The sequence below is a fragment of the Coenobita brevimanus genome, chromosome 97, assembly GCF_032717465.1.
Source record: "Coenobita brevimanus isolate Jiangsu-jjx chromosome 97, ASM3271746v2, whole genome shotgun sequence".
In the NCBI taxonomy this organism is placed as follows: domain Eukaryota; kingdom Metazoa; phylum Arthropoda; class Malacostraca; order Decapoda; family Coenobitidae; genus Coenobita; species Coenobita brevimanus.
This window is the reverse complement of record NC_137050.1, coordinates 12,589,729-12,878,086: the sequence shown is the minus strand read 5'-3', so window position 1 is coordinate 12,878,086 and position 288,358 is coordinate 12,589,729. Positions and strand designations below refer to the sequence as shown.

Below are 288,358 nucleotides of genomic sequence, written 5' to 3'. Positions count from 1 at the left end.
TCACTTTAACATATCACTCTGTCCCCTTTTCTCACATACCTTACAGCCCTCTCTCCCTTATCACTCACAAAGATATCGTGCTGAATCTCTCTCTCTCTCTCTCTCTCTCTCTCTCTCTCTCTCTCCTTCTATCACTCGCGCACACAAACACCTCACCTTCTCTCCTTCCATCCCCTACCCACCCCATCCCCTACTCCCTCACAATCACCCGTCATTTCTCTGATTGCCCCTACAGTCCACACAAACAGTCTGGGACAGTGGCAGTGGTCCCGCTCAGTTAAGAGACCAGTCACTTTGGTCGGGAAGGTGGGTGACAGAGGAGGAGGGTAAACATAGTGAGCCAGTTACGTAAGAGATGACGACGATGATGATGATGTCACTGAGAAAGCTTAGGCCACTGTGAAGAAGATGAGTCAGGTGTGTGAAGGATTAGTCAGTTATATAGGACTTAACTTCTTCAAAAGCTTAGGCCATTGTCAGGATGGTGAGTCAGTTGTGTGAAGGATTAGTCAGTTATATAAGACTGTCTTCTTAGTTCAACCTGAGGCGTCTCTCCTCAGCTGCATAAATTGTCTGGCTTTAACAAGAAGCAAAAAAGACGTCTTCATGTTGAAAAGACTAATAAAGTTGACTTAGTTAATATACTCAAAAGGAGACGAACAAATGAATATTTCAGACTGTTTCAGGTACAGTAGTCAAAACACAAGATCAGTCTCAAGCACTGTATAGTACTCTAGAGGACACTTCCAATCAGCTTGTCCCCTTACAACTGCATTCGAGGCCGAAGAGAGCACGTACCTTTGCTGGTATGGTTGTTTTGGCATTAGGTAGTTTTGCGCCCAGCATTGGTGGTCCCGCGCCAGTCTTTTTTACACTTTGGGGGCTTTGAAGTCATATTAAAATATCTAAAGAGAAAACCTGAGAAAGATTCCTTGACATACCAGGCCCAAGGACACTAGGACACTACAAACGTAGTCAGTTTCAGAAAAAGTGTAGGAGTAAGCAACAGGATGTTTGACGCTGCTACATCTGTGAACTTCCCGAGTCAGGTTAAGGCCAGCAGACCTCTTGCAATTCTGCTGGAGAGTTTTATCTGTAAAAAGTGTGCACGTGACACTGGGTGGACAACACACACAAAGGGAACTCTCAACCTGTGCCCTGAAAGATTGTATGAGAGTTAGAGATCAACTACACTCCGTGGGTGTAACATCAAAGCTCTAAATAAAGAAGAGAGAAACCTGTATTTTACACAGGAAAATGGTAATGTACTGGACTCTAAATAAAGCATCCAGATGGAAGACGGAGTTCTCTTATGATCAACCTGAAATCCTGATGACACATCTACGGGCCCACGTCTCACATAAGTGCCCAAGACGCCGTGGAGGGATGTCAACAAGCGTTGGTAAGAATGAAATCACGAGGATACTGAGAAAGCAAAACAATTTCCCTTAAGTAACTGTAATTTGATATACTGATGTCACTGCACGTCAATCAATATTCATGAGGCGCTTACAATATAACTGCTGTCTAATTTCCCCAGCCAGCCAATACACCAAACCCAAACCACTATCATTGTGTGCCTGCAGCACAGCTTATAAATTTCACAACACTAGTGATATTATTCTGGGTAAATCTGTACTTCCAGACAAGAATTAAATGTATGGATTTCCTTTTGCCAGTCGATAATTCTCATATTCTACTAACTTTATTATATATCAAGCATATACACAAAATGAAATTTAATTTCCTTTGACATATTTACCTAGCACAGAAGGGAGTATGTTTTGGTTTGAGTGATGTAGACGCCACACTGTTCTGCATGGCAAAATAATGCGAGCTGTAAGGCCAATTACGATCGAATCTACCGAAGTTAGCCTATGTTAGGTCAGTTTTGGTAATGAACTTATCTGACCTAACCTATTTTTTAAACTTAACAACCTACAGAACGTGATTTTCTAATACATATCGATCACTCCGATGGTCGTAAAAACATGGCTTTCAACCAAAACACTCACGTAATATTTAAACGGAAATTTCACTGCTGTTAATATCTCTTTGCAGTCATAGTTCACAGAGACGAGAGTTATCAGAATGTGCGATATCTTGACTGGCAGAAATAAATCCCCCGAATCGACTGACGTCCAGGTATACAAAATGATCCTTTTTTATCGAATATACATCATAATAGGAATAAGACATATGGAAGCTGTCTGGATGTAAAACTAAAATATGAACAATGAACTACAATAATATCTCTCCTGAATCCGATATGAGGCATAATTGCACAAGCATCTGTTCTCCCATTACATCACATCAGCAACCAAGCTTAACATAACAGGGCACGACGCAGGGTAAACACACCTGCACAGCACCTTCAACGACGAAAGCAACACAGTGAGTTCTGGATGATGGAAAACGAGGTCTTGATGTACCCCCCAAAACAAACAAATCACTCGCCGTAAACATCCAACTGGCGTTGCGCGCATCCGTCTGAATAGCTTTTCATTTCATAATGAATTTGTGGTAATACAGAAATACAACTGATACAAAATAAGCATGAAAATATAGCCAATACTAGTAGGATACACACATTTTTTTTAATAACTGGCAAAATAAATGAACTCTTGAACCCCTGGGACACAACGAGAGCATTCCCACATGACACTAACACTGATACGACAAATTTACGTCAGTTGAACTGTGTATATAATACTTTCTATTCTCAATCCCACAGCTGATATATAGATAGATTAATAGATAGACAGACAGAGGGCGGGGGTGAGGTGGCTGAACACTGTAATTTTCGGTGCGCAAATCACGAGCTGCTGTGCCTCGATTGGTAGTGCATCCACGTGACGCGTATACCCAGACCAGGTGGAGACTTTAAAAACTGTGGCGTGGAGAACGATAACTAAGCCGGAGGAGAGGGTGAAGTAAAGCCTGTGAGAAAGAAGAATCATAGTGGGAAGGCTTAGCTCAACGTGGGAAAAATATGTGCCAGGTGTAGGGGAAAGAGTGCATTAAACGAGTGAGAAAGATTAGTCATTTATGTATTATGAACCGCTCAACTTTGTCATGTATTCAGCCGTATATTTATATACTAACCACACTGCACTTATCCATCCAATATTTCTACCTGCCACGTATTACTCATTCATCTACTCTCTACTGTTGTTAATTACTATTCACGTCACTTCTCCAGTCGTCCCTCGTACCATCCATCCGTTCAATGTAATGATCTGTTTTTATTTACCTTATAATATTCATCCAGTAATCACTTGCCAAACCCACTCATCAATTCAACCATCCATACACTAACATCTGATTTCACTAACCAATGATCCATCGGTCCATTCCACCATTCCACAGACTGCCTACACACACACACACACACACACACACACACACACACACACGCACACGCACGCACGCGCACGCACGCACGCACGCACGCACACACACACACACACACACACACACACACACACACACACACACACACACACACACACACACACACTATCCATCCATTGACCATCCACGAATAAACCTTTCACTAAACCTATTCATTATTCAAATCAATCATTCAGACTATCCACTCGCTTATACTATTCATTGATTAACTAAATAATCACTTAATATAACCGCAACACTATATGCTCACTTACTTAGTCTATCCATCCATATACACTTACGTGATCTATTCATCCATCCACTCATCCAGTCAACTGTCCAAACACTTGCCACTCAATCCATCCCATAAATCATTCATACACAAAACACACACTCAACTGACAATCTATCCAAGCGTCCATCCACACGCTAACCATTCATTCAACACCAAAAGTATATTTACCCAAACCAGCCATCCCACCAATACCAAGACTCTCACTTAACCGAACCATCCACCCATCCCATCATCTGTCCAAACACTAATTCATTTAAACTATCCACACACTAGCAACCATCCATCCATCCCAGCATCGTCCACCTACCCATTAACCACTCAGTCCATCCTAACATAGTTCAACCATATATCCAAATATGTAGCCATCCATTCATCCAGCCAGCCAACCATCCACTCAGCCAAATGAAGCCATCCATCCCAGTATCGTCCACCAACTCGTTTACCATACACTGAATCCCTTCCCCACCAAAGTCCAACTACATTTTCATACATTCAACTATAAACGTCATCCAGCAATCAGTTAACCACTCATTCAATCCAGACCTTCATCCTACCACAGCCCAGTCATCTATCCACACACTCAACTATCGATCCAAATATCCATTCAACCATACACTCAGCCAAACCAGCCATCCACTCAGCTAAACCATCCATCCCAGCATCGTCCACCGACCTATTAACCACTCACTTTATCCATCCCACCATCCCCCTCAAACCCCGTCAAGTGGTCGACCCTAGGACGCCCTTCCCCTCCCCCCATCAATCATCCTCTTCACCTCCATTCCATCCTATTCAACTGGCACGGCTCAATCAGGCCAAGGAGGGACAAGGTAAACATCCCATCAGTCATCCACCCATCCACCCACTCATCAGCCATCAGACATGCATCCATCAACCGCAGCCAATATGAGTAGACTCCTTACTGTTTATATCAGGAGAGAGGACGTGTGTGTGTGTGTGTGTGTGTGTGTGTGTGTGTGTGTGTGTGTGTGTGTGTGTGTGTGAGAGAGAGAGAGAGAGAGAGAGAGAAAGAGCATTACTATCTACCTATCTATTGCCAGACACCTAATCCCAAAGTTTACCCAGGGTCACGGCGACAAAATCCCTCTAATACTCCACTCACTCCCTCCTCCCCCTCCACCGCTAATCCCAGCCACCCTCTCTCATGGCCTCCTCCTTCACTTTATCCGTTTATCTCGCTCTTGGTTTTCCCATCAGAGAAAAATGGGATGGGATAATGCAGCGTGAGAGGTAACTGAGACGGGATGACCACACTACTTTGCACCGTCACGACTGTCGCTACACACACACACACACACACACACACACACACACACACAACTATTACGTGGACACCCAAACATTTACTCAATCCTACTGTCTCTTAACCCCTGTCACTACGATAACGTCAAGTTTATATTCCTACTACCAGGTGGTTTATTCTGGTTGCTGAGACTTCCCAATCAAAACCTCTATCGATTAACCTTAAGACAAATACACAGAGGGAACTTTTTTGCTTTAATTAAAACCCACGGCAGCCAAAGGGTTGACATATTGTTATACTAGATAATGGTATGACGTGTGTGTGTGTGTGTGTGTGTGTGTGTGTGTGTGTGTGTGAGAGAGAGAGAGAGAGAGAGAGAGAGAGAGAGAGTCAATACCCAAAGGCATTTTATCAACCAATACCTATTTTTACAACATAAAAGAAAATGACGCTTATCACAGGGTCAAGAGTTCAAACCCGGTGAGCAGGGAAGATACCCCTCCACTCAGTACCAGTTAACCCCTCCACTCAGTACCAGTTAACCCCTCCACTCAGTACCAGTCAACCCCTCCACTCAGTACCAGTTAACCCCTCCACTCAGTTCCAGTCAACCCCTCCACTCGGTACCAATTAACCCCTCCCCCTCAGTACCAGTTAACCCCTCCACTCAGTACCAGTTAACCCCTCCACTCAGTACCAGTCAACCCCTCCACTCAGTACCAATTAACCCCTCCCCTCTCAGTACCAATTAACCCCTCCACTCAGTACCAATTAACTCCTCCACTCAGTACCACTTAACCCCTCAGTATACCAGTCACCCCTCAAGCCAATACCGGTCACCCTCTTCCACCCATCATCTGGAATTGCCCGTGTTCTGATAGTAAATGTGACTGTACCAAGAAATTAGGTTTTAATATAATGAACTTCCCCCCCTCCTCTCTCTCTCTCTGTGCGTGTGCGTGCGTGCGTGCGAGAAAACAAGACCACATCATCACCCTAAGCATTTAACCTATACCCCATCATCCCCATCCATCTCCACCAGCGAGTCATAGCGTGTTACACAGCTCAGTACAACCCCCATTCCCAAGAGGCTTCTCTGATCGTGCAGCTTACCTACAATCGCACCCGCCCCGTCACGCTGCCATTGTGCCCACTGAACAGATAATGGCCGGGACTCCTCTTTATACGAGGGGTGATCAGAAAGAAATGACAGTGAGTCCATAAACTTTTATTAGCATGAAGAACTATCAAACTATGACTCACATTCCTTCAAAGTACTCGCCTCCAACCTCTATGCAGCATTCCATTCTCTTTCTCCACTTCATGAAGCAAGCATGGTACTCTGAAGACGGTATACTTCGGAGTTCTGAATTGACGGTCCGTGCCAAGTCTTGGATGCGATGAAATTGCTTCCCAGCGATGGCAGATTTAATTTTTGGAAACAACCAAAAATCACAGGGAGCCAGGTCAGGGAAGTAGGGTGGGTGGGGGAGCAGAGTTATACCTTGTTGTTCCAGGTACTGCATAGTGAGGCGAGCTTTGTGGGGTGCAGCATTGTTGTGGTGCAGCAAAAGGCGAGACCAGCGGCGGGTTGGTGCGGTGTTGGCCTTGTGTTCCAAGACTTGTGGAAGGACCTGGTCTGTGTAGTATTGGGCTGTGATAGTGGACTTTTCAGGCATCACATCCACGCATATTGGTCCTTGAGAATTGAAAAAGATGGTGAAAAGGCGCTTCCGGCTGCGAAATCCTTCCTTCAAAATCTGAGGTCGAGGGTCTTCATCGCCCAACCACACCATGTTTGACTGCTTGTCACGGGTTGTGAAGAATGAAATCCAACACTCATCTCCAGTAGCAACATCTGAGAACCGTTTTGGACCATTTGGTTCAAATTCAGCAAGCCAAACACGACAAATCCTCACCCGTTCAGCCTTTTGCTCATCAGTCAACAAATGGGGTATCCATCGACAACACTTCTTCCTCAGGTGTAATTGTTCATGCACGATGTCATATGCACTCCCATAACTGATATCAAGCTCCAAGGCTAAGAACCTAAGAGTTACAGTTGGATCCTCGTCAATGATGGACCGTGCACGGACAGTTGTTGCTTCGGTCACGGATGTCCGGGGGCGTCCAGAGCGTTGTTCATCTTTCAATTCAGTTTTTCCTGCTGTGAAAGCACGAATCCAGAGGGAAACAGTTTCCAGGGAAGGAGTAGTGTCTGGATAAACGTGTAATAATTCCCCTTGAATCTCTGTTGCTTTCTTTCCCAGTTTCCACCTCGTAAAAATGTAGAACCTGCAACCTTCTTTCGAGTAATCCATGTTTCTGGCCAGAGAGCAAAAACAAGAGTGAAGCATTCACTCACAACAATAAAACAAGAAAAGTCAGGCATACGGCGACAAGTTCAAACTCGTAAGGACAGGCAACTCTGCACTCTCCTTGCTCCCCTACCTCCCATCATTCAAGGTTTTCATGTTATAGCACGAACTGTCATTACTTTCTGATCACCCTTCGTATACACCTAACACGTGACGTCATCAGTACTTCTAACAAATTAGATGTTAATCGGGGGTAGCGTCCAGTTTGACCGACCAGTCAAGAGGGGTTCCTTCCACTTCCTTTTCTTCTTCCTCCTCTTCTTGGCTGGGCTACTGTGATTGGTCTTTTGATTAAGTGCCTGTAATTTCTACCTTCCAGCATCTTCCTATTGTTCTGCCTTAGTCTGCCCTCGCCCACTCGCACGATTCAGCAAACATACTGACATTGATAAAGGCTTATAAATACAAATTATTATCCGCCATTATATAAAGACGAATGAAGGAATGCAAACGGGTCAGCAGGTTCAGGGAGTAGGGCAGCGGGCAGCCGGGTCATACAGGCCACCTCAATGACATACACGGTTATATGTATTAGTCTTACACACGTTACTGATAATTAGTCCTTTGTGGTGACGCCGACATAGCTGGACATACAAATGTTCCTCAGCTCCCTCTCTGTCCCCCGAAAGTAGGAGGGTGGACTGCAGGGGTGGCAACTTCAGTCTGCAGTCCACCTGGCTCACATTCATATGAGCCTGGGGCCACAAAACTACAGACGTGTTCTCTCGACTGAACAAATTCGTCTATGCTGGCTTAAGTAAAATTCATTGGTAAAGCAACAGCAGAGAAACGGTTACTGGAGATCATTCTGAAGCCGGAGACTGCAAGGATTTCTCTCAGTTGAACACAGTGCACAAATTTGGCTAAAGGGTCCAAGAATTCCTAATACTGATGACAGCAACAGATTTGCAGGTCGTTTCATCGTTGGGATATTCATCTTTTTTTTTTTTTTTTTTTATGTGTCCGACTCTGGACATAGGCTTTACAGCCTGCTCCCAAGGACCAGTAGTCCTCCTACATGCCATACACCTCCACATGTCACCACTTGCGTATCTTTCCCTAGCTATTAACGCTGCAAAATACTCTCTAATATTCCGTGTATGTATCTTTTTAATTTCGACACAATTTGCCTTTGTATGATACAAGAGGACTGCACGATGTGTTAGACAAAGTACAACGGTGAGGGAGAGCCTTAGGGGTTCAAACCACAACACCGACCGCGTACCGTAGGTCTGCAAAACAAAATTATATTTCCCTCGCCTTCTTTTGTCTTTTATCAGCTCCATCTTCCCTGACCTGAGAGACGTATGGCACCAAAATCCAACGGTGGACGTCACTGTACCGTACCAGGTTATTCTTACCTGCCCGGTTTTTCCCCGTTGGTCTGGTATACGCCAAGATCCTTGACTGGATTAAAGAAACACACACACACACACACAAACGAATCTGTCAAGAATGCACTGCATTAGCCTTTAATGAAAAGCGATGGCTCACTACAAAGCCTGGTCCAATTTTGATTAAAATGTTGACCTCCTTCAAGATATACAATAACTTTACGAACGCATCAGTAATCGCCTCCATCAGCAGGTTAAAGGATGAATTCCTTTAAAAAGGGAAGAAACCACACGAAAACTCGCTCTTACAACTCGTGGTCAGATACAGATAGCACTGACCTTCAGAAATTATTAGTGACGGCGTCCCCTACCAAGTCAGGATATGAACATAACTCTCACAGAGTAAGATTAATCTGGTTCTATATCTGCTCTGCGATCATACACCTTGTAATTCAACCTATGGAAGTAAACGTTAATCTACATTAACTTCCTCATTCCGATTTTTTTTTTTTTTATGTCTAATTCTTGCTGCTACCAGACACTGTAGTCAACTTAGGATGAACCTCAACTAGTGATGTGGCTACTCTCACCATTCCGAAAAGTCTATCCTAAAGTGAACAAAATTGTCTAGACAGTAACACGAAAAGGATTAAGTGAATAAAATCGTTCTGAACAAAAACAATATAAGTACGTCATTGGACTGAAGGGACTAATGGTCTGCTCAGAAATGAAACCAAACTACACAACTGCCACAGAGTTTTAGAGATTAGCAGACCCCCTGTGAAGAAGCCATGCAGCAATATCCCGTCACACGGACACCCAACCCAGACAAAGGAACTCCATCCGGGCAGCCAGCCAGCCACTCCGACAATCGGGTAAGGTAAACAATGGGTTGGAGTGGCCTCAAGTATCTTATGTCTGTATGTGACCCCCCATCCCCACCAACACCATATGAGAGAGAGAGAGAGAGAGAGAGAGAGAGAAATTTAGTGTATTTGTTATATATATATATATATATATATATATATATATATATATATATATATATATATATATGTTTATCTATCTATCTATCTATAACTATATCTATCAATCAGTCTATCTATCTATCTATCTATAGATAGATAGATAGATAGATGCATGTATGTATGTATGGCTCACATGAACAGTAAGTCGTGTGTGTGTGTGTGTGTGTGTGTGTGTGTGTGTGTGTGTGTGTGTGTGTGTGTGTGTGTGTGTGTGTGTGTGTGTGTGTGTGTGTGTGTGTGTGTGTGTGTGTGTGTGTGTGTGCAAATTCGTGCACGCAAGTGCATTATCTTCCAGATACATCTTGTATCAATACACAACTAACACAGACACAGCAGAAAACAACACGGCAATGAACACAGACACATGTAACTCAGAACAACACAAAACAACCACAAAAAACATTATAGAAAGGAAGAGCAGCTGGAGAGCATGTGTTGGTCACTGCTCACTGAAGGAAAAATTGATGAGCATGTGTGTGTGTGTGTGTGTGTGTGTGTGTGTGTGTGTGTGTGTGTGTGTGTGTGTGTGTGTGTGTGTGTGTGTGTGTGGTTATCTATGCTTAGCTAAACAGGTAGACGTACCTGTACTTGTGGGCGACTGTGCTCTTGTGCGACTGAGATATATTACTTACATAAAGTGCTTGTGTTAGTGAGTGAAAGAAGTGTGTGTTCAAAAGGGAAGACAAGCGACATATCAGTCAATATATATATATATATATATATATATATATATATATATATATATATATATATTAGAGGAAATAATTTAAATTCGTGCTACAGGTGATCTAATATGGCCTTGACTCCTGGCCTCTGTCACTCTCATAACTCAAACGTCCTTTACCAAACCTCTTAACAGCGCGAGTCAATATGTCATACCTTATACAGCTTGACCCTGGCCCTCGACCTTGACTTCTTAGCCTATTTTTACTTACTACAAGGTCAGGTCAGCCACTGTTGAGGGTGAGCGTACAAGTCTCTCAACAGACTTCGTTTCAGAGTGAACAAAAAACTTCTAAAATTTCTTCATTTACGGGGTTAGTTCTTCAACATATTTAACACAATATATGATAAAAATACTTCGGTTCTGCACATAAGAGGAAGCCTAATTTGTAGACAAAGTAGCGGAATCCATCCTGTTTGAAGACTTGATCAGTTATAATGGTACTAATACATTTCGTTTGGTGTACTCATCCGTTGGGCGAAAATGTGGCGTGAACGAAGCATTTACATAGGAACGGTGATAGTGAATATAATTTAAACTATCGTTAATTATCAAAATGACAAGAAAGTAGATGTTGTGAACACTATGTCGTACTGAACTAAAAATACGGCTATAAGTAGTTGACTCCTTTCATTACTCACTCTGACGCCGACTGACCCCACTCAATAGGCACAAACAATAAACCTAACAATGATCATCCACAAAGGCAAAGCATAGATTCAGTTATTACTCTCTGAATCCCCATGACTTACCACAACAGCGGGTACCAAAGAGCCAGCCACACGCAGGAAAGTCGTTTAGAAGGCCCAGGGTATATTTAGGCTATTTCATTATCTCCTAAGCTGTGTACCGGTAACTAACTTTTAACTGATTATATTCTAAGCTGTGTACCTGCAATGAACTATAAACTGAGATGATATTTTAAGTTGTATACCCGTAATATAAGTTTCTACATGCATTATATTCTAAGATGAGCACTGTAAATACGCATTAACGAAGAAAACATTCTAAGATGTGTCTGAATACGTAAGTCTTGACAGAGATTATATTCTAAGCTGTTTATCGGTAATTAATCTTAACTGATATAATGTTTTAAGCTGCGTACGGGTAATTACTTTTTAACTGAACTTTGACAAAACCAGCTCTTCTAACAACCAACAGGGACAAGGAAGTGAAATTCCAGGTTATAGTCTTACAATATCTGTTGCCTTCAGATTCTGCTTCACCGAACACCTGTTCATTTTTCAAATCGGACGATGTGGCGTGGTATAATTTTGCATGCGCTGCGAATAATAAACCTCGTCGTGTTCAGTAACCTGACTGTGTGTACGAATGGCACTGGAGCACAAAACAGTGAGTGAAGTACACCGACACAATACGTGGTTTTATCCTGGTCAGGGGAGAGAGGATCATTCCCTTATCTCTGGACCCACTAATCGGTGACCCTTAATTTGGAAGTGGTCATAACCCCTCTCACCCCGTGGAATGGGATAACTGATACTGGTATGGAACTCTTACCCCTAAGTACACCTTTTCATTCTGCTAAAAGTCTAGCATTAAGTCTGTTTTTAAATCTTGATATAAATCCAGTTTTAAGGTGTCGTTAACAAACTTATTTGCAAATTCACTTAACGGCACTACAGGTACTCAAAGCTTCTCTCTGTTATAAGTGAAAACAAGACGAACATTTTGACTACACACACACACACACACACACACCAGATATCCATAACTGAAGCGTCATGTATTTCGAGAGCAATTTTCATCACTCCACCATGTTCACTGCCAGATTCTCACTCACTCGCAACATCCGTCAGGACACATGGCAGGTGGGATGGCGCTGGGCAAACCTTATATCACCGACAGATTCAGTGTTATAATAAATTCTATGATATTTGTGTTCCTCTGTCTGCAGTATAATTGTTAGATGGATCTGATGGTACGGATATCAAAATTCAATTACTGCGGACCATGAGAGACAGAGAGAGAGAGAGAGAGAGAGGAAGGGAGGTAGGGGAAGAAAGTAAAACCCCACCCACACAGGGATATCATTTCAAGTCAGACCCAAGCCAACAATTACCCAAATGCACAACCCTTCCCAGCACACAGAAACAATAATAACACACCGGCGCCACGGCCAGCACACGCCACAACTCTGCCATCTACCGGCGCCACACCAATACATGGCCCGTGGTCTCCTTGGTTTTGAGAGATTTCCAAACACCTCTTCCTCGGCGATTAATTTTGCGTACTTGAATTCCTAAAGCCATACTACCGTGTGTATTGTGTAGGATATGATCACAGTTTTGAGTGTCTTACCGGCCTGAAATAACCTCTTCAAAATGGCCAATCAACAGCATTACCTATGCATTCCACCTGTATTTGCAAAAGCTAGTATTTCAAGCCTCTATATCATGAAAATTTTAATTCACTTCTACATCTTATGATTATCTTATTTATATCTTATGAATATTGGAATGGTTTGAATCAGGAGCATACAACGGGATTATTTACGTGCAAAGAGCAATATAAATCGCTTAGGAATTGGCGTTACGAAATCTCAGCCAAGAATGCCCCATATCTCTTCACCAGTATTAATGTCGCTCTTTCCCCCTTCACTAAAAGATTTCCCGTAAGTAAAATCAACTAGCGGTAGGAAATGTAAACAGTGAGGTCATCGCAGGAAGAGGAAGATTGGAGATAATGTTTAATCCCTTCACACTGAGCAGTCTCCCGCCAGCTTGACTACAATCGTCCTAAGGCTGGGAGAGGGATAGTAAAATAAAAGACGTCATCGAACTGAAGGTGTAATGATGATGAGCCAAGGTACTCAGGTTCAGCTCACATAATGAAACCTCTTAGAACCCCTTGAGTGTGTGTGTGTGTGTGTGTGTGTACAAGAGTTTACGGGCTTTACTTACAGGTGTATTTAGTTCAGCTGGATGATTATATTTAGATTAGAGGAGGCTTTACGTACTGAAGGGATGTGCGTTAGCCGTCAATTACCCTTTCACCACAAATGGTGTCCTTTAAGCTGAATACGCTTCTGGAGCTAATAATAATAATAATAATAATAATAGTTACTGTACTGAACGAGCTAAATATTCCTGGCTAAATAAGTCAGCACCGGGGCAGCATCTTTTCGTACTGGAAGCCATTGCAGCGCCACGGCCAACTTCTCACTTCAAAGGATAATCTCACTTTTTATACCCTAACCCTACTAACCTCAAAACCCTAACCCAATTTAACTAACCTATAGTTTCCTGGAAAAGACTAAGTGTCCAAACACCACTACAGTACAGAAACTTGCAGACCGTGGAAATCTCAAAGAATGCAGTGCAACAAATGCTTCCTACGCCCCCCCCCAAAAAAAAAAAAAAATACGGGCCGTGAATATGCGGCCAAAAGTGTCCAAATCCCCATGATGCCGCGGGGTCAAGCGATAGCCCTGTGTCCCCTAAATTGACGGAACGGGGCTCATTAACGGATAATTACCCGGAGGAATTTGATGATGAAGTTGCAAGGCGGCTTCATTGAATTGCAAGGGGGTGTGTGCAAAAGGGGTGGAGGAAGAGTGCTGGGTGGAAGAGGGAGGGAGGGACAATGAGAGGGGGTGTGGTGGCTATATTTGGCGGGATTTAATTTGTACGAACAGCAGGTGGGCGCCGATACCTTCAATTTCCTGCTTAATGCCGGTGCTTGTTCAGGCTCAGCTTGGGTGTTTGACTCGGCTGTTATGGTGGAGTGGTTGTGAGTATAGGGGACATGGACTGGCTTTTGTGATTCTGCTGCTTGCATATTACAGCACCTGTCTACGTGTGTGTGTGTGTGTGTGTGTGTGTGTGTGTGCTAAGGCTGTATATAAGAAAGTATGTGCTCCGGGATGCTAACAATTGGGGAACTGGGAGCAGATGCTTTTGAGAGGGCCATTTTCGGAGCAAACAGCCTTGTGCAATGAGGCTAGATGTCATTGCCCCGGTGTGTGTGTGTGTGTGTGTGTGTGTGTGTGTGTGTGTGTGTGTGTGTGTGTGTGTGTGTGTGTGTGTGTGTGTGTGTGTGTGTGTGTGTGTGTGTGTGTGTGTGTGTGTGTGTGTGTGTGTGTGTGTGTGTGTGTGTGTGTGTGTGTGAGAGAGAGAGAGAGAGAGAGAGAGAGAGAGAGAGTAAATGCTGTTATATACTCACCTATTTCAAGCCTCAAGTGTGTTAACTCTTTGTAAGTACTAGTGGTAGGAAGCTGCTCAATGGCGTGTGTATCCGATGATGTATCCGTCTACGTGTACGATATGAAGTGCTGTGGTGGGTTTCTGTAAGACCTACCTGGCTAAAACATGTAGACGAAAGGGAAAGGGCAACATTCTGGAGAGAAATATACAAGATGACGCAAATAACGACGCAAATAAAACTTCGTGTTAGTTGTGGAAAGTAGTATAATCCCAACGCGGCGACAGACAAATGCATATCCCTCGACAAGGAGAACTGGATTTGAATCTTGCACAATTTCGTGATAAATATGAACATGGAAACGTCACATAGCTGTTGCATTGGATCAGACCTGTACATGGCGCTTAATATGGCTATCCTGTTGCAGCCTTCGATGTTGGAGACGTGAACAAATATGTGCAACTGACTGAGACAACAAGAGACGCAATTAAGTCATCACATTCCGTCAACTACAGTCCATTTTTAAACATATTTATCCTTTTTGCCCTGATGACTTCATTTTTGTCTCAATCTGGCCACCTCCAGGCGATTTTATTCAGTTAAGCAGACTGAATCTGAGGTGTTATATGCAACCTTCAGTAATCCCAAGAGAGTCCTATCCTAAACTGAATAAAATCGTCTGGAGCCAAGAAGAATACACTAAAAACAATGCGTCACTGGATTCAAGGGGTTAGTCTCTTCACTACGGCCTCCCTTAAGCAAAAAAAAAAAAAATCGTCTGGACACAAGAGGAATATAATAGCAAACTGTAGTGAATTGTGCAATCCTTAGCAACCAGAGGGACAACCAGAAACGGCCAGGCAGACTGCGTACTGATGTAACAAAAGGTACACACGACTAACAGCATTACAGGTACGGTGTCCTGCGTTGGGGGGGGGGGCGCACGCACACGCACGCACGCACGCACGCACGCACGCACGCGCGCGCGCACACACACACACACACACACACACACACACACACACACACACACACACACATTCTGTACAAACAAACTCTGTCAGCTCTGTTCTCATCAGTTCTTCTCTCACTCTTTCTCTTTCTCTCTCTCTCTCTCTCACCATGAGCCCTGGCCGATGTTATAAAAAGTGTGTGTGTGTGTGTGTGTGTGTGTGTGTGTGTGTGTGTGTGTGTGTGTGTGTGTGTGTGTGTGATAACTACAGTGAAGATGGACAGTCTGTCCTTGTGTACTAGTGTTTATCAACAAAAATGTAACACCGAGATGGTTAGCTTGCTGAAAATGTATATAAGAATATTCAACATATCCTTCTTTCTCTCCAGTTAATCCACCCCATCTATAAGAACGACCCAACCTCTCCTCACAATGTTCTTCCTTCTATTCCCTGCGTCAAACTCACTACGGTACACTTAAATACCCGTACCATCCTTGCCTATAACGTCTTTTTCATTACCTTACTATTTTCTTATCTAAGATTTAGTACAGGTAAGTCCCCTAGTACAGAAAGGGTTAATGAAGGATATTCATAACCCCTTTAGTTTTAAAAGCCTTTCTTAAAGTGAATAAAACCGTCTGGAGATAGCAGGAATATTAACAAAATACGTAATCTGATGGAAGAGGTCAATTTACCAATCACAACCACAGAGTTCTACCCTCCACAACCAGGCCTCCCTAACCCTGGCATTCTTAGGCCTAACCTGAACCATCACTCACTCACCCACGCAGTTAAACCCACTAGTAACTCACTCAGCATTCCCGTAACGATGTTTTTTGCTACTTTTTTATGTAAGAGCAATAAACATTTTAACGCCCATTAGGAAATTTTTTCTCTCTGACAATTACTTAATGTGTGGTCCTGCTAAACACTGAACAGTATATCACCATCATCATTCCAATCCAATATCGCCTCTTAACAGTGGGTACAGATACGTACAGCAAGGCTCAACGAACTTTTTAGGGACACGCATCTGAGGAAAAAGGAAGGTTTAGGTACTGTTCAAATCTTCCTTCCCTGATCTGTGCTACAGGTGGTACGAGGTTGATTGCAAGACAGTTGGAGGGCAGTGGAGTCGCCAAATCCTAGCACAGTGATAAAGAGGGGAAGGGGGCAGTCCAGCCTCTACTCAGATCTCTTTTAGCTGCCTTCTCAAGTACGCGGAGGATAATCTGTATGAGCATCATACTTTCTCCTATTCCTGAATGCACTGGGAAAAGCACAAATAAATAATAATGACACTTTCAATAAAGAAAATTAGCAAGAGTAGCAGCAGTAACAATAAAAAGACCAAAAATTATATACTGCTAAGTTTTGTTCACAGCTAATCATATCATAAACATAAATTCAAGTTCACTGGTGGCATTTAAGGAGGCACCTAAACAAGTAACTGAAGTAAAATGCCCACTTATACATATCCTCCCTAAACCAACAGATTCTTTAGCAACTTCAGTACCATGATGTTTTTACCATTGCTGCTACAAGACGATTTTACTCATCTTAGGAAAACTCCAAGCAATGGAGGAGTTGATGAAGGCTGTAACTAATCCCTCCATTTCGAAAAGTTCATTTTAATATGAATATAATCGTCAGGTAATAACAAGAATAAAATACATAAAACATCCTCGGGTTCAACGGGTTAATGAATGTACAACCGATCAGTGTTTCATCCTACGCACTGCCCTTTCACTGACTCACTTTACCCCTCAGTCTTTCACTCACTGCGACAGCTCTCCCTTGTAACATATTTCACACTCTTTACCCTAACTCCCTTTACAGCTCCCCTCCCCTCCCTCATCCTTTCCTACCCCCCCTCTTCTAACATCCCTCCTCGCTCACCTTAATCATTCACCCCCTCTTCATTCATTTACTCTACGCTCCAGTCTTTCATTTACTCCTTCATTTTTCCCTCCTAACTTATTTTACACTCCATCCTCTCCCTCCCCCCCACACTCCTCTTACTTCTCTCCTCACGCACCTTACACTCACCCACGTAATCAGCTACTGCGTGAAGGGTGTAAGTGGAGACTGTCCCCCCCGCCGTACCCTAACACACTCCACACACCTTACCCAAACACACTAAATACACCCTATCCAAACATAACCCACATATACTGCTTTCCACAACCCCAATCTACCCCACAACAGCCTACACCCCCTAACCAACACCTTAACCCCAAACATGGCCAACACTCCAAAAAACACACACACACACACACACACACACACACACACACACACACACACACACACACACACACACACACACACACACACACACACACACACACACACACACACACACACACACACACACACACACACACACACACACACACACACACACACACACACACACACACACACACACACACACACACACACACACACACACACACACACACACACACACACACACACACACACACACACACACACACACACACACACACACACACACACACACACACACACACACACACACACACACACACACACACACACACACACACACACACACACACACACACACACACACACACACACACACACACACACACACACACACACACACACACACACACACACACACACACACACACACACACACACACACACACACACACACACACACACACACACACACACACACACACACACACACACACACACACACACACACAGAGCCTACTCTGTACTACACCCTCCTTCATCCTAAACCCCCAATTATCCTATATCCTACACTCTAAACACACACACCTTACACCCTGAAGTCAAACCCATACACCTTACACCCACCCACCCCCACACACAGACAGCCTACTCCCACCTCAGTCCCAATTAAGTGTGAGTGATGCTTCCCCTCCGCCCACCCACACACCCAGACCTTGAAGTGAGTGTCAGAGAATGGATGGGGCAGGCCTGGGTGGATGGGTGGCGGGCGGGGGAGTGGGTGTAACAGGGGTGAAATGAGATGAAGTGGGGCGGGGCGGTGACGGGACCAGCAGAGTGATGGAAGTAGTTAAGTACCTCTCTACACACCAGGTTCTATGCCAGCAATACACACATGAATGAATTAATGAATGAATAAAAAAAAAACACTTCTGTATTCTTCCTCACATTCTGTGTGTGTGTTTTTTTTACTGATATTTTACAACCACAGTCTATGTTGAGATCACTCAGTAGCCTTCGCAACGGCAACAAGGTAGTTAGGTTACGAAACTTACTCTTTATCGCATCCAACAATAAACACACCACTGAATAAGAAAACACCACTTCTGTAATCTCCCTCACGTCTTGTACATTAATTTACTAATGACTTACAGCTAAAGCCCAAGTCGAGTTCAGCAGACAGCTTTCGGACGCGGAGACAAGGTAGCTAAGCCGAGAAACCTAATCTTTATCGCACACGGTTTTGGCTTCTGAATCAACTTTTAGAGAGGTTCTAGATACCGCAGTTTTACCTATACTAACCGGCCACTCAGCAACACGGGGGATAATGTATTTGTCGGGTGGTAGGGAGTGAGTAGGGGCGCCGCGGAACAAAGGCAATCTATCGGCCAAACAAGGTTGGTCTCAGATTACGCTTCCCGCCAAGACTTTTACAGAAGGCGGCTCGGTTACGTGGCACTCAAGACACCACACTTTTTCACGCAGGCTGCGGCAACGGCTGTCCCTTCGGAATGATATTTATTGAAGACGCTCTTCTAAAACTTAAAGACCAACTCGATGTGAAACTTTTAAAACAAAATATCACAGCCGACATTCCTCCTTTCATACTTTTCACTTTAAAATTTTACAGTTAGTGTGAATTTTTATTCAGTACTGAATAATGAACTCTGAGTGAGAAAACTACGCCTCGCTATTAAATGTAATGAATAATCCACTTGCACGCCTGACACATAAAGAACATTGATGAAATGCACGACACAGTTATATACACACATATATATGAAATTAAAATCCATGAAAGAGTATCAAGGACTCAGAGTAAATCCTCTGGCACTATCAGTCAGTGGACCAAAAATTATTTTTAAAAGCTGTCTCATTAAACCGAGTGCACTACATCCATGCCTGTTATGTGTTATGCATTACATGTTAATCCAGTAAGTTCCTACCGACACTCACATATGCAGTATCGTTTGATGACAGTGAGGGGAGAGGGTTGCTGCTCACACTCACCCCAGTGCATTCATTTTTTTCGTTTCCCTCTCTAATAAACCCGTTTCATCCGTTTGTGTTTATTTACATATCTCTCACACTGACTCTGTTGCTCCTGTGTCAGTGCGTTCAAACCCAAAGCATATTACTCTTGTACCGATAAAATAAACAGTCTCTTCGACTTTATAGAGGGTTACTGTTATTGAAGTTTACTGTCCAGTTATTCTGTACATAGTGAAGTAGAGCCTCAGAACTCATATTCTGAAGCAATAAATTGACAAGAATAAATCGATATACTGGTACGAGCACATATTCTGCAGAAAAAGCCCGTTCAGTCCAATAACTGGAGCTCTTGGACTGCCTACTAAATTACCCTTGGGACACTCTACCACCCTTTATATTAATCTTCTCAACGACACCATCATCATCCCCACCTGACCTTGACGGGAGGGTGCCAGCAGAGGGGGAGGGGGAGGGGTGACCAAGCTGCTGCTAACACAGATCCATCACCACTCACAACACTCTTAGTCCAGCACAGTTTGTTTACCTCCAACTGTATAACTCCTCGACACGACACGCAAACACTACACCATGTACAGCCTCGGTAAAAAGTTTTCAATATGTTCTTCTGGCAGGACAGTCAACTGCTTTCTTAACGCATCATATGAAAGAAAATATATACTGTAGTCTATTGGTGGGCAACATACCAAGCCTCTCGAACAGCCTGGGAATATTAACCAGAAGAGGAAACTGAGAAGACGTGAAATATTTCTCGAATTTTTGTCCCCGACTCTTCCATCACCCATTACCTCTACCTCTCCACACCACCATATTGCTCTCACCTTGCACCTGGGATTACTCTACCTCTCCTCGTCTCCTCCAATCCCCCCCCCCTCTTCTTTCTCAAGCAGGACCTAATAAGAGGAGGGGTGATTGCTAGGGATCTCAAGCTGTCCGTCACGCCCAACGAGGAAACAATTGAGAGTGCATTGCTACAGTGTGTGTGTGTGTGTGTGTGTGTGTGTGTGTGTGTGTGTGTGTGTGTGTGTGTGTGTGTGTGTGTGTGAAAGAGAGAGAGAGAGAGAGAGAGCAGGTAGTAATCTCTGCATTTAACTCTCTCTCTCTCTCTCTCTCTCTCATAATCTTAATACACACATCTCTTCCCTTCCACATTAACTGCTCACACATTCTTTCTTTCCCTCCCCATCAAAATCATCACCTCCCCTTCCACTCCACATAGTGCTTGATTTCCTCCCCACCTCATTTCTTGGCCTCATCTCCACATAGCACCATTTATCTCCCTCCCCAACTCCTCTCCATCTTCATCCTTATCAAATATTTCCTCACCATCCCCACCACACGTCATTCCTTTTCCTCCCCACAATACAACTCTCCCTCCCACACCATCACACCGCTCACCCCCTTTTCTCTTCCCCCCCCCACACACACACATACCTACTCATCTCTTCCTTCTCAACTCCCCCTTCCCCCTCAACCACACATTCATCCTCCCCTCAGCACCAAGAATCACACCACACCTCTCTCACTCAACACCACGCTCTTTTCTACGTCCTCCCCCTCCACACACACACTCACCTCCCACCCCAATATCTCGTACTTTTCCTCATTTCCTCAAACTCCACAACACACACCTCTCCCCCTCCACACAACGCGCTTTTCCACGTTTCCTCTTCTCCACACAACGCATTTTTCCACATTCCTCCCTTCCACACAAGTTTATCCACATTTACTTCCCTCTACACCAGGCGCTTTTCTTCCTCCCCACCACACAACACACACCTCCTCTGCCTCCTCAAAACACATCTTCCCTAGACAACACTTTTGCCACACTTCCTCACTCCACACAACGTACATTTCCACATCGTCTCCCCTACACACCATATACTTTTCTTCCTGCACCCTCCCACAACACACACTTCCTCTCCTCCTCACAGCATACCTTCCTCCTCCACACCATGCACTCTTTCGCATCTCCTCTCCTCCACACCATGTATTATTCTTCCAATTCCCCTTCCCTCCACACCACCACCACCACCACCGCCCCCCGCCTCTCACCTGTCCGTCTAGGTATCTGCAGTAATCAGAACTGACCCCTATAATAAAACAGATCGTGAGCGACTTGAGTTACCGCCATGAGTTGAGAGAGAGAGAGAGAGAGAGAGAGAGAGAGAGAGAGAGAGAGAGAGAGAATGTCGAGAGTGAAAGTGAAGCGGGCCAAGATAAGGAGGAGGGCGAAAGGTGAGTGAGAGTGAGATAGAGAGGAGTCCCTAATAAAGAGAGAGATAGAGAGAGAAGTAGATGGTAGATAAGGGTAGGAACAATAGGCTAGTGAGTGATAATTATGGTGGGGCCTTGTGCAGAACAGACCCATAACCTCTCCCCCCCCCTCTCACTCTCTCTCTCTCGTGTGGTATCATGTGCCGGACAGCCCTACCTCAGTCCCTTCTCTCTCCTCCTTTCCTTACCCTAATTCTCCCTCTGCCTATGAAGGAATATAAAGGTGTACAAAAGGAAGCACACAGAAGTATACATAATTGTCCTTTCGAAGCCGTTTGTTACAGAGAAGACTATGACCAGGATATCTGTTTCTAGCAAGTCTGTTCTCTCTCTCTCTCTCTCTCTCTCTCTCTCTCTCTCTCTCAAGTACACCACTCGTGCATAAGGACACAGGTACAACCGCACTCCAACACTTATGAGCGTAAACAGGTCTCCTTTGTATGTTTCTGTTAACCTCACTCGAGTAAGGAGGTCTATTGTAAGAGCAGAGTAATACAGGTACATGATAAACCTCTTGTTATAGCCTTAAAACATTATTCGTCGGGAAATATACGTCTTCGTAACTTAGCAGAACTGTCGAATGAGAAAGGTTACCAAGTCTTATAATATCCACTGACTATTTGACATGGGTTCTTTCCCCCGTGATTCCCGCCTAACCCTTTCGTCTTTTCGCTGTTGTCGATGTCTAAAAATATTGCGTTTACCGTCACACGACTTTCTTTAGTCGAGAGAAACCCTGGTATTCTGGAGTTAGAAACTTTAGTGATTATCCCTTCCACTGCTATGGGGGCACTTTGGCCTCTCTCTCTCTCTCTCTCTCTCTCTCTTGGCTAGGACTGAATATTGTGGAAAAGTTGGGGAAATTGTGTTCATCAAAGGGAGAAGTATATGTAGAGGTATAATTTTGTCACTATTTTTTAAAACCAATGATCCATGTAATTCTTTTCTGTTCTCGAAATCCGTCACGAAGTCTCAGTATCTTCGTACAGCTGCGGAGATCTGTATGAAATCTTTTCAGCACAACAAGTGACGAGACAATAATAAATAACTTTCAAAAGCTACTCTTGGAATCTTCGGGGCCCAACATATTGCTCAGCATACTGAACTAGAGTTCCAGGAGTGTACGACTAAAAACTGGAGAGATATTATTGTCCTCAACAGTTGGAGTACATGCCTCTCCTCCTCTCACTAGACGGAGTAAAATGAGTGTAGGTGACAAATGCTGATGAGGCTGTGGCCAAGCAACATCCTATCCATGTTACATTACCTCCATCTTTTTTCCAATCCCTTCATGCATTTTTCAATTAGGCTATTTTTTCTCTGCCACTCTACCCTATCTGCTTATCGCTTCTAATTCCTCCTCTCTTCCCAGTTTTCGCAAAAGCCTTCCTGGGTAATTATCAAATGGTAATTACAACAAGTCTTATTTTCACCCCTTCCTGCGCTAAGGGTATGAGCCTAGGTTACCACACTACGGAACATTTAAGATCCTATAGCTGATGCAGCCTATGGCCCTACATGCATTCCATGAACGACAAACCTTTAGCCGCCTCTAGGCGATTCGAACCTAAGCAACGCACTGTGCATGACCGTCACTGCCACTGGTGCTTTAAACACTTTACATCAACTGACATCTGCTTAAATATTTACTTGCCTGGCCCCTACCCGTCTGATTTCCCATCATCCTGCATGCATTCTCTTCCTGTCTTTCATTTCTGTCTACTTCCTGCCTGCCTCTCTGCTTTCTGTCTACCTCTCTATTTCCTTCGTGGGTCTTCTACCCTCCCGCACGTTTTCTCTGCTTCCTGCCTGCTTACTATACCTGTGTGTCCCCTACCATCCTGCATGTTTTTCGTGCCTGTCTTTTATCTCTGTCTGGGTCCCCTGTTCGCTTCCCTGCTTTCTCTGCCTACGTCTGCGTTTTCTGAGTGCATCTCCTTTGTCAGCTCGACTACCTACTTACTGTGCTTGGCTTGAGGTCTGGTGCCGTTTTTACAAGTATTTTTCAGCTTAATTCCTGTATAAGATTACTTCTTGGTTCTTGTACCTTCTCAAATAACTAGCATGCACTTCACAAGCAGGGTGGAGTAAATATCAACAAACGAGTGAATATTAAAGTGAAAATAAAAAAAGGTAAAGTATTTCTTAAAACAGTTAGCAGTCGTGGAGACCTGCATGTTTATCCGGGAAGCTGGTAAACTCTTTGGCTACGGCGGGTTTTTATCTGATAAAGTCGCTTGGCGTTAGCTGAAATAAAATACAAATCCTTTAATTCTTGGCCAACAAGTGAATCCTCAGAATATAAGTCTCAGGAATGAAAATCGTCTAACGATTGCCGAAAAAGGATGCAAAGTTAGTATTTCGCAGACAAAAGTTTAAGATGAATAGTAAATCCGGTGTGTGGTGTGTGCGTGCGTGTGAGTTAAATGACGTGGTGGGGGACGACACCGCGGCGGGCTGGTGGCGAGGCGGTTTGTTTACACCCGGCACGTGGCAACGAAGCTACCAGTCTCGTTACCCTCAAGACCCCATTACTCCCCTCAGGAAGGTGGCAACTATTAGATTTTTAGCCGCCTTTTACCTAATTATTTACAGTTTTTGCTGGTCTCAGCCATTTTAATTCACGGATCTTGGCTGAATTCTCAGTTACCCCAAGGCTCGTCGTCTCTCGCCTTAAGGTAGCAATATTCTTCAGGAGTGTGGCCAGGATTACGTTTTCAACCTTCCGTTTACATAAGTAAAATAAAATCACAGCTTGTGGTATCTTCAGCTATCTTCATTCAGAGACATTCGATACAGAGCTGATTACCCATACAAATAAATGTGGGTATAAGACCATATTCTAGACTGATGGAAGGCTTCGCACCACCTCTTCCTTAGTTAAGTAGTTTCAATATTATACCTTCTCCTTGTTATGCTCTTGTACGTTACTGAGGCAAATTATGTCAACACCAAAAATGTATAACATAAATGAGAACATCATGGTATAATATGAAAAATAAATCGGTTAAAATGGTGCTACGAAATCCCGAGACTGCAACTCCTGGACGCGAACAACGCAAGATAAGCAGCCAGACGAGCTACAACGACATGACGGTTCATGAAAGCAGATTTGACAATCCTTGATAGCTTAGCTTTCCACTGTTGAGGATGCTGCATATAAAAATAGAGACAGCTCCCTCGCCCACCTCTCCAGCCAGCATCAGACCGACAGAACACGATGAGAAAATTGCATCACGCTGAGTGAAACTGTCCTTGGAGATGACATCAGAGGAAGCCAGAATGAAGAAGAGGAGACACGAATGGAAAATAAGAAGGAAGAGACAGGCGTGGAGACAGAGGGTGACAGGTGTGGAGAGAGATGGAGAGGTACAGGTTGGTGTGGAGATGGTCATAAACAGGTGTGTGTGTGGCAGGTGTGGCAGAAGTGAGAGTGAAGAGGAGAATCAAAAGTCAGAGTGAAGAAGAGGAGACTGAAATGGAGAGAGAAAAGGAATGGACAGTAGAGAGAGAGGGTGACAGGTGTGGAGAGAGAGATAGAGGTACAGGTATGTGTGGAGGTAGGCATGAGCAGGTATGGGTGTCAGGTGTGTGGTGGGAGTGGCCCGTGTGCAAATAAGTGTTCCATTGTGGTGCCATCTGACCACAGGAGGCGTGCACCAGGGGGCAGGGGGCAGGTAGAAGCGGGGCAGGCAAGGGAACAAAGTTAGGAAGGAGGGAAGCAGACAGGTGAGGTACAGGGAGGCAGGAGGGAGGCAGACAGGTGAGGTGCAGAGATCCAGGCAAGGGGGTGGGTTTGAGTGACAAGAAAGCAGACGAGGTGCAAGGGTCAGAAAGAATGGGTACAAGCAAGGGAAGGAATTTAAGTGACAGAAAGGCAGGCAGAGGAAGAAGTTATGCAGAAGGGAGACAGACAGGGACGACATGATAACGTAAGAAGAGAGGATAACTGCAGTAAGTCGGTAGGCTTACTTTAAAGCTCTTGGCAAGAATTAAGTTAAGCAGGTAGAAGGCACAGGTTAGGCTGGAGGGATGCAGGCAGGAAGGTAGGGTTAGGCAGGAGAGAGGCATGTACGGGTTACGAGTTAGGTAGCAAGAGGGGACGCTGGGGGTTAGCAAACTTAAGTCAATGACAAAGAGAAGAATGGATAGAAGGGAGACACAAAAGGAACAAATAATGGGCAGAAAGGACGAAGAGTGGATAGAGAGGAGGCAATGAAGGAACGAAAATGTAAAAAAGGAAGGCATAGAAGGGACGAAGGATGGACAGAATGGGAGCAGAGAAAGGATAAAAGAATGGGCAAAGGGTGGCAGGCAGGGGGTACGGGTTGGACAGAAGGAAGGTAGATAAACGGGAGGCAGTCAAAAAAGAGGATGGATGGCAGTCAGGGGCAAAGATAACGCTTGCAGTGTATGAGGCACCTTGACCACTGTGAAGGGCAGGGCAGGGCACAGGCAGGTGACACGAGAGGGAGAGAAGACGGTACAGAAGTGAAGTGGGAAGGGAAGAAAGGGCAAGAAGCGGTGAGAGAAACAGATGCAGAAAAGGTGACAGGAGAGGAAGAGAAGACGATAGAGGGGAGAAGTGGGTAGGGAAGAAGCGACAAGAAGTGGGGAGAGAAACAGATGGAGAAAAGATTTTCTTTTTCTTTGGGGGGGGGGGGGAGAATGTGAAAAAAGGTGGAGAGGGAAAATGATAGAGAAAAGAGGTGGGGAAGCACAAGAATAGAGAAATGGGGCACTGAAAAGGAGCAGGGTGGAAATGAGTCAAGTCTCAGGTAGCAAGGGTTTGAGAGAAAATGGTGGGGAAAGGGAGATGATAGAAAAGAGGAAGACGGGGAAATAGGAGAAAAAGAAATTACGAATGAGACAGAGCAGAGGGACGAAAGCAAGAAAAGATATAAACTATGCAATAATAAACGGGAGGAAGTGAAAAAAAAAAAAAAAAAAAAAGGCTAAAGCAAGAAGGAAAAAAGAGGGAAAAAACAAAGGAAGGCAAGGATAGGAAGGTACAAAGGGGAAACGAAGAGAATGAGGTATGAGAAAGAGACTGATTAAAAAAAAATAATAATAGTGCAGATTTAAGGCATGAATAGTTAATAGGAACACAGGGAATGAAGAAGGAGGAGGAAATAAAGGATAAGAGGAAAGCGAGAGGCTGAGGCAAGAAGAATGGAAGGTATGAACAAGAGGGTCATATAGATATAGATCACTGCAGTTTTTACAAGTACGAATAGTAACAGAAAAATGAAAAAAAAAAACACACAGGACAAAAGGAGAGAAAGGGCTGGAAGAAAAAAAAAAGAAAAAAAAAAAAGAAAGAAAGAAAGAAATGGGGGTATGAGAAACAGGGTGATAACAAAAAAGAATCAGTGCAGTTTTTACAGGTATGAATGGTTAATAAATTCCTTGCTACATTGCCTTCATTTTTTTCTCTCCCTCCATGTACCCTTCCATTCCCCTCCCCCCCCTTTTTTTTATGCTTCCTCCATATCTATTCCAAGCACTGTATCCCCCCCCCCTCTCTCTCTCACTCTAATACTTTTTGTTGCGTCTGCCTCTATTTATGTTCCGTCCCTGATTTTCGCTGATGCCATTCCTCTCCTCCGTGCACCTCCACCCACTCCATACCTGTCCCTGCCACTCTGTCAGGGACCGAATCAATTTTTCAGACTAACTCCATGCTATATTTCTTTCTGTCTTACTCTCATTCTCTCTCTCTCTCTCTCTCTCTCTCTCTCCATTTTTTCTTCAGGCTTATTCATGTCTTCTTTGCCACTTGTGATCTCTGCATGTCTGTCTGCCTCTCTCTCTCTCTCTCTCTCTCTCTCCTCACAGCATACAAGGTGACTTTATCCCTATCCACACACACACACACACACACACACACACACACACACACAGAGTGAGAGAGAGAGAGAGAGAGGTAACATTACTCTGGCTTAAGCAGTATCAGGGCCCCACCTGCTTATACAAGCTCTAACTCCTCTTACATTACACTTTCTTTACCTCTCTTTTCTTTTCCATACCTCTCTCTTCACCTTTTCCTCCATTCTTTTTATTTCAGTTTTTCACACCTGGAAGGCCTGTGTAGTTTGTTCTTTTACTCAGTTTTCTCTTGTTCTGTTTTAAACTCTCTTCCATTTACTGTTCTCATAATTTCTTTATCCCATTTTTCACTTTACTTTTCATTACATATTTCATAATTTCATATGTTTAAAACAAGACTGACTAATATGTAAAACAATAAAAATTCTCAAAACTGGACACTGTAAAGCAAGAGTGTGTCCGTGTCCGTGCCATGTGAAAAAATTTACACCAGCAGCTAAACCCGGTGCAGAAAGCGTGCAACAATTAAATTTCAGGTACATGGGTCAAAGGCACAGTTGTCTGAAAAAAAAAAAAGGACCAAAACTCACCCGAGTTTCACAAAACCCTAGTTTAAAAGGGGAATTTAATCAGGGTTTTTAATTTCCATTTTGATGACTATGAAATAATATTATACATCTAGAATGTTAATATTTTGCAGGTTAGGCATAAATGGCGCAGGTAAGTTCTTATTTCCAGTTCTTTCATACCTGTATATATTGCCTATTTTCCTGCACAATGAATATAAGTGGATATTAATCTTATGCCAAGTACTGTACTTGCTGGAACACAGTAATACGTGTATAACAGTCTAAACCCAGTACTGTCGTCTACTTCGTTCGCTATTATTACTTCGTTTGAAAACGGTAATGTCTGAAAATATATGTATAGGTTGATAGGCATCCACGGCGTTACTCTGCCTCTATATTTTTACTCTCAAGACTAGTTTTAAGGAAGTCTTTATGATTTATTATCATATTTTCTGACATGCAGTTACTACTGAAGTTTTAATATCAGACGCTGCTAGTTTTTCGTCTATAACGATTCAAAAGGGTAAATGTTTATAAGAAATACACCGGTATACACAGGTGGAATTATCATCTGCTCAGACTTTTTAATCAATGACTAATGAACACTGTTTCTAACCCCTGTAAGAATGTCTCGCAATCTGAGAGAAATTGCGTGGGGGTTACCAAATAAACTGGAATAGACGTCCTCTGTCTAAAGGGGTTAACCTTGGTAGACAAATGTGTTGTTACTCGGGTATGTTGCCAGTACAGCTCCGGTCAAAGGTCAAAGCCAACCTGGAAGATAAATTATACTCGCCACTGCTGCACACCTGTAATTATTTTGTCATGCATTAGTTCCGTACTTTCATCCTGACTCTAATATTTTATCCCTCTAAACGTTCTGTTTCTGTATCTCTTCCTCAGTTATCGTCTTCCCTGCCTCTTCTCCCATTCCCTACTTATATCCTCTCTTCCTCAGTTGCTACCGCCGGTATAGTGACAAAATATATAAAGAGCAAAACTGATGTTAACCTCTTTTATATTTTCTGTTACTTCCAGACGATTTTCAACTCAGGGGAAACGTCTTGTAATGAAAGGGTTGATGATTTTGGATAACCTAGATAGACAGATAGACAGACAGATGGATAGATGGATAGGTAGACAGATAGACAGACAGGCAGACTAACAGACAGATATACAGATAGACAGACAAACGACAGACAGATACACAGGTATACATATGAATAGATATATAAAACCCTCCAAGTTGGAAAAATCTATCTTCAGGTACATAAAATCGCCTGGAACATGAAATAATAAAATTCAAAAATATATGATGGGAGTGAAAGAATAAAGAGCACCTCTGCAAAGGGAGACAGCACAGAAAACGGAGGCGGTCTGCAGTGTCCTCCCTTCCAACTCGGGTCGTAAACAAGGTGCTCATTTCTCACTTTATCCCTTCAGCCTTCCATGTTTTCCACCCTCCCCCTTTCCTCCCTCCCTCGCCAACACTACTTCGTTCCTCTCTCTGACTTCCTTTATCCTGCTACCACAACATGCCACCATTCCAGACCTACTCATTTCTCACTTTATCCCTTTAGCCTTTCCATGTTTTCCACCCTTTTTCCCTCCTCGCCAACACTGCTTGGTTCCTTCCCCTGACTTCCTCTTTATCCTGCTGCCACAACACGCCACCATTCCAGCCCAAGCTAGTCTCTGCCATGCACTTTCTACCTTTATCCCGTCATAACACCACACCGTTGCGCACCTCGCGTCACCGCTAGTGTGTGCCTCATCCTTTAATCCCTTCACTAAGGGGGTCTTTCCTGAGCCGAATATCATCATCGAGAGGTAGCCTGGATGGAAATAAACAAAGGTCATCTTACTGGAAGGTTGTACTGAGACAGCTTTTAACCTAAGAGTGGCCTCTCTAACTTAGTAAAACCAGCTACAGCAGCTTGAACAACTTACAATATCGTACACATGGTATTTTTTCTAGTCAAGTCATCCCAAGATGTACTCCTCCACTTTTTCCTTCCACAACATCCACATTTCCACTCCTAAGTCGACCTTCAGCATATAGATCAACTCCTCAGTATTATCCAACCACAAAACCACATCATCAACCTTTCTTAAGCCACCTTTCAGTTTTTTACCTTATCCTAAAAACAGTGTTATTCCATCTAAAACCAACCTCCAGTATATACTACAGTCCATCACTTTGACCATCCAAAGCAAACATATAATTCCACCTTTACATTATGTGTTGCTACTTTTAACATTCCACTCTAACACAACATCCCACAAAAAGGATTCTACAACATGTGTTCTTATAATGTACCTGTACTCTGTCCACTTTAATCTGGGCCAAAATTATTGTCTCTATCTTTAAAACTATGCTGCAACACACGATTAACACCAGAACAGGGCGCTAGTAAGGAAGAAGTGCTATGTAAGAATGTATGACATGGTACGGTCTTCTGCCAGCGAACTATGTAAGCTGCAGAATGGCAAAAAATATCGGAAAACAATTCAGGCGAACAAACACAAAAATGCGCCGTAATTCTATCGCAGGCCTTCTGTAATACATATTTTTTGAATTTATCTAATTACATCAATACACCATCATTCCATCGAAAATTCTATAATACGTAGTCTTTCAATCTGTCCCACTTCATCAACACTACATACCTAACGATCATTTGAAACAGAGGCATATTCCTAACAAACCATGCCTTCAGTCTACCTCAAAACACCCTTTTAACGTTTATCCATTTACTCCTCAATCTTTTCGATCAATATTCCCTCCGTCATCTACCTATCATTATAAACATTTTCCCTTTTTAATCCCACATATACCCACCACCAATACTGAACTTCTTCATCTTAAACCGCTGTCCTTATTTATTCCCACATACACCCACCAGCAATACTGAGAGTCTTAATCTTAGCTAAATATTTCCAACACGTATTGTTTGCTCTGGCCTCTGCCTTCCTCCTTACGTAAACACATTAAAAGCGATAAATTGCCCATAATGTTGTTATTCTTGGGCCAGAGTTTGTGAACGCAAAGGCAGCCAAGACCATCACACGCACTATACTTTTTTTTTACTCCACCTTGGCCTAAAACTGCCATCTCTCCAGTTTCAATACTGGGTTATAATAACAGATTAATACTAGAATATGTAGCTAGTCACGAAGAAGGGCTATCACTGATCTTCGTATAATAAGCTACAAAGGGACGAATATCTGGGTTAAGTTAATGTGATAAGGATATAACATTTTACCTCAGCTTGTTTTTATTTTAACCCCACCATTCAAAGGGATGGCTTCCTCTAGAATTCACGTTGAAAGGTACATAAATAAATACTAATAAATCCGTGCAAACTGAAGAAATGTACCTTAAATGCGAAGGTGATATTTAGAGCACAGGTGTTTAAATATTCAAGCAGAGACATTTCAACAACAAATCCGACACGCGCAAAGGTAAATCAGGGAGAAAAAGACAAAAAGGAATCCGCAAGAAATACAAATATAAAAGGAAAAACATAATAGAAAATACGATGCGAGTCAGGATACGAAACAGCAAAAAATACAAATATATATATGGAACAAAAGAAAAGGAAAATACAATGTGAGTCTCTCCATGTGCTATCTTTCCTTACTTATCACTACCATCCTTTTCTCTTTTCTTCCTTCCCCTCCTAATTCTATTCTCATTCTCTCTCTCTCTCTCTCTCTCTCTCTCTTCCTGCTGCCACCACTCACCGCGGCTTACGTTTTAATCTACAATAAATCCCCCCCCTCTTCGCGGTTCGTGTGAGGGAGATGGGTGGAGAGGCGAGGGAAAAGCAGAGGTAAGAGGAGATGTGTGTGGGGAAGGAGTGAGGGGAGTGGGGAAGGGGGAATAGGAAGAGGAAGAGGCAGATGTGGGTGGCAAAGAACAGGTAGGACGATAGGAAAGATAAGCAGAAAGAGACAGAGGGAGGGAAATGAAGAAAAGTAAGAAAAAGAAGATAAAAATGTGGGAAAAGATGAGGTATTGTACGGGGTGAATAAGAACGAAAAGATGGAGGAAAAAGATATGTGGGTATTCACTTTACCTTAACTTGTCCTAAAACTGCCATCTCTCCATCCTGAATCCTCAGTTGTAGCAACAGATTAGAATACGATGCTAGTCACGAAGAAGTGCTACTGAAAAGCTTAAGAGTCGCAGCATTATCCTTCCGCCAGTCAGCTAGGTGAATTAAACTAGAAAAGGACAAAAAACTGGACCCAGTTAAGGTAAAGGTATGAAGAAGGAAAATAAGCAGAAGAAACTATAAGGGGGGGAGGGGAGTGAGGAAGAAAGAAAGGGAGAAGGAAGAATGAGATATGAACAAAGAAGAGGTGGAAAAAGAAGGAAAAAAAAAAAACACCGTGCGATAGTGGGACAAAAGTACCAGCACTCAGAAAAAATGAAAGAACACATAATAATGAGCAAGAACAAGAAAACAGGTAAGGAAACAATGGGAAGACTTCAGCAGGATGAAGAAAACATTGTGGAAGAGAGGGATGCAAGTGCCACAGAGAGAGCAAAACAACACGTAATAAAGAGCGAGCACAAGAAAATAAGCAAGAAAACAAAGGGATAGTTTAGTAAGATAATATGTGCCAACTAGAGGGAATGAAGCCACCACGTCATTGGCCAGGACACGAGCTCTTAACCAATCACAAGCCACCCGCACTTCTACACGCTAATCTGTTTGGAATGTGACGGCGCTGGTGGTGGGTGTGGGTGACTGGGTGAGTGATGATAACGTGAGGATAGATGTAAATAAAAGAATGTTTTGTCTAGCCTTCAGCCCTCTGCAAAAATAAAGTCACACGAGGAGGGTGCTAACACACAGGAAGGTTGTGCAGTGAACGCCTTACTCATCCAATTACGAGGCATACTTTAGGGTAATTAACTGGCTCAACAGGTGCGGATGACAAGGAGCAAGGCAGAGTACATACGCCAGGCTAGGTGAGGCAGGGCGGGCGGCAGGGTAAGCACAGATAGCAGGGGCAGGAGAGAACAAGTGTCAAGGGGAGCACAGGTGGCAGGGGCAGGGGAGAACAAGTGGCAGGGGAGGGAGGAAAACATGCAGAAGGGGCAGGAGTACAGGTGACTGGGACAAGGAAAGCGCAGGTGGCAGAGGGATGGCAGCAGAGAAATATATCCACGTTCATCTTTCACGCCCGCCTCTCAGCCAGATTAGGAATGGCAGGGGTGGGTGGCAGAGAAGTTGAGAAGGGTGATCCTATTTGTGGTGTGGCAGGCGTGTGCTGGATCACACCTCCCTCACACCTTTATCCTGCACCCTGTCATCCTACCCGACTCACGCCGTTGCACCATTCCTACACCCTCACTTTCTCGCTCGGAACATTTGGTGCCATTCTATGGATTCATCATACCCATCCACCGCGTCATCCACACCCACACCATATCATCCCTATTTGCACATCCTTTCACACCTTGTCATACACAACCTTTCACCCCGTTCGTAAGTACTCGTTCATATTCTGTCACCTCTATCTGCACCCACCTCTTTCCACACCCCATCACCCATACTCATATCCACACCCTGTCACTCCTATCTGTACCTCCTTTCATACCCTGTTACCCACACGCATGTGCTTACTTTACTATCCTGAATGTCCTCCCTTCACACCCTATCATCCACACCCATACCCACATCCTGTCACTCCTATCTGCACCTCCTGTCACACCCTATCACCCACACACATATGCACACCCTATCACCTTATCTCTATCTCCCTTCACACCCTATCACCCACACTCTGTCACCGCTTCCTGAAACTTCACCTTTATGCTTTTCACCTCTTCCTACACCCCAATTACAATCTGTCACCACCACTCACTCTTCCTCCTCCCCGAACCTACAACACCCTCTTACTCCTTCGTACAACTCCGTCCATCACACTTAACGTTGCTTCTATTCTCAACCCCCCCCCCCTCAGCGTGCATACAACTCTTATTAAACCCACCTACTCGCCCCTCCAAACACACACACACACAAAGCAAAACACCAGTAAACACATATATTTTCAGAAAGACTGTCAACAAATCCCCGCCCACGGATGCAACTGGCCAAACTGATGGGGTCGCTGGCTACGGGTATTATATGGTGGTGGGTCAGGCGCCGTATCTCGCTGGAACCTGGTGACGCTATCATCAGGTGGGAGGGGACAGGCAACCACACCGACACGCACAGATAAAGTCCACACGGAGATAAAATCCACACGCACTATAATCACCGTGTCCTCGTCCAGTCGGGTTTGTCTTCTGGATTCTCGGTCTGTTATTATCGGTCTGTCATTACCGCTGCCACTGCTACTACCATTCCTGCCTTATCACTGTTGCTGCTACCATGAACACCCTCAATTTCACTACGCCATTACCATTTCCGTGCCAGTCCCTACCTTTCACTACCATGTACATTATTTCTACCGCTATCAGTGGTGCATACACGCTAGGATTTTTGCCTCCGCTACCGTACTACCACCACTATCCAGTCCCTGACCCTCACTACCATTAACACCACCAAAAGCGTTCCAGCAACTATGATCAGACTAATTATGAATCCTGTTACATTCACGCCAGTTTTTACCTCTGCTACCGCACTATTACCACTCTCCCAAACCCAATCCTCACTAGCACCATCACCAACAATTACGGTACTCCATCAACTATCACCAAACTAACTGAATTCTATTACATTCACACCAGGAGTTTTACCTCTGCTACCATCCTACCACCATTATGCAATACCTGGACCTCACTACCACTACCACCACCACAGTAGCTCCAGCCACCATCACCAGACTAACTGTGGACCCTGTTATCACTCTGACCACCACTTACACGCCGCCACAACTACCATTTACATCAGGCACCACCACACCCTCCACCGTAACTCAGCTGGCACCATATATGCCTTCGTGCTTTTAGTTCAATTGCCTCCACTCCTAATATTGCCAGCAGTCCCCATCCCCGATACTCTATGACCGCCGTAGAGTGGAAAAGGTTCAGCCCAGGTAAGCAATATGCAAATGGAGAATCTACACCATACGAAGTAACTTTTTTTTTTTTCTTACACCTTCAGAGGACGGTAAAGTGGAGCGAAATCGTCTACCGTCAGCAATAATATAATGTATATTGTTGCTGATTCCTTTAGACTAAGAGGTCCCCTAAGTTCAACGGAATCGTAGGCATCATACAGAATATAATGATGAAAATGTCAGTGGACTGCAGGCGTTAACGATACTCAGAATGTTTACATAAAGTTTAAAAATGATGAAGCAGTATGTCTTCCCCGGCAGGAATAGAACATGAAACTGGTGGATAAATATTTAGCTTCAAATATTTAAATTACTTGGCTCCATGCACGCAGTAATGAAATGCAAACATCGCGCTAATTATTTTTGGCAAGTTCATCAGTACTTTTTGAAATAATTTCCTGAAAAAGTGTTTATGATTTACCAGCCTGAGTTAAAAATCTGCCTTTATTTTTTTGTGCAGAGCAGAATCGAGATCACTACGCAGTAACTTTTCCTACGCTCACAACAAAAATACTACCGGTACTTTCTGCCAAAGTCACCAATACGGCCACAATAACACTACTAAATTGCCGCAGTACACAGCCCCAGCACTACCAAACCACACCACACCACTGCCCTGACTACCACTTTCTCTATGGCACTCAACACCTCTGTCACGCATGTCCTCCACATATACCACTTCACTATCACACACCCCTCTCTACCACACATCCCCCGCGTCTACCACCACACCACTGTCAAGCTCAACAACCATCACCAATCTACCACTGAATGCCACCACCTCTACCACACACACCCCTCAGTACCCCACCACCACCACCATTCCTGTACCACACAATATTTTTCAAGTCTACCGCCCACCACTACTAACATCCCTCCCTTACATTCACTGATCTACCACTGACAACCATCAAGTCTACCACACTATTATCTCGGCATTTACCACCTCGCTATCACCACTCCGCTACCACACATCTCCCAAGTCTATTACCACACTACTGTCACACTCCTCTCTCTCAGGGTTGGATCAAATACTTTTTTTTTTAGAGGCCAAATACAAATACAAATACTTTTGAAGTTCTGGTACAAAAATACAAATTCAAATACTTTTATTCCCAAATTCAAAAATACAATTACAAATACAAATACCCACATATCATAATTATATTTCATCACCATTAATGCATGGAAAATTTCCAGGCTCAACTTCGCTCGCTCGGGAGTGTAAAAGTTGCCAGCTTTGCTGAACACTCGCTCAGATACGAATACAAATAAAATTTACTTTTTTCTGGGTGCCAAAATACAATTCCAAATACAAATACTTTGAAAATGTATTTAAATACACCTCAAATACAAATACAATTGTATTTGATCCATCCCTGCCCTCTCTATAACTCTCCGACAACAACCACAGACACGTTTCTCCACATCAACCACTTCATTACCACTACACCTCTTCCGCATATACTACCGGTACTACCACCACACCTCTACCACACATGCCTCAAAATTCCTCTACCACTTCTCTACCACACGTTTTCTCCCTCCTCCACCTCCATACCACTACCCACCTCCCTTCCCCCGCCACTAATCTACCACTCCGACCACCACACCGCCATATATAGGGCCTCGTAACAACCATCCCCAGCCCGGGACAGTACCAGACGCTATCCTTGTACCATCTCCATAACCATATCCTCCTCTGGGTACTCTCTCCCATCCTCCTCCCTCCTTCCTTCTCTTTCCTCCTCCGTCCTCTTTTCTTCTCCTCTTTCCTCCTCCGCCCTCTCTTTTTCTCCTCTTTCCTCCTCCGTCCTCCCTCCTTCTTTCTCCTCTTCCCTCCTTCCTCATCCATTCATTTCTCCATTTCTTTGCTCTCCGATAATTTCCTTTCTTATGCTCTACATCTATTCATTCCTAGCTCTTTTTTATGTTTCCGTTCCACTTCCATTCCTTATTAGCTTTTTCATACACACTGTCCGTTTATCACTACAGCCTCATTCTTCTTATCGCTTCCTTCCCTGCCTCTACCCCCCCCCTCCCCTCGCCATACCCTATCGCCTTATCTGTCCTTCTGTCTCTGTTCATTCTTCCTTACAAGTATCGCCCTCTCGGTCTTCTTCCTTAATTCTTGTCTCCCTTTCTATATTTATTGGTTTCCTCTTTTTTAACCCACTTCTCTCTATGCCATCCTCTGTGTTTTATCCAAGTCAAGATTCTCTCTCTCTCTCTCTTATCGTTTTATCCATCCATCCTAGCCTTGTCTCCTCCTTTCATGTTTTTCATCCTGTCTCCTTTTCATCTCTCCTTCTTACCTTTCTCCTCCTCTGTCTGTCAATCATCCCCCCGTCTCCTTTGCTTCAAGTGTTCCTCTTTATCTCTCTTCCTTCTCTCCATCTCACATTCTTTCCAGCTATTCCTGCTCCGTCACTCCCGTTTCAGGTTTTCCTTCCTATCTTTCCTTTCCCACGCCTTTCTTACCTATCTCCTTCCCTATCTATCCATCGTCCATTCCTTCTTTCTTCCCTATCTCTCTCTCCCTGTTCTGTTTTATATCCATCCCTCTCCTCCCATTCTGTTTCTCGCTTCCATCTTCCCTCCATCCATCCCTTCCTAATCTGTCTCTCCCTATTCCACTTTCCTTCCATTCGCCCCTTCCCTATCTGCCTCTGCTCCATTTCCCTTACCACATTATGCTTCCCTCTGCGTTCTTCCTCCTCCCTCCTAACCTACCTACGACTGACAGATGATCGATTAATTACGATGCAGTGTGTGTGTGTGTGTGTGTGTGTGTGTGTGTGTGTGTGTGTGTGTGTGTGTGTGTGTGTGTGTGTGTGTGTGTGTGTGTGTGTGTGTGTGTGTGTGTGTGTGTGTGTGTGTGTGTGTGTGTGTGTGTGTGTGTGTGTGTGTGTGTGTGTGTGTGTGTGTGTGTGTGTGTGTGTGTGTGTGTGTGTGTGTGTGTGTGTGTGTGTGTGTGTGTGTGTGTGTGTGTGTGTGTGTGTGTGTGTGTGTGTGTGTGTGTGTGTGTGTGTGTGTGTGTGTGTGTGTGTGTGTGTGTGTGTGTGTGTGTGTGTGTGTGTGTGTGTGTGTGTGTGTGTGTGTGTGTGTGTGTGTGTGTGTGTGTGTGTGTGTGTGTGTGTGTGTGTGTGTGTGTGTGTGTGTGTGTGTGTGTGTGTGTGTGTGTGTGTGTGTGTGTGTGTGTGTGTGTGTGTGTGTGTGTGTGTGTGTGTGTGTGTGTGTGTGTGTGTGTGTGTGTGTGTGTGTGTGTGTGTGTGTGTGTGTGTGTGTGTGTGTGTGTGTGTGTGTGTGTGTGTGTGTGTGTGTGTGTGTGTGTGTGTGTGTGTGTGTGTGTGTGTGTGTGTGTGTGTGTGTGTGTGTGTGTGTGTGTGTGTGTGTGTGTGTGTGTGTGTGTGTGTGTGTGTGTGTGTGTGTGTGTGTGTGTGTGTGTGTGTGTGTGTGTGTGTGTGTGTGTGTGTGTGTGTGTGTGTGTGTGTGTGTGTGTGTGTGTGTGTGTGTGTGTGTGTGTGTTTTAGAACAGTACACAGAGAAAATATAAGTTATGGTCTTGGCTCTGCCTCCCAAACAAAAATTTTCACGTTGTTTTTTCCAACAGTTATGGTATTTTCTCTCTTCCTACTGGATATTAGTAAGGAAGGGGAGGCGTGGGGAGAGGAAAGGCTTCCCTTTTCCTATATTTTCTCAGTTACATTAGATAAATATTTAGTGTAAACAATTTCACAACAACACATACTCTTGCTAAAAAAGGATCAAGCCTCCCGCTGTTTGTGCTTCCTATGCACTCCTATATATACATCTCCCTTCCCTGTGTGCTCCCTTGCCATCTGTCTGACACTCAGTTCCATCTTCCTTCCCTCCCTTCATCGCATTATCTCTGTCCTCCATCTTTTTGCAATCCCTTCATCGCATTATCTTTGGCCTACAGCTTCTTGCAATCCTTTCATCGCATTACTTCTCTTTCGTTTTCCTTCCATCCCATCCTTTCCCTGTATCATATTTTCTTTCTCATCCTCTTCACTTCTCCTTACCTGTATCCCATTCCTGTCTGCCTGTCTCAGTGCCAGCCTCCTTCAAATTCTTCATTCTACATACCATCCCTTTTTTTCATCTTTCATCCATCCATCCCTTGCATCATGTTTCCCTGCCTTCCTCCTCTCTCCTAACCTCCATCCACTTCTAATCTGTGTATCTGTTTCTCCTCTCCCTGCCCTGCATTGTGCTTCCCCCCCTGTCTTTCCTTCTCTCTCCAAACCTGCCTCCACTCCCTACCTGCCTCAGTTTGTTGCTTCCACCCTCCCCCTCACCAGCATCAAATATTTCTTCCCTCCCTCCCTCTCCCGCACCATGCTTCTTTCCTTGTCTTTCCTCCGTTCTCCTGACCTACCTTTCTCCTTGGCCCCCTCTCTGTTTCTTTTTTCCCTCCCTCTCCCTCATCGTGTATCCCCCCATGTCTTTCCTCCTCTCTCCTGACGTACCTCCCTCCCCAACCTGCTTCATACACTATTTCTTCCCTCCCTCCCTTCCCTGCATCATGTTTCCCTCCGTGTCTGCGCCACCCCCTCCTCGCCATGCTTCCAAAAATGCATCCCTGGAGAGGTGGGGTGTGTGTACCCATGGCCGCCTCCCTCCCAACACGGCCACATTGCCTTATCGCAGCCACACAGGGTATGGCTCTACAGATCTACCTCCTATTTATCAAGAATCTTAACCCATTTGCAGAATAAACAAGTATGTCCCCGTAACAACTCAATATTATCAGTCCTAAATCCGTGTTTTATCTATAATCTTAATCAATCTGCAGGATAAGCAAGCATGTCACAAAAAAAAGTTTACCATTATCAGAAAACGTCCTCGGCCCGTATTTATTAAGCATATTCACCTATTTCCGGAATCCTCAAGCCTCCATAACAGTTTATTATCAGAAATCGTTTTGTTTTTCATTTATTTTCTCTTGACTGGTTTAGTTATTAAGTGTATGGCGGCTGTGTAGGTGCAGGAAGAAGAACAAACAAGTAAATATAATCCCCAAATAACACTCAAGAAAGTTTGTAAATACAGTCCCTAACGTTTCCAGAGACATTCCTCAGATAAGCAGGACTTGAACATTGTCCTGTGTCCAGTTCTGGCTTCACTGATCTCTGTATCGTGGACATGGCAACACAATCCACAAATTTACTTCCTCTTCCACCTCTGATACACCATTGTTCCAAATACAGACTCTCACAGGGGGTCTTCGCGAATACGAAATAAGCATGTTAACCCATTCCCTTCCATGACGCATTACTTTGTTCCTCCTACTACCAGTCCATCTTATTCAGCTTGGGAACTCGGGTTGTGAAAGGATTATCTGAAGCTACATTCCTCCCAATTCGAAAGTCTATCCTAAGCTGAATAAAAGAGTCTGGAGGCAGCAAGAATTAAATTGAAAAAAAAAAAGCCCTCGGAATGCAAGACTTAACGGGCTAAGCTCCATCTTACAGTAATTCATAACTGTTTTCGTTTTTTATCTTTTCATGGGTTTCCTAATAAAATATAGTGTGTGTAGAGAATACTTGTTTATATTTCATTATTTTCAACACAGGAAAAAAAAAATTCATATAAATACTATTGACCAAGAATTTAAATAACGTTCAAATCCGGCCAAACTGCAACCAATTTATAGCTTAAAGAAAAAAAAAATATCTAAGCTAACAATTCGTGCACACTTTAAAAATTTACTCATTCGTCCATTTAGCTACTCTCTCTCTCTCTCTCTCTCCGTTTCACTCTATCATCCTCAGCATATTTCGTCCTCCAACACTGCCGTTCATTCGCCAGACAGCTGTACACGCCGTCACTCCCTTCTGTAACCTTCCCAACAGTAGTATCCATTGTGCCACACACGCCTCACAAACACACACTCCCCGTACCGAACAAACACGCCTCACAAACACACACTCCCCGCACCAGATAAACACGCCTCACAAACACACAATCCCTACATCAACACCAAACAACAACCCAAACAAACATACAATCCTTGCACCTCACCATCAACACCAAGAAAACACACCCCGTCAACACACAATCACTGTACCAACACCAAACCAACACGCCTCACAAACACACCACCCCTACACTGCAACATCAGCACCACTAAATATATAATAAATAAGTAAATAAATAAATAAATAAATGAAACACGTAATAAGCCACCAAGTCCCACCTACATCTGCCTTCATTACCAGGACTTTTTTTTACATTGTCATGGTCACTGCTAAGGTTTTATCTGTTTACGAGTATCCTCATCACTACGATAATGGATATTCATTCTCGTTGCTACCAGATGATTTTGTTCAGCACAGGGGAGAGAAATAAGTATCTGAAGGGGTTAACAAAACTATATTTAACCACGTTAGACAAATGGATTCTCAAAAATTAACAAAATCGTTTGATAACTAAACTAAAAAGCCATTGTGGTGAAGGCGCCGAAAAGTACTCTTTGTAAAGATTTCAGAAAGTTCGTTATCAATTTATCTACGACGAAGATTTTTCTGGTTAGCTCTGACTACATTTTTTTTTTTTAAATATATATATAGATAGGATGGACCTCTCGTGGCAAAAGAGCCATCAGTATAGAGCAAAAGTCGCCACAATACCCCAGCTTTCATTCATTCAGCTACACAGGCCTCTTTTCTTCCTCATATTACCCTCAAACCCTCTTGCTATGTCCTCTCCTACTTACATATCTCTAATTCTTCTACATCTCTTGTCTCTATTTTCTCCTTTCCTACGCGCCTCCCTTGCACTATCGCCCTTTGTCTTAAACTGTCCCTCTTGTGTCGGTTCTACTCCTCAGACTCCTATAATATCCTTCCATTCTCACTTCTCCCTCTTTAATCTTCCTACTCTTCCCACCCTCTCCCATCGACACACTCACCCTCTCACTCACTGTAACTCACCTACCCATCCATTCCCAGTGCACACACACCCCTATACTCCCAGGCACTGTTCTACGTACCATTTACCTCCCCATTTACCAAGCTCTCTCCCGACAACAAAGAGACTCACTATTTCATATACCACCCACCCTTCCACCCACTTACCATCAATCCGTCAGCATGCAAATTAACCTCTTACACCCCACCCTTCCACCCATTCACCAGCCCAGCATTCCACCCACCTCAGCGTCCACCCTCCTGTCCGCCCACCTATCCACCAGCCATCAATTCGTCCGCCCACAAATTCACTCCCTCCCCCACCCAGCCTCCCGCCCACCCACACACCCACTGCCCTGATCTGGCTCGCCCCTTATACGGTACCGTCTCACACGCTGTCGGGTCCCACTCTGTGCCGGGGGCTGTGTGTGTGTGTGTGTGTGTGTGTGTGTGTGTGTGTGTGTGTGTGTGTGTGTGTGTGTGTGTGTGTGTGTGTGTGTACTGAAGTTTGTGTAAATATAAGTATGTGTGGGCATTATTTAAAGAAATAAATCTATACATAAATAAAAAGAGCCCTATCCAACATATCACAACACACGTCACTGGATTTAATGCCCCAGAGGTGGTATGGGTACGACTATGATGCGCCAGCTGTTGGCGCAAGGGTGGATTAGTGAACGGCGGCAATAGGCTTCCAAGCCCGTGTTCAGAGCTGTATGTATAAAACAAGTATAGAAAAGTACTAGATACAGGAGCTTCAGGGTCCTTCGGTAAAAGTCCTTTGTGTTTTGGTTTGGGAGGGTGATTTTGGGTGATGTGAGAGGGTTGTGTAGGTTTGATAAAGTCGCTAAAGCCTACGGGAGGGAAGCACCCCTCGCCCGAAAATCGTTATTGAGAGGCAGACTGACAAAGCTGCTCATACAGACGCTCCCGCATGTAAGAGTCCCGTAGTAAAAATTTATTGTTTACAGAGCCACTTTGTAGGTCTTGGGATTAGTCCAGAATATTCAGTGGATGTCAAATTACAGACGGGATGGCCTTACTATTGACTATAGGGGTTATATCCCGTAATATGAAGAAAAACACGATGCTTTAATAACTGCATGGGTAGTTTGTTTCTTGTACTTGGAAGTTATACGTTATGTTCGCAGTGAATGAAGTTTGAGTATTTGCATTTTAATTCTAGTATATCACTGCGTATATAATCTAACATACTATAGCACTAGCCGTGTGTGTGTGTGTGTGTGTGTGTGTGTGTGTGTGTGTGTGTGTGTGTGTGTGTGTGTTTTGGGCAGCCGAAACTACACATTCAAATCGCACCAAAATTGACACAGAAATCGCAAAAATATCGCTGATGTGAAAAAACTTGGTCCCATCACGATTGAAAAACTTTTACTATATTTATAAGCGATCACATTTTGACCAAAAAACGCAGCTCCCGAAGCCCGGCATAGGATCTACGTAGAATTTTTTGCCCAGAGGTAGAACTAAAATAAACTGTAGCAGTAGCCGTGTGTCTGTGTGTGTACTTCGAACTTGCGTTCGGACAACTTAGGTTCCATTGCCGAAGCTGCAAATAACACGATCAATTGGTTAGCTGCAAAAAATCCAAGTGACAACGTTACACTAGAACAGCACATAAACACGAGAGCCCTCCGCAGTTCGGGCCCACGAGCACTTGTGCTTTCCCACAGCAATACTGGTGGAATATTTAATTTTTTGTGTCTTTTTACAGTGTAGTCCTTAATGCCGTAGTTTGTAAAGGTGACTGTGGGTTTAAATGAGTATGTGCGTATAAGGAGAAAATGTGTGTATCATCTCATTAGGAGATGTGTGCGTGTGTACCTAACTGTGAACGTGACGGCTTGTGTGCTTTTGAGTTTTGTATTCGTGTGACCACAAATCAGCCAGGGTGTATTTATATGCATGTGCATGTACGGTATGAGAATGCGCGTGTGTACAAGAAAGGGAAGAATGGGGGTGTAGGATGAGGAAGAGGCACTGTGTGTTCATACAAAGCAAAGGGTCGAGTGGACGAGTGAGGAGGTAGGTAGGAGGGGAGAGGAGGTCGAAGGGTGGAATGAGGACGAAACATGAGGAAGGGCAGACAGAACAGGGCGAAGAAAGAAGAAGGAAGGGAGGAAGATTATGGAAAAAGGAATGAAGGAAAAAGGAGAAAGGGATGAAGAAACTATGAAAAAGGGAGGATGAAAAAAGAGAAAGGAAAATGGAAGAAAGGGAAAGTGGTGGATGACATAAGGGATAAGCCTGGAGAAAATAGAAAGGGGGGAGGAAAACAAGAAGAAGCGTGAATAAAAAAGGAAAGAAAATGAAAGAGAAAAGGAGGATGAATGAGAAAAATGGGAGAAAATGGACAAAAACGGGAAGAGAGAAGAGAAAAGGAAGAATGGATGAATGGGAGACGAGAGATGAGGTAGGCAGGTGGTTACGGATGAAATGTCAGCAAGAAACATTTCCCACAGAGGAACAGTGGATGAAAACCAACACAACTGTCGCAGCATCAGAGAAAGGTACGGATGGGTGGATAGAGGATGCGAATGATTATGCTTTAGTGGGAGGAGAGTTAAGCAGGAAAGGGAGTGGGAATAGGGAAGAAGGGTGGGGAGGCAGGAAGGGTGTGGAAAGAAATGGGTTACACAGGACGGGAGTGGAGAGGGAGGAAGGGTGTGGTAGGAAAGAGGCAGAAAGCATGAGAGTGGATGGGTATGGACGGCAAAGAAAAAATAACACCTAAGAAACGAAAGGAAAAGGGGAGACTGAGAGAAAGGATGAGGGAAGAGAGAAACAAAACGCACGAAAAAGGGATGGTCATAGGATAGAAAAAGCCAAAAAGCAACGACACAAGGAGAAAAAATTAGAGAGAAAGGAAGGATGCAATATAAGCCTTGTAGTATGAGATGAATAGGGAGAAGGACGGTAAGGAAAGAATGCACAAAGGAGAGAGAAGAAAGGAAAGTGGGTTGGGAGGAAAGGTGTGGTAGGAAAGACGTTGAACATATGAGACGGAAGGAGGAAGAGTGGAAAAGGAAATGAGCAAAGAAACGAAGTAGGAAAAGGAAAGAGAGGAAAGCCGTAGCAAAGCGAGAAGCAGAAAACATAAAGGAAAGAGGAAGGATGGTAAAGAAAGGAAAGACGAATAAAATGGGAAAGGAAGGAAGGAGGGTACTGTAAGAGAGATGCAGAGAACATGGAGAATGGAGAAAGTTTAGATAGGCACACACACACACACACACACACACACACACACACACACACACAGGAACAGGGGGGTGAAAATGAGAGAGGGGAAGGATGTGCTGAGAGAGAGAGAGAGAGAGAGAGAGAGAGAGAGAAAAAAACGTGAATAAGGAGGAGGAAAAAAGATAGGAAAGAAAGAAAACATGCACAGAGAAAGGTGGAGGAAGACAGAGAGTGAGTGTAGCAAGGGAGAGAAAGAAAAGCAACGAGGCGGTATGATGGGAGTGAAAAAATAAATACATAACAGAGAGGAGGAAAGGGAGAGAGGAAGGAAGGGTGCAGGAAGAGACAAAAAACGTGACTAAATTGGTAAAGAAAGAAAATAAGGGACAAAAAAGGAAGGAGAAAAAGGTGAAGGAAGAAAAGTGCAGCAAGGGAAGGAAGAAATAAAGATGGACGGGAAAGAAAAGACACACAAAGACAGAAGAAAAAAGACGAAGGGAAGAAGGAAGACATAAAGCTAAGCGCCAGCTGTTTCTGTCAAGCAAACTGTCAAATGTCATCTTTCCTTTCCCTTCTCTCTCTCTCACCAACCTCCTCGCTTTAAACCGGTACCGTTCTCCGCTTTCTTACTTCCCTCTCCCCAGTTTCTCATCTGGTATCTTAAACTACATTCTACATTATTTCTTTTTCTGTATCCCTCCTCCTTATCTTAACTATCTCCCCCTCCTCCATATTTCTCTCACCTCCCTCTCAACTATACCTTTCTCCATCTTCTTACTCAGTCCCCGCTCCTCCATTTCTCAATTTATGTTCTCCCGTTTCTCTTCTCTGCATTCTTTCTTTCTCTCTGCCTCTTTCTTCCCTTCTCCTTTGCTATCCTCCACATTTCTCTAACCTCCCTCCTTGCTTCACTTCCCCCACCTTCATACTCATTTCCCGCTCCTCCATCTCTCATCTCATTTTCTTACATCGTTTCTCCTTTCGCCTTATCTGCATCTCTCTCCTGTAATTCTACCTATCAACCTTCATCTCGAGTTCTCCGTCATTTCCCTCTTCTCTTTGTCCCTCTTCTTCCTGTTTCTCATAGCTACACTTATTTTCCTTTCTCTTAACTCCTTTTTTCTTCCATTTTTCTTGACAGTTACTTAAATTTTTCTTCCCTCTCTCAGTTTCCTAAAAATTACCTTTCCTTTTTATTCCATGGCCTTATCCCCTTGCCTCGTGCCTTTGCTGTCATCGCATCTCATCTCTCCATCTTTCTTTTCCTTTCCTTTCGCCCTTTCATTTTGATTTCTCTCTCTCTCTCTCATTCGTCCTTTCTGTTCTCCTTTGTCCTCTCACCCTTCCACAATTTTTACATTTCATTCCTATCATAATCGCCTCCTCTTTCCCTTCTCCCCTTCTGTCCTCCAGCTCTTTCATTTATTCTATCTTCCATTCCCGAACTATATTCCCAAAAATTTCTTCTTCTTCGTCCTATCCCTTCCTCTTCTTTACATATTCTTCCTCTCTCCCTTCATCCTAACCCTTCCTCTTCTTTACATAATCCTCCTCTCCCCCTTCACCTCCTCTCCTATATCATTACATCTTCCTACCCAGCTTTTTCACTGTGTTGGGGGAACTTCGATATTTTAGTCTCTCTAAAAAACGATATTTTTATTCAGGCGAGAGAAACACTAAGCAGTAAAATGGCCGAAAATATCACCTACGACACTTTCGCCGTAATGGTAAAACTTAGGGGGGGTAGTTTATTCAACCAATTCCTCACGATTTTATGTGAAAAAATTATTATGCAGTAAAAGGAGCGAAAACAACAGGACTCTGGTATTGCATCCTACGTAATTACTGACACTTATACTAGTTTGAGGTAATCTTTTTGCTAATTTCATCGTGATGGTTGAAAGCTGGTATTTGATTCAGACAGCCTAGCAATTTTTATTCACCTCAGAGAAGCGTATACCCGTGCAAGGAAACATGGCTAATTTCTCCTTCCCCATCACCAACACACATCCAGCATTACGAGAGGCCTTTCATACACAAAGAGTCGTCGTCTTGCAAGTATCAGTGGAGACTATTTCTAATCTCTTCAGTATGGCGAAAACGTACAAGAAAACATAAAATAAAATAGAATAAAAAGACGCCATCGTACTGAGAAGAAAACTGCGGCAATAATTATAACCTCTTCAGCACGAGGCCTCCCCCAAACTGGATCAAGTAAAGCTACTGGAGGCGAGGTACAAACGATATCGTGCTGCTGGGAAGGGTAGCAGCATAATTCTCCCCCAGCGACTGCCTAATTCCCTGCCCTGACAGTCTGCGCTATTTTCATCCTGCTGTATATGACCCGCGGCACAAGGAAACCAATACATCATCATTTTCCGCTATATTCTTCGCTTTCCACAACCTCCATGGCAGCCACAGTTTATATTTATCAGTTTATTTTTTCTTTGTATTATGAGCACATTTTGAACCCCTGCAATCCAGTGACATCATAATAACGTACTTGATTTTATTCATCTTAGGATTAATTTGGGGTAATTCGTTCAACGCAGTGACGATCTTTCGATATTTTCACCAGACGGACAGACAACTATAATTCATTAGCTTAGGTGAGACCCCTGGTAGCGAATGAGTCAGAAGTAATCTCCATTAAAGGTAAAGGCTGGAAAATCAGTATAACACTACCATTCCTCGCCTACACCCTAACACTCTCCCCACTCACAAATCATACACCCCTGCCATGGCTATAAGACATTTTCGTTTTTACTTTTTATTTTGTACTCCAAGGAAAGCAGAGAACCCTTCCATCTACCCTACCCCACCTCCTTCCCCTACCACCCTCCATCCTAACTCCACCTCATTCCCCTTCCACTTCCCTCTCCCTCCCTCACTTCTTTTTCCTTCCACCCTCCACACTCCAACCACATCTCTCAACTCCCCCCCCCCTTCCACCTCCTAACCCTCTCCATCTACTTCTCCAACCCCCTCCCTAACCCCATCTCCTTCCTCTTCCATACCCTTCGTATCCCTTTCACCCCTACCAACCAACCACTCTCCCCCCCCTCTCTTCACCACTCAAGTCTTACCCCTCTCCCCTCCCTCTCCCCACCCCCACCTGCATGCCGCCCCTCCACCTTTTCCTGGCGGGTGCAGTCAGGCCAACACGCACAGTTTGTTGAGTTAGGCGTGTTTTTCTTCGCTCTCGGCCAGTTTAATCAAGCGAGGGTGGCCGGGGTTGGAACACCCATGTTTACGTTTGGTTTCACCGCTGGTTGTTAGTGGCGTACGCTATGCACACAGACACACAGACACAGACACAGACACACACACACATACACACACACACACACACACACACACGAACTTGTTTCTCTGCAAACTTCAACACACGAATTCTATAATCAAGCGCACACAAAGCCAAGGATACTTCATTATTTCCTGTACACCTGCTGTTACTAATTCATTACTGAAAAAAAAAATCGTGCCAGTCCTCAATGAGATCTTCCTAAACTACTCAAATATAAACGAGTCTATCAGAATCACGCCTCGTCAATTGTACATCCCAGACGCATAAAGGATTTGTTGACAGTGGCCCGTATTCTCGTTGGGCTCGAGAATTCTGAACACCTCATCCTCAGAAATTCATTTTGCACATGACACCTCCATAACCTCTATTATGTTGAGATGTAAACTATGTCGATATTGAAAAATTATATAAGATACGAGAGAATATTTAGGTGAAATGATGCAAAATACATCGCGAGGGAAGAGGTACTTTGAACTTTGCTATGCTCTGGAGAATACAGTTCCGTGCCTGCCCATGACGTCACCCAGGCTGGTATAAAAAAGCAGCAATATAAACACTACACAAGCACATCCGGTAAACATCACAAGTGCATGCAGGAATCACGGGCAGTATACACCTGGAACAAAGGCCAAACAACAAGGCAGCATCGAGAGGCGTCTGAGTAGCCTACGCAGGCCTGAGTGGCGTGGCACCGGGGGAGGGGGGAGTCAAGTGAAGACGAGCAGACATAACACAACACACTATGTCCGTCAAGGTCTTCTTTCTGTCCTTCTTTACCGTTTTATTTAAATTTACTTTCTTCTTTACTAAATGCCATTCTCGAATTTTCCGCATGCAAGTAAAGACCCAAAGACTTCAAACCCGCAATAAGTTGTCCTTCAGGAAAACTAAACAACAGAGCCAAAACAAAGATCCCCTCCCCCTCTCTCTCTCATCGCTTCTTCAAACTCACTCTTCATTTCATTCAGTGTCCGTCAGAGATCTTTATCCCTTCTTTCTAAATCACTTCGTCTCATTTTACACCAGTCAGTCTACATTTTAGTGACTTCTCAATCCACTTCCTTCTTTCACTGATCGTTTCTTTCATCCCTGCTTCTCTCAATTAGCAGTCAGTGTCCGTCAATGGCCTTCTTTCATTCATTCAATCTTTATTCTTCCTTATCATTTACCTAATGTTTTTCCTGTGAAATATCTCACTGTACTTTCCTCGCCGTTTTATTTATTTTTATTTATTTATATATTTATTATTGTGTCTGCTCGCTCTACTTCTTTCCTTACTTTCTCCTTCACCTTCCTTACAATTGTATAACTTCTCATTCTATTTCACTTTATTTCATTAGTTTCTTCTAATTTCGCGTCCTCCTTTCCTTACTGTCGTCTCTCACTCTGTTTCCTTCTTTATAATGTTTCTTCTCAGAACTTTCTTTCTCTCTTTAATTACTGTTTATTTTAACTGTAATTCCGTCCTCTTATACAAATATTCTCGTTTTTATCCTTACTTTAATCAACTCATTTTCATATTTCCTTATTCTGCATCCTACTTTCAATCTTCCACTAACTCCCTCTCTCTCTCTCTCTCTCTCTCCACATTATCACCAGACAGGGGCTTCCTCCCTCCCTCCCGCCTCGCTCTATATCCTTCCTCCATTTTCATCTGTTTTCCATATCTTACACGGTATCTTCCGACCTTCCACCTCTCTCTCTCTCTCTCAGGGGGGTTCAAAAGAGGTCAAATGGTTAAGGAGGGTCAGGGAGAGGTGGATGCGCGGCAGGTCAGCTTGAAGGAGGGAGAGGAGAGGAAGAGGAGGAACTGCAGAAGGAAACTGGAGGGAAAGATAATGACGATAATGAGGAAGATGAGGAAAGAAGAGAGAGAGGAAGAAAGGAGGGGGAATATGAAGAGAATGGTAATGACTGTAATGAGAAAAGGACGAAAGGGAGAGGGAGAGGAAATGAAGACAGAAGGATGACAATTAGAACATATAAGGAAATAATAATAATGACGAAGAGGAAGAGGAAAGGAGGGTGGTTAAGAGAGAAGGACAAGAGAAGGAAGAGGAAAGGAGGATGGTTAAGAGAGGAAGACAAGAGGAGGAAAAGTAAAGGGAATAAGGAAAGATCATGATGATAATGAGGAAGAAGGGAAGAGAAGGAGGGGGAGAAGTGGCAGAAGTAAAAAGTAAAACTCAATTATGGTGATCTGGAGGAGGAGGAGGAGGAGGAGGAGGAGGAGGAGGAGGAGGGGAAGGAGCAGAAACAGGGGTAGGTGATGAGCGGGAAGGGAAGGAAAAGAGGAAAAAGAGGAAACCAAGCAAGAGGGTTAAGATATAGCTAATGAGAGAGGGAGAGAAATGAATAAGAGAAAATTAGATACATGACGAACAGAGAGAGCTAAGGATGTGTAGGAAGGAGAGAAGTGGAGGAAAAAATAAGGGGAGGAAAAAAAAAACAGCTAAGGAAGAGGAGAGGGAAGAAAAAATATGTGGAAGAAAAGGGTAGCTAAGGGGAAAAAAAAAAGATGAAGAGGAGAAAATAGGACTGAGGGGGAAAAAACTGAAGGGCTAAGAAGAGAGAGAGAGAGAGAGAGAGAGAGAGAGAATCTGTGGGTAGGTAACTTCTCCCGCCTCACACCACACCATCCTCCCGACTCAACCAACTGACATTTTCACACACAAACTTTCTTTTTTTCTTTTTCACTATCGACAGGGATCCGGGAGCAAGAAGTTTTAAATGTTTTCCACAGTAAGCCTCTCTCTCTCTCTCTTTCTCTCTCTCTCTCTCTCTCTCTCTCTCTCTCCATTATGTGAGGAGTAAGAAAAAGGTAAAAGATAACTTAGGCTCTCCAATAAGCTCGGAAGGCGAACTTGTCACGATAACCGAAAGATGGCAACAATACTGAACGACTCTCATCATATTGTTTCCACAAAATAACGTAAACACTGCCATCCCTCAGTCTTTTTTCTCACGACCAGAAGATGATAATTATCAATCAACGAAGTGACAGGAGATGAGGTATTAAGTTATAAATCGACCCAAATAAATCAACTGGTCCAGACCAGATATTCATATCTGCTCGCATAATGCGTGAATATTGCAGACAGTTAGCCTTTCCTATAACAAAAGTATTCATTAAGTAAATAACTCAACGTAATGTCACTAATCAATGGAAGCTCGCTAATATATCACTGATATTTAAAAACGGTGTTTAAAAATGCGCCACAAATTACCGACCAAAAACCTAACGTCAGTATTGTGAAATTTTTTTGGAAAAAAAAGGTCAGATAAAATTACCGTGTTGCTTAATAAGCAGACTCATATAATAGATAATCAGCACCGGTTTCGTAATAATAGATCATGGCTTACTGTAAAAATATACTTGAATTTCTTACAAACATATACGATAACTGGGACGTAAAAATACAGCCGAATATCATTTACCTTTCTTGCCATTTCCTGTCGATTTTATTCAGCTTAGGAGAGGCCCCTGATAATGAAAGGCTTACTAATGGCTGTGTGATATCCCTCCAAATCGAAGTTTCAAAAGAGTAATAAAACCGTTGGGGGATAAGATACATGAAGTCGAAAACACTTCATCGGACTGAGGGTGTTTACAGACAAAATAACTAACAGCCACAACCTAATCCGACTACGCGAGTTTACTTGGACAATGGATGTGTTAAAGTAAAGACCCAACCTGAGCCCGTCACCAGTGCGGCTGAGGCTCAAGGATGGGTAGGGTTGCAGATAAGCGCATCAATAAAAGAGGATCAAGGCCTGTGTTCCCCTCGGTAGAGAAGATTCCCTCACACTTCTCCCTCACCAATCTGTTCTTACATGGGACACGTTACAATTGTCATCTTTAGTATTTATGTAAGCCACGGTATGCTGATGTGAAATACGATCAAAATAATACACAAATGAAAGCTGGTTCGTAAAATAGAAAATAAATCGCCTAGGAAAAGGCGCTAGAAAGCCACCTAAGCTGACCAGAATACTACCCCAAGTCTAGCACCGTGTCCTTCCCTCTCCCTTCAGCTCCTTTCAACACAAAGGTGGCTTCGGATCCCTGTGCAGCAATGGTGTTGGCTTAACCCTTCCGTCATACGGTGTATTTTTCTATTTCATTTTTACTACTCAAAGATTTTCTCTTGATACTGGGTATACGTCTGATTATGGAAAGATTAATTAAAGCTGCATCTAAGTCCTCCAGCCCTAAAACAAAAACTACCCTTGGATGAATGAAAAAGTGTGGCAATAGCAAAACTATAACATAAAACACGTCATCATAGTGTAGGTGTCTTGCGATGGCTCCTGTCTCTGCACCCGGTCACAGTCAGGGGGTTACCACGAACTATCACTGTTACCTGGTCATATGCGGTTTTGTTGTGTCGGGGTGAAAGCTTCGTGGAGAATTGGTGAATAAACTCGCCAAGAAAACAGTCAAAGAAAAGTATCTCTGACACTTTATTTTTGCTCCCGCCTGACGATAAAAAAAAAAAAAAGACAATCTCTCGTAATGGTCTTATATATCGCCTCACTACCACGCAATCCCTCAGCACGATGACTGCCTTACTTCAGTCTAACATCCAGTATTCCTAATGTCAGACGATTATTAGTCAGCTGCAAATAAGATCTCCCCCATAGTGAATGAGAAAAACTTTCCTGATAACACTGTTCCCAAGCCTCACTTTGTCCACCTAGGCTAATTCCTCTCTCATGTCACGTCACCCCCCACTCCTACTTTAACTGCGTGGGCGTGTTGTGGTGAGGACAGGAAAGAGGTGTAGGTGGAGGGGTAACAAGGCGCCGCGCCGGTCTGGTGATGCTTATCTATATAGTCTTCTTGCCTTCTGATGCACTCCCGACCCTGACCTTCTTCCCACACTCTCTCCGTCCTTTACCTTCCCATTGCCCCTTTCCATCCCACCATTCTGTCCCTTCACACTGTCCTTTCCTCCCTTCCCACTCTCTCTTTTACTGCCTTCCTTCCCTTGCCACTTCCCCTTTAGGTTCCCACTCCTACCTCCTCCTCCTCCTCCCAACCTCTCTTCCCACAACCCTTTCCTGCCCTCGCCCTCTTCCCTTCCCACCCACTCTTCCACTGTTCCTTCTCCTTTTCCCTTCCCACCGAATGTCCCTTCCTCCCATACCTTCCTTTCCATCCCTGCCGAGCTCCCTTCCCCTCTGCATTTCACTTCCACCTCTCTCATGCATCCCAGCTCACTCCCTCCAAGCTTACTTCTCCCACTCCTTTTTTCCTCCTTTTTCGATCGTCATTTTTGCATTTCCTGCTTTGAGTTCCCCAGAGCCATAGAATATTCTGTGGCACTGATATTCACCTCACAAGCCCCCTCCTCTCCCCCCTCTCTCTCTCTCTCTCTCTCACACACACACACACACACACACACGAAGTCATGAGAGAGAGAGAGAGAGAGAGAGAGAGAGAGAGAGAGAGAGAGAGAGAGAGAGAGAGAGAGAGAGAGAGAGAGAATGCGCAATTATAAGGCAGAGTCCTGACTGTTGTCTTACTTGATTGCACGGTGGCGAGGCAGGGGGCAGGGAGGAAGAGGATGAATACAGGCAGAATGAGGTACAGGGAAAGACAGAGAGGCTGAAGAACGAGGAGGCAGGGGTGGGGTGGTGAGTAGAAAGCAGGGAGACAGTACGAAGAGAGACAGAGATGCAGGATTCTAGAGACAGGGAGATAGTAGGAAGAGAGACAGATGCAGGATTCTAAAGAATGGAAGACATTAAGAAGAGGGACAGATGAAGGATTCTCGAGACGGGGAAGCAGTAGGATGAGAGACAGATGCAGGATTCTAGAGACAGGGAGATAGTAGGAAGAGAGATAGAGATGCAGGATTCTAGAGACAGGGAGATGGGATATGCTGAGGAGGAGGTACAGACAGAATGTGGATGATGCAAAACGGGGGACTGCTAAAGAAATGGAAACAAAGGAGAAGGCAGGAGGAGACAGAAAGTGACGGAAAACAATGGGATAGATACAGAATACGAAAAAGAGAAGGAGGAAGAAAGAGACAGAAGCATAATTCAAGAGGGAGGCAGGCTACAATACACAGGAGGAAGTACTACCCTACAAAGGGGGAAAAAAGCAGGATTCAAGAGGCAGAGACAAAGAGGAGGATGTAGGAGGAAAGACATGAGCAGGATTCACGAGCAGGGAAATAAAATATGAAACATTTAGACACAACAGCAGGATTTAAGAAGCAGGGAAACCGTGACCAGAAAGCAACTGAGATTATATAGAAACGTAGAGAAACAGAAGGATAGGAAGATAGGACGAGGCTATACAGTAAACAGACGCGGATGTTGTTCAGTCTTTTTTATAGGCTACAGCGCATGCACAACAGACGGTGATGGAAATGGAGGCCGAGGTTCAGACTGCATAGCTATATAGGGGAGACAAAGAATGAAGCAAAAACCAGGATAAATTGGCAGAAGTTCAGGGACCCAGCGGCGAGGAAAGGGGGACGCGGAGTTAAGAAATTCAGTGACAGAGAAAGAGCCAGGCCAGGAGGATACAGCGCGAGGTTAGGAAGAGAGAGAGAGAGAGAGAGAGAGAGAGAGAGATTGATTAAACAAGCTGATCCTGACAGCGTAGCAGAAAGGTCATTGCCAGAGAGAGAGAGAGTTTAAGAGCTGCAGGTAGGAAAGGACAGAGAGAGGTGAAGCCAGGCAGCAGGAAATTACCTCCCTTTCACTAACTCTGGGTTAATCCGAACACCATTCACTATATAGGGCGGATTTAGAGAGAGAGAGAGAGAGAGAGAGAGAGAGAGAGAGAGAGAGAGTCGTAGCCCCTCAATGTAAATGAGATCCCTCCCGTTATCCGTCCTCCTATCTCTAACTTACCTTTCATCTTCCTGCTTTATCCTCTCTCTCTCTCTCTCTCTCTCTCTCTCTCATTTCATCCTCCCCACCTCCCACTTTCCTATTCTTTTCCTTCCATTCTTTTTTCTTTCCACTCTCCAATTAATCCCCCTGTTCTCTCCTCTTATTTTGTTTCTCCTCTCCCTTTCCGCTCTTTCTCCTCTCTCCCCCTCTTCTCTTTCTCCCTCCTCCCCTCCCCTTTCCCCCTCCTGCCCCCCCTTTCTTCCCCCTTCCCTCCAGGCGGCGCTACCAGTCAACATTTTCCTCGTGACCCCTGACCTCATGTTACCTCTGGAGGGCAAAGGTTCGCATATACATGGTTGGATATCACACACACACACACACACACACACACACACACACACACACACACACACACACACACACACACACACACACACACACACACACACACACACACACACACACACACACACACACACACACACACACACACACACACACACACACACACACACACACACACACACACACACACACACACACACACACACACACACACACACACACACACACACACACACACACACACACACACACACACACACACACACACACACACACACACACACACACACACACACACACACACACACACACACACACACACACACACACACACACACACACACACACACACACACACACACACACACACACACACACACACACACACACACACACACACACACACACACACACACACACACACACACACACACACACACACACACACACACACACACACACACACACACACACACACACACACACACACACACACACACACACACACACACACACACACACACACACACACACACACACACACACACACACACACACACACACACACACACACACACACACACACACACACACACACACACACACACACACACACACACACACACACACACACACACACACACACACACACACACACACACACACACACACACACACACACACACACACACACACACACACACACACACACACACACACACACACACACACACACACACACACACACACACACACACACACACACACACACACGCACACGCACATTCAATCTCAGTTTCTCCTTCCAGACTTCTCCAAACTCAGGTACCTTCCGGGTGTGTGACCAATGCCGTATTATCCGCAAACAACAACTGGTTTACTTCTCAAGCTCACTCCTTGCATCGCAATTCCCATTAACTTGCCCCTTCCCTCTTTTACCCGTCTTACATATAGCTATTTCAGCAGCAGTGGTGGAATCATATGTTGTGCGTGTGTGTGTGTGTGTATATACATACATACATACACACACACACACACACACACACACACATATATATATATATATATATATATATATATATAATATATATATATATATATATATATATATATATATATATGTAATCTTACTACCACTACCATCACGGCATTATGATCACAACCAATATCATCACAACGACTATCACAATTACTATCATCATCAACACTCTCATCACTACGTTTCTCTTCTTGCTTTCGTCTACTATCTTCCCATCCTTTCTGAGTTACACTACCCACCCACTTACACCACCCGTTCATCTACTTCTCACTCCCATCTACACCACCCTCTCACCTACACCACACAATTGTCTACAAAAACCCTTCCACCTATACCACCCATTCATCTACATCTCCCCCACTTATACCACCCTCTTACCTACACCACCTGCTCTACACAACTCTCCCACATATACCACACATCCACCTATATCACCCTCTCACCTACACTTCCCTCTTCTCTACACTGCCCTCCCTATAACACTAACCATTGAAGCAACCCTTACCATGTTAGCAGTAAGCATGGCATTGGGGAGGGGGCTGCAGACCACACCTCATCCGGTTTTTGTGTGGGTAAGTATTTTCATTGTTCTCACTGTCTAACACTTGGTCGAAGTTAAAATCCACTTCAGAGCAAAATTTCGAGTTCCTGACTTAAAAAAAAAAAAAAATCCCCATCTTCATTTCTTCCCTCAATTACATTTCTACCCATTCTTCTCTAATGTTCTTTATTTTTCACTTCAGCTGATATGAATTACACCAAGCTCCCACTACTCACTTATACCATCCTCCCATCTACACCACCCTCTCATTTACACCAACCTCCCACCTACACCAGCCAATCCTTGTCATGCTCACTGTAAACAGAATACAGGGAACAAGGAGGTTCCCGTTCCGAATGCAAACAGGGTTCCACCAGGCATAAAACTTAATTGACGCAGAGATGTAAAATTTCGTCTTTCTAGATAAAAAACTGGCCTTTTAATAAGACGAAACACACACACACACACACACACACAAACGTCATTTTATAAGATATACCCTCCATCTACCGTATTTATACATCTATTTATCAATCCATTTACTTATTTACTTATGCATTTATTCACTTATAATTAAATTTTATTACCAGTGTACTTCTATGCTTTACTTATCGCACAGAAAAGTAAGGCTGTAAGTATAAAGAAGACATTTATAATCTTACCAATTGCAAACTTCATCTTCTGTGGCGTTATTTCACAAAGATCATCTCCCAACAGTCCTGCCAGGTCTATATTTTCAACCCATATCTAAGAGCCAAAACTTTCACCTTAGTTTTCCAATGCATAAACCAACCCGCATCTTCCACACACCAGTCTCTGAAGCAATACCCCAGGACACACTCAGCACCTCAGGACACACATTCAGCACCCCAAGACACACTCTGCACACCAAGACACACACTCTGCACCCCAGGACACATACTCTGCACCCCAGGTCACACACTCTGCACCCCAGGACACACACTCTGCACCCCAAGACACACACTCTGCACCCCAAGACACACACTCAGCATCCCAGGACACATTCAACACCACAGGACACACACTCAGCACCCCAGGACACTCATCATACCCAACAGCAAGGACCCGCCGACCCCAGCAACCCTCAGCATCCTGCCCCCTCCCAACACCAGTCTCAGCACTTTTTAACACTCCCTTTCATAACAGCTTCAGTCACTCTCCACCTCTGCACCCCTTCCCTCTTTCCTCTCCATTCTCTCTCTCTCTCTCTCTCTCTCTCCACTATAGGCCCCATCACTCTTAGAATCGCTCCTCCCTGCCTAAATTTTCACCATCTGCAAGCAACCCGATGCTCGGTTGTTGCAATAATGGCTGACGGCAGGTTGGACCCCCCCTCTTCAATCCACCTACACATTCCTCACCCACCCCTGCCCGCCTCAACTCCTTAGCCTCATATCCTCGCCAACACCACCCCACTCCACCCGATAACCCACATTATCTTGCATTACTTTCTTCCCAAACTACCTCACCCCCCCACACCACCTCATCCACACTTCCATATCTCCACCCTCACCCACATTTCCCATCCCCATGCATCCACATTTTTTATCTCCACTCATCCACTTTCTATCCCTACTCGCTTACTCACCCACACTTCCCTATCCCCAAACACTCACCATGCAACACTACCCTTTCCTCACTCGCCAACTCACAAAGCCCTATACCAATTCACCCACCCACACGTCCCAACCCCTACCACGTGCACAAACTCTCCTATCCCCACCCGCTCACCCAAACTTCTGAATCCCCATCCACCACTCCACACTTCTCTATTCCCACCCATCCACACATCAACCCACACCCTCCCCATAACCACTCACCCAACCACGCATTCCTATTCCCACCAACTCACTAACACCTTTCTATCCCTAACCAAACTTTCCTGTCCTCAATCAACAACCTACACCACCCTATCCCAACCCACCATCAGCAACAGCAATCTCAAATCTACACTTCCCTGTCTCTATCCACCCTGCCACTCTTCCTTATACGTACACATCCACCCACACCTTCCTGTCCCCATCCATTCTTCCGCAGCGCCATCCGCCCATCCACACTACCCCCACCCACACCTTCCTATTCTCATCTATCCATCCACTCTTCCCCTTCCCCTGCCGCCCACCCACGCTGCTTCAACCCACTCTCAGCCCATCTCACCTCACCCAGCCACTCACACCACCTCACCCATCCTATCCCACCCCATCCCGTCTCACAACCCACACCTGCACCCAGCCACCCTTCTCATCCACCAAACTCTCGGCCAAAGGTAGTAAACGAGGCCTTCACAATGCATAACTGACGAACCACTCAATCCCTGACATCAACAAATAACAAGCTAGTGAACGAACGCCCCTCCCCCCATTCCTTTACACACACACACACACACACACACACACACACACACACACACGCACACACGCACACACACACACACACACACACACACACATGAAAAAAAAAAAGAGACATTATTCACTCAGGTCTTTATTACACACCATCCCTTGATTCGCTGGAGGGGTTGTGTAAGTACATGATGGCAGGAGTTTTACTATACATACTCAACGAGGTATTTATGCAAGAACACACGAAACATGCCTACCTATGTAAGTTAATGCGTCTTTATACATCACCGCCTGTCAACTGGCTAGCATGGGCCTAAACGGTAAGCCTAACCCATCAAAATTACACTTTCCAATAGTGACCCAGCTAAGACGTGGACAAAAAGAGGGGAGTCACATATGCCCACCGAAATTTGTGATTTGTGGTGCTATGGTGCCAAAACGGTGATATTTGGAGATACTAACTGGAACAGGACTAAATTTTCAGCTGTTATTTCAAGCAAGGATCCTAAAAAAAAAAAAAAAAAAATGCTTATACAGTACATTATCATTGTACCAGATCTCTCATGCCTGGTTACAGAACGGTCCAACACATATCTAAAAGTTAAAATTATGATACTGTGCTTACTGAACCTTGACTGCAATTACCATAAACTTAAATTCTCTCTCTCTCTCATAATAAAATAATAACACTAATAGCAAGAATAATTATAATGATTCGTGTACGGTAGCTGCTACATATAACAATGATGGTGATCACGATAAGAACAACTGTATTATGAACTGTCGACAGTTAACATTAATATTTACACATGACTAACATCTCCCATGCACTGTCTTCAAGCGTGTGTTGTTTTGATGCTGTTCCTCAATCATGGTCTGTCTGGTCACGCAAACCCCTCAACCACAAGTAAGCAACTGTTTCTGTGGGGCAGCCGTACAGATACAGCACAGACCATACCCCGTGTAAGGATTCAGGGCCTCCTTGTGGTAGACGGCGCCTCACCAGTGTCCTTCACACGGCAAGGTGCCGACAAATAATTATAAAGGCTTGGCTCCCAGGTGGACGCCGCGGTTGTTCCACCCACGGTGCACAGTGCTAACATACATAGGCTTCTCGTCAGCGCCTCAAGTGTCTATACCACACTGTATCGCACTGAGGGTGAGAATAATGGAGAACTGTAATATCTAACGTCACCTTAATGTGCACTGTTGACGAATTTTCTCAATGAACATTATTCTATGGGATATGAGTCTCATATATGGCGATAATAATTATATCGTCAACAACACAAACACAATACCGGTACCGTACGCGTCGTTACTCTAACTGCGCATTACATTCTGATAAACACGACGAAGAGGTCTGATACACTGCAGTGTGTCCTGTTTCAATAACCATCCATTTTCAGTGATTAAGATATAAAAGAATATGGCATCAGCCTAAATTATTATTCACTCGACATGACCAGACAAACGGAAATACATGAACAAGTATCGGTCACGGCCGATATCATCCAGCCTATGAGTAACACTGCTTCTTTTGTTAGCCATACAGTAATGTGTAATGTACATACGACACAAAACAGATTACTTAATATGCAGTGCATACCTCTACACACACACACACACACACACACAGGGAAGGGGAGAGGTCAGCACAGAGTGCCGAGCTAAATCCACCAGGTTTTGTGTCAATCTGTCCAGAAATAATATTACCGGTTCCTCATCTAATTTATCGAGGACTCGTGTGTCCCTTAATTGCATTAGTAACCTGGGTGCGTCTGAGCGGAGGAAAAACAGAAAAGCTCTCTTCGAGATAGTGCACAGCTATAAAATGATTCCTCCTGTCTGCTGTCTTCCTCTATAAATTTTTTCGTGCTGTCTGTTGTCTTCCTCTATAAAACGTTTCCTCCTGTCTGTTATCTTCCTCTGTCTGTCAACATTCCCCAGTACATCCAGTAAAGTTGCCTCACATTTACAACTTCTTGATATGAAACGTGTGTTATTCTTTTGAAGTATCACATTACAAAATTCTTCCTTTGAAACACCGTGCAGTTCAACTCGTTCCCTTCCTTGTCAAACTGATGCTATCACTGCACAAACTATAGCAGCACAACTAAAGTCCTTTTCCCTTAACTTGGTTCAGACTTGTCCTTTTGCAGTGTATTTCACGTGGCTCAGTTGCAGAATAAGACTATACTATGGTTCTGCAACATTTTCATTGCATTTCTTCGTGACTAAGATCATATTCTAGTGTTAATCTATAGTTACAACTCAGTATTCAGGGTGAAGGAAATTATAGGCCAAGTTAGAGTAAATGGGGTATGGTCAACACTGAGACTTAATCAATCATGTTATTTATTTACCTCACTCTGCGTTCGTTTTCTTTTTTGACCTGTAATGGTCAACATATAATTTGGTTGTATGTCAGTTTTCCTGCCTGGCTTTGAAAAGAAGAATAAAACAACTTTGGAAATAATTCCATAATTTCTTTTTAACCTTTGCACCGATATGAACTATAGTCGAATTCCAAAGAGTAATGAATTCTCTAATTAGCCAAAATCTATACTAACTTCGACGAACAGGCCAGGGTTAACCATCTTCTACGGTAAACACCAGCTTCTTAGATCTGCGGAGATAACAAAAATTCCTAACGTGAAGCCGTGTAACCTTATGACCTCCTTGTGTAAGTTTTGCACTGGCGGCTACAGCCCTGATGGTATCTGAAAACTGATTATATGCAAATTACTGTAAAAAAAAAAAAAAAGAAGTGACCCTTGACCACTGGCCCTCACACACACACACACACACACACACACACACACACACACACACACACACACACACACACACACGTTCAACTTAACAATCTCTTTAACTTAACCGAAAACTTACATTACGAATTTCATTGCTCTCCAAAGTTTAATCTGAACTCCGATTAATAGCTAAATATGAATCAGCTAATCCTTACTGCTGCATCATCTAATTTTTTTCCTTTCTAAAGTGTGTACTGAACTCCGATTAACCATTTCACACCTATGATATTTTTACATTTTATTCTTGCTATTTCCTGACGATATTATCTAGCTTAGCAGATTTTTTAACTAGAAGGATTTGATACAGCCTCCATTAATCCCCTAAATACAAAATATCTGCTCAGGAGGTAGCAAGAATAACAAAATACGTCATCGGGTTGAAGACGTTAGCTAATGGCCACGAAGCCATCAAGACTAATCTTTCATTTCCTGGCATGTCTCTCCATTTCACCAATATTCTCTTCAGAATTTTACACCGAAGTTCGATTAATTTACCATATTTATTAACTAATCCTTCGATAGCAAGCAGCATTTCCCAGTCTACTTCACGGACATTTTTCTTTCTAAAGTTTATAAAGAATTCAGATTATAAAAATGCCCGTATTCGAAACAACCCTTCATTTTGTGGCACAATTTATACTGCACATCTTTTTCTTGTATAGTTTATTCTGAAATTCGATGATCCGATGGCCATACTTGAACTGATTTTTCATTCAGTGGAATCATCTGTCAACTTCTCCTAAATTATAAACGGTAGTGGCTCATCATACAGTGGCCATATCTGAACAATCCTTTGTTTTGTGCCATCATCTACCTGTTTCATTACGATTAAATGGTACTCGAATCAGAAGTAATTCTTCATCCTGTGGCACCATCTATTTCTTTTCTTTTTCTTTATTTTTGTCTTTCTTTGCAAAAATTCATTGAAGTTTCATTATACAGTGGCCATATCTGAAATAATCCCTCACCTTATAGCATCATCTATTTCTACTACTTTTCATGTTAAATTTTACACTGAACTCCGATTACTCCCCATATTTGAGTTAATCCTTCATCCTGTGGCATCATCTATTTCACGCCGATAATATAGTGGCCATATCTGCACTAATCCTTCATTCTTTACCATCATCTGTCTATTTCACCGATTTCCCCCCTCCTAAGCCGAGAGACGTGACCCCCAGCGGCCCCACCCAGCCATCCCGCCCGCCACACGTCGCTTACACTCCTGCACCCCCACCCAATTACCCACTTACTCACCCCTCCCCGCACCCTCTCCCACACCCTCACCACCATCTTAAGTCCACGCTCTCACCATCACTATTTAATTATCCACTTTACTTTCCCCGGGTTTTATCCAATATTTGCTCAGGTACGGCGTAAATTCATGGCAAAAATATCCGAGAGGGAGGATATACGAGACAGGCGGGTGGGAAGGGGCGGCCATTACGTGTCAAATAAACTTGAAAATATCGGACGTCCCGGTTACGATACTGCCGCTAAATCCTCACATCACGCCGCCATGCCATACCTCATAAGATTTTTTTTTTTACTCAAATTTCATGGGTATCTTCACTGATTAACATTTTTCTCTCATGGGAGGGGAGAGTATTGATTTTTTTTTTTTTTTTTTTTTTTTTTTTTTTTTTTAACAGGCGTGTGCTGTATCAATACTTTCTTTCAGGGAGTGCAAGTATTTAGAAAACATGTTATGCCGCTAATGTCAGCACCAGATTATTTCACTTTTTAGCGAGTGAGTCTGGCGTCAAACTGTTATGCGGGTGTAGGCTACCATGCACCAGGTATATTCACGCTCCTTAAACCAAACAGCATCGGCTACGGCATGAGAGGTTAGGTGTTACACGTTAACCCGTCCGTAAGGGTGCTTCTTCCACGCCGTTACGACCCAAATCCACCCTAGCTGCCCTCTGCTTCTGTTTACCCTCATCCGCCACTGAAAAATGGTGCGCGGCAGTGTTTGAGGGCGTGGCTTTGTGTGTCTTGTCAGCTGAGAAATAGACATGGGACCGGGCACGGCGTCAAATGCACCCAAAAATATATTATGGAGTTCAGGTCCCGTCTCCGGACCACCCTGCTTTGAAAGAGCAAAAATTAAGACGAATTGTGTCGGTACACTTACGAGATGATTACATCTATGAGCTTTCATAGGGCGACTTAAAAGATAGATTGGCCATGTAGGGGCAAATACCTGATATTAAATTTCCCCGCGTCATAAAAGGTATGGCAATATATCAAACTGAGTCGTCAGGTTAACTCAGGTCGTGAACTAGAATATATAAAAACAAAAAAGTGCAACGAAAATGCTCTCTTAACCCTCTGTGTGCAGGGCGTTTCCGTCGGCTGAATTAAAGTCCGTTGCTGTCAACCAAAGTATAACGCTTATATGATTGAATATCAATTAAATGATGATGCTTGCTTTTAAAAAATAATATTATACGTGCTTCTATCGTTTTCTTGTACATCAGGTACCGTACATTACTCTCATAGCACACATACATGAACATCAATCCAGCATAATAAATTCAACAAACCGAGTCCACTGCAATAATAATACGATACATACATGACACAGCAAATGCATCATATGAACACATTTAAAACATAAGCATGTGCACTCCAAGAACCAATGCACTCAGAACACTCACAGACAATGACTCTGGATGTGGCAAATAAACAAATCCTCTGGTGTATTATTATACACAAGATCAATGACAGACTATATATCAGGCCCTCATGAGCACCATGTTAGCCACCCTTATCGTAACACTCCAAATACGGAATAAGGTATACATTGTACCATCATCCGATACACACAAACAACACCTACACAACATCCTAATACAGAACCCAAATCCTAAGTGTCAAGGACTACCGGCATCTAGAAATGAGGAAGAGGAGGGGGAGAGAGAACAGGCCACTGCATCCACATATGATCCCAAACATCCGTGCACTACATGACCGACAAAACTACAGTCACGTCCATGAGACATGTAAAACCTATCCCCAGGTTGCTATTAATATAATCTACAATTACACTTCACACCAGCAATTAGCAACAAAACAACAGAGCCAAACACTAACACGTAGATAACTCGGAAACCCAAACTTAAAGATCCGATATCATGGATCTAACTAAACTATACTTGCTCCATAAACATTACCCATTAGTACTCATGCAAACATACACTTGATACCTGGCAGCATAAAACATGGCATACGTGCTCCGTGTAAAACAGCACTCAACACCATAAGGAACATGGAGTCGTATGCTAAGTGGCTTTAGAGATTTCGTAGCACCACTTCCTCAGCAATTTATTATACCTACTGCACCTCAATATCCTTCTGTACAGTATATAATTGATATAAATTAGCTACGTCGATATTAAAACAACATGAATTAAAAACAAGAGAATATTAGAACGTTGCATGGAAAATAAATCGCTAAGGAGGAGGTGGCATACGAAGCCTCCTGCAGAGTAAATTACAGTTCAAAAACATCACACTTATCCGATCCCACTGGACTCCTTTGACTATATCGCGCCACAGGTCAGCTCAGCCTAACACGACGTGGGTGTAATCCAAATCTGTGACTGTTGCCCCAAACCTTCAACTGTCACGCGGACAAATAATTAATCGGTGCTGTCAAGACATAAAGACGTTCATTTATCAGGAGGGAAACCTCGGCCGCGCGCGTTAACACTTCATTTGACTCAAGAATTTGTCCACCACCGCACAATAAAGATCCTCATTTGTCTTCTCACGAGCCATTGAGAGCGGGAAAACGGTGACACTGGGATTCCAACAATACAGTTCGTTTTCAATATCTCCTTGACAATTACACATGATTACATTGTACACATTAACAAGTGAACACTGAACACCCCTAACAGAATTTCAAAGCTGCTGCACCTTTCAAATATATGACACTGTGATACATAAAATTATATATACCTGATACGATCTGAGAGTACTGTATGTATTGTAAGTACTATATAATGTAAGGTAACTACTACGCATACTGCTGTTTACCTTAACGGTATTTTTGTCTGGTAACACGAGCAAAGTATAGGCAACTATAGCCTACGGGAAATACACCGTATTTCACCTAAACAAACACAATCAACCACCCACGCACTCAACCATCAACAAACACAGTCATACCTTATACACAAACGCGCTGAGAAACACTAACACTTACTTATCCACACGCCAATATCTCCGCCAATACCACTACACTAGCCCTCAATGAGTCATAGAACTTAGTGTGGACGGTAAGTATTTGAGACCAGGTTGTGATATGAGTGTGTGACGCCAACTTTCGCGTGGTGGCGGACTATTAGTACTCGGGAAATTAACTGCCAACTCCATGCCGACGCATACATATAATAAACGAATGAAAATACCCACAGCCCTGCTTACTAATATCGGCATTCACACACACACACACACACACACACACACACACACACACACACACACACACACACACACACGACATCCAAGTACAGTACATAAGCCATAACCCAATACACACATTCACATATACATACATGCAAACATTCGACACCAGATTCTCTCTCTCTCTCTCTCACACACACACACACACACACATTCCACAAGCCAATAAATACATTAATATCAATCCCAGCATATTCAACACAGCCTGGGTGGCCAACTCTCGCTGCTGCAGAGTATTGACGCCACAGCCAACGCCTCTGCATACCGAAACACGCACATTATTGAAGACATCATCCTAAATTAAACTAATGGAATGAGGTTTTATTTCACTCCGCAGCTCATACCATATCAGTGTAATAAACGATGACGATTTCTACTTTTTCTTGCTACTCCTACACTTGCATTCAGCTCAGTTTTAAAATCTGGCTTTGAAAGAAACAGTCCTCATTCACTGCCATACAACAATGTCTTCATGTACTTCTTGCTGATCCTAGACAGTTTCCTGCAACTGAGAGAAGACCTCGTTACGAAAGGGATAAAAATGGTGCGGGGCACACACACACACACACACACACTCTCTCTCTCTCTCTCTCTCCCTCCAAAGTTAATCTAGATCATCTGGAGGTAGTAGAAATAATATAGACCATCGTAGCTACAGAGTTTGTGGAAAATGTTTTTTTTTCTTTTCCTTTACAAGCTTAAGGCAACATGTCTCCCTTACGCAAACATTAATGATGCCGCTAAGAATAATAATAATAATAATAATAATCTCCGATTCGGTACCAGTACTATACCAAAGATTATAATAATCGTATCTACTGGAGGGATTAATGGAGACACGGTCAAGTCCCTTCACAAAAAGGGTATCTTCTCATACTTTATCATACCTTAAGAAAGTATTAATGAAGATATCCCTCTTCATTACAAAGCCTAAATAAATCCGTCTGACTGCAATAAAAACAAACTTTGACATAATCGTACAGAATGAGTTAAAATCGTGAGAATGCATCATACTTCAGTCATAAAGTTTTTTCATGGATAAAAAGTCGAAAAAAGTGGCATTTATGAACAGGCTGGCCGCAGACAAACAAAACCCCACCAACAAATCGTTCAAACAGGGCTCATGACTTTTTTTTTCCCCCTTTATGCATTACTAATATTAGCAATAAGAACATAACGCACAGGAAATAGAAGTAACCGTAAATACACACACACACACACACACACACACACACGGCACCAGTAAGGCTGCTTTCATTATACACGCCCTCCTGTTGCATCCCAATATTGCATTATACGCTCCTTGTTCCCTCCACCCGCCTTACCATCACCACCACCACCACCACCACCACCACAGCTTCAACCACCATACCGACCACTACTACCATTATCACCACAGCCTCCGTAACTATCCTTCCAATAATTACTACCATCTCTAGTTTCATCACCATCACTATCATTCTCATCACAAATTCAACTACTGTTACAACCACTACCATTGCTCCTACTCCTACTACTGCAGCCACTACTACTACAACAACTCTTACTGCTACTACTAATAACATCACCACCACGAATACTGTTACTACTACTACTGCTGCTGCTGCTGCCATACTGTAACCTCAAACACTCATCATTAGCACTGTTACTGAAAACTACCACTACTGCCACCATCACCACCGTTTGATCACTACCACTAGTGCTACTGCGATAACCACCCTTACGACTGTCGCTACCAATTCCGCCTTTGTAACACTACCAACAGCCAAGCCACTGCCATGTCACCCGCATGTCATCACCTTTATAACAACGGCTACTAATACCCGGGTGACATTTATGACAGCCACCATTACCATTATCACACACAGATCCTCTTTCCTCCTACTCTCTAACCTTGCTTTATAGATACAGGCCCACTCTCCTTGCCTGTACACCAATCTCTGCCACTGCCATCACTATTACCACTACCATCATAACTGCATGTCATTACTACTGCTGAGGTTCATGCTGCGCTGCGAGCCACGTACGACGGTTTGGGATGAGGGTCATGCACCCATTAGCAGAAAGTAGATGGCAGCAACTGGTCATCCCAAATTAATAGGCAAGTGCTTGTGCACTTTCCCATCCTCCTTTAGTGGCAAGAAGCTTGCACGCCCTAACTGACGAAATAACCACTCCGACAATACGTTATGATCTCTCATCAGTCATAGCTTAACAGACAAGTTTAGGGTAAAACGGCAACTGAAATTCTGTATTAAAAAAAAAAAAAAATTGAAGTACAAGAACAGCTCGTAATTATCGGGTTAGATTCCGTTATATTCGTACATGTATCTGCGCCAGACTTAAAGATAACATTTTATATATATATATATATATATATATATATATATATATATATATATATATATATATATATATATATATATATATATATATATATATATGCGACGATTTCTTTTTCACTACTTTAGCCTACATCACCAATGACAGCGTCTTGTAATTTCTTATTTACTTATGAACAACGAAGCTCCCAGAGTGTAAGTCACTCGTTGTCAGCCTGAAGTGAAAAGTTACTTCTTGCAATTATTTTATTTTTAACTCATTATAGCATAAATAACACCATAAAATTAATATGGAACCATGCGATAGGTAATATTCTGAGTCTTTCATGAAAAAGACTATGTTAGTACCTGTGAGCAACTATTCTGGTTGAGGTCAGTCATCTCCACTTTCTCTTAAAAAAGAAAAAAAGGCATGCTTGTAAGCAAATGGCTGATAGATAGATAGATAGATCGATAGACAGACGAGTATAAATATAATTATTTCGTTTCACATACTCTGTTTGCCTTGGTCATGTTCATGATGCCAAGTAATGACTGACAACTAGCACAAAACATGCCAGTTTCTCTTGCCGTCTGCCCTCTGATGTTATTGCTGGGGTGTGTACTTGTTTCCATTATTACCCTCCGTGTATCAACGCTGGATTATTGGTATATTCTCGTTGCCACAAATATTAATACAGTTTCGTGGTGGGGAATAGCCGCAGGATAAAGTTAAGTTAGACCTCTTTGCTCACTCATCGTTGTTAAGAATGAATGTAATTACTTTCACTCAAATATACTAACGTACCAGTAGTTTTTTTTTTTTTTCCACACCCAAACGGATACCCAAGTCAAGTGTGCGTTCCTCTGTCATTCACTGAGTCACTGTGCCTGTCTGAAGTAGGAATTTTTGCAAGTTATAAGCGCAGAGTTTTATGAGCGTCACACTTCCCCTTCCATCGATATTTGACCCCCCACCCCCACCCCGGTATGGAGTGTCATTGAAGAGTCTGGTGTGCAGTTACCTGTACTGAGACAGCTTATGAGCCAGAAAGGTAACATTTCAGTGCTTAACCAGTATACAGTTACTTCTTTCCCCTTAGAATAATGCAGAGGTGGACGCGGCTATCAAAACAATGTCCTCTCTCTCTCTCTCTCTCTCTCGAGTGTGGTTCAACATTGTACAAACAAACTCTCAGGATGGACAGATCCTGAAAAGAGAAATAAAATCACCTCTATGAGGTGTAATCAGGAAGTGTGTCATCAGTGAGATAATGGTGATTTAACTAACACAACACTTGAGATATGTCAGGGCTAAATAATTCTGGCCGGCTATCCGAATACTTCTCCCTCCCCTCTCACTCCCCATATCCTGTGAGTTGCCGGTGTCGAAACTGTAACCATTTACTGTACAGTACTGTTTAATATACCTTGTCACTGAATCTACTTGGTTTGAGAGCCTGATTATGCATGAGTTTTAGGTAAAGTTGGATGATGGATATCAAATTATGAAGCACTTACATAATGAGGAGGACAAGAAGCTTTCATACACTATTATTTATTTTAAGGCACTGCTAGATTACCTGTCCTCAGGCTTAGTTCTGCCCTCCGTAATGTAGCGTACGGAGTTTTGGGTAACAGGAAAAATATGTTGTATGGGTATCAAGTATCCTAATTCAATCACATATCAACTCACTGTTGTAAAATCATGGCAAACGACCTTTGTAGACACCAAAATATTGCTGTTTTACCAGCATCTCTAGTCATGACAAGTAAATAATAAAAAAAACATATTTTACATTATTCCCAATGGATTTTAATGTACATTACATGTCATACTGGGAAAGAATTTATTACTATGATTATTCCAAACCGAAATGATACGGTAGGCTTCGGTACGTGTAACCCAATACCCTAAACCACACACACACACACGCACACACACACACACACACACACACAGCTATAATAATCTCTAGTCAACAAACAACATATACACACGCAAGAACCCCCCCAGTTAACAAACAATAATCATTCGCAAAAAAAGTGCACCTTCAACATTCTTCTGTTGAGAGAGGTGAGTGGGAGGCATGAGGAAAGGAGAGAGAGATTCTGGTGGAAAAAAAATGGAAAGATGACGCTGTATAAAAGATTAGGCCTATATGGATGCGTCGTAATGGGAAGAAAATGGATAAGAAGAAAATATATATATGCCATACAGGGAGTTCGTTCGTTTGCGGATTTCCTGCACCTGTAGTACAATATCAAAATTTACTGACGATACCAAGACTGGCAATAGAGCAGGCACCCGCAGAACAAAGAATACTGATTCAAAGGGATCTTCATAAATTGCTTAATTGGGCTGAAAAATGGCAAATAGAGTTTAATACTGATAAATGCAAAGTTCAAAATATTGGAAGTAAAAATGAAAAAATTAGTTATACAATGTATCACTCAACTCATGGATGTAAACCAAGAAAAGGATATAGGAATAATTGTAATAGATGATCTAAAGCCAAATAACAGTGCACAAAAGCTATAATGAAAGCTAACAAACAAAACTGTTTGGATTTATAGGCAGATCATTTGAGTCCAGATCTGAAAATATAATTCATACTCTACACAATTCCTTAGTGTACCCATACCTAGAGTACTGCGTGCAGTTCTGGTTACTGTATTACAGGAATGATATAGAGAAATTAGAGAGAGTCCAGTGACGAGTAACAAAAATTATACCCAGACAAAGGAACAAACTATACGAAGTGCGATTACATGAGCTAAAGTTATTTAATCATCAAACCGCCGACTACGGGGGGATCTGATTCAAGTATTCAAGATTATTAAAGGAACTGATAACATGGATGTTGAAAAGTACTTTGCAACTGATCATTCGAACTATACTAGAGGTAATGGGTATAAGATTCTTGGAAAGAATTTCCAGTCTAACGAAGCCAAGCATTTTTTTTTTTTCTTTAACAGGGTTGTTAACATTTGGAATAAACGGCCATACCACGTTGAGTACATCGCTTCCCGTCCGATCAGTGAAGTTAAGCAACGTTGGGTCTGGTTAGTACTTGGATGGGTGACCGCCTGAGAACACCAGATGCTGTTGGCATCCCTACTTGTCAAGTGGGGTTTGTGGAGGATTAGTGCCCTTCCCTGTAAAAAACAATTAACTCTAAGCCGTTGGCCACCCCGTTTGGGATACATGGCGTCTGGCAATTGAATGAAATAAACTGACCAGAGATGTCACTGATTACAGTACAGTGGTGACATTAAAAAATCGCTTGGATAAATAGATATCTCGCTTCAAATCCTCAGCTAAACACCATCATGATTGAATAATAATTAATCTGTTTTCCTCTAGTTCATAACGCGATGAAACTATAGCATGGAAATACTGTGTAATAACGATAATTGTAGCTTACTGACACGTAGTGTACATATATAGATGTAGCAGGACGGAAAATAGTTTACCACTTTTCAGTCTTTCCGATGAAAATTCCATGTCAGTTTTCCCATGCTGCATGGTAGTCCTTTTCACTTTTTTCCTGCCAGCATCGACTGGAGGATTTGGTGGATGGGGGGGTAGCCTTCTTTCTTTACTATTCTTACCTTCAACTTGTAGAATTAGATATCACATTGATAGTCTTCTCTGTAACAGGCAGCCTCAAGAGGACCATTAGGTCTGTTGCTGTTTGCTTTCCTTTGTACTCCTTTGAGTGTTAGAAGGGAGGACGTGAATGGCTGGGAAATGGGGCAGGGAAGATAAGCATGGAGAGAGAGAGAGAGAGAGAGAGAGAGAGAGAGAGAACGTGGGACGAAAAAGGGAGGAAGGGTATAGAACGTGGGAGGGAAAAGGGAGGAAAGGTGTGAAGGAGCTGGAGTATACAGTATGGAAGAAGGGGGGAGGAGAGGGAGAATGTGGGAGAAGACATAATATGGTGAGGGAAGAGTAGGGGAGAAGGATGTGGCTGTGTTGTAGAAGGGAGATGAAACAGTGTGGGAAGAGGAACGGGAGGGAGAGGGAGGGAGGAGGCTGGAGGATGTAGAGAGAGGAGAGGATGGTAGGAAGGACCGGAAGATGTAGAAGGAGGGGACAGTGATTGGGAGGGTGTAAAACGAGAGAAGGATTGGAGGATGTAAAGAGGGGGGAGGCTGAGAAGTTTTAGATGAAGGGGAGGATGGGAAGGCGAATAGAGAAGCGAGAAAGGTAGGGTGGTAGCAGGAAGGGAAGATGCAGAAGGAGAAGAGGGTGGTGGAGAGGATGTAGAGGAAGGGGAGAGTGGTAGGAAGGGGAGAGTGGTAGGAAGGATGTAGATGGAGGGGAGGATGAAGATGGAGGGTGGCAGGGAGGATGCAGAGGGTGATGAGGGTGGTAGGGAGGATGCAGATGGAGGAGAGGGTGGTAGGATGTGGAAGGAAGGGTAGGTGGTAGGGAGGATGTAAATGGAGGGAATGGTGGTAGGATGTAGGTGGAGGGGAGGATGGTGGGGAGGATGTACATGGAGGGAAGGGTGGTAGGGAGGAAGTAGATGGAGGGAAGGAGAGGAGGATGTAGGAAGGAGGAAGGTAGAGAAAATGTATCTGGAGGGGAGGGTGGTAGGGATAATGTAGATGAGAAGGCTCGAGGGAGGATATAAAAGGTGGTAGGATGGAGAAAGGAGAGGAGGGTAGGAAGGACGGTGTAGTGGGAGAGTGCAGATGGAAGGTGGGAAAGAGAAAGGATGTAGTGAGGGGGTGATGAACTGGACGAGGAGGATGGAAGGGAAGAGAGGGTAGGAAAGACAATGCAGAGGGAGGAGGGGGAGGGAGGATGCACAGGGAGGAAAGTGGGGGATGATGAAGAGTGGGGGAGGAAAGCTGTACAAGAGAGGAAGGAAGAATAGGGTGGGAGTTAAGAGGGTGGAGGGGAAAAGATGGAGATGTGGAAGGAAGAAGAAAGGATATAGAGAATGGGAAGGTTGAAGTCGGAGGGCGGGGGATAACAAGGAAAAGTGGGAGGGAGGCTGCAAAGGGAGGGTGGGAAGGATGGAGAGGGAGAAGAGAATAAGAGAAGATGGTGATAAAGAGGAAGAATTGATAAGGCAGAAGAAAATAAAAAAAAAAATGTGAAAGAACAGAGAGGGAACGAAGGAACTTCTAAAGGAGAGACATCCAAAGGGAAGATATACTGTTAAACGGAGAATGCTGGTGCAAAGGAAGGAAAACTGAGGAATACAAACGTGAGAGAGAGGGGGGGGGGTGACAAGGCCAGAAAGAGCATTAGAGATGGGTACAACAAATTATTAAGGATAGCCTTTTTTTGACTGAGAACTAACTTCGAGGGAAAAATTTGGGAAAGTCAGGTAAGGCGAGACTGAAAGGGGGGGGGGTGAATATATAGAGGGTGGGGGAAGGAAAATATGCCATAATCACAGAGGTAAGGGCTTGGAAGATGGAGACATATATGTAGCCTGCGCACTACAAAAAACTATGAGTCTAAGTGCAATATCGAACGGAATGCACAACTTACGAGGTATCTGTTCTAAACCATCCCATGATTGCAACATTCATGGTCTCCAGTACCCCCCATCCTCATCTATCTGCTATGATCATCTGCTTTGAAAATGTTCAGACAGGGTCCAACATATTTGCTTTACTACTTTGTAGTTCCCAGTTACTTACCAGCAATCATCTATATATGTGATGCACATTCATTATATATTTATTTTCAGTCCAATTTCGATTAACGATCTATCCTACCCTACCGTATTAAACCTAACCATTCTCAATTCAGCTGTATATTGGCAAGTTTAGTAATAAGTTTAAAAAATACATAAGGTTATGCACTGGTCCTGTAATCGTGTCAAATGATAGGGCTTCTCCATAGAACATACAGTAGTTTTTTTTTTTTTTTTTTTTTTTTTTTTAATAACAGAACGGAGGAAGGAAAAACAAATGGAGAAAAAAAAATAATCCATACACCAGATTACTGGTGTCCTCTGTTCATAAAATATCTGTAACAGTTAGACTTGAAGAGTTGTAGGTTGAAATTGGGAGGAAAACAACTCTGGGGAAGCGAGTTCCAGAGAGATGCAGTTCGGGGAATGAAAGAATTCTGATAGGCAGAAGTTCTGCAATATGGTTGAGTGACATTCCAGTCATGAGCGCTACCAGATGCCCGTGTAGCACGAGGGAAGGCATGGAGAGGTGGCACCATGGACGCAACTTCGTCTGAGCATTTGCCAAAAAAATATCTGTAAAATAATGCAAGGGAGGCAACATTCCTTCTTACTTGCAGGGGAGGTAGTTTATATGTGATGGCAGGGTTGTTAATGATTCTAACAGCTTTATTCTGAATTTTGTCTAGTTGCCTTAATGCAACCTCTCCACAACCATTCCACAAGGGTGAGCAATATTCAAGCTGAGAGCGCACATGACTCTTATAAATTATAGCTAACTGCTCATCGGCGAAGAAGTTACGGACTCTGTACAATAATCCAAGTTTCTTTGAGGCGGTTTTAGCAAGTGATCTGACATGAGAGGTCCAGCTGAGGGCACTGTTAAGTGAGACACCAAGAATTTCAATACTTTTGGAGATGGGAATATTAGTAGCACTGAAGGTAATGTACGAGTCTGGCAATATCTGTCTATTGGTAAACTGTATATATTTAGTTTTACTAGCATTAAAAGAGACAAGGTTGTTTTGTCCCCATTCACTGATTGTAGATAGATCTTCATTTATGGAGATGGCTGTATTGAGTTGAGAGGTAGAGATATTAGACTTTGTAAATGGATGTCTGAGTGTGAATGAACTATGTAGTGTTGAGTCATCTGCATATGAGTGAATGGGATTGTGAGTGACAGATAAGAGATCATTAATATGAACCAGAAATAGGGTTGGCGCCAGAACTGATCCCTGCGGCACGCCGGCGTTAATTGAGTGGAAATTCGAATATACATCATCTACTTTTACTCTTATTTTCCTGTCACTAAGATAAGAAGAAATCAAAGGAACAAAAGACGTTAGTCCATAGCAAGGGAGTTTGGACAGCAGGGAACGGTGCCATACTCTGTCGAAAGCTTTAGAGATATCAAGAGCTACTGCATGAGTTTCTCCAAAGAGATCTATTGATTGATGGATGGTATGAGTTAAGAGATTGAGTATGTCAATGGTGGATCTTTCGTGGCGAAAACCGTATTGTCTATCATTAATTAAGTTGTTGGATTCAAGATGTTTAACAATATGCTTATTAATTAAAGTTTCAAATACCTTACCAAGAGAAGATGTGATAGCTATTGGTCTGTAATTGGAGGGGTCAGACGAACTTCCTTTCTTCGGAACTGGGTGGATATTGGCTTCTTTCCATGAATTTGGGAATAAAGAAGTACGTATGCATAGTCTGAATAATTTAGCTAGGACAGAGGCAAGTTCAGGGGAACACTTTTTCAAAACAATTGGCGGAATTCCATCTGGACCTGGAGCTTTGTTGGTAGGTAAATTGTCTAGGATGGATTTTACAAATCTTGTCTGTATTTTAAGTGGGGCAATTTCGGGAGAATCAAGTTCCAGTACTGAGACATTCTGGCTGGTATCATCTATGGTAGAGTTTCTTGCAAAGGTACTAGCAAAGATATCTGCTTTCCCACGTGGGTCATTTGTAATATTGCCATCTGAAGATTTTAGTGGGGGAATGGAAGATGACTTGTTAAAGTTATTATTGAAAGAATTAAGAGTTGACCAGAATATTCTATTGTCATTAGGGTTGTTAAGTAGTTTTGATGCTTGCTTTTGAAGAAATTTTGATTTAGATAGATTTAATACAGCTTTTGCATGATTTCTAGCAATTTTAAATTGGGAGAGTGATTCAGGTGTTTTTGAGATGCAGTTGCAAGTTTTTCTCCACACGATAATGACTTCTAACAAAATACCCATTTTCTGTAAATCTGAGCAATCTTTAGAACTTGAAAATGAAGTATGATTACTGGTAATGAAATAATATTCAAAATACCCACAACTTAAGATTCCAAGCACCACCAAGCTGGTGACGTCACTAGCTCATGACGTCATCGCTGGCCAAGAACTGACACAAGGCTGACTGACATCACCGCAAGTGGTGCGTAAATAAAACATGATAATAGTGAAAATGGACGACCCTGGTCGCCTTTAAGCATATGGGATCTTCAAAAATATTTTCAATGTTTATCTCCAGCCATATTAAAAAAGTTACAGGCACCCTATTACGAAAGCTTAAAGTAAAATATACCAAACAACTCTTATTTAACTTACACCTCGGTAACACACACACACACACACACACACACACACACACATGAATATATAATCTATGGGGAAGCAACATGAAGAGGACACTGCACATAACTGTACAAAAACCGAGGTGATAAAGACGTAGGAAAATTCAGTTTTCCAAATAGAGCAGTTGATCAGTGGAATGTACTACCGAATGAAAATGTGCGTATCAAAACAATAAATTTAATGACATGTATGATAAAAAAAAAAAAAAAAAGGGTCAAAACACGGGACAGTACGAGCTTGACTCATTCCTGTCAAGACACAATTAGGTAAGAACAGACGAAAAGGAATCCTTACTGAGAGCAGCGTGTCAAAATATGAAATACAAGCAGGTGGGAAAAAATTTGAAAATGTTTTCTCAGTTTTGCCGTATGTATAATAAAAATCGACATTTTCCACTCAAAAACTGAAAGAGGAGAAAGATACATACCTTGCTAGCAGCTGCTACGTTCGCGAGAACTTGTCAGTAATACTGCGGTTGCTAACAATTCTGTTCGCGGTTTACTGTGTCATTATCATACCTAGCCAGCAACACGAACGGGAGGTATTCAGGGTGCTGGAATGCGATTCTCATTCCCTTCTTCAATTCCTTGATGTGATGAAGAGATGCACGAGGACAAGGTACCTCACTGAGAAGTACCAGGAGCAGCCAGCCTAACACCCTTCACCTTCCAAGCCTGATGCCGGACTAGTGAGTGGGTCGCTCCGCCACCACCCAAACCGAAGACAGTCCCTTCGACCGCGGAGGTCTCTGAATTGCCTATAACGGCCAAAGAACTGTTCCAGAATTTTGGACAGGGTTTAAGGCAGGGCAGGCAGAACTGCCAGAGCTTGCACCAAACAAGGATTCTTACCACATGTGCGAATATTAAAACACGATATAGCGAGAGTAAAAATGTCGTGAATAATCTTGACATCAATTTAGTCCCTCCACTACGATGACGTATGAGTTCATTTCTTCCTGTTACCTCCATATGATTCTGTTTAAATGAAATCTCGTACTACAGGGGATAATGAAGGATTCCTTTGTTTTTGTTTTACAAACAGCTCTTGAATATCAAGTGGTTCCCTGTTATCGCGAGCACTGAAACTCGGTCGGTTAAATTCAGTTTTGGCAAAGATTAGTCAAGAATCCTCCTGAGGCATACTGGGTGATCTTAGGAGATCATGACAACGTGTCGGCTTCGCAGGTGAAGTATGACCTCTCATGGAGAATATATAGTTCAGTGGAGAGCCGATTGATCAGATGTAAGTTGTGTGGATGGTATGGGTAACACAGTGTGACATGAAGTCAGACAGGTTATCACACGGTCAGCTAATTTCTTGTTATGCGGCTCTCCTGAACTCAAAATTTCCAAATTATTATTCTGAGTTTATTCTCTTAATAACACGTAAAGACTGCCCGTTGTCACATGCAAGAACTTAGTGCATTCACACAGTACACCTTATGCACAAACTAATTTATACCACATCTCTGTCTTTGGGCGTATAGGCTACTGCTAAGCAGGTGACTCTTCTTGACAGACAGAGGGACATTTTGTGTGCAGAAATCAAACTGTTCTTCTATCACACGTAAGAAATTACCTATTTTGGGACTGCATGCCCACAGACCAGAGATGCAGTACATGGTACTTTACCCCATGGGATACTTCGCGCATGCACGAGGTTGGTGCATGTCGTTCCGTATGCAAACAGCTAAGAACGGCCGTCCCTCTCGGTAACACCCCGATTCGACTGGTAACAGTCTTAACAAGAAACAAAAAGAAAAAAAGTTATGAAAAGACGGAGCAAGAAGTCTAGGCCTATGGCAAAGGATAAAGCTTGGCATTACAAACTTGTCTGTCTGTGTGCGTCAACAAGTTTTAACATCAGCAAGATGTATGTTTTCAAAGTCAGTTAGGGAGTCAGGCACTGCTTGGGAAAATAAATACCAAAGTAGAAAAGGAAAGGATTGCTAGGTGACGAGAATCTAATATACTATAGCACTAGCTGTGTGTGTGTATGTGTGTGTGTGTGTGTGTGTGTGTGTATTTTGGGCAGCCGAAACTACACATTCAAATCGCACCAAAATTGGAACAAAAATCGCAAAAAAAAATCGTTGATGTAAAAAAAAATTGATCCCATCACGATTGAAAAACTTTTACTATATTTAATGAGCGATCACATTTTGCCTAAAAAACGCTGCTCCCGGAACCCGGCATAAGATCTCCGTAGAATTTTTTGGCCAGAGGTAGAACTAGCAGTAGCCATGTGTCTGTGTGTGTACTTCGGACTTGCGTTCGGACAACTTGGGTTCCATTCCCGAAGCTGCAAATAACACGATCAACTGGTTAGCTGCAAAAAAAATCCAAGTGACGTTTCACTAGAACAGAACATAAACGCGAGAGCCCTGCGCAGGAGCAAGTGCGAGGGGCCCGAAGGGCCCAAGAGCATTTTGTGCGGGTCTATGAAAACAGAGTGCATGGATGAACCGCTGTGCTGGAACAGACCTTTACATAACAAGCTCCCCCCCCCCCCGTACCAGTGTCGTGCTTCTCCCCCTCCTGTCTCTTGTTCCCATAGTTGTGGTATGTTTCCCTTCCCCCCCTTCGGACCAGTCTATATCAGTGTAAGCCGAATGTGTGTATGTAAGATATGCTCCCTGTAATCAGCCCCCGTGAGAATTCTATACCACTATAGCAGGGGTTCCCAACCTTTATTTACCCATTACCCCATTTTCCACACCTCCCTTCACTCATTACTCCTCATTGCTTATGTTTCCACAATTGCATTTTAGCTGCTTAACATTTTGATGCCTAGATTTTAGTTTGAATGTAGGACTTAATTAAAGGTTAGGCTAAAACCAAGAGAGTTATTGCAAGGAGTAATTTATTTTTATTATTAACACTGATACCAAATAAACATGACTTTAAACATTCATCTCTGAATTTTAGTATAGGTCTGAAAGTCTATCATAACTGGTATGATTTTTAGATTTTTTTTTTTTTGTTACCTCCCCCATTACCCTTCACAAAAGACCAAATTACCCCACTTGGGATAATTTACCCCAGGTTGGGAACCCCTGCACTATAGCGTCACCCCCCCTCCCCTCTTTTTCAGCCCTGTCACGCGGATAGACAATAAGTGCCATATTCTTCCGTTTGATGTCACGCGCACGTAGCATAAGGGTAGCTAGGATATCGTCTATGTCACGCGGATGCATATAACCAGCACAGGATGCCGTTCATGTCACGCGAGCGTGTACGAGGACTTGAATATACTGCCGTCTATGTCACGCGTTTGGATATACTGAGATAGATGGGATTGTACCTGCTAAATACCCGAGGACAGAGCACACCTGGTGTATTGTATGAACCATATGTGCTTCACTGTGAAAATCGCCCTGTACAAGAAAAAAAATGGGAGAAATGGAGTTCCCCCGAGCTAAGCCCTGTATTGGACTATATAGCCCCGCTAGGGTTACAGGAGCGAGCTACCACTCCCAGCACGGCAGCCCAGGCGAGGCTCGAACTCGCAATCCCCCGATTACGAGTCCAGCGCGCTACCACTGTGCTACCGCGCCCCCCGCCCTGTACAAGAAGAGGTAGAGTACTGTGTTGGTCAAACTCTCTGAACTAGGTGGAGATATTTAGTGTAAGAAAATAGTCTTCTGAGCTATCTTGCTATTTTGTATCACGTAGGTTTTGATCACGGATTGTGGTGTAATTGTTTATTGTTAATATATAAGTGTGTCTTTGACCAGTCGTGTCTGGACTTTCCTGCCTTGTCTGTGACTGACCCGGTCGAGACTCGAGAAAAAACCCAAGGTTGCACCGTACCTGAGCCCGAGAAGTCAGAACCCAGAATACGCTGCATAACACCATTTCTAGTGTACTGTTTCATAATAATCCTTGTTCGCCTCCATCTTGTTACTTCATAACCATCAATTCAGAATTCTGATAAACATCTTTCATCTTGAGTGTTTAGTATCAGCACTCTGTACCTTTTACAACAATAAGCATTTCATTTCAGTTCATTATTTAACATACTGTAGATAATTAAACATATCTATGGGACTTACTCCACAAGTGCCAGAACTCCTATCTTTAACATAATTTCCAATTCATACAATTTATCGACATTATTATAAAACATCCAGACCCACCACCTTCTTTTGTTGTATTAGCACTCTGTAGCTTTTACAATAAATATTTCAATTCAGTTCAGTTCAAATCCTCTATCACCCACAAGGATCGGTATTAGGTCCACTTTTATTTGTTATATACATCATTGGGTAAATTTTTACTTTAGTCCCACCCTGCCATATTTTCTCAAGAGTTTCAGAATGCAATGTTTTAGTGTTTCTCATGTGAATCTGATAGTCATTTCTGTCGCAAATCACTCATTTTCCGTAACCCCCCCCCCCCACTGTACCAAGGTTATTGGGGGAATACGACGAAAACGAGTAATTTTCACTAAAAATGACCACCAGAATCACATGAATAACACTAAAACATTGCATTCTGAAACTCCTGAGAAAGAATAATGAGGGACCTGTGGGAAAGCGTGGTTTTGGGTGGGGGAAACACGGAAAATCGAGTGATTTCCGACTGGAACTGGTATCCAAATCAAACGAAAAACACTAAAATCCTTCGGAAAAATATAATTTTCAGCTCCTTGAGTTCGTGTTTCCTAATTGGGGGGCTTTGCCCCCCAGACCCCCCAGCCCTGGCCGTGTTTCCTAACTGGGGGGCTTCGCTCCCCAGGCCCCCCATTACATTAACCTAACCTAACCTAACCTATCCTAGGGGAATGCTTACCTAGAGATCAGAAACGGTGAATTTGCACCTTCCCCTCACTCTTCTTATTTTTTTTTCCACCGGCCACAGTACCACTGATGTCTGTCTTCCCGATATTTGCAGGGCAAATCACACTCTTTACACTGCACTGCACTTTGCAAAACCCCGTTTTTTCTTAGTAGTTCAATAGATGTTTCGTTATTACTGTGATAGTCCTTGATAATCTGCCAGTAGTCCGTCTTATTCCCGATACAAGCTTTGAAATCGACAACACGTTCTTCTGCACCGGAGGCCATGACTGTGATTGACTTTCAAATCTCGGGAGTACTTGTGTCACCCACAAATACTTGAAGCTGATTGGCTGGTTTTACTTACGACTGTTGTGATTGGCTGGTTTCAAAAGTCCCTCTTCCTTTGCGACGCCTGATTGGCTGTTTTTAAGGCTCACATATACGAAATTACCAGCCGAGTACACTCGAGTCCAGCCGACTTAGACCGAGTGAACGTGCCCGCACCAGCAAATATGGCGCGACATTCATCTCAAATAATTAAGAAAAATAACATATATCTCGGAAAGTAGTTATTTGCGACGGATGTTTACTGAGAAGAAAATGATGTACTCAATACACCCGACATATAGAGATAAGTCACATTTTCCAGCGACCGGGTGGGATTAAAGTAAAATAATACCCATCATTGACATGGGCACTACTAATCAGGTACTTAAATTTGCTGATGACACCAAAATTTTTGGTATGACATCAACATTACAGGAAATTTGTTATATGCAGGATGACTTGGATAAAATGTACCAATGGTCTAAAGAATGGCAGATGTTATTCAATGTGGATAAATGTAAATGTTTACACATTGGATATGGGAATATAAATCATACATATTAGGAGGGCAGGAAATTGTGAGCATTATGAGCAAGACCTAGGAGTGACAGTTCATAGATCACTGAGTCAGAGTACCCAGGTAGCCAAGATAGTGGCCAAAGCTAATCAAATATCAAGAGAACAATAGATAACAGGAATAAAACCAATATCGTACGCTTATATACTGTAAGTCTCTGGTAAGGCCGCATTTAGAGTACTGTCAGCAGGCCTGGAGACCTTACACCCAGAAAGATGTAGATAATACAGAAATGGTCAGTGGCGTACCTGAGAGGAGGGGGGACGAGGGAGGCTGTCTGAAACTGCCCCCACGGGCCCCCAATTTAGGAGTGCCCAAAAGAGCCTTAAAAATTTATAAGCTTTTTTATTAATATTTAAAAATACATATATTTATCATCCCGACAATCCCGGCTGAGATATTAGATATTAGTCTTTTTTATCAACTAAGTGGTGGTGCATGTTTTTTTCATTGCAAATCTTTTTCATCAAATCTCACTAGATATTGGAGGGGGGGCCCAGCAAAGAACCTCGTCCCCCGGGCCCCCAGATCTCTTGGTACGCCCCTGGAAATGGTGCAAAGAAGAATGACAAGAATGATAGACAGTATAAAGGAGTATCCCTATGAGTTCAGACTGAAGAAGACTGGAATGATATCACTGGAGATGAGGAGACTACGAAGTGACCTAATTGAAGTTTTTAAGATAATAAAAGGTTTAGAAGGATTAAAGAAAGAAAACTTCATTATGGACCATGGAATAACAAGAGGGAACCCGCTCAAGATTTTCAAAGACCACAACTTAATGAGAGGAAATTCTGCTTTTCAAGTAGAGTGGTGGAGGAGTGGAATAATCTGATATGCGAAGCAGTAATGGCCGATACAGAAAACAGTTTTAAGGCCAGAATTGACCCACTATTTAAGCAAGTAGGGGGGCTATAAATGAGCCAGCGCAGCCTTACTGCCCCGACCGACCACCTCATCGAGACTATCTAGCTTTGGGGTGGCTTTGGTAAACTAAAATGGTAAGCTATAACTTAGTGACCGTGGACTCGTAAACAATAAATTCAGACGTTTGTGTACATTACCTAAATGCTAAACAAAGTCCCATACGTCCTCTTACAGGACAAGCCACCATCTCGCATGCAGAATAATGTTGAATGGCAACAGCTTTTGCTCACGTTTTGAATTTGGATGTGATTGATTGAATGTGCTTTTGGTATACCACTGTAATGAAAAATGGTCAAAATTAATTGAAAAACTATATGTTTGTATTCGTTTCCCTAGAAGACGGTCACACTGCACACGTATAGTGTTAGTCATGATATTCCTGCAGAATAGTGCCAAATAATGGATTACTGATATTACAATTGGAATAGTGAGTAAAAAAAAAATGTAGTTGGTGATAATAGTTAATCCCAGAGAAATTTTCGGCATCTGTAAACGCAGAATCAGTTCCCATCCTCAACGTAAACAATAGGAGAGGGTATGTTGGAACGCTGAAACTATTTTCTTGTTTGTATGAGGATTTGAAATTCATTGTTGGTAAGTTGAATGGCCATTTAACTACTGGAAATTGTTCCAGCAATTACACAAGAACTCTAGATATGTCATCTGGTAATGAGTATTGCGGTAATGATTTCTCGTGCACTAATGGCAATAGTGCAAATGTACAGTAGGGTGGTGTGCGATCATTTTGGAAACCAGGTTTTAGGTGCATAGTAGGAATGAATCCTGACGCTGAGAAAATGTGTAATTTTATACAATTTAATAACTTGGTTGTCAGTGACTAATTGCTTGGGAAGCCGACAAAGTACAAACTCAGTATTTATAAGGTTTACTCACCTGGTTGGCTACCCTACTACAATTAACAGTATGGCTCGGTAGGAATCTGCTTTTCAAGAAGTACGGTAGGGCAGCCCATACCTGCTGGCACGCCAGCCCCGTTTCCTATATACATCATCGTCAGAATAGACTATTGATTAGAGGCTGAGTTTTGTGCCATATGCACGGTAGTTGCACTACTTGAAGGAAGGTCTAGAATAAAAAATAAAAAAAGGTAAAATTATAGTTTCAACCCAAAACACAATTACGAGATTTTGATCCATTTTCTTGGTATTTTAGTTCTAAGTCATTTCGTCAGTGGTGTTTTTGTTGCAAATTATTTTTATTTTACTCTGCAAGATAACCTAACCTAACCTAACCCTCAAGAGTAAAATAAAAATAATTTGCAACAAAAATGCCATAGGAGAAAAGTGTCTTAGAATTTTCTGAAATGCTGAAAAAAAAAAAAATCAAATTCTCGTAATTGTGTTTTTGGCTGAAACTATAATGATAATGAACCAAAAAAAATAGTTTCATATAGTGCAGTTTATGGTATTATTGCGGTCTGGTCAGGTGCTCCTTGGTTAGATAGATCAGGTTAGGTTAAGCATAGCTTAGTTGGGTAGGTAAGCATGCCTTTTAAGCTGCAGAAGCACCTTACCAAATCAGTTCTTCTTCCTGATAGTCTTTTATATTTGTCACATATTTTTGGAGTACCGTAGTAAAGGAACATTTCCTTTTAAATTTCATTCCCTTTTGCCTTGAGTTTTGTTCCCTCTGGTGTATCCGCTGTTTCTTGAGTGTAATGGCGGACATAATCCAATATATGTCCTGGTTGCCTTGTATTACCTCCTAACCTTACATTTTAGCCAAATCAGATTCTAACCTAGCACTCAATACAAACCTTACCCAGCAATCAAACCTAACCTAACTTAGCCAAGAGTACAGTACCGTACCTGTAAGTTTTAGCATGTCTGCCATTACAGCGTTGGTGAGTCACTAGGATCATGATGATAAAAACATGGATAAAAAAAAGTCAACACTTGTTTACCACCATGAAAAGAATTAGAAAAATACAGAAAACATCACCATCATCATCATCATATCATCATCCAGACCTCCTTTCCCACCCTAGGGCAGGGTGAGGAGTAGCAATGTCCAGACGGCCCAAATTTGCCCAGTCCAATGGGCCACGCTTCCATTCACTCATCATTCAAGTCCCTGGAATCCTGGCTCTATCGGATATGCCAAAAACATTCACCACGTTCTGTAGCTTCACAAAAATATATCAATAGAGTCAGTCTGGACGCTGCCACGTTAAAAGGGGGTGCCAGATCTTTGATCATGCGCTTCTTCTCACAATATTCATCCAGCCAGCTCGATCTCTTGTCAGTCCCCTAGCCTAACCAATGTCCAAACCTCTCTTCCTCACATACTCATCCATCATATCTCTCCACCTTCTCCTTGGCCTACCTCACCTCCTTCCTCCTTCAAATTAACAGATATACCTTTTCCACCACTCTGTTGTTATCCATTCTCTCCACATGACCATACCATCTCAGTACACTCTCTTCGATTGTGGTGTCCACAGACCTCCTCACTCCACATCTTTCACGAATCACATTATTTCGTATCCTGTCGACCCTCTGTACTCCACATACATTCCTCAGCAGTCCCATCTCCACAGCTGTTACTCTTGACTTTTCATTTTCATGCCACACCATAGTCTCACATCTGTATGTTAAAGTTGGCACTAACACTCCTTTATGTAAGCCTCGTGCAGCTGCAACACTCAAGCCTCTGTTTCTTATCAAGGCCTTCATTGCACCAGGTACTTTTCTTCCTTGTGTCACTCTACTTTCCACTTCTTTTGCACATTTTCCTCTCTTTTCTCTCACTGTACCCAGGTATTTGAACTCTCTCACCAGTTCCAGTCTCTTTCCATTCACTGTAACATCGCAGTGGGAGTCAGCTTCTCTCTCAGTAACCATCACTTTACTCTTTTCTACATTTACTTTCGAGGCACGATACTCACAGACATCAGCAAAACTCTGTACTAGCCTACTAAGTTCTTGTCCGGTATTTGCAAGTAGTACTGCATCATCAGCATACATCAGATTTGAGGTATTCCATCCATCACCATTCATTACCATTATTTTATTCTTTTAAAATTTCCTTGTAGCGGACTGTCGTAACCTCGAGATTGACGCGAGTCGAGAGTGACGTAACCTGAGACTTTACTGTATTCACTTTAATTTTAAGTGTGATTTAAAATAGGATTTACTGTCAGTTATGTGAATTGTAGAAGAAATCATAGTAAACATACTTGCATGATCAAATGGTATAACTGCACTAGCCATGCATATTAGCAAAATGTTACACAAACGTGAAATCATTGCTTTCATGTTAGTTGTTTTTGTACATTACAATACATTGTAACATCTGTCATCGTGAGTGCAAACTCAAGATATTTTTCTTTTATTAAATAGTTTATTTTTTGTTTGATGTGCACTAAACTAAACATACAAATTCAGTTCTGCTGAATGATATTTCTTCTTAGGAAGTTTTTTTTTTTTTTTTTTTTTTTTTTTTTTAATGTGTCCGACTCTGGGCATAGGCTTCACAGCCTGCTATCAAGGCCCAGCAGTCCTCCTACATACCATACACCTCTGCATGTTGGAAAGGGATACTTTCACACAATGTCACAAATATAATTGAGGAGCCGCATGACTTAGTTATGCAAGCAACCCTCAGGTTCCTATTCCCTGGAAGAGAAATAGTGGACAAAAAGAGAAGGGCACTTTCAGCCTGCAGGCCAGTGGGATCATGCCCAGATGAGTCTGGACCACAACAGTAATAACTCATCATCGCTTATTAAAACAGTCATCATCCATATGAATGGTAAAACGTGCCTCTAGTGTTTCCAAGGCATTGGTTGTGCTAATATTAGGATTGAGCCAGTAGATACCAGAATTATATTTGCCAGTGAGTTATATTTTTCCTCAGTGATTTTAGACACCAATTTTAAGAATCAGTTCATATTGGGGGAACAAAAGATATCATTAATATATTTTAATGCTAATAGGTTTGAGCAGTAGCCACATAAACTAAGTGAAAACTGACTGTAGATGGATAGACAGTTTTGTTTTTGTTTTAATTGCCTGAATATTCAGATATCCCTATTTCTTATCAGAAGGTGAAATCAGTACTGCTGTTGCAAGAATGAGCAGCGGGTTCATCACAGAGAAAGAGGTGGCAGAGCGTCGCCGGGTACGCCAGGAGAACTGGGAGAAAACCCGGACAGATGATGACCCTGAAGAAGCGCCAGAGGACCCTGTTACAGATCATCGTTCACTCTATGACCGACTTCAGGAGCAGCGTCAGAAGAAGCAGGAAGAGTATGATGAGGCCCACAAGTAAGTTAAGTCCTTCCTCCGAGTTGACTTGAGCTTTATATGTGGTAGTGTAAAATAATATCTATCTCTATCTATCTATTGCCAGATGCCATAATCCCGTAAGGGGTGGCCATTTGGCTTTGAGTTATTTCTTTTACAGGGAGGGGCATTAACCCTCCACCAACCCACTTGTTGACTGTACTGTACTGCATTTCCATCTTTCATCCTTCCTGTCATCACTTTTTATTTTTATTTTTATTTTTTTATTTTTTTCCACGTGGCTCTGCACTGAGTTCCGGTAACTTATCCTAATAGTTTCTTGTAATCCAGGAAACCAGTTACTGCACTGGATGATAACCATATAGCCCAACCTCAAAATTAGGTGATGTGGAGCCTGCTGTGGTGCCATTGTCAATTGGGTGGAGTGAATGCCAATACAGCCTTTATCCAGGAACCAAACTTCCACACTCTTCCCCACACCTCGCTGTGCCGAGATGCTGTGTACCGCAAGAGAACGTTGATTCACTGCACGGGATGGCCTTACAGAGGCAACTGCTTGCTTGCAGTAGATGGGTCTGCTGGTCAAGACATACGAGGGTTACTCTACTACTGTAGCACTACTACTACATCTTTCCCATTTTAATTCGAGTGTTAGAATGTGTTTGATTACATCAACCATTATGTGCATGGCATGGCAGTGTACAGTACCGTAGTTTTATCATTACAGCTACCATTTGTTTCATTCTTATCATGAAATAGCTAAAGCCTATCAAAGATGGAGATGGTGTGCTAATGAATATGCACTTGATGCATTAACAGTAATCTTGAATGTGTGATTACTTTTAAATTACAGTACACAGTTTCTAATTGTATATTGTAACTGTTAAATAAAAGAATGTGTAATTGTATTATCTGTGGAGCTAAGTACAGTAATGTTATTAGAAGATATGTTAAAAACTATTCTTATACCATTTTCAAGATTCAAGAATATGGTACGCGGACTAGAAGATGATGAAGTTGACTTCCTTGAGCAGGTAGACCGAAGCAAACTCCAGGAGGAAGTTCGAGTTCGCACTGAAGAAACAGCTGCCTTAGCTGAGTACAGGTAAGCTGAATAGTGTTCAAAATACTGTAGATAGATACCGGTGTGTAGTAGGTAGGTACAGCAGGGTAGGACAAGGAATGACACTACAGATGGATATTTGGCAGGGTGTGATAAAGTATTGTACGGTATATACAAATGTGGATTGTAGGTACAGGTGGGCATGGTGGAAGGAAAATGTATAATTGAATGAAAGAAGATGAGGGACTTGTAGACATATAATTTACCATATAGCTATTATCTGTAGTCAAACGCCTTAATCCCGGAGGGGTTGGCGTCGCCCAAGGATAGATAGATACTACAGATAGGTAATAAACTGCTTACAAAGTGTAAATAGATATATCCTGTAACTCATCCAGTTCAGCTGAAAAGAGTCCAGAATAACAAAGGTTTAGCTTTTCAAATTAGGGTTTTGTAAGTGTTCCAGTATTAATTTTCATGGAAGGCTCATATATTTCTCTTCAGAGCTGCGACAGGCTTCCATGAAAGAATTTTAGTTCCCACATAAAATGTAGGTGCAGACTTTGGTGCGTCATGAAAATGAGAAGTCAAGAGTAAGAGCAGTGAAGATGGGGTTATTGAGGAATGTGTGTGGAGTGTAGAGTGGATAGGATTAGAAATGATGTGGAGTAAGGATATGTGGATATGAACTGAAGAGAGAGTGCTTAGTTGGTATGGGGATATGGAGAGAATAGGGGTGAACAGGGTGCTGAAAAGGATGTGAGTGAGTTTGAAGGTGGGAAAAGTGTGGTAGGACAAGGAGGTGGCTAGGTAAGGTTACCAAGTGAATGAGAAAGCTAGATATGGAGGTTGAGGCTAGGGAACTGACATTATTTATAGAGGAGTATAAGGCGGTGGCATGGCACTCCTGTTTTTATCTGGTGACATGATAGTTGTAGGGTTGACTCTAGCTGATATACGGTATAATGTGAAGGATAAGGAATAATACAATTTGTGAAAGATCTGGATTAGGGAAGTATATGGACACAAATGGATAGAGGTTGAAGATTGAAGAAGTAATGGTAGGCCAAGTAGAAAGTGGATGGATATGGTAAATGAGTGTCTAAAAAAGTGTGTTATGGAGATTGGTGAGGCTAGGGAACTGATAGGGGATTGAGCTGGTTAGAAGAGTTTTATGTACAGTGTAATACAAAGGTTTAGCACCCTGGTTTTTTTCCAAATGATGTGATAGTCATAGGATTGAGTCAAGCTGATGGTTATTGTGAAGTGCGTAAATATGGATGGTTAGCCTATGAGATGGAGTCAGGATTCAGGGGGCTTGAATGATCAATGAATGAGAAAGCTGCTCATTTAATTGAGCAGGCAGTTCCCTCTCTCAGATATTTTCTTGCCGTGTGGACTCTACCTCACCACATCCTGGATTAGGAAAGGTCAGGATGATGATGGTGATATGTTCAGTATATTACAGTAATATGCATACTTTATATATGATGTCTTGAACTTGTGTGGCCGTACAGTACTTGAACTCTACATTCTCTCTCTCTCTCTCTCTCTCTCTCTATGTGTACAGTACACCCTCAGTATAACAAACTACAGTAATTGGTACCAGACCCTTGACGTTAAAGCTGATAGTTCATTAAAGCTGAACACCATGCCGTTTGGTACCGTAATTTCCCAGGCGCCATGTCTTTTGTCATACACAGATCGTTAAATACACGGTGTCATTCTGCCTTACAGTTGTACACAGTAACATACAGCTAGGTCTAAATGGCTCTTTTTCTCAAGAAATGCTCTATTTATGGCTCCTCTCATGATGCTGGTCACCCAGAGACTGATGTGGCATTCTCTAGGATATGGAGGAGTACAGGTATGTGTGTGTGTGCATGCACGTGTATCTGTAGGGATCCCCATGCTGGTCGATGTTTCCCGCTTATTTATTCTTTTACCGAGCGAAAATGTGTTTAAGCGATGTAACATTTGGCCAGCTCAAGGTGGTTGTTAAAACCAAAATAAAAAGAATTCTGTATATCGAGGGTTTACTGCGTATATATATACTCCATATCTTTGTGTGTGTGTGTGTGTGTGTGTGTGTGTGTGTGTTTTTATATATGTATATATATATATATATATATATATATATGTGTGTGTGTGTGTGTGTGTGTATATGTATATATATACAGTAAGACCTCACTATAACAGACTAATTGGGGCCCAAACATTCCGAAAAATGCGAAATTCTGATATAAGTGACATCCAGACTTCCCCCTGCTAATCCGGACTTTTTCCGAAATATCATACATTAGTCCGGATTGCATGAACGGTTTTTAAACTGTTTTGACTACCATTGTGGTACTGTACTGTGTTATAACTTCACTACATTAATCAAATGGTATAATATATATAATAATACTGTACTGTACACGGATAAACATGTCTTTTATTTACCTTATTGTGGTGAACATAGCTGAAGTGGTCAGGCAGTCTGCACTGCTTCTGGCTTTATCGGACTTTTTCCGATATATAGGAATTTAGTCCGGCAGCTCCAAGAGTCCGATAAAAGCGATTTCTGGACCATTGAAGTCCATTATATCGAGGTTTCACTGTATATATATATATATATATATATATAGGTGGGTGTTAAAACCAAAATATATCAAGGGTTTACTGTGTAAATATGTACGCCATATATTGTATATGTGTGTGTTTGTGTGTGTGTGTGTTTGTATATATATATATACCGGTATATATATATATACATAATAATCCCTTAATTCACGCGAACTTTTTTCATGCGATTTCGGTTATCCACGAATTTTTCATACAATAATAAAAACATAAAATTATAGTATTCAGATCAATAATTTTAATATACGAGAGAAATAAATAAAATATAAAAATGCCTACCTTCTGCCTGTGTGCATACGTGTGTGTGTGGGGGGGGGGGAGGTCTACCATGCACCACACAGTCAGTTTGAATCTGACGGTCGAACCGTGCATGACTCGCGAATCGTTATTTTTGGCTTATTTTTCTGCCTTCCAGTGATTGCTTGCCTTGTTTGCCAACATGGGGCCTAAGCGTAATGCTAGTGATGCATGTGGTAACACACCAGAACGGACTTGTAAAGTGATGTTGCTGACAGAAAAAAGTTAAAGTGTTGGACAAACTTAGGGAAGGAATGTCAGTGACAGTTTGCTTTCAGGACGATTCTCCGTCATTTATTTACATACCAGTTTATTTAGCAAGTACAGTACACAAGTTTTTTACTTATATGAGTTACAGAATCCCCTGAAAATTAGTTATTAAATTATTAATTAATCAATAATAAGTATATTCATAGAATGATGGGGAATCGTCCAGGGTGTGAATTTTCCTGATGGGGAATCGTCCACATTTTGACGGTGAATTGTCTCGGAACCGTTGGGGTGAATGAGTCAACTCTTCATACAATAAAGAAGGCAGAATGTAGCATACGGGAGGCAGTGAGGGCTAGTGCACCAGCCTGTGCTAAAGTGTCTCCACCCACACCCACGCCTGTGAAATTGTCTCAGAACCGTATGTTTAGAGTGAATGAATCAACTGTTCATACAATAAAGAAGGCAGCATGTAGCATACGGGAAACAGTGAGGGCTAGTGCACCAGACTAGTAAAGTGTCTCCACCTACGCCTGTGCTTGTCAGCTTTCAGTGTTAAATTTCTTACATTTTTGTTGTTTTTCAAACTTTATGCTAGTTTATAAGGTGTATGTAGTGCATAAACAGTATTATTCAGAGGTAATACACTTAATACACATGCGTAATTACGTTCACAAATGGGCAGAACGTATACGCAAATATACTACATATGCAAAGGGTCTGGGAACATAACCCTCGCGTGAATGAAGGGATTACCGTATATATATATATATATATATATATATATATATATGTGGGTGTTTTGGTAGTTGGAAGCACTCACCATCCACTCATTTGATGTAGTGCTGCTTTGGGTGTCTGCCCTTTCCTCTCCTTCATCTTTCCTCTTCTGTCTTTCTTTCCTTCATTCTTTCCTCTTTCTTGTGCCTATGAGTGACTTTACCCTCCCTCTTCTGTCTTGCTTTCCTTCACTCTTTCCCCTTTCTTCTGTCTGTGGGTGACTACACTGAGTGATAGGCCAGATGGTTTCCTGTACACCTGGAAACCATTTACTATACTGTGTGGTAACCATATAACCAAATTATGGCGCCTGGTGGTTTAGTGGGTAATTAAGGTGCTCCAATTGGATTGAGCCTATGTTGGTTTATATCCAAGGGGTGGTTGGGGTTTATTGCTCATGTAATGCCACTCAGGGATGAGTGAGGCTGGTCACTGTCATCTTAAATGTCAGGACCAACTTGCTCAGCCCCAGGTTCCTACGCTTCTCTGTGGGGCGACATAGGATTGGATGATGGATGGGTGTATATATATATATATATATATATATATATATACACACCCATCCATCCATCCATTGCCAGACGCCATGTATCCCAAACGGGGTGGTCAAGGGCTTAGAGTTAATTGTTTTACAGGAAGGGGCACTAATCCTCCACCAACCCCACTTGACACGTAGGGATGCCAACAGCATCTGGTGTTCCCAGGCGGTCACCCATCCAAGTACTAACCAGACCCAACGTTGCTTAACTTCGCTGATCGGACGGGAAGCGGTGTAACACAGTAATAATCACTCACTTATCCAGATGCTCAGTATCTGGTTATGTTCTGTATCCGAATGATACGCCTTGGCTCTATTATACACGTATCCTGACTTATTTGTCCGTACCCAAGCATAAAAGTTCTGACATCGGCGGCTGGCCAGCTGACAAGTCCAAAAACTCAGTTGGGTGGCTTGCTGGCCTCTCTGTTCATGCTTCAGTAATAGACCATTACTCACAAGCTGAGCTAAAATGGCTGTCCGGGTCCCTACTGGATGGTCAAAGTCGTCTGACCACCAGGATCACACATAACGTACCACCAGCATGCAAGTAACACTGACTACCACTCACTCCTTGCAAACGTCTGTCCGTCCGCCCACCAAATGGTCAAAGTCGTCCGGCAGCCAAGACCACTGGTAACGTACCACGAGCACGTGATTACTGTAATACCGACTGCAACCCGCAAGCTGACTGAAAATGCCCGTCCGCCTCCTCACCGAATGGTCAAAGTCCCTCCAACCCATTCCATACTCCCTCTTGCCAGGGCCCAGGCTTATCTCCTTCCCCTCCTTATTCCTCAGGCCTACCCCCAGCATTGTCCCAACTACCATCCACCAGTGAATTTTTAAAGTTTTTGGCAATTTATTTCAATACTATCGGTTGTATCAAAATTCCAAAAACACCATGAGAAAGCTCATGAAATTCTACGTAAAGACCTATGCTTAGCTCTTGCATGATGCGGGCAAAATTTTTCGCTAGGATGTTGAGGAAGTTATTTGAAGGTATTCTTTACTCTTGAACAACATTGTTCTCACTGCATTTCTGTACTCTTACTCATCAGTTATATGTGTTCTTGTTATCTTATCTTACCGTACAAACACCAGCAACGATGATGGTATACAATTTATACCGACGTGTATTTGCATACCATATTTGGCTTTTTTTTTTTTTTTTTTTTTTCCAGAAGCAGCCATAACTCAGTGTCCCAGTAACTTAACTGTTTTTGCAGCTGTCTTCAGTGATTTTTTTGTGGATTTCTGTTGTTTATTCATTGCTTTCGTAATGTCTAGCATTACATTGGATATTCCAATCTATGTTTTGATGTCTGAATAGCTGAAAAACCGAATAAGACTGCCACAGCTATGAGGAGAATTATACATATAGTTAGGGTATTTGTGGATTTTTGTTGTTTATGCATTGTTTTTTTAGTGTCAAGCATCACACTGGGTATCCCCATGTGTGTTTTGATATCTAAATATGGCAGAAAGACTGAAGAACACTGCCAGAATACAGTACTGCCAGAATTATGAGGGGTACTGTATATATAGTTGTTGTTTTTTTTATGGATTGTTTTCTTAGTGTTTAGCATTATTTTGGATATTCCTGGGTGTGTCTTGATGTCCAAATATGGCTGATAGACCAGGGAACACTGCCAAAATTAGGAGGGGTACTGTCCATATATGTTGAGTATAGGTAGTATGTTGGGTATGGATAGGGTATGGATACAAGTAGGAGGATGTTGCCCAGTATCTGGATATGCCTTTTGCTCTATTATGTTGGATAAGCAAGGGATTAGTGTATATATATATTGGACTGAAGTTCAGTGCATTCAACCTTCAGGTAGCACATATTTTTGTTGCACGGACGAATGATGATGTGGTTGGTTCAGAGGTAGGGTGTTCCATTTTGGAATGACACTTAGCTCAAGCATATTTGTTGGAAGAAAGAGAAGGTAAATGCTTGTAAAAGTAAGGCTATGGTTTTTGAGAGGAAGCAGGATTGAAGTTATTAAATACACACAGCAAGAAACGATAACAAAAAATTATGATTTGGACTGTAGGGACGGGATGAGGAGCAAAGTTCAATGGACTTGTAATTGGAGATGTGGTTTATGAGAACAGCAAAAATGGTATTAGTTGTAGTTGGAATAAGTAGTAGCTGATTACACTATATATGGTAAATGTTTTAGAATGGAAAACAGATGTAGCTGGATGGGTGGCTACCATGAGAATGAAATGAGGCTGCAAGCTTGGTAACTAGTTACACAATCAACACTCTTAGGCAGGGATTATTTAGCCACAAGTACATTCACTTGGTGATCCTTCCTTTGAGTGTCCATACATAGAGTTAGAGTCTGAACTGAGACTCTCTGTTACAAATTGTATTACACATCTCAAGTGTCTTTTTTCTTAACAGCTACCAGCAACTGTTTGGAAGTAATTAGTTGGTTTTGGCACTTGGTTTAGCTTCTTGTCCATAGAAAACATCAGCTGTACCATGGCCAGCCCCAGTATGGGGATTCCTCAAGAGGAAGAATGTCATTATTTTTAGATTATTTTACATTAGAATGGAGGAAAGAGTAGATGGTAATGCAGTGTGGTGTTGTTCAGTGAAAGAAGAAAAATACACTGAAGTGGTATGAGCATGTGGAAAGGATGGAGATGGATAGTGTGGTAGAGACGGAGTTTGAAAGTGGAGTATAGTTATAATTGGTGTTGTTGCAGGAGAACATAAAGCCTCATGGTAGAAAAGAATTAAAATTATGTATAGGTAAGAGACTTGGCAGTTGTAGACTATTGGTTGAGAGAACAAACATATGTGCAAAGATAAAATAGTGTGGAGACTGTTTTGTTATGGCCACCCTCTGTTGGGGAGCTCTTGAGAGAAAGCAAGGATGTGGGAGATGGTTAGACATGAGAATAAGAGATACAGTATAATAAAAAGTCCTTGATATCTTTTTGAAATGTAAATTAAAGAAGCAAGTCCAACAATATATACAGTGGAGAAAGTACAGTAATACCTCGATATACAATACTCCTAGATTCGATACCCTAGCTTAACGAAGGGGGTAGAAAGTGCACCATACCCCGTCTAACGATGGCCAAACCCCAGTTTAGCGATGGGTTTTGATTTTTCTTACCGATTTTGAGGATATTTTAGACTAAAATTGTGTGTTTAGGTTGATTTATAAACTGTCTTTAGACTTTGATTAGTGTGTTTTAACCATAGGTGGGGTGAATATTGTCATTTTGGGGTACAGTTTACTAAGCTTGATTTTTTACAGACTTATATTCAGATTTGATCTGTTGGTTTTAGTGAGTTATTTACAGGTTTTAGGCTTAGGTTAGCTTCCTTGACAGCTGTTAGGCCATTGAAATTGCCTTTAAACCTGTGTTTGGGCTCATCTAGATGGGTTTTGGACTTGGTTTGGGGGGAAACCCAAGGCTGGTAAACAGTCCATGTTAAAAGTACCCTGATATAGGATACCCTGCCTAACGATGGGGTTTTACCTAACCAATTACATTGTTAAACCAGGGTATGCCTGTATATGAGGACAAAAGGTATTAAAAGCATATATGGAGCTGGAAAAAGTGTGTGACTGGATGATTAGTAAAGGATTATGGATGGTTTTATGTATGTTTATATGGTGGAGACAGAAAACTTACGAAGCTATGAAGTTTTCATGATGGTAGTAAAAGCTGTGGAAGAGTAGATGAATGAGTAAGTGGCTTAGTATCAGTGTTGAAGTGCAACAAGGGTGTTTGATGTCCTCTTGATCATCCATGTGATGTCCCCTTGATTATTTAGTGTAAATATTGATGGGATCATAAGAGAGCTTAAAACTAGACTCATGGATAATGGAGTACCATAGGGCTGATGATGATTGGTGAAAGGTGGAGTGGTGGATTATCTCAAGTAATGTATGCAGATGATGCTTTGTTATGCTAATAGTGAAGATATTTGCAGACTGATTAAGTTTTGTGACTGTCAGTGAGTGGCATGGTTTGAAAGTAAATGTAGCTACGAGTAAATAATAGCTTTTGAGAGAAATTACTCTTTCTGTGATGTGCGGATTAGTGGAGACAAATTGGTGGAAGAGTTTGAGTACCTCTTCATTTGTAGTAGACAAGAGAAGTAAAGATGTTAATAGAAGTAGAAACTGCAGTGGCTTAAAGAAGAAAGGTAGCAGGTGCTTTGAACACCTTGATACAAAACAGAGGACAAGCTATGAAGGCTGCAAGGGAATTGCATGAAGGCATGCTAGACTTTGTTATTGCATGAGTATGAAAGTCATAGTGTGAGAAGAGGATATGAGACTGTTAAAGATTTTGTGTGGGTGGAGTAGACAGGGTAGGAAGTACACTATAGTGATTCATGAAGAATATGGTGCAAGGAATTTAAATGGTAATAGGTTAGAAGAGTTTGATTAGTTGGTATGATCTTACTGAAAGGGTGGGTATAAATAGGGTGCTGCAACAGGTATATGTAATTGAGTTGGAAGGTGGGAGAATGCATGGCAGACCATGAAAAAGGTGGATAGATGCAATACTGGTGTGTGAATCAGGGCTCTTGCTAACTGCCTATGGTTGCGAGCCATTTAGCTCCTAAGGTTTCAGATTTACGATCCAATTAAATTTTTTAGTAGCCAAATTGACTACAAGCCAAAATATTTTACGAGCAATAAATATATATATTTACACATTGTGATGATTAGAATCATATAATGAGGTTTTAAGCATTCACAGTGGCGACAAGGAAAGACTTAATAATCGATCACAACGTACTTTTTTGCTCATTTAAGTGAGATTTACATATTCTGTAGTTTACTGGGTTTTGAAGTGAATGTGTTTTTCTCTTTGCCAAAAGGCGACTTGCATGTAAAATTTGTTCGCTGAAGGGAAAAAATACTTGCATTTGCGAGCTGTGGCTTTCCCTTACGAGAGCACTGTGAATGAGTAAGGAAGGTATTAAAGTTGATGAAGCTAATTACTGTACAGTAATTGTCAATGGATTGAAGTGGATGAAGTATATGTATGGAGAAGCACATGACAGGTTTTGATATACCTTGTTATGTCTGAAGAAAAAATTTACTGTATATACAGAGTCAAATGCTTGTGAGGTGTCAGGATTCCAGTGGCTTGAATGATGAGGGAATGATTGTGTGATCCATTTCATTGGGCAAGCTGTTTGTAGGGTTCATGCATTTGTGCCTTTTCCTTCTGTGTTTTTGGATCTTAACAGAGTCCATCTTTTTAGCGTCAATAAGGGCTGAGACGACGATGATTTATTTTTTATTTTATTTTATTTATTTATTTTTTCTTATCAAGCTAAAGGGCAGCTTCTGCCAGAATGGCTTGTTAATGGATTATTGCCAGATTGATAGCCAAGTACAGAGAGGATAGGTTTCCAACCTCCTTTTCTTGTCATTGAGCTGCCTTTTATTATGTGAGGGTATTTCTTTGCTGGTATCCTTTTTTGTACAATTCCACTGGATATATTACAATATCAGATATATATAAGAGGGTATCAAGCATAAAACAAAGATGTAAGCCTGTAGAAGTGGCATCACCTCTACCATGAAGGGGAAAAAACAAAGGGAAACAAAGAAAAAGAACAACAACCTCCTTGCACTACACAAAATGCTTCAGCAACATCCCCTCCTTTCACCCAATATTAAACTTCACAAACACATACATAAGCCACCACACCCTTCCAAAACCTCCAGCCAAACAGGATTCTTCTTGAACCATCACCATTCACCCTTCAGAAACAACCCAGTCCAGAGTGATGTGTTTGATCCTGGCCAGACAGTGATGGGGTCATCACCTTTCCATGCTTCAGTACACACTCTCCATCCCATAAACAGTCTTCTATGCCTTCACTGCAGTGCAGTCCCCCACACCACAGGTACATTTACTCTCCTTATGTGTCCCTCTTTCATAAAACAAACTCCTTAAACATAACTTCAACCAAAAATCTCAGGGTGCTCCATATTGAAGTGGCTTGCTTCCTGCTGTCCATTGAGTTACAGCCAGATGAACTTGGGAGTGTAACAACAACACTAACAACAATAGAAATGATCATAGAGGTAAGGTATGAAAATCAGTGGGAGGGCTTCTGATACATTACTGTTTTGTTTTTGCTACTTTATCACAAAATCTCTTCTTAATTATCAGAAAGAAGGTATCAGCCATGCATAAGAATCAAGCAGAGGAAGAACTGAGGGCTGAGATGAAGGTGGGTGAAAATCGGAGGACTAGTGGAGCAGGTGCTGGCGGACCTGGCAGCAGAAAACAGCTCTCACATCTTTCACTGCTTGCTGGGGCCATCAAGAGAAAAACCAGTGATGAAGAGGACTCAGCACAAGCCAAAAAGGCTAAAACAGGTCAGAATTGTTTCCCGGACACAAGTTTTTATCTGATATCTCTTTTATCTGAACGTAGGGTATGTGCTGTACTTGCTTAGTATAATTGTGGTAGAGATGTTTATCTACATTGTAACTGTAGGTGCATTACCTTGTTAGGCAGCATTAAGACCACAAATACTGGTCACCAACATCAAGAAACCAGAAACAATTGTAATCAAGAATCATATGAATGTGTGAGGTACTGTACACTGTTCATTCTGCAGCTTGAGACCCATTCCACCCTTGTAACTTTGTGGGAATCACCCCCCTGTACCAAGAATTGCCCAGCACTACTTAGTGTTCCAGTAGCATCCTTCCTTTTCCATCCAGCACTACACTTCACAAACACATACCCACCACAGCCTTCCAAAACCTCTAGCCAAACAGCATTCTTCATACCCACAACCAGACATCCACCCCTCAAAACCTACCTGCACAAAGAAACATTAGAACATCTAGACTGACTATGATGCAGTCATCATCCTTCCTCCTTGCTACAGTAACAGAGCAAAATACAACTTATGACCAGTCCACTATGCCTTCACTGCAGGCAACACATTGCATCACTTCATGCACTATACTATCACAGCACAGACACTCCTTCAACATAACGTCAGTAAAAGACTTCTGGGAGTGATTGGTGTAAGTGACCTGTTGTCTCCAGTAAGCTTGGTTTACAACCAGATGGGCCTGGATTTGTAACAACAACAACAACAACAACAATGTGTTAATCCTTTTATATATTCTTCACCAGTATAATTCAGTCAGCCTTGTAATTCTCATTTTCATTCCAATGTAATTTCCCAGTTGCTTATTGGATGAAGAGATTCAGAGATTGGCTTGTTAATTTTAGTTGGGACGGATAGGTGAAAGGAAACCTCAGATACATTGGCTTCCCATGCAGTGCCATAGAGGATTTGAGTCTACATGCAGTGCAGTGCAGAGTGGTGGGAAATCTACATCCCTGTGCCAGACAAAAACAGAGCATTTCTGTTCCCTCAATCCCATCCCTTTAACACATAAATTGTTTAATTAAGGATTTGGCGCTCGCCATCCACTCACTCAGTGTAGTGCCACTTTGGGTGTCTGCCCTTTCCTCTCTTCCTTCCTTCCTCTTTTGCCTTTCTTTCATTCTTTCCTCTTCCTTCTGCCTACGGGTGAGTTTACACTCCCTCTTCGTCTTTCGTTCCTTCATTCTTTCCTCTTCCTTCTACCTACAGGTGACTTTTACACTCCTTCTTTTGTCTTTCTTTCCTTCATTCTTTTCCATTCTTTCCTCATCCTTCTGTCTATGGATGACTACACTGAGTGACAAGCCAAATGGTTTCCTGTACACCAGGAAACCATTTACTGTACTACGCTGGGTGGTGACCATATAACCAAATTATGGCAACTGGTGGTTTAGTGGGTAATTAAGGGGCTCCAATCAGATTGAGCCTGTGTAGGTTTATATCAAAGGGGTGGTTGGGGTTTATTGCTCATGTTATGCCACTCAGGGATGTGTGAGACTGGTCACTCTCATCTTAAATGCAAGGACCAACTTGCCTAACCCCAGGCTCCTTCAGTCCTTATGGGGCAACATAGGATTGGATGATGGATGGAAAATGTCAGATATGGTTGCTGTTTTTTTTTTTTTTTTTTTTTTTTTTTTTTTTTTTTAAATCATGGAGTACAAATATACCATTATCGTGTTCATGATGCACCAAGTTGTCCGGGGGGCCCCCCCTTGGTAACCAAGCAGGATTTTAAATACCCAGGGGTATATATATGCAGTAAATCTTGAGTTGTGTGTTTCAAAGTGAGTACCGTACTGTATATGTACGTACTAATCCACCCATGGGCTAAATCCCCTCTTACTACAGGCATGGAATAAATGGGTACTACTCTCTTCAGCAGCCATATCTCCACTTTTCCTAGTGTTGATATCAGAGTAAATGCCATTGATAAGGAATTGCAGTATATCATGCACAAGTAAGTTGTTGTTGCCCAGCCCTGGTTATGCCTGGTTCAGCAGACATGTTTGCCACAGGTGAGCAACTGCTTGTCATTGATGTGTCTGTGTCATGGTGTGACATGTTGTGCAGTGCTCCATAATGTAGGTTATGTTGTGTGAACCTGTTGTACAAGTGGGGCATGGGCCATCTGTCATGCCACCCAACCCAAATCTAAGGTGCTGTATCAGTGAGGATAACATATGCTTCACTCTTTGTTTTACCATTTGGTCCTTTCCAAATCCACTTCCTATTTTCTTTCTTTTCGAAAGGCATTTACCACCCAAATTTTCTTCCATGCTGTAAATTCCACTCATATTTTCCCACATACATCTGGTTACCCATTCCAAAATGCCCAGTTGCACTTTTTTTTTTTTCCCAGTTGCAAAAGTATACAGTGCTGTATTGGGTTTTATGATTTTTCCTTGCTTTCTCATCTTCAGAAAATTTTTCAGTTTCTTCATTGTTACAGATTGATGCTAGAGCATGTACTTGGATGATGATCATCTTGTTTCATACATTTACTAATATTGATTAAACAGTCCACTCTTTTATTTATATTCTTAACACCAAAGTGTGATTAAAAAAAAAAAGCCAATACTGTGTTCCTCTTTTCCATATCACATAGAATATGATCCTCAGACACTCCTTTGAATGCCTAACCTGCTGACTTGCCCTCATTAACCCCTCTACGCCGGGCTGTTTATAGTGCCGTTTTTCTCTCACGGGAATTTTTCTGAAAATAGCCCATTTTCAAACCTTAATATCTCGGAAACTATAGCAATTAGGGAAAGAAATTAAAGACCATATCTTTCAACAACTCTTCTTGCAAATGAACGTATCCCGAGGTCTGTAGGCTGTTGCGTTAATGAGTAATGACGCGAGGAAGAGGAGTAATTTTTGCCACGAGAACAGGATGTGTTCGTGCGTCTGCCCATTGCCCCTACTATGGCTTTGCGTTCAACATAATAACTTTTTCATTACTAGATAAACTGGACATAGCAGTGTCCAGGGCATGCCCTGTGACTCTGTCACTGAGTCCTTTCTTAGTATCCTTGGAAAGAAGCTTGGCAGGGGTGGATGAGGCAAAAGTCCACGTAGGGCAGGAACGGAATCAGACGAGAAGGGTTAAGAAAAATCATCTTACACCTGGCAAAGCCACAGAGATGACTGAGGTATGTTGGCTCAGCTGGCAGGAGTCCCTCCCTAGCTTTTGGTGATGAGATAAAGTGGGGGCTACTTCCAACTGTGGCGTAAAAACAAGTGCAGTTCTGACAGACATCCGGTGCCATCCGGTGCCATCCGGCCACTGATATCTTGACAGTTTCGACTGACACTCGGAGGTTAGGGGTTAAGAGCCATGATATCCCAGTTCATATCTCATATCCTTAACAAGAACTAAGTTTGCTTCACCATTGCCAATTTAATCTGATCTGAGAAGGTGTGAGCTTTAAGCTTTTGAAAGCCGGCAGCTGATTGAGTGTCCTGGTGCATTAATTATTAATGATGCATTTTTCATCATTTGTATTATTTGGCTTTCAATAACCGTTTGATGATAAGGTTGTCCAAATAAAAATATTATGTATAGTTATTTGCATACATTAATTTAAAAATGGGGCCTTACAAAATTTATCTGAGGGCCTAGATACGTGTGAAATTTTGAGTTCTTGGGACAAAACAAAACATGTCTGTGTAAAGTTTTATGAATACTGTACCTTGATTTTTTTCCCCCCGTGTTCAGGCAAATTAAGGTAAATCATATCATTACTGTGACATTCTGCAAAATCTTATCTAGTAAAACATCAGAATTCCCATGAAAATGAGTGGTAATCACGGGTGAAAAAGCAGTATATATGTCACCGTTACTTTTAAATATCCCTCAACCCGTACCTTGACACACCTCTGTTATAAGTTGTAACTACAGGTGGTCCCCATTTTATGAAGTCATCTTACAAATTTTTGACTTTACAATCTTGTGCTATCAGTACAATATTCAATAAATTACACGGGATGTTCAACACTTTATTATAAAATAGGCTTTGTTTTAATGATTTTGCCCTGCTGTAGGCTAATGTAAGTCTTCTAAGTGTTCTAAGCTTGGTAGGCTTGGCTAGGCTATGATGTTCGGTTGGTTAGGTGTATTAAAGACATTTTCGACTTACAGACAGTTTCTCTGAATGTAACCCAATCGTAAGTCGGGACCACTTGTAAATATTCCAAACTTAAAAGATAGAAAACTTACTGATGATGCGAAAGTAAAAAGCATCATGCAAACTGATGCAACAGCAAAACACTCTTAAGTACATTTTATTATTCGTCTGCATAGACAAGTGAGTCATCCCATGAGTGCCCTACCCCTTCCTCCACGTCTGTCATTCATCAAAATTCAGGGAATGTGTTATACAGTATTTCATTGCAATTCTGATGTTTTACTAGGTTATATTTTACAAAGCATCGCAGTAATTACATAATTTACCTTGATTTGCCTGAACAAGAGGAAAAACAATCAAGTTACTGTACTCATAATATCCTACCTGGATGTGTTTTGATTTCATCCGAGAATTCCAACTTTCACACGTATCTAGGCCATTTGATAAACTTTGTAAGGCCTCGTTTATAAATTAATCTATGCAAATAACTATACAGTAAAACCTCGATATAACGGACTTAAATAGACCGGAATTCACTTTTATCAGAATTGAGGAGCTACCGGACTCCTATAGTAGTAATAGGTGCAAAAAAAAAAACTCGCCAAATCAGAACTGAATAACCAATGGGAAAAAAATAAATTGGTTCTGAGCATGCATGACTAGACTGATTTTCCACCTTTAATACAACATTACTGGGTGTAAATCATGTGATAAACACACATAACATGATTCAGTTGAATTTATTTTAGCCAAGAAACAATACAAAACAGAAAAACTCACATAAGAAAATAAAATAATGGGCTTGACGTACACGTGATGTATGGTGCGTGGATGCCTTAGTTGGTGGTCTGCCAAGGTCACCCATTCCACATATAGGCTATGTGTTTCATCAGCCATTATGTGTTCACAAGTCCTCAGCACAGGTAGGAATCACAATAAAACACAGACAAAATGCTGCACAAGTGATGGTGGTTGGCTGAGAAATGTACTGTACGTGATGGTGGCTGGCAGAGAAGTGTAAACAAAGATGTCTTGGAACCAGGGTTGCCAGAGTCTTTTGACCAAAAGCAGCGGAAACAGGCCTCAAAAGTAGCGAATTTCGATATAAAGTAGCCCAGCATAATTATGTACAGTATACTGTATGTGTATATATATATATGTATGTATGTATAGCGAAATTCATAATTTAGTAGCACAGGGCTTCCTAAAGTAGCCCAATTCACTACTTGTGGCACAATCTGGCTATTTCAAGAGGTTTGAGAAGACAAGACTTGAATTTCACTATCTGTCTATCTATTGCCAGATACCATAATCCCGTAAGGGGTGGCCATTTGACTCTGAGTTATTTGTTTTACAGGGAGGGACACTAATCCTCCACCAACCCACTTGCTGACACGTAGGGAGCACGTATGGTTTGGTTATATGGTTACCACCCAGCACTGTAAATGGTTTCTTGGCTTACAGGAAGCCCATTTGGCTTGTCACTCAATGTAAAGCCACCTGTAAAGGAAAGAAAAGCAATAAGAAGTGACACGAAAGATGGGAGAAATAGGAAGAGAAGAGGGCAGGCACAGAAAAAGAATGATAAAGGCTAAAGAAGAAGTAGGCAGCACTACATCACATGAGTAGATGATGGTCGCCACCACCTACCACAATTGAATTTCACAATACAAATTAAATTTTGTTTAAATTCTATCTATCTGTCTGTTGCCAGACGCCATAATCCTGTACAGGGTGGCCATTTGACTCTGAGTTACTTGTTTTACAGGGAGGGGTACTATCCCTTCACCAACCCACTTGACACGTAGGGAGCACGTATGGTTTGGTTATATGGTTACCACCCAGCGTTGTAAATGGTTTCTTGGATTACAGGAAACCATTTGGCTTGTCACTCAATGTAAAGCCACCTGTAACGGAAAGAAAAGCATTAAGTTAATTCAGATTAATAACAAAACTGTTGAAATTAATTGGCATAGAACATTTTTAGCATATTTTTATAAACAACTCGCCAAATGTGAGATTTCTGTCGCCAAATTAGAGTGTTGTATACAATCCCATCCCATCACCAAAAGTGAATTGGCCAAATGTGAGAGTTCACTGTATATCGGAAAAAGTCCGATAAAGCCAGAAGCAGTCCGGACTGCCTGACCACTTCAGCTGTGTTCACCACAATAAGGTTAATAAAAGACATGACTATCAGTGTACAATACAGTACAGTATTATTATATATATTATACCATTTGATTATTGTAGTGAAAGTATAATACAGTACAGTACTGCAATGGTGATGAAAACACTTTAAAAACCGTTGGGACAATGAAATTCTTTCAAAGGTGGCCACATGAGTCGTTTTGTCTAAGTAATATATATATATATATATATATATATATAGTCAGGCAAGTGAGGGATGAATGATCTTTCCTGTAAGTCTTACTGATACCTGCATGAGTACAGCAATAAATGCAGTGGAGATAAATGACCACAAATGTGCTGCTGTTCAGGCTGTGTTAATGATAAAACAGAAGTTGAATATGACTCAAAAACATTTGTGGATTGACAGTTAACATGCCAGAAGGGGGAGTGAGAGCATTTATGATAAAGTAGTCAGAGAGCTTAATTTAGAGGACACAGAAACCATGAGGCAGTGGATACAGCTTGGCAAATCTACATATTAACAAGCAGCAACATGAGAAGACTATGTCCTTGATTGAGTGGCAAGCCTGGCTATAAACAAAAGCTGGTCGAACCAACAACTAATTTATACTTCTCTGCTTTTATAATTACTGTATTTGAGTACTTTATCCATAGTAATAATACAATTAATTAATATATTTCTTAATGATTAAGCAAAAAATGAGCATTACAGTTTTGCATAATTGAATACTGTATAACATTAACTTACACAGGACACTGATTTTTTCTAGAAGTCTTTTGTGTCACACAGACATGACCATCTGAAAATCTCTCCTACGCAGTTTTTCCTGATACTTTCGAATGTCCGTATATCAAGGAAAACAGCAATTTTGGAAGCAAGAAGTGCTCGAAAATGTCATGATCGTGGCGTAATGTCTGAATATTTGCAGAACTATTTAGCTATGTCCAGCATTCAAAATTTTCACCAGAATGATCATCCACCTATTAATGCCACTTCTACAGAGACTGTGACATTGTTTAGAATTAATCTACCTACTTTGTTTAGAATTAATCTACCTAAGTAGTTACCAACACATACTGTAATGCAAGCAGTACCAAGTCTACATTCACCCATGGTGATGGCATCATACATGTCACTCACCTACATACCACATTTCTTACATCACAAAGCACAATACTGTACTTCATTTGTTGCTAATTTCTCATAAAGGTAATGAAAATATGATTCAGGGTCAGCAAAAGTTTTACATTGCAATGTTGGAGTTAATGACAGTGTACCACAAGTGATAGTTCAACCCTGCTATATGTTATTGTCAGAATCAGCTGGGGCTGAGAACCAGGAGCCAGCCAGTTCAACATCTGAGGGGAACAGACACGCTTCCTCTCAGGTCCCTTCAGCACCACAGCTACCCAAGTCAGGTTTCCAATGCATTGCTGTGTTGCCAGGGTTAGGAGTCTACACAGACTCCAGTGACTCTGAAAACAATGGAGACACTGACAGTGACTCTGAGGATGAGCCTCATCGCCGCCACCCTCAGGCTGCCACTCAGCATGCCAGAGACATCACTGGTAGGATAGTCAAGCCTGTCACACAGTGTAGCGGGAGCCAGGGTGGGTGTTGATAGGTCTTTTTATATATTAGAGAGAGAAAGTGATACTGGAAGAACTTCAGGTGAAGATAGAGTAGTGGTTAGTTAAACTGAAACAGGAAGTAAAGAGTATCTTGATAGTTAAAAAGAAAATATTTGTTGTGTGGGATGTTTATAGTATGTAACATGATAATTTTGGTGGATGCTTATAATGAAGTGGAATTAAAGCCAGTGCTTTAAGAACACCAACCATTCATTGTACAGCAGACTCAGTTATCTTGCATGTAATGGCCAAGGGGGTGTCAGATAATGACGTACTTGTAGATGGTGAAATGGTCCAGACGGGGTCTTACCCGATAAAGCTCTATACCTGTACTGTATAACTTTTCAGACAGAAAAACCCTTTGACAAATAGTGACATATGTCAGATAATGCGACAACAGTTTACAGAGTTTATTGTAATTAAGATAAAGTGATTGTTGACAGGGTTTTGACAAGTTTCATGAGTAGTTGCAGTTATCAGAGAAGGGAACAAAAGGAAGTGTAATCCCCTCAGGCATTGTAATTTGATGGTTGTATATCATATAATCTGGCACAGTGCAACTGGTTCATATTATTGACAACATTTGTCAAAAAGAATTTTTATCAGACCCATCAAATTCATTTACGGGGTGCTGTACCAGGTCTAGTGTTCTTTCAAAGTAAATGAAGTAGGTTTTTTCTGGTTTTGGTTACAGGTTTGGGAGCAGGAGTGAAAATTTTTTTATTCTCATATGTTTTGTGTTGGTAAGCTGTGAAAACTCAAGTTTTATCTAGTATCTTAAAATCTGTTAGTCACATCAGAATTCCTAAATAACCATTAAAAAACAAAATCTCTTCCATGTATTTTGTTACAAAAAACTGCCTGTACTTTGCAGCAAGTTTTTGAAACTGGGAGTTGAACATCTGTTGAACAATGTAGAAGTAAAACTATGTAATAAATTTTTCAGCTTTACAAGGAAGATCAATCCTCCCTGAGGAGAAATTTATTATTATTATTATTAATATTGACACGCACCATCCACTCACTTGATGTAATGCTGCTTTGGGTGTCTGCCCTTTCCTCTCTTCCCTCCTTCCTCTTCTGTTTTTCTTTCCTTCTTCCCACAAATGACTTTACATTCCTTCTTCTGTCTTTCTTTTCATCATTCTTTCGTCGTCCTTCTGCTCATGTGTGACTGTACACTGAGTGACAAGCCAAATGGTTTCCTGTACACCAGGAAACCATTTACCACGCTGGGTGGTAACCATGTAACCAAATTGTGGCACCTGGTGGTTTAGTGGGTAATTAAGGCACTCCAATTGGGTTGAGCCTGTGTAGGTTTATATCCAAGGGATGGTTGGGGTTTATTGCTCACATAATGCCACTCAGGAGTGAGTGAGGCTGGTCACTCTGATCTTAAATGCCAGGACCAACTTGCCTAGCCCCGGGCTTCTGTGGTCCTCATGGGGCAACACAGGATTGGATGATGGATGGATGGATTATTATTATTATTATTATTATTATTATTATTATTATTATTATTATTCATTCATTCATTCATCATCCAATCCTACTTTGCCCCATGAGGAGTGTAGGAGCCCAGGGCTAGGCAAGTTGGTCCTGACATTTAAGTTGAGAGTGACCAGCCTCATTCATGCCTGAGTGGCATTATGTGAGCAATAAATAAACCCCAACCACCCCTTGGATATAAGTCTTCACCGACTCAATCCAACTGGAGCTCCGTAATTACCCACTAAACCACCAGGCGCCAAAATTTGGGTATATGGTTACCACCCAGCGTAGTAAATGGTTTCCTGGTGTACAGGAAACCATTTGGCTTGTCACTATTATTATTATTATTATTAGCCACATTATAGGGTAAAAATAAAAAAAAAAGTTGCATTTGCCGGATAGATATTTGTGTGTCAGTTTGGGATGGAAAATAATGGAGTTGTGTCTTGGGTATGCAAAGGCAGGTTTGGAGAAAAATGTGAAATGACTCTCTCTCTCTCTCTCTCATGTATGAAAAGGATGTATCAGTGTAAATATGTGGACTTTTTCATCCTGTCAGTATTTATTTTTAATGCTCTTGCTCTTGTATAAATTACCATAATAGTTATCTAAGTTTGAGTGTGGATAACACTGGTTAGTGGGAGAATGACATAAGTAAAGCCATGAATGGTTGAGGAAAGCAGATTTTTTTTAATACCCTAATGTGATTAGTACTGTTTGTGGGATAAATACCAATACTAGTATATATTTAAATTTTTTTTTATCACAGTAGACAGGCCAAGTAATACATACATTGTGGTATTATTAATTACGAGAACTGACATCATCCTGATAAATTGTAATTTAGTCAGTTGGGTTTACTTTCAGTATGAATATTACTTCAGGGAATTTTCAAATAAATACCATGCCCCCCAAATTTCAGCATTTATTAAATCTTCACCAGTCAATGCTGATTGGGGTTTGGAGTTATTAAAAAATCAAAGTTATTGTAATTAAACATTTCTTTAGTATATACTGTATGCTTAGGGACTCCCATAATGTTTTATATATATTGTATTGTCATGTTATGCAACGAAATACTGTATTTTATTTACACGCAGTTGTTCAATGTGTGGAGTCTAAATGAACTGTATTATGAGTATCCCGTCTTGGCTGACTATCAAAATGTAGGAGTCGACATTATATAATCTGAATATGGAGGTGTTAATGCACTTAGTCATGATACTTGCACTGTTTTCATTTTGACAGTAAATTATGCCAGTATTTAATCTACATTGAAATTATGACAATAAAAGTTAGCGACTGCTATCTGAAAATTTTATATTTCTGTTTCAATAACATGGCTTTTGCTGGTAAAATGCTACAAAATAAATAGCTAAGTATCTTTTATGTGTCCCTATTTCTGGTCATACATTTGCATTTCAGTATGTTTCTCTGTATTACCATATATAATTTAACCTATATTTACAGTATCTTCAACTTTTAATCTCTGCAGTATGATGTTTTCTCCCTTTTCTGTCTATATATCTATATATACATACCAGTCTGCTTTATATATATATATATATATTCATCATCATCATCAGTGGAAATGTGCTATTTAAGAGGAGCATGTGGAGTCACATGGAGAGACAGACTAACAAACGAGGATGTGAAGGAGCGTTGTGGTGTGGATGTGGATGTGATAGGAAGTGTTAGGAGTAACACAGTGAGGTGGTTTGGTCATGTGGAGAGGATGGAGAGTGAGGGACTGATGAGAAGAGTGTATGTGAGTGAGGTGGAGGGGGAGAGAGGGAGAGGGAGGCCAAGGATGAGATGGAGGGATGGAGTGGAGAGGTATACGAGGGAAGGAAGTGTGAGCTGGGAGCAGGGCAGTGAAATGGCAGGGGACAGGGCGACTTGGAGGCGATTTGTTTGTTGCCACCCAATATGGGATGAAGGGGTCTGGCAGTAAATAAATCATCATCATCATCATCTGGACCTCCTTTCCCACCCTAGGGCAGGGTGAGGAGTAGCAACGTCCAGACAGCCTAAGTTTGCCCAGTCCAATGGGTCATGTTTCCATTCACTGATTATTCAAGCCCCTGGAATCCTGGCTGTATTTGATATGCCAAAAACTTTCACCACAATCTGTAGCTTTACATAAACGTATCCCATAGAGCCAATCCAGATGCTGTCACATTAAAAAAGGATGCCAAATCCCTGATCATGCACTGCTTACAGCATTCACCCAGCCAGCATGATCTCTTGTCAGTTCCCTAATCTCACCGACTCTCTTCCTAACACACTCATCCACCATATCCCTCCACCTTCTTGGCCTACCTCACCTCCTCCCTCCTTCAAATTCACTCAGATATACCTTTTTCACCTCACTGATGTTATCCATTCTCTCCACATGACCATACCATCTCTGTGCACTCTCTTCAATTCTGGTGTCCACAGGCTTCCTCACTCCACATCTTTCACGAATAACATTAATTCGTATCCCATCCACTCTCTGTATTCCATATACATTCCTCAGCAGTTCTATCTCCACTGCTCTCACTCTTGATTTTTCATTTTCATGCCACACCATAGTCTCTCATCCATATGTTAAAGTTGGCACTAACACTCCTTCATGTAAGCTTCACACAGCAGCAACACTCAAGCCTCTGTTTTTTATCAAGACCTTCAGTGCACCAGCTACTTTCCTTCCTTGAGTCACTCTACTTTCCACTTCTTTTGCACGTTTTCCTTTTTATTTATTTATTATTTTTTTTATCACTGTATCTAGGTATTTGAACTCTCACTAATTCCAAATCTCCCTCCATTCACTGTAATATCACACTGGGAGTCACCTTCCTTCTCGATTATCATCACTTTACTCTTTTCTACATTTACTCTCAAGGCACAATTCTCACACATCAGCAAAATACTGCACTAGACTACCAAATTCTTGTCTGGGGTTTGCAAGTAGCACTGCATCATCAGCATACAACAAATTCGAGATATTCCATCCATCACCATTCATTATCTATGCCAGCCCTCTTGCCATTACTCATGTTTTTACTTCTCTCATCACCCCACCCATATATATATATATATATATATATATTTGACAACCATGGGGACATCACACAAACTTGTCGCACGCCCACACTAATCGTGTACCATTCAATTCGATCCCCAATTACCCTTACACATGCCTCACTGCCATCATATAAACTCTTGACAACATAGCAGCTTACCATATACACTGTACATCCACAAAACCTTCCACAATCCTACTCTGTCTACTTTGTTGTATGCTTTTTCCAGATCCATAAATTCCATAAACACCTTATAGTCCATCTCGCAAGCCTTCTCCACTATCTGTCTCACTGCAGATATTTGATTCACATCCTCTGCCACTCCTAAAGCCACCCTGTTCATCACTCACTAGGACTTCTGATATCTCTTTTACTTTATGATAATTCTTCTTTATACCTTCCCTACAACACTCAGTAAACTTATGCCATGATAATTCTTCCACTCACTTTGCTCACCTTTATTTCTGTACAGGGATACAATCACAGCCTTTCCATTCTGCTGAAACAATTTCACTCATCCATCCCTTCTTACATATCTCCAACAGGCACTTCATTCAGCTCTCTCCACTACACTTAATCATCTTTGCATACACCTCATCAACTCCGCTTCACAGCGTTTTCACCTGTGCGAGTGTCACGTTCTTTGGCGCTGCATTCCTTCTCTGCACACCCCCAAAACCAATCATGTTAAGTCACTTTGCTCTCTCCATTCCCATTCTTCAGACTTTCAAAATATTCTTTCCATCTGGTTCTTACTTTATCCCCATGGGTTAATAATGTACCACTTACATCCTTCATACTATCACTTTTCTTTCCACTGTCACTTCTGCATTTTCGTCAGTGGATCCAGGGTTTGGCCCTTGGCCTTTGACTGATGCTGCTACTATGAGCAGGGCAATAGGCAAGATGCAGTTAGGGAAGGCAGAAGTTGTGTCTAGGTCGACTGCTGAAAAGTTGAAGACCTCAGGAGATATGGGAGTGGGTTAAGTTACTGACTGATAAATATGATTATGTATGTGCAGCTCCAGATGACTGGCTGAAGAGTGTGACTATACAACCTCTGCCCCTCCCCCTCCCCAAAAAAGAACTTCTTAAATGGCACACCAACTAGCTGGCATAGCATGATCCTGACAGCAGCAGTGTAGCTAGGGGGAGGCGGTGGCTGAATCGGTAGAGAGGCGGCCTGCAGTCCTGATGGACCCAGGATCGAATCCCGGCTGGTGCAGGGAACAGTTTAAGGATTTGAAATTCATAGAAGCAGACTTTCCTGATCTACCAGATGACCCGCCGACAGTACCCCCGCTAATACCAATACACCAGTCCTGTATGAGACAGTCCTAGCATGTATTCAATATGGACGGTGGGTGTTAGCGCCGAAGTGGTGACATGTGGAGGTGTAGGAGGACTACTGGGCCTTGGGATAGGCTACTGCCCCCGAGATATAGGCCATGAAGCCTTTGCCCAGAGTCGGACACATAAAAAAAAAAAAAAAAAAAAAAATTAGGCTATAGTCTAACACTAGCCACACCCTACCATATCACTTAGTCATCGAGGTATTTGTGCTTGAGTGAACATGTTTAGTGCACTTGGCAAATTTTTTTTCTCTCTCTTCTATCATCTGAAATCACCGACCTTTCAGGACAGACTTCAATGGAGGGGTGGGGGGAACATGGGCCAAGTCTGGAGAGTAGTGTGACTGGGGGATGATAGTCGTCTCAAGCTTTGCCAAAAAGTCATGCATGAGGAGCAACATGTGAGTAGCTGCATTACTAAGGTGCAGCATCCAGGTTTTGCCTGTCCATGCCTCAGACCTCTTTCTTTGCACTACCTCCCTCAGATGCTTAAGGATGTCTAAGTGAAACTCTTAACTGACTGTCTGACCAAGTGAAATAAACTCATGATGAACATTGCCCTTCCAATATAAAAAAGACAATCAACATCACCTTCGCATTTGAGTGACTATGACGTGCTTTTTTAGGCTGCAGTGATGATGTTCATAACCACTGTGACGACAGACTTTTTGTTTCGACAACACAGCTGTACACCCATGTTTCATCACATGATATGACATTTTTCAGAAAGTTTTCATAACATTCAAACAAACAGCCCTTGACTTACTATGACACGGTTCTCTTTGTGCTCAGCTGTCAGCAGACATGGCACATATTTTGTGGCAACATGATACACCCTCAATTAAAACTGTGGCACAAACTTTTATAATGCCTACTTCTTCGGAAACTTCACAGACAGGTGATGATATTCATGGCTCATAGCACACACCTTCCCAACGTGATCGTCGTCCCTTGATGTGGAAAGCCGTCCAGATTTGGGATCGTCTTCGGTGGATGTTCTACCCACTTTGAACTGCTGGAACCACTTGTTATTCATTAATCCAGATTTGTCTGTGGCAGGTATTTTGAATGTCAGTCAGCTACTTAGCCATGTCAGCCAGTTGATTTGCTATGCAAAATGTGTTGGTCACCATGAAAAACAGGGTGGGGTACAGGCTGACGGTGCCATGTACATGTTTTGTGCAAATGGAAAATGCACTTAGTAGGGCAAAAGGTAGAATTAGTAAACATGAGTAATGATGACACAGTGTGATCTAAAAATACAGCCACTTTTCTCTCACCATCACAAAAGGATACCATGCTGGCAAAAGAGAATTTGTGGAAATATCAGCCACAATTTCCAGGCTATTTTACACACAACTGTCCCTTTAAATGCTGTAAGAAGTTCTTTATACCTTGTCCTAAACTAAACACTAAATGTCTCACTGGAAAGTTTCTGTATTGAGAGTAGCTACTTTTGTTACTTTTCATATAAAATCAAGTTCCCAAATACAGTGATACAGTGCTATACAGTACCAACATTGTGCCAAAACATGATAATATCATGACACAAAGCACTGATAAAAAGTTCCTCCTTTTACCAAATTTCAACCACACAGGGATAATAAACTTCAGTACCATCACCAACCACAGAGAATATATATTTCTAATCTAACAGTGTGCTTTATACATTAATGCCATGGAAAGTGGAACTTATATATAAGACACAGCTGGCAGGTTATGGCTTACTATTGGCTGTGTGAGGCACCTAGCTGGGAGTCATGCCAGCATGGCAAGAGGTGTACAGTATTATATTCTCATTTTTCCAATGAACTATTCTTTGATTTGTTAATAATGACCATGATGGATATATCATAATTAAACTAAACATAAGACCGTAGGAAAAAAAAAACAAGGCCAACATGAGGTGACAGAAGAAAACCAACTTAGGTGGCAACAACTGGCTCAGGGATTCCCCACTGCTCAGGTGGCACTGGCAGTTTTAAAGCCCATATCCCTACCTCCAAGCAGGCTAAACAGATTTTTTTTTTTTTTTTTTTTTTTTTTTAGGACTAACTGGTCCAAGAAATTCTTTTCTTTGTCCAGCCAGGGAGGTAAAATTATACCAGCCATGGATAAATTACAATCTTATCACTAGAGGTATGGGATGAAGACTACGACTCAAATATTCCCCTTGTGTTCAGGAAGATGGCTAAAAGCGGTAGGATTGGGTAGCAGAAAGTTGAGTGGAAACCTCTTCATGTCCTGCCACAGAAATATTTGCTCCCAATATCTGTTACTTGTGTTGTAAGAAGCCTTGTAATTCACACACCACAGGAGGGGAGAAATTCTGTCATGAACTTCCTTATCTCTCTAAGAAAAACTGTTGAGCTGTGCTCTGGATTTTTTTTTTTTTTCTTTTTTTCCACCAAGTATGAAGAGAGAAAATGGGTTGGGATGATCAAGACAATTATGATGACAACCTTTACCCACAACTGCACTGTTAAGTAAGGTTACTGAGCTGTATTATTTTCTTGCAGCTGTCTTGAAATAAAATTTCTGTGCCTACTACAAACTTCTTGAACTATCACTTTCTCTATCTCCACATTATCTTGTTTCTGCTGTTCTGAAAGTCTAACCAAACAACTGTTGCCCTCAGTTACCAATGTCACCTCCTCCCGACGGGTTTGTAAAAGGTTGCCAATGACCAGGTTGTGCTTGTATCTTCTTAGAGCTGCTGTAGCTTTCTCAATGAGCATCCCTCCATCTGTTTCTAGCTTGAAAGATGTCACAAACAGCCCTGGGCCCCAGATAGATACCAGGGGACTAAGCATCTTCGGGACCAGCTCCAAAGTCACTGTCAGGGGGCCTGAGCTGGATTGGATCTTGTGCTCTGATATGTTATCTGTGGAGGGCACGGTTTATATATATATATATATATATATATATATATATATATATATATATATATATATACTGTATATACTATATAATATGTGTGTGTGTTATTTATAATAATGTAAATATACATTGGCCAAGGCTGGTGGGCCTTGTTTTCTGCAGGAAGGAAAATGAGAGTTCATAATCAACCCTTGCAAAAACAAATAAAGGTTATGACAGGGAACTGATTAGAAATATATTCGAGACTCCTTCCCAAGTATGCTAATTCTGGCAGACTTGTTCTGATAATCAAGTTCATTCCAAGCTCTACTGCCTAGCATGGTTGCACTTAACCACCAAACAGTAGCTCCATTTAAAATGGTAGCACAAGCTTTTCACTGCAATACAACAGGGTTCCTTCAAAGAGGCTGGTCTCTCTAACTATCACGAAAGGATGATAGTTAAGGTCTCTTACTTGGAATGCATTCTGAAACCTGAGGTACTGTAGTGGTATATGTAGGAAATCTTACAGATGTGCAAGAATTCTTACCTTGTGGAATATAAAAGTCTGAGACAGCTGCAGCAAGATAAAGAAGGCTGGATGGTGCATGTTGCTGCAGACACTGAGTTGCTGCACGCAGCAGCCACAGGTAATCAGACAATGTCGTAAAGTTTAACCACAATAGCCGCTTTTCCTTCTTGACACGCTGGTAGCTCTGCCAAATGGGATGGACCTGGAAAGAAAAACTAAAGGAATGAATTGGACAGAAATGCCTATCTATACAATTTACAATTACACTAATAAATGCTCTCACCAGAATAAAGTTCGTTTACTTACTAATATTCATTAACTGATCCTGAATTCTGTGAAGGATACCCCTAGCATATTGAAGTTCAGGCATTTCAGTCCCTACCTAATATCCATCCAACCTCCAATAACATACATTGCTACTTTATATCTTCCCTTATTCCACCTTTTTCACTCTCATAGACCTTCTTCATCAATCTTCCACTCCATTTGCACTGTGGAGTTGAATAATATGAGAAAAACATAACGAATAATTAGGTCTGGAAGGAAGTCAGATAAAGTACAGTGTTGCCCACTGCTAGTAAAACTGAATTCAGCCCTCCCACCTCTCTCTCACACATATAGCAGAAGCCTTAACAATAGAATTACAAAACAATAAAGGAAGAAAGATGGAAACAGGAGTGACTTATATGTCACCCTAAATAAGAACATGGAATGATGAAAAGTATGAGGATATGGCTAGAGATATGCTGATGTGTCTGAAAAAACTTATCCATTCATCCATCCATCATCCAATCCTGTGTTACCCCATGAGGAGTGTAGAGCTAGGCAAGTTGGTCCTGACATTTAAGATGAGAATGACGAGCCTCACTCATCCCTGAGTGGCATTACATGAGCAATAAACCCCAACTAGCCCTTGGGTATAAACCTGCACAAGCTCAAACTGACTTAATTACCCACTAATCCACCAGGTGCCATAATTTGGTTATATGGTTATCACCCAGCATAATAAATGGTTTCCTGGTGTACAGGAAACTATTTTGTCTTGTCTCTCAGTGTTGAGTCATTCATGGACAGAGGGAAGAGGAAAGAAAGAAGAGGAAGGAAGGAAGGAAGGAAGAGAGGAAAAGACAGTCACCTGAGAGCAGCACTACATAGAGTGAGTGGATGGTGAGCTCCCCCTCCTACCACCAAACAAAGAAGAAAATAACTAGTCCTAACTGATGACTTTCATTGCAAAGTGGTAAACTGAGAGAAGAATGATACAGGCAATAATATAAAAACATATGGGGTTACAAATTACATGAACTGGCAACAGATAATTTAATGATTCAGAATATCAAGCAGAACACAATAATGAGATCTGATGAACCATCTAGGTTATATTTTGTGCTTACAAAAGATTCAAATGATATCCAAAATTTAAAGTACTATTGTCATTTAGGAGAGTGATCATTTAGTACCTGTAACTGAATCTTAGGTTATGAACTTGGAACAGGAAGGAAAAAGCATACAGATGATAGGTATAATTTTAGCAAAGCTAATTTCATGGCATTGAGAGATTATTCCAAAGAATATGCTTGGAAAGAGTTTAATGAAGCTATAGATATAGGGGTGAGGTTAGTCACTGACCTGATAAATATGATTATATATGAGTGTGTTGCCAGATGATTGGTTGAAGAGTGTACTTGTAAATGTGTACAAAGGGAAGGGTGATGCCCTGGAAAGAGGAAATTATTGAGGTATAAAGCTTTTAGATCAGATAATGAAAGTAATGGAGAGAGTTCTAGAAGGTATGATTTGAGAAAGAGTGAATATTGATGAGATGCAGTTTGGGTTTATGCAAGCAGGGGGACCACTGATGCCATATTCATTGTTTGACAGCTTCAGGAAAAATATACTGGAATGAAAAGGGATCTGTATTTTGTTTTTGTTATTTTGGAGAAGGCCTTTGATAGAGTCCCTAGAGAGGTGGTGAAGTGGGCAATGAGAAAGTTTGGGTTGGAGGAGTGGCTGGTTAGGGTGGTTATTGCCATGTATGTGGGTGCTCACACTCAGGTAAGAATGAATGGAGATTTGAGTGATGAGTTTCTCATGCATGTTGATGTGCATCAGGGGTCAGCTTTGAGTCCCATGTTGTTTAATATGATACTTGAAGCCCTCTCACATGACTTCAGAAATGGACTTCCGTGGGAGATGTTGTATGCTGATGATTTGGTGTTGATTGCAGAGAATGAAAGGGAGGCAGAGGAAAGATTTAGGAAGTGGAGAAATGGTATGGGGCATAAGGGTTTAAGGGTAAATGCTGATAAAACAAAAGTGATGACATCTAGGGTTGGTGGCGGTACAGTCAAAGAAGAGGGAAAGTGGCCATGTGTAGTTTGCCACAAGGGCGTGGGAAGTAATTCCATCTTGTGTAGTGTTTGTGATTAGTGGGTGCACTAGAGATGTAGTGATATTAGAGGTAGACTGCGAGATAATGCTGATTTTATGTGTGAGGCATGTCAGGGAGAGCAGGTGGAGATTGTCAGGCGTGAAAGGATTGAACTTGCTGGTGAATCTCTTGATTGTGTGGAAGAGTTTTGATATTTGGGAGACATGTTATGTGCTGGAGGTGGGGCTGAAGCTAGCTCTGTGGTTAGGGTGAGAGGTGGTTGGAAGAAGTTCAGGGAGCTGTTGCCTCTCCTGTCATTAAGAGGACTCTCCCTACATGCTAAGGGGCCCTTGTATGCAGCATGTGTCAGAAGTGTGATGCTGTATGGTATAAAGACCTGGGGAGTAAAGGAAGAGGATATTCACAGGCTCAAATGTACAGAAATGACAATGATTAGGTGGAGGAGTGTATTGGTGCTATGATGAGGAAAGGTAGATTGAGAGGGTTTGGGCATGTGGAGAGGATGGGGGATGATAAGTGGGTGCAGAAGGTGACAAGTGTTAATATTGGGGGTGGGGTTGCGAGGGGTAGACCGAGAAAGACATGAGACGAGGTCATTAAGTGTGACCTCAGGGTTAATGGACTGAACAGGGAGACTGCCATGGATCGTGCAGCATGTACAGCCGCCATTAGGTGACCAAGGCCGATGCGTGCAAGCATGTTGGAGCCTTCAAAAGCAAAACAATAAATGTGTAAAATAAATACCTTACTCTCATTTTGGATATACAATGAAGATGTTAATAAATTCACTCTCAAATATGGAACTAAACAAAAAAAGATAAAGGAATGGTTCAATGACAAATGTAGAACAGCACTGGAGAAAAGAAATTAAGCAAAGAACACAACATGAAAAAACAGGAGTAAACTTGCATTGCGAGAGATATAAGAGATTACAAAATGATTACACTGTGTAACAAAGAATTTGTTTATTCAATTTTTTTGGTCTTCTTAGACTCAGTTTTCCACACTGATTTCAGTGCTGTATGTTTTGTTTGTCTATATCTAGGTTTTTGTCAACAATTGGCAATTGTTTATTTCCAGTTTTGTTACCGCGCGCCGATGTAATGGTTGATGTATCGCTTACCACATCACTCCCACACACACCATCTGCGTCCATGCAGATGTCGCTGATGTGATCATAACTGCATCATGCAACGCAGATGAAGTCAGTTCATTAGATGAGCTAGTCTCACGTTGCTAGTCTGGCTGGTCGATGTGTTTCTGAGTTATTCCTAAAGGCGTTTCTATTGATGAGACTGACCAGTAAATGTTCCTGCAAGCTGTCAGTCGATACACACTGTTATATATGTGGAAAATATATTGGACCAAACATGATCAAACACAACATCCACCTTGATACCAAATTTGCTCATGCATACAAAGCATATTTTGGCGCGGCAATGGACGATCAAGATAAGGATTGGGCTCCGCACTGCACTTGTGGTAGCTGTCACTCTGCGCTTGAAGCTTGGCTATGAGAAGCGAGAAAGAAGATGCCTTTCGCAGTTCCGAGATTGTCGCGAGAGCCTTCGAATCACCACAACGATTGGTATTTTTGCATGGTTGATATAAGTGGTGCAAACAGCATTAAGATCAGAAAGAACACTGCATATCTAAATTTGCCTTCTTCAATCTCTCTGGTGCCTCACAACAATGAGCTGGTGATTCCTGTCCCTCCTGCAGAAAGAAGTTGTCACTGGCCATGAGGACATCGTCGATGATGGAGGGGAAAGCAATGATAAATCGTATGTTGGAGAAAGTTCCCGAGACACTCCACACTTTCCCAATCAGCAAGAACTGGTTGACTTGGTCTGAGATTTAGGACTCACCAAGTCCAATGCTGAGCTGCTGGTGTCACATCTAAGTGAATGGAACTTGTTGGATCCCAGTTGCAAGTTGAGTCACAGGAATCACCACGGCAAGTTTGAATCCTTCTTCAAATTTTGAGAAGATGTTAAGAGTTTGTTCCATGCCATGGGAGTGGATTACAAGACCTCAGAATGTCGACTCTTCATAGATGGTCCCGTGAAGAGCCTAAAAGCTGTACTTTTGCATAACGGCAACAAACGCCCATCAATTCCAAGTGCACATTCTATGGAAATGAAAGAAGGCTATGAGAATGTGAAGATTTGTCTGACAAAGATTAAGTACTCAGATCACAATTAGAAGGTTTGTGGGGATTTCAAAATGATTCCATTCCTAGTTGAAATGCAAGGCGGTTAGAAGAAGTACTCATGTTTTTTATGCTTGTGGGACAGCCAAAGCGATGCAGAACATTTTGTGAGGAAAGACTGGCCTCTCAGAGAGAGTCTCACACCAGGCTCATGCAACATTCTGAGAGCTCCGCTGATCTCCAGAGAGAAGGTATTGCTATCATCACTACATATAAAACTTGAGATTCTGAAACAATTCGTGAATGCCACCGACAAGGAGGGCGATGCGTTTCTGCATATCCGATCAATGTTTCCTAAGCTGAGTGTGGCAAAGGTGATGGAGGGCATGTTCAATAGGCCGCAAGTTCGAAGAATGCATGCAAGTCGTGAACTCATGGTAAAATAACCAATGATAAAAAGTGCGCTTGGAATGCTTTCAGAGGGGTTGTGGAAGGTTTTCCTGGCAACCAGAGGGGACCAGATTCCGCACAGCTCAGCAGTCACCTGAATGGAGCATTCCACCGGCTTGGATGCAGAATGCCAAATTGCACTATCTGCATTCCCACCCTGATTTCTTCAAAACCAACTTGGGTGCAGTCAGCAAGGAGCATGGCAAACAGTTCCACCAGAACATTCTGATGATGGAAACCAGATATCAGGGCAGGTGGAACGAGGTGATGATGGGTGATTACGTTTGTGTGTGTGTGTGTGTGTGTGTGTGTGTGTGTGTGTGTGTGTGTGTGTGTAATTCACCGGGTCGGTCAGGATCACTTGATGGTCGTGATGGTCAGCTTTTACCCTCCCGGAAGGGAGCTGAGAGCTCATATAGTCCGATCTAAGGGCAAGGCTGTGACCTTCACACACGCACACACCCGTCCCCTTGCTCAAGGGGGACAGTAACCACCCACTTCGTCAGTGAAACTTTTCGCAACCTGAGCGAGGCGCGAACTCCCGTCCACCGGTTGGCAAGCGAGAACGTTACCACTGCACCAGCGAGCGGTGCGTGTGTGTGTGTGTGTGCGTGTGTGTCCAACCCTGGGCATAGGCTTCACAGCCTGCTAACAAGGCCCAGTAGTCCTCCTACATACCATCCACTTCCACATGTCACCACTTCAGCGCTAACACCCACCGTCGATACTGAATACATGCTAGGGCTGTCTCATACAGGACTGGTGTACTGGTATTAGCAGGGGTATTTTTTAGACAAGTCGGCGGGTCTTCTGGAAGATCAGTAAAGTCCGCTTTTTATGAAATTCAAATCCTTAAAGTGTTCCCTGCCCCAGCGGGGATTCGAGCCTGGGTCCAGTAGGACTGCACGCGACCTCACTACCAATTGAGCCACTGCCTACCCCTTGGGGGGGATTGCTGCGCGACTGTCATCACAGCTACAGAAGAAAGTCAAGATCAAAAGTGCACTTCTAGAGACTATGCGCCCTGCATTCCTTGTGATGTTACTCTTTGCTCATTTTCTAGTTATATTCATAATATACACCTGGAAATATATAAATTCTTTGACATTCTCAACATTCTCAGAATGGTAACAAATTGCAGTTCCTGTCCTTGTAAGATACATATGCTGTTGCATAATTCCTCTAACTCTAGATTTACTCAAAAACAAATAGCATATTCAGAAACCAGGCACTGACACTGATCAGAAATAGTGTAAAAGTCAACATAAACAAAAAATTGGTTTAAGTTTGTTACACAGTGTTATATGATGATTAGAAAAGAAGATGCTGCCAAATAAAGAGAAAACATAGAGGACAGGTGTGGAATTGATCCAAAATTATTTTATAGAAACACACATAGAAAAATGAAAAGAACAGAAAAGATTGTAAGACAAAAAGTTGGTGAATCTGTCTATGAACAAGAGGAGGACATGCCTGAGATTATGAATGAAAAGTTTCAGTTTTTGTGAGAAGGATTTCCAGACTTGAAATAAATCGGAACAGGGCAAATTAGATAATGTTTTTAGAATTTGAAACAAAGGTCAGTGGTAGGTGGTGGCAACCATAATCCACTCACCTGATGTAGTGCTGCCTACTTCTTTCACATTTATCATTTTTTTTTTTCTGTGTCTGCCCTCCTCTCTTCCATTTTCTCCCATCTTTCCTGTCATTTTTTATTACTCTTCTTTCCCTTTCAGGTGGCTTTACATTAAGCGACCAGCCAAATGGTTTCTTGTAAGCCAGGAAACCATTTACAATGCTGGGTGATAACCACACTACCAATTCACATGTTCCTTACATGTCAACAAATGGGTTGGCAGAGGGTTAGTGGCCCTCCCCATAAAATAATCAACTTAAGGACAAACAGCCACCCCTTTAGCGTAGGTGGAAAGCCCTCTCAGTGTCAGGAGAGGCAACAGCTTCCTGAACTTCCTCCAGCCACCCCTTTCCCTAGCCTCAGAGTAAGCTCCAGCCCCACCTCCAGCATAAAACATGTCCTCCAAATGACAAAACTTATTCCATGCACTCCAGAGATTCACCAGTAAGATCAATTCTTTCACACCTGACAACCTCTACATGCACCCCCCGACACAATGAACACACAAAATCAGCATCATCATGCAGCCTTCCTCTTAATGCCACTACACCTTTTATGTACCCACGTATCACAAACACTGCACAAGATGGAAGTACTGTACTTCCTATGTCCTTGTGGCAAACTGCACATGGTCACACTCCCTCTGCCCTGACAGTACCACCACCAGCTCTGGATTTCATCACTTTTGTTTTATCCGCATTTACCCTCAAACCCTTGTGCTCTTTTCCATCTCTCCATTTCCAAATTTCTCCACTACCTCCCTCTCATTCTCAGCAGTCAACACCAAGTCATCATCGTACAGAGATTAAGCAACATGATGAACAAATGTGATATGTAATGATATTTAATGAACCAACACACAGTATACACCTAAACCTAATTTTGTGTATTAATATACACCATCCACTCACTCGATGTAGTGCTGTTCTCAGATGCGTGCCCTTTCTTCCCTTCCTTCCTCTCCTGTCATTCTTTCTTTCCTTCTTTCTTCTGTCTACAGGTGACTCTACACTAAGTGACAAGCCAAATGGTTTCCTGTATACCAGGAAACCATTTACTATGCTGGGTGGTAACCATATAACCAAATTATGGCGCCTGGTGGTTTAGTGGGTAATTAAGGCACTCCAATTGGATTGAGCTGGTGAAGGTTTATATCCAAGGGATGGTTGGGGTTTATTGCTCATGTAATGCCACTCAGGGATGAGTGAGGCTGGTCACTCTCATCTTAAATGTCAGGACCAATTTGCCTAGCCCCGGACTCCTACGCTCCTAATGGGGCAATGTAGGATTGGATGATGTGTGACATAATGTATATAAAATATAGTATAGACATGTAAACAGAAAGATGTGAAATAGTGGGAAGAAGAGGGAAGAAGAGGTATTTGGTGAGAAAGCATGGAAATCGGGAATGGAAGAAGAATAACTAACAGCAAAATACCGGTATATGCATAAAGACAGAGCTGCCAAGAGAGTCAACTGTCATGACCCTCCTCTACAGGGGTGTTCTTGGGAATGGACAAGGTACCAGAATGACAGACAGATAGGCAGACAGTTACCTGAGCTGAATGTTGTTGAGTGAGGGCAAGGCGGCCCCCCTCCTGCTCCTCCAGTGCGTCCAGAAGAACACCAGGATGAAGATGCCGCATGAAGGGAGCCACAGATTTGTCCCGGTGAAGGAAAATAACTGCATATCCTTCATCAAGGAAGTATTCTGTTGAAGCAGCACCACGTGTTCCAGCACTGAAGTTGTCAACAAACCTGAGAAAAAATTAAGATTTAGGGGAGGTAACTCCATCTTGTGCAATATTTGTGATAAGTGGGTGCATAAGAGATGAAGTGGTATGAAAGACTGATTGAGTGATAATGCCGATTTCATGTATGCAATGTGTCTGGGAGAGCATGTAGAGATTGTCATGCATGAAAGGACTGATCTTGCTAATGAGTCTCTTGTGTGTGGAAGAGTTTTGTTATTTGTGAGACATGTTATGTTCTGGAGGTGGGGATGGAGCTAGCTCTGTGTCTAAGGTATGGAGTGGATGAAGGAAGTTCAGGGAGCTGTTGCCTCTTCTGATACTGAGAGGGCTCTCCTTTCATGCTAGAGAATATTGTATGCGGCATCTGTTAGGAGTGTAATGCTTTATGGTGGCAAAATCTGAGCAGTGATTGAAGAGGATATTCTTGGATTCAAATGAACAGACATGACTATAATATGATGGATGCATCATGTGTCCTTGAATGCAAGGCCTTGGGGGGCAGGGACTAAGATTACAACTGAAAAGATGAGAGGATGGATGGTTCTAGAATGCACAGTATTGATGCTGTGACAAAGAGGAGTACATTTACAGCTACCACAAACTGACTTAGGACCTCCCCCCACAAGGTATTAACTCGCCCCGTTCCAACCGATTTTCCACCACTGACTCCCCCCAATCCCGACCAATTTTGGAAAAAAATTCTTTTGGCTCAAACCTCCGCTTTTGGTGAGAAACATCAAAACTTCATAGAGAAATCGCTCACCTGAGGTTTAAAATACTCGATACAGGTAGCAGTACCCCTTACCTTACTGGGTTTTCTATCAGGCTGGCTCCAAAGAAAACAAGTTCTATGGGAGGGTAACTATTCCACACCACTCATAAACGGTATTTATTTATTTATTTGGTACAAATTTATATGCAGTACGGGAGTATACTGTATTGGTTTTCACACAGTAATATAAGGCAATATAAGCACTGTTTCGCTTACCAAACACATCAACATACCTGACCTTTTTTGGCGACATTACCTGATCATCATTTCTGACTATTTCTTCCTCTAATGCTATATAAACTTTGTCCTCCACATTGTCATTGATTGGGGAATCACTCTGGCCCTGAATTTCGTACCGTGGCACGACATGTCTTTACTGGCCAGGTCACTGGTAACAGGTGAATTGCTGAGACAATGATGTGTGGGGGAGGGGGAGAGGTCATACGGGGCAAGGCATTGTCCCTGCATGGCATTTTGTAGAGGAAGGTGTCCCATGTATACGTACCAAAAATACGCGCGAAAATTGAAAATTGTGCAAATTAAGGACCTTGGAATTGATGTGTGTTTATATACATCAACGGGACTGACAGTGACAAAACATGTGGATGTATATATATGTCAACGGGACGTGGCAAGTTAAAAAACACAGAAATCATAGTACAGTATATTACAATGTTTGTTCACGAAATGCCATTCATTAATATGAAATCATGTTTCCCTTGTTTTTCAGGACCAGCTGGATGCGTTTTGGCATGGAATCACTTAAATCTCTAAAGTAATCTAAGGACATTTTTTTGTGCCAAACATTTGTCAGTTCAGTCTTGAGGTTGTCCAGATTGGGTGTCTTCTTCTCTGCCATGATTTTCTTAAACCTTTGCCCAGCAGTTCTCTATCGGATTTAGATCCGCAGTGTCACCAGGCCAGTCGAGGACCTCAATCCGATTACCCTGAAGCCATTTTGTCACCTTTCTTTACTTGTGACATGAAGCTGAATCGTGCATGAAAAAGTCGCACCCATGAATAACAAAAAAGTTTAACAAATGATCTTTCAGAACCTGAATGTCTATCTATCTATCTATCTATAGCCCCAACGCCCTAATCCCGCAAAGGGTGGCCGCAGACAAAACGCCTCCAAGTCACTCTGTCACCCACCATTTGACTCCCCTCCCCCCAACTCACCCCCCCCCTCCCTCATATACCTCTCAACTCCATCCCTCCACCTCATCCTCGGTCTACCCCTCCCTCTCCCTCCCTCCACCTCACCTACATACACCCTCTTAGTCAGTCTTTCATTCTCCATTCTCTCCACATGTCCAAACCACCTCAGTGTATTTCTCCTAATCTTTTCAACCACATCCACATCTACCCCACAACGGTCCTTCACTTCTTCATTCGTCAACCTGTCCCTCCACGTCACTCCACATGCTCCTCTCAAGTAACTCATTTCCACTGCTCTCACTCTTGACTTGTTCCCCTCTTGCAAGGTCCATGCCTCGCTTCCATACGTCAGGGTAGGGATCACAATACCATCATGCAGTGACTTCTTAACTTCCATACTCACCTCCCTATTTCTCATCACTGCTTTCAGTGTACCAACAACCTTTCTTCCCTGCTGTACCCTTTCACGTACTTCATCCCCCAAAGTTCCATCCTTACTCATCACACTACCCAAGTACTTGAATGCACTCACATTCTCCATATCCTCACCATCCAACCTCACTGCACACTCTGTGACTTCATTCCTCTCAAACACCATAACTGTACTTTTGTTTACATTAACTTTCAGCTTCCTCCTCCTACACACTGTCCCAAATTCATTCACCAAACCTTGCAACTCCCATTCATCTTCACTCAACAATACTGTATCATCAGCAAACAGCAACACCGGAAGCTTCCAAATCTCATCCTCATTCATTAGGGCCACCCCCACATCCACTGCCCTACCTTGAACCTGAATGTACAGGCCACTATTCATCATCAAGTTCTTGGGAAGAAAGCAGATGCCTCCCCTTCCCATTTCACCTCAGAAACACCCCCATACCATTACTGATTGTGGGTGCTTAACAGTCAGCACCATGTAAGCAGGGTCATATCGACTATGGAAGGCAGGGCAACGAACCTTGGCAGAACACACCTGGAACACTTGGAATGTGCTTTCATCGGAAAACATAACCTTTCTCCACTCATCCGATGTCCAGTGTGCATACTTCTTGGTAAACTGAATGTGCTGCTTCTTCATGCGGTAAGTGGCAGTTTCTTGGCTGCGGTGCAGCTTGGCAAACCCAGCTCCTTCTGCAAGCATTGTTGGATAGTTTGAATTGAGACGTCTTGTAGCAGCTGGGGATGCATTTTCTTCAATTCTGCTGCTGTCAGTCGAGGATTCTTGATTACTTCCCTCTTCAGAAGCGTATCTGTACCTCTGGAAGTCATCCTCTTCTTTCCACCACCATGCTTGTGCCCTGGTATGACATCAGGTGGCAGGCCACGCGCTGCAGCAAGAATCTTCATGACAGTCAACTCTGCGCGTCCAGTACGTTCGCAAATCGTGTTGATAAGGACATTATCCTGCCTCCATGCAATGATACGGACCTTCTCATCCCTTAAGCAGTACTTTCCAGGCACGACAACTTGACTCTAGGAAAATAACAGGGCAAACAGTAATGCATACGAAAAAAGAGGGAGGTGCAAGCTCGGAGCGACAGGAATATATACTCCCACTCTCACTTTTGGGCAAGCACTGACGTGCTGAGTGTTTCACCACCTCCCGCCAACACCAGAGGAGTTGCCAGTTACATCTTGCCCATAAAATTCACTTGGTAAAGGTGGAAACACAAAGCAAAGACAGACAACTCTCCCATAGCTTTCTGTGTCTAGGTCCTACGTCAATTTGCGGTGGATGTAGATGGTATGGGCATACTGAAAGGATGGAGGATGAGAGATGAGTGCAGAAAGTGAGACATGTGAATACTGGGGACAAGGTTGCAAGAGGCAGACTGAAAGATGAGGTCACAGAATGTGACTTCAGAGACGAGGGACTGAACAGGGTGGCTGCCAGAGATCGAGCAACATGAAGAGCAGCCATTAGGTGGCCAAGACTGATGTATGCAAGCATACTGAAGACTTTGTAAATGAAGCAATAAATGGTGGCTCTGAAGTATTCACAGTACTGGTTAATACAGAACTAGTATAAAGAAATTAAGGATACTGAGTAATGTAAGAGGACTTTGAAATAATTATGTTTTTTCCTAAAAAATAAAAAAATAAGTATTATTTTAGCTGCAAAGCCATGCACCTGAATCAAGAGAGAATGAATGAATCAATTAATTACTAGATATAATTCCATGGTGTCACTAAGGCCTGGTGATATGGCAGCAAAATTTCAAGAACATGAACAGTTAAAACAAACAATGCTAAAACTAGGAGTAAAAATGCTAAATTTTGCTGGATAAATGGTAACATTCTATTCAATATAATTGCTCTTGGATACAGGAGGTCCATGCTGTGGACGCACAGTACAGTACATCACTGATTCGATAAACTGTTTACAGAGTAGGGAGAGCGTTTCTTTTTGTTGCTTAAAGTCTGACCCTGCAAGATCTCCATGTGCATTAAGTGTGCAGGTGCTCTGCCTTTCTATCCTGTATGTGGTTCTTGAAGGTGTGTCCCGTGTCATATGTTACTCCATGAAATATGCGCTGTATATACAGGCACTGCAGATTGGTCAGAACAGCAACAACAAAGAAGCAAGGACATATTACTCACACACATAAAATCTGGTATCTCACGACACAGATAACATACTGATACATTAATATACAGTATAACAGACATGAACTGTCAATCACCGTACAGTAGTTCAAATGTTTAATATGTTAATGAACACAGAATAAAGTTAGTCTCAGAGAATACATATATACTGTATATTGGTGAGGCTGCATCCGTCCATAAAAATGACAACGCCAAGGCAACATTTTGAGAAACTTACCAGCACTTGCATGTTGCAGGAAAGCTCTAGTTTGGAATGATATTTGGTTTTCTGTACCTCAAACAGAGATTACCAGGCCTTCCCTTGCTCACATGTTACTCTTCATGGCAAACCTGGTCTGAATAGCATCATTCAAATTACACTCCTTTGATCATGCTTAATCCCTTTGCCATGATGACATACCCTGAACATCATTTCTAGGCATCAGGAGCATATGAGGACATACCCAGGATGTCAAAAGCCAATGCTTTACTATGGGGATATCAGAGGGCTGTTTGAAACTTCCTAGCTTCTCCTCCCACTACTCAGATATGGTACTTGCGGGAAGATAAGCTCATGGCAAAGAAGTTAAGGGGTTAAGCTTGTGGTGAAGGGGTTAACATGGAAGAGCATCCCTAATATGTATAATCAGAGGTATATACCAGTAACTACAGACATTTAGCAATACTGCTGATGAATCTGTGATTAAGTACAAAATTTATATCTAGTTTTCAGAATCATCTTGTGGCCTACATGAATCCTTTTCACGATCCATAGTCTGAGAAATCGTGATACAGGGTAGGTTCCAAAAGTTATCTAAAAATGAACTGTTCTTATAAATTATAAGCAAATTTGCTAACTCATACTTCTCTTGGTCCCGTGGTTCACTTAAGTGGTGATCTGATTGCATACTGCACTATTAGTCTGAGACAGACATAATATGGAATGCAAACTCTGGGAAGTCTCATGTCATTACCATCCTAATAAGGTAGCCAATGTACAATCATGACCCAGTATACGAAAGTGTGGTACATGATAAATCAATAGTTACCAAATACCCAGTTCCTGGTAAACAACAGTGGAATCTGCTTATACAATAACTATGATGACCACATATGACAATCTCATGCATACATGGTGCCACTCATACAAGCCAACAGTCAGATGTTTGAGCCAAGATGGTTACCAGTGTTTACATGAACCGTGATCATCTCCCTTTTATACTAACATCCAAGGCCACTGAAACACCATCGTTATCATTAAATAACAGTTCAAGTATGCAACAAATAGTGCAATGTGTGCTCTAAATAAAGTTATAACTTTCTGTGCGTGAAATACTGTACTGAAACCAGTGACTTGAAAATCATGCCGGATAAGGATACTACCCCTAGTGTAGAGCACGGTGCTACTGACAGCACTGAAGGCAAGCCTGACTGGGTAAGCTTTTTTGAAATTTTAGGTTACGTGGCCCTTGACCAAAAAACGTATCCCCATTGAACCCATGTTAAACTGACATCAATTTACCATAAATCACTACGAGATAAGTCTTCACTTGATGTAACCCCATCGCATATCACGTCATGACTGTACTGGTATACATCAATTCAGACTGTACTGGCATCCCTCTTTGAAAATTAATCCAGTACATGCATCTCATGCTATAATGATAAATTCATCAACCAAAGATCTATCATATAAAAACCATAACTGAAGCAGTTGCATACCCACAGTTCACCAAGTTTATATTCACAGGAATGAGACAAAACGGAGACAAAATTAAAATCAAAGAATGTTACGATGTGTCCTAGGGTAAACATACCTGACTGTGTTGCGTTCAAGTGGGACAGTGGTGCCCCCAGAGGTCACAAGAACAATGGGACAGTAGTTGGCATGCCTTTCACAAAACTCCTTAAGCTGTGCACAGGCCAAGGCATATGCTCCAGGGGCAGGATTCTTTGAAAAGTATTGTTCCCATTCCTCCATTGTTACACTGTTTTGCATAATAAGACAAACTGGTAAATTATGAGTTAGTTTGATTTAATTCATCTATAAATCCAGTGATGATGATGATAATGATGATGTTGATGATGACAATAATTTTTTGCAAAAATTATTCCACAGAACTGATGGTCAACTGTATGGTCAACTGTAAAGATGCTGGTGGTGAACATATCAAGCAGGTTCAATTTCCTGCAATGTTGACAGAGGCAATAAAAGCATGGCAACACTATATGAGTGACTGTAACCTACAGTACAACCATACTGTTAATGTAAGACAAGGACTGTAGCCTCGATAAAAAAAGTATTGGCACCATGGGGTCAGATAAGATATGAAATACTTCATCTCTGGTTCAATCTGTAGTGTTGGCAAGCCAGTTTAATTCACAAAAATGATTAAGTTATCATGTAGTACAATGTTTCTCTGATTAATCCAGCTATATATCTGTTAAATACATGATAACAACACAAATGAAGCATACAAAGCGACATAGCCGTGTCATTTCCTGTAAATCATAGTCCATGTATCATAATGTCTCACACTGAAAGGGTGCTGATACTTTTTTTACCGATGGTACATGGTATTATATGGTAGATAATTATTAATACCAACCTCTACAAAATGCAATACCGTACCCAATTTTGAGGTTATTCATAGACTGTTACAAATACAGTACATTCTTTTATTTGCTCATGAAATTTTAAGTGACAAATGATACAAAACAATGAGGAACAACTATCTACAGTATCTATCTATTGCCAGAGACCTTAATCCCATTAGGGGTGACCAAAAGCAAATTGCCTCCATGTTGTCCTGTCCCCAGCCATTTCATTACCCTTACCCCAGCTCACACACTCTTCTCTCATATACCTCTCCACTCCATCCCTCTATCTCATCATTGGCCTCCCCCTCCCTCTCCCTCCTTCAACGTCACTCACATACACTCTCTTCGCTAGTCCCTCACTCTTCATCCTCTCCACATGGCCAAACAACTTCATTGTATTCTACTATCACATCCACATCCACTTCCCAGTGCTCCTTCACTTCCTTAATTGTCAGTCTGTCTCTCCATGTAACTCCACATGCTCCTCTCAAATAACAAATTTCCATTGCTCTCACTCTTGACTTGTGTCCTTACAACACGGGCCAAGCTTTGCTTCCATACATCAGAGTTGGTACTTCCATGCTCACTTCTCCATTTCTTATCATTGCTTTCAAAGAATCAGCAACCTTTCTTCCCTGCTGTACCCTTTGAAGCACTTCATCCTCCAAACTTCCATCCTTACTCATCACCCTACCCAAGTACTTAAATGCAATCACATTTTCCTTTTCCTCATCAGCGAACTTCACTGTACATTCAGTGACATCATTTCTCTCTAAGACCATACCTTTACTCTTCCGTACATTTGCCTATAGATTTTGTTTCTTACACACTCTTCCAAAATCATTCACCAGACCTTGCAGTTCCCCTTCATCTTCACTTTTGCAAACAACAGTACAGGAAGGTTCCAAACGCTGCCCTCTCTCATTAGGGCTGCTCATCCACTGCCCTACCTTGTATCTCTTTTATTACCCCTTCCATATGTAGACTGAACAACCACTGAGACATGACAAATGCCTGTTTCAATCCAACATTCAGACAGAAAAATTCACTCAGTTCACCATCCACATGCACTGCAGCCTTAGCACCTTCATACATACTCTCCACAGCATTCAACTGCTTACCATTTACTCGTTATGTTCTTAATACTTTCCACATTCCTTGTCTATCCACTGTCATATGCTTTCTCTAAATCCATGAAGGCTGCATAGAACTTGTTTCCCTTCTCTAGAAACTTTTACACAAAAGACCTAAGGATGAATACCTGATCTACACCTCTTCCCTTCCTAAAACCTCCCTTTTCTTCGCCAATTAATTACTCTGTTATTTCCCTGCCTCCGTCAATAAGTATCCTACCATAGACTTTTTCTGTTACACTAAGAAGATAAATGTGACTATGATTACCACACACTTCTTTTTCCCCTTTTCCTTTGTACAGGGGAATAATTGTACAGTACCTGCCTTCCAATCCTCTGGAACTCTACCTTCCTCCCAGGCCAATCTGCACCCTGTATATTCTTTAAAAAAAATAAATACATTAAAAAAAAATAATAATAAATGAACTGTTCTAAATTTTTTTTGGAAAAACTGGTATTTTAAAAAATTTGGATTTCAGTTTTTTGGAACTGCAGTGCATTTTTCTCAAGTATCTGTGATTTCCTGTTCCCTGAAATTTTTTCCTGTTAATTTCTAGCTTACTACATTTCCCAGTCAGTGCTGACTGTTCTATTTTGTTCTCATTCATTTTTCGGCCTCTTTGATTTCTGGAACACCTCTATGGTCCTTAATGTTTCTTGTATTTCCTTTTCTTGGTGCAATAACCATGATGTCATACTGAAAAATTTATGGGTTTACTTTCACTTCTTAGTGGTAGGTGGTGGTGACCATCATCCACTCACTTGATTTTGTGCTGCCTACTTCTTCCTTTGCCTCTATCATTCTTTTTCTGTGTCTGCCCTCCTCTCTTCCTATTTCTCCCATTTTTCCTGTCACTTCTTATTGCTTTTCTTTCCTTTACAGGTGGCTTTACATTGAGTGACAAGCCAAATGGTTTCATGTAAGCCAAAAAAAAACATTTACAATGCTGGGTGGTAACCATATAACCAAACCATATGTACTCCCTACATGTCAACAAGTGGGTTGGTGGAGGGTTAGTGTCCCTCCCCGTAAAACAAATAACTCAAAGTCAAATGACCACCCTTTGCGGGATTGTGGCGTCTGGCAGTAGATACACAGATAGATAGACTTCATTTCTCCTACTTTCCATTTATTTTCCTTTGCCTCTGTCATTTTATTCAATGAATCTATTATAAATGAACTTATCATTGCTCCAAGTACTGAACCTTGTCATTCCATTTCTTTGTCATACACCTCCCTGTACTTTCCTATTTCTGTCACTAAATACAGGTACAGTAGAATTCACGAATTTATTTCATATCTCTATATAAATATATTATTTACTACATTCTTTTTCTGTGCCTGCCCTCCCCTCTTCCTATTTCTCCCATCTTTCCTGTCACTACTTAATGCTTTTCTTTCCGTTACAGGTGGCTTTACATTGAGTGACAAGCCAAATGGTTTCCTGTAAGCCAAGAAACCATTTACAACACTGGGTGGTACCCATATAACCAAACCATACGTGCTCCCTAATGTGTCAAGTGGGTTGGTGGAGGGTTAGTGCCCCTCCCTGTTAAACAAATAACTCAGAGTCAAATGGCCACCCCATACGGGATTGTGGAGTCTGGCAATAGACAGATAGATAGATAGACAGAACAACAGCCACCAGTCCAATACTTCTATCTCTCTCTCCTGCTGCCACAGATTAATGGTGGTTCCAAATGATTCTCCCCAGATCTAATCCAACTGCTGAGGTCAGGACTGAAGAATATTAAAATCAGAACCGCATGTTACCAAGGTTAGGACCAAAGGATGCCATTTACAGAGAAGATATGATGCCCTGGCCTCAAAGCAACATCTTGATGGCCTTGTTTATTAGCCCCAGCCCTCAAAACCATCTTTGGTCCTAGTCAGGGTTTAACGATGCTTCTTTTTAAAACGCTTTGTACTCAGCTTTGAGGCTTTCTGAGAAAGGATGGACTCAGCCTAAATCTTGAACTTGTGATTTTCTTAAAGTCTCAGCCTTAGCTCTGATGTCTAAAGCAAGGCCTCAGCCTTATATCTGTTTCAATTTCCTGAGATGGGTTAGGACCCATTACCTTTCATATGTGAATTATCTGCTATTTTCCAAGTGCTGACTGACAGTTTCCAACAGTAACAGTCAAAATTATGCATTTTAACTACAATTTAAGCCCATTTCATTGATCACCAGGATGTATTTTGCACAGAATAAAACATACCATAAAACAATAATTACAACGAACCCTTGCTATACTGAACCAATTGGGGAAAGGGGCTGACATAAATCTGATAGTCTGATATAGCCAACGTTCAGCAGAATCAGCCATACTGTCTAGAACTCAGGTTTGATATACACTAAATCTTGTTTGGTGGGTAACTAATGGAATTACAGTTTGATTTCAATTTTATGTGGGTTTATACTATGCACCCTCATACTATATGGATACATATCATACATATTCAACCTGTAATCAAAAACAGGAAAAAAAAAAAAAAATTGTCCTTTGTTCAGTCAGGTGGCCATGTATCCTTGTATATCGACCTTCAGTTTGACGTATAACATAAATCAAATGGACACTGCAATTCCACCTGTCTTACATTTTCACATTCTTAAGGAAAGTAATTTTAGTACAATATGCAACACAGGTAACTGCTTGTTGATCTTGAACTACAAAATGTATACACAACAAACAAATTTTACCTATTTTAGGGTATTTAAATAGGCTGTCTGGATGCCCATGGTAGTTTGTTTAAGGAGATATAGGATCACCTTATTTTTCAGTTTTCTTCTGCTCTTTCTTTACCTTAGCTCTTCATGGGATTCTTTAAGTATTTTCTGACTGCTTTTTCAGTGTTCCCTATGTGTCAACAACTGGGCTGGCAGAGGGATTAGTGTCCCTCCCCATTAAGCAACTAACTCAAACGGCCACCCCTTACGGGATTATGGCATCTGACTATACACAGACAGATAGATTTTCCAGCTTCATTGTTTTCAATTTCTTTTTAAAGTGGTGAGGAGAATTTAAAAAAAAAAAAAAGTGTTTATTAACAGACCATCCTGTGGTGTGCGATGGCAGACAAATGCCATTTTTTCATGAAATTACCCTTATCAGTGTACATTTATTTGAACCTAACCTAAATTTTCATAACTTAGCCCAATCTTTGTTAACCTACTGATATTTTAAACTAACCTAACCAATTTTATGCCAACTTAACCAAACTTATCCTAGCCAGTCAGTTTGCCATTTTGGACAACCATGGATTTTAAATATGACTATGTTTTACTGGTGCTTTCTGTTATGAATTGATTAAATTTAACTTTCAAACCCTCCTAGGATGATAACAAAAGAATGGTGGGGAACTGGGAGTTTGGGTGGGACTGCACAGCTTAACAGGTTAATGTCTAAAAGAAATGGTAGAAATAAATTGAATCATGCACACAAACAGAAAGTTATCCTAATGGGCTGCACCCCCCAGACCCCCCAACAATATAAATCATCTAATCGCAATCAAACCTAACCTTCAAAAGGCAGGAATCGTATCTTACTTGTTTTATGATAAAAATAAAGGGAGAAGTAATATGATCACAATAATCAACATTAACCACTTGATCTCATTCAAACCTACCCTTCAAAATGCAAAAATTGTACCTTCTTAAAGGCTGTCTAGCATGCACAGTACCATTAATAATTGTCTTTTCTGTAATTACATGGTAAATTACAGTTAGGACAGTCAACTGCTCTTGATAACACCATGATCTCTAGAGTAAAAAACTGCATTGTCTTCTAGTAAAAAACAAAAATTAATCCTAAACACTCAATAACTGTAAATTCAGTCACAACATTTGCCGGCCACTTTGAACTAATTTCACATTCAATAGTCAGGAGGTGTGACTGTTTAAGCAAGTGTGATGTGCTGTTTACGTTCATGTGGCACGACTCAAAAGAAGCACTCACTGGCTTCCCTGCTTCAATCTGACCAGTCGGCACATCTGCCTTGCTTGCCTGTCATTGCCTCTCCATTTGATCTCCCTCTTCATACTACAGTCACCGTTCATCTGCAGCAACGTATATTGGTAAAAAGTTAGTAGAAGATGACCTAATAATTATCAAATTTCCTAATTTGTGGTTGTCCAAAATGGCAAACTGTCCACCCATCCTTAATGTAATAACTTTTTCTTTGGTTATTAGTTAAGGTGACCAGACTTATTGGAGATAAAGGTGGGACATTGTCACATATATATATATATATATATATATATATATATATATATATATATATATATATATATATATATATATATATATACAGTATATATAGTCATATATATATATATATATATATATATATATAGATAGACAGTATATATATATATATATATAGATATCTCAACACACACGTTTAAATATACAGCACTCCACCTCGTCCTGAGGCTGCTCATCCAACACTAACGTCGCACGAATTCCGAACATACGGTACTGTACAATACAGTGAATGGGCCGACCAAAGTTACCGGTTAGTATTACACACTTTATATTAAGAATTCAGATTGACGCATCTGACAATAGATAAGATAGATAGATAGATAGATAGACAGTATTTCATTTGGTTTGGATTATGCTTAATTTTACTATTTCATCATAATTTCATAAATGAAGCTCATGTTATATCTAATGTAACAATAACTTTCTAAAGGTGGGACATTAAAGATAATTTGCATAAAAAGTGGGACATTCGTCATAATTAAAAAAGAGGGACAAACATAAAAAAAGCAGGGCTATCCCGCCTAAAAGAGGGGCTCTGGTCACATTATTAGTGGAGCCTCATCATACTCTAAAACTTAAATCTGTACACCTTAACAAACTTTTTTTTTTTTTTTTTTTTTTTTTTTTTTTTTTTAAGATGGTCATCTCTCCTACAAGGATTACCAATGATGCTGCCACTCTAACTGAGGGGTCTTCACCTCCCTAGACCCCCTATGATTTTTTCCAACTAGGACTGCCAATAAACAAAGTTGGAAACCTCTGATTCCTCAGTACAAATCTTCTACCCTAACCTACCCAAACCAACCAGTGAAAGACCCATTTGAACAGGAAATTTGGAAGACCTAATTCTCACCAGGTGAGAATACCCATGTGGTGAAGTATTAATAAAGACACTTTCCAAGTCGTGGCCTCTCCTGATTATCAAATCGAGATAACAATAACATCCGCCAGTTGAGTTCAGGCTACATTACAGTATTCTCATCGTTGTAACTGCCTGGTATTTTACTTTCTTACCAACTTCTCTTATGTTTACGATATAAGTGTTTATCTGAAGCAAACAGATACTATAATCACGCAGTAACGCAAACGTAACATCTCTCTTATGCAACCACAGAACCATAATCAAATGCAAGCAAAAAAATATGTACAAGTAGCTGAAGGCCGACCATGAACTGTGAAGCCAGGCTGCCATCTTACCCAGCTAACCAGAGATCTGGGAGGCAATACCTGGTAGAAGGAAGTGGCAATGTGGCTGAAGTTTCACTAAAAATCCACACTTGCTTAACATTACGAAGGTATTGCAAACATCTACCACTGGGTGTAGCTTAATACCATTATATTCATTATGATGAGCTGGCCTAGATGCCCGCAGACCTATTCCCATACGGGTTTAAACTTTTTGTCTCACTAAATCCCGCCCGGGGCCACTGACACTCCAAGGCTTACAGGATGGTAATTAATGTAGTTAATAATTACACTGCAGATACACAATAAAATTCATGAAAAAATGGTTGTTCCTGGCTACACTCGCTTCTTGGCTCGTATCGCGTTAAATACGTAACTGCAAAATAATGGGTAAAAATAATACTAACCATTAGCTCCGACCTGACCTGACCTAGTCAGATGCTGACTTTGTGTATTTCCCACTCCCTCAGCCTAGCTCCCTCTGCATCTATTCCACTCATCGGAAGGGAGATGCATGTCATTTAACTTCCCCTGCACAAATCTTTTAAAACCTATTGTGGTTATATGTTTTAATGACCCTTCTGCAGTCTACTGGCACGATCTATTTTCAGTTAACTAACGTTCTCTATCCCGACTGTAACCTCTGCTGAGTCTTAGCTATGAGGTAGTAATAAGTCTCCTTAGTTATAGGTCAAATCGAGCGTCTAATCTGACAATACTAGGCCATCAACTAAGTTGAATGAAGTTAGAGACCTTCGTCAGTTCAGAACAAATGTGCTGTAGTTCCATAAGTTTGCAAGCCCGTATAGTAGAGCTGCATGCCCAGAGGCAGTCTGATTACTGAGATGCAGCATACACGGATAATTTCCCGAGGCTGATTGGGAGAAAAAAAATGACAAGACTCCTTGACGATTAGTATGCGTTCCCTTTACTGTGTACTTAACAAAAGCAGAGATGACCTGCCACACCTATGCTGAGCTAAGGGTCCACAAACTGTGGAGTAAGGAGCAGGGTAGGAGTGGGGGAGAGATTATTCGCAATCAACAGTTGTGATGCATGGGACAACGGAGTGTTATTATGATGGGTTGACCTGTAGCCATTTTCAAGATGTAGCTATCGGTTATTTATCCATAGGTTTACTGAATACATAATACAGTATAGCACAATAAAAGTCATCTCGTTTACTGAGGTACAGCATCCACAAACTGTGATGCACTGGGAGAACAGAGGAGGGCTGATGGGAATGAAATTAATCTAAAACTTCTTAAAATCAGTGTGGCTTGGCCGTTGTCATATGCCTGTTATTAAAATTATGTCTAAAACACTGCAACCAAAAGTGGCTACTTGGCTACTAAGATATGACTCCACAAACTGCTGTGTGTCAGGGGTACGAGTGGAGGGAGATGGAGAAGTGGGGAACAAAGAACCTTAAAAACTGATAGGTTTCACCGTTACCATAGGCTTATTGTGTGTGTTAGATTGTACAACAGTATGTAGATCGGTTGCTGATTATGATGGCTCGGGATAGGGGATTGCTGAGACAAGTGACTTTTTATGTATGGAACAGATAGATACTGGTTCGGAACAACTTGGTGTTAGTAAAGGGAGGCTGACTTTCAATAATTTTCTTTTCCAGTGCACTACTTTGGAGCCTAGCAGGCTTTTCTTAATATCAAATGCACATGATGAACTCTTTTTCTTGTTCTAATAATCTTTCCATGTGCGACGATGCGGCCTAGCAAGTCGGCGTTATACAAATGGAGTACAAAGAAGGCAAACTGCAACAAACCTGTTGATCCTTTCGTGGCTATTTGGTATAGGGACGGTTATAACTAACAAAAACTATTCTATCAGTTAAAGACAAGGATAACAAAAGATAGAAAAGCTAGATTTCGGGGCCGTCGAATACCGTATCATCCACTTATCTTGGATGTCGCCTATGACTCCTGCCTAGAATAAAAGACGGTATGACCTCTATATTATGCTGACGTCTCAGATACAATAAACGAGACACACTGCTACAGCATCTGGTTGGTGTATTTGCAAATCCCTCTTCCTTTAGAACACTGAATGATAATGGCATTCTTCCAAGCGAAGGCAAACTCTACACAGTAAAGCTGATGCACCTTAAAACAGCCAGGCTATGCCTGATGGACGCTGTCTTAGAGGTTAATTCTCAAGTAAACAACCAACCCCGCGTACGAGTATCATTTATCACTGTTTACGTCTTCATCATTGAGGGACACTTATGCCAGGGAGGGGTCTTCTTTTGTGTAAAAAAACGTGCACCGGTTACCTAAACCAAGCAAATATTAGGGGAGATATGTCATTACCAGGTCAGAGAATGCATGTCATACTCATTGCTATGAAGTTATTGTGAGTTTTAGTTACCTTGCAGTCAGCCAAAGTCGGATATGTTTCCTAGTCAACTTTCCCAGCAGGACTACAAATATTACTACAGATCTCCAGGTGACTGCCTAATCTGTTATGCAGTTCACGTATCCTGTGTTGCCGCATTTGTTTGTATAGGTGATCACGTTGCCACAATGAGGACGTTGTGGGCCTAAGTTTTTAATATGAAACCCACTGTAACTATTCCTTAAGTTTACGGAGTTGGCCTCGAAAAAGCAGTGTAACCTCAAGATTATTTTAATTAGTAGAACACTGGCAGCATTTAACTAACAATGAACGAAATTGATTTCTCACAAGTTTTATCTTATCAGTTAATTTCAACTGTTCACCCACTTCGAACCTGATCTGTTGAATTTATAATACTGTATTCATGGTTTAAAACGTAAAACTGCCGTGAATGAGTCAGCAGATTTATATTTTCAATCGTGTGCATGAAATTACCAAAGTCGTCTTTGTCCATTACAACAGCAGATATTTTTTGTACAGGAGCTCACTCGCGGGAGATTTTGGTAGGCTATTTATATTGGTACTTACACGTGTGACCAGACACCTTGCCTGACAATGATGTATATGTGAATTAAGGGAGTGAGAATAATATGTGAACGTGAAAAAACGAACTGATATTTCGTTGCTCTGGAAATTTCAGGGAGATTTTTGCAAGGGACGGAGAAGCATTTATTCACTGCCTTAAGATCATACAGAAACTTTGTTTATTTTATTTAAAGTATTCATGCCTATAGAGTTTGGGAGATGTTGGTAAAGTAAATTGCTAACTTCTTCATATCAGTCCGGTGACGTATTTCTAAAGATTAGTCTAGCTACTTTCCAACGATTTTTTAAATTTCGGGAAAGCCTTGCGCGCTGAAGGAGTTAAATACAGCCTCCATTAACCTCTGTCCTACTTGAAAGTCTCTACATTGAACTAATCGTCTTGAGATGCAGTGATAAAATATACATGCGTCATCGCATTAAAGAGATTAACATCCACCAACCGATGATGTATTTTTTTCTTCTTGTTATCCCCACATAACTTTATCTGTATTAAGAGAAACTCGTCAAACTCGAGGAGTTAGGTATATAGCCTTCACTAACTTCAGTACCAGAGGCGCAGAGGTGTGTCCGAAACAGCAAAATCGTTTGAGGGTAGCAGGAATATAAATTAAAATACGTCTTCGGCTTGAAAGGGCTAACAAAACTTTAAGGGTTTGGATTTTTATAATGGTTATACCTGAAGCTATCACCATAAACGCTTACGTCACATCAATAAATCAATAAATAGAGGAACAGTTTTCTCTCTCTTCACAGTCATATTCTTTTCTCTTCCGGCTCTTCCTCATTTACTCATGTCTGTTCCTTTTATTTTATGGTGTTTTGATGTTAACTTCCATTCCCTCTACCCTTGATATCATTTTCCTGTCGTACCTCCTACTCTGCATTTTCTTATTCCTCATTCATTTTCTCCAAGTCTTTCTTTTACTATTTCTCTCACCCCCTCCTCCTTCTTTGCTGCTAGTTCTTACTCCCTTTCATTCTCTCCATTAATAATTCTCTCTTTCTCATCATCTCAGTAACCCCTCTCCTTTCCTTTAGGCTACCTGTGACTCATTCACTTCCGAGAGTACTCTCCCTTTTGTCTTCCATCCTCCTTTATTTTCTCACTGTACTCTCTCCCTGCCATCTGCTTTCTCTCGTCATATTTTTCTCTTCCATCCATTTCTCTCCCTTTCTTCTCTTCATTTTATTCTCAGCTAACAAAATCATCGGATCTTAGAGTAAATACTGAAGAATATAACCATAAGAGAATGAATGACACCATTGCGAACATTCTCAGGCTCCCATTGACTCACTCTTAGTCGAAAATAATCGCGTGGGGTTGGGTGAAATAAAACGCGAGAGAATACGGGACTGTGAGAGGGTTAATGAAATTCTGGGATGTAATATAGCGGCCACCCACACGCGAAAGCACCAAAGTTGGAGGGCGTATAGATCGGACCGTATTCTAGTCGTTGGCATGGGACCTCTTAGCACCTCTTCCTTAGCGATTTATTTTGCATATCACACCTTCATTGTTATCTTTGTCATTTTTAAAACCAATGTAGTCTGACGCTGAAAGGTGTAGTTCGAGGAGTATTTTCTCTGTTGGCATGAAATTTTTCGGCACCTCTCTCTTGACGATTTCTTTGCATATTACACCGTCGCATTATCCCGTAGCTGTCTTTAGCATGAACATAAGCTGGAGTTGGAGGGGAGTGGTCAGAGCCGTACTCTAGGCAAGCGAGCCTTCATATTGCCTCTTTCTTGTTCATTTATTTGGCATGTTTCACGTTCATGGTTTCTTGCATGTTATTTGTTTTTATGGTATCGACATTGTTTGCAATAGTAACAGACAAGAGGAATATAAGATCTAGTGTGCAAATTAAGTCGTCAAGGAAACTGCTTTACGAAATTTCTAAACCAACGAACACACAAGCGGTTGGCCCTGCGGGAGATTACTCTAAGCGGAATTGTCATGTGTTAACTGGCGTAGACCGAGAACCTGCGTCACATCAGAATATGTCAGAGGACTACCAGTCAAAATGATCAATTATTTTGGAGTTTGGCCTAAAAAGCAGCAAAGTAGCTTAGTGGTGTTATTCAGCCATACCACATTTATTCTGTGCCCACCAATTTAATTACGATACATTCAAACTTGTCACACAGTTATACAGTCATAATGCAGTTCTTCAAGGAATGGGGAGAATAAAACCAAATACATCTGCAACATTATATTTTTGACATTCTTAACATGCACCTGTTTGCAGTTAATATAAATTTTTGATATGCATATATATTATCTATTCTCTGCATATAGACTCTTTTATCGGATTATAACCTCTACTGACTGATTAACTTAACTATACACATGAATATACCGCCACTAGACAATGGTTGTGTTGTCGGCCACATGCACTGAGTCAAAGCAACAACAATAATTCCAATTGGGCCTGAAACTTAAATACATTAAAATGGATCTAAGTATGGAGTAAACACATTATTTAGCTCCCATCTGTTGCAGTTCAGGATATTTTTATGTGAGTCTCCTCCCGCGTTTTCATCACAAAGAGCTCATATGTTTTCTAAAACTTTGTCAGTCTGTAGGACAATGGATCCGTTTGATGTACAGTTAAGAGCAGCGCATTTTTAATTCCAGATTCGTTGAATACTAAAGTAATACTGAACTGTCCACCCTTTTCAATAAATAGTACGTACAATATGGTCTTGCTACGATATAAGAGAGCCAGCAACTCGCTACAAAAGCCTGTGAGTGACAAGGAAGTAATAATGAAAAATTAACCTCATGTCACCACAACAAGCTTGGTACCTCCACAGTAAACAATCCCGTATCAACACTGTAACTGAGAAGCGACGTTGTAGCCTCAGCTGATGGCAACATGGTTATTTGTAGGCCTAGTATTACATGTACAGAGCTAAAAATGAAGCTGAACTTATAAACATAATGATTAGAACTCTATGTACCTATATTTAATGATAATCCGGTTTTGAATGAAAACTGGTGGTAGCTGAGCCGGGCTTGATGGCTGTGTGGTGGTGAAGCTCTGGTTAGTGTCCAGTGGCACTCCCAGGATACACCAAGTCACAGCTATAATTCTTTCACCTTAACTTGGCAGATATTTACGTCCTTTTGCAGCTAATTTTCCATTGTTTGTTAGCAGAATTAGACAATATTACGGCTTTTATTCTGTCAGTAGCATTTTTTAATGGTTTGAGCTGTACTTTTGTTTATCTCATGTAATAGCTCATTCTTGTCATAGCTTAGCAATCAAAAAGGAGATATGTCAGTTTTTGACCAAGTTAAAGCAAAATAAATATAGTTACAAGTGACCACTCCTGTTCCAGCCTCGATCAGGTGTGCACCTATATCTGGTGACCTCCGCTACTGCCATCAAGAAAGAGTCCTCAGCTACCACCAGTGATATTGTTAGGTACCGTAAACCATTGCCGTCAGCATCTTGGCATGAAACACAGCAAGAGTACTGCCATCTAATACAATGTTCTGACTCTCAGCCGGCAAATAATCCATGCTTAATAGGTGATGTCTGGTGCAGTGTTTGGAAGCGTCAGTTTACTGCCAAGTACTGTACAAGGTAGTGGCATTGCCTTGTCAATGTCAAGCACCATCTCATTTCCCTTTATTCATGCCCACCGACATCGTTTCTTCTTTTCCTTCTTTCTAAGTAAAACTGTACTCCCTGCTTACATAGTCCTTCCATTTCGCCCTATCCCTCCCATCTTCCTCGCGCCCTTTCTTTTCTACCCTTCTTTCTTCTGCTACGTATCTTCCTCCTCGTCCCCTTTTCTCATCACCCCTCTCGTCCTCCCCTCTTCCCCCTTTCCTATTTTCTTTCTCTTCATCCCTGTATTCTTGTTTCTTCTCTTTTATCCTTCCTCCTATCTCTCCTCTCCTCCCGTGTTCCTTCTTCCTCATCCTCTTAGTCTTCCTCTCTCAGTCTGTTCCCTCCTTACCCTTCATCACTTCACTTCTATTCTTTTCCTTCTTCCTCACACCTTTCGTCTCCTCTTCTTCCGTTCTATCGCCGTTCCTTCCTTACCCTTCCTCTTTTAAGTTTCCCCTGCTCCCCTTTCCTTTGCTCATTACCTCTCTCATCTCTTTCTTACTCTTCTCTCTTCTTCGCTTCCTTTTTCAAGCCTCCTTCCCTCCCTTCTCCCCTTTCTCTCTTCCTCCTGCTGCACCATCGCCCCTACCTCTGCACCTCAGAACTTCATCTTGCACACAGCGTTGGACAGCCTCAGAACCTCGGTGGTAAGGGAAGCGCTTAGGGACTCCAGCTTGTTGACAGAATCCAGGATTTGCACCGTCTGGCTGAAGGGTTCGTAGCGGACTTCGTAAGGGCGAGAAAGGGTCTTGAACGTCCACTGTCTGTAAACAGGAAGTCGGGGGCTAGTTAAAGTTGAAGACGGGGTTAGATAGTGTATATAGGGAGACGGGGGCTAGTTAGTTTAAAAATGGAGAGAGAGAGAGAGAGAGAGAGAGAGAGAGAGAGAGAGAGAGAGAGAGAGAGAGAGAGAGAGCACTACACTCACACATTCCCTGCTTGTCGTAAAAGGCAACCAACAGGCACGGGAAGAGGGGATGGGCCACCTCCGCTTCCGGTACTTTAAGTCGTATTCTCCTCAGACTCAAAGGCTCTCGACAACCTATTCCTTGCCTTTTTTTTTCTTTTTTTCGGTATATGGCAACGTTAAAAAAGCCTCTTGTATCTAGTTTATGAAATTTATATCAGAATGAAAAACATAAATAACACAAGAGAAGAGCAGGGTGTAGTATGTAACCTAAATCGGCCAGGAAGAGGCAACAGAAAACCTCCCTGTGTGAAAAAAAAAAAAAAAAAAGGCAACCTTTTGACCTGTATTATCGGCAGTTTAGAAGGTTCCCTAGCGCTCCTTCCTTACTAGTTTACTACCGCATATGCCACGCTGATATTCTCTTGTATGTTGTTTATGTGATCTATGTTGACATAAAAAAAGACAAATAACATAAAATAAAATATTAATATGAACGTGCCATGTATAAAAAGAACTGCCGAGAAAATATAATGGGAATATCTACTAAGCCTGAGAGAATATATATGACACCTTTATGCGTACTGAATTACCCTCTCACTCATGAAAGAAATATGAGCAGGAGAAGGGATGAACTGGTCATGCTGGGTTGCTTGAATGTAGCTTGATGTAAACGGGATGGCATGACGCAGGTGTCTGATGAAATGTTTGTATGCTGCTGAATGTCGTCCTTCCCTCGACCCTGATTCATAAACAAACATAATTATGATCAGTTGGATGTATGCGAGTTTTCCAGCCCCTCACGACATGACATGCAATTGAAAGCTCTTTTTCTTTTTAGCTTAGAAAAATATATAACAAAACTAAAAAAGAAAAAATGTTTATAAGCAATAATAATAATAATAATAAAAAAAACAAAAAAACTCAAGGTTTCAAGTTCCGATGGATTGATGGAGCTGTGACCTTACTGATAGCAAGGAAGTGATGTCACTGCCCTCAGTGCATAAATAAGACGTGATATTATGGTGATGTATACACTTTTTGTCGCTTTCAAGGATATAGAGTACTCAAAAGTACGTTCAAATGTTTTATGTCCAACTACTGTATGTGTATTATTGCTGTAGGTGTCACATTCCTTAGGCTGTATTCTCGTCAGCTTTGGAGCCTTTAGGTCTAGCACTTCTTCCTAACCAGTTCATTTCTGTGTATTACACCAAATAGGCTCGCGTACGATATTCATATAAAACTAGGCCAATATTAAATAAAATCTAAAGGCATACAAGAGATTAGTAAGGTGTTTTATGCACGGCCTAAGAAAGAAGTGATAGAAAGTCTCCTATGCCGGCAAGAATACGGCCCCTGGTCCGACCAAAATAATGGAGAACAAAGTAAAGGAAAAACCATCGTAGGTTTATCTTTTATTGGAAGAACATGGAGAGGAGAGTGCGAAACTTTCTCGTGTCTAGTTCTTCCTGTGATAACAAATTTAAGTTACGACCAGGAATCGATTGTAGCTATGTTTGTGAATCTCATCCCAGACCTTTATCATACACAGAAATATCTATTGTACCGCGGAGGTTGTTGTTACGTAAAGACACGGTGTATGTGTAATCCTTGTAATGTTGTGTGTGTGTGTGTGTGTGTGTGTGTGTGTGTGTGTGTGTGTGTGTGTGTGTGTGTGTGTGTGTGTGTGTGTGTGTGTGTGTGTGTGTGTGTGTGTGTGTGTGTGTGTGTGTGTCCTTACAATCGCCAGAAGAAACTATTCAGCTCTGGAGAATAAGTAGAAATTTTACCTATATTAAAAGCATTTGCAAAATGAATGCTGTAATCTGACGAGAGGAATTTGGAAATCAGAAAAGAGTACGTGAAGGAACTTTTCCAATCACGAAGCATAGGAAAGAATGTGTGCGTGTCCAGCAACAACAATCGGAGTGACAAGGAAAGAACGTGGCAGTCAATGTGCTGTATAATTCCTGTTTCTCTCTGAATGTATAATATCTAGAAATTACGTGTCCGGGATGATTTATAATGTGGTGAAAGCAAAAGACGGTTACGAGTGAAATATTCAAAGGTCAAGATAACGGTTCGAGCAAATAGAAATATTCGAAGTGTCTGTTGTTATTCCTTTACACTATGATTACCTTTGTTTTTAAGTTATTCATCTTTCCTCTAGACGATTTTATTCAGTTTATGGTATGCTTCTTGTAGTAAAATGTGTCTTCTACATAAGTAAAAAATCATCTGGTTTCAGCAAGGACAGCGTATGATATGGGTCCTTGGGTTTAAAGGGCGAGGCTCTTATACAAAGGCAAACGTTCTCTTTTACCGCCTTTCTGCCTGCCTTTTCTCCTTATTTGTCTGGTTCCTTGCTTTGTTCCCTTCCGCATTCTGCTTTCTCCTCTCTCTTCTTCCTATCTCCCATCATATTCTTCTTTTTACTTTCCCATTCCTGTCCTTATCATACCCTTACCCCCCCCCCTCCACAAACACACACACCATTTCCCTCCTTTCCTAACCTGAACTTCTCCATGGCGTCCTCCACACTGTCGGCCACGAAGTACACGTCCTGGTAGTCCTGGTCCTGGTAGGGCTGCACGGCGGTGGTGGAGGGGTCGAAGGGGCGGTGCTGGGGCCGGTCCGAGAGGGAGTGGTCCAGTTCCCCGTAGCTGCTGAGGAGACCAGCTCCCCACGCCCTCACCGCGTCACCCTCGCGGCACAGACCGAACTCGACCGTGAACCAGTACATCTGAAATGACGGGTCTTGGCTAGTATCTTATTATTATTATTGTTATTATTATTATTATTATTATTATCATAAATATCATTATTATTATTATTATTTTTATTATTTCCCATCATCATCATCATCATCATTAGCTGCACCAGCATCATAACCCTACTTTTCACCAACAAATATAATGGACAGATTCCCGTATAGTCATCATCCTAACCCTAATTCCAACTAATAAATGGATTGGACAGAAATTAAAAACAGGAGTAGGAACGCAAAAAGCAAGAAAACTGTTAACTATAAATCCTCCTCCTCCTCCTCCACATCATCATCATCACCACAGGCAGAGTTCCTGTACATGTGTGAGCAAAGGTGTTATTGGTGCAACACGTTCTTCCGATGGATGCGTCCAACACAACATTCCCACTTCACATTCACTCGTGGTACCTCACATTCATTAGCTCTTCCCCTACTTTGTATTTAAATCAGCCATTGGAACATAAATGTAAAACCCGTTATACCTGCCCATATAACATTTACTTTCCCTCGCTTGGATCGGTGTTTGACACGCAAACACCACTGTGTCTTGCTTTCACAATTTGCAGATTGTTCATATGGAATACATACACCCACATACTGAAAATGTGTTCATTTTGAGGATTCAGCAAGTCTGCAAGTTCCTCTATGACTGCATTCTCTCAATAAACAGTTTTAATATGTGGGTAACTTTAATCCATAAATACCCTTACATACATACATACCTATAATTATATACTTCTTAGTTTCATCTTAGCCTAAAAGTTCTTGATCTCATCCTCTCATAGTGTCTTGCAGCACTTTTTGACAGTATCTTGGGCACTGCTCTGCATGTTTCTCTTTTGCATTATCCCTTACGGAACTACTACTTCACACAGACACACCGATCCCGTGCACTAACTCTCACAATTACCTTTCAGTTTAACTTAGTCTCGCACACTTTACGTATTATATTCAGTCTCACGTACTCAGCTACTGTCACACTTTCTCTCTTATGCATTATTCATGTCCATAACATCTCGAGCTGCATTTCTGAGCGAAAACTGTTTAATTTCCCTGTCGCCTTTGTATTGGGTAACTCCTGTCGCAGACGAAGTCAGGAGTCTCTGTCATAACAGCTGGGGCTTAAATACTTGACTGCAGCAGTGTCCTATAACCTTTAACATAATTGTCTTTCAAACGGCTGATCCAATATAGACAAAAATTGGCACAAACGATGACTGTGTGTCCGGGAAGAAGTGATATGATTTGGGGAAGATCGATCAAAGGTCAAGGATTAAGGATTAAGCTGAGAGTGCAATGTTATTTGTTGAATGCCTGATCCAAGCTAGATCAAAATGCGGACCTACACTGTGTGTGGGGATGGGAAGAAGTGACTCGATTTTGATGCAGATCGATCAAGGTCAAGGTCACGGATCAACCTCAAAGTGTGTTTTCAGAGCATCCTTTCTAGTTTGCTTGTATTTAACTGCAGACTTGGAGAAGTAGCCATCTAGTGGGAACAGATATAAACAAAATTATGGGTTTCTAAAATTGTTGCGTTTCTCGCATGCATCTGGTGGGAACTAAGCCCGCAAGAGTGTTCAGTGCTGAACACACACACATGCAAGTTTTTGCTGTCCACACAATATTTAAAAAAAAAAAAAAAAAAAAAAGGATTTAAAAACTTACCCCTTGGAATGCAATATTCCTTTTATTTTAACTTGTCCCCGATTTTCTCCCCTTTGCTACTTATTTCACGTAGTTCTGACATAAAACGACAATACTGCGGCTTTATATCCTTTCCATAGCATTTCTTCGTGACTAGCATCATAACCCAATGCTAATCTGTTGTTGCAGCTCGTCCAACATTGAAAAATGGCCATTTTGTCCCGGTTGCAATAAAAGTGTAGCATCGCACAAACTGAAGGTGCTGTTTCCAAGTTAAATTATGAAGATTTTATTCACACAAAGGGTTTAATATTAAGAAAAACAAACGACAGAAACTATATGCGGATTAAATAAGTGACACAAGAGAAAACCTATCCCCTTCTCTCACCGTGGCGAATTTCTCAATCTCTTCGTCGGATGCCCCCAGCGAGGCGAGACCCAGCTCCTGCGAGAACTGAGCGAAGGTGGGCTCGGCCAGCAGCGGCGCGTGGCCCAGCAGCTCGTGAATGGCGTCACTGTGGGGAAAGAACACACTTTAGAGGTGTATTTTGGCGGTAGTGCCGTCAGTGAAGCTATGGCATTGCCCTGACGAAATCCCAGACTATCTGACATAAAATAATTGGATTACATCCCAAACCCTCCCAGAAGGCAAAGTTCATGCTGCACTGTTATCCTCTGGCAGCGAGTCCCATCCCGCTGATAGCTTTGCACAGACTTCCCCTGTACCAAAAAAAGGCTTTTCTTGTTTCAAAGCCGTAATTCTCGGAGGCTTAGGAGGCTTCATACCACCTCCCTCTTAGCGATGTATGGGTTGGTCCGTCAATAGCGCTCCAATAGAAACTCACTTGGCGATATCGTCTATGCTGTGGTGACGGCTCAGCCTGCTGGTGTGGGCACTGGAGCGGCAGAGGGAGTAGGAAATAAAAAAATGATACTGGGGAAACATTGATAACACTGACTGAGCCGTCCCCGCAACACACGAGGAGCTGTCAGAGTGCAAGATGAACGTTATAAGTGGATCACCCAGTACATTACACTTCAACATACCCTCCCATGCTATTTTTGTCATTTTAACATACATATAGTTCGCGTCAGCAACATACAACTAAGCAAGAAGGTGTGATGTACAGAGTAAATCACTAAGGAAAGGTATTACGAAACTCCCAAAGACATTCCGAATACGACTCTGAATCCCAGCACTTACTTGATAACCTACACCAGACTGTACAACAACTCTATCACTATTTTCTGTTTCGCTTACTGTACCCTTTTGATCAATCCTCATCTCTTCCTACTGACCACCCTATAAAAAAAAAAAAAAAAAAAAAAAGCGCCAGCCGACACCAGAGACGATGTATGCAACAGGTTCTATTTTTACATTATTTTTCCGCTTAAGTTGTTTATAGCATTGCTTACTATATTTATGACTTCAATGATATAGCAAACAAATACTTGTCAACCAGACTAGTCAACACTGAATTCAAAAATATGAAAACAAAACTATCTATGATAAGTTACGTTGTACGGAGATTTGCTTATCTTGGAAGCTGCTGAAGAGAATCGATAAATAAGAACTCAAGTGAACAATTAAAAAAAAAAAAAAAGATTTTTATTTAGTGCTTGCAGTTACCTGCGTTCATGAAATTCCTTCCACAAGCAACACAAAGCAACTTCATTAACTTACACTCACACTCATATGTTATACACATATAATGCTTTGTTGTTTACCGACAGCGAATGAGATCTCAGCAATAGTAATCACAATCTCAGGCTCATCGGAGAGTGAATCCAGTAAACTGCAGGGTGAAGCTGCCTATCTACGGCAGTCCAGCATCTTCCTTTTAGGGGACAGGGAGGGGAATGAGGGATGTTTGTATAACCATAAAGCTCCAACGCCTAGTCGTATCGGTACCAACACGTGAAGACGTCCCTCGCCGGCACCAGTGAACGGGATATCGGCAGACTGCCAATCTGGTTCAGAGTACAGTATTATGACAGTGAGTGATCAAGAACGAGAGGAAATACTGATGAAAATTAAGTGATGGTTGTTGGAAGAGAAAGCGATTATCAAGGTGATGTGCTGGTGAATGAAAAGATTTGAAGAGGTGGAAGAGTTTCAGTGCCTCGGTGCATGAACAGATAAGAAAGATAACCGTGTAAAGGAAATGGGGAGTGGAATGGCACAGGGAAGGTAAATGGTCGGTGCCAAGAAGGCCTTGATACGAAGCAGAGGACTGACTATGGAGATTACAAGAGCAATGCATGACCGTATCTTAGTGTCTCCGTTAACGTATGGATGTGGGACTGGTGTGGCAGGAATATGAAAAGGCAAGAGTGATAACAATGAAAATGGGACTGTTAATGAGTTGCCTATGCGGATAGGATAGGAAAGATGGATCTTCGCGAAAAATGTGAGGCAGAGAAATCGTTTTTTCAGGGTATGGTAGTGGTAGGTGGGGGAGCTCACTGTCACGGGGTTTTTATAATATCACGGTAATTTTGATATAAATGGTTAAATATTATTTAATTTGATAATAATATTCAATAATATTGAAGAGCAGAGACAATGATTGTCTTGCTACATCAAGCAACGATTACTTTACGCTGACTTGCTAAGATTCTCAAGAACGAGAATTTATAAACTTTCTCAACAGTACACAGCAGAGACTAATTACTCACAATTGCTGAATTACTGTACTGTTAGCCTCTGGAGAAAGTTACATCACCCCTGACAATAAATAACTAATACTAACATCAGGTTCTTGCCGATGCTTAACTCCCAGATGGCACAACGGATATTAAGTTAAAACAACAAGACTGGTCTAAGTACCAGTTATGAAAGCAAACGTTTATGCAAGCTAGGAGCTATATGGAAAATAAGCTTAATTATGGAAAAATGAAACAAGATTTTTACTTTACATTAAGCTCGAGAAAGGAACTGTTAAATTTATTTACAAAAAATAAATTTAACGTTACATTTCAAATCAATGAGACGCACTCACTCTCACACGAGCTAAATACTTACGTCTAGAAAAAAAAAACACCTTAATTAAACTCTTATAACTAGGAAATACACAAAAGAAATACTATAGTCGATGAATGCTGCGTATCACCAGATGGGTGGGAAGACTGGACTAACTGTGAAGTGGAGTTTGGGTACTAGCTGACCTCTCACACTGCGGCACAGGACCTTCCTCCGTCACAACAAACTCAAGACTGACAAAGTCGTGGGAACAAAGCGGAGCACTCGGCCGCATTTTTTTAACGGTCGAATGAGCAGGGGCGAACAATAAAAAACAATAGTATCGCTCAGTACAGCACTTAGTGACGTGCATTAAATCAGTCACTCTTTGAAAACGGTGACGAATTATTTGAAAAGTATACTCCGAAATGGAGGGAGAAACGGTTAGCTGAGCGATACACAGTGAGTTTTCCACTAATAGTTCGTGGCTTCTCACAAAAAGGAAATGTCGCGAATTGATTCGTGACACTCACCATCCACTCACTTGATGTAGTACTGCTCTCAGGTGTCTGTGCTTTCCTCTCCTCCATCCTTCTTTCCTTCCATCCTCTTCAGTCTTTCTTCCCTTCATTCTTTCCTCGTCCTTCTGCCTGCGGGTGACTTTACGCTCCCTCTTCTGTCTATCTTTCCTCTTTCTTTCTGCCTGTGGGTGACTATACATTGAGTGACAAGGCAAATGGTTTCCTGTTCACCAAGAAACCATTTAGTACGCTGGGTGGTAACCATATAACCAAATTATGGCACCTGGTGGTTTAGTGGGTAATTACGTCGCTCCAATCGGATTGAGCCGGTGAAGGTTTGTATCCAAGGGGCAGTTGGGGTTTATTGCTCACGTATTGCTACTCAGGGATGAGTGAGGCTGGTCACTCTCATCTTAAATGCCAGGACCAACTTGCCTAGCCCCGGGATCCTACACTCCTCATGGGGCAACGTAGGATTGGATGATGGATGGATGGATGGATGAGAGTGTGCTTAGACTGTACTGTCATATATAAAGGAGATGAAGATACGGTAGTGAAAAATGAGTGAATCTGATGGTGGGAGGTGTTGTGGGATGCTATGAAGAGGAAACCGTTGTGTGGGCGTTGAGGAAACTAAGTAAAGGAAAAAGAATCGAATAAATTGATGAAGTGGTAAAGAGTGTACTAGGTGAAAGCAAAGAGAAGCACCAATACAGGGGAGTGGTGACAAGTGTACCGGATGAGGGTAGAGAGAGAGGCGCCAGTACCGTGAGCGGTGATGGGTGTACTGGGTGAGGGTAGAGAGAGGCACCAGTACAGGGGAGTGGTGATGGGTGTACTGGGTGAGGGTAGAGAGAGGCGCCAGTACCGTGAGCGGTGATGGGTGTACTGGGTGAGGGTAGAGAGAGGCGCCAGTACCGTGAGCGGTGATGGGTGTACTGGGTGAGGGTAGAGAGAGGCACCAGTACAGGGGAGTGGTGATGGGTGTACTGGGTGAGGGCAAAGAGAAGCACCAATACAAGGGAGTGGTGATTAGTGTACGGGTGAGAGTAGAGAGGCAGTAGCACACTCACGGTTCGGGGGAGTGGTGGGGTGAGGAGTGGTGGCGGATGTACTGGGTGCACTGGAAAACTCGATAGGCCAGGGAGGCGAGGAAGTCCCGAGCGGTAAGTAGACCGGCGGCAGGACGAAGGGAGAAGCCGGTACGTCCTGCGGGGAACATGTGGTGCTGTCTTACTGAACACATGATATAATTAACAAATATTGAACAATGCCTGCCTCTGTTGTGCGTCTTCCATCCATCGAGCTATTAAAACCACAAAATCTTGTCATTAGTATGGCGGAATTAGCCCTTTGATCTTAACAAGGAATGCTGTCCTCTATGTTGAACCAAATCGTCTCAGGGTAGCAAGAAATTAATTTTAAATGACGTCGTCACAATGAACGGGTTAATGAAGCTACTCTCTAACCATTTTAGCATGAGAGGTCTCCCTGAAGCTAATTATACATCTGTCGGGAGCAAGGATTTAAAAAAATAAGAGGTGCTATAGCAATCAATGCTTGGGACCAGCCAGTCCAAGAAATTATTACAATGGCTGGGCCGCTGACAGAGCTGTCCCAATGGCGGAAGTTACCCATGCAGTCCAGATACTAACGGGCAGTATATGGCTCGTATTCTATGTAACTTTGTAAATTTAATAATACCTTTTCTTAGCCTATTTGTTTTGCCTAATGCACCTCAATATTTTCCTTTATGTTACAGAGACAGACTCTGTCAATATCATAACAGAATGCAATATAATGTTAGGTGTAATATGCCACCTAAATTACACATCTGCATCATTCAAGACAGTTCTGGTGTAGAGCCACTCAGTCCTTTCGAGGTATCCATTAAATATTTGAGTACATATTAGAAATGGCCACGATGACTCTCCCAGTATCTTCATTTAACTAACAACCCCTTTTTATTTTACACTGTATGTGTAATCACTGATGAAGGTGAACCAGCAATTGGTGTAATGTTTTGTGATACCGTGTTATCTCAACTATAGGCCAACTTACTTGAGAAAAACGAATCATATAGGACTATGTTAAGATACAAAGGCTCTTGAGCAATCTTTGATGGGATTAACGCCTGTTCTGACTTACACTTTGAGAAGAGAAAATCTGGGAGATGCAAAATTCCTAAGCTTCGGACATGTTTCAGTTCTCGTCAGACGAATGTCCTCTAATTTAATTCAAACTTTTGCCGACCTGAGATGAGACATTAAATCTATCCATACAGAACAGTTATTCATCTCTCCTGACTTTCACTTCCCTTCTCCACCAGACTTCTTCCTACCCCACCAGAAGTCTTTTTGCATCACTTACTCATCATAAACCTGGACACATCCTCAAGCTGTGGTATGTTGTCAGGTGAATATCCACACTCCTTCTTGAGAATCTGCCACACGTTACGGTACTGGCGGCATGCGTGTGTGGGTATGAGGCGCTCCAGCTCCCTGAACACGGCGCCCCACGTAGCGATCTCCTCAGGACGATACTCCACACGGGGGATGGCCTCACCGCTGTGGATGTACGGGCATAACAGAAATGGCTATGGAATGGAAAAGTACTAGGTACACGACTAAACAGGTATCATCATCATCCTATTCCTCATTCCTAACTAAAAATATGGTAATCTTCACAACTTAATAACTGCAATTATAAGACCTAAATCCATACTCAAAATAAATATTGTATGATAAAAACTAATACATAAATTGGCAAAAAGTATTACGCAAAAATTAAATGGATATGAACATATTAGGCCGTGACTACATACAATTCTTTTAAATTATTGTATAGAGAGCTAAAATATTACTCAGAATTAACACAACATGATAAAAGGGATAAATTGATATTGTAAAAAATACAAAGCGATTTAAACAGAGGAAGGGAAGCCACTACTGAGTTGAACAAAACTGTCCCGTCTTACTCATAAAAAAATAGTTAGGATGTTTTGCGTTGTGAGTTAAGGTAGAAACAGGGGAGTTGAAAGAGAGAGAGAGAGAGAGAGAGAGAGAGAGAGAGAGAGAGAGAGAGAGAGAGAGAGAGAGAGAGAGAGAGAGAGAGAGAAATTTCAAAGTAGTTACTGTTTACATCAATAAATCAGAAAGAGCATCATTTGCTTAATTACCTCCGCCAAGGAGGTTACGTTTTACCCCGCGTTGGTTTGTTGATTTGTCAGTTTGTTTGTTTGTCTGTCTGTTCGCAGGATTAATCAAAAGGTTGCAAACGGATTTTAAAGAAATGTTGTGGAAGGGTGGGCCATGGGCCAAGGAACAAAATATTAAATTTTGGGCCGGATCCGGATCCGGATCCTTTTTAATGGCAATAGCACTGGCCGAGGTATGCGCTCTCTGAGCGCTTTCTAGTTAAAACATACACACACACACACACACTGTTACCTTTAAGTATGGCATTCTTATTAGTCCTGGCTCACAATTCTAGCGTTCCTTTATTTTAGGTTCTTGTCTGATATTCCCGTTAGCTATGACGTCCAAAATGTGTGTGTGTGTGTGTGTGTGTGTGTGTGTGTGGTGTGTGTGTGTGTGTGTGTGTGTGTGTGTGTGTGTGTGTGTGTGTGTGTGTGTGTGTGTGCACTTTAGCACTCACTACTTAAAGGTGAAAGCGATGTCTGCGATCTGCTTCCTTCTGGCGCGGTACTCCTGGTCTGCGAATCCCGGGTGGTCCATGTCAAGGTCAGGTTCGTACTTGGTCATAAGGTGGTTGCACATGTCCAGCTCGCTGATGTGGCGGGGGAACCAAGGCTCTGGGGAAGAAGTGGTAGGCGCCTGGGTAATACAAATATACTATTCCAGAAAAGGCCATGATGACAAAAATTCTATAATATTTATATACCAACAACACTTCGGTGAGTATGATGACAAAGAAAATTTGTACAAAGAATATCGTGGTGACAAAGAATGCAAAAAAGTCAAAGAGATGTGGCAACAATGAATGTGCATGTACTGCTATCGTAACTAGAAAAGACCTACACTTGCTGCCAGACCTTTGGGGAAAAGTCTGACGCAAATCTTTGTAAACCAAAAAGACAATTCGTACGAGTAAAATAAATTTGATAACACTCTACGGGAAAGAAATGCGCAATGAAAAGGGCATCAAAAGAACCCTAAAAGAGGGAGGCTCTGAGAATCATCTACGGAAGTTCTGGGAAGATCCTTGTAACGGTCCTGGAGCCTCAAGGGGAGCTGCAAGGGGCTAATTTCAAACAGGTGTCTCAGTAATTCAGTAACAAAGAAGATTCTAGTCGTCCGGGCCTTGAGAGAGTTCGGTAAAAAATAAATATATGATAACAAAGAAAACACAAAGACTGCTATGGTGACACCGACAAAAAATGTTATGGTGACTCAGTTAAACCCGAGTGGAGACTGTTATGATCCCCTCTCTCACGCCACAACTTGTCTATGATCTTTGGCACCTCCTTCATCGTGGTATCTGCCTTGTCCTAAGCGTCATCTTGTCTTCACCGTATTTACGAGAAATTAAGATCAAATGAAGATGTGGAGACTAGAAGGTGTAATGAAGTGTTGAGGTGACCTAAACTACAGTTAGAAAAGATTTTTTTTTTTTTAATGCGAGGAAGAAGGAACCAAATGTTTCAAGAGTGTATGTGTGTGTGTGTGTGTGTGTGTGTGTGTGTGTGTGTGTGTGTGTGTGTAGAGTGTACAGAATGCTATTAACTCTTCAGTGCTTAGTAGTATGCCGATAGTGGCAACCCCAGGCTCATCCGAAAGTAATCACTGGACTGCAAGCAAAGTTGCCGTACTTCTGCAGTCCACCATCCTTCTTTCGGGGGATAGGAAGGGAACCGAGGGACGTTATATAACCCAGGCAGCTCCACCACCCGGTCATATCGGCTCCACCAAAGGACGGCATCCCTCTCCAGCCCTTGAGTGTATAGCAGTAAAGCTGAAAAATCAATGATGTAGACTAGCACGACTGGGTAAATCGAGGTACGATGAGTAGTTTATACGGGTATATATTAGTATGGTGAGGGTGGAAACCTACCACTTGTACCACTACCCAATCCCTGCCAAACGATCACCTGCCAACTCTTAAACTCGGGTTGGATAACAGTCACCCATGGCCACATATGGCTATTTCGCAATATGTGACCAACTCAGTTAAAGTGGTGTGTTAATAACTGGATTTGGAAATCGTTTGAGTCCGGAAGCAAAGTTATCTAGAAAAAAATGTATATACAGTATTTTATCGATTTCTGACGTTGTGATGAAAGCATAGCTGAATATGAGTATTATAAGAATTCTAAAACACAGCTGAGTATATAGCAAATTTTTCTGCTTTCTGTGACGACGAAGTATTGTAATTGCAAATGAGTTTAATGTCTTTAGTTCTTGGAGTGTATGCGCTATAAGCTATATTTAACCCCTCTAGTTCGGAAAATCTTTCCTGCACTAAATTGAATTATCCGGGGGAATCAGTACAAAACAAATACATCATCAGACTAAAGGCGTTAATAAATCTTGCTCCACGGCAACCTTTGATAGAAGAATGGTGTTCAGAGAGGAGGTTGACTGATGCAATGGCTGCACTCTGACGGAGGCTCTTAAGAAGTGTGATTAGCGGCTCCCTGGTGATGTCCACCTTGAAGAGCACGTCAAAGCTGACGCCTTTACGAGGGGCGGGGCGGGTCTCCACGTGCACCACAGTGCCCTTGAAGTTCTAGGGGATTGGAGAGGAGCACTTGTTAGATTAAGCTAGGTTTACTTGTGCTAATAGAATATATATAAATATACAGTAGATAGATAGACAGATAGACAGACAGGTAGATAGGTACAGATCTATCTATCTATCTATTGCCAGACGCCTCAATCCCGTTTGGGGTGGCCACAAACAAATCGCCTCCAAGTCGCCCTGTCCCCCGCCATTTCACTCCCCTGCTCCCAACTCACACCCCCCTCTCTCATATACCTCTCCACTCCATCCCTCCATCTCATCCTCGGCCTCCCCCTCCCTCTTCCCCCCTCCACCTCACTCACATACACTCTCTTCGTCTGTATACCTATCTCATTTATCAATCTATGTCTATATATAATAATAAATAGATAGATAGTTATGCAGATAGATAGATAGGTACATAAATAGATAAATAGATAGATAGATAACCAATCCTTCCCTTCCCCATCAGGAGCGTAGAGGTCCAAGACTAGGTTACTTAGTGTAGAGTGGTGTTGCATGAACAATGAATCCTAAACACCCCTCGGAAGCAAACCTTTACGGATCACATTCTATTGGACAGCCTTATCCAACTAGATCATCAGGAGTTCACTTGGTTACATGCTTACAAACGAACGTCCTGGGATGTGCACTGTAGCTGTAGGATATGGGAAAAGTATATCTCCCTCACCCGCCTCTCCTTACCTCAATCGTCTTGATGATCCTGGGGAGGGCGGCAATCCCATCCAGTAGCCCCAGCACGAGGGCCACCTGCTGGGGCACATCAGGCTCACCGGGACTTTGGGCAAGGAACACCTCCTCCTCACTCACCTCGCCGTCTGAGAGCGGGGAGGGGGGAATTATGGGGTGAAGGAAAAGGATGAGTAATTTAGAGGGTAAATGAATGGAGGTAAATTAAGGGGCAAAAAAAAAAAAAAAAGTGAAGGGGTCGTAGGAAAGAACACAATAAAAAGGGAGGAAAGACTATCAGCGAAATACAAGGTGAACAGTAAAAATGAAGAGGGGACAAAGAAGGGAGGGAGGCAAAATATACGAGTGGGGAACTAAAACAAAAGATGGAAAGGCAGGGCGACAAGTGGAAGACAAAAGCTACAGGTGTCCCACAGCATCTAGCTACCTGAATAACCAACTCTGACACTACCACTGTTGATAGTTATCATTAAAAAAGAAAAAAAATGTGTCCACATGGTCAGTGGAAACAGATTTCAACCTAAGTCAACGAGGGAACACTCCTACCTGGTGGCAGCAAGAATAAAATAGTTAAGATTATGATCATCAGAACATATAGCCACCATTTAACTTAAGGTACTCTTCCCCCCACGATATGCATGCACACATACACACGCACAAGGCCATAGGCCTGCCTTTGGTGGGTGGCGGAAGGAGGCACTAAATTGTTTGATTTAAAAAAGAAATACAATTTTGAGAGGAAGATAACAAAATGAAAAGATTAATCAAGCAGAAAAGCCTGTACTAACGCTGTACTGGATAGTACGATTCATAATTTTCAGTTTATAAATACCGGGTATTATTTATAACACTCTCGCAATGATAACATAACCTATCGTTTTCTTTTTCTTCTTTTTTTTTTTGGTGGCTGGCAACCCATCTGGCGCCTCATGAGTGCCAGTTTGCCTGCGCCGTCGTCGGTTGTCCACTCATTACAGTACTCTTTCGTCATGTGTCGGAACTAGACAGTAGATATAGACAGCGCGTAAATGCAGTCATATTAATGTCTGTCTTGTATTTAATAGGATTTTCCCTCACTTGCTTGGTTCCTTACGAGCTTATTTATCTTTCTTACTGGATTCAGTAAGATAATCTACAACAAAGTTTTTGACGAAGTCATTGCTTAATTTCGTGTAGCCCACAGAAATGCTGACAAGTGCGTCTATTTATTGTAGAGAATAAATTCTAGTGGCTTTTATGTGATTGTTATTGTGTGTTATTTCTGTAAGTTTGAAGTAGGCTATATGTTAATTTCACTGCATATGATTTTTGGTTATGAGATTTTAGCTAGACCTTTTCTTCAGTACTATTCTAATTTTTTCACGCTAACTTATCTGGATTAGTTGTTGTTTTTTAATTAATTTCAGTACTAGAACCTCTGGTTGGTTATCATCTTATTACAGTATTGAATTATTACATCATCATCAACATCTTAACAATCCCATATCTATTGATGTGCTTTATTATTTACACAAATTTAGTTGACATAATAATTCGCGGTGAGAGTGGGGATATAGGGAGTTGAGGAGTAGTAGCGATGGGATCCGTATAGGGAGGAAACACCAGGTTCAGTTACTGTCATGTGCGCCATCAAGGCCAACTACGACCCTGCACACCCACATAAACACGCTCTCTCTCTCTCTCTCTCTCTCTCTCTCAGCTCACCGCATGACAGCCTCTGCGCCTCCTCCAGCCACGTCTGCTGCTTCTGCTTGTTGATGGTCGACTCGAACTTGGCGTCGTCCACCAGGGAGCGTCGACGGGCAGGGTACCCATTCTAAGGAGAAAAAGGAGAGATTAGATTCCATGCTTCAGAGAGAGAGAGAGAGAGGGAGAGAGTGATTAGCTTCCATTTCAGTATTTTTAGATTAGACTGATGCGTGTATGATTGTGCCTCATTTCACCGTGCATATACTGTACAGTAGTTCCATTACTTTCATTTTCCTAGCTGTTGATCGTACCCAAGTCTTGCTTCAGGCGAGAAAAGTTCAGGATACTAATTGACATAAAGAGTTTACGTTCCATTTCAGCGTTTTTAGACTAGAGTGATTTTAGGAATGACTGTGGCTCATTTTAAGTACCTTGCTATTGATGGCACTCCCACTTTCATTCTTTCTCAGTCTTAAATCCTTCCTCACACACCATCAGTATAAAGGAAAGAAGTTAATGTTGTTGATGATGTTCATGATGATGATGATTACGATGGTGATGATGATGGTAATGGCTTTATATATTTTTTGCTTTATTCTTATGTCTCTTTGTTTATTTCTTCCCTCTCTTTAATACTTTACATATTTCAGCTCTTCGTTTTCATTAGTTCCTCACGTTTATTCTTCTTTATAGTTTTCATGCCTCTATTTGCGTTTCAGTGTTTATTTTTTTCTTGTCTTTATTTATCCTTACCCAGCAGTCTTCCATTCGCAAAATATCTTCTTCTCCTCTCCCTTCCTCCTTCCCGCCCCCCACCTCTCTCTCTCTCTCTCTCTCTCTTTCTCCCAGCACGGTGAGAGAGGAGTCAATCAGTCGCCTCTTCTGCCCTCATTACCTCCAATTACCCCAATATTCATTAAGACTCCTCGCTTCGTTACCCGCACCACCTCAGCGGGGGTAGGGGAGAGGGGGTAGAAGGGAGGAGGAGGGAAAAGGGAAGCAAGGAATGAAAGTAAGAAAGAAGGGGGAGAGGGAGATGGAGGAGTGAGGGGAGGGGAGGCGTTGTGAGGGAGGGGAGAGGATTGAGGGAAATGGAAGAGGCTGGATTATGAGACAGGGAAGAGTTTGAGAGGGACGGGAGAGAAGAAGGCTGTTAGAGAAAGGGAAGAGGGTGAGGGAGGGGGAATTGTTGTAGGGGAGGGGGGGGGGCCTGAAAGGCTCGAGAGGAGAGGAGGGAGTGGTTGTGGGAGGGGAGAGAATGTATGAGAGGGGGAGAGAAGTTGTCAAGGTGGGGAAGGAGAGTGGTTATGGAGGAGGGGGAAGGGAGGAGTTCTGGGAGTGGAAGAAGGGACGAATTTTCAGGGAAAGGGAGGGAAGTGGTTGTGGAGGAAAGGGAGACAGACAGGAGTGGTTTTGGGGAGGGGAACAGCACGATAAAAAAGAACTTTAAGAATATGATGTAGCAAAGATTATAAGGCATGATGGACAAGAAGAGCGTGCGTAAAGAGAGAGGAAGAGGGAAACGAAGCATGAGGGAGGAGGGGAAAGGAAATGGGGGACCAGGAGGGAAGAGCAGAGGAGTGGGAGGACAGAAAATGAAAGAGGGAAGCATGGGGGTGGAAGAGAAAATGGAGAAGGAAAAAGGCGGGAGGACGTGGAGATAGATGAGAAGAGAGGAGGAGGAGGAGGAGGAGGAGGGGCAGGAGAAGGAGGAGGAGGGAAGAGATGAAATGAGGGAAGCAGGGAAGAGAAGCATAAGGAAGGAAAGTGGATGAGAGAGAGGTGAGAGGAAAGGGAAAGAAATGACATGAAGTGTGGCGGGATATACAAAAATGGCGCCGTAGTTTCTGGGTATAGTAGAAAGAAGAATGGAAAAAAAATGAAATGTAGTCAAAGTAAACAAAAAGAAAAAGAAAATTAAAGACGAAAGGGAATAAGAGATGTAGGCCTAGGTTATACGAACAGAGGAAATGAAAACTGAAAAAAAAAGCAGCCGTGAACAAAGATGGAAATGAGTACATGAGCAACCAAGAATAATAATAATAATGATAATAATAATAATAATAATAATAATAATAATAAAGGAATTAGAGCAGCTGATAAAAAGGATGAAACACAAAAGAAGGAAAAAGTAAACAGTGAAAATAAGCGAACAAAAGGAATAAAAACAGCACAAATTAAAACAGAAGCAAAACAAAAAGTACAATAAAAGAAAAGAACAGAATAAATAAAAGTGGTGAAGGGTGTCGACTTAGCAGCCATACCGTACTGTACACCACAAGTATTTCAGTACCTAATGCATAACAAGGAACCATATTCTCGAGGCCTTAGGACGTTTTCTTGCACGTCTTCCCTTGCGATGTGTTTTGCATTTAATGCCTTTTCATTCATGTGCACGTTCTTTAGCCTATACATTTTTAATATCGACCCAGTTTCCTTTAGTAACGTGCCGTACAAGATAATATCAAGTGGTAAAGGAAAGGCTATAGGGAGTCTTTATCATGTTTTCATCAGCTTCAGGCGACTTTCTACCTCCTTTTCCATACCAGTATGTTTAGCATATTACATCTTGACGTTCCCTAATACGCAATGAGTCTTTCTAATATCAACACACATTGCATAACCAACATACAAAGGAATATAACCATGTTGTATACAGAAATGTACTGGTAAGGCTGAGGTACCAGCGAGCCTCATACTTGACGAGCACACAGGCCAAGGACTAAGTCATGATACAAGGGGATTAAGAAAAGAAGTTAGATGGGTAAAGAGAGAAGGAACATAGAAAAACAATCTGGCATTCGTAAGACAAGAAATTAAGGTTTTGTTTTATTTATTCTTAAGACCTCCAGACGATTTTTATATTAATCTTCAGGGAGACTCCTACTAGTGAAAGTGTTAATGAAGTCTATGTGATCTCTCTAGTTCGAAGAGATTCAAGCACAGTAAAATCATCGGATGGTAGCAAGACTAAAGCATACTGTATATCATTACATCGAGAAAGTAAACTCTGTGCTGCTCCTCCCATCGTCCCCATTCCCCTAGGCAACCAAAATCCTATTCTCCTTCCTCAACGCAGTCCACTCCCTCCTTCGTTCCTCCTTCCCCTTAGCAACCCCCATTCCCTACGCAACAATTCCCCTTTCCTTTGTTCCTCTTTCCCTTTGCAATATCCCCTCACTTACCCCTCCACCCCCCCAACCCCCGCCTCCCCTTCCTCCACTCTCCCTACCTCATGCCTCTGCGCAATCCTTCACCTTCTCCTCCACCTGCGCAGTCCTCCTACCCCTACCCCCAAGCTTCTCTCCCTTCCCTCTTGCCTTTGGTCTAATCCTCTTCTTCATCAGCGTCATCTTTCTTTAATTAACTGTCTGATTACCGCCACCCACCATTATCAGTCCTTTACTTTCTTTCTTCAGTATATTTCTGGATTTGCTCAGGTCAAAAGTTACTCTTTGAACCCATTCACTGCGAGGACGTATTTTTTTTAGCTTGTTCTTGCTACCACCAGATTTTTTTTTTTCTCAACTTGTGAAGGATGTCTAGCAGTGAAAAGGTTAGCGTAGCAGTGAAATAGTTATTAAGGGCTATATGTAACCCCTCCGGTTCGATAAAACACACAAATAAAATAGCCTGGTTATGGCAAGAATATAATACAAAATACGTCATCTGGTTGAAGGGGTTAGGTTCATTATTTTCCATTCAACGGCGACTTTTTTGTTTTCATTCATGGCAGCCGCAGGAATTTATATATATACCCGGTACTTAGTTTTGGCCTGGGACCTCTCATATTGAAGCAGAAACAATCTCTATTAACCTCTTGACTACTGTGCTGTCTTTTTTAATGTTATCTTGACTACCGCCACACGATTTTATTTAGTCCAAGGAAGTCGTGTCAAAATTAAGCCAGGTAAGCTTTTTGAAGTCCTAAAAACCATTTCGTGGGTTTCACTTTCAATTCTGTATTGTGATTTTAATGCATTTTACACCCCCGTTCGTGAATCAAGGGCACGAGCGTGGTAACAAAATAAACCGTGTTTATCCCCTCTTAACCAAGCTTGGCGGATGGGTTGAGGGACAGACAATAAATAATACCATTTCTTTTAATAGGTCATAGACAAAGGTCACAGATTTTGATCAAAATTGGACCTTGGAAAATCAGCTTTAACAAATATTATTCAGTTTGGACCAACTTCAGGAGAAGGGCTGATGGTAGGGAAAGAAAGTTGTAATTCAGTTTTGAGAACAATCAGTTAAAGGTCATGGTTAATGGGCAAATTCAAAGTTCGACACGTGTGTGTGTGTGTGTGTGTGTGAGCAAAATAGTTTTCAAACTGTTTTAATCATATTTGGTGGAAGAGTTGATGGTCAGACAGGAAGTGATCCTTTTTTGAGAACAGTGAGTCAAAGGTCAAGGTCTCAGGAAATGATCCAAGGGCAATGTCAAGGGATCATATCAAATAGCTTTGATCTGATCTGAGCCAAACTTGTTCAAAGAATTAAGAGTCAGGCAAGGACTAAGGGATTCAATGAAGAAAGAAGAGGTTCAGTCACCGTCACAGGGCAAGGAGAAAGGCAGACCCGTGTATCTATGTGTAAAAAGAAGTTTTGTTCTGGTTTGGATCAGATTTGTGGATAAGCTGAGGATCAGCATAGGGGTTGACCCATTATTTTTATAACAAGAGGTCAAAGGTCAAGGTAACGTGATAAGGCCAACCTTAACAGTTTTCATTAGCGGGTTCAGGTTAAAACAGAGATAAAGATATTCGATTTCAAGAACAACAAAATTCAGAGTCACAGGGAAAGGTCAAAGGCCAAGGTCACTGGGCAGAGTTGATTCAAATCAGTTATCTGCTTTGAGCCAAACATGGTGGAAGGGTTAAGAGTTAGGCAAGAACGAAGTAAACTGATTTTGAGAGTAATCAATCGAAGGTTAAGGTCACAGGGTAAAGTCAAATATTTTGCCGTTAGACCAGCTGGTGGGCGTAAGTGTTTCATTCTCTCAGTGCTCCTTTTTTGTATATTTTATGAAACTGGGTATTCGAAAATATCTAGCAGTTTCAAGTTTGCGTATACAGAGGCCAACAACTATCACCACAGTGGGGAACAACAGGACATGTTAATGCACACGCGGACACACGGAACACAAGAGGTGGTGGGGAGATGTGCCGGAGGGACAATGGCACTGGCGGCATGTTGAGGGCGACGTAACAACAATAGCACACTACCCCACACTTACAAAAACTTCAAGTATGCTATATACTTGTGGCTGATGAATTGTTCTCTGTGAAAGAGATTTTAAGGGAAAATATGTTTACTGATGATTAATTTCAAAGCTCTATTAAGGGACCCGAATGACGATTAGACTGTTTGAATTTACGTCATCAGCACATTTAATAGAAGGGAGAGAAATTTAAGATCGCATTAGATCCTTCCCTCTTTCCCCCTTGTGCTGTGAACCACATAAATTCATTAAGCATAGAACACAGCTATTGTCTACATAGATAAGCTCGTCTACATTAGTAACTGGATAGTACCAACGCAAGAACCAAAAAGGACAAATAAGCTTCAGACCAGTGGACAAGGACCTAAAAAGGACTGCCCGGCCTAATGCCAGACGTCTGATCAGCATACTGTATGGGGTTAATATACAGGTGGTTCAAAAGTTACTTTACGATAATAATATTAACAGTAATATTACAACTAAAACAAAGTTATATTTCAGCTTCCTAATTGATTTAATGCAGGATGGTGCACCTCCTCATTATGGTAGGAATGTGTGAGAATATCTCGGTAACACTTTCGACACGGGTTGGAAGAAGGGGTAGTGCTGAGTGGCCTCCAAGGTCACCTGACCTAACGCCATGTGACTTTGCAGTTTGGGGGATGATCGAAGAGATAGTTTACAAGACAATGCCTAGAAATCTTCATGAACTGAAAGAAAGAATAAAGCTGAATTTGACAAACTGAAAAATGATCGTGAGTTGAGAAGAATTTGCCACTGTGTCTAAGAGGTGCCAATTGCTATTAAGGGGAAGGAGATCATATTGAACATTTGATTTTACTTGATTTTTAACTTAATGTACATTTCATTTAGTTGTAATATAATCTGTGCACAGTTTAGTTGAAATATAACTGTTAATGTAACTTTTGGCCCACCCTGTATACAGGGCCAGCGCCCTCTTGCATCATACATTACTCCAGTACCTGATTTTATTCATCAACCTTATTTTCCGTATCTCATCTCTTTAATTGTCCTTCTGATTAAATCATGTCAACATTCTTGTTTTTAATTAGCACATTGTTTTGTATATAAAATTTTCCTGCAGTTATCTTAACCATTCAAGTCTGCTTCAGCTGCCCTGTTCTTACCCATCTGCCATTTGCTCTCTTCTGAACCCACCCTGTCAACATATCCTTCTAATCGATCACCTACATATTCACAGCTTTGTCATGTATATATGTATAAACACTGACAAAATATAACAGCTGCAATCTGAGCGAATAATAAACCTAACCAGGCAGCCATGTGAAAACTAAACAATGGAGCTTACCGTCTCTGCCCGACAACTCCATCTTTATCTGTACTTCTACTTCAAGCATGTTCTTCACCTGATACGCACCTCTCGGTTCAGCTGTCCTCTCAGTTCCTTTAGGCGAATTGCCTTGCTACTTCCAGCCAAATATTAGTTACTTTTTCTCTGTGCATCATCACCACCACCACCATATATCCTTTCCCTTCCTAGACAATTGTACAAAATACACGTCTTCCTAGTTCATATACAACACCGGTGATTCATTTATAAGCATTCTACTTTCCCAGCCTGTAAGGACGTAGGGTACAAATATTACACACATAAATGGTGACCAATTCCATTCTGTTAAGAACAGCAGCTTACAGGTGGTAGGTGGTGACGACCATCATACACTCACTTGATGTAGTGCTACTTCTTCCTTCATCTTTATCATTCTTTTTGTGTGTTTGCCTCTCTCTTTTTATTTCTCCTATCCTACCTGTCACTTTTTATTACTCTTCTTCCTACTTCAGGTGGTTCTACAATGAGCGACAAACCTAATGATTTCCCGTACCCAACAAACCAGTACAACCCTGGGTGGTAACCATATAGCTAAATAACGGGGTGATGTGGACCCTACTACGGCGCCTCTGTTAATTGGGCGATGACACAAGTACGGCGCTCATGCAGGAACCAACCCAACCAGCACACACTGCCCTGCGCCTCGCTATGGCGAAGCGCTGTCTACCGCAAGGAAACATTAGAACTCACTGCACGGGACAGTTCTGCAAGTGCAGTTTGCTATCAGCTGAATTTGATCGGACAGACAGACCGGAGTAACACAACAACGATAACAACAACATTAACAAGAGTACAGTAACACCCAGATCAGCTTTTTCTTTTCCCATTATTTATGCTGAAAACATAGTTGCAGTCTTAAGAAAAAAAAAAAAAAAAAACTACGTGAACACTTTGCTTGTCGAAGAAGAATATAATAGATGAAGCACTCAGTATCAAAGGAAAATAAATTTTACTACAATTTACGGTCCTTCCACCTCGTACCCCTCACCCACCAGCAACAACAGCAAGTTCCAATAATACTCGATTCTCTACCGTGGCTTGACTGGCTTGATAGATTACTCTCTACAGGCAGTCGAAGCTCGTTGGAGCGACGCTAAACCTTCTGAAATATGAATTCTTGAATCGACTCATCTCTGCTCAGATTATTGTCGCTGAAAGTTTCACAATCCGCCATCATCTCAAAGTAGTTGGTCTATCAGGCGGAAAACGGAGTGAGAAAAATGGTAAATTTTCTCCTTATACTTCGGATTGGAAAAACATCACCATCAATTTATAATTTCCTATTAACTGAATATACCAAGAAAAATGCGGTAAGAATTCACTGTGTGATGTCTTTTGGCGCATGAACATTACCAGGTGATCCCTGACAAAAGTTTAGGAAAGTGCGAATAATTCTGAAAGTCTGACAGTCAGAGTGAATTGAAAGAACCTACTTCGTTCAATCACTCACATAAGGTTCTCTGAATTGAGACATTCCCGCAACTGAACGACAGGGATTCTATGTGACTCACTGAAACGTATTAACTTAAGAAGCCTATTTTTACTCTGGAAACATATGCTTTACGTGATAAACGCTACGTCTTAAAGAAAAAAATAGCAAGCACGTTTTATTTAGTGCTAGAGTTGTGGTATATTTTCAAATTACAATATGTGAAGTTAAATGTATCCCAGCAGAGACGTGAGTTAGCATTGTCTTTGCCAACTACATTTACCAATTCGTGCTTATAATAAACATGATGATACGTAGTACTGCATATGATCTGCAATTTTAAGCCCTGTTTGTAATTAGGTGTTAGGTCGTGATCATAAAATAATACTATTTATGTAACGCGATATGGATGATCCGAGATGGTAAAACTGCGGTGAATGTTGTGGTAACAGTGGTGAGGCAAGTGATGTTTACGTGAACTCTGCGAAGGCGTGCTTACGGTGTGTTGTGCAGTGCTGATAAACTTTAATCAGTGACATGTGAACCGGACCAATGTATGGCCCAGCCTGCAAAATATATCTAATTTGGGGTATGGAAGCGGCCAGGTCGACCGCTGCAATGCTTACCGATGATCTCCGAGTGGCCACGGTGTTTACCAACAATCGCTCCGACTTGACGCGTCAGTGTATCCCATGTCAAAGCAATGGGAAACTAACGATTTAACCAAGCCTAACCTAACCAAACAAAACCTAGTCCAACCTAGCCTCACTTGCGTTTGACAGCCAGCTTTTTAATTAAAAAATGCGCGTAAGGAACTTTAAATATGGCCGGCATCTGGCATTCTAAATCCTCATTTATAGCTTTCAGAGATAAGTTTATAAATATCCCCAGTGAAAGACTCATTTCAATAGAATATTATATGGAAAGGCCGCGCCCATTTGGTAAAGAATTACCTGGAATTATGGCAGGATCCAGACGAACATGTGTGATGTTAGTGAAGACTGCTGTTTGTGTTGAAAAGATCTGGGAGCATCCTCAAAGCGAGCGGAATGAAAATGTTGGCTTTTCCCCCATCAACAGTCGGTGAGTAATTACAGTAGTTTATTAATGTTTAGATATATTGACATTTTGAATTATACAGTAGAGTAATACAGTTAACGTCAGGCAAACGTCAGTCGATGACCTTTTACCAGGAATACTACAATTTTCATAATTATTATTATTATTTTTTTAATATTAGCAAGATTTTAGTGTTACTAGAAGAGCCAAGTTGAGGAATATCAATGGTTTTTATATTTATATTGGGTAAATGTACGGTTAGTTTAAACAGTTGAAAGACATAACCAATTTAGTTTTTGTGCCTGAGGCTAGTTTTCTGTATTTTTCCTACTGTTTTTGTGATGGTAAATAATTCTTTCATGGTGAATTTGTATTTTTAACCAAATGGGCGCGGAGATTCCACCCATATTATAACAGACTCATGATCTCAAGGTAGGTAATTTTAGTATATATGCAACACAGATACTTAACTGTTGAATTTACTGCAAGAGGTGATTGAGAAAAAAATATGTATATGCTTTTTTTTGAGAGTAAGGAAAACGCCAGGTCGCTCGCGGCAATGTTTACTGACCATCTCTGACTGGCCGCGTTGTTTACCAGCCACAAGAAAGCACTGATAACCGCCTCAAAGCTATGGAGAACATAATCATTTAACCTAACTTAACCCAGTCCAACCTAACCTAACTTACGTTTGACAGCCAGCTCTCAGATTTAAAGACGTGCGTTAGGAACGTTAGATATGGTCAGCTACTGGTTGACATCAAGCAGAACATTTACTCATTCTAAATCCACAAGTCTAGCTTTCAGAGGTAACTTTATAAAAATGTTCAGTAGCTGTGGTAATCCGGGAAAAATAACAAGTGACTTGTGAAAGACTCATTTCAGTAGAAAATATGGCAAGACCGTGCCTGCTTGGTAAAGAATTCAATTTTTTCCTAGTTTTTACCCATGTTTTGCATTCCCGACGCGTGTTGTCCCAAGTAAGGTCTAAATGTATTCTTTAGACTTTGGTTTCTAGGACGTAGTGGCGAACACTTCTAACAGCTACTCATATGTACCGAAATTCATTTTACTATTCCATCACGTTTGGTTTGGTCCTTACCGTACGTTATTTAAGGTTAGGCTAGAGGTAAAGCTTTGAAATTACACTCAGCTAACGAACACAGAAATGAATAATGTTCGTTTCGAAATTTAAGGAGTCTAAGCACTTTCTCTTCTGTAAGCACCGTTTGATTTTTTTTTTTTTTTTTTTTATTAATGAGATGAGAGATTCAGCAACTCTCTTTTATCTCTTTCTTTATTTCATCTGTTTGAAAATGCGAACCTAATCTAACCCTACCTTACATAACTCACCTGTACCCGTACGGTAGCTAATTTTAGCTTATATGCGATAATTGGAGCTAGGAGTTGAACAGTGTCCCCCCTCCCCTCCTTATTTACCAAATACTACAAAGAGCATTTGCGGTGGATGTTTATTGAGGAGAAATTGTTTCAGACTGCATAAACTCTTTGGTTGACCATAGTAATTTCAGTGTCCGTTAGTTGGGTGTAATCCCGAAATAATACCTGGCTACGTTAGTTTAATTGTTAGGTTAGGTTTGGTTAGGTTTAGTTAAGTTAGGGTACGTTATCTCGTTAAGTTAGGGTACGTTATCTCGTCAAGTTAGATTAGTTTACGTTCGATTAGGTTTGGGCTTAAGTAGCCCGTGTCATTGCGTCTGGGAAACTATATAACAGATGTACGGAAATTAGAATACCGGTATGGATGAAAACGATTGGAAAACAAATTCAGCAATTATTTACCCTGTTATAAATGTTTAGAAAATATAGGAAGCAACAAAGAAAACGAACCGAATTGGTTTAGGTTCTTCTGCATAAATTAAAAAGTATTTGGTACAGTATTATTTTGGTAATGTTAATTTAGGCCTTCAGTTTTCTCTAAAGTTACCGAGTAAGATGTAGATCTGGCATTTGCTCCCCCCCAAAAAAAAAAAAAAAAAATGCATTGGACTGAGTCAGAGTTAGGATAGATCTGTTTAGGTAGGTTTGGATGGCTTTTCGTATTTCACAGGATTGTTTTCAGTGGTTTCTAGTGAAAGCAGCCATTTGCCATGTAAGATTTAGGACTGTCCTATCAAACCCACAAAAAGGCCAATCCTGTTTTCTACCCTAGGCCTATACTGGTATAGGCTATTCGTGAGCAGTGTTTTGTAAATCAAGAGCATTCATCACTCATTAACGCCCTTTTCAGTGACTGTATATTCATGCAAAAGAAACTTAACAATTCTTTTTTTTTTTTTTTTTTTTTTGTGTCCGACTCTGGGCATAGGCTTCACAGCCTGCTATCAAGGCCCAGCAGTCCTCCTACATACCATACACCTCTACATGTCACCACTTCGGCGCTAACACCCACCGTCCATATTGAATACATGCTAGGGCTGTCTCATACAGGACTGGTGTGTTGGTATTAGCGGGGGTATTTTTACGACATGTCGGCGGATTATAAACCGGTATCGTATGCACAGGGTGACATCCTGGAAGCAACCTTTCCGCTCAGTGCGCATGCGCCAAGTGGCCGTTTAGCTTCTGTTTTGAAAGTATCCGCATGTTATCCCAAATATTGTGCCATTTATCAACAACATTGTATGAAATACATGTGTCAGGAAGATAGTTGGATGTCTTATCGACCTGTTGGTAACTGTAGGTCTATATATGGATATATATAAATAAAGATATATGTATATGTTACAGGCAGATTTTCAAATTAGTCATTTCGTGAATTAAGATTACTTTAGGTTTATTTAGGTTAGGTTGATCTAGGATAAGGTTAGGTTAAGGTTAGGTTAGGTTTGGTTAAGTTTGGTTAGTTTAGGTTTTCCAGCATAAAGTCACTCCGTGCATATGACACCGGTACCGGTATGTAATCCCATTTCTGGAAAATAACAGGAGCTAGAATTTTATCGTAAGGAAATTACGAATTTTTAGTCTAGTAGTTTTATTTGATTGCAACGCTTTCATGAGATGGTCGCTGCGGAAATGACGAACATGATTTTATAACTTTTTTCATGAATATTATTTAATGTCGATTTAGTATGTTATTCTACTGTTAAACATTAAAAATGTAACTTTCGTCTCACTTTCATAGCCTATTAACTGGAAAATTTTAAAGTTGTCTATAATACGTAACCACTCGATTATGGTGTGGGAAAGACATTGCGTAGTCCCTTCAATACTCATTACTGATATCAGTGCCTCTCTGAAGTAGAATGATGTGAACATTAATTTACAGATTAACAAAAACGCAATAATAACTTGGATGTAAGCTGAGAGAGAGAGAGAGAGAGAGAGAGAGAGAGAGAGAGAGAGAGAGAGAGAGAGAGAGAGAGAGATTCACTCAAAGTAAACAGGAACCAAAATATTTTCGCCGAAGTATTTCACCCAAGTAAGTAACTTGCATAGAGAAAAAGGCTTGCTGTAACGAAGAAAGCTTGATAACAGCCTATTTACATCTTGCGGATTTGGTATAAAATTATTTTCCGCCTGTAGTTTGAAGTGGCTGAACTGGGAGTGTAGATGATATTTCTACCAGTAGGCCATATCATACAGAGCGACAGTTAAAGCGACTAAGGATTTCTGGCTGTATGTGAAATATGAGATTTAGCAGTTCAAATAACTGTTGTATATGAAGAATGGGTCTCACAGAAATCCCAATGTGAACCTGTTTCCAGAAACCATAGTATGCTAATATTCCGTCAAATGGATGCCTTTGTCTGAGGAAATGATGGGCGAGAGAAAATATAGTTCTCGTCATTCTTTAGGTCGCAGTATAACACATACTTATTACGGTATAACCTTTGCATAGCCTAGGAAACATGTAACTGAATTTACATAGAAACAAATTGAGTCGAGTGCTGTAGACTCAAGATCTGAAACACTTGGATGTGTACACCCCCCACGGGGGGTGAGTTGGGGAGGGGCAGCGTAATGATAGGGGACGGCGACATGTAGGCCGTCCCATAGCTACGGGATTAAGGCGTCTGGCTATCGATAGATTCAATCGATCGGATGTGATACACAACTCCATGTAGTCATACTAGAATATGTTTCCTAAATTTCTTTCTAATGGGAGAATTATCAGTGTTAAACGATTCTCATTTTTCCGATGGTAATTTTTCTTTACACATGCGCTACACCTCTTAATTAAAGAACTTTTGTAAGTATATACTGTATTTATCTGTATCTTAAATCACCCACGGTTCCTGATTTAATGCAGTTCAAACCTAGATGTTTATTCCATTTACAGCTTGATATTGTGCTAAACCCGGTAGCCTCCTTGCAGCGTTTATGAGATCTATGGCATCCCCCCCCTTTTTTTTTTTTTTTTTTTTTAAATTCATTCAAGGACATTTGTAACCTCAGTGGTAAATGAATTAGATTTCTTTGCTATGCAAGCTCCTTAATGAGGCAATCATTAGCGAGATTGAAATTAATGGTAAGCACACTTCGAAAACTGTTCAGTACCGGTACTCTGTAAATCAAAGATAGAGCTATTGTAAATTCCTAGCTATTTCCGTCACAACATTCTCTATCGATGTTGTCAACACGAAGCAAAAGTTAGCTTGGGATTATTACCTACTTTTTTTGATGTACACAGTTTTACTGATGCTTATAAATATGAACGTAATCTGAAGATTCTACTGTAAACAAGAAATGCATGACGGAACAGAAACGCGTAAAACAAGGTGACTAATGATAATAATACAGTATATAAGAACGCATTAGTGGTCGACGTATAGTCCCTTTCATCTACTAATGTGCAGTATGTATTCTAGCTGCGACTTTGTGACTACAGTAGTGATACTAATCATGTTAATCCAGTTAAGCGCACAAGCACTGCCTGCGTCTACAGCTGGTGCTTTTGTGCTTACACACTGCCTAGGTAAACTCGTCTTTTTCTGTCGAATTGTACCTTTCCTTCTTGCTGGAAGTTTGCTCTTATTCAGCCTGTCCGAAAAAAAAAAAAAAAGAAAAAAAAAAAGAAAGGGGGAGGGGTGACCTTCCCCAGCCCTCAAACCATCGCCCTGTTGCATTAACATCCTGCATTTGTAAAGTTTTGAGTGTATTATTTAAAAACTACTAAAATAAAGCACCTTTCCTATCATAACCTTTCAGACTCCCCGTTATCCTCCAGTCAGGAATTTGTCGAAATCTTTGTCATTGCAGTTGACATCTCAGAGGCTTTCGATAGAGTCTGGCATAAATCGTTAGTTTCCAGATTGCCCTCTTACGGTTTCTATCTTTCTGTCTGTGCCTCCATCTCCAGCTTCCTTTCTGGTCGTTTTGTAGCTGCTGCCATAGATGGCACCGTTCTTCTCCTACAGCTGTCAGTAGTGGTGTTTCTCAGGATTCTATCATATCACCAATAATCTCGTCCTTCTGTTCACCAGTGATCTAAGCTGTACATCTAACCCTATCCACGCATATGCTGATGACTCCACCCTTCACTTTTTCATTCGCGTCCCACAGCGTCTATCACAGCAGTTGCTTCAACGAACACTGGATGAGGCACACCTAATATCTGACCTGGCTTCTATCTCTGGGGTACAAGTAACCTTGTTTTTCATGCAACCAAAACTCAGCTAAAGCTTTTCCACCCGCCAAAATCTTCCACAGAGATTCCCTTCAATATTTAACAACATATTGCTGATTTCATGTGTGCGGTGTGTTGGGGAGAGCTTGTGGATATTGCCAGGCGTGAAAGGATTGAACTTGCTGGTGAGTGTCTTGAGTGTGTGGAAGAGATTTGTTATTTGGGAGACATGTTATGTGCAGGGGGTGGGGCACGAGCTAGCTCTGTGGCTAGAGTGAGGAATGGCTGGAAGAAGTTCAGGGAGCTGTTGCCTCTCCTGACACTTAGAGGGCTCTCCCTCTGTGCTAAGGGATCTTTGTATGCGGCATATGTTAGGAGTGTACAGTAATGCTGTATGTTAGTGAGCCTGGGCAGTAAAGGGGATATTCGCCGGCTCAAACGTACAGAAATGGCAATGAGTAGGTGGATGGGCAGTGCGTCCTTGAATGCAAGGCCTGGGGGGGCTAGGTTTAACCTACGATGAAAGAGTTGAGAGGTAAGATAGGACTGGAGTGTATTGTTGTTGTGATGAGGAGAGGTAGGTTGAGATGGTTTGGGTATGTGGAGAGGATGAGGGATGACAATTGGTGCAGAAAGTGAGAGGTGTCAATGTTGGGGGTAGGGAAGGGAGAGGTAGACTGAAGAAGACCTGGGACGAGGTCATTTAGTGTGACCTCAGGGTTAAGGGACTAAATAGGGAAGTTGCCAGAGATCAAGGAGCATGGAGAGCCATCACTAGGTGACCAAGGCCGACGCATGTAAGCGTGTTGGAGCCTTCAAAAACGAAAACGAAACGATCCACCTCAGTCCTGCATCATCTCTGAACATACTTGGGGTTTCATTCTCTCGGGACTTATGGAAAGATGTATTACCCCACATGCAAAATCAGCCTCCAATACATAGGTATGCTAAGCCGATTCCTTGCTTTCTTTTACTGGATGTACTATCTGTGTGTTACGGTGTATGGTAGAGTGTTAATTTTGAGAGTTAGAGAGGGTACAGAGGGAGTGATTAGTGATGAGCAGTGTGGCTTTAGGAGAGGGAGGGGATGCGTTGATCAGGTGTTTGCTGTGAGACAAGTGTGTGAAAAGTATTTAGCGAAAGGTAAGGATGTGTTTTGGGCATTTATGGATTTAGAGAAAGCGTATGATAGAATTGATAGGGAGGCTTTGTGGACTGTTTTAAGATTGTATGGACTTGATGGTAGGTTACTTAAAGGGGTGAAAAGTTTTTATGTAAATAGTAGAGCGTGTGTAAGAGTGGGAAATGCTGTGAGTGATTGGTTTCCCGTGAGAGTGGGGCTGCGACAGGGATGTGTGATGTCGCCTTGGTTGTTTAATATTTACATGGATGGTGTTGTAAGGCAGGTGAATGCAAGAGTTTTAAGTGGTCTGAGTCTGGTAAATGTTAATGGAGGAGAGTGGAATCTGAAGCAGCTGCTGTTTGCAGATGATACCGCACTGGTGACTGATTCAGAGGAGAGATTGAGACAGTTGGTAGAGGAGTTTGGAAGGGTGTGTGAAAGGAGGAAATTGAAAGTAAATGAGAATAAGAGTAAAGTGATGAAGTGTACGAGGTTGATAGATGGTAGGGGGATGAATATAGTTTTGAATGGTGAGTTGCTTGAGGAGGTAGATTGTTTTAAATATCTAGGGTCACATGTTGCTGTGGATGGAAGAATAGATGCAGAAGTGAAGTTTAGAATAAATGAAGTAGGAAAGGTGCTGGGAGGAATGAAAAAAGTGTTTAAATGTCGTTCGCTTAGAATGGATGTAAAGAGAAGGCTGTATGAGGGTGTTGTGGTACCGACTGCATTATATGGGGCTGAAACATGGAATATGGGTGTAGCAGAGAGGAAAAGTTTGAATGTAATGGAGATGAGGTGTCTGAGGAGTATGTGTGGAGTGACGCGTATGGATCGAGTGCGAAATGATGAAGTGCGAAGGAGAACTGGAGTTGTTCGGGAGATGGCTGGTAGAGTTGAGCAGAGGGTGTTGCAATGGTTTGGGCATATGGAGAGAATGGATAATGAGCGATTGGTGAAAAAGATAACTAGATCTGATGTGAGAGGTGTAAGGCTGAGAGGAAGACCACGAATAGGATGGATGGACAGTGTGAAGAGAGCGCTGGATGCGAGAGGGATGTCTGTTGAGCAAGGAAGAGTGGCTGTGCGTGACAGAAATAAATGGAGAGAAATTGTGAATGAATAAGTGATGACGCAGCCCTGAGGGGATATTCTCCCGCATTTGGTCTGATCAGCTAGTCAGGTCAGGTGCGGGTAAGGGGATGGGTGTATTATGATGTGGCAGGGGTAAACCAGTTCTGCTGTCGGGCCCTGCTGCGGATGTCACTGATTGCATTGTGCAGTTGACCCTTGTGCGGTGTGGTGCGGTGAGGATCTGTCCGTTCTCCCTTTTGGGGCCAAGATACGAATAAATGTGTTTGAATGGATGAGTAAATGGAGAGTGAGTCGTCCTGTCTCGGCTACCTCCCTTTCCTTGGGGGAAGCAGCCTAGGTATATAGATAGATAGTGTTACGGTACATTCAGTAATGCTAGCAGTAGAACCGACAGGGTGCGAACATAGGTTGTGTATGCATACAGAAGAGCATACTATCAGCACCCACTTTAATTGTACCGGTATGTCACGGTTTGGGTTCAAACCCAACAAGCATTGTGAAACGACAACGCAACCGATCGAGCCAGCGTAGCTCCAGAAAGTGGACGCATGACACTTGCTGCATTCCAGGGACCTAATAAATGGTATGGCGCTCTTGAATCATATATTTTGGGACAGACGTTAGATGTAAGATAATTCCACACCAATGACTTTTACAACACCCCCTATAGGATGTGTTTTGGGACAAACTGTTGAACCAAGACAGTATACTAGTACCAGAGAACCTATCACTGGTGCAACAGTCCCAAACGATGTATTTTGGGGTAGACGGTAGATACTAGATACGGCAATATTTATACACCAAAGGCCTTTACAACACCCTTAAAGAGGGTGTTGTAAAGGCCTGAGGGTCACGTAACACACTGGCACAGCACTGCCATTTCCACACCAAAGATCTAACACTGGTATAACAATGATACCTAAAGCGAAAAGAGACCCGGGCGTTAAAAACGAGAGAGGCGAAGTCGGTAAGGAGAAACGCTGAAGTGAACATTGTGGCGCGATAGATTAAATTTGGCGCCAAAAGATCGGGGACAAAAGGTGGCGGGTGGAGATGAAAGAGCGCGCGGGAAATGGCTGCTAATGGGGGGTTGGTGGAAGTGGGGAGGGGGTCAGGGATAGAGGTTGTGGCTGCAAGTTTTCCGGACTCGAGCCTTCCATCCTCCCTGACCCTCATTTTAGCCCGGTTCAAGCTCTCCTGCCTCCGACCTGGTGGAATGTGGTCAAGGGATGGGTACCGTGACTGCACTGAGCTAGACGCGGAGGTTACCCGTTTCGTAACTCGTTTCAGACGGTCGCGCATCTGTGGGCAGTATTGCAAGTTTCTTTGGAGATTTCTTAGCACATCTTCCGTAAGGGCCCCATACGCAGTCAGTCATAATTGCGCAGACATAATGATTGTGCAAGCATAACCGTTGTATATTGGTATGATTGAAGGTTTGCACAAATGACTGAGGAGAATCAAACATGGTCTGGTATTTTCTCGTCGGTGATGACGCTTGTGCAATTATGTCTGACGGTATATGGAAATGCTTGCGCCATCACTGTCCTGATAAAGGGTCTTATGTGTGAATTTCGATCTTTTCATATGCTATTCTTTAATCCTATCTTCCTCTTCTTTTTCTTTCGGGCTCTGTCGTCTCCAGAGCATGGGCGTAGCTCATGTTTAAAAAATGGGGTGGCCAAGTTTAGTTATGTGGTGGCCCAAGGAAAACTTGCTTGGGGAGGCTGGGATATTCCCTCGGAAATCTGATGTGGTCAGGCGTATTTCGGGGGGGGGGGGGTGGAGACCATTCTGACCACCGGTCTGGCTATAGAGCAAGAGTTAATGCCATACCTGCAGCCTCAGTACCGTACTCATCTATACGAGGTGCGCCACGTACCACGATAATTGAAAATTGCAGTCTCGTTTAATCTCGTTACTGGTGTATAGTCCAAACTAATTGACCGCGTATGGGGCCCTTTAGCGATTTATTGTGCAGATTATATATTGTATTTTGTACGTTATTGATGCAATTGTGTGATATTCAGGCGGTAGAAGAGGTACAAGAAATTATTACCATTTAGATGTAGCTAGCATGCAAAGTACATCGCCAAGGAAGAGGTGCTACGATGCCTCTTGTGGCATACGAGTACAGCCGTATAGGCGCGCCGGGATATTAGTAGGATTTGTAGGTGACCAAGGTACAAATGCATTTTAATTTTTCGTCTTTCGGTGATTCGTCTCTTACAGCCCTCTCTAGCTGCGTAGTCTCCACCCCCTCCTAATGAATAGAGTCTGGGTTTCTGTTTGCAGCATTGCTATTGGTCCATGTATGATTTTTGTATTTATTCCTGACTTTGATAATTGTCTGCACATCTTATGTGTGATTAGCGTGCCATCCCAGTTTATATATATATATATATATATATATATATATATATATATATATATATATATATATATAACTGTGTGTGTGTGTGTGTGTGTGTGTGTGTGTGTGTGTGTGTGTGTGTGTGTGTGTGTGTGTGAGAGAGAGAGAGAGAGAGAGAGAGAGAGAGAGAGAGAGAGAGAGAGAGAGAGAGAGTTAAAACTTCATGGTGGTGATGTGTGCTCCAAGAAATCTTTAAGCTTACATAAACCCTTCAGTACGATGATGTATCTGTTTATTCTTGATTCCCTAGATGATTTTATTCAACTTATTACCTCACCATAAAAGACGGGCCACAGCCTGTATGAAAATGTAGCTAACCCCACCAGATGTCTCCGAAACAGTGATCATTTATAGAACAAGACTATAGTATAAACGACATTTTAGGATAGAAGAGTCTAAGGTTTAAATATATATCAGTTTACAGTTGCCCAACTAATGTAAATGCGATTAATAACATGAAGTATTTTTATCGCCAGAGAGTTAATATATACAGCGGTACTGATGGGGAAACATACTTGAAATGTAAACACAACCACACACTACATCGAAGAGAGAGAGAGAGAGAGAGAGAGAGAGAGAGAGAGAGAGAGAGAGAGAGAACAAAGTGTGAGCCAGGCGGGATCAGAGTGAGGGAGGTGCACTTTAGCCTGGATCATTTTGGTGTCAGGATCATTATAGTGCCATTGTGGTCGAGAGAGAGAGAGAGAGAGAGAGAGAGAGAGAGAGAGAGAGAGAGAGAGAGAGAGAGAGATGGAAGAGGTTAATGTAAGAATGAAGTACGGTACGTTATTAGGAGGTGGAGAAAAATAAATGTGGGGAAAGGAAACTAAGAGAGAACGGAGAACTGGAAGAAAATAACGTAATAAGAAGGATAAGTCGAGGAGGGAAGTAAAGAACACAAAATGAAGAAATGAATTTAGAGGAAGAAGGAAAGGGGGACGAAGAGAGGAGGAGGGAAGCGAAGGGATTCTGGTAAATAATAAAAGTTGTGTAGAAGGCAGGAAAGAACAGAGGGTGAGAGGTAAAGAGAATTTTAACACTGGGTACAGATAAAATGTGCAGAAATTAACTGGAATATTTAAGCAAAAATTGTGATGGTTATGGAAATCTGCTGTTGGATGAAAATTACACTGTGAAAAATGTAAGCTTTAATTATACTGAATATGTGGTATATGACTTTGGTATGGGATTGAATTATATAGAATATCAAGTAGACTTCATAATTCACATAAAAAATCGAATATCAGGTATATGATTTTGAGTTCAATATTTTGACAAACAAAACAGAAGAAAGAAACAACGAGACACCGTTAGAGATAAAATGAGAGTAAGAGATGAATATTAATAAAAACATACAAGGTAATACGAACAAATAGCCGAAGTCGAGGTCAGAGTTGGTGCGAGGGTTGGGACGGGATGAGGGCGGAAGCGGCAGTGAAGCGTCCTTCCAATTGGCATCCTGGCCCTGACTTAAGCAACTCTCACACCATCGGTATTTCTTCACTTCAGGGATAAAATTTAACTTTTCCCCTGTCGAAGTTATGTAAGTTTTTGGCTTTTCTACTTCATCGCATATCGTGTTTGTTGGTGATGCAATGGCGTAGAGTGAAAGTTGACTGATCACATTATGCAAGTTTTCTACCGTGTAATTATTATTTTCATAGTTTCAGTGATTCAAGGAGAGTTTTATCTAATTGTTCAGTAACTGCAGCAATGGAGGGACTTATGATGCTTCTGTCATCATCATAATCATAATCAAGTAACAGGAGAAAATAGTATTAATAATGTGTTTTCAGCAGCAATGAATTGTAGCGGCTGGCTTGCACACGCCTGCTATGGGCGGGCAGTTCTACCATCGCACGATTAAGTTATGTTTTACGGGTCCTTAAGGGCAGTTGATCTTTAGGGCCGAGTAACAATTTTTTTCTCTGGAGGAGTGACCTGCACCCACCCAGTGCTTCACGCAGGGGTATAGGTGTGGAGAGAATTTTGGAGTGCTGAGTGAGAAGCTCATGTGGAAGCTGTGTTGGAGTGGCTGTGGATGTGAGTGGGCGAGTCTGCGTGTCAGGGATGGATATCTCGATAGGGTGCGAACATATGATCACATGAACGGCCATACTACTGCACTCGGTTATATGTCAGTCTCCGCGTGGGAATGAACTCAGGTCAAGAGGATTGGCAGACGCGGATGGTGTTAAACAGTAGAGAGTACCGGTACCCAGTGAAGTGAACCATTCTTCCGCTGAATCCACCTATCAGATAATATCATCACTCGGCAGATAAATGCGGAATTGTCAAGGATGAGAAATGACAAGGAATGGAGAAGCTCCCTTTTACCCCTTCACTACGGTGTTTTTTTTCCCCATTGTACTCATGCTACCTTCGTTACAAGATATTAATGAAGGCTGCAGTATGCCCAACACATCCCGTGCGAAAAGTCACCGCATTTCCGAACAAGGTCTTGTGGATAAAGCAAAATACAGTACACAAGAAACGTTATCATAGGAAATTATCTCTCAAAGGGCAAAATACTTTCCTCGCGTGAGCAGTATGGTCTTGTAGCTGCCAGATATAGTCTTCCAGTAGCTATGTGGGCAACATGGAACTGGTGTTTGTAATTCATGTTTTTATTATGAGAATCACCCCTCTGTACTCTTCCGTGTGTGTGTGTGTGTGTGTGTGTGTGTGTGTGTGTGTGTGTGTGTGTGTGTGTGTGTGTGTGTAGATATTTTTTTTAAAATGAGAATCATTTTTAAGTCTAATTCATGTGTGTGTGTGTGTGTGTGTGTGTGTGTGTGTGTGTGTGTGTGGTGTGTGTGTGTGTGTGTGTGTGTGTGTGTGTGTGTGTGTAGATTTTTTTTAAATGAATCATTTTTAAGTCTAATTCATGTGTGTGTGTGTGTAGTTATTTGTTTTCATGAGAATCGTTTTTAATTCTACTCTTCCATGTGTATGTGTGTGTGTGTGATTAGCATGTTGAGTGCGAGACTCCTCCTAAACTGAATAAAATCGTTTCACAGAAGTCAGAGTGAGACTAAAAAAAAAAATAAAAAAAAATCGTCACTTTTCAGAAGGTAAAGATCACCCATAACCACCTCAGCGCTTAGGGTCCTATGTAAGTCGAGTAAAATCGTCAGATATTAATATTCATGGTGATAATGAAAAAACGTCTTTGAAGTCAGTTGGTAAAATTTGAGCTGCTCAGTAATGAATGATGTGATCTTTCAACCATTTAATCTGAGGGTTTCATAGGCTGAAGGAAATCGTATAGAGATAGGAATAATTAAATATGAAGATAATGACGATGAACAGCATAATAATAATAGAAGTTGTTGTAATCTCCTTGACTAGTTTTTCTTAGATTGAATAAAATTGTGATGGTGACAAAAATAAAATGAGATCAAGAAAGTCCCATTATGGATATCATAGTTGCCATATAGTTGCGGTACATTATTCCAAAGTCACCATAACGGGACATATTTACATGACTTCACTCCAGTGCCACGTTCATGAGCTACCTTAATGCAGATATATCATTTTTATATATTTCGCCTAAAACTAAGAGTTTTGGGAGGTATTTCTGTAATTATATTGAAGCGTCCAAATGAAATGAGGCAGTTCACAATCTCTCCACTGTTCCTCCCTTCTCCATCCTCAGTATCAGAAAAAACGTATAGAAAAAAAAAATCTGAAAAATATAAGAGAGCAATTGAGCTTCGGTGGGACAAGACTAATGAGGCTCCGGTACGATACTCTTTGGATGATATACGGGTGTGCCAGACGTACGATACAGCCTCTCCACCGTCCCATCCATCAGAGCCACGATACCTTCCATTACCACCTTCCATCCCCCTCCTCCTCCCCCTCCCCTTCCCTCCCCTCGCTGTTGCTCTCTCCATTAACACCTTTACCACGAGTGGGTGAATAATTGTGGGTGGCGATAACAATAAAATATTCCCATTTCTACATGTATAACCCTTCTTCCCTCGCCCATTGGTATTGCCCGCTGTATTAACTCCTTCAGAACGGAATATTTCCCTAAGACTCAGTAAAAGGTTCTGACAATAACAAGAAGATATCAGTAGAACTTACCACCCCTCTCCTCATCCCCAGAGCTATTGCTCTTTCCCTTAAGTACAGTAAAATCACCTGGGGTAGCAAGAACAAAATAATACCATTACCACTTCTTTTCCATTCGCTCATTGCTGCTTTTGTCTCCATTAACCCCATCGTTGGCATATGTTTCTCAAGGCAGAACGAAATTCCTGGTGGTCGCAAGAACAGAGTAATAGCTACCGTTGCCACCTCCTTCCCTCGCTCATTGGCGCCCCCGTCCCGGGGGGGCTCGGGAGTGGGTTTTGTTTTCACTCGATTTGTCTGTTTGTTTGTTTGGTAACAACTTAACGCGAATACTACTGGTGCGATTTTGACTAAAATTACAGGGATGATATACTATGACCTTCTAATCATCTGATTAAATTTTGGGCCAGTGCCCAGGCTGTAGGCCTAAAAACTGTAAAGAAAAAAATCATTTTTTCGCCATAATTCCTTTCAAATTCGTCACATCGACATGAAACCAAGACCTAAAGGTGCATCTTTCAAATCTGCATCCAACAACATGCCTCATTACATCAAGGGGGTCACCCCTCAGTTAGCGGTAGGGGGGTCAGTGTCAGGTGGGTCGGCCCTAAAATTTCAAGTGGGCGTAAAATCGTCAGTGTTCACCCGATTTACTCCAAATTTGATATGTGACATCTTTGACTAGATATCCTGTTGTGTTTATACGTCAGCACTAAAATGACTGCCGGGGACGGGTTTGCTGTGCCTTGGCACCGCTTCTTGATATTATTACTTTTTCATTGTTTAACCCTTCACTGCGAGAGATTTCATAAAAGCGTGAGGTGGTGGCAACAAACAAAATATTACCATTGCAGTTTCCCTCCCTTCCCCCGCTCCGTGCCATTGCTCTTTTCATTAACACTCTCATGTATAAATATCCGGTGCATCTTTTATACCGTGCTACCGATGGACGATTGTATTCAAATTAGGAGCTCCCTTGTCTTGAAGAGGTTAGTAGTCTTAATTAACCTCTTCAGCACGAGGTGTTTTCCACATGAAGAAAATAGTTGGACGGTGGCAAGAACGTGAAAGCTATGATGGTGGTGTTACTTGGGATTACTTTGAACCCCATCATAACGAATGGTCTCACTTAGGTTGAATAAGTTAGTCTGCTAGAAGAAAAAATTACGATACCGGTACTTCAGTCGTACATGGTGAGTTAAGCTCCCACCTTCCCTGCAGTGCCTCACTCAGATATGCATAAAAAAAAAAACTACTGTACATAACTCGCCATGCACCTACAGAGAGCTACTTATCACATGCAACCCACACATACGATTTTACTCAGCTTAGGAAAGATCTCTCGTAATGAAGGAGTTACTAAAGGCTTTATCTAACCCCTCCAGTTGGAAAAATATCCCTAAGCTGAATAAAGTTATCTGGAACGGTATGAATAAAACGGAAATGACGTTGTGGGGCTGAAGGAGTTAACTGTTTGAGGCAGTGACGGTGCTAATCCTTCAATTGATTTTTTTTTTTTTAATAATTTTGACATCTCTGGACTGTTATATTCAGCTTTGAAGGAACTTTTCGAACTGGAGAGGTTAGAAACAGCCTTCAGTTACCTCCACACTGCAAGAGGTCTCCCAAAGGTTGAATAAAATAGTCTGGTGGTAAAAGAACGAAGGTAATGGGTCCCCGGGCTCAAGGGGTTAAGAGGGTCATGGTGTGGTGTGGGAAGTGATCCATTAACTCAGTCTCAGCAACTACGCGTCTTGTTATATTTTGATGGTGATAAGCATGTTCGTGCCGCTTCCAGATTTTGTTCAGCTTAGGATCTTGGATTGGTAGTTGTTATACCTTTCATTGTATTTTTCACGCAAAACGTCGGCCCGTAGTTAGATAAGATCGTCCGGTGGTGGCCTTGTAAAAACTGCTTCATGGGATTCAAAGGGTTAAGGGATACTGCTCATAGTGATAGGGTTAGATCCACCAGTCTTCACCTTCTGTGCATATTGCATCTACAATCATGTGCGCTACTTCACTTTACTCAAAAATGAATTTAATAACGGACAAAACGAAACATACAAGGGAAACTTAACTTTACGAGCCCATAAAAGAGGCGGTAATGTGTGGAGTTATAAGTGGTTGGGAAGTGCGAGGCTGTGGTGCTGATGGCGGTGAGGAGGTTAGGAGGACGCTGTGTAAGGCCAGTAATCCCTTCAGTACGATGCCGTCCTTAGTGTTTTATACTTTCTAACACCAAATGATCTTATTCACCTAAAGAGTCTTCTGATAGTTAAAGGGTTAGACACAGACTCCGTTTTTACTGCATCACTACAGTTCCTGCCGTATATATCACTTCATTTATATATGATTTCCAAAATCTAAATAACTCCTAAGTACATAGACTCCAACGGTAACCACCTGTGGCAGTAATGTTGGTGTTTCAGGTGTTTGGGAAGTGAGAGGGTTTAGTGTCGGTGAGGGGTGTAAGAGAGCGATGTGGTGTGGTGGTGTGAGAAAGGTGTAAGAGATCGGTGTGGTGTGGTGGTGTGAGAAAGAGTCCATTAAGGTGGTGTAGGAGGCCGCCAACACAGCAGCTGTCCCGTCACAATGGTGGTGCTCTTTGTCACCACCCCAGGCTGAGTTAGGGTTCCGTGTACTGTACTGCACTATACTGTATGATGAAGTGGCACTGCTGCAGTCATTGGGTGGTACTGGGGAGGGGTAGGCTCGTGACAGTCACCATGTGTATTTAGATAATTAATTTACGCTGTTCTTACCCACCTATATAACCTTTCCTGAGTAGTATGGCTTAATGAGCAGCGTTGAAACAATTTTTTCCTATTGAATATTACTTTATGCAACTTACACTTAAAAACGAGCCATGGTCAGTCTACAGGTTAAATCTTGCCTGGCGCCAGGCGATTGTATTCAGCGACTGGGAATCACATTAGCAAAGGGTCAGCACGTGAAGGGAAAGAGACACAGGGTACAAGCGATTCACAGATTTTCCATTCCTGTCGAGTTCTTTCTTCCTTCAGTTGCTCCACTTTTTACCTGTGTCGCAAGATACAAGGTTATTGAGAGCGGCGCGAACTTGTCTTCGTCGAACTTCATAGTGTAACGTTATACTCTCTCAGCAGTTGTATAAATCAGTCTGGTTATGTTAGAGCGCACACGCACATGTATTGAATACAGTAAAGAAGCACAGTAGGTATTGATTTCTCTCTGCGCACAGCAGAACTAAGTCATATATATATATATATAGATAGATAGATAGATAGATACATACATACATACATACATACATACATACTACATACTGTAGATATATATATATATATATATATATATATATATATATATATATATATAGATAGATAGATAGATAGATAGATAGATATAGATAGATAGATAGATAGATATATGTATATGTATATATATGTATGTGTGTGTGTGTGTGTGTGTGTGTGTGTGTGTGTGTGTGTGTGTGTGTGTGTGTGTGTGTTTGTGTGTGTGTGTGTGTGTGTCATCAGCACTAATAGAAAATAATGTACATTTTAGATCAAGTTAACTGGTGAAGAAACTGATGTGTTATAGCTTGTTAATAATCATGTACATAGGAAAAGTACACATTAATACTTGATTATGCACGGCAATAGGTATCCTTGTTCTCCTGACTGTTTTTAAGATATTAATAACGCATCCCATTGATTTATGATATCTACTGTACTGCAGTTATACCGCAGAGTTAGATACGCGGTAGTAAAGTGACGTTAGCATAAGGAGATCCGTAGATTCACGGAGAGAGAGAGAGAGAGAGAGAGAGAGAGAGAGAGAGAGAGAGAGAGAGAGAGAGAGAGAGAGAGAGCAGTATGGATGACACCTCGTATTAGCAATTCATCATTCTCCTCCAGTTTTATCTCATGCGCGATCTTCATAAAAAGCCAAGTGCAGGTATAATATAGCATTATACTGTACACACACACACACACACACACATATATATATATATATATATATATATATATATATATATATATATATATATATATATATATATATATATATATATATATATATATATATACATACATTTACTTTACCAACTCAGAAATATTGAAGCTTAAGAGAGCAGTTAAAAATAACGAAACTGCTTGACGTTGAGAGAGAGAGAGAGAGAGAGAGAGAGAGAGAGAGAGAGAGAGAGAGAGAGAGAGAGAGAGAGAGCGATGTTGGATATGTGTGTGAGGCTGAATAGAGAATTAAAGTGAAAGTGGGGCGGGAGGGACACTTCATTCTTTCCTTGCCTTGTGTGTTAGGGGAGCAGAGAGAGAGAGAGAGAGAGAGAGAGAGAGAGAGAGAGAGGACTCTTAAGGTGGATTGGACGAGAGGGAGAAGACAAGAATAAGAAATGAGAATATATACCTGTAGTAAATGAAGACAAAGAGAAAGGGAGAAGAAAAGGGGATTGAAAGAGGAAAAGAGTGAGGATAGGGGGAGAAAAGAAGAGAATAATGAAACTGGACCGGATGACAGGGAGAAAACAAGGAAAATAAGGGAGAAATGACAGGAAAAGTAGACGGAGACAAAGAGAGGACTGGGGAAGTAGTGGATGAAGTAAGATGGGGAGGGAAGAGGGGAAGAGAATACTAGAGAAGGCTCGGATAAGAGAGAGAGAGAGAGAGAGAGAGAGAGAGGGGGGAAAACAAAAGGAGACAGAGACAAAGAGACGGTGGGAAGGGATAGGAAAAAATGAGGGATACCTGGAGGAGGAAAATACCGGAATAGTTAGTGATGAGCCTGAGAGTTATCGTGTCATGTTATTTATCATTTGTATTATTCATGTTACACGTGGACGATTTTATTCAGCTTAGTTCGGATGTCTTACAGTGAAGGGACTAAAAGCAGTCTCCAGTATTCTGACGACAATTGTATTTCTTTCTTGCCACCTTCAGACGATTTTTTTTAAATATTAGAAAGGACCTCGCGTACTGAAGGGGTTAAGCCACGCGAGGGAAATTCTTTAAACCCGAAGTTCAGAACGTGGGATTCGGAGCTGCTCGCAAAAAAAAAAAAAAAAAAAAAAAAAAAAAAAAAAAGATAAACTTAACCCCTTTCCATGCAACAGTGATGTGATCCTACATGACATTTGCTACCTGTGTGAGAGTTGAGAAATTTAGTTAAAGGAAGTCAGTCATCCATCAGTCAAAAACGTGCTCCATAGGGTAGTTTCATCACCTGCTGTTTTGATAGTCTTGGGTAAGCTCATGCCATATTTCACTAAACAGATTCAGACTGAACGATTGTTTGATATGGCTCGACTCTCTAAAAATTTTATCCTACCCCCTTGAACATTATCCTCTTACGTCCGATGATGTATTTTTGTATTACGGTGTGTTCTAGTTACGTCCAGCCAATTTATCCAGCCTGTGGGAAATTTGTTCAGTTGATGGAGTTAATGAAGGCCATACGTAACACCTCCAGCTCGAAGTCAGGCCTAGCTGGATGAAATCGTGTGATGGTAACGAGCATACAGTACATCGCAGTCGAGTGATTAAGAATCGGGCTTAGGACGACAAGACTATTGCCATCACCAGTATAATACATCACAAACGAACCTCCTGTTCGTCTGTTGCTGCGATGATGCTTAGTTCATTGGTCTCAAACTCCAGGCGATTTTATTCCGCCAAGAAAAATCCTTTGCACCTGGGAGAAAATAATTATGTGTACAACGCTTTTACAGCCGTGTTAGAACTTAGACGTGATATTTTGGTTAACTGTGGACGCTTATATTTAACAGAGAGAAGCCTTAAACAGTCATGGAGTTCAGGCAGTGAGAGAGAGAGGGGGGGGGGGTGGAAGATGAAGAATGTGGGGCGAGGACGAGGGAAGATCCTCGCCATACATTAGGGAGAGAGAGAGAGAGAGAGAGAGAGAGAGGCGGGGGTGGGGAATGCAGAATGTAGCTATATATGGCGAGGACGAGGGAAGGTCCTCGTCATGGATGAGAGAGAGAGAGAGAGAGAGAGAGAGAGAGAGAGAGAGAGAGAGATGCAGAATGTATGGCGAGGATGAGGGAAGGTTGAGTAACGTCAAGAAATAATATATTATAACTGAGTATATACTGTATTATGTGAGTTTTATAGCTGCGTTAAGGAGAGGGTCAGTTAACAGAAATGATGGATTATAGTTAAACTACTAGACAGACAGACAGATTGACAGAAAGGCTGAAAAATTTATTGACCAGTAGCAGGGCATCCGGCGTTACCCGAAAAAAAAAAAAAAAGGCCGTTCATTCCGGCATTGCCCGAGACCGTGAGGGGGGGCACTCCCTATGGAAAGTATGGGGTCCCATTTTACCCTTAGACCCTATGTTTCCCCTTAGACCCATATCCACAGGGATATATTCCCCATGGACCTATTCTTACTAGGGACCTGTTCACCCCGTGGATTTAATCCCTAAGACCTATTTTCCCACTATCCACCCATCCCCACCCCCGTCACCCTCCATGGACACTCACTCATCCTGGCCCTGCCCACCCGCTCACCCAAACTGCTGCACCATACCCACCCACGCAACCAGTCCTGCCTAACCGCACCCACTCACCCAATCAGCTCTGCCTAACCACACCCACCCACCCACCTACCCAACCCATCCACCCACAAAACCAACCCATTCTCTGTCTACCATACCCACTTCATCACCAAGCTCCACCATGTTGACAGGATGTAGTGATATTTATGCTGTATGTTGTTGTGGCTGTAGGGGGAACTCAAAGCTCTAGGGTAAGTGGCCACCAAGCTCCACCAGGTTGACCTGATTAACTCCACTTTTGGCCATCAAGAAAGCCACTTTAGCAACTTTAAGCCACACCATTAACTTTCAATAACATGTTACCTCTGTTAGATCCCTTTGGAGCCCTTTAGATCGTTCTCCATTAATTTCTGAAGCGGATAGACAGACAGACACACTTAAAAAATATATATATTAGACAAATGTACAAGTTACTTACAGCATTGGATAAATGAGTGAGTGAGTGGGTGAATTAAAGTTTACCGGCCACTGATGTGCAAGTTACATACTGTACTAAACTGGAAAAGTGCGTGAGTGAGTGAGTGACTAGAAAGAATTAAAGCAAGTAAGCCACTACAGGAAAGCCGATGTCTAAGAAAGTGAGCGAGCAAGTTAGTGAATGAGGAGATAAGAAGTAAAGTTGGCCAGTATGGGTAAGCCAGTGTATTTAGAAACTGAATGAGCAAGTAAAGGAAGTTGTAAGAAAGTGAGTGATCATGTAAGAAAGTAGCCAAGTGAGTAAGTGAGCAAGTAAGGAAGTGGGTGAGCGAATGAGTGTGTAAGAAAGTAAGTGGGCAGATGATTAAGTGTGAGCAAGTAAGAGGGGAGTGAGTGTAAGAAAGTGAGTGAGCAAGTCAATAATTGTGTAAGAAAGTGTGCGAGCAAGTAAGAAAGCGAGTGAGCGAGTGAGTGAGTGGAGGGTATAAGTAAAGCGGTTGAGTGGAATAATTCAGTCCGGACGGCACCACAATGACCGCTTTTAAGGCCATACTTTGCTCCTTACTGCTACACGGGGGGGAGGGGGGAGTGGTGGTGGTGGTGGTGGTGGTGGTGGTGGTGTGGTAAGCGGATGGTGAGGTGGGGTGGTCATGGTATGCTGCTATGTGGTGGTGATGTTGTAAAAATGAGTAGTGATGGTATGTTGCTGTGGTGGTGGTGGTGTGGTGTAGTTCTGTGTGGTGGTGATGATGTGGTGAGGCTGAGTAGTGATAACATGTTGCTGTGTGGTAATGATGGTGTGGTGTAGTGTAGTGTTGTGAGGTGGTGTAGTGATGGTTTGTTGTTGTGGTGGTATGGTGTGATATATTGTACTGTGTTGTGTTGGTGTGTGATGAAGTATATTGTGGTGATGTATGGTTTAGTGTGTTATGATGATGTGTGATGTCGAATATTATGCATTGTTGACGGGGGGTGACTTTATGATAATTTATTGGTTACATAATATACAGTTTCAGGTGCTAGTTCTGGCTTCAGTGATCAAACTCCACCATTACCTGTGCTGCCGGTCATTTATAATCCAGTTAGGTTTCAGATTTTCTTAATAACTGTCGTCACTGTTTTTGAAGTTGCTGTAAATAAGTACCGTATAACAGTAATTTGTTTCTTGAGCCGAGAGTCAAAGGCAGAGGAGGTGTATGGCGGAAAACAAAAGAGAGTTTTGGAAGACTGTTCATGTGCGTGCATTACGAGAAGAAAGATGTTTGAACTGTGGATTTTTTTATTTTTATTTTTTTTTATGAAGAAGGTAAAGCAAGTGAGGCGGTAACCGGAATATTGACCGCTGCACTAGGCAAAGAATTTTGAAAACTGAGTATGATCGTCTGACAGTTTTATAAGCCATTCACTACGATAGATCTTCTCTTAGTGTGTTGCTTAAATCGAGTGTGGGGTAAAACCATGTATTTTGAAGCCAAAAGTAAAAGACAGTGATGTCTGGATGTACACATAAAAATGGATATGGAATCACGCAAAGAAAAATGTAGCTTATCACTTATACACGATATTACAGGAGAATCTGTCTTTACATCTAAGCTTTCAGCGTTTTTCATGTGTATGGAATAAATATGATTAGTTGGAAATAAAGCTGTTAGTAATAGAAAATCTGTACTTGAAAAGAGGAGATTAGACAACAATAGGTAAAATTATATTGGTGTATATGTAATACGGTACTCAGGAGTAAATATTTCCTAGCTTTTTCAAGCACCTGAAGTGCTTGAAAGCTGAATTAGACCTTAAGAAAAATGCACATAGTTGGTCATATATATACAGAGAGAGAGAGAGAGAGAGAGAGAGAGAGAGAGGTGTGTGTGTGTGTGTGTGTGTGTGTTTAAATTCTTTAATTACTATTCAGCACAAGAACACTTTAGGGGACGTTGTCGCTGAAGGCCAGGTAGGTCACTTTATGTGATCTAGTGGGCTAGTGTTGCAACATAAAGACAGAAGACAGAGGAACAGGTAATTATATAAAATATAAGATCAGGGCAGGGTAAAACAATTTTATATCTGAATACCCATGTACTCAGCCCAAGCATGCCAAAGTTTTTTTTTATGGTATATGATAACCGATATATGAATACAGAAAACAATGAGCATGACCGCCACTGACACTTTAACAAAAGTTAATAGCAAGTGGAATGAGAAAGACTGTGATGTGAACTGGAATGTAAAGGGATGGTAACGTACATTTAACCTCTCAGTCAGGTGAAGTATATCATTTGTTCATTATTACATTTTCAGAATATTTTAAATTTAATTTAGGAGTCCCTTGGTAGTGAATGGGTTAATGAAGCCTATATTTAACTTTTCCAGTTCAAAAAGTTCATCTTAAGCTGAATAAAATCGTCAGGAAATAGTAAATATAAAAAGGAAAAAAGACGTGATCGGATTTAAGAGGTAAAAATCTTGTTAAAGATTTCAGAGTTTTGAGTGAGAGAGGCTGATGTGGTGAGGGAGAAATGGGGACAATGGAGACTAGGCCTGACGGCATTAAACCTTCAGCACGAGTATGTCCTGTGAATTACAACCTTGCCACCATATCCTAACGATTTAATTTAAGATAAATATTTGGATGTGGGGATGTTGTTGGGTACGTCTTCATTAACCCTGCGATGTGAGTTGTCTTCCGGAAGCCGAATGAACATAATGTGATAATACAAAGAATAATATACCGGTATGTTGTTTTCTCTGGCTGAAGGGATTAAGGGCTTGAATACGAGAGGGCTTACTTATGCTGATTCAGATAGTTTGTTAGCACTTATAATATAGTACTGAAATATACTGAAGAATGAGAAATAATCATATAGGAACCAGACTGAAACAGAAGACAAACCCAGTAGTAAAGGGGTTCAAATAAGGTGAAGGGAAGGGTAAGTGGGTGAGGGATTGGTGGGTGAGGGATGAGAGTGGAGTGAGAGAGGGATGAAGAAGATGATGAGTGAAGAAGTGAGAGATGGATGAGTGGTGAGTGAAAATGCCGTTGGGTGGAGTGAGGTAGGTAAGTTTTGGAGTGAGAAGGGGGCGTGAAGGGGGTTCGGAATGAGGGGGTGGGGAATAAAAGGATATGGCGTGAATGTTGAAGTAAGAAGTGGATGCAGAATCAGGGATGAGGGTTGAAGTGCATGTGGAGCGAGGGATTGATGGATGAAGGATGTGTGAAATGAGAGGGATAAGGGATGAAATGGGTGTGAGATGAGGATTGGAGGAATGGAGAGGAATGAAGAGTGGGGCTGAGAAAAACAGGTAAGGGATGTGGTGGATGAACGAGGGGGCAAGATAAGTAAGTTTAGTTGATGGGTGAGGCTGGTGAGGAAGGAAAATGAGTGAGTGAGGGAGGGAGGGTGAGGGGAGAAGTGAGATGAATTAGGTAAGGGATGAGGTAGGTAGGTGAGTGAGAAAGATGAGTGAGTGACTGAAGAATGGTGAGAGGAAGAGTGATATGAGTCAGGTTAGGGGTGAAGTGGGTGGATGAGTGATGGGACGCTGAGTGAGTGAGTAAGGGATGGGTAAAGGCAGCGAGAGATACGGAGGGGAGAGTGGAATGATTAAGGCAAAGGGTGGGGTGGATGGGTGAGTGAGAAGAGAGAATGAGTGAAGGATGTGGCAGGGTTCTGAGAGGTAAGGATGGAATGAGTTAGGTAAGGGGTAGGTGAGTGATTGGGTGATGAGGGGGATGGGGGCTGAGTCTGGGTGAGTGATGGGGTGGGGTGGGGTGAGAAAGGGATGGGTGGGAGATGTTAGGTATTGGATGGGTGGGTGGGAGATATTAGATATTGGATGGGTTGGTGGAAGGGTAGGTTGGTGGGATAAGTTAGGTGAAGAGTGCGTGGGAGGGTGGGTGAGAGATAGGGATGAAGGTGCTGAGTTAGCTAGGGGATGGGTAGGGTGAGTTAGGCAAGGGGTGGGTCGGTGGGTGGATGGGTGACAGATGGGGCGGGGCGGGGCAGGGCGGGTCACGTGAGCCAACCAGCAATCTGCCTCTACGTTACTTCATATTTCCCAGGGGGCCACCCGGGTTAAGCTCCTTACTGCCTCGGGAACAGGGAGGGGGAGAGAGGGAGTGACAAGGGAGGACAGTGACGGTGACAGTGGGGATAGTGATTGTGACAACGGGACAGTGACAGCCAGAAAGGGCAGTGACAGTGACAATATGGGACAGTGATAGTGACAGTGGGGACAGTGACAGTGCCAGAGGGGACAGGACAGCTGGGCATTGAAAGTGACTGGGGGCAAAGACGGTGACAATGACAGTAAAGTCAGTATCAGTGAGTATAGGACAGTTATAACGACAGTGGGGCACAGTAACAGTGACAGTTGATCAATGACAATGACAGGGAGACACAGCGACAGTGACTGAGAGTGGCAGTGATAGTGACAGTTGCGGACAGGGACATGACTTTGGGTGCAGGAACACTATGGATAGTGAATGAAAAGAAACAGAATGAGGGAAAACAAGGACGAGGTAAAAGGAAGTGAGGACGAGGAAGCGGGAGTAAAATGAAAGTGGAATGAGAGGGTCGATAAAAGAGTGAGGGATTGAATGAGCAAGTAGGAGAGAGAGAGAGAGAGAGAGAGAGAGAGAGAATAAAGTGAGCGATGGAGAGCTGAGTGGGGATAATTAATAGCTGGTGCCAGATATAGACTCAGGAACTAGGAACATCATCAGATCCCAAGCGAGTTGTTTCATGTAGGATCCAACACCATATGATCGATGATGATGATGAGAAACTGACGAAGAGAGTGTATGTGAGTGAGGTGGAGGGGGCAAGAGGGAGGGGGAGGCCGAGGATGAGATGGAGGGATGGGGTGGAGAGATATATGAGAGAGGGGGGTGTGAGTTGGGAGCAGGGCAGTGAAATGGCGGGGGACAGAGCGACGTGGAGGCGATTTGTTTGTGGCCACCCCAAACGGGATTGAGGCGTCTGGCAATAGATAGATAGATAGATAATAATAATAATATAATTAAACCTACTCCTCCTCCTCCTTCTCATCATCATCATCATCATCATCATCATCATCATCATCACCATCATCACCATCTCAGTCATTGTTTGCCACGCACAACAGGAGTGAATGAATAAGCACCCCTGTGATTGCACACAGTATTGCAGATACTATGTTACTCATTATAAACTAACGGTAATCCATTCGCCACAGTTTGACCCGCAGTCGTGCTTTTCGCAGGCTGATAATAGACACTGGTTAAGCCGAGAACACTCAGACACTATATTAGTAAATATGCTGAAAGTTGTCTCGGCAAACCTTATCTCCGTCATGGAAGTACTAAGATATATTAATTACTTATTATTTTTTTTTTCCAGGCATGACAGTTTTCTTCAGGCGAGAGAAATTCTGCAGTCACAGGGATAAACACAGGTACCGTAAATGTTACCCTGTAGTCGTTTTATATTGTTACGGAGTTAACGATTTCTTCACGCTTTCTTGTTGTGGTTCCAATCACATTTGACGGTGTTAGCTAGTGCACGAGCTAATAACATGAACATTATTAGATGGGTTACCGTGAAATCCTTTGCGAATTCCATATCTCTCCAGTGAAAGCTTATCATCCAACTTATTACCATTACCATGTTCAGCACACTTTGGCTGAGACGCAATCACCAAAAAATTCACAACACTTAGGTATGATGGATGTGGGAATGAAGCTGGTCATTTGGGAATGTTTGGTATGCGTGATTGCGAGTGAGCAAAACGTTTGCTATGACACCCCAAAATTACCGCACGGTCTTCATATTCTTCGTGCATTTTACTAGACTGTTTAGTGGTTATAACGTTCGAGAAGTTTTTGGTGAGTGATCATACAGGTAGTAAATACTGTGGGTCTGCAACCATTCTGCGAGGACGGGTCTGCAACCATTCTGCTGAGAACTTCAACTTAATATTTGAAGAGAGGAGGCTGTGATTTTAATGCAAAATGACAGGATACTGCTGAATCGTACATTTTCTCTTGCGTAATTTAAGTTTTAATTACTTTTCTTGAGTTTTGTTTATTCAGTATGGTTCACCATTGCTAATTCCTTGCCCCTCGTATACTGTTATCCAGTTTCACATCGAGTTTTCATGATATAGCTCTTACCCTTTGTTATTATTTAAAAGAGTTATCTGTTTTGACTACAGAGAACAGGTATGCTGTTATCCCACTCCGCGTTCACTGGAAAGGCAGTGTAATGTATAATAAAGAACTATATCCTGTTGATTCAGAACCAACCCGTATTGTTTGATCAAAAGGAAACTAATTTTTATACTCGGTTCACTCTCATCTTAAATGTCGGGACCAACTGCCTAGCCCCGGGCTCCTACGCTCCTTATGGGGCAATGTAGGATTGGATGATGGATGGATGGATGGAAGAAAAAAGAAAACAAAAGAAAAGAGGGAAACCTAAGGTAGCGACAGAAGTGAGGCAGATCTTGTTGTACAGCGTTTCAAATTTGTGGAATGATTAGGATGACCCGACAGGTGTCACTTAAATCAGTAAAGTTTCATCACTGAGATTTTAATCACAGATCAGGATTTATAACAGGAGCACCAGACAGTTTTAAAAACTTCTAATGATAAAATTTATAAAAATAAAAAATAACACGGTAAGAAAATGGAGAAATCGCCAGTGCCGAAGGTGACTGATAGGTCACAACCACTGAGCTCTATAATAATATAGAGCTCAGTGGTCACAGCGCAGATAAATATCATGTACGGCCATACAGTCAGTAGATAAGACGATCATAGTAGGTCAACCGTAATCTGTGCCAGTAGGTCATGTAGCGGACTAGTTTTGCGACAGTACAGTAGAAGTGCGTGACGAAATATTCTGTCCTTTTTACAGATCATGAACCATAACTATATTTCTGCCAGTATAATGAAAGTACCTAGACCGTTTCTATGGTTATAAAGGCCACGATTATTTAATATTGCATCGTTATGCCCAGCTTATTTCCCCACCAGTCTAGAAGGATATTCCATAAAGAAGGTGATATGTGGGTTAAGTGAAAGTGAGTGTAGAGGAAGGGAGGTGAGGGGAGTGCAAGAGGGGTTGATATAGAGAAAATTGGAGCAATAAAGTGTGACTGAGGTAATCCAGCCAGACTTATACCTCGGCATATGAGGCACTCCTGCTGCTGCTGTTGCTGCTGTTGTTGTTGTTGATGTATATCTTGTTGCTGTATTTGCTGTTTTGTGAAAAACGGGAGCGATGTGGCTGCTGTGATGGATGTTGTTATGATTGCTGAAACGATTGTGCTGGTTGAATTGTCGTATTTATTGTCACGGTGCTGCATATGCCTGGAATGCTGTCTCGTTTGCCAGTAAAACAGTGTTACTAATAGGGAGTCACTGTGGTTCAGAGACAGCAGTTATTATTATTTTTTTTTTATTTGCATTTGATCAGAGTTCTGGATTCAAAACTCAAGCCATATCCGTTGATAAAGCAGGATGCTGGTAGTATGTCCTTTCACGTTCTTGCATGTGCACGGCTGTTCGCACTCTGGAGGTTCGTAGGTTCATGCCAATGATATAGGCAGACTGTGACACAAGCATAGCCAATACAACACTTCGCTTTTACATGCATTGCTCTCACAACCGACAGCCCTTACCGATTCGTACCAGGCAAGGTTCTTGGCCACCATGGGCAAGGATAGGCCAGATATGAACCATACCTCTTCCTCCAAGGAGACGTACGATCTTACAGTGGACATTATGGACTAATCCAGATATACAGTTGGTTCGCCTATTGAGGATCACAGTTAATATTCAACACCTCAGCACTTATCTTGCAAATTCCCTACAGTAAGCACACAGAAAAATTGCTGAGAACATTTTGACCGTAGATGCGTATGTACTGAAAATATGTGTCTATATTTGCCAGAGGTATAACAGAATGAGGAAAAACAAGTCGTCGTAGCAGTTTACAACGACCAGAAACAATGCCGTATTTATTTTCACTCTAATAGTAGTTCAGGTTTGGTTGTGTAGTATATAGTAGCTGTATGAGTGAAGGCAAAATGATAAACAAGCAGTCTAAGACGCAGTGTAAGTGAAAATCTGTGGTGAAATTTGTCCTGTGGAGGTTGTGATGACAAGGGAAGGTTAGATAAGGCAACAATTTCCTCTCCCACTCCGATATAACCTCTCTCTCTCTCTCTCTCTCCCCATATTTCTTCCTGCCTCATATTTTTTCGTATTGTATTACTTTAATCAAATGAACAGGAGCGAATACCATGGCCGGGGAGGGGGGGGGGTGAGTGGAGGGGTAGATGGGTGTATGTCGGGAGGGAAGGTTGGGGGGGGGGGATGCTGTGTGACCTGGAATTAGGGTGTTCTTATAAACGGGTCATGTAATCACCCTCTCTCCATCGATCTTACTCTGACCCACTCTGCTCTCTCCTTCTTTCATCTCTCTCTCTCTCTCTCTCTCTCTCTATGTATGTCTATCTATCTATCTATCTATCTATCTATCTATCTTCCTTTGCCTCGTAATACCCATACATTTAGTACGATGACGTCATTTGCTGCATTTCCAAAGGGAAAATACGTGTATTTTGTCTTGTTCTTGCCAACGCTCGTTGCCAAAGCTTCACGCATTAATTTCTATGTCGATTGGCCTAAAACTTACAGTGCATATTATCTGGGCTTGGTATCTCGAAAAACCTTTCTAATTTTCTTTGTTTTGTCCCTTGAAACAATTTTGCAGCCATAAAAGTGTTTATCAATATATAAACAAATATGTCTATCTATCTATCTATGCATCTATCTATCTATCTATATATATATATAGTCCCGAACCCCAAAAAGATGCGCGCAGAACCACCAGACGCCAGAGCAACCATTGCTATATACAGTATATATATATATATATATATATATATATATATATATATATATATATATATATATATATATATATATATATATATATATATATATTCGTATACGGTTGCCGTTGGGAGCGAGTTCGATTCAGACGTCCCCTCTAGCTTGTTTGTTCTCTTATTCTTTTTATATTAGTTGCAAACACCAGCCTATGCATGTATTTACATGTAAGAAGAAAAGTTTGAAAAATATGCATTTGCTCGCGAATGTTTCTGCTTTAATTTCATTTTATTTTTGCTAGTGCTTGACAGCCTTGTTCATAGCCTCTCAGACTGAACGGGTAGGAAACGCCCTGAATAGTCTTTCACTACAAGAATGTCAGTGTTCCATATTAATTACCACCAGACGATTTAATTTGTTTTAGGTAAGGCCTCACGAAGCGCTGTTGCCGGATGAAGAGACACGGTAAGATTCTGGACTCTGTAATCCTTCTCCCTCCTACAAAAGCAGTTCATACTTGTGGTATTAAATAGATCGTAAGTTTGTTCGTAAAGTTCGGCTAATGTTAGAAAAGAATTTCAGATAATATTGCGCCTCTGTGTGACGAAATACTTGCCCGTGAGTAATAACAAATATAGGTCAGCGGTGATTTATATGTGCTTAAAAAAGTATGGAGGATAATGACGTATAATTAAACTGATAAAGCTGTCCTATAATTTACTCCCTCGCGTTTCATGATGCTCTTCCCTCGGGCAGGAATATTTTCTGTTGTGTACTAACCCCTTTTAGCCCAAGGACGTCCTTTGTGTTGTATTTCTTTGAACAGAGTGAGGCTGGAGGTGAACAGAGGGTGGGAGTGAACGGAGTGAGGGAGGTGGTGAACATGGTGGGGGTGGTGGTGAACAGAATGAGGATGGAGATGAAAAGGGTGAGGGAGGTGGTGAACAGGGTTAGGGAGGAGGTGAACAGGGTGAGGGTGAAGGTGAACAGGGTGAGGGTGGAGGTTAGTTGTCCTTTTCATTTTACTGATAAGATCCTCTCGTATGACTTTTATTGAATCATGGCCTTTACTACTGCCCTTTGACTCCACGGCTATGAAATATTAATGATATATGAAGGAGTTTATAATCATGTTAACCCTTACTTGGTGTGTGGTGCTGACTACACGACGTTGATACCTGTAAACATTGGCTGATCACTGGAGCCGATTATAGCCCACCCAGGCAGTACCGGTACTGTGCGTCCGTCACAGTGGGGTAGGGATGCATCCAGACAGTTTAGAAGAGTAGTGACCACTTTAGGGGGGAGAGAGAGAGAGAGAGAGAGAGAGAGAGAGAGAGAGAGAGAGAGAGAATTGTTCGCCCCTTCCTAACATGACGGTTAATCATCATATTATAGTCTGACAGATCGAAACGTAGGGTTTTGGTGGAGTCACCCCCTCCCTGCACTGTTGCCACGTTTCCGAGCTGACCTCTCCATCAGCGATGACCTTGACACTGTTTCCCTCTTGTGATCTCCGTTTTTCTAATACCCCCTATACCCCTGCCACCAACACCCCCTATACCCCTACCCCCAACAACACCCCCATCAACAACACCCGCTATACCTCCACCACCAACACCTCCTATAAATATAGACCCCCACCATCAACACCTGTATAATAATTAGCCGTTGATAATTGCTATACTTTTATTGAGAGCATACATTCTACCCTATTGCTCAAACTCCCTAATCTTACAATTCCTTCTGTCTTAATCCTTCCCACTGCCTTCGTTCCTAAATCCCTTAATTGATCTATTTTTAACCTAAGTGTCCCCACACCTTTTAAACCATTTACCTCTCTGTCACTATTCTCCACCATATGTATCAACTTGTATTATATTGTGTATAGAACTTTCATACTGTATGCTGTACTACTGTATAATGTATAAGAATACCCACTGTTTAGTGGAAATAAAGTTTTATTATTATTATTATTATTATTATTATTTCTCTCTCTCTCTCTCTCTCTCTCTCTCTCTCTCTCTCTCTCTCGCTAGATTTTGTTATGTGTCATCCATGGTTTTTTACTTCCATTTTTATGTATGGATTATAATTTTGACTTTATTTCCGCACCACCCTTGAGGTAAAAGTCACGGCGCGTTTTTTTTATAGAGGTTTCCCCAATAGGCCTAAATCCTGTAGGGGGTTGGTGACCTCCCACAGCGTACACACAAACACGTGTCGCGTGAGTGCTGCCACCCCAGAGCTGTTTGATATATTTATTTTAATTATGAAAGGATCGCCTCTTCCCACTTTTATCCCTTCAAATTTTCTTGCAATTATACTTGCTAAATTAATTAGCAATGTTAGAAGTGTTGGGGAAGTAAATAATAATTAGAATATTTTTAGAGCAACACTGCCAAATTTTTATGCCACGTTTCTCTATTATCGTATAATATAGTATGCAGAATAGTTTTATTCTTCCTTGATACATGTCAGCACTTTCATTACAGTTATATTAGTATGAGTTATGTTTATGTATCATTCCTACTACACAAACCACAGGCGTTATACATCGTAGGGTTAGGAAACATGGCAATAGTGTAGGGAGGGGGTGACTCCACCCAAACCCTATGTTACGAGGAGGAACACTTATAGTGGGATTATCAGGATACAGAAAGCGTAGGCCCGTTGACTTTACGAAATGTGTTATAATCCGTTTACCTTAACCTGGCCCAGACTTTTGTCCTTTTGCAACTTATTTTACAGACTCAGTAGTAGCGTACGATAATGCTGTGGCTATACAGCCATAGCAAAGCACTTCTTCGTGACGAGCATCGTATTTTGCTGTTAATTTATTGTTACAGCTCATTATTCAAGGTGAGGAGATGGCAGTTTTAGACCGAGCATTGGGTATTAACCCATTCAGTCCGATGTCGTACTGATTTTTTTTTTTACGATGATGTCTTCTTAAAATTTTCTGTTCTCGTTATTGCCAAACGACTTTGTTAGGCTTAGTAAGGCACCCCCACCCATTGTGAAGGAGTTAGAAGCGGTCATCATTAACCCCTTCAGTACTGTGTTATTTCCTGATTATTTCAAGCTACTGCCAAATGAAGTTATTGTTACTGATGCTCAAAACTATTATTACACTCACATTTGGAAACGCGAGCGGGGTATTGTTTCACTCAGTGTGTGTCTGTCTGTGTGTCAGTGTAAACAAAATAACTCAAACATTTTTAAAACAAATTTTAACAAAAGCTGGTGGGTGGTAAGGGATAGTCAGGGGCTTGACCTAAGATTTTAGAGAACGGTAGGTCATAATTCTTTCGTCTCGGCGCTAGGTCAAAGTTTGACTCAGCAATATCAACATTGGTAATTTTTGTTCAATTTAAACCAAACCGGGTGTAAGAGTTGAGAGTAAATGAAAAACGAAGACCATTAGTTTTCAGAACAATCAGTCAAAGGCCAGGGTCACAGGGCAAGGTCAAAATTCGACCTTGTGTGTATGTTGTGTTTAAAATAACTATAACAGTTTTGGTCCGATTATGCACAAGCTTAGTGGAAGAGTTGAGGGCCAACCAAAGACTGGACATATTGTTTTTAAGAATAAAAGGTCATAGTTCAAGGTCACAGGGCTAGGTCATAGTTTGAGCCAGCAAGGTCAGCTTAAGCAGTTTTAATCCATTTTAGACTAAACTAGGTGGAAGGGTTAAGGGTAAGGAAATAACGGAGAAATTTTACTTTTAGGACAATTGATCAAAGGTCAGGGTAAGATTTCGACATCAGTTTGTTTGCGTGTGAACAGAATAACACCCGCTAACTAAAACAGTTTTCATGTGATTTGGATCAGCTTTGGTAGAAGGGTTGAGGGTCAGTTAAGTGGTTGGCCTATATATTTTTAACAATAAATCAAAGGTCAAGGTCACATGGCAAAGTCAGCTTAAGCATTATTTATCCGATTAAGACCAAACGTAATGGATGAAATAAGAGTAAGACAAGGATGGAGAGTAGATTTTGAGAAGAATCAAAGTTCGAATTCACTGGGCCAGGTCAAAGATCAGAATCACGTGGCAAGGTCAGCTTGAGCAGTTTTGATCCGATATGGACCAAACGTGACGGAAGTCTTGAGGGTATGGCAAGAATGAAGTAATTCCATTTTGAGAATAATAGTGGGTCGTAGGCCAGGGTCACAGGGCAAAGTTAATGTTCTGCCCTTAGGCCTGTTGTAGATTCTGGTAGTGCACACTAAGAGTGCTCCATGTTTTTCATCCTACCGTCAGATAATTTTGTTGATAGTACCGTATCGCTGAACAATATTCCTGCTGCCGCCAGACGATTTAATTTTACTCTTTGGTTCTCTCGGGCGACTGAATTCTGGGTACTGGCAGGCGAATTTATTCTTGGAACCGAGACCTATATTAGTGAAGAAGTAATCGAATATATATATATATATATATATATATATATATATATATATATATATATATATATATATATATATATATATATATATATATCGTAGGCCAATTGTGACAGGATGATCTGAAATCCCTAATTAATTATAGTCAGGTGGAAGTAAAAAATAAATTCTTGTTAGAGCGTAATAAAGACCCCTCACCCGCGTCACACAGACATTATTATTAGTTATCTAAATGTCATCAGCCAGAGTAAATAATATTTTATTACTCTTGCTGCCACCAGATGATTTTCATCCGCTTAGGAAAGATTCTTAGTATTGAAGGGGTTAATGGGGGATATACTGTATCTAATCCTTCAGTAAGGAAAGTCTTTTCTAAGGTTAATAAAATCTGCAGATTGCAGGAATAAATCACAAAAATACATCATGCGATTCAAAGGATTAACGAATTGACAGAAGCAAAACTTTTAACTGTTAATGACTAGAGGGTTCATGTTGATTTTGCGTCATTTATACAGGTTGGTCCTTATATTGTGCCCTCCAGTTCTGTTCGCTGCGGAGACGGTTCAGTCTGCCTCTTGTGAGGAGCGACGACATTTTGGCAGCTTCCAGAAATTAGTAATCCACTTTGTAATCATTGAGTGCAAAATAGCCGATAATAGAAAGCATAGAATGGTTGCATGAACTGATAATGGGTGCAGATTAGACACTGATAACACTGACTGAATGGTTCGTGCAACATATGAGAAGTGAATTGTGTATTACTGTGGACCATCCTGTATCTGACACGTGTGACATTGTATGATTACTCGTAGCTAAACTAAACGAGCACGAGGAGGCGAAGAAGGGACTCCCACACACGAGCAAGCTGTGTTTTTGAAGGACAGGTCAGGTGCGAGTGACTCAGCTCATCATCAGGCTGTTGTGGAGTGATGTGTCTGATGTGGCATGTGTAGCTGTGTTAGCCTCAGAAGCGTTTCATTAGCCTTCTCTCTCTCTCTCTCTCTCTCTCTCTCTCTCTCTCTCTCCCTAAAACACACACACACACACACACACACACACACACACACACACACACACACACACACACACACACACACACACACACACACACACACACACACACGCACGCACGCACGCACGCACGCACGCACGCGCATGTGTACATCTCAGCAGCGACCCCGGTGTAATCCAGACTCCAGTAATTTGTGTATTCCCTCGGCTGGGCCTCTAATTGCTCAGGCACTCAATCCGCTTAGCCAGGGGGGCGGGAGAGGGTGGGGAAGGGAGGAAGAGAGAAAGGTTGAGACAATAGGGGATGGGTAGGGGAAATAGAGGTAGGGGTATAGAGGGAGGGGAAGGGGAAGAAAAAGGAGAAGGGGGGAAAGGAATGGAGATAAAGAAGGTGGAGAGGAGAGAGGGAGAGAGGTTGAGACAGTGGCAGGATGGGTGGGGAAGGGAGGGGTAGGGGTGTGGAGTTGAAAGGAAAGCAAGTAGCAACACACCTATTGGTCCTTTCTTGGCTGTTTGGCGTAGGCAAGGTTATAAGGAATAAAACAGTTCTGTCAGTTAAAGACGAGGACAGAAAAGGAGGGAGGGGAAGGAGAGGACAAGGGAGAGAAGGGGGGAAAAATGGAGATGAGGGAGGTGGAGGGGTACGGACAAAGGGGGAGAAGAATGTGGAGGAGTAGGAAGAGAGGGGGAGAGGGAGAAAGGGGAGGAGTAGGGACAGACAGGGAGAGGGAGGAAGGGGAGGAGTAGGGACAGACAGGGAGAGGAATGGAGAGGGAGGAAGAGGAGGAGCAGGGACAGACAGGGAGAGGAATGGAGAGGGAGGAAGAGGAGGAGCAGGGACAGACAGGGAGAGGAATGGAGAGGGAGGAAGGGGAGGAGTAGGGACAGACAGGGAGAGGAATGGAGAGGGAGGAAGAGGAGGAGCAGGGACAGAGTGGGAGGGGTAGGTGTAGTGGAAGGGCAGGGTAAGCAGAGATGGGGAGGGGGAGTGGTAAGGAGTGAAGATGGGCGTCGTAGGGAGAGGGGCTAGGTGTGGCAGAGAGGGAGGAGAAGGGATGGGCAGAGAGGGTAGAGAGAGAGTGAGGAGGGGGACGAAGAGACAGAGAAAGAGGGAGAGGGAGGGAGGGAAGGGCGTTTGGGAGATGAGACAAGGTTGGTGGGATGAGAGTTGAGTGATGCGGAGTGTAGTAGCCTGGTGGTAAGTGGCAAGAGATGTAGTGACAGAGGAGTGGTTCTGTTAGCGAGTGGTAGGGTGGTGATGTGGCAGTGTCGTAGTGTGGCAAGGTGGTGATGTGGCAGATGGTGATATGGCAGGTTGGTGGTGTGATTGGTGATGTGGCAAGGTGGTGGGGTGGCAGGATGGTGGGGTGGCAGTTTGATTTTGGAGGGTGGTTTGGCAGGGGTCGGTAAAGTGATAGTAGTGAATGCTTGGTATAAAAGGGAATTAGCAATAATGGTGAAGTGATAGAGTGAAACAAAAGTGCAACAACATACGAGTATGTTAGAGGAAGGACATGAAGTGACACTAGAAGGAAACAGAATACAGAGAAGCTAACGTAATGGATTTCGTAAAGAAATACTAAAGAGAGTGGCAGGGAAAGGAACGTGCAGTCGGAATAAAAATGACACAAATTAACCATATGAAACTGGCCGGTCAAAATATGTTGGTCATGAAGTAAAATATCAAAAATAAAGTGAAGGAATGTGATGGTGATATGTGGAGAGAGCAGTTCAAAGAAAAAACAAGCCTCAGGATACTGCGGTACAGAAACTTAAAAACAAATATAAATAAAAAGTGAAGAAGAACTGTACGACAATATACCATTATTAGTCATCATGTATAAAGGCTGAATATATAGACAAATTACCATTCAAAGACATAAGAAAATACAAGAGAGAATGCGGTGTGTGTTTTGTACGGTACAGGTAATGAAGATTTAGAACATTTCCTATTCTGTCCAGCTTACCAGAACATACGTACTTAGACCCTCATGCTACAAGAATCATACCCTGAAGATAAAAGCAGCATACTTGGATACTTTTTAATTTATCACAGACGACCGCCAAGCTGAGACAAACAAAGAAATGATATACAAAATGTACGAGTAGAAGAAAAGAGACAGGATGGTAAAGGAAATGCAGAATGAATAACAGAACTGAAATACTTGGAAATAGCTCCGAAACTTCCTGTGATCTGGTCTAGCAGTGGATGGTGGGGGGGGGGGGTCACTACTCCTGTACATAAGAACATAAGAACATAAGAAGAGAGGATAACTGCAGTAGGCCGGTTGGCCCATGCTAGGCAGCTCCTAGAAGAGTAACTGAACTACTAGAATGAGATAAGGATAGCAAAGAAGAAGGCTCTCCCCCGCCCTCCAAACCCTCCAGCCGAAGCCGGCAGGAAAAAGTCAGAAAGAACACCACGCCGTATAGAAAAACTGGCGTGGACATTTTACAGGAAAGTGTGAAAGGAGAATAGAGACTATCATAGTGTAACCTGAAAAGAAAATTTATTTTTTAGTTAGTATTGGTTATAACATTTTCTTTATTCTATATCCAATATCCTATATCCACCCCTTATTTGTCATATGCTTATCTAGCCTATGCTTGAAACTCTCAATGGAAGAGGCAGCAACTACTTTACTAGGTAGCTTATTCCATTCGTCTACTACTCTATTACCAAACCAATTTCTACCGATTTCCTTTCTGAAACGGAATTTTTCTAGTTTGAAACCATTATTTCTAGTTCTATCCTGTATGCTCACTTTAAGTACCTTGCTAATATCTCCCTTATTTATACCATTCATCCACTTAAAAACCTCAATTAAGTCTCCCCTTACTCTACGCCTCTCTAGCGAATGCAGACTTAGTCTTTTCAGTCTGTCTTCATATGACAGGTTCCGGACGTCATGTATCATTTTAGTCATTCTTCTCTGTACATTTTCTAACGAATTAGTATCCATTCTATAGTAAGGACACCAAAATTGTACTGCGTAGTCTAAATGTGGCCTTACTAATGCTAGATAAAGTTTCAGTATTACTTTAGATGATCTATTGCTCACGCTTCTCGAAATAAATCCTAGGACCCTATTTGCTTTATTTCTCGCATTAATGCACTGTTGCCTAGGTTTAAGGTCTTTACTAATCATAACTCCTAGATCTCTCTCGCATTCCGATTTGCTAATTTCTTTGTTATCTAAGCTGTATTTAGTATCTCCAATGGTCTTGCCTACGTTAAGTACTTTACATTTTTCAACGTTAAATTCCATTTGCCAAGTTTTAGACCATTTGGACAATGTATCGAGGTCTTTTTGTAAGTAATGGCAATCGTCAGTCGAGTTAATGATACGCCCTATTTTTGTATCGTCGGCAAATTTGCTGATGCTGCTATTGACTCCTAAGTCTAGATCATTTATATATATGATAAATAATAAGGGACCGAGTACTGAACCCTGTGGTACACCGCTAGTTACTAATCCCCAGTCCGACTTAGTTCCATTTATTAATACTCTCTGCTTTCGTCCTTTCAGCCAGGATTCTATCCATTTTAAGATACCGCCGTCTATACCGTGTGCTCGAACCTTTCTAACTAACCTTTCGTGTGGGACTCTATCAAAAGCTTTACTAAAGTCCAGATAAATAACATCGTAAGCTTTATCGCTATCTACTGCCTCATAGACCTCCGAGTAGAATGACAACAAATTTGTGAGGCAGGATCGTCCTTGCCTGAATCCGTGCTGACTTTCGTTTATAAGATTAAATCTTTCTAAGTGTTCTCTAATCTTATTTGCCAAAATTGACTCTAACATTTTTCCTACTATTGACGTTAGACTTATCGGACGATAATTCGACGCAGCTGATTTATCACCCTTTTTAAAGATGGGCACTACGTTTGCGGTTTTCCACGCCTCTGGAACTTCTCCTGAACTTAAAGAGTCATTAAATAACGTTAAAAGTGGCTGACATAATTCTTCTTTGGTTTCTTTTATAATTTTTGCATATATATCGTCCGGACCTGGCGATTTTTGAGGTTTTAACTTGTTAATTTCTTTCAATACGTCCTCCTTATTAATGGTTATTTTACTAAGAATATTTTCCGTATTCTCATGGTAAATATTTGCTGCTTGAGGACCAGGCTTAGATTTTCCTTGGTGAATACTGATATGAAATAATTATTTAGGATGGAGCACATTTCTTTATCTTCACTGGTAATGTCACCTGATTCTGTTCTGAGTGGTCCTATCCTATCTTTATTTTTCGTTCGGTACATTTGATAAAAACCCTTGGGGTTTACTTTTTGATTCACTTGCAACCTTAATTTCATAACTTCTCTTTGCTTTTCTTATCTCCCTCTTTACTTCTCTATTTAAAATTGTGTACCGGTTACGTAAGTGTTCCTCTCCACGTTTTATTTTTCTATATATTCCTTTCCTTTGGCCTATGAGAGATTTTAATCTGTTGTTTAACCATCTTGGTTCTGAATTGTTAGTTCTAAACGGTTTTGAAGGAATATATCTATCTTGGCCTCCGTATATTATATTTATTAACTCGTTATACTTCTCACTGGTCGAACGTCTGTTTGGTACTGGAGCTGAGTTAATTTCCGTCACCTGGACTACATTCCTATCTACCACCTCCCCCCTCACAGACACCTGGCGGACGTCCCCACGTGCTTCCTGCGCCTGAACTATGACCTGGGGATCCCCACTAACCTGACATTCCCTCAAATAGCTAATCTCCCTGTGGAATACCGTTCGAAAATAAGCTCTTAAGCCATCGAAATCTCCTAGACGAAAATTAGGAACGGTGGAGGTATTTTCAGTGGAACAGACATCCCAAATAAATTTGAACTTAATTTCTTCATGATCGCTATTACCAAGTCGTCCACCAACCTCTATATCGCTAATGATATTTTCTTTTATTAGCTAAAACCAAATCTAGTATATTATTACCTCTGGTGGGCTCCCTGATATGCGATAAAGGAAATTATCCTGTACTACCTCTAGAAATTCCTCTGACTCTGCATCTCCTGTCTGATTTCTCCAATCATCCTTGGCAGATTAAGGTCCCCAACAATTATTACTAAGCTGGACTGTGATGCTTTCCTAATTCCTCCCAGAGGTATTTACTATCAGCTCTACTTAATTTTGGAGATCTGTAAATTGCTCCTAAGACTAATTTCTCCCTATTGTTACTAATTTCAACCCAGACACTTTCTGTGTCCCTATTTACTTTAATGTCTGCTTTATTGTAACAGTTTAGTGAATCCTTTACATAAATAGCTACCCCTCCCCCTTTCTTCCCTGACGGTTTGACACAAAAATATTATAGCCTTTTATCTGATATTCTGCTAAAAATTCTCGAGTGTCTGTATTCATCCAAGTTTCACTAATAACGGCAATGTCTATTTTCTCTGTACAAATTAAAGCCCTCAGTTCATCCATTTTATTACGTAAACTCCGGCTGTTTGTGTAGTACACTTTCAGATTATTACGAGTAGTTATGCCTTTACCTTGGCATTTACTGTTATTTATTTTATTACTAACTGGGAAACTCTTTACTTTACTAATATAACAATTTTTTGTACTATCGCTTATCGCCCTTCTATCATCGCTTGTTCTATCATCTATCATCGCCTGCTCAATTTGAGGTGCCTGAGTGGATGTATCTACACTATTGGTTGAACTTTTGTTCTTAATTTTGCAAGTATCGATGCATCTATCCAAACATGGTAATAATGATTTCTGACTGTAGTTGCTGCATCTTCCTGTACACCTACTTCTCAATCTCGAAAAAATCCCTCCAACTCCCTATCTATCATTCCAGCTAAAACAGTAACTCCTTGCCTGCTAAGATGAGTCCCATCCCAACTATACAAGGCACTTCGTCCATAAAACCGGTCCCAGCTGTCTATGAAAGGTATTGTATTATCTTTGCAATACCTTTCAAGGCGGCAATTAAACCCTATTGCCCTGCTCAACCATTCCCTTCCAACCCGCCACCTTGGTAAAACACCAAGCACTACAGGGGTTCCTCCCCTCTCCCTAACCTTTTCTAACATCAACTTGTACCTTTTCCACAGTACCTTACTCTCTCGGCCCAGTGGATTTGTTGCCTCCCAGGACCATTAAAACAAGGCTTGAATGTGTAGAGTTGAAATGCCACCCCATGTTAAGCTAGTACAAGCCTACTGCAATTCACCACACTGCCCCACCACTGCCGCCACCATCATCATCATCATCACCATCATCATCATCATCATCATCATCATCATCATCATCATCATCATCAAACCAGAGATCGGGAATGGGTAGGTAGGTCCCGAGTTTCTGACAGTCGTTCATTTAACCCACATGAAAAGGTGATTTCTCTGTCTTGCTGCTGAATGGGCTTTGTATCGTATCATACAGGCTAACCACGTCTAATGCTCACGGCTGTTTCATAAATAACTACCTCACAAATCGGGAGTTATTTTCGCCCTCTTACGTGTAATAACAGGGCCATTATTGCCGCGTGAAATGATGTGGTGATGTAATAGCCAGAACAGATAATGGTAAATTTTGGAAAACTCATCAGCATATTCATAGTAATCTTATCATTACATGGTCCGGATATTTTGTCCTTTGGCAGCTTATTTCACATAGGTCAGTGGCAGAACAAGACAATACTGTGGCTCTGCATCCTTTTCATAGCACCTCTTTGTGTTTAGCATCATATTCTAGTGTTAATCTCTTGTTACAATTCAATATTCACGGTGAAGACGTGCCAGTTTTAGACCAGCGTAGAGTGAAATGGATATAACAAAATTTGCCTCATTTCATTCGTTCATTGAGTCGTTGATTGATTGATTGATTGATTGATTGAATGAATGAATGCATGAATGAATGATTCCTTCGTACACTATAATCATAGGAGATACGACTCTGACTATAATTATGGTGTCATGCGATACTCTTGCAGTTTTAGTCATCAGATTCTGTCTCAGATATATTCTAATCAGTTACATTGATTCTGGAAGCCTGAGAAAAGTGGGGAAGTAATTGATAGCTGGTGAAGGAGGCAGTGAATCCCTAGTTAGCCTAGTATAGCACGGCGGACGGGGAATAACATCTTAACACCCACGCCCTTATCCTATCCTCTTCACCCCTCTCCACCCCACCCTATCCACGCTTCACCCCCATCCACCCCACCCTATCCACGCTTCACCTCCCTCCACCCCACCCTATCCCCTCTTCACCTTCCACCACCCCACCCTATCCCCGCTTGCCCCCCACTCCACTTAACAGGGAACTCAAGGCAGAGTTTGAGACACTGAAAGAGTTTGTAGTGGCAAATGTAGGAGTCAGCAACAGCACTCGAGAAGGAAGAAGCGTACAAACTGAGCACGTACAAGCCCCCGCCCATCAGGCAGTCACAAATAATAGTGTATCAGTATCTTCCTCACCCAGCGATTCAGTACGTTCCTCGCCAAGCGAAGTCCCCTTTACTATGGTAAGAAATGGCGCAAAACCCGGAAAAGATTCGAGGAAGCATCTTCCCATAACTACGTATAATCGCTACCAGATCCTTGCCGAAGCGGTGAATGAGACAGAAGAAACAAGGCTTATTGGGGACTCTATTGTACGCAGTCAGCTGGAGGAATTTTGTGGACGTGCCCCCATCAGCAGAAAGAGGTACTGTTTTCCAGGAGGTGGACTAAGTGATATCACAGAAGCCTGCGATGAGGTCACAAAAGACGCAAATGATCAAACTCTATACGTTATCCATGTTGGTACAAATGATCTGAAGCGCAGTAGATCAGAGGAATTGCTAGCAAAGTATCATGAAATGATCAAACGATTCAAAACTAAGTCCACTAATATGATAATATCTGGTATACTCCCAAGGATCAAGGCAGAAAATAGTTTCTATGATAAGGCCTTCAGCACAAATAACCGGCTCAAATCTCTCTGCACGCAAGAGGGAGTCGACTTTGTCAATCTGTGGGACCAGTTTTATGAGCAACATACTCTATTCCAGAAAGATGGTCTCCATTTGAACTCAGTAGGAGCGGCACGGCTAGGTAGACTTCTACACGATAAAGTTGCCCTCTTCAGATCAAAAAACGCAGCACGTCCAGGAACAGTAACCTTAACGTAAATACCCACAAAGTCAGATCACCAACTGTTCGGAACAGAATTAGAGTCTGCTATGCTAACGCACGTAGTCTACGTAACAAGTTTGAGGATTTAGAATCTCTAATTTACCTAGAAAATTATGACATCATTGGCATCACAGAGTCCTGGATTAACACATCTGACCGTGACTTTCTAGCGGAATACTCACTAACAGGGTACAATATTTTCAGCTGTGAGCGACCACATCGAGCTGGTGGCGGTGTTTTACTATATGTGAAAACTAGTCTCCATCCCCTTGTGCTATCCAAACCCAGTATTACCAACATAGATGCCAGTTATGTTCAGCTAAGTATTAATTCACACAAAATAAATATATGTCTCATCTATCGTCCGCCAGCACAGTCAACTGAGACAGATGAAAAACTTTATGATCAAATTGCGGAAATTTGTTGTCAAGAGGATAGCGTAATTTTTGGAGACTTTAATCTACCGGTAACAAAGTGGGGTGAACCACTGACGGCACACTCAGGACAAGAGCTTTATACGAATCTTCAGGAAAGTTCCCTTTCCCAACACGTAGAATACCCAACGAGAGGAAACAATATCCTAGACATCATCTTGACTACAAATGATAACCTAGTCAACAACGTTGAAATAGGACCTGAGTTTAGTTCCAGTGATCATCGAACTATACAGTTTAATATTACTACTGAAAAAGTAAAAGAAACGGAGAGCAAAGAAAAGGTCCCAGATTATCGTAGAGCTAATTTCAACAGGCTCAGAGCGCTACTTGCAACTGCAGATTGGAATCAAATGTCTGAAACCGATGACATAAACCAAGCATGGGAAATATTCACCGAAAAATTTAATGAAGTGGTAAAGTCATGTGTGCCACTACGTAACAGACGTCCAGCTGGAAATAGTAAACCAAAGTGGTGGTCCAGTGAAATAAAAAGTAACTTAATAGCCAAAAAACAGGCATACCATAAATATAAAGCTACACAAAATAATGATGATAAATTACAATACGATAATCTACGCCGCACATCGAAAAGACTTATTAAACAAAGCAAAAGAGCACTGGAGATCCACATTGCTAATACGTGCAAATCAAATCCTAAAGAATTTTACAGTTACATTAGAAAGAAAAAGGTTATGACTACATCAATAGGTCCTCTAGAAACAAACAATGGCAGACACACTGAAAATGAGGTCGAAATGGCAAACATTCTTAACGATTACTTTTGCGTCTGTTTTTACAGTAGAAAACACCACCAGAAACCTACTGTTACCCACAAACCAAGCAAATAGCACAGTCCTTAGTAACTATGCTATTGATAATAATGATATCCTTTCAGCCATAAATAGTACGGACATAAACAAAACCCCTGGCCCCGATAAAATATCACGAGAATTCTCAAAGAAGCAAACATGAGTTACTGCTGCCACTCTCTGTCTTATTCAATAAATCATTAAGTACTGGGAAAGTTCCACGCGAATGGAAACTAGCAAATGTAACACCAATTTTCAAAAAGGAAATGAGTCGCACCCAGGAAATTACAGACCAATCAGCTTAACATCAGTAGTGTGCAAGTTAATGGAAAAAATCATAAGAGATAAAATAGTTAATTATCTAGAAGAAAATAATATAATTAAAGACTCGCAACATGGATTCAGACATCGTCGTTCATGCTTAACTAACCTACTGGACTTCTTCCATGATGTTTACAAATCATACGACGACTCAAGAGCAGTAGATATAATTTACCTGCGACTTTCAGAAAGCATTTGACACTGTCCCTCACAAGCGTCTCATGAGAAAAATAGAAGCACATGGAATAAAAGGAAAGACGCTAAAATGGTTACAAGACTGGCTGTCAGACCGAAAACAGCGAGTTGTGATAAACGGAAAAGGAATCCAAATGGCGTAATGTGATCAGCGGCGTTCCCCAAGGCTCAGTACTTGGACCGATACTTTTATTATCTATATAAATGACATTGATGAGGGTCTAAATTGTAAAGTATCCAAATTTGCAGATGATACTAAAATAACCAGTAAAGTCACTTCAAAATTACAGTGGCAGCAGTTACAAAATGACCTTAATACTTTAGCAAGCTGGGCAGAAAAATGGCAAATGAAATTCAACACAGAAAAATGTAAAGTACTTCATATTGGAAGTAACAATGTCCATGCAAATTACAAAATGAACAATATTCAGTTATCAAGTACAGACAGTGAAAAGGATCTTGGTGTGATAATATCAAATGACCTAAAACCAAGCAAGCAGTGTACAGATGCGATAAAATTGCAAACAAGCTAGTGGGTTTTATTGGAAGAACTTTCGAGTTTAAATCGGAAAAAGTCATACTTGCCTTGTACAAATCTCTAGTGATCCCCCATCTTGAGTATTGTGTGCAATTCTGGTCTCCGTAATACAGAAAGGACATTGAAAAATTAGAGAAAATTCAGCGAAGAATCACAAAAATGGTACCACGACTTAGAAACAAACCATATGAGAACGCCTTGAAGAACTTAAATTATTTAGCCTAACGAAGCGCAGGTTAAGAGGGGACCTTATTGAAGTTTTCAAAATCATGAAGGGATATGACAACTTAGACATGAATAAATATTTTGATATAGACCGGTCGAGTCAAACCAGAAGTAATGGCTGCAAAATCATGGGAAAACGATTCAAATCCCACGAAGCAAAATACTTCTTCTTTAACAGAGTTGTAAATATCTGGAACAGATTACCCTCAGATACCGTGAACAGTATCTCAATTGAGACATTCAAAAACAAATTAGACAAGTATTTGCACGAAAATCCTCAGCTGACTCTTTTTCTGTCCGAATAACTTGCTTTTAGAGCATCGGAACATGTAAGTTCATGCCCCCGTAGACTACAAGACACCACGTAAACAATGTACCCGTACATAGTGTTGCGTCACGATATTATACATTTTCAATTTATTCGGTGCAAACAAAGCAATATAAGCACAGATTAGGATCTGCACAGATAACCCTGAGTTAACGGTCACTACTCTTACTTTCGACCTGTGATGGGCTGTGGATCACTGAGGGTCCCTGTTAGTCAAGTGACCACCATCGGGATTTATTTAATGTACCAGGGGTCACTGCTTCAGGATGAAACTTGTGTACTGTCCCACATGGGAGAGTTCCTTGTCTCAGTGAAGTGAACGGAGCTATTGCCTGATTGACTGCTGCCTACCTAAAAAGCGCCAGGGAAGGTTGCCGCACCACCGCTAAACATCCACTCTGTGCATTGCACATCCACACTGTGCACTGTGCAGTCCCCTTTTATCTAAGACACCCGTCCTATATACTTTTCAGTCTCCCCAGCGCAAAGAAAGCAATATAAGCACAGATTAGGAGCTGCACAGATAACCCTGAGTTAACGGTCACTACTCTTACTTTCGACCTGTGATGGGCTGTGGATCACTGAGGGTCCCTGTTAGTCAAGTGACCACCATCGGGATTTTTTTAATGTACCAGGGGTCACTGCTTCAGGATGAAACTTGTGTACTTGTCCCACATGGGAGAGTTCCTTGTCTCAGTGGAGCAAACGGAGCTAGGGCCTGATTGTCTGCTGCCTACCTTAAAAGCGCCAGGCAAGGCTGCTGCACCACCCCTAAACATCCACACTGTGCAGTGTGTAGCTTCCACGTTATGTCCACAGACTTCCCATTAACTCAATGTAACTGGTTTATAATGTCATGCCGCAACTATTATTTTATTTGTTTACTTTCTCTTTCAGGTTACTCTATCGGGTAGCTTATAGATAAAGTATTATAGAATGTGACTTTTCCTTTCCAGTGTTTCCTATAAAATTTCCATGTCAGTTTTTCCATGCTGCATGGTGGTTTTTCTCACTTTTTCCTGGAGGGTTTGGTGGTGGGGGGAGCCTTCTTGCTTTCCTATCCTTATCCTTCAACATGTAGAGTTAGATCTTGTAGTCATAGTTTTCTCTAACAAGCAGCCTCGAAAGGACCATAAGGTCTGTTGCTGTTTGCTTTCCTGTGTAATCCTGTGTAAACACTATCTCTTCTTCACCCCCTTCCACCCCACTCTGTGCCTGTTTAACCCCCACCCACCCAATTTCTCCACGTCCACCCGCCTCCCATCTCTATAGCACACCCTCTTCCCTCTTCACCTTTCCATCACTTCACCCACTCCCCTAATCACCTCCCCACCACTCCACCCTCTTAATTCCATCTTCCTCCACCTCACCCTCACGCTTTCCCCCCTCCCTTTCACCCCTTCTTTCTCCCTCTCTGCTTCCCCCATCTCCTATCCCCTCGCCTCTTCCCTTCTCCCCCACCCCACTCTCACGCCTCATCCCCTTCCCTCGACCCAACTCTCTCCCCCTCTTTTCCTCCACCCCTCTCCTACCTCCCACTCTGTCTCTCCACTCACCCATCTCCCCCAAATCATATCCTCCCGGCCACGCCACCTTCTCCCATCTCTACGAGTATCTTCCCGCCGCCCCACCCTCTCGCCTCTTCCCCTTCCCTCCATCCCACCCTCTCGCATCTTCCCCTCCTCTCCATCCCACTCTCTCCTCCTCGTTACCTCCCCCTCCTCTCCTACCCTCTCCCCTCCCTCCACTTACCCTATCGCCCTGTTTGGTGGGCTGGAGAGATGTAATAAGGAGGAGGCGGATAAAGCGAGAGTGGGTGGATGGGAGAAAGTAAAGAATGAGGGAGGGAGGAAAGAATAGAAGGAAGGAGGAATGGGGGAAGGGAGGAAAGAATGCAAGAGTGAGGAAAGAATGAGTGGAGAGAAAGGTGGCGATATGAAAAACTGAGGAAGGATGGACTAAGTACCAGTAAAGGTTTGATAGAGAAAGTTTACCGATATGCCGTCTCTCTCTCCCTCTCTCTCTCTCTCTCTCTCTCTCTCTCTCTCTCTCTCTCGTTCTTTAACTATTCCTCCTTCCTTTTTTCCATGACGTGCTTTTCATTTCTTCTTTCTTCCCCCTCATCTTCTCTGATTCTCACTGTCTTTCTCATCTTCTTTTTCATTCCTATCTTTACCTTTCACTCCCAGTTTTCTTTATTCTTTTCTTCCCTCCATCATTCCTTTCTGTTTTCCTCTCTTCTCCATTACTGCATCATCTCGCTTTTCCATCTTTCCTTTCCTCCCCTCCTCTCACGCTTCCCTCTCATTTTCTCTTTCCCCTCTCAATTTTTCCGTATCACTCCACCCTTCCTTCCTTTCTTTCTTCCTCTTTTCCCCTCTCACTTCGTTATTCACTGTTACAATTTCCTCATTACCTCCTTCCTCTCCATCTTTTCCTCTTTCCACTTTCATCCTGTCTATCTCAGTCTCTCCTCCTCCTCTTTCTTTCTTTCTTTTCTTCCCCTCTCCTCTTCCTCCCTCTTGCCTTCCTTTCTTTCCCGCTTTCCTCCCTCCCTCCCTCCTCCATAATGACGTCCGGGAGGTAGGGAGGGTAGTGGAGGAAAGGGAGTGTTCACGCCTCCCTGCCTGCGGTTGGTAGCTATTCTTCCTACCTTCTGCTCCCCTTGCCCCCCCTGCCTTCACCCCTTCCCTCCTCTCCCCTCCCCTTCCCTCCTTTCCCCTCCCCTTCCCTCCTCTCCCTTCCCCTTTCCTCCTCTCTCCTCCCCTTCCTCTCCCTGTCTTTCTCCTTACATTCCTCTCTTCTTCCCTCCCGTCTCCTCTCTTTTCCCCTCTCCTTTCCTCTCTCTTCCATTCCTCTTATACCTTCCACCCAGTCTTCATTCCCTCCTCTCCTCCCCTCCCTTTCCCCTTTCCCCTCCTCTCTTACTTCTCTCCCTTCCCATTCCTTCTCTCCTCTCCTCCCCTCCCTTCAACACTCCTTATTCCCTCTCCCCTCCCCTTCCTTCCCTTGCTTTCCCTTCCCTTTCTTCTACTCCTCCATCTTCCTTCCCCCCCCCTCTCTCTCTCTCTCTCTCTCTCTCTCCCCGGGAAGCATTTTAATGGCAAGAGGGAGGCTGAGAGATGTTAAGGAGAAGGGAGGGGAGGGGAGGGGAGGGGAGGAAAGGAGGGAGAGGAGGGAAAAGAGGAAGGAAAGTAGGAAGAAGAACGAATGAAGAGGGGAGAATAACGAGTAGGAGGAAGGATATGAAGGGAGTAAAAGGAAAGATGGGGAGAATATAAAGGCAGAAGAGGAGGGAGGAAACGAAGGATTAAGTGGAAATGACATTGGGAGGAAGTAAGAATTAAGAGGGAGGAAGAGGGAGGATGGTAGAGAGAGGAAGAGGAAGGGAGGAGCAGGAAACGAAAGAGGAGGGAGTGGAGGAAAGGAAAGGAAAGAGGAAGAAGAGGAAAGGAAAGAGGGAGAAGAGGAGAGAAAAGAGGAAGAGGAGGAGGAGGAAGAGGAAGGCAACAGGAACAAGAGCAGCCAGTTCGGAATTCGTCCCCCCGCTGCGTAGGGTCCCAAGGCTAGGCTTCTGAATTCCGGATCATGGGAGGGAAGGAGACTAATCAACGCCCCTGGGAGATTCAAACCGTGGGCAAGGCTGGTGTGTCGTACCGCTGGGCAAGTGGAAGGATATAACGAAAAATAGAAGGAAAATTGAAGAGTGGAAAGACTAAGAATGAAGGGAAAAGAGGAGGTAGTACGAAGGAAAGTCATGAAGGAGAGAGAGAGAGAGAGAGAGAAACTGGGTCAGACATCAAGTGTGAGACGTAGAGGAGGGAGGGAGGGTTCTTGGGAGAAGAGGAAAGGAGGGAGAAAAGAAATAAGGGGAAGAAGTGGAGGGAAGAGTGGAGAAGTTGACAGGAAAGGAGGAGATAGGAGGACGTAAAAGAGAGAAAAGTATAATAAAGGGGAAGAGTAAAAGAAAGGAGAAAGAAGAGAAAGATTATGAAGATGCAGGTAGACATAAATAGACAGATATATAAGTATTAGATAGATATATAGATTGACAGGTACATTAGGTAGACGGGTAAAGATAGTGATTTATATTAGCTAGAGAACAAATTAGTCGTATAAAAATAGGATAGAGAGAGAGAGAGAGAGAGAATACGACGAAGGATGATTATGGAGAATGAAGGGAAGGACTCATATGCTGTAGTTCAGTCGCCTAAACCTGGCCCGGATTTCTGTCGTTTTGCAACTGATTGCATTCTTCTCGGTGGCAGAACAAGGCAATGTTATGGTCCTGCATCCTCTTCCTAGCACTGCTTCGTGACTATCATCGTATTCGAGTGTTAATCTAGTACTATGGATTCAGGATGGGGCGATGGCAGTTATAGGACAGTTTAGGAAAAAAAAGGATATAATTAGCCTTTGATGTTTTCCTCTCTAGTATAATTTAATAGCAGTTGATACCAGATGATTTTATACAGCCAGGAGTGGGTATGGGAGCCTGAGGACGTTAATACTGTCACCATTAGTTCTCTGTAGGTCGGTCAGCTCTGGTATTATGTTCCCTTTAACACCGGACGATTTGATTTAACTGTTTGAGTCACTGAAACCTAAAAGTGTGAAGAGGGGAGAAATGGAGGTGAAGAAGGAAGGTGAGGGTGCTGAAGGCGAAAAAGGAGTTTGATATAAAGGTAAGAAGTAAGGAAGAAAAGAGGAGAGAGGGAGGGAAGAATGGAAGGAAAAATAAGAAGGGAAGGAAGGATGGGAGGGAATGAAGGATGCGAGAGGGGGGGAGAAGGAAAGAATGGGAACTTTAGGATGGAAAGGGAGGGCGGAAGAAAGGATGCAAATGAAGGAAAAGAAGGATGGAAGAACGTGAAAGAAAGGAGGAAAAGAATAAAGGATTGAGATGGGTGTGATGGAAAGAGAGGGTGGAAGGAACGAAGGAAAGGAAGAAAGGAATGGGAAAACAAAGGAAGGATGTTGATAAAGGAAGAGTACAGGGAGAGAAGAAATGAGGAAGAAAGGAAGATGGTGATAAAGGAAAAGTGCAGAAAGGGAAAGAATGAGAAACGAAAGATATTGATAAACGAAGAGCACAGAGATAGAAGGAATGAGGAAGGAAGGAAAATGTCGATAGAGGAAGAGTAAAAGGAGAGAAGGAATGAGGAAGAAAGGAAGGAAAATTTTGATGAAGGAAGAGCATAGGGACAGAGAAAATGAAAAAGGAAGGAAGGAAATGTTGATAAAGGAAGGATATAGGGAGAGATGGGAATGTGGAAGGAAAGAAGGAAGGAGATGTTGATGAAGGAGGAGTACAGGTAGAGGAGGAATGGGGAAGGAAGAAGATGTTGAAAGAAGCCTACAGGGAGAGAAGGAATGGGGAAGGAAGAAGATGTTGAAAGAAGCCTACAGGGAGAGAAGGAATGGGGAAGAAAGGAAGGAAGGAAAGGAGGGAGGAAGGAAGGAAATGGTTATAAAAGAAGGATACAGGAAATGAGGGAATGATGGAAGAAAAGAAACGAAATCTGAGAATGCCAGGCTCATCATATGGACGCCGCCCTATCAATATCTATCGCTCACTCCATCTCTCAGCTTAGCATAGACTTCTTCCAATCCCTCCAGCCTTCTCCATTCTCTTGCCCTCCTCCATCATTTCCATCCTATTTTTTTTTCATCATTTTTTTCCCCTTCTGGACATACTCATATCCTTTTTTTTTTTTTTTTTACTCCATTTCATTTTCTCTTCATCCTATTTTCTCTTTCTCTTCCGTAATTTTCTTCTTTCGTAATATTAGTTTATCTTTTTATCTTTTTCCTCCTTTCTTCTTTTCATCTCTTACATTTACTTTCTTTTCCCCTTTCAATCTGCCTCCCCTTTCTTCACCTGTTCTCTCTGCCTTCCTCCATATCTTTGCAACTGTCCTTCAACACTGCATGCCCTTTTCTCCCTTTTCTCGCCCTCTCTCTAACCCTTCTTCTCTCCAGACCTCATTCCCTACCACCCTCCCTTCTCTTAACTCCCCCCCCCCCTCTCTCTCTCTCTCTCTCTCTCTCTCTCTCTCTTCTTAACCCATACCTCCCTCCCTCCCCCTCTCCCAGCCTTCACCTGTTGCATGTCATCTAATGATCAAGTGAATCTCTCCCTCCCTCCATCCCTCTCCCTCCTCCTCCTTCCCTCCCTATCTTCCTTCTCCACCCTCCACTTCCATTCCTTCTACCTTCTCTCGTTTCTCTTTTATCCCTCCTTCTATTTTCCTCCTCCTTCCCTCCATCTCCTTCTTTCTTCTTCCCTGCCTCTCATTTTCCTCCTCTTCATCCTTTAAGTCTCTCCATCCCGTCATTTTTCCTCTTCCTTCTTCCCTCTCTCTCTTCCGCTTGACTTCTTCTTCCTCCTTTCCTCCCTCCCCCTTCTCCTTCCCTCCCTCTCCCTTTCCCTTCCCTCCCTCTCCCCTTCCCTTCCCTTCCATCTTCCCCTCTCCTTCTCTCTCTCCCTCCCTCACCCTCCCTCCAGTAGAGCTCAGACGAACATCTGCTTCTGACACATTCTCACATCACTACCACATTCACCACACCACCACCACACTCACACCACGACTCACCACACCCTCACCACACCTTTCCACCTTCACCCGTATGAGTCACTACATTTCACCACATTGGCGCCACCCTGCATCACACCACCGTAGTTCTACTCCACCCCACACCACATCCTCACCACACATTTCAACAGCCATCCTCATCAGTCATCACACAACATATCACCACATTTTCACCACACCACCACGTTGTCATCATACCACCACCACATTTTTCACCACACCACCACGTTGTCATCATACCACCACCACATTTTCATCACAAATCACCACACTTTCTTCACCACCACATCCTCACATCCTCACCATGCCTACACTCACCACCACATCACTTACCAAATACCACATCCTCACCACTACCACCACACTCACCACACCCACACCCTCACCACCACACTCACCACCACCCTCTCACCACACTCTCACTCCACTATTTTCGTTACATTAGGCAGTGATGCATCAATGAATATATTAGGGCCCCTCTCACTCTCCTTCTTCCCTCTTTTTTTCCCTCTCACTCTCCTCCTCCCCTCTTTTTCCCTCTCTCCTCCTCTCTTTTCTCCCTCTCACTCTCCTTCTCCCCTCTTTTTTCCCCTCTCACTCTCCTTCTCCTCTCTTTTGCCTCTTTCACTCTCCTCCCCTCTTTTTTCTCCTTTCTTACTCTCCTTCTCCCCTCTTTTTTTCCCCTCTTCCACTCACCCGCATTTATATTCCGTTCCCTCTCAACTCTCTTTCCTCATCTCCCCTCTCACTGCCCCCGCATCTTGAACCTTTTCTCATTACCCTGTCATCACACTGTTCTCATTTCCTCTCACACTCCCCGCCCCCCCCCTCTCTCTCTGTTCTCTTTCCTCATTGCCCACTCTCACTACTCCCTCCCCTACCCCACCGACCCCTCTCCCCTTTCATTGCAACGTCTCCTCTATTCCATCCTTGTCGTGGATGAAGCAGAGTGAGGGACTGATGAGTAATTGTCGTGAGAATGTGTGTGTGTGTGTGTGTGTGTGTGTGTGTGTGTGTGTGTGTGTGTGTGTGTGTGTGTGTGTGTGTGAGAGAGAGAGAGAGAGAGAGAGAGAGAGAGAGAGAGAGAGACAGTCTACTCATTGAGGTTCCATCAAACACAGTGGCGAAAGCGTAATTAATAAATGGGTGTGTCTCGGAGTCGTTTTATCGTCACTTAGATCTGCAAGCACTTCAGCCATACCAGAGGGTTGTATTCAGTTTAGGAGAGCCCTGTGGTAGACAAGTTAGTAAAGCCTGTATCTAACCCCTGAGGTGAATACAATGGCCTCCCAAGAAGAGAATAGGAAACACGGCATTGGATTATTATTATTATTTTTTCGTATTGCGCCGCAGTCTAATTTTTACGTTACCTGTATCTTTCGAATTGATTTATTGTAGATTCCTTAAGTAACATATAACATGCTGTTACGGTGGCAGAGAAGAGGGGATAATGAAGACTCCAGGACGATAGGAATACGGCTTTTCACTCTGCTACATTTTTTTTTTTTTTTCGATTGAACAAAATGGTTGGTGTTAGCCTAAGTAATGTTCCTAGGTGTACCAGTAGAGGGGGAAGGGTTACTCGAGACAGCTTTTTAATCTCTCTCTCTCTCTCTCTCTCTCTCTCTCTCTCTCGCAAACACACACACACACACACACACACACACACACACACACACACACACACACACACACACACACACACACACACACACACACACACACACACACACACACACACACACACACACACACACACACACAAAGCACATGATGAACGATGATCCTCTTACGTCCATCAGTCAGGTATGTGATCTCTAGTTCATGCTCTAAAAAAATTTTTATCATTATAATCATCATCATCATCATCATCATCACCCAGTTCTCCATATTCGCACTGGGTAGGGAGATCTAGTGGTGAGGCTGTTGACCCATTCTCACCGATCATGTACTTTGCATTCTAATAAAACTTTCATCTAACGGTTTTACTCAGCAATGGTATTTAGCTGTACAGTGGTAGTGCTGGATAAACCAAGACTATCTGACTCCATAATAGCCCGTCCTAACGTGTTCTGTAATCGTCTGGAGGTAGCAAAGCAAAATTAAAAATGCGTCATCGGTAGGAAGAGTTTAACTTTCTTGGGACGTCAGTCAGAGAAGAAAGGAAGACCCCAAGTACAAGTATACTGTAGCCCATGTCCTCCTGTGGTGTAGAGGTTGCAGGCTGCGTGCGACACAAGTGCTGGGCGGCGGAATCACTACATATAAAGGAAGGGGAGGGTTTCCCAAATCTCACTTGTTTACAGTGTTCCGCTTTTTTTGTCCAATCAGGAGCGTAGGGGCCCGGGGTTAGGTGTTACTTGGTTCAGATATTTGAGTACAGAATGGCCAGTCGCTTTTTCCCCGGGTTGTATCACTACAGCAGTAAACCCCAACCATCCCTTGGAATAAACTTTTTATGGGCCACATCCCGCTACAGTACCGTAATTCACTAGACCACCAGGCATCCATTTGTTGGCTATTTGGTTGCCATGCAACGTAGCAAATGGATTCCTGGGTTACAGGAAACCCTCTGGTTTGTAGCTCATTGTAGAGTCACCTGAAGGTGGTATTATATCAGATTACCGGCCCCTAATCCTGCCGCTTTTTAGGCTTCTTTTACATTACGCGGGGATTATGTGGGTAGGTAATTTTCTGTATTCTTAGGATTAAGAATAGGATACCACATTTGTTATGTAATTTTAAAAAATGAAAAAATGTATCTGAAGTAAAATGCGGTTTTTCATTAGAGCTATGAATACCACACTTATAACGACCAAAACCAATGTTGCTATCTCCATCCACCACCACCTCCACCTCCATCTCCTCCTCCTAATCCCTCCATTCACCCGGCACCTCCATCCGCCAGTAAAGGAATCAAATTTCTTACTGCATTACCATCACTATGATTTTGTTTTTATTCCATTTCTCGCTTTTTTCACCCATAACTCAGTCTTTTTCTCTCCTCTTTCTACTCCTCCTCCTTCTTCTTCTTCTCCTTTCTCTCTCGTCTTTCCTTTCTTCTTTCCTCTTCTCATCGTTTTCTCTTTCTCCTTTTCTAACGATATTTTTCAATGCCTCTCCTCTCTTTCTCCTTCCTCTTTCTTCCTTTTTCTCTCCCCTTCTTTCCCATGCTTTCTTTTTCTCTTACGTTATCCATTTCTACCTTTTTTCCTTAGTCAGGCCTTTTCTTTATTCCTCTTCCTCCCCACACCACCTCTCCTTTCCCTCCTTCTCATCCCTTCCTTTCCCTATTTTCCCATTTTCTCACTCTGTCTCTCTTCTGTCTTGCCTTCGTGCACTTTTCTTCTCTACTTTCACCTGTCACATCTGTTCATCTTTATTCTCTCTCTCTCTCTCTCTCTCTCTCTGCCCATAGAAATAGGACGGGGTAGGGGTGGAAAGCTAATGACGAGGGGGGGGGGGGGACAAGAGGGGTGAGGCCTGATCCAGACTGATGGAGTATTATGAGAGAGAGAGAGAGAGAGAGAGAGAGAGAGAGAGAGAGAGAGAGAGAGAGAATTGCTGAAGGAGGGAGGGAAGGAGTGAGGTGCTGGAATGAAGAGAGGGAAATACTTAAGGAGATATAAAATTGAATGAAGGAAGTAAGAAACTGACGGGAAGAGGAAAGACAATGAAGAAGAGGGAGAGAGAGAGTGGGAGGGAAGTAAATGTTTCCTCCATCTGTTGCTTCTCTGTCTGTCTGTCTGTCTGTCTCTCTCTCTCTCTCTCTCTCTCTCTCTCTCTTCTTCACCTCATTTTTCTCACTCTTTCCATCCCTTTTCTCCTCCATCTCTTCCTCTCTTTGTCACTTCCCATATCCCTCTTTTTTCCGCCTTTGTTTCCTCCCTTATCTTTCTCCCTTCCCCTCCCTTACCTCTCTTCTTACATGTAGTAGCTAAAATATGACTGTCTGTTACACTGTCGCCATTGTGGAAATTACCATTTGTCGTGTGCAGTGTATTGCTGGATGCTGATAAGGATTTCATCATCATGACTCACTAATTATGTGTATGTCCTGTATGTACTGTACCTATATATGTGAATACAGTATAAAAAAAAAAAAAAAGGACCCTCTTCCTAAACAGTTTTCATCTAATTTTAACCAAATTTCGTGGAATGGTTGAGGGTTAGCCAAGGGGTTTGCCTCTTGATTTTAGAACATTAGGTCGAAGACAGAGTTCACTTGGTAAAGGCAGGTTAGAAAGCTTTTGTCCGATTTAGACCAAACTTGGTGGAAGGTTAAGTGTAAGGGAAGAACGAGGAGATTCGATTTTGAAACAATCAGTGAAAGGTGAAGGTCACAAGACATAGTTACAACGTAGGCTATCAGCATCCTTTGTGGTTGCTTGTACTAGTTTTCAGATAAGTGAAATCTTAAGTAATGATAATAGAAAGTGTGTGTACAGTATGTGTGTGAGGGGTGGGGGTGGGGATGTGTGTGGGGGGTGGGGGTGGATGTGTGTGTGTGTAGGTGTGTGTGACATTGTATGATACTACTTTCGACAGTCTTCTTCCTTGTTTGACCCCGTTCTGTATATTTTTTATCAGGGACTTGTAAATTTGGCAGTGAAACATGGCTTGTGGATCCCATAGAATTGTTTCGTCAAAAAGGTGGCGTGAAGTCGGGAGGTGCAATAAAAAGCACTGCCTCCAGCCGTGTGAGAGAGAAGTTGAGGTTCAAACTGAATCTGAGGTATCGACTCTAGTTTCAAATCCTGTTCACTGTGCATACTTATGGATTATTAGTTGCTGTTGCTAAATCCAGGCCGTGTTCTTCACCAGGGAGAAATCGAACACAATAAAAAGGGGTAAAGTCTCCAGCAAAGACTTCATCTGCATTTCCACAGAGGTTCACATTCAAGGTTTTAGCAATGACTTTAACCCCTTTAGTTCGAGAGCCCTTTCCAAAGCTAAATAAACTTGTCTGGAAAGAGCGAAAATTTACCGAAAAAAAATCGCACAGGTGTTGTTGGAAATCGCTTTTTAATTCCTTCAGTCAGGGAGATCCTTCTTGAGCTGAGTAAGATCGTCCGAATATGCTCTATGTAACCGAAATGAAGAAAAATAAACTAGAGAATTATTGATCAAGCTTCTTTAATGTCCCCACCGTGATGCACCCTTATGTTGCATCCAGGTCCCCATCATCCTGCATCAAGGTCCCCACTATCTTGCATTCAGGTCCCCAACATCTTACATTCAGGTCCCCATCATCTTGCATTCAGGTCCCCATTATCGTGCATTCAGGTCCCCATCATCTTGCACTCAAGTCCCCATCATCTTACATTCAGGTCCCCATCATCTTGCATTCAGGTCCCCATCATCTTGCATTCAGGTCCTGCTTTGTTGCATCAGATTTATCCAAGTCCCCATCCAAGTCGGCCTTATTAGTACTCAGGTCACTCTGCTCCTTGTCCATCCTTCCTTTCTTTTGCCCTTTTTTTTTTTTTTCATTTTTCTCCTTCCCTCCACCATCATCTCCTCTTCCCTCTCTCTGATCCTCAGTTTCTCTTCTGTTATCTCTGCTTCTCTCATTTTCGTAACTTTTTTGTATATACTTTTCTTTTTTTCCTCTCTCACTTCTCTCTTCCCTCCCATTTTCTCCTCTCTCGCCCCTCTTCCGTTCCTTGCTCTTCTCCCTCACCTCTCTTCTCTCTCACTTTCTCCTCCCTCAGGTTTCTCTCTCTCCTTTTCTCACCGCTTCTTTTACCTCAGTCTTTTCTTCCTCTCTCTCTCTCTCTCTCTCTCTCTCTCTCTCTCACACACACACACACACACACACACACACACACACACACACACACACACACACACACACACACACACACACACACACACACACACACACACACACACACACACACACACACACACACACACACACACACACACACACACATCTTACCTCTCCTCTTTTTCCTTCCATCCTCTCCTCCCCATTCCTTTCCTTTTCACCTTCACTCATCTTGCCTTTCTCCTCCCTCCCCCTTCCTCCTTTTCACACCATTATTTTCTCTCTTCTGACCCCCTCCCCCCCCACTTGGCCCCACCTTAATGGTTAACGACCCAGTCATCTCTAATTGCTTCCTCCCCCATTCCCTTCTCTTCCTCCTCCATCCCTCTCTCTCTTTCCTTGCCTCTCCTGTTTTTTTCCCCCTCTCCTCTCCTGATCACTACAGTATTTCCGTTTTTGTCACCACTCGCTCTCTTCCTTTCCAGTCCCATCTTTTCCCCCCCTCCATCCCTCTTGTTCCTTTCTTTCCTGTTCTTTTGTTTTACCTTTTTCTTTCTATCTATCTTTCTTTCTCTCATTTTGTTCATTTGTATCTTTTTTTTTTTTTTTTTGCCCTCTTTATTCTGTCTTGATCACTATTTACTACCACAAACGAAGTGGAGGAGGTTTTGCGTTAACTCGTGCTTGTTTATTTGACCGCTGTGCACAAGGTATCTCAGAAAATTGTTACCGGATTTCAGTGAAATCAGGTGGATAGATGACCAGTGCCTCAAGGAAGAGTTTATTAGAATTAGAGATAGATTCGGATCCTGATGCAAGAATAATTAATAAATTTTATTGGCTTGCGCGGAGATTTGCACTGACTGAGATTGTGTAACAGGGCAGACTAAGACCGTAGAATTAACTGATTGTGTACAACCGTAAAAGTATTCGTTTGGTTAGATTTTGAGGTGGATCTGGATTTGGATTCGGGTCCAGATGCAGGAATAAATAATAAAGATTAATGGCGTCGGCGTAGGTATGCTTTCTCTGGGTGCTTTCTAGTTTTGTTTTGTCATCTTTCACCCTTTCCCCTCTCCATACCTCTTTCCTCCTCAGTCCCTTTGTCTCTTATCTCCTCTTCTCTCTCCTTGTCTCTTTTCACCTGATCACGGCTTTCTTCTGTCATCACACTCTCCCCTTGCCCCTCAGCATCACTTACCCCCACCCCCCACCCCTCAGCTCCCTCTTTTTCCAGTTATCCCCCATCCCTCCTTATTCTCCTTTTCCTCTCCTGCCCATCTTTCCATCCAAGTCCATTCTATGTAGTTTACTGGGGAAGATTAAGACTCAGAAGAAAATAGATTATCTTATTTGAACTCAGTGTAAATGATATCCATAAATCCCAAATGTTTCACATTTTTTTCTTCCTCTTGCGTTGCATTCTTCCCTTCCCCTTTCATTCCCTCCTCATGCTTTCCTCCCTACACTTCCTTTCCCCACCAGTACCCTCCTGAACCTGCTTTCCCCTGCACCAATGTATCACTCACCCTTCGTCTCCCTCCTCACATTGCCACTTTTCCAGCACTTACCCTTCTCAGAGCAAAATTAATCTCCTCTCCTTCCCCCAGTCTCCCCTCCTCCCTCCTCTTTTCCCTGCTCGCCTCCTTTCTCCACTTCCTCCTTCCCCTTCTCCCTCCACTTCATCCTCTCCCCTTCTTTCCCCTCACCCCCTCTCTACCACACCTCCCTCCCCCCTCCGTCATCAGCAGCACTCCCACTAAAGAGCTCTTAGCCCCTCATCCCGCGGCCTGGACCACCCCGAGGTGAAGACAAAGGGGTCGATAAGAGACATTCACATTATTTGAGTTAAACTACAGCCGCCACTGTGAACCTGTGCAGCGCTGACGACCGTATGAAAAGATGGGACGCACCGTTTGCAACACACGTTTAATATGAGGGAAGTTTTGAGCACACGTTCAGGTCCAGGTATCCGATCTACAAGTTAGAACTGGAAAGAAGCATAATATACCTGCCAGTTTAGAGGCAGGAACAAATTGACCACTTGCAGGTTTTGAACTAAAGGAAAGTTGAAAAGATTGACATTCGTAATTTTCGTAGCGGTATCACATTGCTTTGAAAACAGAAAATTCTATCTATCTATCTATTGCCAGATGCCTTAATCTCGTAAGGGGTGGCCACAAACAAATCGCCTCCATGTAGCCCTGTCCCCAGCCAATTCACCGCCCTCCCCCCAACTCGCACACCCCTTTCTCATATACCTCTCCATTCCATCCCTCCATCTCATCCTTGACCTCCCCTTGCCTTATTTCCCCTCCACCTCACTCACATACACTCTTCTTGTTAGTCTCTCGCTCTCCTTCCACTCCACATGGTCAAGCCACCTCAGTGTGTTTCCCCTAACAATTTCTATCACATCCACATCCATACCACAATGTACCTTCACTATCTCATTTGTCAGTCTGTCCTTCTATGCAACTCGTTTCCACTGCTCTCACTCTTGAATTGTGTCCTTCCAACAAAGTCCAAGCTTCACTTCCATACGTCAGGGTTGGTATCACAGTACTATCATGCAGCGACTTTTTTACATCCTTGCATACTTCCCTATTTCCTATCACTGTTTTCAAAGAACCAGAAAACCTTTCTTCCTTGTTGTGCCCTTTCATTCAGCACACTACCCAAGTGCTTAAATGCACTCACATTTTCCATTTCCTCACCATCCCTCACTGTACATTCAGTGACTTCATTTCTCTCGAAGACCATAACTTAATTCTTCACTACACTCATCTTTAGATTCCGTTTCTTACACACGCTCCCAGACTCATTCACCAATCCTTGCTGTTCTCCGTCTTCGCATAACAACACAGTATCATCTACAAACAACAATACAGGAAGTTACCAAACACTGCCCTCTCTCATTAGGTCCACGCCAACATCCACTGCTGTATCTTGTATCTCGTTTATAAGCCCATCCATATACAGATTAAACAACCATGGAGACATGACACATCCCTGTTTCAATCCAGCATTCAGATGGAAAAATTAACCCAGTTCGCAATCCACCCGCATTGCGGCCTTAACACCCTCGTACATCCTCTTCATGGCATTCAGCAACTTCCCATTTACTCCATATATTCTTAATATTTTCCACATTCCTTGTCTATCCATTCTGTCATATGCTTTCTCCAAATCCATGAGGGCCGCTTATAACTTCTTTCCCATCTCTAGAAACTATTCCATCAAAGACCTAAGATGAATATCTGATCTACACAACCTCTTCCCTTCCTAAAAACATAGCAATTTCGAATGCTTGCTGACCAATATTATGTTTCGATTTAGCTTAAACAAGGAAAGTAGAATATCGAAAATCGTCCACCCTTTCAGCGTTTGATAAATTACTTCATGATTTTCCTTATATACGGCTAAATTGAAGCATAACAGTGTTTTGCAAGCATCTGATATTGTGTCAAAGCTATTTTCACGCGATATTTATCCATCTTAAATGCGAATATGCTGATATTACGAATGTTAATTAACATCGGTATTTTTAACATCCTGGTCGCCCATTCATAAGTGGCCAGTTACTCTTTTTGATGTTACTGTGTACTGAATGCCCTTTTATACTCTTGCTGCTCTTCGCTTGCTGTCGTTATTGGAACTAAAGCTGTCTGAACTGCCGGTTTTATGTACCGATTATTGTGTTTCACCAGATTATAACACTTCATCGCTTATTTTACACCCGATCGCATGGAACGAGGTTGTGTATAATTGGCTGCTTTGTCATGCCTATGTGACTGTCAGCAATATTACGGAAAAATTGTTGGATTGAATTGCGCAAAAACGATGAAATAACGACTGAGGATCCTCAGAGTAACAAGTTATTAAATTTTAGCAGAAAATGATCACAGGTCGTAACGTAGGTCAAGGCCAAGGTCAACTCAGACAGTTTTGATTCGATTTAGCCCATAATTGGTGATATGGCTGAAGGGCAGGAAAGAGTTACGTGATTGAATGTTTAGAACAATGGGCCAAAGGTAAAGGTCACAGTGCAAGGTCAGAGATTCGGCCCTTTAACTCATATACTGTAGTTTATATTCGATCGGGACAGAATTTGGTGGAAGTATAAAGGGTCAGCCAAGGATGAACTGAATATTCTGAGAACAGTAGGTCAGAGATCACGATCATTGGACAGTGTCAACCTAAACACTCTTGATCCAGTTTGAAAACACACACACACACACACACACACACACACACACACACACACACACACACACACACACACACACACAGATTTAGAGAGAGAGAGAGAGAGAGAGAGAGAGAGAGAGAGAGAGAGAGAGAGAAGCGAATGGTATAGGGCTAATATTTCAGGATCACTGATAATTCCTTCACCATCTCAGGTTTAATTTTAATTTCTGAAAATTCGCTCTCCACACGCAGTGAATGACTTTTGTGAGACTGTATCACCCTTTTTAGCAAAGGTAGGTATATCATAGGTAGCAGTGCAATGGATATGGACATTTTAAGCACCTTTAAAAAGTTGTCTTTAAAGAGTTGTCTACACTTTGACTTTAAACTCTTCTAATTACTACTCTGACATGGAATGGTAAACTTCACTATGTATACAGTATATTAGTTACATTTAAAGCCTGGAGTTTCAGTTCTGTAATATTAAGTCCAGTGAAACTTATGACTAGACCTTTCAAGGAAGGGAGTTGGTCACACCGTATGTACGGTATGTTTCAATTGGTCTTCTGCGTAAGTCTTGAGAACACAGAACAAATAAAGAACAGTAAGAGTGGCATGTAAAGTAGGAGGTAGGTAATCTAGGGATACATGTAGGAAATTATCTGAGAGTTCGCGAGGAAGCTTTTGATGATAAGGAACATAGTCACTGGGACAAAAGACAACATAAAATCAGAGGTAAAGAAACGCCACCAAAAAGAAAAATAATTATATCACGAAATTCAGCATTAACGAAATTGAAATATCTTTTAAGAATGTAAGTAAACTGAAAGCAATAGACAGGTACACTTTTTGGTAGGAAAAATAAAGTTCATATTGAGAGTCTCCAGCGGAGAAGCTAGGAGAAATATTTTATTAGTATCTCATAGACTGTTATCCACAGCGGTAAATACAGTGATTGTGTCATGACTGCAGAGTGAAGTCTGAATGGAGTAGTTTACACAGAAATCTCCAGCGTTACTAGAAAGAATCTTGAACGAATGAAGGAAGATAAGGCAGGATGAGAAGGCAGTCTCTCCACTGATACTAATGAGGATGCAGATGGTTTTGCTCCAGGCGAAAGAGGAGTAATATCTACAACAATTGGAAGCCTAAGAAATTCCTAAATCATGCAAAAATGTGTTCTTTTCAGCGAATTCAGAGAGGGACATCACATGATTGATGAAAAGAGCAGGGTGCTCTAAAAGTAGACTGAAAGATGAATATGAGGAAAATGTCAGTTTTATTACATATATATATTTTGAATACGTGCAGTGTAAGCAACAAGTAGAGTGCTAGAATCTGCTGAGAAATATAGTCTGTAGGGTAGCCAGTTAAGAAATTTTAGTACATGGCTTAGAAATTATGTATACAACAGAAAGAGGACCGAGTGTATTTTGTAAATGCTAACATCATTAAAAGTAAGTAGGTTGTATTCTAAATGGGTTTATGATTATTATGATATTCCTTCTTCACCCTGTCGTTCATAAACCTGCATCCTAACAGCATTTTGGACGTTAAGTGAAGGATAATCAGAGAGGAGTTTGAAGCTTGGTAGGATGTGTCACATGGACGGATAAAAAGAGAATTTTCTGGATGAGAGTAAAGAAAGACGAAAGCTATATATATATATATATATATATATATATATATATATATATATGTGTGTGTGTGTGTGTGTGTGTGTGTGTGTGTGTGTGTGTGTGTCTTTTCATATACCTTAATCACAACTTACAATGGACTGTTTCCACCGTAATTTCTGCACCCTTTTCGGTCACCTTTGCTATTAAACAAAGGCACAACCACAGCCCTCTTCCACTCCACTGGTACAGCTACACTTATCTAGGGATTTTATGTTTTCCACAATCATTTCATGATGCTCTTCATCACACACGCACATCCTTATCGTGAAGCCCTCACTGTGTTATCGTGAAGCCCTCGTCCACATCACCACAAACACATCCTTGTTACCATACTTGCGCCCATACACACCCGTGTCTTCATCACCACACTCACGCCTTCATTACCACACCCACACCTTCATCACCACACCCACGCCCTCGTCATCACACCCATGCCTTCATTACCACGCCCACGCCCTCACCACCACACCCACGCCCTCATCACCACACCCACACCATCACCACACCCACACCCTCGTCATCACACCCTTGCCTTCATTACCACACCCACACCCTGATCATCACACCCACACCTTCATCACCACACCCACTTCCTCGTCACCACACTTAAGCCCTCGTCACCACACCCATACCTTCATCATCAGACCCCACCCCCATCACCATGCCACGTCCACACCCTCATCACCATACCCACACCTTATCACCACACCCTGACCACCTCATCCACACCCTCATCACACCAACACCTTCATCACCACACCAACATCTTCATCACCACACCTACGCCCTCATCACCACACCAACATCTTCATCACCACACCTGCGCCCTCATCACCACACCAACATCTTCATCACCACACCTACGCCCTCATCACCACACCCACATCTCTTAACCACGTCCACACCCTTATCACCACAACCTCACCGTCATCACCACACCAATACGTTTATCACCACACCCTCACCCTCATCACCACATCCACACCCTCATTACCACATCCACCCCCTCATCACCATACCAACATCCTCATCACCATACCATCACACCCTCACGCTCATCACCAGACCAACACCCATATTGCCACATCCACATCCTCATCACCACACCCATACCTTCATCGTGTTACCCACACTCTCATCACCACACCCACACCCATTCCCTCATCACCACACCCACACCCATACCCTCATTACATCCACACACGCCCACACCCATACCCTCATTACATCCACACACACCCACACCCACAGCACCACACCAAAACCTCATCACATTCTTACTCACATCGTTCTCTCATCCTTTTAGATGCCTGGCCACAACCTGGTTTAAGGTCGGGAGGCCGTAAACAGAGAGAAATGTGGGCTTCGGTAAACTTCCCCGAGGTGGTTGACTGGCTGGCTGGGATATGAGAACCGAAGAAACTTATGCTTAAGTGTATTATAGAAACAGCGTTCACAGTATGGAAAACTAAACCAGTTCACTCCAGTGACCTGGTTTTTGTATTACTCTGGCTACCTGCAGACAACTGTTTTGAGTACAGGAGAGAACAATTGTTTTTAGTATGGGAGAGACACGCTACCTGGAATGGTTATAGGCAACTTTCATTAACCCATTCGGTATAGGATGACTTTCTAAGGTATATCTATCTATCTATCTATCTTTATATATATATATATATATATATATATATATATATATATATATATATATATATATACATATATATATATATATATATATATATATATATATATATATATATATATATATATATATATATCTATTGCCAGACGCCTCAATCCCGTTTGGGGTGGCCACAAACAAATCGCGTCCAAGTCGCCCTGTCCCCCGCCATTTCACTGCCCTGGTCCCAACTCACACCCCCTCTCTCATATACTTCTCCACCCCATCCCTCCATCTCATCCTCGGTCTCCCCCTCCCTCTTCCACCCTCCACCTTACTCATATACACTCTCTTCGTCAGTCTTTCACCCTCCATCCTCTCCACATGGCCAAACCACCTCAGTGTGTTCCTCACAACGCTTCCTATCACATCCACATCCACACCACAACGCTCCTTTATATCCTCATTCGTCAGCCTGTCTCTCCACGTGACTCCACAGGCTCCTCTTAAATAACTCATTTCCACTGCTCTCACTCTTGACTTGTGTCCTTCCAACAATGTCCAAGCTTCACTTCCGTATGTTAGAGTTGGTATCACAATACTGTCATGTAGTAACTTTTTACTTCCATGCTCACTTCCCTGTTTCTTATCACTGCTTTCAAGGAACCAGCAACCTTTCTTCCCTGCTGTACCCTTTCAAGCACTTCACCCTCCAAACCTCCATCCTTACTCATCACACTACCCAAATACTTAAACGTACTCACATTTTCCAATTCCTCACCATCCAACCTCGCTGTACATTCACTGACTTCTCCTCTCTCAAAGACCATCACTTTACTCTTCCCTACATTCACCTTTAGGTTCCGTTTCTTACACACTCTCCCAAACTCATCCACCAAGCCTTGCAGCTCCCCTTCGTCTTCACCCAACAACACAGTATCATCTGCAAACAACAGTACAGGGAGTTTCCAAACACTATCCTCTCTCACCAGGGCCACTCCAACATCCACTACCCTACCTTGTACCTCTTTTATTACCCCATCCATGTACAGATTGAACAACCATGGAGACATGACACATCCCTGTTTCAAACCAACTTTCAAAGAGAAAAATTCACTTAGTTCACCATCCACACGCACTGCAGCCTTCGCACCATCGTACATACTCTTCACAGCATTCAACAACTTTCCATCTACTCCATATATTCTTAACACTTTCCACAATCCTTGTCTATCCACCCTGTCATATGCTTTCTCCAAATCCATGAAAGCCGCATACAACTTCTTTCCCTTCTCTAGAAACTTTTCCACTAAAGATCTAAGAATGAATATCTGATCTACACAACCTCTTCCCTTCCTAAAGCCTCCCTGTTCTTCTCCAACTAATTTCTCTGATCTTTCTCTAACTCTGTCTATAAGTATCCTACCATACACTTTTCCTATTATACTAAGAAGACAAATGCCCCTATGATTACCACACACTTCTTTTTCCCCTTTTCCTTTGTACAAGGGAATAATTATACCTGACTTCCAATCCTCCGGGACTCTACCTTCCTCCCAGGCCAATATATATATATATATATATATATATACAGTATATCTATCTATCTATCTATGTACAGTATAACGATATTCATTACGGAGGTAGCCGGAATACAGTTTTAAACAGGTCATCACAGTGAAAGAATTTTTGCTGTATATTGCCGTACCCAAGTCCTGGTACTCCACTGTTGATTATATCACCACGATGGCGCATTTTGTATTTTTATTCTTCCTATCTTCAGACGATTCTGTTAATACTAGGAAATCATTTTCAAACTGGAGAGGTTAGATGCAGCCTTCGTTAACACGTTCACTACTAGGGTCCTCGTCTAAGCTAAAAAAAAAAAAACCCTGCATATCTTTACCACTTATTACTGCAGTAAACGTGTCGTACCTTTCTAAGCTTATCCCTTCAGCCCGAGGACGTCAGTTATAGGTTATTCCAGCTTCTGTCAGCGAAGGGGTTAATGAAGGCCATATCTAACTCCTCCAGTTTGAAAAATCTGTCCTAAAGTGAACAAAATCGTCTAGAGACAGAATAAAAATCACCGTTCTGAAGAGACTAACCACATCAGGACCCACATGGTGTTACTCTCATGTTGTGAATAATCATCTGTATCAGTATATTAAAAATCCGAATTCCACTCTCAGGAAAACCTATAGTGTCGCTTATCGACCTGAACTCACACACACACACACACACACACACACACACACACACACACACACACACACACACACACACACACACACACACACACACACACACACACACACACACACACACACACACACACACACACACACACACACACACACACACACACATTCATTGGAGTGAAGCCTGTTATTTAACATGAAACGTCATAGTATTTAATATTAATCTCTTCACCACTATGACGTTTACATATTATATTCTTGCTGTCTTCAAAAGGCTTAATTCAGGTTTAGTGATGAAAGGAGTACCTATTGGTGTATGTAACCCCACCAGTGGAAGGATCTCTGCAAAGCTGAAATAAAATCGTCAGGAAATTGCAAGAATCCTCAAAAAGAAGTATACGTCATCGTAGTGAAGAGATTAAATTGCTTGACCTCAGCCCCATCAATCCAATTACGTATTTTGTAGTTTATTTTTGCTATCTACAGACAGTTTTGTTCGCCCAAGGGTAGATTTTTTAAAACCTGAGTTAGACTTCTTGAATCCCTCCGTTATAAGACGTCTCCCCTAAGCAGAAGTCGTCTGGTTGTACAAAGGTGAACAGAATATACGTCCTCAAGGTGAAGGCCGGGTGATTGTAGCAGGTGAACTCAGCGATGCCGTTCACTTGTTCTTTCACTACTGCCGGCATTCACATCTCATTAGGTCAGACACGTATTCAACTCATTCGAATCTGATTAAATTAACCCACTTTCTCTCTCACGCGGGGTGGGAAAGATCCAGATTTAGGAAAGAGAAAGCGCAGAAGTAGGAGAACCATCAACAGGGTGCCCAGTACAGATGAACCAAGTATCGGTGCACTCATCATTCAAACCTTCGAAATTGTTGGTTCCACTCAATTTCTGAAACCCATCTTGGCATGGTTGTGTGTTGTGAATCGGGAAGAATATTTTAATATACGGGCCTATGTAATGTCTTTCCATACCTATTCCTCCTTCGCCTTCAGCAGGACATTACACTTGAAGACATGATGAAAACAACACTGGACCTAGTATGTCAATCATATAATAAGTTTGTTTGTGTTAGTACTTTATTTTGTATTGCCATTTTAATTTGGCCGAACACTTATGAGCGATGTCATTCATAAGTATAAAGCAGATATGTATGTGGAACCAAGGCTTGATTGTGTGTGTGTGTGTGTGAGAGAGAGAGAGAGAGAGAGAGAGAGAGAGAGAGAGAGAGAGAGAGAGAGAGAGAGAGACTCATCACACACATTGCAGTTCACCAAAAAACATTCGATGATTGGTTCCATCACACAGCATTCCTCGTTTGTATCAAAGAAGGGGCTATGTATCATATGAAGATCCAAGTCATGCATTCTAGTTAAACTTTATCTCGTCTTTCCGTAGCTGGTAGAGTCGTGTATGCCTTACCTCGATGCTGTAGGATTTATTGATGGCGAACCTTTCTCTGTTAACCTCCGCTGCCCTCATGCTGTCCTCCGCTGTATTGGTGTCGTTGCTGTTGTGGTTGTGGTGGAGCGAGAAGAGCGGCACTGGGCCCTGTCTGGTCAGCTCGGTGCCACAATGCCAACAGAACTTGAAGAGGCCGTAGCGAGCGAACTCCAGTGTGGTGGCTAGAGGGAGGATGGGAGAGGGACAGAGGGGTGGTCGATGATGGTGCCGCCAGAGAGGATTACGTGCAGGATAGAGGAGGGACTTAACGGAAGCTGACTGGAATAGAAGCCGGATAAGGACTTCCTCTGGTGACACTGGAAAACACTTTAGTCACTCGCTCTCGTCTGGGTCGGCGATCTATTGGCCTCCCAGTCTTCTTTTATTGCTCACGAGGTTACGAAAGACTCGGAAATTTGACACGCAGCCGCCCCGCCCACACGCCTTGAAACCCTCCTCTGATTGGCTCGACTCGTGCCCGCCGCTCTTTCGTTATTGGCTACTTCGAATGCGCGGAAACCAATGACGTGCGAGTCCTGGGCGGGACGTTACGTAGCGGCTAGGGTCACGAAAATGCGAGTGTCGTAATGGGAAGGTGATTTACCGTGGGAGGGAAGAATTACCCTTAAAAGCAATATTGGTATGCTGGTGCTGGGACACGAAAGGAAGGGAGGGAATGTAGTAGGAGGTGAGAGGAAGAATTAAATGAGGAAAGGAAATGGAAGGAAAAACTGGATAAGACAGAAAGAGATGAAAAATGAGGATGCCTCCAAAGGGAGAAAAAGTAAGAATATTTGCTGAAGAAAGAACGTTACGAGTTAGGGAGGAAAGGAAAGGAAAGGGCAAAGCAGAACCCATTTGATAGCAGTACGGACAAGAAAGAAAATAAATAAGTGATGGAAAACCCAAACCATTTTTTACTAAAGTAGGCAGGAAGTAGGCCACAACCGGAAAAGTGAGGTGAAAAACGGGAGGAGTGGATTGTAGCGAGGGCTGGGGATGATCATCATCATCTTCGTCACCATTGCTGTCGTCGTCATCACGTCATGCCGTCGTCGTCGTCGTCGTTGCCATCTTCAATCTGAGATATTACAGTGCAGGACGAAGCAGGGCTGGCATTAAAAAAAACACCAAAAAGAAAAAAAAAAAAAAAACGTGTTTTTTTTGGTGTGTATTTTTTTTTTAGTTTTTATTTAATATACTTAAATTTTACATACAAAAATGTAGGTTTACATCATAATGATAAATGAGGTCTACATATATATACGTTCAAATTTTAAAACCCATTAAGGTCTCCCTTTAAAACCCATTGAGATCACCCGTCCATTTCCTGTACAGTACAAGTTAACAGAGGCTTTGTCCAACCGAACCACCTTGTAACAAAAACAACATGTCTTAAACAAGTGTCTGAAGACTGTTCTTCAGATAACACTTAAAACCTTCTGTTTCACTCTAAATTACTTTTTATTTGCTTATTTTAACTGATTTACATATAAATATGAGGAATAAGATAAAAACAAAAAACCACAATAAAACCCAATAAAACCCCCCATTTTTTTTTTTTTTTTTTTTTTAACCCGGGTTTTTTCCAACTCTGGGACGAAGCCTCTCATCGTTCCTTACCCAGATATATCGATTGTTCTGTCTGATCTCACTAACTCCGCAAATTCCATCTCTCCATCATGTTCTCTGCCAGTCTCTTCCTCTCACGCCATCTGCGAGTTGCCACACTGATACCCTGGTACCCATCCGTTATCTCTTCCTCGTTTCTGCTTTGCAATCCTCTGAAATCCGTAAAGTATTTTTTTTTTTTGCTACCACCAGAAAATTTTGTTTGAATTTAGAAGGACCTGTGTTAGTAAAGGGGTCAGTGTGATCCACATTAGCCTTCGCAATTTCGAAAAATCTTTCCTAAAACAAATGTCAGATGGTAGCAAGAGTGAAGTTCAAAAGTCGTCATTCTGTTGAAGGGGTTAACTTTGATGATTATAGCCTCGTCTTTTATTATCTTCTCGCAGCCAACAAACTCCTTTCATATACCATACTGTGATACATAATACACGGCCGTATATTAATTGGCATGGGAGGCTTCGTATCACCTCTTCCGTAGGGATTTATTTTCCATGTTGCACCTTTAACATTCTTCTGTACGACTATGTTCTTTATCATTTTTAGTACCAGAGTGCAGTAGTTTGCATCAACATACAAGAGGATACAGTCTAGGATTTTAAGTTGTGAGACTCATCTTCAGTATTATTTTCAGCCACAGATGACGTTTCAATCTTTTTTTTTTTTTTTTTTTTGGGGGGGGGGAAGGGGGCGGGACGGAGTTAGAAAGTAGGAGACACGAGAGTGAGTAGGTGAGTGGGAATAGTGGGTGGAGCGCTGGCACCCAGATTCATTGCTTCGGGAATGTGTGTGTGTGTGTGTGTGTGTGTGTGTGTGTGTGTGTGTGTGTGTGTGTGTGTGTGTGTGTGTGTGTGTGTGTGTGTGTGTGTGTGTGCTGCAAAGCAGTGAATGACACAAAGAAATGTTGACAAGAAAATAAAATGGGGTAGTGAAATTTAACAATGTCTGGTGTACTGTATTCAGATCTGATGTCACCATGCCTGTCTGCCAGATATTCAGCTTAAGAAGAGGTTTCATCACTTCCCTTTTTACGCTGCTTCACTATGAATTTCTTAGGTGAACACAAAGACTTGATCCCAGCCCTACCTAATTTCTCTCTCTCTCTCTCTCTCTCTCTCTCTGACACACACACACGATCAGAATCCTGCCTTATTTCTCTCTCTCTCTCTCTCACACACACACACACACACACACACACACACACACACACACACACACACACACACACACACACACACACCACATCCCTGCCTACTGCTGTGTGAGGTGAGCGGTGCAATCATCTGCCTTGCTTGTATCTGTCCGCATTTGACTTCACTTCCTCCAACTCGCATACCTCTCTTTCATATATCTCCACTCAATCCCTCCATCTCATTCTTGGTCTCCCCTTTCCCTCAGTGATATACACTCTTCTAGTCAGTCTTTCATTCTCTGTATCTCTACATGACCAAACCATCTCAGAGTATTAAACTTAACGCGTTTACTGACGCCCATTTCACCAAAATCCTCCTTCACTTCCTCATTTGCCTCTGTCTCTCAGTGTAAATCCACAAGCTCCTTTCAGATAATACATCAGTCGTGCAGGCTTGTTTAATCAGCTGTTTCAAACCAGCGGTATCTAGAAATTTTCTACATTGTAAGAGTAATTACAAATCTATAATAGACTAGCAGGGGTACCCGGCTTTGCCCGGGCCAAAATGGCGAACACTCTAATCCTATTAATTCTGGTTCAATCTTTCTTTCTACTCCAGGAAGACCATGTACTGCTTATGCTTTTGAAGAGGGATTATAAGAGGTCCAGGAACACTCTGTTTCAGCGAAAAATGACCTCCGACCAGTGGCCTCAAATGAACTCGGAGGTCAACCTTACATAGCCTATGTCCGAACTGGAGGTCATGTGATTAACCCTGCCAAAAAATTGGGCTGCTGGGTCCAGTCATTTGGGAGTGTATTACCGGTGACCTCAAATGACTTCCAACCGGTGGCCTCAAGTGACCTCGGAGGTCAGCCTCACGTAGCCTGTGTCCAAACTGAAGGTCATGTGAGTCTAGTCTGTGCCAACAATTGGACTGCTGTGTCCAGTCGTTCAAGTGTGTATTACCGGTGACCTCAAATGACCTCCGACCAGTGACCTTAAGTGACCTCGGAGGTCAGCCTCACATAGCCTATTTCCGAACTGGAGGTCATGTGAGTCTCCATGCCAAAAATTGGTCTGCAGGGGTACTCTGCATTGCCCGGGCCAAAAAGGCGAACACTCTACCGGTGACCTAAAATGACCAGATCTGAATGCTGACCCCCCCACCCAAAAAAAAACCCAGCCTTTGGCCACCCTGATTCAAAATATATATAGGTCTTGGGGTCTCTGGCCATTGGTTTGGACGTGACTGAAGGACAAACAAACAACGCTGCTCTTTTACTGAATCAGTTCAAAATATCTCGACCACCGTTGTCTGGAGGAGAACAAAACAGTATTTAGGCATTTTTAAAAATATATTTTGCAGTGGATATGGTGAAAACAAGTCTTAAAAATCAATTGCGGTCTGTTCTTACGGCGAATAGCAGAAATTAATTCTAGCCTCTTCTTTCAGTGGGTCGCAACGAGCCGATGTATTATTCCAATGCTTATGTTATGGTTCAAAAAATCATGAACCGCGCATATTCCTACTTTGAAAATCGGCATCAGGTAGCTCAACGACAGAATATGAATCAGAGTGTGGGTAGACACTATGTAGGGATGACGCCGACGAATCAGTAAGCCTTAAAATATATAATACTTCAAAACGCTCAAGCACGAAGGAATTACTTTTTAAAATCATCTAGTCTTAGTTTTCATGATTGTTTTTACCTAAAACATCGCATAAAGTACCGTAGCTAAAACATAACGCTAACACGCTAAAGCAAAGCACAATCGATAAAAATCACTCCTTATTCTTCATCCGTCTTCTTCTTCGTCTTTTTAGGTCCTTCTAGCACGAAAATGGCAAAACCGATCACCTTTGATTTTTCACGGAAAGCTTTCCTTCTCCACTGGGTCGGAAGCATAACGGTATAGATATTGCCCGAAAAAGGTGAAAGTTAGTAGGTCGGGAATTGGTCATCTTTTACAGTTTTGATCCAGTTTAGACAAAACTTGGTAAAGGCGTAAAGGGTGCGTGAAGGGAGAAATGTTTCATTTTTAAGAACAATTTACGGTCAGAGAAGTGTCGAACTTTCGGCCCTTTAAATTATTATTATTATTTTTTTTTTCAGTTTGGATTAGACTTGGTAGAATGATTTAGGGTCGAACGTAGATTAAGTTGTTCAATTTTTAGAACAATATGACAAAGTTCAAGGCCACAGGACAATGTCAACTTAAATATTTTTTATCCAATTTTAACCAGGCTTAGTGGAGGGGTTCAGGGTCACGCAAGGGTGATGTATTTCAGGTTTGAGAACAATCAGTCAAAGGTCAAGATCACAGTTAGGTCAAAACTTTGGTCATAGATCGATCGCAAAGCGTGGGTTTTGCGCTTTCTCAGTGCTCCTCGTTATTTTCTCCCGGAAAACTGCATTCAACCCAAGAGAGTCTTCAAACGGGAGCGGGTTAGTCAGAACTTTTATTAATCCTTCCACTACTACGACGCTGATATGTTGAATAAGTTAAAAAATATCTTCAGAGTTTTCTTAGACAGAGGCTAAAAATAATAATCATCATCATCTTCATCTAATCCTACGTTGCCCCATGAGGAGCGTAGGAGCCCAGGGATAGGCAAGTTGGTCCTGACATTTAAGATGAGAGTGACCAGCCTCACTCATCCCTGAGTGGCATTACGTGAACAATAAACCCCAGCCACCCCTTGGATATAAACCTTCACCTGCTCAATCCGATTGGAGCTCCGTAATTACCCACTAAACCACCAGGCGCCAAAATTTGGTTATATGGTTACCACCCAGCGTAGTAAATGGTTTTCTGGTGTACAGGAAACCATTTGGCTTGTCACTCAGTGTATAGTCACCTGCAGGCAGAAGGAAGAGGAAAGAATAAGGGAAAGAAAGACAGAAGAGGGAGTGTAAAATCACCCGTAGGCAGAAGGACGAGGAAAGAAAGAAGGAAAGAAAGACAGAAGAAGATGGAAGGAAAGAAGGATGGAGGAGAGGAAAGGGCAGACACCCGAGAGCAGCATTACATCGAATGAGTGGATGGTGAGCGCCCCACCTACCATAAAAAAAAAATAATAATAATAATAATAATACAGTACTGTAATAAGTAGAGCCAGTAAAGCTACATGAAATCCATCCCTTTATTTAATTAATGGCAGACCTTTGTGTACTGCAGATTTGGTTAATATTCATATCATTATCATGACACTTTTCGGGTGCATTTATGTTACACCATAATGGCACGTACTGGAGTAAGAAGCAAATATATGGATGGAATTACGTTTGATTTTAGTGCCTCGACCTTGTTCCGATGTTTTTGGCACACTGCCATCCCTGCATCCTCTTGTATTTTATTATATATATATCTCTATAAATTTATAAAAATATATATATATATATATATATATATATATATGGAGCCTCTGTGGTACAGTGGTAAAGTGAGCATTTTCGTACACTGAAGAATGAGGGTTCGCTCCCCACCAGGGTAATAAACTTTGGGTACTGTATTAGCGGACACGAGGGGTGCTGTGTTTGAACTAGTGTCGCATACTGTAAAGTATGTTTGCACCCAGTCGGCTTGCGCAGGCCGATTACACTTGGTTCACAGACAACACACACATCCAAAGCCATTCCAACACTACAGTTACACTTATAAGCACTTCTAACCCTACACACAGTCTCAACCAGACAGCCTAAGCCACTTGGTAGAGATACATTGGCTGTATCGTCCCCACTTCGGTCGGGATAGGCCGGTCCTGCAGTGGACACTCAAACGGCTGAGATGATATATATATATATATATATATATATATATATATATATATATATATATATATAGTGTGTGTGTGTGTGTACTGTAAACTGACATCCACTCCATATCACATCCTCCAATCTACAATAGAATCAAACTCTTCTATCAATATCCTATTACAGGTCAGCTTTCAAGAAGTGCCAGTTTTAGACCAACATAACTGGACCCTTCATCTTTAAAAACATGTTTTACACCCGCGTTTGCAAAGCGAAAACGGGTGTTAAGTGTTAGCCAAATGTGTGTGTGTGTGTGTGTGTGTGTGTGTGGCGATTCTTGAGAGAGAGAGAGAGAGAAGGTATATCAGTTACACCTATTACCTGTTTTTCATTGGCTTTCCAACCAGCAGTGTACTACACAGAACCCATTATCGGAGAGTTTGAACAAGAACTGATGTATCGCAACATCTAGGAAAATTCCAACGTCCTATCCCACACCTGACAGCGACATACCTGCTGTCCCTGCGGTATACCTACACAAGCTGAAAAATCCCTCCCTGTATTTGGTTACATTTTTTTTACTCAAATGTGATGTCGTACATACGACTCTGCATATTTAAAATTGCTTCGTGTTCGAGGGTCTTGAGCGACGCTAGGCGATGAAACGAGCCCTAAAACTTCTTTTAATATGTTTTTCAACCGTAATGTAAGGTTATATTGCTCTGATAATGATGCAATAACATGGAAAGAGGGTTGATTTTGCACATAAATACCTAAATAACCAATTGTGCGAGAAAAGTTTAATTTAAAAAGAAAATCTATGTCGTTGTTGTTATTGTTGAGTAACCCCGGCCTGCCTGAACGAGCAGACCCATCAACCACTGACAAGCAAGTGCCTCTGCAGGGCCATCCTGTGCAGTGAACATACGTTTCCTTTGGGCAGACAGTGCCTTGCCACAGCAGGACGCGGGGAAGAGTGTGGAGGTCCGGATGGATGCCATAATTTGTTTCCTTCCACGTATTGAGCAGGGGTATCATAGTAGGCTCCACATCACCCAGTTTTTTGTCTATATGGTTACCACCCAACGTTGTAAAGTGTTTCCTGGGTTACAAGAAACCATAATGATTGTCACTCAGTGTTGGGCCACGTGAAGTGGAAACAAGATAATTAAAAAGTGACAGGAAGGATGGGAGAAGTAGGAACAGAGGAGGGCAGACATGGAAAAGAAATTACATATGTGAGGGAAAAACTGGCCAGCTTTATATGAAGTGAGTGGTTGATGGTCGCCACCAACAACCACCAAAGAGTTCGCTAACAGGAGAAAAGCCGCGGTTTCCCCTGGGCGCGGTATCGCTTTAAAAAAAAATTATATATATATATATATATATATATATATATCATCATCATCAGCCGTTTGAGTATCCACTGCAGGACCGGCCTATCCCGACCGAAGTCGGGGCGATGCAGCCAGTGTATCTTTACCAAGTGGCTTAGGCTGTCTGGTAGAGATTGTATGTAGGGTGAGAAGTGCTTGTAAGTACAATTGTAGTGTTGGAGTGGCTTTGGATGTGTGTGTAGTCTGTGAACCAAGTGTAATCAGCCCGCGCAAACCGACTGGGTGCAAGCATACTTTATAGTAAGCTATACTATATAGTAAATATAGTTCAACCACAGCACCCCTTGTGTCTGCCAATGCAGTGTGTGGCCGGGTGAACACTCCCGAAGTTTGTTACCTTGGCATTTTCTCGTAGCTTTGGGAATAGAAACTCAAGTGAAAGACGATGCAAAAAGTAGATTTGAAATACACGGATAATTTTGGAGCTGAAAGATTTTGAAGTGCAAATAATAATTTCTGTTCCGTAATCATTAAATATTTTTGCACCAACTTGCCCCTAGATATAGGTGACGAGTGTTTGTTTTGATTTTAAAAAAAATCATAAAGTATACTCTTTACAAGGAAAATGAACCAAAATGGATATTGATAAGATTATTATAAACAAAGACAGTGAAGTCTGAAACTGGTTATCATGAATCCTTGAATCCCTGGTGTGATGAGTGGTTTGGTGGTGGTGTGGTTTGAAGTACTGTAAAACTAGCTCTTCCTTTGTGTGTGTGTGTGTGTGTGTGTGTGTGTGTGTGTGTGTGTGTGTGTGTGTGAATTTGCAAGTCATCATCTGATGGTCCAGGCTTGGTGGCTGGGTGGGTAGGATGTTAGGCGGATGGGTGAGGTGGGTGGCCAGGGTGGGTGGGGTGGGTAGGCAGGATGAGTAAGCAGGTGAGGAGTACGGAGTGGGTAGGTGGTGGGCGAAGTGAGTGTGATGGGAGGGCAGGGTGGGGTAGGTGGATTTGTGAACAGGGGTTTAGTGAGTGGAAGGGTGGATTGACAGGGTGGAGTGATAGGGTGGGTTGGCACATGGGTGGGGCGGGCGGGCTTTTTGAATGGGTGGGTAGAGGGATGTGTGACTTTCCAGAGAACAAGCAAGGTGACGGGTTTACCACACATGGGAGAGTGAGTAGGTATACGAGTGGGTTGGTTGGTGGGTGAGCGGGCAGGTGGGACAAATTAGTTTCATTGTGGAGTAGGTCTATGGCGTAAGTAGTCCATAACTGAATTCTGTCTATGTGGGAAAACAGGCCCTTCGGGATATATCTTTGGGGGTAATGGGCCAAAGTAAAGATATCTGACCAAGGGGTAAACAGGTCCATGGACGAAACGGGTTCATGTGAAAAAATAAATCTGTGTGAGGATTTGGTGTGTTTTCGTGGGGAGAAAGTAGGTTTGTAATGAAAATAGGTCCACGGAGGGAAAACAGGTCCATTGGTGAAATAAGTCGATGGGAAGCACTGGGGGAAAATAAGTTCCTGAGTAAAACAGATAAAAAAGCGAAAAATAAGTCCCTTCAGTGCAACAGGTCCAGGGAAAAACAGGTCCATGGGGCAAAATAGGTCCGTGTGGCAAAAATAGGCCCGTGGGAGAAATTGGTCCATGGAGGAAAATGTGTCCAAGGGGGAATATAGTTTTTTTTTTTTTTTTTTGAGGATAATTAGGTCATTGGTGTGTTATTGGTCCATCCTTCACCGATCATCACCAGCTTCCCTCCGATCTTGGTAGGTTATGCTTTTCTTGCATTGAACTCCCTGTAACACACACACACACACACACACACACACACACACACACACACACACACACACACACACACACACACACACACACACGCACGCACGCACGCACGCACGCACACACACACACACACACACACACACACACACACACACACACACACACACACACACACACACACCTTTAGGTATCACAATCATAGCACCGAATTCCTTTTCTTATCACCTCGTTCACAACTGCTGAAGAGACGTAAAGAAAATGTGACCTTTTTTTCCCCTGGACAATGAATATATTGCTTTGTACTGGCTCGTCACACATATGAACAAACTCTTATTAAAATGCCTTGTTATCTCTAGTCAGTGAACGTTCCTGTCGCCTCAGTGCAGACCACCGGACCTTTAAGAATCCCACCGCTTCTCTTCACTGTAGCTGGACAATAGGTTTAATGTATGTCAGGGAAGCTGAGGCGAAAAAAGGATACACAAAACACAATTGCATTAGAATTATAATTTTCTCTATAAAATTTATTCAGTAAAAAATGGACCCTCATCATTATTATTCGATTAGGGATGTACGTAGAACAATATTGGCAGCAAAAGCATGTAAGAGCAGCATGAAATTTATTGTAAACACGTTAGAACATTTATATTAAAAAAAAAAAAAAACAATAATGTGCGAGATTAACCGCTTCAATCCGGGGTCTTTTCTTTTTTCATTCTTCCTAACGCCAGACGAATCTATCACTTAAGGTGAGACGTCTCCGGAATGAAGGAATTTCAAGCAGTCTCATTAACGCCTTCAGTCCGATGACGTACTGTTTATTATTATTATCTACAAACGCTTTTATTCACCTTAGGATAGACCCTCTGGATTAGAGAGGGTTGAAGCAACCGTAATTAATCCCTTCACGACAAAAGATCCTTCCTAAAATGAATAAAATCGCCTGGAAGTAGCAAGAGTCATCAGATGAAACGCATCGCCTACTTAAAGTGGTTAACCAATCACGTGACAGCTTGGCATCCTCGGCCAAGCACAAGACACAGAGAAAGGTCCAGCCCTTGTCTGTCAAATATTACGCACACATTACATCCTGACCAAAGTACAACACTTATAAATAATAGGTATAAGACACACAAGCAGTAAATGACCAGATACTGACAGACAAGTAGTTCATTCACACAAACACCAAAGTATGGAATTTTCTGTCCTTGTTTACAGAGTGTGTGACTGTAAGCTATTAACATGTGCACGAAGTGTATACTAAGTAAATCCCTGACGAAATCATGAAAGCAGATATTGATCAGGTAATAAATCTATAAAAAAAAACACAGCAAATGCGTATATATATACATTCACATATGTATATGAAAAGTTATGTATGAATGGCTATGCAGTTTTACTTTCAAGTTTATATTCAGAGGCCAACATAAATTATTTCTTTGCGGATCATCCTGTGTTCATGCCTTGTTTTAAAAATGCAGTGATGATAATATCCATTTAATTATATTTATATAATTCCGTAATATGAGGTAACTATCAACAGTATGCCACCATTTTAGGTTAAATAATACTGTGTAGATTCAAGTTTGGTAAGGTGTGACCTGGGCCCTGTATTTGAAAGCAGAGGTCCTGAAAGTGTAAACAAGCTAGTCACTTGGTCACTTGTATGGTCTGTGCTGCAAGTAAAGCGTGTTTATATTCTTTAACATCCTGAAGAATACACTCTTTAATGTGGCATGCAGACTAACCATCAAATGCTGGCATTTGTCTTATACATGACCGTCAAAAATTTGGGGCTTACTTGTTCATACACTTTCCCTCTCTGAACCTTTGACAATATGAGTACTAGACCAGTGCGGGACTCTGCAGTGTTGCTTCTGCCTCTGTGGTGACGTCAGAGGTGGCAGGTGTTGAGATTCTTCCCCTGCTGGTGCTCGTGCTCACATTATCTCCTTCCCCTTCTCCTTTACCCTTACTTCCTTTATTTTCACTCTCTTCTTCCCTCGTTCCTTCACTGTCCTCCTTGACTGTTTCATTTACGCCTTCGCGGGACTGGATGGAAGCCTCCTCTGTTTCCTCCGCTGTTGGTTCGTCCACGATGTCAACTCTTTCAATAGATCGCACAGTTGTTTTCTCTGTGCCCTTGCTCTTCGTCCCCGTGGCTTTGGTTGGCTGCTTGATGTCGGTGGAGGTGGCTGGTTGACGAGAGTATTGTTAGTATTCACAAGTTCAGTCGGTATCCAGGAGTCAGAGTAACGAACAATATTAACAGTGACTGTGAAATATGAAATAAAGAATCCCGTGTCAGGTCCAGAGGTGCATATCAGTTTTATTATCAGCCTTCCCAGCGCCATAGTAACTTTCGATTGAGTTAGTAATGTTGTTTTGGCAGTAGTATGCAACGTAATATCAACATCAGTAGAAGTCCAAGCGAAGGAGAGTACCGTATGTCAGTCAGGTTGCTCGGTTACTCATATTACAAAGGAAAAAAATACAAGTTCGTATTTTTTTTTTTTTTTTAGTTGCAGTAGATCGAAGTTTAACCATTACTATACCAAGAAAGGCAACCTCAGCAACAACCACAGAGCAAGCAGGCAGAGATCCAGGGTTAGATATTAGTATTCTTTATAGTACCATCGAGGGGGGAAAAAAAAAAAAGATAAACGCGAATGATTTAGCGAGCACGACACACCAAGCAGTTACATGACAGTCACAGAGCCATAAACTGTCATAGCATCTCGCGCAAGTGTTGCCAGAGTGTATTCCTGACACAGGAAGTGAAGAGAAGGCTATGGTGAGAGGAGAAGCTGAGAGGATGGGAGATTCAGTGAAGAGGTTGTGTAGTAGAATGACACGAAAAGAAGGGGATTAACCAGGATAGGCAGGTAGGCAAGCGGGCAAGCAGATAGACAGGCAGACAGGTAGATAAGGTGGCAGGTAGACGGACAGGTAGTAAGTTAGACCGAGAGCCAAGATTTTCAGGCTAGCACGTAGTCACCCAGCATGTTGTACAACTGGAAAGTGGACAGCCAGGCGATGAGACAGGCACACGGGCAGCAGGTAGATGGAGGGATTAGTAGCCAGGAAGGCCCAGTTCAGTATTACTTGCGTCACGTACTTCCTAATACCCTTGAAGAAACAGAAAAGAAGGTATGAATAATGTCATTCACGAAATATATTATATAAACACTGATCTAACAAGTACTGTACTAGGTAGGCCTAAGGAGAGAGAGAGAGAGAGAGAGAGAGAGAGAGAGAGAGAGAGAGAACATAGTCTTAGGTGTTCAAAAAATATATCATAAAAAATATAAGTAGGCATTCATTACTTTAACGAGACTTAGAGAGCGTGATCAGTACTAGACATATATATATATATATATATATATATATATATATATATATATATATATATATATATATATATATATATATAAAATCATGAACTCCAGGCTTATCTGAATGTGGACCCAGTGGACTGTAGGCTGAAATTGCTCTTCTGCAGTCCACCATCCTCTTGTAGGAGGATATCCTTAAGTGTATTGTTTATAAAAGCTCCATCATGCTTGCATGCGTCGGCCTTGGTCACCTAATGGCAGCTCTCCACACTGCTTGATCTCTGGCAGTCTCCTTATTCAGTCCCTCATCCCTAAGTTTACACTCTATGACCTCGTCCCAAGTCATTTTTGGTCTGCCTCTTGCATCCCTAACCCCGACGGTCACACTTACTCACCCTCCGCACCCAGTTGTCATCGTCCATCCTCGCAACATACACAGACCATCTCAATCTATCCCTCCTTATCACAACATCAATACACTCCAGGTCCATCCTTCCCTACAATTCCTGAGTCGTAATACGTTATACTAGCCCCGCAAGGCTTCGCATTCAAGGACGCACAACGCATACATCTAATCATTGTCGTTTCTGTACGTTTGAGCCTACGAATATTATCTTCCTTTACTGCCCAGATCTCACTGCCATATAGCATTACACTTCTAACACATGCCGCGTACAAGGATCCCTTAGCACGGAGGGAGAGCCCTCTCAGTCAGGAAAGGCAACAGCTCCCTGAACTTCTTCCAGCCATATCCTTACTCTAGTCATTGAGCCAGCTCCAGTCCCAACTCCAGCACATAACATGTCCCACAAATTACAAAATTTCTCTACACACTCAAGAGACTCACCAGCAAGATCAATCCTTTCGCGCCTGGCACCATCTTACGTATCCAGAACCAGTAGTATAGTTACGCCTAATATACAGCCTGCTGTTGTAGTTTTAATGTCAAAGAAAATGTTGTCTTCTCGCTAGTTTGGCAAACTACAGTATTTAATACAGACTACATGCATTATGTCTATGGCTACATGTCCGTGAATATATACATATATGTGTAGATATATACGTATATGTATGTGTGCATATGTGCCTCTCTCTGCATACGTATGTACATACGTGTGTATCTATGCACCACTTTACTTATCTGAAAACTTGTAATGATAATTACTGTAACAACTTTGTACCTTGTATGTATCATTGTATGTCATTGTTCATTACTGTGCTTGCAATGATAATTAATTCAAAACCTTCTATGCTCTAAGATACCGATTTTTTTTATCTCATGCACCCCTTCCTGCTTGGCCTTCAGAGACAGTGTTCCCCAGAGTGTTGGGGCTTATACTGAATGGTAAATAGAGAACCTAAATAAGATTAAAAAAAGAAAAAAGTCACTTGCATTTTGCTATATTTTGTCAATGACTACTGGCCCTTTGATCTTGGTACTCTCAGGGAAAAACCATTTCCGTAGCCAACCGACCCTTAAAAAAGCTTACGCAAAAAGTTTTCTGAGCGAAAAATTTGAACTTCGACCTCAGTTTTCATTAGTGACCTAAAGCGCACAGTGTGAGGTGAAATTTTGTAAACATTGAAAGGGTCTTTAGGGGGTCAAGTCCCCTATTTGATCTGTGTGCTCTCCAGTTAGGCAGGCTTCCACACATGCGCTGTGGTATGTCGGGAGGCTGCAGCCCTCCCAGGGTGGGGTTCATTTTCCGCCTTCTTGGCCATATCTCCAATTTCTTTCTCATCTTAAACTGATGATATTAACACCCACTTCAACTGTCCTGTGTAATTTTCCAGCGTTTCCTTCTTCATTTTTGCCTGGCTGCCTCTACATGTGCATTGACCACCAATAATTCTAAATTTAAACTTATTCTCCTAAGTACATGCTTCCCTGCATTATCACTCTTTCATGCTTCACATATCGACTTATACAGGGTACGACTCTAGCATTCTCGTCAACTTACGAGACCTTCCAGTACCTCTCCTTTAACGATTATTCATACTACATATTGCTGTTCTCTTGCATGTGATTTATGACTTTCTGATATAGATGTAATTTGCACTGTTTATATGCGATAGATGAGAATGGCGTACCATATTCACATATTATAAACTGATAAAGAGGAGATACAATGAATTCACCCACGCATGGAGAATACGGCCCAGTGTATGTCAGACCGTATCTTATCTGTCTGCTTGTCCGTCACTTTGTCTGTCTATTTGTCCATCTATCTGTCTATCTGCCATACTTACGCTTGGGCTTGACGCAGAGGTAGCCACACTCTCCCACCATACAGCATTTGGTGGCGCCGGGACACTCGCTGTCATAGGTACACTGGTCCAGGCGGCTCATGCACTTGATACCGAACCCCTTAGGAGACTCACACCGTCCAGGCTTAGCTACGGGAAGGAACAGGCGAGTTGGTGAGAAGGGAGGGGCTGAGAGGGGAGTGGAGGGTAGAGGAATGAAGAGTGATGGATGAATGGACAAAAAATAATGGTAGGATGCATGAGGAATGTTAGATGGATGGATAAATGAAAAGTGTTAGAGGAAATGATGGATGAACAGTGTTGGATGGATGGATTGAAAGCTGTATGGATGAATAAACTAAAAAAAATGGATGAATTTGACTGACGAATGTAGGGCTGACTCACTGGACGGGTAGGTAGGGTACAGACTAAGTAGCTATGATCGTAGTATACGATGGCTACAGTATCAGTGAACTGAAAACGCCTACATTTACAATGAAAGCTTCATAAAAATTGTCTTCGCAGAGTCCACTACAAGACCCAACCTCTCTCCTTAGGACACCTAGTCCATAATTTCTCGAGTTCCTCCTTTAACTTCAAACAAGGTGGCAAGATGCGGTACATAAACTAAGATGTTCCGAATGCAAAAGTTGAAAATCAAAGTCTGAGATCCTGCAAAACTTGTACTTACAAAAAGATTGGGAGAAACGCTGTAAACTTCTGATATGTTTCAAGGGAGTAGTACTTTCGTTGGATGAATTATACCCATACTTATTATTATTATTATTGTGGGGATACGTATGTTGCCGCTAACTGATGGCAATGTGGAACCCCGACAACTAACAGATAACGAATGTTGGGTGACTGGATGAAGAGGGGGATGGACAGGGTTGGCTGGATGGAGGAGGAGTTAAAGCTGGATTGATGAAGAACTGGACAGATAGAGAACGAATAAGTACTGTATTGATATATGAATGTAGTCTGGGAGGCTGGGTGAACAGGAAGATGTGAGTAGTGAATAGTTAAGTGAATGAATTTTAAAGTCGGATGGTTGGGTGAGAGTGGCTAGTTGACTCTGTCTTGGGGCTAAGAGGCGAAGTGGGTGATTAAGTGGACCGGTTTAATGGAATGTGTTGAGGGACCCGTTTGTCTGGAGATTTTAGTGGTAGCTTAAGGGAATAAGGAAGAACGAGTGGCCAGATAGCAGGGTTAAGTTATGTCTTCCGGCTGAAACTTTCTCTATGACTAGTGCGGTTGGATATATTTATTAAATCTAACTTAAGAGGACGTATTTATTAGGGAAACATGATCCTAACCATTTTATGTATTTATTTATTATTATGATAAGTAAGACTTCCTAACAGTTAACGATTATCAGAATTTTTTTTTTTTTCGCGCCTGTTCACTTTATTACCTCCGCCAAGGTAATGTTTTCACCCCTGTCCGTTTGTTTGTTTGTTGGTTGGTTGGTTGGTTGGTTTGTGAGCAAGATTACACAAAAACTACTGGACGGATTTCCACGAAACTTGGTGGAAGAATGTGCCTTGGCCCAGAATAGACTCCACTGAATTTTGGTGCGGATTCGTATAAATGTGCGGATCCAGGATTTTTTTTTTTTTTTTTCACTTTCTTTAACATTGCGAGATAGGGTGTTTTTCGACATTTTCGTAAGTTTTTCAGTGACTATTGCATGGATCTTAATAAAAAAAAAAATCAGGCATATTTAGTATGTTGGTATCTACGAATGTGTGCAGTTTGGCGCGGATCCATATAAAATTCCGGATCTAGCTGATTTAAATATGCTTTTATAAGGGGGTAGTCTTTTTCCATACTGGATTAGACTTGATTGAATTAAAAGGAGCTGCATGTTGGGCCTTGACGGAGGTATGCGCTCTCCTGAGTGCCATTCTAGTACTGTACCTTTTTTCCATCCTCTTGCAACCATTCTTCTCTTCTTGTTCACTCTAATTTTATCGTGCAGCGTTTGGTGTCCGTATGAGTGAAGACAAACGTATACACAAACAGTTTTAAACCCAACTTAGCTTAAGACAGTCTGCAAATACGGCCTCAGAATATTTAGTGAAAATAAAAAATCTCCCAGCAGTCACAAGCTTTGAAAATTAGCTTGAGTAACACATTCTAAATCACTGGAACTCCTAGGAATTTTGAAGTAACACGAGACAGTTTTGTTCAGTCGAGGGAAAGCCTAACAGAAAAGGATTAACGAATTCAGTGGATGTACACTTAAATTCGAAAACACCGCCAGTTGTAAATCATGAACTTGTGCATGATTTGAAAGAGAGAGAGAGAGAGAGAGAGAGAGAGAGAGAGAGAGAGAGAGAGAGAGAGAGATTGACATACTTCGCTTTATTGTGTGAAAATTTTTTTTTTCTTCAGTTTTTTCACCACGTGAAGAAGTGTGAAGGTACCTGGTTTCAGAGTTGCCAATTAAGCGTCTTTCATACTAGATTAGTTCACTTGAATTGGCAGTTTTTAATACCTCTGATTGTAAGAAATACAGCCATATTAAAGACATTGTTACAAAGAGTTAGCGATATTCCAGATACTGTGTTGGATTTTTTTTTTTTTAGCGATATTCTAGATATTATTACAAATATTTACCCATGTTCCTGATACTGTTACAAAGTTTCAGCGATGTTCTATATATTGTTTTGTGGATTAAGCAATAGTCTACAGAGTGTTGCAAAGTTTTAGCGAGAGTCGAAATTTCAGTGCCTTTTCTAACTTTATTTATTTGTTTATGTATTTATTTATTAGAGGAACGTTAGCAATATTTGTGAACTTGGATTTGGCAGCAGTGAAGAAGACAGGATTAACACGTATCGACTACACGAGGGCTATTGAGGCAGGCAGGATTTTTTTTTTTTTCCTTGATGTCCCTAGACATATGTACAACCAAGGTTCCCTATTTCAGTTCTAAGGGTCGTAATCCAAGTGGTTTTGGAGCTACCTCAGCACCTGTTGTGTAGCGATTTGGTCTGCACATTACAAGTCAATATCCTCTTGTGTGTTACTAATGCGAAGTATGTCGATACATGAAAAATAATAATAAGGCGTAATGTAGAAAATAAATCGCCAAGGGAGAGGAACTACAAAGCCTCCTGTGTCACCTAGACTATGAGCTTGTGTTCATCCGTACCTGGCTTGGGTGTGGGTTGGGTGCGTGCCTCAAGGGGGGTGGCTGGGGCTTCCGTGGGTGCAGCAAGCCACCCGTTCACCCCCACCTCCCGTATCTCCTCCGTCACTGCCTCCGTCACGCCCTCCTCGCTGTCCGTAGTGGTGGCGGTGGTGGTGGATGATGTGGGGGAGGGGCGAGGTGGTCTTCTGGCTGCCTGCTAGGGATTGGATGACGGTGATGAGGAGAACCTGACCAGTTTTCAGGATAAACACTCTGTAGCAGTTACCCTTTGTCAGAAATATTTTTTTTTCTTGATTTAGTTTCCGGTGTTGCTGTTTGCTGATGATACAGTATTGTTGAGTGAAGATGAATGGGAGTTGCAAGGTTTGGTGAATGAATTTGGGACAGTGTGTAGGAGGAGGAAGCTGAAAGTTAATGTAAACAAAAGTAAAGTTATGGTGTTTGAGAGGAATGAAGTCACAGAGTGTGCAGTGAGGTTGGATGGTGAGGATATGGAGAATGTGAGTGCATTCAAGTACTTGGGTAGTGTGATGAGTAAGGATGGAACTTTGGGGGATGAAGTGCGTGAAAGGGTACAGCAGGGAAGGAAGGTTGTAGGCATGCTGAAAGCAGTGATGAGAAATAGGGAAGTGAGTATGGAAGTTAAGAAGTCTCTGCATGATGGTATTGTGATCCCTACCCTGACGTATGGAAGCGAGGTGTGGACCTTGCAAGAGGGGAACAAGTCAAGAGTGAGAGCAGTGGAAATGAGTTACTTGAGAGGAGCATGTGGAGTGACATGGAGGGACAGGTTGACGAATGAAGAAGTGAAGGAACGTTGTGGGGTAGATGTGGATGTGGTTGAAAAGATTAGGAGAAATACACTGAGGTGGTTTGGACATGTGGAGAGGATGGAGAGTGAAAGACTGACTAAGAGGGTGTATGTGGGTGAGGTGGAGGGAGGGAGAGGGAGGGGTAGACCGAGGATGAGGTGGAGGGATGGAGTTGAGAGGTATATGAGGGAGGGGGTGAGTTGGAGGAGGGGAGTCAAATGGTGGGTGACAGAGTGACTTGGAGGCGTTTTGTCTGCGGCCACCCTTTGCGGGATTAGGGCGTCGGGCTATAGATAGATAGATAGATAGTTTTTTCACCTTAACCAGAGTGCAGAATAATAAAGTAGTTCCCATATTGCTTTTGTTAGAAATGCTTTTGATTTTTTTTTTCCATTGATATTCACTCTGGTTTGGTTCCTGGACGTCTGGGAGCTCCTGCTGGTCAAATATCTTAATGGTGTGCAGGATGAACAGGTGCAAGTCTTCTCTGCAATTTACATTTATCAGATTTTTTTAAATTTAATCCTTTCAGTCTGACGACATATCCTGTATTATTGTTCTTGCTACTACAAGATGACTTTATTCAACCAAGGACAGACCTTGATTAGTGAAGGAGTTAGTGAAAGCTTTATCTTACTCCTCCAATTGGAAGTGTCTCTGCACAGCTTAATACAATTATCCGGTAGTAGCAAAAACAAACGAGCATCATCCGTCGTCGGACAGAAGAGGTTAATCAATTTGCAAGAAAAAATCTCCATGTTAAGTCTATGCCCAGCGTCGGACACATTAAAAAAAAATACTACTGTAGTTTATTTTCATCACAAATCGTGTTCTTTCCATCATTTTTGGCATTAATATTTACTAGGGTTAACTGTATTGGTAGCTTTATGAGTGACGATAAAAAAGTAACCAATCAGCCTTACACATTGCTTAACCCTCCAGTTCAACGGCGTATTTTTTCATTTTATTATTGCCACATACAAACTATTTTAATGAGCTTGCGAGGGACTTTTGCAGCTGGAGGAGTTAGTTGCAGCTTCCATTACCTGTTTCACAGACTTTCTCCTGAACTGAATAATAACTACATGGGGGCAGCCACAATGCAATAAAGAATATACCATCGGACTGAAGAGGTGATGCCCAAAACAGTTTTGAGGTAAATATATGGGCAAATGGGTATACTTGGTCAAAGGGATAAGTAAATGGGTAAACAGGTACGTTGAGTAAATGGTATGTGGGAACATAAATGAGTTCAGGTAAACGTGTAGGTAAATGGGTAAGTAGGTGGGAATAATACAGCACCTGGGATCTGAGTCTACTGTTGCTTGATGGCACTGTCCTGGCTGGTGCAGGGCCTGGGTTCTCTGCTGGAGGGGTTGGTGTCCTGGCTGACTGCGCGCTGAGTTTGCTTGTTGCTGGGTTGGAGGCTGGTAATGGGTTGGGTCTATTCCCGGCTGGTCTCTTTCCCGCTGGTCGCCTGGCTGCCGCGCTGCTGTCTCCTTTTCTACCGCGACATGATGCACCTCGGCAGGTATTGGGATAACTAGACGCAGCTGCTGCCATCTGGGAAATAAATAGTACATTTAAACTACTTTATTATGACACTCCACTAATTAATGTAAGCAGAGTATTATACGAGTAATTCAACATAATACTGTATTACTTGTCTATCTGTCTATAGCCCGACGCTCTAATCCCGCAAAGATTGGCGGCAGACAAAACGCCTCCAAGTCGCTCTGTCACCCACCATTTGACTGCCCTCCCCCCAATTCACTCCCCCCTCCCTCATATACCTCTCATCTCCATCCCTCCAGCTCATCCTCGGTCTTCCCCTCGGCCCTCCCTCTCCCTCCCTCCACTTCACTTACATACACCGTCTTAGTCAGTCTTTCATTGTCCATTCTCTCCACATGTCCAGAGAATATTACTTGTCTATCTGTATTACTTGTCACTGGAAAAAATATTCGTTATGGTTACCATTAGAACAAAGAAGAGTTTAGATACAGAGTTACTCGCTCATCATCCTTACCTATTTTCCCACCGTCACAAGTGTATGGTCCTGAAACAAACAGCAAAAAACAAAAGCAGGAGAGCCATCTAAAAGTGCCGAGTGAAACATCCATTGTCTCACTCAAACCTTGGAAATTCTCGGTCCCACCCTAGTCCCCTGTAGACAGAAGCCATCCGTACCAAGTGTGAGACAGACGCCATCCCATAGACTGCTAAATTAAAGAAAACTTTTGTAGTCCTTGCCATGTGCATCTTGGTACATAGCTATTTCACCTCGTCATTGTTTTTTGTAGTTTTTGTTGATTCCTCACCTTCTACATCTAGCTTTCTTACAGATGCACGAACTATATCAAATCATCTTCCTGGTCTTCGTGCGTCTCCCATCTTGGAACTCGCATTGTCGCATAAACCTATGCCTTATTCACTTCCACCATAGTCATATTCCTTTTCTCCCCGCGGACAAAACATGTGTAAGGACATTTTTCTTACCCTGTTAACCAAGTAGACTTCCATGCTCCATATCATTCACATATAATTATTTCTTAATACGTCCAATCAGTCGTTTCCGCAAAGTACTCTTTCTCTCTGTCTCTGTGTCTGTCTGTCTGTCTGTCTGTCTCTCTGTCTCTCTCTCTCTCTCTCTCTCTCTCTCAAAATAATGGAACACCACCATGCCTTTCCCTTTCTCAGGTGAAAGCTGACACGTGGAGCGCGGCATGTAATTAAGGAAAGGCACAACGACTCGCTTGTGACAGAGAGAGAGAGAGAGAGAAAGGGAGAGAGAGAAAGCGGGAAAACGATAGAGCACAGCTTAATTAAAGGAATGACATGGGACTGAGAGAGATGCACTTCATGGATGGTGCAGTTGTAGATTAATTATTCCCTTGTAGCTTAATTATTCCCTTCAGCACGAGGATGTCTTTATTTACTTTATTCTTGTTACCTCCTGACGGTTTTAGTAAGCTTTGAAGGAGAGAGGTCTGGCAGTGAAGAGTTTAATGAGGGCTGTATCTAACCCTTCCAGTTCGAAAGGTCTCTCGTAAGCTCAATAAAATTTCCAGTAGCAAGAATATGCATTACTATACTAGACATCATCGTACCGAAAGGGTTCTGGTATACAGAAACTGATGTTAAAAGAACTAGAAAAACTCTGTTAACCACTTTATTATGTTCTGTAATTTTTTCGTTCTTTCTACCATCTGGCATTTTTTTCTCCTCGTTACCACCAGAAAACTGACCGAGGATTACACTCAAATTTCCGTCACCTGATTGTATTTTTGCTACCACCCAATACTGTGATGCTTTCTACAACCCGATAATAATATTTTGTTCTTGCTGCCACTGGATGATTATAATTTTGCTACCACTAGATTTTTAAAAACGTTTTGGAGAGACCCCTGGTACTCAAGGGATAAAAGGCTCTAGCTATCCTTCAATCTACAGTATCTATCAATCTGTCTATCTACTGCCAGATGACCAGGATCTCATATCCGGGCTGTTGCCGGATAATGGAAGCTCCCAACCACTTCCTTCTCCCCCCTCTGCTCTCCCCTATCACGCCGCACCTTCCCCCCACTGCCTCCCTCCATCCCAGTCCCCGCCCATCACGCTACACCTCCAGCACTGTTCCACCCTTCATACCCAAACATGGAGAGGCCACAGGAATTTCTCAGTGGGAGAGGGTACAGCCGCGGAATATGTATCGTTCCACTTTCTAGCCATACAGTTAAGAAACTACAGTACATAATACAGTGAAAATTTTGCATGGCTCCGAAGATCACGTTACTGGATTTCATGGTCGCTGCTCACACTCCCGTACTTATCGTAATGACGAGGACCCGCATTTATGTACGTGATTGTGCAAGACATAAGTTCCCTGTTTGTCGTTCCCACGTTTTGCAACACACAGGGAATACACCATGCAGAAGAGGTCGACTTGAAAGGAAGTTGTTTCCTGTCAGTGGAAAGAAAAAACTCACAGACAACTTAGACAGCTTAAACTGCATGAAAGCCACAACACCTTGCACTTGGAAACGAAATACCCGTAACAACCTCTGTTTCTTCGCCGCATTGTTACATCTTTATCTCTTTTCTGTTGCAACTTCAATGGCCACTGCCTCTCAGAACTGTCTGTTTGCATCCCTTCACCACTACGGCGGGCGTGAAGCACTCGCTTAGCAACAAACTTCCATCCCTTTTCTGTCCAATTCTCTACTGCAAGACTTAACCGTTTCTCCCAGTCTTCCATGTATGCAGCAGGTCAACTCTGGAACTGTCTTCCTATGTCTAGTTCCCTCTTCCTATGACTTCCAGTCTTTCAAACGCAGTGTGTCCAGGCATCTCGAAATGAACGGATCCTGTATTTGGCTCTGTTATCTTATTTTTGTTGTTTTCTTTGGAGGGAAGAATCTTTGCTGACTTCTGGCCCTTGGTTCGTTCTTCCTTGCCTAAAAAAAATTGTACACAAATAGTTTATACTGTAATATGAAATATTCCTTAATGTGAAAGAATTCATATATTAGTGTAATCTAATTAATTTCCGGTAAACACATGCTCATGCCAAGATCCTAATTCATCACCAAAATTTCCTCAGTAATATTTGTGTTTGGTAACACGACGGATTGGCACAAACCATAACTGACAAGAAATGTTTGAGATGGCAGTAGCAAGTGAGATTAATGTGTTTAACTTTGACACCTGCAAAGACCATACAGTTACTGCGTCTATTACAAACATAAATATCTTTTTACTAACAGAAAGAGGCACTTCGTAAGGTTAACAATGGTGTTAGAAATGGCGTGGTAAAGAGAGAAATGGAGCTTGAGCCAAGTTGGTACCCAGAGGCAATGTTAAAATCAGTGGTCTGCAACCTGTTTCAAGCCGGTCCCTATTTTCGCTAGGTTGTCTGTGCAGGTCAACTCGCACCTATATTTAACCCCCCCCCCCACACACACTCAATTGCAATCAATCAAATGGCATAAAAAATGTTGCCTGTATAAAACATTTTTGAAAATTCATATTCTCTAAGAATGCACACCAAATTAGTGTGTCCAGGCATCTCCAAGCACACGGATTAGGGTTCTGGCTTTCATTTATACAGCTCTAGGGAAAGGACAAGGTTTATGGGCTATTAGTCTTTGTGTGTGTGTGTGTGTGTGTGTGTGATTTACTTAAAAGCAAAAGTCCTGACACTCTCCCTTTTGATACTCGTACTCCAACATATTCTCGGGGGTCGGGGAGCGGGGAGAGTGGTGCAGGCAACGAACCCTTACTTTATCTTTTTTGTGAGGGCTGGTAGGTGATATGGCGGTATGTTTTGTGAAATGAATTTGTAAAAAGTTGAAAATGTATACACGAAAGATAAAATATATTGAAACAGCTTGGCAGTGAAAACAGAAGAAAATATAAGAGGTTGCCAATGGAAACATGACTGGAAACGATTCAACAGCAAAGGCTTGGGGGAGAAAAAGCTTGGATTTGCGAACAAGAGAGACTGAAAAAGTTTTGGTCGTGAAGAGAAAGTCAACAGGTGAGCTGAGAGAGAGAGAGAGAGAGAGAGAGAGAGAGAGAGAGAGAGAGAGAGAGAGAGAGAGTGGACTGTGAGGTGACGTTTAGAAAAGTCTTTAATTGCAGATGACCCAAAACCTCACGCTCTTGCAGACATCTGGAGTTTCTCAAAAGGGTTAAAAGTGAGACATAATGATCGTGGTTATGCTAGGTGTGTGTGTGTGTGTGTGTGTGTGTGAGAGAGAGAGAGAGAGAGAGAGGGGAGGGGGAATTAATGTTGAGGAAAAACATATACAGTGTACGGTAATTGAGAAATAATAATTTTATGAAATTTCCTGACTGATTAGAAACAGATAGTAGAGAAAGTAAGAGCTAACGAGAACAGTTAATAAAGTAAGGGCTAGCGAGAACAGATAATAAAGTAAGGGCTAACGAGAACAGATAACAGAGAAAGTAAGAGCTAACGAGAACAGATAATAAAGTAAGGGCTAACGAGAACAGATAACAGAGAAAGTAAGAGCTAACGAGAACAGATAACAGAGAAAGTAAGAGTTAACGAGAACAGTTAATAAAGTAAGAGCTAACGAGAACAGATAACAGAGAAAGTAAGAGCTAACGAGAACAGATAATAAAGTAAGAGCTAACGAGAACAGATAATAAAGTAAGAGCTAACGAGAACAGATAATAAAGTAAGAGCTAACGAGAACAGATAATAAAGTAAGAGCTAACGAGAACAGATAACAGAGAAAGTAAGAGCTAACGAGAACAGATAACAGAGAAAGTAAGAGCTAACGAGAGCAGATACTAGAGAAAGTAAGAGCTAACGAGAGAAAGTGGTGGAGGGAGACAGTGAGAGAGTGAGTGGGTATTGTGAGCAGATACCCTGAGGTCCGCCAGAGAGGTAGGGGGGGAGGGGGGAGAGAGTAAGGTGGCAAGGGAGGGGTATGCACGATGAGGGAGGGAGAGGTATGCACGTAATGAGGGAGGGAGAAAGGGATTTTCAACTTGTGCATCATTTTATTTTCGTCTCATTTTTGTGGCAGGGAAGAATTAAGTAACCATCATCATCATCATCATCATCATCGTCATCATCATCATCATCATCGTATCAGTATTGTTTATGGTAACATTTTTTTTTCATTGTCTTTTTTTTAATTCTTCTAGGACTCAGTATCATGGAAACACAATCTCTCTCTCTCTCTCTCTCTCTCTCTCTCTCTCTCTCTCTGTATGTATGTATGTATGTATATATGTATGAATATAATTTGCATCGTGTGTGTGTGTGTGTGTGTGTGTGTGTGTGTGTGTGTGTGTGTGTGTGTGTGTGTGTGTACGCGCTCTCATCACATATCCGTGATATACCAGAAAGAAATTCAGTGAAAGTGGGCAAGGTAAAAAGCCACCAAGTACAATCGTGGAGCGAAAGTGGAATAAAGAGTGGGAAATCGACCCCCCCCCCCTCCACACACACACTAAAAGAAAAAAAAAATAGCTGACCACACCAGACTGGTTTGGCTCCTACTTACCAGCTTTCCAGGGCAACCACAACCGCTACTCTACCCACCCCAGCCTAGCCCATCCCAACCTTCCCCACCCCATTCTTGCCCACCCCAGTATTCCCCACCCCAGCTTTGCTCACCCCAGCCTTGCCCACCCCAGTCTTGCCCACCCCAGCCTTGCCCACCCCAGTCTTGCCTACCCTAGTCTTCCCCACCCCAGTTTTACCCACCCCAGCCTTGCCTACCCCAGTCTTACCCACCCCAGCCTTGCCCACCCCTGCCTTGCCCACCGCTTCCTACTCCTACCCTTTCCTGCCCTGCCGTACCCTCATGCCAACTTCACTCTTTCCTCTTTCTTCCTTCCTCTGTGGCTGGAAATGAATGCAAGTCACACCTTATCTCTCCCTTAACCCCTTCACTGCAAAGGGACACCCAGCCTGAAGAAAACAGTCTGGGTCGAATAATATAGACAGTGTGTCTTTGTATTGATCTGCATAGAGAATATTTCTCAGTGAAAGCAAGGAAAATAAGAATGGCACTCAGTAGAGCGCATACCTCCGCCAAGGCCCAACATGCAGTTCTTTTTAATTCAGTCAAGTCTGATCCAATGTGGAAAAAGACTACCACCCCATAAAACCATATTTACTGTAAATCAGCTAGATCAGGAATTTTATATGGATCCGCGCCAAACTGTGCTCATCTGTAGATACCAACATCCTAAATATGCCTGATTTTTTTTTTTCAATCAAGATCCAAGCAATATTCACTGAAAAATTCACGAAAATGTCGAAGACTGCCCTATCTCGTAATGTTAAAGAAAGTAAAAAAAAAAAAAAAAACTGGATCCGCACCTTTATATGGATCTGCACCAAAATTTAATGGAGTCTATTCTAGGCCAAGTCCCATTCTTCTAGCAAGTTTCGTGGAAATCCGTTCAGTAGTTTTTGATAATCTTTCTCACAAACCAACCAGCCAACCAACCAACCAACCAACAAACGGACAGGGGTGAAAACATAAATTCCTTTGCGGAAGTAATAATGAAAGGAAATAACAGGGTACGTGACAGGCATTTAAAGAGAAAGAAGATGCAGATGATGGTATTGTTAGTAGTAATGTCATTCCGTCGCTTCACTTCACAACTTTCCTTGGTCGGTGATTGTACACTACTGTGAGCCACTCATTGTCTGCTGTGATGCATTCTAATGATGTGCTTCTTGCTTTTTAATTTTGACTTTCTATTCTTCGATTGTCTTTGTAGTCGTGTAAGGTGTCAGCCATTGGTCCTTTACGTATAGAATCTTCACTGAGAATACCAGCAATAACCAGGTAAATGTACAGTACCTTATACTTTTGGTTCTTCCCACAGCCTTATTATATAGTCATACTTTTTGTTCTCCCCACTGGCTCAGTATACAATCACACTTTTTGTTGAGCTCACTGGTTTATCATGCAGCAATTTCTTCCTTTCATTAGATGTTTTATTCAGTAATCAAAGAGTCTTGGTTTATTTTCTGCTTTGTATGTCTTTAATCCGTGCATATCATAGAGTTCAGTGGAAGAATTTAGGGCCTTATTGTAGGCTGCACTGAAAGCTTCATAACACGTTTTTAAAGCTATTTATGATTCCTTTTACACCCTAATATTCTCCTTTATTTTATTTATATAATTTTAGTACTGACATACTGTGCTTCAAAAACGTTCATGACGATAAAAAGGTGTAATATGCAAAGCAAATCGCCAAGCAAGAGGTTTACGAAGTCACCAAAGCCACATAGAATGCAACGAAAAAAAAAAAAAAAGTATTAGAAATGAGAATCTAGCACCTCTTCCCACCCTCCTTTTACTGCACTGTACTGTATTGAGGATATGGTGATTTGATTTCAAGCACTGTCGACGCTCTCAGCGACACAGGAAGGGAGAGATCAGTAACTTTTGCTTCACATCAGATTTTACTCCTTACATGTACTGTATAGCAAAGTGGAATACGGATATGGCGGCAGTTATGATTTGGAGGAGAGTTTTCTTACTTGTTTATTATGTATTATACTGAATTACCTCAAATATCGGCATATCATATAATTTTCCTGAAGAAGAAGAAGAGGAGGAGGAGAACAACAACAAGAGAAAGAAAGAAGAAAAGAACAAGGAAGTAGGTATTTAGAGTGGAGGTAATGATGGTCCCCCATAAAGGGCTATACTGGCCAGTCACCACACAAGTAAATAAACACACCATTCTCTACAAACACTCCAGTTTCTGGCAGTCATCCTCATCAGCAGCACCAGCATCATTATCAGCGTCATTATCCATGTCAAAAGTACAATTATAATAATAACCATCATCAGTAAAGTGGTCATTATCCTCATTCTGAGCATTATCATCGTCGTTATTAATATTATTATTACCATCATCATAACCATCATTTATTGTACCCCTCTGGTCAACAGAGGAATAGTTTGCTATTATTCTGGTGGCGTGAGACAGCCGAAGGTGTCCCTGTCACTGTGATGTGGCATCAAGAAGCTTACTGTAAATGCGTGGGGGGCAGGGAGGACCTAGAACCTTGAAAATTAATAAGCTTGGCATTTACTATAGTTATGTTTGCAGTATGGATAAAACTGTCATGATATAGGTGACTCGGTTACTGAGAGACAACACACCCAAACTTTGATGTGTGGCTGGGCAACTTTACAGACGCAATGGGTTTGTCGTTACGGCACAACATTGATTTCACGGCTTTATATCTCCCTCTCCATCCCCCTCTTTCACCCTTAGACGCATTAAACTTGTGATCACCATTAGTTATACAACTTTGTACACACAGTAAACCTGTAAGAATTTTTTTTTTTTTTTATGTTCCTCTTTCCCGAGCAAGTCCTTTCCCCTCCCATCCTCTCTGCTACCCTTCCCTCCCTCTTGCATGATAGCTTGTGTATTCCATGTCTTGATAACCAGGCCACTAGTGGTCATACAACTAGCCTGACACAACACACATTGTAGACCGAAGGCTATCCAAGTGATTCTGAAAATTTTAGATTACCCCTCCTCCCATCCAGTCACGCATCACAGTTTGTGGACGCCGTACCAGTCTCAGTAACCACACCGTTTATTTACTTTTTTTTGTTTTTTCTGGCTTTATACAGCCAATATTCCGATGGTAAAGACCAGCTCTAAACTTTCCATGTGCAGTGTGGTTCGCTGTACAATAAAGGTGGTTATTGGAGAATACATTGGCGTCAGACAGAACCATCGGAGTCTAGTCATCATCATCATCATCATCATCATCATCATAAGCAGCGTGGCTTACTCACAGCGGAACAAACGGTTCTGTTAACTGAACCTACTCTGCTCTGCTGGATGCTGTTGAGCTCCACCCTCCGCTGGAGTTTCTCTCTCTCTCTCTCTCTCTCTCTCTCTCTCGCCACACACACACACACACACACACACACACACACACACACACACACACACACACACACACACACACACACACACACAAGCGGTTTCTGGGTCAGCTTCCTGTTGTAGTAAATCCGCCATTATCTCTATTGGCAATACAGAGAAGAAAGCAGTCATTTAAAGCAAATATTCCTCATCGGCAAAGAGCATGCTTCATCCCTCCATTTCTGTCCTTTTTATAATGTCAGTTACTTTTTCAGTTTCCAGACCTAGCTTACATATACGTTAATTAGACGTATCGAGCCATCTTCTTGATCATTCACGTCTCTTAACACTAGAAAATTTCACTACTTTATTCATATTCATTCTCTGTGTATAATCCTACCATTTACCAATTCACACTTACCTTCAGATCAGTTGACTCATTACTCCACATTGCTTCCGAATCTCTAATACTTATCCTATCCACCAAATACAACTCAAGTACTGTATATTCGTTAATAAATTATCCAATTTCCATTTCTCTCATGACACTTCAAACACATGCACTGTTATGGTCTGGCATTGGCACCAATACGGCTATATAGGTTCTATCACACATTCATGCATGCTGGCAGTCCGAGGTTTATGCTGACTCAATTGTAAATTATACTAACACTGGTGAAAAGTTTCAAAGGTTTTGCGTTATATGATGTAAATGGCATCTACTTAAATAAGGCCAGCGTAATGAACCACACCCAGCTGTAGTCGGTTACTCTTGCTGAGAGACAATGACAAATCATTAGCGATCAAAGACAAGTAAGCCAGTAACTGCGTCAGGAAGTACAAGTGCACTGGCATAGCTAGAAAAATTATTTAGAGGAGAGGGGCCATGGTGAATGGTATTGGTAGGTGAATTAACGGTAATGAACATATTATCTATGGTATATAAATTCATCATTGCATGATGCACAGCTGTCAGTTTCACAAAGGAAAAGTTCTTGATGTAGCTAATTATATAGCATGCCGCAACATAATTGTTGTTTATGTCAAGTACAAAGACATTCACCTCGGAAGGACGGTTGCGACACTAGGATTTTATTGTGGTCACTGCCCTATGATTTCATTCAGTTGAGGACAGCAACTCTCCTCCTCATCCTGAAAGGACGAGGTTCTGTATCATCAGAGTAAAGGATGTCCGAAACACATTTAAGATTTAATTCTTGCTGCAGGTTAACGATTTTATTTAGCTTCGAGATGCATTTCACATTTGACAGTTCAAATGCAAAACAAATAAGACTGAAAGATGCATGGCCTCTCCGTCCCCCCACCCCCACCATCTCTTCCCGTTCGGTGACTGTATTCCTTGGTGGCCATTATGCTTGTGCTGTGTGGTTACTGTATTTAAGTAATAGCTTCTTGAAACATTTTGAAATAAGTGGGTAACATGGATCTAACACTTATACCAGGGCGTTTCACAATTAGTGTTAAGCTCCAGATCCAGAAGTAACTTACCATGTGTTGTCATAAATTAGGTGACAAGGGTTGGATATACAGTAGTATTCAAGAGGTGCTGAAAAAAGGAGGGGTTTTTAAACTTTTCAGACAAGTTTGGTAGGCTTTCACCACAGGTTTGACTGTGTAAAGTTGCAGAGAAAACCACTAAAAGCAAAGTACTCACACCCAGCTGTTTTCAGGTGATGGTTGAACAAAAAAATGCATCATAAGCAAACATAACGGCCGACTTGGTTACTCCGTGTGGAAAAACTCATGATAGTCAAAAGTAAACAACAGATGACCGCCACAATACACTGAGGTAAATGCGCGACAGCAGCCTGACAGCACCCGGCAGCATGACTCAGCTCGTCACTAAACATCCAAGTGGCGTGTCACTGTGTTATTTGTTAGTCGCCAGGTTGTGATTTGTTCCGCATGGGTCGCGTCATCACATAAGTACCTCCATAAATTACTGGTAGTAAGGATGAAAGTGAGCATTGCGACATTCCTACTTTCCAAACGTACGCTATAGATCATCTCGCATAATTTGTTAAGATATCATTGTATTCATATTACTGTCTGCAGGAATAATTTGTTTATATTACATTACTGAAACTGGGGCGTACTTATGTCACAAGCGGTGAAATAAGTTAGTAGACGATTTTCTTTTTTCCGCGTATTCTTTGAAGCTGCTAGTACAGTTAATAAAAATGCCAGAGCATCCTCGTTCCGCAAAGCTGACACAAGATGAACAGTAATCGAATATCTTATGTTCTCAAGTTTGTCAAAGTTGTAGCAGAAAATCAGAGCATCCGAGAGCGTTAATCAACATCTCATTTCCCTCATACTTCTTCATATGTAAATAATTTTCAGGTAAAACTGGGAAGATAGCTCTTTTGCCAACTGTATATAATTTTTACGCGACTGTTTCTATCCGTAAATATATTATTTTCGCTAGAGATTGATGTCAAGAGGCAAAACCAACAAACCAAAGCAGTAAACAGTATTTGTGGAGAAAGACGGACAAGTCACTCGACAACACCACCACCATCGACCGTCATTGTTTGGGTGACAGCTGGTGGCGGTGGAGAGAGGGCGTTAGTCTTGTGTTCGGTTGTAATTGTGTTCTTGTGGTGTTATCCGACGGGGAATGTGGCACAGTTTCACCTCTAGTGCTTGTGCAAGGAACGGAAGTGTGTGTGTGTGTGTGTGTGTGTGTGTGTGTGTAGACTTTAGTGTTACTTAGGTGGTGTGTCCGTGATGTTAGTGGTGTATGTGTGTGTGTTTGCATGCCCGGCAGTGGTGATTAAGATTCTGGCGTTGGTTGTGCCGTGGTCATCATGTTTATGTGCTGCTTGCGTTGATGAGTATATTTTTATTTTTTTCCGGATTACTGTAGTTTTGCTGCATCATTAGAAAAGAGAAATCCTTGATAAACGAAGCTTTAGGTTTATTATACAATCTTGATCACTCTCGCACACTTTCCATTCGAGCTTGCCAAAACACACACACACACACACACACACACACACACACACACACACACACACACACACACACACACACACACACACACACACACACACACACACACACACACACACACACACACACACACACGGGTCGATGAGATACTGTAACGCCACTGACTGAATACTGTACTTGCATGATCCTACTCCCTTTTTCTTTCGTAACTTTCCAACAACCAGGTTACATTGTAGGCGTGAAATGCGCCATATTATTTCGTCCTACGCATTGTACTGTAGATAGAGGCAGTGAGTGAGATCGGCTGCTCATGCGAGGAAGGAGCTGGTGGTTTATTGGTTAGCACATCCTGGCCGCAACTGGAAAAACACAAGTTTGATTATCGGCCGGGTCAGACTGGTGGACAAAATTTGTTTCCCCTTGTCCCCATTGATCAGTGCGGTTGGGGTGCTGGATGTAATATCGAATGTTGCGTGTCGTATTCCCGGGAAGACTGATTATCTGCTTTTATGATTTTCGTGGAGTCACTAGACGTTAATCTAAGCCTTGTTTTACTTCTTGGGTTGGTGAGGGGAAGGAGAAGCAGGACCCAACCCAGCTTTTTGAGTGACCGTCCACCGGTACTTAGAAGACCCTGAAGCAAATTTAGATGTGATTCCAAGCTTTGTCGTCAGAAAGGGAGACGTATGCCTCGTTCTAAGGCAGAAGAATTGTAGTTTTAGTCTGTATTGTATGAACCTAAACGAATGTACTAAAATTCACCAACTCAAGAAACAAACATAGGTGCAATATCTATTACGCGTGACAAAGAGCGGGATGGCACTGCGTTGAAACATCGGTATTTCTCTCCTTGGATGTATTTGGGCCGGTATAACAACCGGTTACAACACACACTTTATATTGCGCACTGAGCATGCGGTTTCGTAACACCAACATGACTCAGGGGAATGTTTTGGACGTGTAAATTTACCCGGGAAATGGGGCTGGAAAGGGATGCCTCCGAGTGGCGGCACCAGTTTAGCCGGGCTGATAAGCTACCTTGTTATACAAATGTCCTTCAACTCAATCTCTGTTCCAGCTTCAGCCTGCAGTCCACGGGGTCCACATCCAGATGAGCCTGTTGCCACTACAGCACTGGCCCGGAAAACTCATGAACAAAACAGTAACCACGATAATATGCAAGATGACCTGTCATCAACGAAGCAACTGAACGTTGTCTGTACCGTATACGGATTTACGACACACACACACACACACACACACACACACACACACACACACACACACACACACACACACACACACACACACACACACACACACCAAGAAACCTCACAGTAGCCTTGTCAGCGTCTTATCACCAAAGAGAAAGTTAGAAACCTAAGTGTTTTGAGTGAGCAGTTGCAGCATCTGCCTGTCTCACACCTGTCGCCATGTCACAAAACAGCATCACACGTCCCTGCGGTGCTTGGGGGTGTAGTAGGGTGTAGATTGGATGTGGATGAGTGTAAGGTGTAGAGCAGTATTTGACGGAGTACAAGAATTCAGGCGGGGAATACGAGGGAATAGCTCTTTTGTGAATGAGTGTAAAGTGTTAGTGATATGATGCAGAAAATCAGAAAGGGTGTAGATCGCTTTGTGGTTGGGGATAAGACTGTGTAAAATGGAATTACTTGGTGTAAAAGGGTTTGGTAGGGGTGTAAGTAGTAGTAGATCGTATGAGGATGAGTGTAAGGAATAATATGCAATTGGAGAGTGTAGAAAAACACAGAAAGGGTGCAGGAGGGTATAGACCACATAGGAATGGATGTAAGATGATGTTAATTGAGACTTGAGGATGTCAGGCGTACAGATCGGTGTTAGTTAAGATTTCCTTCGATGCGGATGGGTGTAAATTGGTATAAAATGACAACAGGAGGATAAAAGAGTTCAGAGAGGGCGTTCATAGTGTGTACATCATATGCTGAGGAGGATGTTGAAAGTTCAGATAGGAAGCTAAGCGAGTGAAGGAAGGTGTAAAATTGGATGTGAGTGAGCGCAAAATGGTGCAATTGGCAATGGAGGGTGTAGAATAGCTCGGAAAGTGTGATAAAAGGTATAGATCGTATGTCTATGTAAGAAGGTGTAAAATATCACTGAAGTATGAAAAAGAAGTCGTAAGCAGTGTGTCTGCTGAGTGTGAGATGAAAATGTGAGTACTGTTGCTGAGTGTAGAGTGAGGAAAAGGTAATTAACCCCTTCACTTCGATGACGACCGTTCTGTTTTTGTTTTGATACTGCCAGACAGTTTCTTGTTTAGGGTTGGAAACAGTCACATTTAATCCTTTATTAAAGAAGAGTGAAGAAGGAGTGAAGGTGGGTGTGACAGGATGTTGAGTGGTAATGGAGGCAGTAGAGACGAGACGAAAGGTTGCGTAACACTTCACTACAATAGATGATAGAAAGTCTGATGCTATACCCTATATTATATATATATATATATATATATATATATATATATATATATATATATATATATATATATATATATATATATATATATATATATAAAACACGAAGGAGTACTCAGAGAGTGCAATACCCGCACCTTGCGATTAATCTAGGGACCAAACATATGACTTCGCCCTGTGACCTTGTCCTTTGACTAACTGTACGCAAAATCATATCACTCAGTCGTTCCTGCACGCACAACCATTTCTCTGTTTGGTCTCTATGTATCAAAACTGTTAAAGCAGAGCTATCTCTGTGATCATATATTTCCACTATGTTTCGTTAAAATCGAATAAAAACTCCTTGAGTTGTACTGTTCACTTCCCCACCCCCACCCCCCACACATATACACACCCCAAATAAAATGTACACCCGCCCCGCTACCGCTCGCAGCGTAGTCTAAAGCTTACCACTAGATTTCGAGGATGCAGAATGAGGGGCAAAATATTGAGAAAAGTACACTTGAAAATGTGTACCAGGAAACAAAGAGGCCTGAGAGAAGCGAGTAAGAAGAAATAAGGAGGATGGTATAGTGAAGAAAATAAACTGTTTCCAAGAGTGTAGAAGGTAAATATCCAGAGTGTAGGGCAATGTAAGAAAGTGTCAGACAATGTAAGATGACAGATGCAAAACAGTGTAAAGAGTAAGTGTAGGACTAAATATTATGTGTAGGACAGTGTAAAAACAATTAGTACACGACAAAGGAAAAGTATAATTTACACGACAGAACAAAATAAGAATGTAGCACAGTGAATGAAGTAAGAGTGTAGAACAATGTATGGCAGCAGAGAATAGGGCTGTGTATAAAATTAGAGAATGAAAGAATGCAAAAGCAAGAGTGCAGGTGAGAGAAAAAATAAGTAGACGACAATGCAAATATTATATAGAATTGTAAAATGTTAAAGAGTGAAATGTAGTGCTGGAAAGTGTTCAGAATAAGAGTGTGCACGTGTCAAAAAATGAGAAATATGTGTGCATGAGTATCAGATAAAGAATGCAGAGAACGTATAAAATATGAGTGTGGAAAATTAAGAAAATATATATATAAATGAAGGAATGGACGAGTGCAAAAGAGACTTGTCCTGAGCAATTTGTGTGTGTGTGTGTGTGTGTGTGTGTGTGTGTGTGTGCGCTGATGAATAAGTTATAAGATTTGGAAGGGTGACTATAAGAAAATGATGGAACCATGTCTGTATATTAGATGGGTGTGAAAATGCATGGGAAATTATTGATATTGGAGGGTAAGTTTGTCTCTTTCCTATGATACCTTACAGTATTTCATTCTTCATACCGACAGAAAATTCCTTTAGGTTTTGGAAGACCTTTAGTGGTGAAGAAGTTAGGATCCATCTCAATTAGCCATTATTACTATAACTTTTCTTATATTTCGTTGTTGTTACCACCAGACAGTTTTATTCAGCACAGGAAACACTTGAAGTGAAGAAGTTATAATCCGTCTTTTCATTAATCTCTACAGTACAATGTCTTGTGTGTTTCATCCGGCCACTGCCTGACGTTTTTATTCAGCATGGAGAGAGTTCCCAGCGGACAGGTTTACAGACGTTTTTGGTAAAGTTGAGGAGCAGTTTTTATCCCTACTGTAAGCAGACATGTAAAAAATCTGCAGATCTAAAAAACTCAAAAAAGTATTTTTAAATCCGTGGAACTGATGCCAGAAACTTTTATAAATCATAGTAACATAAGAGCACTTCTGGAAGCGCAGACTTGGCCACTGCTTGTTGTCATAAAATATTTTTAGGAGTGCTTGGGGGTCTTGTGGGATGACTGAACTACGATAAAGATCACTGTTATAATCCACCAAGTAGTGCCACAGGTACCCAAGATTGGTGAGTCTCTCTCTCTCTTTCTCTCTCTCTCTCTCTCTCTCTCTCTCTCTCGGAGAGTTGTGGGGGGGGGAGATGTCGAATTAGTGGTCAGAACTGGTAGAACATTTTTTTTTCCCTTAAAGACAACCGTTATCAAAGCTCTTTAGTATCTATTACAAGTTTTCGAGATCTTGTAGAAAAACTGGCGAAAGAGACAGCACCGGGTGGATAGAACCTGAACATTTCTGGCACCATCACTGATACAAGAAATATCTTTGCTTTCTAACGTAACCAGTGTCGAGCTTAATAATTTACAGCTTAAAGAGAAACCTGGCTCTCTGAAAAAGTAAGTAGTAGTAGTAGTAGTAGTAATAATAATAATAATAATAATAATAGTAATAATAATAATAATAATAATAATAATAAATGATTAATAATGATGATGATCTTGCTGTCATCCGTAATGTTTAAAATGCAAATGAGCCTAAACGTAATCATTTCAGTAAAAGATCTTTACTGCTGTCAGCCCGTGTCTTGCATATAACGGAAAAGTATCTTTGGATGTTTTTTAAAAGACTGATAGTCCCAGCTGACGGAAATAAGACTTGAATAACTTAAAACTGACGGACCATTTTCACACTGACACCCACTCTTATCAGTCTCTGGATCAAAGTAACAACGCGTTACAGGTAGAGAAACAGAGGAATGCAATCTGTAAGTCTGTTGAGGCACAACATGGATACACTGTAAAATATCCAAGTGGAAGAATGCAGAGGTAGTTTGTCTTTCGGTGGACCAACAAAAGCTGTGCTAAACTTTAAAGTATATTTTGGTTATGGTACAAAGAAAAAATGGGACAGGTTTGATGATCGTGTCTACTTGCTGAGTATCGTGCTCCGACATTTGATTTCCTCTATTATGACGTTCTAACTGTTCTGATATAACTTATGAGTTTGAAACTGTGAGTCATAAAATATCCTCGGCTATAAAGCTTTAACAGATGGACAAGGACAGGAATGACGTGGATTTGTATTATATCCCTCGCCTAAAATTCCGTGAACAACTAGCTTGGAGGAGAAATGAGAGAGCGCGAGGAATGAGACCAGTGAAGGATGGAGGTCCGTGTATCAGCCGGGGGGGGGGGGAAGGAGGGAGGATTGGGGGGAGGGGTGGAACAGGTCTGACAACTGATAGTTCACACTGTACAAAATAGATTACTGCTGATAGTGAGGCGGTCATGGCCAAGGCTGGAGGAGCGGCAGAGAAAACATGTGTAAAGGTGGATGTGGAAGAGTGAAAAGGATTAGATGCGAACATACTGGTAGGAAGAAAGGGAAGAAAACGTGAAACAGAGGATATAGAGATAACAGAGGAATGACAAGGATATGAAGATGTACAGTATGAGCGGAGGAGAGAAAACATATGAACCAGAGGATATAGAAAAACAGAATGCTACTGTAGTAAAGATTAGAAGAGGTATGTGGATGGAGGAAACATGTGAGAAAGAGAATATGGAGGAGTGAACAAAAATAATTAGAAGAGGATATATTGATGGAGAGAAAACATTTAAAATAGAGTATATTGAGGAGCGACAAAAATTAGGAGAGAGTGTAGGGAAAAGGAGAGAAAACTTGTGAAACACAATATATAACGGAGTGGCAAAGATAACAGGGTGGAGTAAGGGAAGAAGAGAGAGAAAATGTGTGGTAAAGGATGCAGAAGAGAGCTTTATAATGAAATGGCATGAAGGGGTGTAAGAGGCTGATACTGGGTAAGAAAGGTGGAAGAGGATGCAGAATGGACAGAAACTGATGAGAGTAAATGGTGTGGAGAGGCTGCTGGAGAGTGCAGTTGAGTGTAGGAGGGTGCAGGTGGTGAGAGTAGGTACATGTGGGTGGGAAAAGATGCAGATGGGTGAAGGAAGATGCAACTGAGTGGAGGCGCGTGTGAGTGAGTGGGTGTGGGAATGAGTGGATGTAGGTGGGTATGAGTGGTTGCAGGTGGGTACGAATAGGTGCAGGTGGGATACAAAGGATAGAGAGACAGTATGTAAATGGGCTTGAGAGGATGCAAGTAATGGAATGTGGGCGTTGGTCTAAGTTGTGTAAATGAAAGTGGGTGAAGTTGGGTGAAAGTGGGTGTAGGTTGATGCAAGGAATACATGACATTGTTGTGTGTTTACTGTTTGGAGGAGGTGGACCGAGTGTTTGGCGAAGGTTGAAGTAAGCGATAATGAAAATGGCAGCAAGTATATCAGTTATCTGGCAACAAACAGTTACAGAACATTAACGAAATCAAATATCACCACACGTTCCTGTAATTCCTAATGCCCTGGCCACTAGAATATGACACCCTTGCATGATCAAAACACGGTCTCCGTACTGCAGCATTACGTAGTGATTAGTGTCATGGCCACACATACTAAACCAAAACCCCGGGGTCGTCTCTTCACGGTGAAGTTCTTCGCCTACTTTCACGCATTTCATTATTGTGCATCCGTTTGCTGATAACTCTGTGAAAGAAATGAAATAATGCTGCAGGTAAGTTCATAACTTCTACAGCGAAAATGGGACAGAAGTCATGTTTCCACGTCTGCTGGTCTGAATATCCACAGAATCTCAGGAAAGCTGATGGCTGGATTATGATGAAAGTTTGAGGCGTCCCTGTTGACTCAGTTGTGAAATTACTAAAATTTCGGTGAAAGTTGGTCAAAATTCAATGGCATAGTTGAGCTTTCCGTGAATAATGAAGTATTAATTAATCAATGTTGCTTAGGTACGCGTTCACCTATGTGCACTTCTGATTTCTTTTGTGGCGTCACTTATCAGCTGGCAGAGGTATGAGTTTGGAAAATATTACAAGGAATGATGACTGTATTGATGTTTTAGCACTGGATTCATAAAATATTCCGGTAAGCAGAGTGATGGTGGCTGACAGATGTATACCGAAGTGCAGAATACATCACTCACGCGATATGAAAAAATTTTGCCCAGCAGAAAAATCATGACTGAGAAAAATCTCTTGAGAAACAATTCAGCCAGAAGAAAAGAACTGGTATGAGAGAGCTGCACCAGAAATACGTGGAGAAAGGCTGAAGAACATGAAGTAGTGGATGGGTTCTGGCATATTTGCAAGGATGAAAATATGTGAAAACCATCGAGAATACACATGTTGCATAGCCTGAACTAATGAGACTAAAGACGATATAAAAGTAAAATGCAAATACTGCAAAAATAATATGATGACCATAAGGAAGTGTACATTGTATTTGTGGAGATAATGCTCAGCTTGGTATAATGCTTTGGGAGGGAGGGAGCACTTAACAATTTCTCCCTGGTATTTCTGTGTGTGTGTGTGTGTGTGTGTGTGTGTGTGTGTGTGTGTGTGTGTGTGTGTGTGTAGAGTAATTGCGTTTTATTGTAGGACATTTTATCATGCTTTTGAAGCATACAAACTCCCATAGCCAAGACTAAGAACAGTAGTACATTTCTTCTCGAGACCCATAATTCTTGGGTGTAATTGCATCCTACGGTCTCTGAGTCTTTTCAGAAGGCCATTAATTGAAATTTCATCAAAATCTACCAGCTTGTTTTGTGTTATCGTCATCCTTTTCTGAATTGTGCACTTTCTCTTGAAATAATTGTATATGTTGTGATAATGATGTTAATGATGACACTACATAACTTTCACAGTGGTCCTCATTCTAGTGCCCCTGTCTATGTCAGTCATTTTCCGTCAGCTAAACCGGTGAGTGTGGCGGGGCCGTCGAGAGGGGGGTGGGAGTGGGCAGTATAGAGGAGACTGCTACCTCGGGGCCCGGAATTTGTCGGATGGCCGGTCCGAGCCAAAACTCTCCCAACTTTTTGCTCTGTTTTAACCCCTTTATTACGGTGACGTTGTTTTATCATTCTTACTGATACTGGACGATTTTATTCAGTTCAGGACAGTCTGCTAGTAGTGATGGTATTTATGATGGCTGTGTAGTACTGTATTTGGCCCCTCCATTCTAAAATCTCTCCTTAAGTTGCATAAAGCTGTTTGCCAATAGCAACATTCTGATAAAAAGTACGTCCTCGAGCTGAAGGTAGTAAATACTAATTAACCACAATGTTAACTGCACTGGAAACCTTATCATTTGTGCTTGACTCCTTGTAGTCACTGATATGCATCATATAATACTGCACATATCACTTGGCTCTTCCTCCTTTTTTTTTTTTTTTTTTCCCCTGCAGTAGGTGGTGTTTGCTTGGCTCTCTTCCTTTGTGTGTGTGTGTGTGTGTGTGTGTGTGTGTGAGCTGAGTCGGGACTGTGCCTTTTATGCAGTCTTTCTTGTTTATCCTTCTGTACCTTTGCAAAACCATACGGCTGATTTGTAAAGAGTGCAGTGAGTGGTGTTGTGAGTGTTCCGCAGGGGACTCACCATCCCCGGGGCGACAACAGCATGATCGGCCCCCGGACAAACAACCTCACTCCCTTCTCTCTCTTTTTCCCAGTAATTTCTCTCTCTCTCTCTCTCTCTCTCTCTCTCTCTCTCTTGTTTTGGTATCATAAACACCCTTTATCGCAGATCACTAATATTACATTCATTTGTGAAAAGTACATCATCTTCATCTTCATGATCATGATCATCATCATCATCATTATTGTAACTCTCTTTCTCAGTAAAAACATGGGGTGGTAGGGATCCAGAACCATGAACAGTAAAGTGCAAAAACTTGATAAATCATATCTATAGAATATCCCACTGGCCTCATAGCCTTATAAAAAACGCCTATGGATTGGTATACAAGATCAGTTAAAGGAAGCAGCGGGTGGCGTCTACAGTACAAACAACGATGTATTTGCCTCGCTCACCTAATGCCTCATATGTTACCTAGCGCTGGAGTTACTTTGTGTATGTTTATAGAGTTTGATGAAATTGGGTACTTCGAGGTGCATTAGCGACTGTTCCTCTGATTATAATCGAAGTGGGATAGCCACAGTCCCGACTCAATTGACACACACACACACACACACACACACACACACACACACACACACACACACACACACACACACACACACACAGAATGAGTTTTGCTAGCCTGGAAAAATGCTAAAACACACACACACACACACACACACACACACACACACACACACACACACACACACACACACACACACACAGGATGAGTATTGCCAGCCTGGAAAAGTGCTAACATACCACACACACACACACACACACACACACACACACACACACACACACACACACACACACACACACACACACACACACACACACACACACACACACAGGATGAGTTTTGCCAGCCTGGAAAAGTGCTAACACACACACACACACACACACACACACACACACACACACACACACACACACACACACACACACACACACACACACACACACACACACACACACACACACACACACACAAGCTGACGCGCATTCATTAAAGACACTGACCTACAGCAGTCCAGATTAGTTCCGACCCGTACCTTAAAATTTAGGTCGTCAGGTTTTTTCCCTTCAGAATTTGATATGCTAATCTTTTAATGCAACAGTTACTTTCAGTATTATCTTAATAGAGCAAAAGAAGTATGAATGTGGTTTGTTGGTAGAGGGGCCTTTTGTAAGATGAATCATTGGTTGTGACAAGGAACAAATGTAATTGACGTTATGTTAGTGATAAAGGGATTAAAGAACAAAAGAAAATAAAAATATGGTTGTGAAGGGTTAAGGACTAAGAGAAAAATCAGAATAAGGGTCATGCAAAAGTGAGAGTGATATTAGTTAATGTGGGACTCACCATCAGCAGTAGTGCGGCCACCACCAGTATCACTCTCATTGCTGCCCCTCACACGATGCGTCTGCAATGACAACACCAGGTTACACCCTCACCTCCACTGACAGCCATGCTTAACTTTACGAATTAAGGAGCCTTATATCCACACTTACATTCAAAACAACTAAACGTATTACCTGAACGATCATTAGTATCAGTAAATAGAAGCTTCTGTAAAAAATCCTCATTACTCTTATTATTGTTATTCTGTTTCGTAGGCCACTCATTCATGGTAGCATTAGTGGTACTGAAAAATATTATACTGAACAGTCTAATCGGGCAGCAAAGTTTCTTGCATCTAGTCAAGTGGAACTTTCTTTCAAGACTTTAAGAACGACACAATAAACTACCAAACTCTGATTTAACCTCACATACGTTGACGTTTAGACAATTAAAGAATCATTTGAAGAGGTGACATATTCCAGTATGGTGTTAATTATATAAGATGACCCATCAACTAACCAGTACAGAACAGAGAACGTCACCACTCCTCACTACAGCGTCTGTGCGGTGACTAGCACAGAGGGGCCTGCGTGGACTACATTAATGGAGGCGGCTCTGCGCATGCGTCAGGTAGATCACCGGAGCTTGCAACGGCACCTGTTTTTATCAAATTTTCACGGTTTCTAAAAGGCCGTCATAAAAGTTTTTCCTGATCCAAAGGAGAAGAACTCGTATTGTTACCGTTAGGAAAGATACAGCTGAGGTAATATTGAGTATAAGAGCGAAATTCTGTCAGATTCAGATCCACTAGCTTTCCCTCTAAGGTGAGCAGCTTTCTCCCAGGCATCGCACAGTGTACGTTGCCCTACACCTCTCTGGTATATCCTGAAATGATGTCACGTGCACCCGGGTAAAGATGGACTGTGAGAAAGTAGGGAAACAGAGAGTCGGAATTGACAGGAGAAATTGTGGGTAAAGAGATTAAGAATTTAAAAAAAATGAAAACGAGAGAGAGAGAGAGAGAGGATATGATAATTATCCCTAGTCGGTGAACCTTATGTATAAAAAAGCCAGCAGCATCGTTAGCGCAGCATCACTCAAGAATATCAAGGCTCGCCCCAACTTATTTTTTTCGCTTTTTATTTCATCTTCATTCTGAACCTTTACGTTTGTCGTTTTCGTTATGTAATTCCTCTTTTTTGAGTACTGGGAAATGTGAATAGTGTAAAGACTGAACTCTGGGGCTAGGGGAGTATAGGAATATTACTCCTTGCCCTTACTACGCAGTTTTTATATAAGGTTATGGCTAGAATACTATTTATGACCCTTTTCCATGAAAAGTGGTAGACATGAGTTGTTTTTAAATGCCATACTGATATTATTTCTGATAATGATGCTACCAACTCGGCTGTACGACTACAAGATATGGAAGCAGGGGTTACCTCCCCCCCCCTCACTGTATTACCATTAGGATGTGGCAACTCAACCCCTAACACTTGTTTTGAATGCGGTCTTGAAGTCCCTCCAACCTCCATTGAAGAGCAAAAGGAATCCTCGCTTTTACCCCCATGGAAGTGATGATGTTTCAGTATTTGGTGTTTAATTGAAGCGTACCCTGGGTGATGCCCTTGACATGCTTACTACGACGACGTATTTTTCATTGTTGTCTTGTTACCAACTGGATGATTTTAGTCACTTAGTCATCGTAGAGATTTTTTGAGCAGGAGGTGCTAGATACGGCCTTCATTTTACCCTTTCACTACCAGGGAAGTCTTATATGGAGGTAGAAAAAATAAACCCAAAATGATGTCATAAGAATAGTGTTAATGCCGTATTACTGTGTATAACAAGGACCGTACACCATGTATTTTATGAGGCACAAAACACACCCGACCCACCCAGTCATCATCCTCTCTGCGAACCTACTTCCTCGAGAATGCAGTGTGAAGGTGAGGTCATGCAGCATTGCCCACTGCATTATTCATCTTTAACCTGTATTCTCTCTCTCTCTCTCTCTCTCTCTCTCTCTCTCTCTCTCTCTCTCTCTCTCTCGTTACATCCGTGCACGCAAAACGAGAGCAGGTGTTATGTTTTACTCAACGTTTGTGTGTGTGTGTGTGTGTGTGTGTGTGTGTGTGTGTAAACCAAATAACCCAAAGAGTTGTTATCTTATTTTGACAAAATTTAGCGGAGAGGTACATGGACAGCCAAGGAGTTGGCCTATTGTTTTTGGGAACCGTAGGTCACTGGTCAAGGTCACAAGACCAGGGCAAAATGTTACCTAGCAAGAACAACTTAAAGTTTTTATCTGATGTAGACCAAACTTGGCGGGGGGGTTGAGGGTAATGCAGAAATGATGGGGATCGATTTTGAGAACAGTCAGACAAAGATCAAGGTCACAGGGAAGGTCAAATTTCGACCCATGTGTTTGTGTGTCAACAAGATAAATAAAACTATTTTGACCTGATTTAGACCAAACGTGGTGGAAGGGTTGAGGATCAGCAAAGGGGTTGACTTATTGTTTTTAGAACGTCAAGGGTCAAGGTCATATGGCAAGGTCAACATGAAAGCAATTTTGTCAGATTTACATAAAACTGTGGAAGGATTAGGGTAGGGCAAAGGTGAATGGATTCGTTTTTGAGAAGTCAGTCAATGGTCAAGGTCACTGAGAGGTCAAAACTCAAGGCCACAGGACGGATAACTCGTTCTTTGTTTTTTTTTTTTTCCTATTTGCACCGAACTTTGAGGAAGAATCAAACTTCAGGCATGAATGGAACTATACGGTTTTGAGAGCAGTTGGT

General features: G+C 42.0%; 4 protein-coding genes, 1 non-coding gene and 1 pseudogene across 6 annotated transcripts; 2 read left to right on the top strand and 4 right to left on the bottom strand.

Annotated features, from left to right (window-relative positions):
* The first annotated feature begins 72,725 nt into the window (after positions 1-72,725).
* On the top strand, positions 72,726-72,844 carry LOC145413931 (5S ribosomal RNA). The gene has a single exon (XR_013899807.1). It is a non-coding gene; the product is annotated as a 5S ribosomal RNA (ribosomal RNA).
* Positions 72,845-85,173: 12,329 nt separating this feature from the next.
* Positions 85,174-110,229, top strand: LOC145413604 (PSME3-interacting protein-like). Of its 2 annotated transcripts, none has more exons than XM_080283258.1 (5): positions 85,174-85,243; positions 88,712-88,934; positions 89,893-90,018; positions 100,604-100,812; positions 108,446-110,229. In XM_080283258.1, exons 2-5 carry the CDS (start codon positions 88,741-88,743, stop codon positions 108,748-108,750), a joined length of 834 nt encoding a protein of 277 aa, XP_080139384.1. In that variant the 5' UTR covers positions 85,174-85,243; positions 88,712-88,740; the 3' UTR covers positions 108,751-110,229. The 2 variants fall into 2 exon arrangements, with proteins under 2 accessions (XP_080139384.1, XP_080139383.1); XM_080283257.1 differs by having other exon boundaries at positions 85,180-85,239.
* Positions 94,568-94,683, bottom strand: LOC145413891 (5S ribosomal RNA; annotated as a pseudogene).
* Positions 110,230-116,390: 6,161 nt separating the features above from the next.
* On the bottom strand, positions 116,391-132,946 carry Ppcs (phosphopantothenoylcysteine synthetase). Its single transcript, XM_080283403.1, has 4 exons — positions 132,783-132,946; positions 126,249-126,450; positions 118,081-118,264; positions 116,391-117,555 (listed from the first exon to the last, which is right to left on the bottom strand). The coding sequence occupies exons 1-4, from the start codon at positions 132,944-132,946 to the stop codon at positions 117,164-117,166; spliced, it is 942 nt and encodes a 313-aa protein (XP_080139529.1). The 3' UTR covers positions 116,391-117,163.
* A 13,828-nt stretch (positions 132,947-146,774) lies between these two features.
* ple (tyrosine hydroxylase ple) lies at positions 146,775-242,952 on the bottom strand. The gene is made up of 10 exons (XM_080283260.1): positions 242,857-242,952; positions 163,702-163,813; positions 161,992-162,125; positions 161,109-161,292; positions 159,202-159,358; positions 157,915-158,111; positions 156,618-156,753; positions 152,450-152,576; positions 150,161-150,390; positions 146,775-147,501 (listed from the first exon to the last, which is right to left on the bottom strand). The coding sequence occupies exons 1-10, from the start codon at positions 242,914-242,916 to the stop codon at positions 147,336-147,338; spliced, it is 1,503 nt and encodes a 500-aa protein (XP_080139386.1). The 5' UTR covers positions 242,917-242,952; the 3' UTR covers positions 146,775-147,335.
* An 11,341-nt stretch (positions 242,953-254,293) lies between these two features.
* LOC145413827 (uncharacterized) lies at positions 254,294-262,781 on the bottom strand. The gene is made up of 4 exons (XM_080283489.1): positions 262,776-262,781; positions 261,264-261,459; positions 258,107-258,253; positions 254,294-254,716 (listed from the first exon to the last, which is right to left on the bottom strand). Exons 1-4 carry the CDS (start codon positions 262,779-262,781, stop codon positions 254,367-254,369), a joined length of 699 nt encoding a protein of 232 aa, XP_080139615.1. The 3' UTR covers positions 254,294-254,366.
* Between the last annotated feature and the right edge of the window lie 25,577 nt (positions 262,782-288,358).

Bases quoted from the DNA above. Each gene is read 5' to 3' on its own strand.
- Ppcs (XM_080283403.1), bottom strand. From the start codon at position 132,946: ATGGAGGAATGGGAACAATACTTTTCAAAGAATCCTGCCCCTGGAGCA. The intron at 126,451-132,782 runs GTATGTTTACCC...ATTTTTTCTCAG, and splicing joins CTTGAACGCAACACAGTCAG to GTTTGTTGACAACTTCAGTG. The intron at 117,556-118,080 runs GTAAGAATTCTT...TGCCCTCCACAG, and splicing joins AGACTTTTATATTCCACAAG to ATAACATATCAGAGCACAAG.
- ple (XM_080283260.1), bottom strand. From the start codon at position 242,916: ATGAGGGCAGCGGAGGTTAACAGAGAAAGGTTCGCCATCAATAAATCC. The intron at 159,359-161,108 runs GTTGCCGTGGAG...CTTCTTCCCCAG, and splicing joins ACACCATTCTTCTATCAAAG to AGCCTTGGTTCCCCCGCCAC. The intron at 152,577-156,617 runs GTGAGTGTGCTA...CTTTCCCCACAG, and splicing joins CCCCACCACTCCCCCGAACC to TGACGCCATTCACGAGCTGC.
- LOC145413827 (XM_080283489.1), bottom strand. The intron at 258,254-261,263 runs GTACGGATGAAC...TCCTTCCCGTAG, and splicing joins CCAACCCACACCCAAGCCAG to CTAAGCCTGGACGGTGTGAG. The intron at 254,717-258,106 runs GTAAGTATGGCA...CTCGTCAACCAG, and splicing joins CCTCTGCGTCAAGCCCAAGC to CCACCTCCACCGACATCAAG.
- LOC145413604 (XM_080283258.1), top strand. From the start codon at position 88,741: ATGAGCAGCGGGTTCATCACAGAGAAAGAGGTGGCAGAGCGTCGCCGG. The intron at 88,935-89,892 runs GTAAGTTAAGTC...ACCATTTTCAAG, and splicing joins GAGTATGATGAGGCCCACAA to ATTCAAGAATATGGTACGCG. The intron at 90,019-100,603 runs GTAAGCTGAATA...CTTAATTATCAG, and splicing joins GCTGCCTTAGCTGAGTACAG to AAAGAAGGTATCAGCCATGC.